This window comes from Pezoporus occidentalis, unplaced genomic scaffold, assembly GCF_034315485.1.
Source record: "Pezoporus occidentalis ecotype Australia unplaced genomic scaffold, CSIRO_AGI_Poc_V1 ctg10, whole genome shotgun sequence".
Classification (NCBI taxonomy): Eukaryota; Metazoa; Chordata; class Aves; order Psittaciformes; family Psittacidae; genus Pezoporus; species Pezoporus occidentalis.
The window spans coordinates 9,171,381-9,459,738 of record NW_026912779.1 but is presented as its reverse complement, the minus strand read 5'-3'; the positions used below and the strand labels follow the sequence as shown (position 1 = coordinate 9,459,738).

Below are 288,358 nucleotides of genomic sequence, written 5' to 3'. Positions count from 1 at the left end.
AGGTGTTAAAAATGCTCCACTGGAAGACAAATCTGTGCTTTCTTTGCATATAGAAGTCTCTGTTTTTAAGCTCAAATGCAGATACATCCTTTCTTTTTTAAGCATCACCCACTTTAAGAATGAGAATTCAAGATTCTACTATTTCATGAAGACTCAGTAACACGAGTCAAAAGGGATAGTTACACAGAGACGCATTTATGGGACAATCACAATTTCACGGGCGGGCTTGAAAAGCCCTTTTTGGGCAGACATAAAGAGCCCACTGGGTCCTTTTAGAGGTTTCTACACAAAGAAACACATCAGTTTTCTAGCACTGTAGTGAAATTAGAGGCTATGTTGCTTCTGCTGAAACATCTTTATAAACACTAGCTGCCCATTTACTTATTGGGCTTTTGCAACTGACTTGGGAAACAGACGCTCTCCAGAGAGTTCATGAGGTAGAAGCATCACACAGTAAGCATGGTAGTTTTAAGACAGTGTTGCAATATGTTCTTGATTTGAAGAGCATTCTGGTTTTATGAGGGCTGGCCTTGTTTTTTTTCTCACACTGAGTAAAGTCATTTCAATGGGGAAATTTCTTTTCTTTATGCTTCTCCACTACTTAACATGCATTAAACAGCTGTACTCTATGGTTTCTGATGAGAGAGGAGTCAGGTATCATCTCAACACTTCACAGCCAATATTGCTGACATTGGAATGGAGCCCAACCCCCTCACCTTTACTCTCCTAGATAAACTTCATACATTAGACATAGGCAGAAGCAGCAGAAATGAAGTCTCCTTGAGGTCACCAGGATTACTCAGCACAAAGAGGATTACTTGAAGAAATCCTGCACTGTGGAAGCATCAATTCTTAACTAACGGCGGAGTCAGTTACCTACAGAACTGGCTTTAAGAGATATTTAATCCACGTACAATGCAGGATTCATCAGTTGAAAGCTGATTACATTTCACGCTGAAGGTGAACACCGCAGCTTGGTGCTGATGACTCTGTAAGCGGGTGTCTTTCTGCACAGTAGCTAAGATGTAAGACCTAAAATAATCTTAGCTTTTACTTCAAATCAAGTTTTCTGGTCCCTCAACTGCAAAGACAAGCATGTAGGTTAAGAACACTCTGACTAACCTCACAGACTGGATGGACCCCAGGAGAGCTGTGAATTCACTTTGCTGGTGTGTTAGCTCTGGAACCCATTTAAATGCCATCATCATCAACTCCCATTCTTGATTGAGTCCAGCAAGGAAGAAGAGACATGAAGATTTGCATGACCCGCCACCACAGGCAGATTGTCACGGCACTGAGACAGCAAAGCTTTGCAGAATACAGCTGCCATGCTGGCTTTCAGCAGGTTAGTTTACACAAAAATATGAAAGCAAGTAACACCCTTCATAAAAATGAATCCACTCTTCCTAATCACAAAGCTGTAAACCTGAAGACCCTCACCACCTTCCCTCCACTCCTACCTACTGGAAAAAATGACCCAAAAGCAAAGGTATTTCTTACTCATGACTGTTATCCATGTTCCCAGCAGAGCAGTAGGTTGAGTTCTGTGTGGCAATAACATTAGTTTGTGGTTCCACTCAACTGCAGCCAGAGCAAAAAGCATCTGACTGCTTATTGGATACTTCTCTCAGAAACACCATGCTTTCTTCCAGTTGACTACACGTCACGTCTGGGACATCAGCTTTGAACTTGGAGGTTTCCACCCTAGCAAATGCAAGTATCACCCTTCTCTTAGTCACCAGTCCTGCAAGAATGGTCTGAGGAGCAGGACTAACAGCTAGACTCCTGGATACCTGGGGTGTGGGGCAGTCCCATGGGTGTGCTTAAGGTCCTCCAATTCTCTTCAGGGCAAGCACTGTCTTTTCTTAAGTGTCAGTAGAGCCACGAGATTCCTGGGGCCCAGATCTCACATAGGGTCTTTGAATATTTTTGTAATACAAATAACAACAAGAATAGTATGTTGTAACCTACAGTTGTTTGTTTGTTTGTTGGTTTTTTTTTTTAATGTAGCATGAAGAATAGGGCTTATATTTTACAGGATAAATACATATATGAATTTACCTTTTCATCATACATCTCTACTGTAACTAGAGAGATACGGAGTAACTAGAGTTACAGCAGAGATGTGTGGTGTGAACATTTCCTACTGCCTTGCAGTATTTTGCAGTAAATCAAAGTAATCTGCATTACAGTACCAGGTTTCTCTGCAGGCTCAAGGAATTTTTCAATTGCCTTTCTTGCATTTCAGCTGAGATCATTCAGCTGAAATTATGAAACATGCATTAGCAATTAATGCCTCCAAGATTCCACATTACTGTCAAATCACTAATACATTACCTTTCATAATCTAATTTGTTCACACACTAAAATACACAGAACATGCAGAGCTTAGCAAATGGCCCTCTAAAATGTCACAAGTTTTTAAAAATTATTCCTTAAAGGGAAAAGAAACACCCCAGCAAGTGGGGGTCCTCACTTCGGCAGCCTTCTTTCTGCCTTTCACACATCAGCTTCAGGACCTGGCAAGGAAAGCCATGTACACCACACTTTGCTACCACTGAGACACCATGAACCTTCACAGAGGACCTGCTGTGCCAAGAGCATCTCCTGTGGTGAAGACTTAGAAATCTTACTGGATGGAACCAATCCACCAGCTACAAATGGTTGATCAGACCTGCCATACACCCAAATCTTTTTCTTTTTTTGATGGAAACCGATGTTTACTTCCCATTTATACACCATTCAGCATTTCCAGTTTAAACTACAATACCTTCCAGCACCAAGGTTTGGGCTACTGAGCAGCTGCGGGGGGAAGAGGGTTGGGGAAGGAAACAGGATTTTTAAAGAACAAAACACAGAAGCCCTACAGAGTACCTGGTAATTATAATTTCCCCCTCTTTTCTTCGAAGAAGTAGATCTGAAATTCAGCAAGTTTAGCTTCTCCTCTTTGAATCCTGCAAATCAGCTGATATTCCTTCACTGACTGGCTGATGAGTAAAATCAGGCTAAAGTTGGCTCTAAAGAGGTCAACACAAAGAAAATACCACAGACAAAGCATTTTCTCTTGTTCAGCACAGGTTTGATCAGCAGACCCTTAGGGTTCCCCAGACAAGCTAAAATCTGCAGCTATTCTAATCATAAAATAACATATAGATAGGTATAAAAGCACATTTATGTTAAAGCTCTGACATTACCTGATGAAAGCTCAAACCCTCTGCTGGAAATACTCCACAGGTCTCCTGAACCTCAGCCTACTCAAGATCTTTCCATCTTCTCAGCCTGTTCCCCTGCAGATCAACCATGTGAGCAGTCCCTCCTCGTTTCCTGGTCTCTAGGGTAGGGACCATCATTCAGGTCTAGCCCAGATGATGCAGAGAAGCTGACACATGGCATTTCAGCAGCCCAAGGTGCACTGGCTTTGGAAAATCAGGGGGTTTAAAGCTGGAAACATCCAACTGGCTACCATATGGAGCTAACATACTCCAATGAAGAACTCCCTATGCATGACTAGGGTTGACCTGTATTTTCTTCTGAAATTAAGTTCTTAATTGACTTAGCTGACTCCCCCTGTTTTGGGAGTCTCTTTGCACACCTTGTATGCACCTTGTGTGCAAAGGCTGAACTGATTTAAGTTGCCTTTCTGAACTAAAATTTGAAAAGCAAGGTTTGAGACATGCCAAGTTACACACTGCTTGCTGCACATGGCACTCAACATTAACTCTTGTGCAGGAAGTTTGTCTTCAGCATGAAACATCACAACAACACTAAAAACAAAACAAAACCAAGTAAACAACCTCAAAAATACTTGACTACATTCCTGCCTCTGCCACGGGCTGTTTTGACCCTGGCTCTCACCACCCACAGGTAAAATAAGGTCTAACACAGCTCTGTAGCTATATCCATCATTGCTGGGGCAGCACTCTGACACTTCAGTACTACGATGTAATGGTTTAGGGTTTTTTTTAACTGACTTGCAAAGTTATATGCTCATATGCCATGTTTCATCCCAGTGTAACCACTTCACTCCTGTTGACAGCTAAGGATGTCTGTGCTCTGCTGCTCTCACAGCCCTGGCATGCTGAAGTGTCCTCCCTCCCTGTGCATCATCCAGAGTCCTCCCTCTAACACAGTTTATCACTTTAGTTGGTTAAAGTAACAAATACAAAACAGGAGCCTCAACATCTCTTGTCTTTGTGCCTATTCTCCCTCATTCTGTAATCAAACACCAGGACTATAAATGATGACTTAAAACAAGGAGGAACAGACAATATCCACTGTGAGAAGAGACTGGCCCAGGATGTCAGCTGGTACAAATTAGTACATACTGAGCCAGGTCTGTGTGCAGGATCGGGTCCTCAAACCTCCACTTAATGTCTTCTCTCAGTCTCTGACCCAGCCCTACTGAGCACAAACAAAACCTGCACTAAAGACAGTGAAATATTGTGCCAAACTGACTTCGCTGCAGGACAGGGAGGTACATGACAGCGAGGGATAACACAAGCCAGCCTGTAGGAAATAAGCAACTGTCAGCACTCACATACGAGTGATAATGATATATATTTTTAAGTGTGTATTTACACAATCTCAGATATCAGAAGTTGGAGCTGGCCACACCATGCTGGCTTCACAGTCACTGCAAGGGGAAAAAAAGCAAAATAGTCTTTCCTATGGAGAGAAGGCAAGCAGTATAAAAACACATCCAGTCTTTTATTAGCTGAATCATCTTGCTGTAAGCTGGCCATCCCCTGACCTGGGAATTTCTGTACCTAATGTTTTGGGGGAGATAACTTTCACAGCATACCTCGGCTTCTTAGAATGCTCTCAGAGAGCAAAGTCAATCCTAGGTCACTCTTCCAGTGTAGCTTCCTTTGTACTAAATCCTACTTTCAAGAAAATTCTTGCCATGGTTCAGTGGTATTTAACCTATCATATAATATCCAGGTTTACTGTGTTAGAAGAAGCAGAACAGTATTAAGCTTTTCCCACAAGCCTGTGATTGCATTTGACCCAGTAACCTGTATTAGATTAACATTTATTCTACAACTCCACAGCAAGCCTTGGACCTGGCTGAGCAGCAGTTTATAGAGGACACTAACCATTTTTACAAGTGGAGCAGGAAAAGGGAATTGAATCTGAGGGAGTAATTCCAAGCAAGTATGTTGCTGCAGCGGTTAAATTGTTTATACGAGGAGTTGGGGAATTACATCTGACTGACCTCTCTTTTTATCTGCTTAAAAGACAAAGTGCAGGTCTCCATGGTGAGTGCTAACTCCTGGGGAATGCAGTATAAAAATGCATCATGGCAATAGAGCCTCAATAGCCACCAAGGAGGGAGACCTTCAAAGGAATGTAAGCAAGTTAAAATCACCAGGATTAGAAAGGTTTTCACGTTAGCCAGCCTACAAACAGGTTCATAAGCATTCCTGCTCACAAACCAGCCACTCTCCTACACTTGCCAGACAAATGGGGGGTGAAATGAGGGGAGTGTTGCTTTTTATTTATTTAGCTTTGCATTAACCTTAACCTCATGCTAGTTTAGCCAGGATAGGATTGTTATTGTCAGCATTTAGAATAGAGAGGGCCAAATCCATTGATTGATTAAATCCTCCAAGGACTTTAGAAGCTGTTTCAACTATATGAACTAGATACTATTGAAAACAGGTTTCATCTTAAAAAGAAAAAGCATTAAAATCCGGCAGTAAAAACATAAGGGGAGGTTAGGGTACAGCAGGTAATACACAGGTCTCCTCCATTTATAGACTTAGAGGCTGAGAAGCTGGGCAAGAGAATTAGCACAACCAAATTTCATTTCATGTGGAGTTTCCAATATACCTAAATTTATTCTGCTTATTAGCATCATCTTATCTGCCTCTTATCCCACCACTACACAAGTAGTAGATGAGTAAAGGACATGTTAACAAGCAAAAATAAAAACAAATCCAAAACACATAAGGAATTAAGTGAACTTCTAACTCACACCCATTCGTCCAAGTCAAAAAAACCCACTCAGTTTCTTGCAAAATGCCAGTATGCTCCCTGAAAACAATGATGCACCTGAAATAATACAAACTCAACCTAGGATTTTCAAAGTTCAGCATTTAGAAGTGCAAGAAGAGAGGGAAAAGTTCCATCATCAGCCTAATTTAGATTCATTCAGTCACTCTATAAGCTTCTCCTGAATGCAATGAGATGAATTTATTAACGAACTCCAATCTTCCAACTGCTGGAGAGCCAGACAAGAACAGGATGCTCAAAGAAAGCTTTTTTCCCCTCCCTCCTACGCTGGAGGACAAATCTTCCATTTGTTTAGGCTAATTTGACTCCGACTGTGCTGCTGCTTTGCAGTGAACAGAAATTGTGCCAAGGAAGATCCCATAAACAGAAGAATCCAGTGGGGTCAAACCCACTAGGACAGCACACAGAAAACTGCTGGCTTGGTGGGGTTCTGTACTCATTGAAGCACTTAGAAGTGTGTGATCTGTACGGGGTCTGGCTGAGATGGAGTTTTCCCCATAGCAGTCCTCATAGTGCTGTGCTTTCTAGTGGTAGCTAGAAAGCTTTGGTAACACACCAGTGTTCTGGCTACTACTGAGCAGAGCTTGCACAGTATCGAGGCTGCCTCTGAAACATTCTCCCCTCACCAGGTGGCTGCAGGTGGGCAAGATCTTTGGAGGGGATGCCAGGACAACTGTCCCAAACTGACCAAAGAAACGTACCATACCATATGACACCTGCTCTGCAATAAACACTAAAAGAAAAGAGGATGGTGGTATTCATTATTTTGATGTTAACCTTCTGGAGCAACCACTACATATACTGAAGCCCCACTTCCTAGAAAGTGACTGCACATCATCTACTGATGGGGAAGCACAGAACAAATCTTTTCTCTTCTTTTGTTTCTGCATATGGCCTTGGCTTTTGCTTTGTTAACCTGACTTTATCTTGTCCAATGAGTCTTTTTCCATCTTATTTTCTTCTCCCATCTTCCTGCTGAGGAGGTGAGTGACAGAGCACCTTGGTGGGCACCTGGTGTCCAGCAAAAGCCAACCCACCACAGCGATGGTAAATCAAAACAAGTGAAACAGCACTTGAAGGCAGGGAAAGGTTCATGTGCTGGAACCCTGCATCATTTTTCTGTTCCTCTCTAAGCCAGAGCACAGGATTTCCAGGAAGGCTGTAAATTCCAGAACCCAAGGAATTCAAAAAGGATATAAATTTTGACCTGTTTATGAGACATTTACCTCTCCTTGGTAAGGCTGTTTAGACTCAGCAGCACAACCTGCTTTGACCCCATTCTATTTAGGAATTGGTCCAATTAAAGGGTGATGAAACTCTCTCTCTTAACACCATGATCAATAGGTGTGATTCTGCAGCCATCAGTGTGTTGCAGTTATGTGTCATAAACTGACTGTCCCTCCTGCCAGTTTTCATATCCCTGTTACATCAAGGGCAGGTGGAACATGGAGACTAATCCGGTACTCCTCACCCAAAAGAAATAGAGGATTTGGCCTGGGCTTTTCAAACCATTTTATTCAGAGCAGCAGAAGAAGAAAGGAGGGGGAAGAGGGGATTGCGAAGAAAAGCAAAACATAAGTGCACCTGGGAGATGTTTTAAAGACAGTAATGGAATAGGCCTAGGTCTTGGATAAGAGAGGAATCTGCCCTCCGGATGCCACCTACAAACAGGCTTGAGCACATTGATGAAACTGTTCAGCTGAAGCGATTCCTGTCAATACAATGAGCACTGGGTGGAAAGAACAGTGTAAACAAATGTCCTACTTTAAAGCCTCTGTGTGAGGAAAACAAAATGTTTTTGAACATCAGAACCAGACAGCAAGCCCTGTGCAGTCTCCCTCCCTCCTTCAAAATAATCTCATCTTGTTCTTCCTCTTCCCACTCTGCACAATCCAGCTTCCAGGAGCAGATGTGACTGGAGAGAGCTGGTTTTAGCTGACACTATGGGGTTTGCATCCTTATTTGCTGCCTGGGCACAGGATGGCTCATGGGCCACCTCTACCTTCAGCTGCTTTTCATTTTTCACTGTGCTGGCCACTGAGAGGCAATATTCGCCTGGACCTTGTAGAAAAGCAACTTTCCCAAACGATAAATTAAAAACAATTACAAGAGGAAGATGACAATAGAGAAGGGTCTCGCCAAGAGGGAGCTGTCTTTTTTCCACAGCACTTCCTGCTGTGAAATGCTCCTTAAGTGGCAAAATGTCATTCTTCTCTCGCTACATGCATTCAAGGGCTGATCCTGCCCCCTGTGAAGCTGATGCCAAACTTGCCATTGCGCCACTGGGCCCTGAATGATGGATGTATTGTGGTGGTGATGGATGCAAATCACCATCAAACGAGTAGAAAAAAATTGGTTCTGATTTAGCCTGTTCAGCATTAGTGGGAGTCATAAAGCACCAGGAGAGTGCTCCTGTATACAGCGTGGGGGATTTAAAGTTCCTGCTAGAGAAAATGTGTTCAGGTAGAGCCATTTAGCAGTAGTCAGTAGCATTAATTACCTGTGTAAGACAAAATACGGCATCAATGCAGCCTTTGGATTCTGTACCCCTCATTAACTGTTTCCCCATTAACCTTGACTGGAATCACATTCTAAGTTTAAGTAGTAAGATTTTTCTTTTTATTTGTGAGCATCCCCATTTCATCCTTGAAGCTTCTCAAATTCTTATTCATTGTAAATGGTCCTGCTCGTAATAAAGTGCTAGTGGAAGTATTTACTCTTTGCTGCTTAATTTTGTCCTCGTGGAAGTCAATGGATACCAGCTCCAACAGTAGTTAATATACCTTTGAGCACATGCTGTGACCTTTCTCCAACTCATGCCTGACTTCATTCTCAGATCTCATTAAACAGGAGAAATTATCCTCTGAAAGAGCAAAACCAGAAACGTGCAGATTTGCCGCAGAGCTACAGAGGACAGCTTGATTTAAAATGCACCATGGTAAAGGGGAGGGAAGGCGGCGGGGGGAAAGCAAGATTCTTCTCATATTCACACCAAGAGTCATATAAAAAATAAAGCTGCATTAGAAAGAAGCAGCTCAGAGAGCCACTGTGTTTAAGTTCTTTTGGTCTTGTTTCTTGGATGTTTTTGGTGTTTGCTCTTGCTAATGCAAGCAGTCTGAATGGAGGAGCTTGGCCACGAGGATGCCAGGAATTTTATACTTGTGCTCTGGCTCAAACGCTGCACTGTTTGGAGATACTTCTTGCATGTTTAGCACCGCAGGGCCTAAGTTCACATGTGGGCACAATACACTACTCCTATAGCTCCCCTCTTCTCCTATTGCAGAGCTTTATTCTCTATTGTCTACTGTGGAAGCAAACACCCAAGCAATCCTGCTTGTCTAAAACCCAGCCAGGCAACTCTCCAGCCTTTTCCTCTTTCAGTGAGTATACAGTGGTAGCAAGACACTATTTATGCATTGTCTCCCTAAAGCCTTCTAAACCAAAATTATGGTTTAGTTGCTGAAAGTTGAGTGTGCCTTGGCTGAGAGACAACTGTGGGCATTCCAGCACAAGGGGCGGGGGGGAAGAAAGCTGTTCCACAATATACTGGCCTAAGAGAGCACACAGGAGGGCAGCGGGGGCAATCAGAGATCCACAAAACATGGTTTCGGGCTGGGGGGAGCGAATGAGGAGAGGGAAGGGCATTAAAGACTTGGAATGCATAGTCCACAGGAAACCTTGGGGAGAGGCAGTGCCCACTGTGAAATACTCCAAAGCGTGCTGCAAAGAAAACCTCTTTTCTATCTCCTCTGAGGATAAAGCAAGAAATGAAGGGGTTAAGTTACAGCAAGGGAGATCCGGGCTTGTCCTAAGGAAAGGCTTTCTAGCAGTAAGAAAAGTTCTGCTTTGGCAAAGATTGCCTGAGGATGGGTGTCAAATTTCTGTTATGGGAGGTTTTTAAGAACAGGTTTGCTGCATATCTGTCAAGGAGGGTTAGATCTAGTTGATCCTGCCCTGGGGAAAGAGACAGGGCTAAATAACTTATTGTCCTTTCTAGTCCCATTTGCTAGGGTTCAATGATACACCTTGCTGTCCTAATGCCAGTAAGCCAGGTAGAATTCAAAAATAAAGCTTAAGTGTCTACATGGGCAGCCTTGTAAATTCTTTACAGGTAGAAACATTTAGCAGCACAGAAGTGAGGAATTTATTCTACAGATCCTGACCTGGAAGTCTAGATGACCCTTGATCCTGCAGCAGGCAGGAGAGAAGCAGGTTGTGAACCACATTGGGCTGCTTAAACTGGAGCAGTGCTGAGTGGCAATACCCCTCCCCAGTTCCAGATTTCAGGCCCCAGCAAGTCTGCAGTAAGACAGTGGTGCTGCTGGGGGAAGATTTCCTCCACAAAGAGAGGCGCGTTTGTCGTGTTTGTCACGACCCATAAATTCAACTAGAGCTGCAACAAAGAGCATAAGAACAAATGATAAAAGCTGGTAGCTTTTACCATTTGCAAACCTACCTGGTAGTAGTACTTGTCAGTGTGTGGAAAGAAAAATTCTAGCAACTCTGACCAAACCTACAAATCAGCACAAGTTCCTTAAACTACTACTAAGATGGTGTGACCACATGGAAGCTAAATGCATCAGATGTATCCGCCGTACCAATCAGTCAGCATTCCTGCCTATTTGCCTAATAAAAAGGTTTGGGAAGGGGGTGTGTACCAGTTTTTTTTAATCACCTTTACTTCCTGCCAAATCAAAGTGGAAAGCTTTGGAGAATTTGCAAACTGCTGGTACAGGTAAATGCACAGCTCCAAACACACCTCCTCTTCTCCCACATTTGAAACATGACTCATGGTTTTCCAAACAACAATGCCAAGGGAATCATTTGGTAATTTTAGCTGGCACAAAAATACCCAAATTTTGTATTTTTAAATGCAGATGGCAAATTTCATATTGTGCCTTTTAGATGTCATTACCTTTCACCTTTGATTTAAAAATGGTCTACTTGGGGGTGTGGTGGTTTTCTCCTTGATGATTCAGTCTGTTTCCAGTGCTCCTAGATTTCTTGCCTTTCCACAGAATGCCTACAAAAACCACATCTATTGTCACACATTACCTCTGAAATATGGTACTGATTCCACCCTGGAGAACAGAAGAATCTTTTGAATATAAACATCTAAAATGCTGTAATATCTAACCTGGCTTGACGTTTCTGGCACGTAAAAAGAGTCAAGTACATTTTCAATTCCAGATCTTTCAGCCACTGCCTGCATTTGATGGACTTGTTCTCTGTAACACTGGGGCTTTATATATTGAGAGTTTGGACCACCTCTGGTTTTACTTTAGAGGTGAGTGTAATAATGAGCACTCACTGTAGTCTCATGTCCTCTTCATGGCTGATAAGCAGAACATCCATGAAGAAAATGAATAGCAACATAACATGCTCATCTTCTGAGGAGCAGTGGGGGAAGAGTGGGGATGAAAAGAAAGAAGAAAGTGTGTGTGTGGGGGGGGGGGGGTAGTGCGGGGGGAGAACCAGTGACAGAAATTGCCTGTAAAAAGCAACCTCTGTCAAGTCATGTCAAAAAGAGGCAGAAAGGTGCCTACTTGGCCATATTTCTGTGAAGCAATAGCTACATCCAGTGGTCATTGGAGCTAATTGACACAGGGTCCTTGCTAAAATCTGGAGAGACCTGGGGCTCTGGGGGGAGGGCAAAGCTGGGAAGTATTTTGGAGTTTAGTGCAACAGCCTCTCTTTCTATTCTCAGGCCTGTCCTGTTCCCATACAGTTCTGGGTTTACTACAGAAGACAGCCTAACTACTATGAACCGTGATAATAATGTATTCTGTTTCTAATCACGCTCTCCCAAGGGAAAATCAATTTGGATTTTAACAGCCTTTCAGCATGCCTTAAAATGAAGGCATTTGCCATTATTTGCCATTATTACATATACTAGCTCAGAGAAACCCAGTTGTTGCTCGTTGAGTTTTACGTTCTGCAGAAGTTTGCGCTACATTCATTCAGCTCTGCTACTAAAATGCCTCCCAAAAGCAGCACTTCAACACCCACAATACCTTAAAGAAAACCAGAGGAAAGGTTACTTTCAGCACAGCAGGGGCAGCCTCGCCTGTGAGGAGACCCCCAGTTCAGAGCAGGAATCACTTCTGCATGGCTACATACCTGTGCACAGAAGGAAAGAGCAAGTGCCTTAGGGCAGCCTTGTCTGAGCGGCAGCAACACCAGGAACAAGGTAGCAACAGGATTCAGACACACTAAAAGGCCAACAGAGTGAGACACCATCTTGCTCTGCTTATGTAGCACCTCCCCAAGACACCACTTTCCCATCCAACCATGAGGCCAAGAGCCTGTTCCTAGGTTCCGCACAGCAGAGCTGTCCTGCAGCATCCCAGCAGAATGACCAAGCAGCCAGTGGTAATGTCTCCCCATCTTTCCCACAGCTGTTTTTTGTATATTTAGCTTGCCAAGTTGAAAAGAGATATGTAAAGTCACTATCCCACAGTGCTTTGCAGTATGACAAACTTAGATGCTGCTTGGATTCAGCCTCCAGCACCCATCAGAAGAGCACGATGCCTGTGTGTCAAGAGCAGGAGTGCACACCTCTAACAATTCAAGTAGCCGGGGCAGTCTACTAGGCAAAGGGATTTTTTTTTTTGGTCTGTCAGCTCCCACATGGGAAAGTCCTATGGCATTTAACAGGAAAAAAGGTTTTTTCTACAGAACTAGTTAATCATATTCATTCTTCCTCAGACTTCTGCAAAAGGGGACGGGAAAGAAAAGATTCCGAGAATAACCTCCCTCTAATCATTAGACCACTCTAATTTCAATTAATTAGAGTTTAAGTTGTATGGAGGTTTCATCCTCCTTGCACACTGTGAAGCAGTCCCACAACTAATGAAGCAAGTCTCATGGCTGTATATGAAACACTGTCCACTATCCTTGCAGGGGAAAAAGAAAAAGCAGCTGTATTCTGCCACAGTCCTTGCACACATGTGCAAAACATGTTCCTACATGCTTTGATGCACCAGGAAAGGCAAACAGGCCTCAAGGCTGCAAGACAGTTAATTAACTCTTTGAGCATCAACAACAGCAGAGCTTTCTACAGCTTTGCTGAAACTGTATGAAGTTGAGAGATGGTAGAAGGATGGAGAGCAGAAGGGAGAAGACAGAGCTGAAGGGGGAAGAACATGCACCAACTGGTATTTGAGTACACACTGCAAAGCAAAGTCTGCTACAGCATCAGCTAGTGACACACAGGGATCATAGAACAGTTTGGATTGGAAGGGACTTTAAAGGATCATCTAGTGCAACATCTTGAAGCAGATCAGGTTGCCCAGAACCACATCCAGCCTGGCCTTGAATGCCTCCAGGGATGGTGCATCCACCACCTCTCTGGGCAATCTGTACCAGCATTTCATCACCTACATTGTACAGATTTTTTTCCTCACATCCAGCCTGAATCTCTCTCTTTTAGTTTAAAACCAGCACCCCTCATACTACCACAACAGGCCCTGCTAAAATGTCTCTCCCCATCTTTCTTATAAGCCCCTTTTAAGTACTGAAAGGCCATAATAAGGCATCCCCAGTCTTCTCTTCTCCGGGCTGAAACACAGAACAGCTTAGATTGGAAGGGACCTTAAAGCTCACCTAGTTTCAACCCCCTGCTATGGGCAGAGGACTCCTTGCACTAGACGAGGTTGCTTAAAACCCCATCCAGTCTATCTCTGAACACCCCCAGGGATGGGTCCAAATCTTATACAACTGGAGGGGTGAATGCTCAGGTTTTGGAGGCTAACTGCATTCATTTAGTGCCTTTTCAGACAACCATGTGGAGGAGTGGCTTTTGTAGGCCTGGGGTTTATCTCGGGCACATCACTGTCTGTGTGGAGGTGTGGCTGAGGGCAAGAACCAGAGCACATGAGGACAGAGAAGGCAAAACCCAACCTACCTCATGTTTCACAGCCCAAAACATCACTGCTTCTTCCTGACTGCTCTTGCAGGAGCTTAGGCATTTAATATAACTGCATTAATAAGAAATCACTGGAAGATTTTTAGGAGCTAAATACAGATTCATAAAATGAATCCTAAGTATTTGTGCCTGTTCCTGCTCAGTTGTTCCAAGATCACTTTTATAACATTAGCTATAAGAACATCCCTGTTACTCAAAACTATTGCCACTCCTCAGCCCAAGCAGCACCTGCATGAGATTTTCCAGCACCAAACATGCAGGTGGAGCAGAATGAAAACATTTTGCCAAAGGGTGCTGCCTCCACACACTCTTCCCTTGCTCCAGTCCCCAGCATTCCTTCACATGCACTTCCCTGCCCCATGTAAAGAAGAGCCAAGGTTTTTTTTGTGTACAAATCCAAACAGCACATAGCACAGTGACAGAGGAAAAGCACTGAGCTACCTGAAGGTGCAAGGCAAGCTGAGCCCTCGAAGCCAGCTTTTATGCTCATACCTGATCGCCAGAGCACAGGCTCCAAATTTCACATCTGCACTACTCCTTCCACCAATGCAAACTGCACTAAGGCAGGCACTCAAAGCATCATCTTTTTCCCTCCTCTCCTGAGGGAAGTGAAGAACGTGGTCCCCATCTACCAGTTGCTATAATTATTCCTTTTTGTGCTTGGTCTGAGTTGCCCACTTGGGGATACTTACAAGCCTGGAGAACAAAGGAAAGATGGCACTCTCTTCCTAGTCAATGTGTGTTTCTATGTCTGCCTGCCTGGTGCTGTTAGGAATTGAAAAGGCTTCAAAAGTTTCAAAATACCCACGATACCATCAAGCCAAAACATTTAAGGAATCTAAATAAACCTCTAAGGTTCCCAAAATCAGCTTTGTAGTTGTGCCAGCCACAGGCTGCCAGCAAAGCCAGCCTTCATCAAAATCAGAAAAGCTGGAATCAACATTCGCTGGGGGAAGGGTGAAATTAAACCCAGTGTTAACTGTTAATGTGTCTGCCTTCAATAAATAATGTCAAAAGGATGCAGCTGAGTAGTTCTAGGAAAATGGAAAGTTGTTGTTTTGCCTATTACAGAGCACTCAAAACCACAACACAAAGAAATTTTTTCAACAGGCAAACATATTGCACAGTATCTGGAAAACACAGGGGCTTGAGAGCCAAGGTACTGTTGACTGGAGATAGATGCAGTCACAGAACTCGACAATCTGCCTCAAAGTCACCTTTGTAGGGCAGCTGGGGATGAGGAACAGAAATCAATCTTGGGGCTAACACTATACTTCTACTTCCCAAATCAGACCCTCTTTATCCTTCAAAATAAAAGAATATTGGCTCTGTAGCATTAGCTACTGGCACAGTATTGTCACCCTTGTACAGAGTAGAGGCTACTAAAGATGGGCTACAGGCAAATTAACTTGACAACACACAAGAAAGCGGCTATGCCACCCCAAAATGCTCATGTCTGTACTGCTGTATCGCCTCCTGACACAAGACAAATGCCCTGATGTTAGCTTTATCTGGATGCATTTATTTGAGAAAATAAGCAGGCTGTGGTTAGTTTGTTTTCTTAATATTTGATTTAGTCAGACATGTGGCCACAAAGAAAATGCAGGACTTCAAAAAGGCTGAACTTTTTGGCATTTGTGTGGCATCAGACAAACTACAAAGGCCACTCAGCTGTCAAGATTTTGCCACTCTTGATTTTAGAAGACACTTTATCCCTAGGAGCATAATGGTTTTCATACAAATGGAGGCAATGGTAGATCACTCCTCTTAACAGAAGAGGCAGTTTTTGGGGAAAACAAGGTATTTCAGCAGGTAGAAACTTCCCTTGACAGGACTGGGTGTGGGGGAAGAGAAGAAAATCTGGATCAGTAGGGTTGCCAACTCACAGGACTCTTACCAGGAAGGAAGTTTTCAATACTTGGCATTTTTCCTGAAGTTTTAAATCACCAAAATAAGGCGGTTACATGACAACTTCACCTGCCATTTTTGATCTGTTTCCAGCTGCCAGCACCACAGGGGCAAGACTGAACACCAGAAGGAAACATGTTCTGAAGGCACAACTCAGTATCCAAAAGGACCACAAACTACATGCTCCACTCGTATTTTGGTGCAGCCCAACTCCAGGTTTTGACTGAAGCTGAGTAATACCAGCTGATTCAACAGTGCTGCAGATTTAACATTTTCAGTTAGTCCCAAGTACAAACCCCCAAAACCCCAAAGATCCACTATTTCACCTTGGAGGAGTTTTGAAGCAAGCCATTAATACTTTGGTTTGCTCTCATGAAGAAGTCTGACTTCCAGCATTAAAATGCAGTATTAATTGAAAATCAAAGTCCCCCTTGATAATTGCATCACAGTAAAAAGATGTCAAAAATTGTTTCCTCTGCCAAGCACATTCACCCAATTAAAATGTAATGAGCTCCAAAGGTGGGGTTTGGTTTTGTTTTTTTGATTGATCCAGAGCAGCTCTTTGGTCTCTTGCCAGGGCTTAATCACTCCGCTCAGAAGTGTGCTACCTGCAAACACCTTGGCCTCACACCTCTCCTCGCAGCAGCACACTGTAATAAGGATAAGCCTCATCAGAAGGCAAGTCACTGCTTCAGCCATCCTCTTCTCCCTGCCCAGCTTAACAGGATCCTTTATTTTCCTGAGCAACAGCTTTCAAGTTGAACAACTACTGAGCATTGCCAAAAATGTGGCTGTGCAGGAGACAGGCTGGGGCACCCAAGTTTTGGAAGATCTGATCCTTATCCAGGAGATGAAGACTGAGACCTTCAGAAAGAAAACTCATCGACAGCAGAAGAAAAGCAACCTTCAAATCAGGAAATATGGCACTAAGCACAGACATCTCTTTCCGTAACGTTAAGGTCACTCACATTCTCTCATCATATCAGAGTTACGTGGTTCATTCAAACTGAAGTTTCTGATGATCTTGGAGTATTTAAACCAGAGAATGAAGGTTACAGCATGCAGTCATGTCAGGACAAGAAAACCTGGCATTTCTTTCCTTTCTTGCTACTGCAGTGGCCAAGAATTTCTATTTCAGTATGGACTCTGGCAAAACAAAAGCAAATATGCAAATGGATTTCATCTCTAGAGTTTACACCTTTGACCTCTGTAGGTATGACGTGGATATGACCCTATCTGTGCAAAAACCACACACACCCCATTCATCTGGGCTACCAGATCTTGAAGCAAAATCCCTCAACAATAAGTGAGCACATTCACAGCCACTGAAACAAATGTGCTGAAATAATCATTCCACAGGCTAGGAGATCTTTTTCTTCACCTTTTACCCAATTCTTTTTTATTCCAGTCTCAGTTTTTCCCCTGCGAAAGACCACAATCTTAGCCTGGAGCTGGACAACCCCTCCTTATTCATAAGCCATGTGTTCATCTGACTGATCTTCCACTTTCCAGCCTTAAACTCGTTTAAACTTCAGTAGTCAAACAACGTAATTTAAGAGATTTAAAGTCACATTTCTGATCAAGAAGGAAAAGAAAAAACACAAACAACAAAAAACTCCACAAAACAACAAACCCACCACCATCATCTTTTACCAAAAGGGAATTCATAAACCCTATAAAACACCAGGAGCTTGAAGGGAAGTTTACTCATACTAAAGTCTGTATCTGCCCAAACGTACATGCAGCCATCAGTAGACAAGGTGTCAAGAAAGTCAAGCAGCTTACCCTATAGTACTTGCATGGTTGTTTTAAGGGGTGGTGGTCGCTATAACCATTTTCTTACCAAAATAAAGGGCAGATTCTAGGCTTTGCTTGATGCTCCTTTTAAATGTGTGTTTTAATCAACTGTGTTAAGGGTTCTACATTTTTAAACTGCTGAAATTAGTGTTTTACCTATGCCATGCTCCAAAGAAGTACAGGCCTTAGAGATAAAAGCCTTACCACTAGTTGCACCATAGATAGAAACAGAAATGCAAATCCTATTTGGGCTTTTGTATCCTGCCTTGGGATCAAGCTGCAGATGTCCAGAGCTCATGTGCATGAGGCATTACTGCCTGGACTAATGCTCTGAGAGGCTGGAACAAATATATTCTTTGTGAAATTACTACAAAAGATGGGACACGTAATACATACTTACCATTGTTTTACAAGCATTCTGCACCCTAAAGCAGCTTGTTGTTTGTGTTTGCAAAGGCTTGTTTTACAGGCCTGGCTCAGCTATCTATTGCAATCAGACACCAGTCTGTGCTGCCAGTCCTGGGCTCTGGATTCCCCATGCCTAGTCAGGTCTCTTGAACCCAAGCAAGGTTCAGGCACTGTCAGCCTGACCTCCCTGGCACAGACACTCATTGTTTAGGACCCTTATTTTGAGATGCTGGGTCTACAGCCGACCTATTATAAGCTAGGAGCACAGTAAGCGTATATATGTGCTCCACAGAGCAATAATCTTGTCAGATACCTTGGTTTAGAGTTTAACCCTTCAGGATTTGTTGAGAAGTAGGATCTTAGCAATACACTTTGCTCAGAAAACAAAGCACGAGTCATGAACGTGGGCAAGAAATACCAGCTGCTGATCTGTCCCCTCCAATTTTCATAGTGCACAGTCTTTTGGGCTGCACACAATGTCCTCCGAGTACTTTTCAACACCTCACTTCATTTTCTGAGTCAGATTTAAGTCTCTGGCCAAGCAGCTTGGCCTGTCTTCACCACCAGACAGCCTCCTAAGCAAAACGTACAGTACAGTTAACAATCAAAATGACTATGGCAAAATACACTGGAGCTGGCAGACTGAAGCAAGCAGTACAGATACATATTAATTTATCACAGCTTGTAACACAAAACAATAAAAACCCAGAGCTTCATGATGTGGCCTATATGCCCCCCTTGTGCATATAAGTCTCATTAAAGTTAATGGGAGCTGTGTGCCCATTGTATGGGGAATATAAACTCTGAGCAGTGAAATGCACCATATGTTTCCCTATCAGAAAAAAACACACAAAAATCAACTGATACTAGCTTTCATCCTTCTGGGAAGCCATACCTGATGGCACACTGGTGGCTGGACACAGGGCCCAAACTCCTTTTTATACAGTGAGAACTTCTCCCTATACAATGAATGACAAGGTCAAGCGAGATGCAGATGGCTTATGTTTCCTGAAAAACCTCCAGGAGTTTGTTATAGTTCATAAAAAGAAGACATGGGGTAAAGGAAGTCAAACATCAAAGGTTTCCCCATTTTTACCTCCTGCTCATGAACCCCCAGTCCTCTAAGTTTTGCACCAAAACCCAGAAAGTGTTGCATACTCAAAGCCATTTTCACTCTGACAGGAAAACCCCAAAAGAAAAGTTTCAAGCCATGTGAAGTGTAAAGTGTGGAATTCTACCTGCTACTGACATGATGGATAAAAGGAAGAGCTCAGCTTCAGAGACAGCAGAACCTCCAATTCTAGGTGCTTGTAAAATGGGGAGGTTAGAAGAGACAGTGATGAACCACTTTCCTGAAACTTTTGGGGGTTTTAAGCCCATTTAAGCTACAACATCATGGAATCAAGGGTGCTGATTCAGCACCAGGCACATGACTTACAGCCAGGATCTTGGGCAGAAACCTGCTGAGAAAACATCTGCTGATTACTTCCAAAACTGGAGAGCTAAACTACAAGATGAATCTTTGACCTCCAAAAAGGTGACTAGATATCTGCAACACAACCCTTCCCTGGTTTTGTGTTTCTTTATGGCATTAGACTCCTACAGAATATAAAACATTCCCATTGTGTCACAGTCTCTTGGAGGGCTGTTTTTTGCAGACATTGCAATGAATATGGCCAAGTGGTACTAAATAAGCGTGAGAGAAGCTGGAAAGATGCCAGGCACAATGGAAAAAACTCAAAGCTTGTTGCAGAGTTTGGGGAATAATTCTGTCAATTGCTGCTTAGCAGAACACTGGGTATTTGGGCAGCATTTCATCATTATTTTCATGTCAGTCATATTGCTCAGCACTCTACTGACTTGTCAATTGAGTGGAAAAATAGGTAAGTGGACAGCAAGCAACGTCAAATAAGTATTAAGCCTTCTTTCAAAATAATAATACAGAAATAGTTTGATCAGGCCTCAGGCCTGCTTCCAACACTGATAAATAGCTTTCTCATCCTGTCAAACAGTCATATTGATTTCAAATGCATCTAGTGGGACAATTTACTGAAAACTTAACACCATTCAGAGCATGTAAAATAAACTCTCTTGCATACAGCACTGGAAGAAAAACAGTATTTTATCTCTTAGCATATGCAAAGCAAGAAAACGACGTTTTGAGTTTATTCTACAAGAAATATGGGAAACACCGTGTTTTTGTGCTGCATGCATAACTTACTGAGCCTCCTATACCACATCTGGGTTTGGTACAGATCTTATTAAGCATGATATTGGCAGTCAACATATGCTGCATTCCTACATCAGTGGTAAGTAGCTGCATGCAAGTAGACTGCAAAATGGCATCCCCCTCTCCATTTTCCCTCCTTGTAGGCAAACATGCACATGTCCACACAAAGCAGTGGACCCAATCTTCAATATCCCATAGCCAGTCTGTACATGCACCTTCTTTGCCTTAAGCAGGACCCTCTCAGACGCATTCAGTGAATCAAAAGAATCTGCCATACCTCCTTTGTGGCAGGGGCAGAGTATAGAGTGGAGCGGGTGAAGAGCATAATTCTGGGGCTTTAACACATATGTAACTTATTTCAGAAGTGCCTACAGAAGTTCCCAGGGCTGATGGGAAGCCTGTGCCATTATAAGCAGGCAGGTCAAACCCACAAACCAAGCTGGTGATTTTTCATTTCATCCCAGCCTTACCGTGCTTTGATTTATGATGATCTATATTTTCCTTTTTCTGTTGGAGCTAGAACTGGTCACCTTCAGCACAGCGATCACCTGCCCACAGGCAAGGGGGCAGACATTGTCTCTGGGGACCATAATCGAGACGAGCCCACTTACGTCTGGGGATAAAAAATACAGAGTTTCATAAATTTAAAACAACACACACAAGGCAGAAGTGTGACCACACTTTTTCCATGTAAATAATGTCATACTTGTGAGGAGGGGGCCTTCCGTCGTATTTCATGAATGGGATCATTATGTTGCACCTGACCTATAGACATTTCAATTGCCTTTTTGTTTTATTATTTTTCTTATTTATTTTTGCTTGATGACTTGTATATAATCAAATGCTTTATGATGTTAAATCTTGTTAAGACATTGCACTTTGCAGAGGCATAATGTCAGTAAGTTTAATCAATCTATAATTTTTGTACAGGAAGATCCCGCTGTGACATTTAAGCACTGGAAAATGCTCTGAGGAGGAAAGAAGGGCTCTATCCACAGATATTTTCAGAGCCCCACATAGCCAAAGCTTTCAGAATAATTTAAGGTTTGCTTTTATTATCACCAGCATCATCTTTTTACAAATAGAAAAGTAAGAATTGCATTAGCAGGAGTGGGCCAGACTCCAGACAGAGGCCCTGTGGAAGAATTTGCACAGAGTCTAAGTTAGCTCAGATTCGTATTGGCCTCCAAGAAAAACATTCAGGAGAAACATTAAATCCTCTGAAGGGAAATATTAACAGATAGTCATGAATGGAAACTGATTATTAATTATTTCTCTCTCTCTTTCTCTCCATTTTATATTTTTAGTTTAAAATGTCATGTAAAGCCTGACATTGATAAAAATGGTAGGAAATGTTCCTTGCTCAATTAAATTACCACAAAGACCAGCTTAACATCTGCTTGGCAAAACCTTTATAAATGCATGGCATTAATATTTAATAAAAATATCTATAGCTTTGGTTGGTACCAGAGACATTTCACACTTTGCTCACACATGGTGTTTCATACAATTATTCTCTAAAGGCTGTCACTTTAGTCCTTTAGCAAAATAAAAGCTCCAAGGATGATTAAATATAGAAAGTGCATCTTCTAGAGCATAGTCTTCCTCTGCAAGATCATTTCTACTGACTCTTACATTATAAGGGAAAACCACAGAAAGGAGAAAGCAGAGCCAAACTAGACGAGAATAAAAGAAAGACCTCACTACTCTTGTCAGTACAGTCTGAGTAAAGTTAGAGCTGGCAGGTTCAAATCGCCCTCTACAAAAAGTAGAGCTCGTATAGCTCAAAAAGGTGGAAGCGATTCCTCACCACTGTTTAGTCAAAGCACAACACCTACTTGCAGGGAGTTGCACCTAAAACCTGATCACTTAATCTACTCCATTTACATGATTTATTCCCACACCGATTCTCACAAAGCCGCTGCACAGCTGCTACACCACCTCAAAGATACTCAAACCCTTCGTTTCCCAGCCAGAACCTTCAAAGCTTCCAGCACCTGGAGTCTGCAAAACTTCCTAATCCCAGAGACTATGCTATAGCCAGCTCAAGATGAAGCCAGATGCTCAAAGCAAGCAATAAAATGGTAATGTTACCTGCACAGCCCAGTCCCAGACTGTGCCCAGAGCACACAGCCCCACCTCAGGGAGCCAGCAGCAGCCTTTAGGAGTGCCAGGGCTAGAGGACATCCACGCAGAGCTAGCTGGCAAAGGCTAGCACAGCAGACATCAAGGATGAGCAGGGGATAGACAATACCGGCCAGTATGGCATGTCTTGCTCGTGTGCTTATCAGCCCTAGACATCTACTTTCAGGGTAAGGCTTGTGCTTGAATAAGCCAAGACAACACCACCACATTCTTGCCCAACAGCTACATGTACCCTGTTGTTCTCCATCCCACTACTGCTTTCCCAAAGCAGCTCTCCACCTAGGTGGTCATGATGCTTAGATGCTATGTGGAAGGGAAAAAGGTAAGTACACATTCTGTTTTTATCTTCAGCTTGAAATTGTGCCTGTGCAACACATCACACAGAAGGCCAGATACAGCACTACAGAACAGAGCTAAGCCTTTCTGAATCACAGAATCATTCCTTTCCAGATACTCTGATATCAGTCTAATGAATAAAGAATTAAAACCAACTTTGAATGAGACAGGCATCAGTATGAGACCAAGCACCTCCTGCTTCAGGAGACTTCATTCAGCTTCAAGGACAGCAGCAGATTTATTAAATTGTGGTCGCCTAGAAAAGTGAACAAAAATTATAGCATCCAATCACCTCCAGCTACAACCCAAGTCTGAAATCATAGTTGTCTTCTCAGTGCATTTCAGTGCTTAGCCAGCTCCATTAATCTTAGACTGAAATATCTGTGTTCAGAAAAACAATTGCCACCCAGCACAGCAAACTGTCCCTGGCACAGGAAAAACCTCTCTGGCTTTTGAGGAAGGGGTACAACTGAGTTCACATTCATGTTGTACGGAGACTCAAGTGCATTTGCTAGAGTGCTCTCAAGAAAAAAAACCCACAAAACAATAATCACTGACCAATGAAATAGACCTATCTGGAAACATTTAGCGAAAGTAGGGATATTTGACTGTGGAATAATCTCCCCAGGGAAATGGCTGAGCACTATTGATTGAGTCTTTCTGAAACTACCTACACAAAGGATGGGAAAAAATAAAAATCACAGTATGGTACAGCCCTGCATCTGCAAGGAGAAGAGAAGATGGTTTTCAGTAAGTCTCTTCCACCACTGATTTTGATGCCCCTCTAATCTGCTGAGCTCCCTATTGATGGAAAATGAGTTCTGCTTGACAGTCTGTGGCTGGGGAGTAAGGGGCACTGTGAACATCACAGTGAAATGATCTGGCAATCTGGAAGACCGAAACTCTTCCCATCGCATTGCCCAGGTGGGGGTACAGACTGTAAGGCAACAAATAGGTTTCACTGCACACACAATCTTTGCTATGAGTAAAGGGAAGAGAAGTTGAGACAGAGTTCAAAGAACAATACAAAAGAATGATTTATTTTCTTCCTGAGGGTTTATGTCCCCCCACTGTTCATTAGTATGCATGGACTTTACTGCCCCATGAGAATAGCTACAGGGGAACACAGAGTTCAAAACCTGTTACAAAGGCTTATCAGATGGGAGCCTACCCTAAAGATCTGTGTAATTACAAAAACACCGCGATAAAATCCACCAAGGAGCAACAGAAAACGTAGATAAGCTTTAAAGGCATAAAAGTTACAGGCTACATCCTTGACCCAAGTGGATCAACATCGCTGTCTCCAGTGGAACCACTAGGATTTACAGGACTAAAAATCTGACCCCAGCTCTGGTGTTGACTCTGGTAATACAACAGCTTTGTGATCTGCTGCCCTCAACATACTTCTTAGTATTTCCCTTTAACAATAATACTGTTTTTAAAAGACATATTTGCTCAAAACAAAGCTGAGTTCTGTGAAGTCTGAATTGACTTTGTGTGGGATACACAGTTCAAGATTTATAGTGGCTTCTTATACTCCTTCATAATTGTCTGCAACGCCCAACAGTGAGTGCACGACTACATGAACCTGTGGGTCTGACTCGGTATGATCACTCTTTTCTTAGTTATGATCATTTAGTGGCACTCAACAGTCTAATCAGAGAACCACAGAATGGTTTGGGTTGGAATGGGCCACGAAGATCACCTAGTTCCAACCCCGTTGCCATGGTCCACTAGACCAGGTTGCTCTAAGCCCTGTCCAACCTGGTCTTGAAAACTGCCAGGGATGGGGCAGCCACAGCTTCTCTGTGCAACCTGTTCCAATATCTCACAGGGAAGAATTTCTTCCTAATACCTAATCCAGATCTACCATCTTTCAGCTTAAAGCCATTTCCCCTTGGTCAGTATTTCATGTAGATTTGCAGTGAAGAAAATACGGTGACAAAAACAGTGGAAAGTACTGAAAATCCACTTTCCTTCCTAAAAAGGAGTTTGTCACATCAAAGCACAAGGAAGTTCCACTTTCATGAAAAATAGTTATGATCACTGAATTACAGGAATGGTGGCGCATTTGGGTGCACTGATTTTGTTCACAGTTTCTCTAGAGACCCTTCAACAGGGAGAGCACGTACAACAGTTACCGCTCCTTAAAATGGCATTTTATATCCAAGAGCCTAGCTTAGGCTTACAGCTATTTTTCACTCGCCCTTTCTGCTTCCCCAACTGCATTTCCAATGTTTTGCATATGGTTACATCAAAGCTAAGCATAAATAAAAAGTTAACATCCAAAGAGCTATTACATCCTATAACAGCACGCTCGTAAAGTGCACATAAATAAGAAGTGACCTATTGTTTGAAGCTCTGTAGCTTTAAGATAAATTTCAAAAACCCTGAAACAGGTTGTGTTGAAACAGAAACCAGTAGGAAAATGGTCACAGCCAGGGCTGCAACTCCTGCAAGCGCTGCCAGGCACATGTGCATTAAAGGACAAGGCAGAGGCAGGGCATCTGTGCAGGTCTGTGTAGACAGGGGGCTGGGACAAACCAGATCTCCTTCCCTCACCCCACTGATCAAATCAGGATCTGTTTCATTCTTGCCTCTAATGAGGAGCAGGGCTGGCCCATGTTTTCAGCAGTCCTAACAAGCAAGAGCAGGCACAGATCAGGCAAAGCATGATGTACCTCCCTTAAGACAACCATTTCAGTGCTTTAAGTGACCACTTTGTGAATATTGCCTTAAACTTGTTGTGCTCCCCAAGGATGTTGGATGGTGGCAGTTTTCCAAAGATGGAGTCAGTCTGAACCAAGCAAATGGTGACAACTTCCCCAGTTTGATGTTTCACAACTCAGCTCATTTTTATCATGTTTATCTATCCATGTCAATGGTTCAAACTTTGATCTTACCTGCTCCAAACCCATCTACATCACTCAAGATTATTCTCCAGTGGTGTCTGGCACCAACTGAAAAAATTGCTGAAGAGCTTTTGCCAGGTCTCAGGAGGGTAAAAACCACAGTACTTGTGTGTTAACTTCACTTTGCATTGAGTCCATCTGAAAGATTTGAATCAGTTCCTCCCTACAACACTGGCAAAACAGTGTGTACCATTAGTAACTTTAACCATGTTCTCAGTGCTGTTAGGTATTCAGCAGAGTCTAGGAAACGATATGCAACATAATATGCCCTATCGAACAACCTCCCCAAAAATACATTCCCTTCCCTCAAATTTTCTCATGAGAATAGCAATATTTTATTCATCTTGTGATTTCCTGACCCTCTCTCTCTAGTAGCTTTTTGGTCTACAACAAGCTGTTTTGCTCAGAGAGAGAAGTATGCAGTGCTCTTACTCAAAGTATTTTCCTACTCTTTGTGCAAGTGAGAGGAAAAAAAAAACTCCCATTCAAAATCTCAAGCATCACATACTTGTAAACAAGCTGCAGAAAAACAGCAGCAAATCAAAAAGACTTCCAGTGATGCTATTGCTGCTTTTCCCACACTCCTCACTGCAGAACCTGACACTGAGAAAAGCACAGATGCAAGCAGCAAGATGGGATGTCCAGGGGGGCACAGAGACCTGCACACTTGGGAAAGGAGCTGTATAAAAAGTGCTAATGTGCAATAGCAGAGCATATTGAAATGATAAAGACAGGACTGTCTGGGGCATCATGCTTCTGTTTTCTAATGGTTATGGATTCTGCAGAAATGCTAATGTTTGCACTAAAGGCCCTCTCAGCAATATTTTGCAGCCTGAATAACTCTTTATTTTGAATTGTTTAATTAGTTAATGAGGTTGGGGAGAAGTCCATCTTAAGGATCATTAGTTAAGACTTTAAAACATGGAGATTGAAGACAATTACTGTCTGAGGGAGTAGTGAAACTTCCCCACTTGTCAGCCAAACACATTATTACACCAAGTGCACGAGCTACACCAGCATTTGCTGGTCTCCATGTCCAGTCCTGGGTCAGGCAAGGTGCAGATACATAACCTGAGGCAGCTGCTTCTGACTTCTTACATGATGAGTCCCCCCCTTTCAAATCCATGGAGCAGTGACAACACACAGAGAAGAAGCACACTTCAACAAGCAGATCAGCTGAGCAGGTTTCTTCTCTTGATGGCCCCCAAAAGTCCACCTCCATAAAGGTCTTCAACCATTACAATGTGTACAACATGCCAAATTCAAGCCAGATGAAATGTTATGTTGAATTAACCGATATAAAAATTGGGTGAGAAGGTCAAGGTTAGTTAAGCACAGAGTTTAGTTTCACTTGAAAATACAATTAACAGAAGTAATAAATAATTTTTTAAAGATGTAAGATGTTTTCCATTTCTGTTGTCTACCTGGACCATTTTTTCCTTATGGCAACAGAGCAACATGCCACTTCTGTTAAGAGGGGTAGAAGGTAGAGATGCGAGTAACTCTAAAATGCAAAGGTAAGCCACCCAAGTGTGAGGTGTATCTAAACAAATAGTTACTTAGTCCTTAGAGATCTGTGTAGAGTCTTTGCTTCAGGCCAAGCTGTTTATACCTGTGGCACTTCTTAATAATTAACTTTTTATAAACTATTTACAAGCAGAACTTTAATATAAAGTGCAAATCTGAACCCCATTACAAGAACAAATGTACTGTTCCAGGAGACCAGTTACTGTAAGAGTTTAATATAATCTGAATCTGCAGGTTTTCTAAAGCAGCTAGTTTTAATAAAGTCTGTACTTACACACAAAAACACACACAACCAGTTTGCTTTGCTACCATCAGCAACAACCACTCAATGGTGTATACTGAATTATGACACACAGCTTGGGTGAACAGACACACACAGAGGTAGGTCTCTTAAGAGAACATATGGATAGGCCACATACTGTACAATGGGCAACACAAGAAGTGGGAGTTAAACTCTGCTACTGTGAGGCTGAGTAAGTATGAGTGGTACTTGGCCAAAAACTCCAGTGAAAACACACTGAAGCTCAGCTGGAAACAGACCCAAGAAAAAGAAGAAAGTGACTGGGGAAGAAAAATACAAAGCAGCTTGAAAAGAGCACTGCTAACATCAGGGTTCTTGAACAGCAAATGTGTAATAGGACTCAACATTGGGATTTCATTCAATTTCTTGTTTTCCCAAAACAGAGCTGAAGGGGTAATTAGGCTTTTGTCTAAGCCAGAATGCAAAATTATTGCATTAAAGGCCAAAGGAGAAACCAACAACTGCTTGTCACCTCTGTTTGCCTAAAGTGAGCTTACTACATGCTGAAGTTGATTTAAAAGTCTATTCTTTTCCCTTTTGGAAGTCCTGTCCTTATTTTGTTACCTAACTGACCTCCAAAAGCCTCACCCTGAGCACCTCTTCAGAGATTCAGAAAAATCTGGCTCAGGACTACCATTCCTCCACTGTAGTTAAGATTCATTTCACACAGAATCAAGAAAGTTTTAAACTTCATGGGGGGAAAAGCCATTTCTGGAAATAAAGTTCACATTAAGCTGCTTTTTTGTCTTTTTCTCTCCCAATTCTACTCTGTGTAGCTTAGAGAAACTTAAACTTATCCCAGCTTTCATATCTTCATCCCACCAGCTGTAGCCCCTGGTGTCTCTACTCCAATTCCTAAATTTCCTTTCTGGCCCATGACGTAATTTCTTATGCTACCAGTTCTTCCCAGAAAGCTGCTTCCTTAATAATGTGACTAAGGGCAACACCTTTACAGTGCTGAAGCAAATCAGTAAATACAGTTGCTCAAGTTTGGTTTTTTCTCTCTCAAGGTTTCAGTAACCTTTCAGGAAAATAACTCCTTGCAGACCATTAGTAGAGGAAACAGAGCTAAGCAGTAAAATGCCAGTTCATTACACTTGTGGGGAAGAGAAGATGTAATAACTGCTAGATTGCAAACAATTTTCTTCACAGTTATAGTAAAAGAGGCAAGAGAAACAAAAGGTATTTCTTGAGTTTTCAACACCACCAGAAAAATCCCTCTATGGTACTTACCTTCAGGGTTGGGGGCTATACCAAAATCAAGTTTATCTGCAGGCTGGTTGGAGGCAAGATCAACTCACCTCATTCACACCAAAGTATACTTTGGTTACAGCCTTACTGAAATAAAACTATTAGCAGAGGGAGTTTTTACTCAAAATTAATACTGGAAGTAAAATTCAACCCTGAAAGTACTTTTCCATATGTGTTTGGTTTTTTGGTTTTGTTTTGTTTTTTTCTGGTAGCTGCTTCATGTTCTTGTTTTGTTCTCCAGATCAAAATAGGATAATCAGAAAAATCAGCTGGCTTAGACAGGCTTCCACTTTGGTTTTGATGGAAGTTTGGTGAGTATCCTCCATCAGAGGAGAGTGGTTTTCTGCTCTTTGGCTGCTGGACACAGCTCTCAAACAGCTTTAACTGCAACAGCTCTGTTCAATATTAACAACAATACTCTTAAATAAAGAGAACAAACCAAAGCCCCAGCAGCCTTGCTCTGTGCCCACAATTCACTTATGATAGCACACTTTAGTTGCTCTAACAGCAAAGTAGAGCACATCAAGCACAACCCAGCAGAAACAGAATAACCCATTTAGTTATAAAGTTTCAGGTAGTTTATCATACAGTAACAGAAAATCCTGTTTACATTTTAACAGCATCATTATACTTTCAATGGCATTTAGATCAGCACAGTGAGCTCATTAGGTAGTGTTGAGTAGCTGTACCTACAGAGAAAATGTTACAGGATTTGGGATAAAACCTATTAAATTACTGCAATCCTTCTACAGGGTTCATTCAATTCTGGATGAAGCACTTTGTCTTCCATAGAGGAAACCACAGATCTTTCACAGAAGAAGCTTGCACATTTTTCAGGAGACTATTTCTCCAGCAAACTGTCAGGTAGCACTGTGTGAATCATTTATTTTCAATTTGGCAGTTGAATGAAAACTAAGGAGGAAAAAAAAAAAAGGAAAGAAAAAACCCTTCAGTACAAGCTGAAGTGAATTTGAATGGGTTTAATTTCTATCTCATTGGGCCAAGGAAACCCAGACTTCAAAAAAACCACACCATTTCACTTAACACAGACATTCCCATTGTTAAAGTAAAAGCCAGGTATAAAGAAGACAGACTTACCGCTTATTTTACAGCCCAAAGAGGACAACCAGAGCAGAGGTGGAAGGTCACAGTCCTACTTTCATCCATGGAGATTGCACAGTCCAACCTTCACTTCTCCACATGCACCATCTATCACAAGAGAACACCTAAAAGTAAAAATACTGGTCTCACCTTCCTCAAATGATACTATTAATGACAATAATGTAACATCAAAATCCAATTATTGCCTAGAAACAGGTTCTCCTGCATAGAATAACAGGATGGTCTGAGTTAGAAGAACTTTAGAGATCATCTGGTTCCAACTCTCCTACAACAGACAGGGACACCTTCCAGCAGACCAAGTTGCTTCATCCCACTTCACCTTGGACACTTCCAGGGATAAGACAGCAACAGGTTCTCTGGGCAACCTGAGACAGTTTCCCACCACCCTCATAAAGAAGAATTTTTACCTAATGTCTAATCTAAATCTCTCCTCTTTCAGCTTAAGCCACCCCCACTACATGCTCTTATTAAAGACCCTCACAGATTTCTTGTAGGCCCCCTTTAGAGCTACCTTCAACATACCCATAAAACTCCTCCTTGTCTTCATAAAAGCAGATCTCTTTCTACATACAAAGGCAACTCCCTCAAGGAGACCAAGGAAAACACATGTCATGCTGTCAGGCTCCTGGGGGCACTAATGAGCACTTAATTGCCCTGATGGGTCTCACCTGGGATTCTCAACTACCTTGCTCCTAAAGGATATGATGACTACACCTCTCACCTTGGCCTTGCCCTATTGTTGTGCCCCATCTGTCTGCCACCAGTGTCTGCTCAGCATTCACTGCTGCCCCATGGTCCTGCTCAAGGACTGCACCATGGTGGTGCAGCAACTGCCTGGTCCCTGCTCCCAGCTTCCCTGCAGCAGCCTGTGCTATTAGCTTTCCCATAACTGGGTGTTGCGGGGCCAAGATGGGAAACTTCACCAGTCCCCCAAGCCATGGGGTCCAGCTTTCCACTTCTGTGGAGCTTTGGGTGAGCTGCCAGGCCCTGCAGGAGGAGGGGGCCTGTAAAAGAGGAGAAAAGAGTGGCTGATGCTGCCACAGAAAATTAAGTTATAATAACTTCTGCCAAAATATTGTAAAAACAAGGGGGAAAAAGATGCTATTTTAAGTCTTCCACTCTACAGAGATTATATTCAGCAAGTTGCCTCTCTTCAACTTGATTAGGAAAGTTTAAAAGGTCACAACAGACCACGGAGTATTTGCAACCTGGAAATGAGTCAGCTTTCAGAGCACGGGGTTGAAATGCCTTGCTGAAGCAGCCTGTCCTTCTTGCACCTAAGACATTGAAACTATAGGCTGACACATGGAATTTTATGTCTGCAAAGCATTTTCTGAGCTAGCGTAATTATATTTGAAGCTGTAGCATGATATAAACTGCTTTTAAGTCCCATAAAAAGCTTGTGGTGGTCTGCACAACAAACCTCTCTAGTGCTATAACCCAGGTATTAGTCAAGAAAAAATGTTTTGTTTTAACCTTTCCCATCAAATACTCAGAAATTTAATCAAAAATCACCCACTTTTTTCCATATGTGTTTTTAATGTCGAGGACACGTCACATGTCATGGGAAAAAATTTGCTGCTGCAAATTTCAACTAGTTCTGGTAAAGAGCTATTTCTCTAGGAATAAGGGCCCCAACAGTGCTGAAAGAAGAAATCCTTAAATGTAGCACGTGCAATAGTGAAATTTGCTCCTATTACTTCAGACTCTTGGGACCAAGACACCAAGTTAGTCATAAATGCTCTGTGACATTAAGTTTTCCAAAGATACCACAGCTTTGACTGGTAAACCATAAATTTATGAACACCTGAAAACCCCAGAGGGCAAAACCGAATCTTTAGGTTTGCAAAGGCAATTCCAGTGATATCATTTTATTAGCCCCTTACTACTTCACAGCTCAGAAAGCAACACGCATCTAAATTAAAGCAGTATCTCCATGTCAGACTGGATTTTGTAAGGGACTATGTAATCAATACAAAAAGGGAATATAGATTATGTGAAGCTCTGTATGATAAACTGAACCATTCCTGTAATTTTTGCAACCATACACAGAATCATAGAATCATGGAATAATTTGGGTTGAAGGGACCTTAAAGTTCACCTGGTTCCAACCCCTCCCATGGGCAAGGACACTTCCCACTAGACCAGGTTGCTCCAAGCCCTGTCCAACCTGGCTCTGAACACTGCCAAGGATGAGGCAGCCACAGCTTCTCTGGGCACCCTGTGAGAGGGCTGCACCACCCTCATAGTGAAGAATTTCTTCTTACAAAGTTTCAAACTCAAAGACCAGTGAGAACTTGCCAAGCATCACACCTGAGCGGTGACAGTGTCCCTCTGCAAGATGAGGTTATCTGACACATTCAGCTTCAAGATCTGAAATAACGCTGTCTGCTGGCATCCTGGAGAAACTGCACTGTGTGGTATCACAGATATCATAGAACTGAATGAGGATTTTAATTCAGACAACAGGAAGATCTGCAGCCTTTGAAGGGAAAAAAAGATTTACGGCTTTGTGACCTCTTCAAGCCACAAGCCACCTGATCAGCTCACAAGCCAGCTTATCAGGTATCATGTTAGTACATGAACGGGGAGCCTTTCCTCCAAGTGTAGAAAGGTATTTGACTGGCAAAACCCAAAAGCAAAATGGACAAAAGTAATATAACCACAGAGGCAGCAAAAGCTTTAAAAAGCTGGAGCTTGCTTTTGTGTAAAGACTGATCTCTTGGCTGAATGTGCTTGGGGCAAAGACTGGAATTAATACCCTTTCTTCATCCTGTTTGGGGATTTAAACTTAGTGCCATCCTTTCGGTTGCCACAAAGCCATAGTACTACCAGTGAGAGTGCAAAATACCAGGACACATTTCTGAAAAGGGAAGACCTCTCTCAGTTCAGAACAGCCAAGCGTGTGCTTGCAAAGAGCCTGTGTGAGACACGCAACATCCCACCACATGCTGCCCTGCCTCATCTTGGGGAAAAACCTTCCCTCGCTAGGGAATACTGGTGGAAACTCACAGCCAGTGGCATGGCTTTCACATGCATAGGTAACAATGGAGGAACTGGACTACATATACGGCTAAAGGGGTGTCTCGCAATGGAGGTAACCTGTCTAAGGTCCCACACTGTCCCTGTCACTACCCCATCCCACTTCACCTCACAGCTTCCCAGGATCTGCTCCATGCTTTTGAAAGACAGTTACCAAATAAAGACACTATCTGACCAGCGGTTAACAACCAGCTTGTTAGTTAATAGCCTGAGGGAATCTGAGGGCGTTTTATGCTCTAATACTCTGTTCATTAACTATAGTAACAACCAATTTCAAGGTGATTATTGCTATTATAAGCTATGATCAATTTTTTAAACATGTTTCCATTTTCATCCAGCTTAAATCTGGTGCAGCAGAGCAAGGGGAGCAGCTGTGTTGAGAATTAGACTTCTCCCCAGATTAATATCTGATTTTCCATCAAAGAGAATACAGGACACATTCTGTTAGGTTTCTAATTGTTTCTACCATAAACCTTCACCACACTGAAATATGATCTCTAATAATTTTTAGTTTGAACTTCCTATACATAATCCATTTGACTAGATGGTCCTCAGCAAAAGCCGTTAAAGCAATTTGTTTCACTTACGTAGAGGAATAAATCAGTGCTTAATTATCTGTGGTTTATTATTAACAGCACTGGTGAGCTGACCATATGCCATGACTTCATCTTTTCACACAGAAAAATGAGAATATACTGATTGTTTTTATTATGCCTTTCAGCACTCAGCCAGGGTTCCAATGAAATGAAGACTGAGAGGTCTGCAATGTTACTCAATGATAAATAATAATATTCGACAATTCTTTGTCCTTGCTTTTAGGATCCACCTTTACATGCTCTTTTACTGGAAGTACTTACTAGCATCTCTCATGGCAGGAGAAGATAGAATTATAACTGAGGATGTTTCCAGGAGGTATATGATATTTAGCATAGTGTATTTCTCTGTTGGCTTTCAAAGATACTGGCTTTAAAACATGGCATATGTTCAACTCCAGAATTCTTGACACACAGTATGCATTTAATGTAAAGACCAGAAAGACACACCTTCTTGATTTTTCAGGCTTAATTGAGTCCATGCTGCAAACCTTTATGAAGTCAGTGCAGTACCAAATAACACAGGTTTTGATCCTCTGCCAGGGCAGCCTTAAACTCTTTAGTAGACACAGCGGCAAAATAAAACTTTCTTGAAAACATTACGGACTGATGAACTGCTTTGGAATGAGTTCAGCTGCCCAGACTTTCTCCACTCCAGATAGATCCAAAATGAACCAAAGGTTCTTTGAGATGCAAACCTCTGAACCACAGTGGCAGACACAGGCACAACCTCAATTCAGTAAATAGCAGGTGGTTTATATTTGTCAAAACAGGAATGGAAAGCCTTCAGATTCAAAGGCAGCTATGCCGTTGTTCCCTACTGCAAACAGGACAAGACTCTTCTGCACATGTTTCTGGGTGCTGGTGGGGTTTGTCACCCTGAGAGCCACTAGGTCCATTCTTGAAGATCTTTAAGCAAAGATCTGGTTGGCTGGTCACACTCTTGAGAGTTGCCCTGTGTCCAAGTGGAGACCAGTGCTCAGTGGTATCCCTCAGGGGTCACTGATGGGACCAGCACTGTTCAACATCTTTGCTGGCGGCATGAACACTGGGATTAAGTGAGCCTTCAGCAAGGTTGCTGATGACACCAGTTTGTGTGGTGCAGACAACACACTGGAGGGCAGGGATGCCATCCAGAGGGACCTAGACAGGTGGGCCAGCACAAACCTGATCAAGTGCAGGATGGCCAGGTGCAAGGTCCTGCACACGGGTTGGGACAACCCCAAGCACAAACACAGGCTGGGCAAAGACTGGATTGAGAGCAGGCCTGAGGAGAAAGACTTGAGGGTGTTGATTGATGAGAAGTCATATTTGACTTGTTGGAGTGAGTCTAGGGGAGGCCACAAAGATGATCAGAGGGCTGGAGCACCTCTCCTATGGAGACAGGGTGAGAGAGTTGGGGTTGCTCAGTCTGGAGAAGAGAAGGCTCCCAAGAGACCTTACAGCAGCTTCCAGAACCTGAAGGGGCCTATCATAAATCTGAAGAGGGACTTTTTACAAGGGAATGTGAGGATACGCCACAGGACAATGGCTTTGAACTGAAAGAGGGTAGATTTAGATTAGGTATTGGGAAGATATCCTTCACTGTGAGTGTAGTGAGACAGGTTGCCCAGAGAAGCTGTGGATGGCCCATCTCTGGAAGTGTTCAAGGCCAGGCTGGATGGGGCTTTGAGCAACCTGGTCTAGTGGAAGGCAAGGGGGTTGGAACTAGAAAATAGTATCATAGATATTTAAGGTCTTTTTCAACCCAAACCACTCTGTGATTCTATGATTCAAAGTGACATGCGGGCTTCAAGTGGAAATCTCAGATATGCTGAGGGGATGCAATGTGCCCATCAACCAAAAGGGACAAGGAAATCAGCAGGTACATGTAAAAAATCCAGAGAAGTCTGTCCCTTTTAGGTTTTAGAGTCAGCCTCCTGAGCTGCACCTCCCTTCCAGGGGTCATGAGATCCCACACAGGAGCAGAAATGGCAGCCATATTTCTCTGCGTAAGTCTGCTACATCAGGCCACAAGCTGAGGATCCGAGTCCACCTGTGATTTGCACTGGCAGAAGAGGTCAGCTGACAGCTGAGGAACCTCCACTGCTTTTCGGGCAAGAGCAGTAGTTCTGGACCATGCACACCATGAAGAGACCCAGAGCTTGACCAAGTGTTTTAGGGGGTCATGACCACTAAAATGTTATGTCTTCATCAGGACACTAGTTACATAGGTTAACCTGTAGATTAGGAAGGGTAAAAAAAGCTCTGCAAAGTTATGGGTCCATTTGTGATGATGGGGATCCTCTGGCTGTTTGCTCCCTGCACCACCAGTTGCACCTTTAAACCAAATCCCACTAGAGTGCCAACTCCATGGCAATGGTTAACAAAGGAATGGGAACCACGGGTCTCCTCAACTAACACTTTCACGCTTCCTCTATCCCACAGCACAGAGAAGAGGCTGTGCCAGCAGAAAGCTACAGCTCTGCTTACTAGCTCATTCCCTCTTGTGTCACCCAACAGAGATCCTTAATCTCCCTCTCCTGATGTGTGTTTCATGACTTAATCTCCCACACACTTGGAACTGAGCTGAGACCATCTGCTCTTTTTTCACAAGTGGAGGGTAATGACTTTCGTGCAGCCTGACTCAGCACCCAAAGGAGTTGCTCTCCTTGTTAATACAGGTGTGGCAGGGGAGGATGCTAGGCCAAAAATTAGGGCAGCTTTTACAGCTAAGGCTCTTGCTTCTCCAGTTGCCGATTTCCCTCTTCTCCCTTCCCCTCCCAGCAAGCACTTGCTCACTCTCAGCTGGCAGCCTCCTCAGAGGAGGCACCATTGAATTTTCTTGGCTGTTCCCAGGCCTGAAGAAGCCATGTTCCTTCCACAGCCAGTCTCTGAATGAAAAATTCTCTGAGCAGGAGTGAATGCACCGAATTTCCTCTGACTTTGTCAAGACTCTTAAAATCTCAGCATGAAGGATTACACTTAAGGTCTACCTGTGGTGACAGGCTGGTTTTAGGCAGACTGCTGCAAAGTCGAGTGGCAAACGGCTGTTCCAGCAATATGACAGAGGCAGGAGATGGCAGGGCTTTATAAGTAATACTGGTGGTTAGTCATATCCTCCTCCCCATTTTTTTTCCCATTCTAACATTGTCACACTCAGATCAGGGACATTTTAGTTCTTCTCACCCAAAATTCAAATCAGTTCATGCAGCAAAGAAGCCTTGAACCAGATCAATTACATTACTGTTGTCATCAGGATGTAGATGAACAGCCATGTGCACCAACATCCATAGTCTCTGTACCTGCAGCCTGTTTGCTGCCACAACGTTTGAGGCTTCTGTGGAGACTTCAGGAGCCACATACAACTTGCTTTGTTGCTTTTTTCTCTTTCTTAATTCCCTCTGGATAAACTCTCTACTGCCCAAACAACTTCAGTCTTGTGACAAGAGCAGGAACAAGCTGGCCTAGCCTCTGGGCATGGCTCTGTTTTCAGAAAGGAAGAGAAGAAGCTGCACAGACACACGGCCTGAGTAGCCACAGGTCTGAACTTGGAGGGGACTGGGAATACATCAATCTTTTCAGTTTGCTGAAAAGATTTCACTTGAAAGAAGGCCACAGTCCAACACCTGTAAAATGGTTTTTGAACAGAGCTGTTCATCCATGGATCTCAAAGGGCAAAGGGAATGGAAATGAAATACAGTACACTAAGGCACGATCCCCATAGGAGACACTGTAAACATGAAATAAACTGAGGCTAGACCATCATGTATCTTCCCTCAAATCCCTGAAGCGCCACGAAAACCATCCAGTACCCTGATCCAGCAAAGCACTTGAGCACTTTGCAACTTGAGACTGCAAGCTATAGCACTGATACAAGTGAGATAACATCGCTCTGAGTGGGATGTCACTTGAAGACAAAGTTCTCTGTTTCCCTAAGTGTTCTGGACCAAAGCCTGAGATGCCTGGCTCTTGGTACCTGTTGTAATTATATTTCCTCTCCATACAGGCATTATGGATGAAATCTAGAGGCTGGATTTATCCATGATGGGGGAAGGAACCTAAATTTGGTTCAAATAGGTATTATCCCCAGCATCAGGTGTGTGTACTTCTTTTTTTCTCAGTATCAACTGAATGGAAAGGGCCATTTCTTCCCAAAACTGTCCTCTACCCACTACTGTTAAATACTTCGCTGATTTTTTAATCATCACATTCATCAGTTGCTGGATGTCATCTATTTTCCATGGCTTTTGGCACCTCTGTGTGGTACTACTGATTAATGGCAGCAGCATGTTGATCTTCAGCTGCCAAGTGCTGCTGGCCAGCACCCTAAACTTTTGGGTGGTTCTTCATCCTGGCAGAAAGAACTGTTTTCAGTGTAATCAGGTCATCCAAGAGCAAGGGAAGAGAAATTGAGACTGTTAACACATACATCTATAGGAATGATATATCAGCAGAGAAAGAGGGCCTGGGCCAGTTCTGAGCTGGTGCAAATCACTGGATCATCAGAGAAGACCACAAGGCTACATGATTCATGCAACCTAAGACCTGGTCTTAATTTTCCACAGCTCTGCTTTTATGATTTACACTTGTGCTGAGCAAATGACACAGGGTGTCAAATGTGATCAAGCTGATTGATACTGTAAACCAGGTCTAAACGTGCATAAAATACAAAGGCAGGGAAGAATCAGGCCCTGTGTATTCATTAACAGCCCTGTTACCCATGGGGTAGAGTTGATGCATGGCTCCACACTTCCAAGTGATGGAAACAGCTTTGTGTCAGCTCTGCTCCTGCTGACAGCCCCAAGTGAGTTTGAATTTGTTTCTCCTCCTCCTTCTCTTACCCCACAAACTCCCTTCTTACACCCTTGCCCATAAAAAGGTATTTTACAAAGGTATTTTCCAAATCTCCTCCTAAATGCAACAGGCTAAATCCTGTCCCCAGTTAAGTCTTTGACAGTGTATGTAATCAGACTGAATCTGTTTCTGTACAGAGAGCACACATATGTGAAGATGCTCTGTGGCATATCTTTGCAAAGTGTGCCCTGTGGTTTGTGAGAGCATCTGCCAGCCAAAAGCAAAACCACCTTTGGCATTAGGCTAAAAACGCCTTACCTGGTGTAATTCAGCATGTCTACACTGAAGTCAGTGAGGATGGAGCCATTTGCTTCAGATACACATCTGGTCCACGATGTATAGATTTAGCTCTCGGCAGTCATGTATCCACTAATTCCTCTCCCATATCCTAACTATATTCTGATCAGCTTGCTTGGGGCTTTTTTCTTGTATCGTGAAGCTTGCTGAAAGTGCCTCTGTTCCAGGGCACTCTCTTTGAAATATGTCTTAGCTTCCAAGGGTAATGAACTCTTCTATAATAAACGCCTAGCTATAATGTGAACAATACTTGGCTTCCAGGAACTGCCTTATAATTACACGGCTCGGTATTGGTTGTCAGAGGTTTGCTTCGTCTTTAATATTTTATGAAGAAATTCAGATTCTGACAGTAAAAGTATTTAACCCAGAGGACCTAGAACCCTGACTATTATTTTGTAAAGTAGCCATCCAGCTACACTTTTGTGCACCACCATTATCCCTGGTGCATACTCACACTCTTTGATACTCTCTAAGTAGACACAACCACATGCTGTCCAGATGGAAACCTGGCTGCATCATTACATTATACTGAAATAGCCCAATACCACCTGTTTCTGCTGGGGTTTCTGCCAACGTTTTCCCATAAAACATTTATTTTGCTAATATTTTAGTTGGTCACCACAGAAGGACACTTGACGTTAAAGATTTACCATGTGTGCTGCCACAAGGAAAACCCTTTTTAAAAACAAAGCAACAAAGCTCAAGAATAGCTAACGCCTGTTGTTCAAAATATGGATGTTCACCCAGGCACTAGATAACAACACTCTGTAGGGACCAAAAACCAAACACAGGTTTTTGCAGTGTACATCAAGTGAATTACCTTAACTGTGTTGATACTCACCTCTCATATAATTAAAGAAGAACTTTCATGTGTGCAGTGGGACTAATATACAATAACACTAATGAAAACTCGTGGGTTTTTTTCCTTTTTTTCCCCTTCATATTAATCTACGATGTTATAAAACTCCCAGTCTCCTTCCTCTCCCCCTCAGCCGATAAAACAGGTTATCCTCAGTTAGTCTCCAGAAATGAGAAAGGCATTACAGCTCCCAGCCTACTTGGGATGTTTGAAGTATTTATGAGATACCCTCTACAACAGTAATAGGATTTTTTTATTTGGAAATTATCTTTGTAGAGACATTTTACTTTTTTAAAAAAGCAAGAACCACTTGATTTATAAAAAGCATTTGATAAAAATCTTCCCAGCACAGAGTCACTCAGTTACACCTTTACCTTTCAGCGTTGATCTCTGTACAGTCCAAACAGTAGCTATACTTGATACAAACCCTTTTCTTCCAAATACAAAGTTTTGTTGGAAGAACAACAAACCTTATTAGTGACCCAATACTCCCAGTATATTCACTGGGCATCAATTATTACTATGTAATTTTAACAGGTTCTGTCCTATAAACGGAGAAGTAAGGACACCACGCAAACTGACCAAGAGAATCCCACAAATACCGAGCAGTAAACCAACAGGAAGTGTTTCTTGAATCGCAATAGATCAAACACACATGAATTATTTGGCAATCGGCAGGCACATCAGTAGAAAAAAGGATGCGATCAAAAAAGAAAAAATCCACAAACAGAACAAACATGTACAAAGTAAAGCAGTAATCCATATTAGTCAATACAAGTGAGAATTTCTTCAGCTGTAAGCAAGCTACTTCACAAAAGGGGGAAAGCGTAAACTTGGTAAGAAACAAAAATGTGAAGTTTTTGCTAGGAATGTTGTTTGAACATATTTAAGATTGCTCCAATTATATTAAATTGGAATATATAATATATACAAAATATACATTACAATATATATTTATGATATTATATCATAATATATATATAAACTATATATTATTTTTTTCTGGTGGATTTTTATTATCCACCAGAAACTATAATAGTAATTATAAAAAAAAATCCACCAGAAAAAATAACAGTAATTATGAAAAAAAGGGAATAAAACCAGTTTCCAGTTCACTTGCTGGGATTTATTCTAAATATAGCCCTAGCCATTTTTATCACGTCTGAGAAACAGAATACTTTTCTAGGTTGCAGAAGAATCGTACAAGTATTGAAAGAAAACAGAAAGGCATCAGCCACGAGTCTAGCCTCATTTTGTTCCTTTCTCCTTTTCAACTTTGTTCCACGTTCCATTCCCAATAAAATCACCCATTTATAACCAAATCCCTGACTGCTGGCACAGAAGTAATTTAAATTTTTGCCTATTTTTAAAAAGCCAACTTATAACCTGCAATCACTACAGTAATTGATTAAATATCACAAGCAAAGCAAAGTACCTATTTGACAGCTCCTATTCATGGTCACATACCTTCCCCGAAGACAGGTAGTTAGATAATTAAGCAATCCATTTCACTGCATATATGCTATATACAAAAGAAACTGACACACAATGAATCTTGCTAAGCTTTTGTTCAACATATGAAATACTGTATAATCACCTTTTTTATGAAAGCACTTGACCTTTAAATTGATATCCCCCCAAAAAAGATGGTAATCGCTACTCAAAGAGATATTGAATGCGCCGCTGCTAATACAGACGATCATTGTCCATTAGTCATTATTAGATTTTTTCAAATCTAAAGGTGAGCATTTGATTATAACAAAGAGAAAAAGAAAATACTATTTAGGTTGCTATGAATGCTTATAGTTTTCTCCCTGCGAATCACAGTGACAATCAGAGTTATAGACTGTAACGTGAATACCATTTACACATTTGATCCCTACTCAGAGAGCAGCTTTAAAAGCTTTGAATGACATAAAGCAAGATTATCAGTGACAGTGCTTTTAAATATTATACACGTTGCCTGTATCACAAGTGTTTTTCTTTAGCAGCTGATGAGTATTATATTCTTTTGTATAATACATTGGAAATAAAATTCTTTTCCTCTGTTCAGGAAAAACGCATGAAAAATGTTTAAATACAACAGAGAAACTGCCAAGCCTTCTGAAAAAAAGAACACAAAAAGCTAATCTTTCTTTTTATTACATTTTAACTGTTTCTCTGTTCACTCTCTATGTGACATCACTAATCATATACTGCATTCCAGAAACTGTGTTTCAACTACAAGGTAGCTAGATGGGCTGGATAACCACGCTCAGAAGGAAGTGGTTATCGGGTCAAGCTCTACCTGGGGGCCAGAGGCAACTGTGTAGAACCAGCATCCATCCTGGGACCTGAGCTGTTTCACACCCTCAGCAGTTACCAGGAGATGATGGAGAGCACTTTCAGCCAGTTTGCAACGACCTCAAACTGGGGATCTGTCGATATATCCCCAGCCTGGGGCTGCTCCCCAGAGGGACCCAGCCAGGCTGGAGGAAAGTGAAATTCAGCAATTCAAGGGCAAATGCAAAGTCTTGCCCCAGGAAAGAAGAGCCCCCGGGCTTGGTACAGGCTGGGGACATGCTGGCTCTGCAGAGAAGGGAGCCAGTACATGTTTCCCACAATATATATATAACCAAGAGCAGATCAGAAACTGTATTCTTACAGTAAAAAGCTTCTCCAAGCACAAAACTGAAAAATCTTTATGAAGAAAAAAAAACACAGTATGCTTTTACACTTGTTTATTTTAAGCCTTTTAAACTTCATGGCTATTTCACCAAGGTATGTGTGACAGATTACTATTGGTTTTTTTGCACTAGAGCTTGCATTTAACATACTTGGGTTTGAAGTAAAAAATATTAGGAAATTCTTTCCATGTAAGACAACCTAAATGACCTTAAGGGTCTGGCCTTCAGATCTGGTAATTTGCATTTTAAAGCAGTCCCTTTCTCATCATATGCTCCTGAAAATCTTCATGAATGTTTTGCCAATGCCGGTGCCCAGACACATATCTGCCAGTCAAACTCCATTCAGTATGATCCTCTTCCTCATTTACACAAGACCTAATAACCTCCCCTCCTGTTTGTAAATCATCATGGAGAACACAGTATATATGATTTGACTTGGTTTTCCTCCAGGATATGTTTTGTTCCACCCCTCTCATAATCTGATTTTAGGACATATTGACATGTTCCCTACCAGCATGTCTGTGTTGGCTACCATGGGCACTTGCATAGCCAGCCTCAATCAAATTCCTTGGTAGCTGGTCGTAGTTGCAGTACCTCCTATCCTCTATCCTAACACATGGATAACTGCTGGAGCACCTTCTCCAGGGAGCAGAGGGTGGCCAGCTCTGGCTACTACAGGTGACCCCTACAGATATCTGTTATCCACCTTCCACAAAGTTCGCAACTGTACAGCAGGATCAGCCATACCCCATTAAACAGCCAAAATTCAGTGAGACTGTTTCTGTCCCAGGGTAGGAGAAGTGACTAAAGCTAACCCACAATTTTACTCCCTGCCTTTTGCAAGAACTGACAATCAACACACAGACAAGCTTTGTAAGTCAATGCACTGTCACCATGTAAAAGTAAATGATTTAGGTAGAAGGTAAGTAATCCAGTCAATGATTTAGGTAGAAGCTGAATGCCTAAAGACAAAATTGTAGCTCCTAATCTTACCAGGTATCTCCCCTACTGAGCTGAAAGTTTCCCCTCCTACCCAAAGTTCTGCATTGAGATATCTGTAGGGCTTTCCCAGTCAGAACAGCTCAGAAACTCATTGGAAGCCATGCTAAAAAACAGCAGATATATTTTTCAGACCTACAATGATAATCTGCTGCATGAAAGGGAATCAATATCGCCAGATCCAAAGAGCACCTGGCACCAATGTGCTACAGCTGTTAAGAGTTCACCTTCAGGATAAAGCCTAAGGTCAAAGACCTCACCATCACTCAAAAATGATAAATATTTGTTGCATCACTGCTTTGCAAAACTAAGCATTATGCTTTTTATTACTCTGCTTTTATCTCTCCTACTCCCTCCTGAGCAACACAGCTTTGCCCAGCCTTGCCCAGGCTCCTAGTCTCAAAGGGCTTCCTGCCTATGTCCTCCCAGTTTCTGTCCATAACTTCTTGTGTGATGTTTCCATGGAAAATTGCTGCCATATAGACCCAGAAGGAGCTGATGAAGTGGTTTCTGTGAGACATCTATAAATAAATCACTAATCTTATTTCATTTGTACCAAAATCTCCAGGATTACAAATTTGCTTTAGTGAATAGTGTCATCGTTTATCTTTACTGAGGGCATAACCCCAAATGGGTCAGGTTTTCCTTCTTTCACACCATCAAAATATTAGCACCACTGCTATTTATTGCTTGCAGTACCCTGTGCTTCACAGTGCTAGACTTTACAAACATCAGGGCAGTTTTTGCTCAGGAGGGGAGCAGAAGTTTTCATCTCATCCAACATGAAAAGACCCTGAGAAGATAGTGGAGGTATTTTTAAAACTTCTAAGGGAAAGAAAAGAGAAGGAGGATCTGAAATAAGATTTTAATTTATGAATCCCTACAACAGATGATTCTATATTTCATCATGTTATCTGTAAAATTTAAGTTCAGCTTTATTTATTTCTGTCACCCACCAACTGCTCTTGCTTAGACCCCACCTGAAGTCCCTGCAGTCACACCCCTTCTAGCCCACACCTACAAACATAAATTGAGTTATGCATAATGGAAACAAGCAACACAAGTGCGCAAACAATCCTGTAAGAAGTGTTCATTAAACTCTTCTGAGAGAGAAACTCAGATGCTGAAAGCACTCACAAACAGGCAAAGGGTTTTTTTTAAGAAAATCAGCACTATTAAAAGATAGTATTTTAAACAATAAGTACATATAGCTATGAATAAGTCCGGGATGTTTGGAGTTTCTAACTTCACCTCAATCAACTGAGGTACAAAAGTACATGTCTCTTGCAGGCAGGTGATATGAAAATGTAGTCACTTCCTCTTCGAAATCCCTAAAGAGCACTTTTGCATTTAAAAGTAAAATGAAATCACCCTACCATACTAGTTTATTATTTACACCACTCATGCAGCTATTTTTCTATTGATGGGGCAAAATACTAAGCATAGCTATATTTTGATGCTAAAACACTTGTAAAACTTAATTGAGAATACATGGATGGAATCGGTTTGAATAAAATCCTTGTATAAATTCCTTATCATTGTTGCTTTGGTTTAAAATCAGATCTTCTGTGGCAAACATTTTCCTGTGTGTGCAAAAAGGCTGACCGTGATACTAAGGGGAGGTTGACCGATTTTAAGGAACAGCAAGTTTTGCATGCCAGATGTGTAAGACACATCTTAAAAAGACACTTTTATCTTCTTCCTCCGTCTAATTCACAATTCCAAAAAAAAGTTTCTTTCATAAAAATTCCTCCCATACCTTCAAATCCTAGATACTTCTGTTTTGATGAGATGATTGCATTTTTGGAGATGTGTTTTCTCTCTGCACTGACTGAAACTGCTAAGACCAAATTGCTAAGACAACTTTTAAATAGCTAAAGCTGGAGCAATAAATCCCACCCAGAACTGAGGAAAAGGTCAAACCCAACTAACAACCAAAGACAACAGCAACACCACTAAAAATAAACACTATATATATACAAACAGAAAACATCGCTCTGCTTAGATAGCCCTCTGGCTACTGTAACTCAGCATTTAAATCCAAACTGGATTGCTGCAGGGCATCTTCATTTTGCAACTGGAGAACATGGGAAAAGAGCAAGGAGGTATTTTCAAAGGCAAACCCAAGAGTTAAATGGTTTGTTCCTACTGACTTCCAGCAAGAGCAAAGCTTCTCACTGGGCCTGAGAAAGGCTTGATGGGAGACATCCAACAGAGTGACTGCAGGGCCCAGTCCCCAACAAAACACACACAAAAAGAACAGCAGAGATCAAGGGCATCCTTGCCCTCCTCCGGACAACAGTGAGCAAATAATTCTTTTTAAGTACCTCTCAAAGGAGTCTGCCAAAGGAAATGTCTGAGACAGAGCTAGAAAATAAACTAGCTCTCCCCAGCCCCAGTACAAGTCCCTTTTCTCCAGATCATTGCCCTTCATTCTCTCCCACATCCTCCTTACTGGATTACTTTTCTCATAACTATATTGGGAATCTGAATTCCAAACCATGGAAACATTGAAGGTGTATCTGTGTGCGTATGTGCAACACCTGTACATGCAGTCCTGTACCCAAAACACAGCCAATGCCATGACAGGATTAGGAGTCACCAAAAAGTACAGTTGCTTCAAAGGCAAATAATGCTGATAATGTTTAAACTACTGCAGTGGATCTGTTGATCCAGATCACTACTCTGGCTCCAGTGATCCAGTCCATAGGTCCTTTCAGGACAACAGCAGTTGAGAAACAAAAGTAAAAAAGGCAGAAGACTCTAAAAACTGTTCTGGAGGCCTGAAGGAAACAGAAGTGGCAGCCTTGAGTCCCTCCCCACCAACAGATTAATCAAACTTGCTAAAGAGATCCAGCTACAGAAACACAACTTTTACATAATGCTTTTGAGATATAACCCTTCCCACAGAACAAGCTGAAATAAATCCAGAGCAGCCACTTATTTTTATTATTATTACTATTTTATATTGCCTCTAAGAAACAGCAGCTGAGCTGCACTGTCAAAATCAGTGCCAGCCACAGAATGAGGGGTAGGCACTGCAGGATGTAGGATTTAGTATGTCACCAGGAACAGACGATGCTCAGGGACACTGGGTAAAGGTTAATACAATAAATGGGAGGCAAAGGACAGTTGAGGGTAGAGAAGTTCTGCAGGAAGTAGAGCAGGAAACAGAGCAATTACAGGAAATGCTCTGGATATAATATGAAATATTTATCTTTCTGGTTCTTCTCATGTTTCCATATAGCCTCAGTAATCCAGACCAGGACCCTTTGGTTTAGATGCTATTTAGAGCACAGTGATGAAAGCAGATGGTGTAAACTCTACTGTGGCCTTGAAACACAGTTATCATATGTTAGCAACTAGAAAATGTGGCACAGTAGGACAGTTAAAGGCACAGTATAACTTGCCATGGTTTGAAAGCTGCTTCACGTCTGCGATCTCACAGGAAGTATTAATGCAGTAATGTTAATAATAGATCCATTAGGAACTGCCAACTAGAAATGCATGGCCATGCGTTCTTCTGCTTCTGCCAGGGCAATCTCAGCTGAAGAAGGTCCTTCCCTGCTACACATACAGCCCCTGGCTGTAGAGGATGGAAAAGCAGCTACACAGAACATAGTTTGTGTGACCTTTCCTGGGGTATTTTACAGATAACATTTTCCAGGGCCCAATCTAGGCCCTAAATGCTAACCGATAGTAGGCAGTAGATGTAAAATTACCAAAAGAGATTGTGAAATAGAGGCCCTGAGGTGAGTTTACAAATGTATTCTCTTAAAGGAAAGCACACTTTAAAAATCTTGGCCCTTTACAAATGACTTTGAAGGAAGAGCCAAGGCTTCCTCTCACATCAACATGTTCCCATGTATAGAACTTGCACTGACCTTACAATGTACATGTGAACACACATACTCGAGTGAACCCCTCTTCTGACTCCACTATTTAATTTATACCACAGGGACAAATTCTTCCCTTAGTGATGCTGGTGTAACACTAAAGTAACTCGGTCAACTGCAGTGGCCACTACTGTTGTCATTACTAGTGCGATGCAGGGAACATATGTAATGCAACACTGCTCTCCACTCCCCTTTTGGAGAATTTATTAGCTTATTTATTGATGTGCTAGCTATGGGGCCAAGGCTGTCATGAATGCTTGTACAGAGTCAACACCTTTCTGTAACAGCAGGGTGAGCGAGGAAATTCCTGGTTGTTAAACAGCCTACATCTGCAATACCAGACTAAAACAATCTCTCAAGTAAATTTATTCCTTGATCTAAAAACACACATTTCACATCCTATGTATCAATTGTCTTCACTCTCCTAACACAAACGACTGTGTCCTACACTCATTTACAGTAGCGTTAATCCAAAATAACGCCACCAAGTCATTTGAGGTACTCCAGATTTACACTGGTGTGAGTGAGCATTTGGCTCCCAGTACCTACAGCTGGAGATCCTCAGCTGGTGGAGATCATGGCAGTTCTTTTAAGTCAATGCCTCTGAAATTAATGTAGTTATGCTGATTTACACCAGGTGAGGATCTGCCTTGTGGTTTCTGGCTTTAAATTCTCTTCCTGTCAGCCATCTCATTCCAAAATGGCTTCAATAGACAACTTTTAGCCAGAATTTCCTCTGCTATTTATAGGATTATCTCAAGAGTTTCTACGATAATCCCCATATTTCCATCTTTGTATCAGAGCCTATTCCAGGGTTGTATTATAGCCAAACTATTCACATATCCAGATGACACCATTCCTTCCTCCTCTTTTCCCTTCCCTATTTGGGGTGATTATTCAAAGGGGAAATGTCTCTCACGGCCAAATCCTCAGCTGGAATAAATCAGCATAAAATTGACATTAGTGATTTACATCATTTAGTGATATAGAAGAAAAGACAAAAAAGAAAAAAAAACTAGTTTTTACCAATGCAGTTTAAAATTAGTAACAGGTCTTTGTAATAATATTGAAAGAATATTAAAACGTAACCCATATGTACACCTTTGATGTGTGTTTTACAGGCTCAGCTAGGCATCATTTCCAGCTTGGAACGACAAAGCTTCTTGCTGTTTTGTTTAATAAAATCCTCAGTAATTCTGCCCTTAAATAGTCCATACTTATTCAACATACTTCACCTCAAGTGTACTTAAAACACAAAACCAAGGTCTTTCACAAACAAAATCTACTCTGTCAATTTCACACTTTCTTTTCATCTAGCAAAACATTAAATTCAACCTGTTGAAATAGGTCAGGCTTAACAGAATTTAAGCTTGCTATACAGAAGTGCCATGGGGGATCTCAGACATCAATTCTCATTCACACTCCAGAAATCTTACAGTAAATAATTTACCATACAATTTCCTATCAATCCATCCAGCTTTCTCTTATCTGTCATTTCCTAATGTCTGTGTCCACTTACAGATATTTTATTCCTCTTCTGGAGAGCTAGATTTCCTCTACACCAAGTCCTTGTAAACTAGCAGTATCTGCTCAACTGTGATACACTACACAAGGATCTTAATTAATAAAACAACCCAGATCAGAAGAGAGCTGCATGCACAGCGGAGAGAGTTGAAAAGCAGAATCCCCTGCAGGGACAAACTCAGAGTCTGTGAAACCCTTCAGAGAATCAAAGCAATCTGCATCACAAGCACATTCTCCCTGTACAGAAGTGCTTGCAGGAACTGCCAATTTCTACAAGTATATAAGTAAAAACAAAAGAGGTAACGCTGACTAGTGTGATTTCCACTTGTTAGACTTGACATCTTGACACAGTCTTTTGGGGGAGATCTGATAGCCAGTGGCAGAGACTAAATATGTAGGAGAAGCTATGTATTACCAAAGGCAATATTGAATACAGGCTCTTGAATCCAGTTCTCACAGGTCAGCAAATGAAAGCCTTTCCCCCTCCACCACCACACACTCACTTTCTTCCCCAGGGCCAAAAAGGTTGGATTAACATTAGGAACTCCTGGCCTGGAAATTAGTTGTTATACATTTTGGGGGGGGGGGAAGGGTTGGCATAAGGGCAGATTTCATTTCAAATAAGTATGTTTCCTCCTTTCATTTCCCTTCACCTTCCATGTGAGATAGCAAACCAGGATATCAGTATTCAGAGTTCATGTCAAAGATTTAATTTTGTACAGTTTATACTACTTGAAATCAGGTTATTGTTTTATCTTTATGGAGATGAATCCAAATTGAAAACAGACAACCTGGAGGAACCGTGTGGATACCAGACTCACAAGAGCAGGCATTTAAGTGAGAATAGTGTGTGTTCATGCTCTTAGTTTCTTATTCAGCCTAAGGAGTGGCAAGTCAGTACATGCAGAAGTCCACTGAGCCCAATAAGCAATGGCTGATAAATTCCCATAGAAAAGGTAACTATGTTCCCTCTTTCTGCAGCTCCATCACCAGGTAAATTCATCTTCTTTTCACTCAATGGGATAAAAGTCACTCATTCTGTTGACCTGTTTGGAGTTAGACCAAGGATAATTTGGCCAAAACCAAGCAACACCACACAGCAGGATTATTTCAGGGTGTAACTTCTGGCTAAGGTTGCTTTCTAAAAGCTGTGTAAGACTAGTCAATAACAAGATGGAACCCAATATGCAAAATTCAATATAATTTCAGATAAAGTAATGATACACAACACAGTATAAGATGTACATACTTCATTTACAAGCTGCTACTCCTTAGATACTGTTACATAGCTAGATCACTGTATTAGCTAATGGGTATTACGGACCAAAGGTTTGAAATCAATAAAACTAATCCAATAAGGAAGATGGGCATAACTGAGGCTAATATTGGTAGGCTGCTACTTAAAGTGTTTGAGTCAAAACAGCTTGGAAGGAAAAGAGATCCCCAGAAATCCCTGCGAACTACAACAAATGTAGCTTGGTAAGAGTTTAGGCTGGAATTCACAAAGTGTATGTAATTTTGATATAACATCTTATCTCTGAAAACACTGAGGGTAAAATCTTGATAGCACTTAAGTCAGACAGACACCAATATCAGTGGAGCGAAGAATCTCACAGTAAAGGCCAGAGGTAGACCAGTAAGCAATGCTGTTAAAATCCCATTCTCCAAGTCCAAGAATCAAGTAAAAAGCTTTATTTTCTCTGAATCTAAAACTATCCCTTGAAAACACACATTCAAATGGCTACGAGTAGGTAGGCTAAGAATTCATTTTCTAGTACTGAGTGCATAATTCATAACAAATAGGAAGACTAAAATTCAAAGCTGGCTGTTTCTACCTACCTATCATGAAGAGTGGTCTGCAAGTGATTCATTTCTGCTACTTACTCTGGCTGGAGGCAGCCGCACATGGAAAGTACATGGCATTCCTTTCCTGCTCTCTGAATAAGCAGGTAAACACCTTAACACAAAACTTACATCTAAATTAGGTCATCAGAACTTACTTGTCTATTCATTAAACATGAAGCCTAGGACAACTGGCATTTTAGTTTGGTACCTCAGGATTTCTGCAGGACCTTAAGGAAAATGTTATCCTGCTCACGTCTGCTGAGCAGAAAAATGCTTGTGGACAGAACAATAGCTGAAGTGCATTGTGAAATTCATGCTCCAAATTTTTAAACCACATGCCCAAATGCATTTTGAGTCACTTATTCCTCCACATATGTACACAAGTCTGACTCTGATCAGGAGTTAGATAAATTTAACAGCTCTCATACTCAAAACCTTTAGAAGAATATTTACACCCTTTATTACAAGTGCACAGAAGAGATCACAGTGAACAAGGATGAACACAATCCTGCCTGACCGGATTGATCTTCCCTATAATCATCAAACTTAAAAGCATCAGTCACTGTGCCAGAGGTGTACTAGAACTCAGTATAAATCTTTTTCCTCAACGCTACACACTTGTAGATTTAACAGCGACAAGTCCTCAAAACCTGTATTATTTGCGGTTTTTTCATCCCAGATGAGTGGCTTGGATTACCAAGAGACTAACGGGCTGCACCAAAGTTAAGGAAATGAGTCCATTAACTCTGAAATGAGTATTTCTGTATGTCTGTGTGTACTCAAGATCCTCATCAAGCAGGCTTTCAGAGAAGTATTGAAAGTACTTCTCTTAGGCAGAGGCTTTGAATTAATTCCCACTAACAAGTTAGCCAAGAAAACCCTATTATGGGCAGCTCCTCAGCCTACTCAATTGCCTGTTCTAGTGACCAGCTAATGATGGTGATCAAACATGACCGTAAGAGTTTCCCTCAAACCTTCTAACCAGCTATGTAACAGAGTAATTCACAGGATTTTTAATTATGTAAATCTCTTGTTTACCTCTACAAATGTGAATGCTCCTGTCAGAGAAAACACAACTATAATCCTCCTAACAACTGAAACATCCAAAGAAAATTATAGATAATATAGACAAATGCAGTTACTTTCTAGCAAAATGATGAAGAATTTGAGATTAAAAGACCAAAATATCTAAATATGATGATTTGAAGAAGTTAAATTAGAAGGAATGCTTGTACTTTACACAAACATAGAGGTGTGTAGACATTCAGAAAACATACTCCAAAGAGCAGCTTTGATAGTAACTAATTATGGTTAATGCTTCTGGAAACTCGAAATAAAAGAGATTCTTGTACTGATATGTAAAATGCAATGAAAAACAGAATAAATACAACACCTGCCAAAAGCAGATTGTCTCCACTAAGTGCCCAGAGGGCTGCAAACACAGGGACAGCAATTCTGGCCCAACTGCTTCATAAATGAAAAGGTTTAGGGACTCCAGTGCTGCAGGCAGAAAAAGCTCAGGAGTGAAACAACAGCTCAAAAGTGGCCAGAGAAGTGGGCTGGCTCCAACGTCACCAATTGCTGCAGACTATTTGTTAATCCTAATTACACTTGGATTTCCTTTGTGAATTTCCTCAGGACAGCTAACAAAGGGATCTTTGTGAATGTCCAGCATTTGAATGTAATGTCCAGGGTGTATCGGCCAGTGCCCCAGATCACGTGGCATCATTACTAGAACCTGCATAAAAACTGCATTACACAGCTAGCAGCTATTCAAGTATTCCTGCAAAGGAGGAATGGCACTGACATGGTAAAAAAAGGAATTTCTAAGCAGGACTGGTCAGGAAATATTTTTGATTCCAGCACACTTTTTTCCCCCCTTTTTAATTTTCCATGGACAAGTAACAACCCACATGTTGAATTATTTTTCATTTGGGTTTTTGTTTCTCACCACTGATTTGATGAAAAGCCCTTTTCATTGAAGAAGACATGTCAGCTTTCTCGGAAAAAAAAAAAATTAAATGACAAATTCTACTCAGAATGCTGCATTTTTTAACATAATGCTATCTTGTGACCATCATATCTGATTACAAGGCTTAAGTAATCAAACTACCATGGCACACATCTCAAATACTACAAATGAATATACAAAGTATGTATTTCGTATTTCATGAATATTCCTGCAAATAATAGTCAATCATTCAAATGCTGGTGCAATGTGAGCACAAAAAGCCAGATTTCTGGCTGCTATAAATCAGCACAACTTCAATGAAGTTTATGGAGTTACACACGTTTAGACTAGATTAAAATCTGCCCTCAAGACTGAATCACATATGAACACAGGCAAATCAAAATATGTGTTTTTTTAAATCGGTTACCCTGAAGAGAACAAGTATTTCCTCCCTTTGATCATGTTAAATAAATGTGGTCCAAAAGAACAGAATATTATGTCCTTCAGCAGAAAGTTTCCCCGATTAAATAGCATGAGAGTCAGAACTGAAAATCTCATTGACTTTGCAACTCCAAAGTGACCAGTTTTAACCTGAGTAGCTGCTGAGTTGTCACTTCAATATGCTCTTCTTACCCCTGCAGAATGTAACCAAAAAGGAAGAAAATAAAATAAACAGAGCACAGGCTGAAACAAAAGGCAGTTAAAACTCACTCTTCAGTTCTTGGCGTTACTGGGCTGGTCAGGAAATGAAACCACTGCTGCAGGAATTTGAAAGGGTGAATATACAGGGAAGGGGGTCAAGGTTTGGGGTGGCTTCCTCTCCCTTGGCACTGGGAAACCGGAACTACCTTGTATCACTGACCCAGCTCCGGATGCTGGGTAAGTGGCTGGTAATGGATGGAAACACAAGAGAAAACAGCATTTCCTAATGAACAACTAGAAAAAATACCACAAGGACGTTGCTTCTTAAGGTGATCCACAGCTGTATTTTGCAGAAAAATATCCAAGTGAAGGAAAATTACCTCCTTTCCCTTTTTTAAAGTACTTGCAATCGCACACAAGATTGGGAAGCTTCTGTTAATGTTATGATCACAGAAAAATTCATACATGCACACATGTACACCCCTAAACAAAACATAGTCAATTATATAAAAAGATGAATAAATGTATTCTTGCCTAGGATGAAATTATTCCTGTAAGACTATAGGAACTAAGTCACATCATAATGAAAATGACTGGAGGAAATACAAAATACATTTAAGCTGTATCACACACACCTGCTGATCAGAGGCCCAGATACCCAAGTTCATGTATTTTCTGAATTATCTGAAGGGGGCCTATAAGGATGCTGGGGAGGGACTCTTTATTAGGGACTGTAGTGCCAGGACAAGGGGTAACGGGTTAAAACTTAAACAGGGGAAGTTTAGATTGGATATAAGGAGGAAGTTCTTTACTGTAAGGGTGGTGAGGCACTGGAATGGGTTGCCCAGGGAAGCTGTGAATGCTCCATCCCTGGCGGTGCTCAAGGCCAGGTTGGACAGAGCCCTGGGTGACATGGTTTAGTGTGAGGTGTCCCTGCCCATAGCAGGGGGGTTGGAGCTAGATGATCTTAAGGTCCTTTCCAACCCTAACTATTCTATGATTCTATGATTTTCAATCATTTCCTTGGTCCTGATCCCATAGCAGGACTGAGGAGGACAGACAGCTGTCATCAGGCTGTTCCAGGTAAATCAGAGCTACACAATCCAGCAGGACACAGCCACCGTGATTCCCCCCTGCTCAGGCAGACAAAACTTCTCCCTATTAGTTGCTTCAACAGATTCCCTTGCAAAATGTAGCCAAGTTCTAACGTATGGAGCTGCAATGAGCATCATTTTCAACTGTTCCCAGGGTCAGACACACTGCTGGTTTTGCATTATCATCTCACCTAGGAGCTCAGAGCAGAGCTGGTGTCCCAGGCAAGTAAGGTGGTAGACAGTGTGGAACAGAAAGGGCTGTGGGAGCTGCAGATGGCAAACCCATGCATCTCACACAGACTGAGATTACTATTTGACACCCAGTGTCATTCCCCTCGAGCCTTCTGGGATTCTCAGAATAACTTCTCCTTTGGACTTCCTTCTTTTACTTTGAATTCATCCTGGGCTTGTCCCTCACTTGGGGGCTTGTAAGAGGAAGAAGAGAAACACAAGCTTCTCCTCTCCTTCCATGTACCCTATTTCTGTTCTCTCCCCCAGGAATACCAGGAGCCAGCCCTCCTTCCTCTCCTCCCCATCAGGTTCATTTAGTTCTTCCCAAAACCAGGAGACGATGCCCTGCCCACCCACCCATCCAACACAGGAGCTTGGTGGAGTTGCCTGCAAGCCAGTGGCTGCCTAAGCAGCAAAATGTGCCAAGCTTGATCAGGTCCCTGCACACATCCTCTCAGGCTATGTCTGCTTACAGAGAATATCGACGTGAAAACAAAAAACCCAAAAGTGTCTTTCTGCTGCTGGGGCATCACAGAATTTCAGACATTTCCCACTGTCCAGAGGAAAGCTGTGCCTAATACAGACCTCCCTCAGATCAGACCTGTTTAAGAGCCGAACAGGGTGAACAGCCTCTTCCAGATGTTATTGAATATCTGAGGTTATTGAAATAGCACCAGGAAGATACTTTTGGATGCAATAACAAATATGAAATTTCATGTTTATTAACACAAACTAACATACCCCATCTTTAGAAATTGGCTGTCTCTTGTAGTAACCATGTCCCGCTACCCCTTCTCCTTGTTTCTGTGGAACAGCAGCAGATGTGTGTACAGTAAAACATAACAGAAAAGCACTTCACAGACATCACAGATCCCAGCGGAGGCATCAACAGCAAAAGACTGATTTAGCATTAGGTCATATATGGTTTAGAAGGGTGGGAAGTCTCTTATTTCTTCGTTTTGAAAGAAAAAAGGCAATCTTGGACAGGACCTGCTCGTACAGAGGGTTCAAATCCTTGGATTGCTACAGCTGACCAAAACACACTTCAGAAAAGTAATTTAATCCCCCCCCATCTCAGTCACCCTCTTGTTCCATGTAGATAACAATCCTTCCTATATCTGATCATGATGGAGACTTACAAATGCTGCTATAATAAAGTCCAGACAGCTCTTTGTGAGCGTCTTGACTCATGTCCATAGAGTAACCTATTTTACCCTACAAGAAGCCCTGGCAGAACTTACCTTCAAAACACGTACCCCAAAAGTTCATCTAGATACTGAACTTCCAAACTGCTGCTTATTTAAAGAGGGCCTTCACTGCACCTTCCTGGGAAGAGAAGGTTTATTCCTGAACAAGCTTCAACAAGCCATATGGAAATAAACAATACGGAATTCCACAATATCAGGGGTAAACAGCTACAAAAAAATGGCAAAATAAATACAGATGTCCCTAAATTCAGGATTTTTTTCCTTCTGTGCTTGCTCTGGTTTTCTGTGAAAAAGCGATTACGAAGTAAAAGTCTCAGTGATGATTTTGACAGATCAGCTGGAGAAATTTAGATAAATTTGGCTTTTCACAGACTGCAGCTGTTGTTCTTTTCAGTGCCTTAATGCAATTTATCATTCCAATGTGTTGGCTTAGGAACACACCTCCAGTTTTCCTCTACCTCCTATCATTAATCCTAACAGTATGAATCCAATTTCAAACATTTGTTTCTTTTGTAGCATCCCACTTTTCTCCCCTTTGGTGTCTGCAGTGGTAGGGAGTTACGGTGCGGAATCAGCTGCCATCTCTCTGCAGCTTTCACAGGCTTTCTGCAACAAGCGGGAAGATCTTTCACACACTCTGCCAAAAGGTTTCAGATGAGCAGTGCCAAGGCAGGGGATCCACCTCACAGCACTCAGGTTGACTATATGTTGTGAATGACCCACAATATAAGGGAGAGAGGCTAAATCCAAACCTTGCAACAAGTGGGATCTCCCCTCTCACATCCAGAACTAATCACCAAACCCCAAGCAAAACAACAGTAAAATTTAGGGCCCAGTTTTAGAAAGAAGTGGGCTGAGAGTCAAAAACTAACAAATGAAACAGAATTTCAAATGAACTTGTTCATAATTAGAGGGTTTTAAAGAGAAAATATACCTGGTAAAATGACACTGCCTTGTTCAAACCCAGCAATAACTCATTATTAAAGATGATATCTGATGGCCACCGAGTCAAAGCTATAAAGAATAAAGGCAAAAGCCCAACTCCTCCAAAAGAGTTTCTGTTACTATTTTATTTCCTGTTATGCAATTCATTATGTGGGTCAGTATGGGTCATTACATCCGTTCATATCCATTTTAGAGCTTCAGTTATCATTCTCATTACTGCATGTATTTATTTTGCTGTGGAGGAAATGGGCTTTATTTTCCTTTCTGCATAACTTGATGTAGCTACAACTGGTTGCTTAGAAAACTTGCACAGATTTGTTGTGCAATCACAAACCAAATAACTGTGGCTTTTCTAAAACACTAGTCTAACATTCCCCGACCTGTAATTCCCATACATTAGCTGGAATGTCTATCTTCTCCAAGTAAAATGTTGCCACAAACTGTTGGCTCTTCTTATTTTTTATTTTATGTTTATATAAACCAAGAGGACTGCCAACAAGGTCAGTGAAATCCTTGACTATATCACTCTAAGCTTTCCCCCCATGTACCACGGGGGCAATCAGGTCTCTGGTTCCCTTTTCACATAATCAGTGCGAAGGCTTGGAAGGAATCTGGTATCAGCAGCCTGGTTTTCAAAAGGCAGCTCAGTTACAAGTGAGTAAGTTTCCTGAGCTCTGCATTTGTATCATTTCACAATTCTAAACTCCAAATTCAAGATTTGGACTAGAAAGAGCTTCATGTGGATTTAAAAATACCAGAGTAACGTTTTTTTGAATCATTATCTTTACTGAATGAATTTGCACACTAATCACCAAGAAGCAGAACTACAGACACACGAAAGGCTGCTCTTCAGGTGTTACTGGCCCAGGCAGACAGAGAAGGAAAAGGAAATTTCATTAGAAAGTCTGAGGTTTTCTGAGCAGTTGTGAAGGCAGAAGTTCAGATAGTTTGGATAAGGTTCAGGTAAAAATTAATTAGGTGAGCTGGAGAACAGGAAAGAAAACTCTCTTAGCATAAGCTGAGTGAAGGGAGAACTATGAAGGAAACTGCTCCCCAGCTTCAACAGAGCCTTGTAGGGGAAGTCCACCTTCCTATTTATTCATCCGACCTGGAACTGAGCAACGAGTGTGGGAATCTCTGAGAGCTCACCATGGAGCACCGAGCTCTTGCAGAATTATTCCTCACCTGAAACCTGCTGCCACCAGTGAAACCATTATTTACAAATGGGTCCATTCCAGGAAGCCTAGATTCAACAGTTTTGAATCCTTACGTCACAGATGTCCATACATGGATTCCACTCTTGGACCAGTGCTGCTATTGGCATCAGCTACTTTATGCCACAAATTAAAAAATCTGTAAGCAATGTATGAATTCTGCTCTTCTATGGGTTTGTTCCTCACGGTGAGGGTCCCTCATTTTTAGAAAGGTGTGTGCTTCTTCCAGTTTGGGACATTACTAAAGGCTCTTTCATGTGGACACTTTGGGATTTAATACAGCATGAGCTCAAACCACAGCCCTTTCCCCAGTGGAGACACTAATAGGATCTCTCTCCAATACCTTGCTGCCTTTTTCTTACAAGGCATGTTGGAATAATGTAACTTTGAGATCTCTTTCTACCGTGTTTAATTCAAATTGTCCACTAGGCTGTTAACAGGACAGCAGAGAAAGACACATGTTCTGAGACAACAAGTTGCTTAGTCTCAGCTCTTTTAAGCCAGGACCAAGCTCTGCTCAGAAGAAAACTTTGCTTGACCTGGAACTTTTCAGAAAGGATTTCCTGAAGGCAAACTGAGCAAGAAAAAGTGGTCAGGGATTAGGCACCCACTGCTTTCAGCTAACACTGAGACAAGCCCTGGGGAAAGCATGAATCCCATGTAAACAGCCATCCCAAGTAAACTGTGTTGCTTAGTCCCAGATTTATTGAAATACCTCACTCCCATCACAGAGACTGCAGCAAGTGCTCACACAAACAGGTTCACAGCCCATCTCACAGCTGGCAAAGCTACTGCTCTCTACTTGTGCTCAAAAGCCAGTCTTCCTTTTGAAAGCAAAGCTGCAGCTCCCCAGAAAAATGGAAATGCTGCCTGAAGTCCATCAACGGGACTTTTGCCTGGGCAAGCACTGCAGGCTGGGTCCATACCCCATAGGTGCATGATCCCACCCCAGCTCTCTTCCAGCATTCCTGTTTGCAAGGCACATGAGTATGAAATATGAAAACAAACCCTTGCAGCTGCTTTCTTCGTGTCCCCACTGCAGCTGCAGGGAGTGGCTTTTCAGCTCTGAGTTGATCTAAAAGCACTTCAAAAGGAGGCCAAAAGCAACTATATGCACTTTTGTTCATTTAAAATGTTCTCAGTTGCATTATCAATCACCAGCTGAGGATGTGTACAGACTGTCACTCAGACTGTGTGTTACAAGCCTAGTGCCTGCAATGTAAGTACACACACCACTTAACGCAGGATGTCTTTCTCCCATGTGCTCTTACTCTAGATTCCATATGCTACTTTTCCTATTTAATTAGTATGAAATACTTCCAATCCTTGTTATTTAAAAATCTGTATCTCCAGGTTGGGGTTAAGCTTACTGCTTGGTAATTGTACAAATGAAAGGACTGATTCCCGCATGCGGGAATTCAGCAGTAGAGAAAACCTTTAGCAGTAGGGATTATATGTAATTTATACGTTGTTTGAGAACTTTTTATAAAAGACCATAACATACATAAATATGAATAAAATAAGAATCAGTTCTGTGAAGTTCTTCAGATTCTTGACTGATGGATAGTCTCACTGGGACATTCTGAAGAGAGATACTGGTTTCTCCAAGCGCCGGTGTTAATCTATTCCTCCTCAGAACACAGAGAACCCAGCTATCAACTAACAGGAGACTCCTGCAGTAATAGACAGCAGGCTCAATTTTAAGTCTGAACTTCTTATTGCTGGTTTCAACATTCACTCAAAACATTAATGAAGGATAAAATGCTGAGGGAGACAACAGTCTCAGCTAGCCTCAATCAGTCCCAAAGTCAATACTAACCAAGGATCTTCACAACACTGCCAAAATAAACAGCCCTGTGGCCAGAGAAGAAAGTGGTCAAGCATGTTTGATATGTTTGATAACCTCCCTTAACAACAGCACAAAAATGCACTGCTAAGGGTATTTTTATGCTCAGATGGAGGGTAACTGAAATTACAGCCTATGTTCAGCCATTAACTGGGGAGTATTCATTCAAGGGACTGTCTAAAACCAGGTAACTGCAATAAGTTGTTTTCTTCATTAGGGTCATACCCTGTATATATCAACAGGCTGAGTTTATTCCCCCTACTCCCTCTTTTTTCATATTTGGGAGAAAAAGTACAGTAGGCTGAAGAGGAGTGCTATGAAGCAGAAAACAGAACAGCCCTAACACAGAAGGAATAGCTGTTTTTCATGTAAGTATACACACTCACATGCAAATAAGGAGAGTCAATACTCTCTTCTGTTTGCAGTAACCTTGATATTAGTTATCCTCTGTTTAAACTAGTTCTGTCATCCAGTCAGGGAGCAGAGTAAGTACTGCATGAGTTAGACAACCATATCCAAACACAAGGCACAAAAAGCTACTCATCAGAGCAGGTATTCTGCATACAGCTCAGGATTCATTTCCCTAAATCACTGGGAAAGTATTTGTAAATAAGGAATACATTTGCAGTTGTCAGGACCAACTAAGAAATAGGAAGACATCATTAAATAAAATCATTTACTGAAAAAAAATATTGATTCAGCAGCTCTGATAATGACAAAGATGACCTTTGCCAGTTTTTAGGTGGATTTGAGTTTTAAACCCTATATAAAGACTTTTTCAATTCTAGGAGCTAGAAAAGAGGAGCACAAAGTCTGGAAACTGATACTCATTCTTTGCTTCTGACTTGCTCTTTATCTCTAGGAAGTCTTTAGGCCTGTGCACACATAGCCACCTACACAGTGGATGCAGTAATGATTATCCACCTGGCAAAGGGACAGGGGTGAGATTTATCTCATTAGCTTATGGAGATTGCTATGGGGAAAACTTGATAAAGCTGTTAGCAGAACTGAAAACTGCCACTGTTTACTGTATTCAAAAAATGCCTCTCAGTTGCTAAACTACTAAATGGGGTAAATAGTTCAATGTGGCTTTAGATGTCTCTGCCAACAACCCAGTACAGCTCGATTCTTATCATCAACCTGTCTTCACCATGCAGGATCTCCTTTTGTAAATAAAGAAAGGAGAAGTCTGCAGAAGTTATTAGGAACAGAGTTAACTGCATTCTTTGTCATGAATAAGCTGCCTGAAAAACATAGTTTTGTCCATTCCTGAAACCACTTTGGGTTAACACATGGTTTGTTCCCCAAAGAACAGATGTGAACATACCTCGGCCAACACAATACTTATGAAATGTTCATTTTGAGCATCCTCCGTTCAAGACTTGTGAACTCCAACTTACACACTCTAGTCATTTTGATAGAGTATTTTTAGATCCTGAATGAATTACTCTTCATTCTGGTTTTTGTGTTTAATTTCTGACACAACAGCAATGAAAGTCAGGTAGTAAACTTTCTGTTTGTGTGAGGATAGAGCTGGTTCTGTGAGAACAGTGAACTTCTGCTTACTAAGCATGACAGCGAAGAGGAAAGGCACAACACTGTGACTGCCTCAAATAGTCCTTTAGAGATTGATTAAGCACATAGGACTTCACTAGTTCTACTTGGAAACACCAACATTAAGTATGTAGTTCTCTGTTCTATGTTTCTGAGAGCTCTACAAGATCCTAATGCACACAAATTAGATTCTCTCCTGCATTTTTTAGCTTAAAAGAAAAAGCCAAGCAATCTACCTAATTCCTGCTGTAAGCCATCTTGTCTCCCTTTCATTCACTGTCACTTTACGAAAGCTCACAGGACACATAGGTATGGCTGTGGGCTGCAAAGCCTTCTAAACTGACTGTCCAGTTTAAAATTCTCCTTTCCACCAAAGCTCATTTTTAGTAAGACAAGATCAAGCACAAGAAGATGGACAGCATCTGAGCGACTCACAATGTTACAGGCTGATACTACAGAAGTCTACACCCACTGAAGGAAGGAGAAAAGAAAACAGGGGAAAAGAAAACAGAGAAGACCTTGTCAGAGCTCAGAAGTAAACAGAATGGAGGAGAGAGCTTGCAAATGCTTTAACACAGCATAGGCTGGCACTGCAAAGCCATGCCCTGTATCAGTACAGTCTGCCTTGATTTAAAAGCAGGCAATGTTCACATTGCCAGAGCAGAAAATGTCCTTTTTCATGGGAAAAGCAATTGTTGATGCTGGCAATTGACTGAGGCTTACAGCCAAGGGTTTAGCATGGCAGCATTCTTTTGCCTTAAGTGGATTCTTGGACCCCTACTCTGTTGCAAAAGAGGTCCGCGTGGAATATGTGCTCTCCAGCCTAAAAATGGAGCTCTCCTCCTTCCTCCAGCACAGGCAGTACTGCAGACTCTTGCTTAGCTGGTCTAACAGCTGGGATACAGCATGGGTCCCTACCAGAATTTGATCACCTGAAACGAAAGTGTTAACATGTACTTGGAAGCAAGGCTGGTATTTTGTTATCTTTTTGCAAAGTGAATTCTTAGTTATGAACCGAAGGCATTACAGGGAAGGAAAAGGCCACTTGGCCTAATAAACTTTCCCCCTTTGGGGTTAGCTGAACACCACCTCCTTCAATCCCCCTCTCTCTCTGCAGAAATAAAATATGTCTCCTCTCCTCCTGAACTCATTTATAAAAGCTTGATTTAAGGGCCTAACTTGGCAACATGTTCCATATGTCTGTTATTCTAGGAGCATGCAGGCAATGGGCCAAATGCAGAGCTCCTGCAATGGGCACAATTCTCCCTGCTTGCTATAGGAGCTGTACCCGCCTTTGCCTGGGTTTAATTTGCTCCAGCTTGCCTATGGTTACAGAAGAGGGCTGGGGATGAGGAAAGCTAGTTGCATTCCCAGCTCTTCCAGAGGCTTGCCATGAGACCTAAGGGAAAACAACCTCTTGGCTTTGTTCTGCCTCAGTTTACACAGGCTCTAAGCTTCCCCTCTCCTCCAAGGGAGCTCTGTGAAGCTTAGCTAATAATGGCAACTACTAAGTCCTTCAGAAGACAGGCAAGAAATACCATGCATACTGTAAGCAAACGGGCAGTATCAAAACCAGGGCAGCTACATAAAAAAACTCTGCCTTGCAGAGACTTATTAGAAAGAAAGGGTACTTAAAATAAAATGAAGCTCTGGACCAACTTCTGCAGACTCTGGCTTTACAAGCACAAACTGTTCCAATGAAATCTAAAAGAATATTAACATGAATAAAAATACGCATGAAGGTGTTTACAGGGGCAGGCTCTGCATGACTGATCCTGACTGCATAGAGGAGTAATTATAGAAATCAAGTTGGTAGGATCAGATCCTGAGAAGAAAACTGGGTAGCAGTTTATTAGTAGCTTTTTGTTGCTCTGATTATTGCAGAAAGCAAAGAGCAGCTAAAAACTTTGCTGCCAGGAATTTCAGAATCAGACAGGACCAATCCCTTCCCTTAGCTTATTAATTCAGATGATGCTTTCCCATGAAGGGTTTCATGCAGAAAAGTGAGACTGTTTTGACATTGCAGTTATACCAGTGCCTGCTCCTTTTTCACTAACAATATGAGACACTTCAGATATACCCCTCTCACCATGAAGAGACCATCAAGAGAGGAGGTACAGTGCCAAGCAACTCCCCTTCTGGTGACCCCACTGCCACCTTTAAGAGAGCTGCCAACGATCATGCCCTTGCCTTGAAACATGTAATAGCACCACTATGGCTACGTTACATTTCCCTGGGCAGACTGGCAGGCCTGAACTATCCAGGCTGCTAAAGAGATGGTGTCAAGCCCCAACTCTCACACTTCACAGATAGAATACGAAAAAAATTAAGAGTTTTGCCCAACTATAAGTTTGCTTTGCACCCCTGATGTAAGCAAAATCCTGTTTGCCCAGGTCCAGCACTGTGCCCTGCCTCCCCTTGAAGGGAGATGGCATCCATCATTGGATCCATCACTGGTGCTTGCCTTGGCAGCACCCTGCCTCGGGTGCTGGGATTGCTCTCTACCTTGTGGCACTGGCGAGCAGTAAGTGGTGTGTGAAGAACGCCACTCCGCTCGCTATCATGTTCATTCATTGTGTGGTGAAGTCAAACTCATTGTGAACAGACTAAAAATCATCTCAACTGTCAGCAGAAGGATTTACACAACTTGCTTCTCTCCCTCGAAGAGTGATTGCAGTGTGAAAGCATGCTGTTCAGCCAGTAGCAGCGTTGGCTGTTTTCAAACACAGCACGCTGGGGGAAGGGGGAGAGTTTAAAGAAAAGTCCTATATAGAATTTCTTTTAGGTGACGCCAAATCAACTTTTACTGCAAATCCAACAAAGCAGCTTCCCCCTTATTTTCTACCTTTTTCTTTACCTTCCCCCCCCCCGACCCCCCTCCTCACAGGTAGCAGATATTAGCCCCTGCCCATCTCCGGCAGGCGCAGCAGCCCATCACCAGCGGTCTCAGACTGCCCTCTACCGTCTACTCAACCAACCAGCTCTGCAGCTGAACTCCAAGCTAAAGACCTGCCAAATCTGTCAGAACTTGTGACATACTAAAGATACCAGTGTCACATATCAGGCAGATAAGCCAGTAATGGCGAGCCATCCGCTCGGGGAAACGGATGGCTCAGAGAGGGTCTCTCCACTTGGGCTTCTCCAGTACAAGAGATGATCCTGCATTCATTTTTCATTACCATTTCTTCCACTGACTGATTCCTCTTTCATCCTTAGAAAGGCTAGGGAACAGGGTGTAGATCACAGCCAACCTCAGCAAGGAAAACTCCCTGAAAAGGAATGAGTCACCTCCTCACCACCCACTCCCACCCCTGCACCCTTCGACATGTCTTTTTGCACACCTCCCTCGGACACAAGCACAGCTCACGTTTTCCAAGCAAGTGTTTCTTTCACCCCTAATTACACTCACAGCTATCTTCAGGATAAAGTTGGTGTTTAGAAGATGGAAAATACTTGCCACCTTTAATTTTAGTGGCTTTCGAAAGCTACTACTGTGTCCCCTGATATTCCCTTCCCCGTGATTTCTTTCTGAGGCATCAGGTTGTTGGTAGGTGGCAAAGAGGGATGGCAGCAGATAAGAGAGGAAGAGATGCCTGATGATTTTTCATTTTAAAATGAAAGAGAAAAGACCACATTCCCTGCAACACAGATTTATTGCAAGAAGCAAAATGTCTCATAATGGGGACTCGTGGAAATAAAGTGAGAAGGAAAGCCTGTAAAACCAAGCCCAGGTATCACAGGCCATAGACAAAAGAAGAAAAAAAACCCCAACACATGCATGTGTGTGTATGTGTGTATAAATATATACACCATGTCTTTATTAAACCCAGATAAAGTTTGTACACCTTCCCCATGGTGGCTGGCAAGAGCTTGTGTCCCAGAAGAACGGCTTTAATCTCATTTCAGACTCAATAATATAGTGCCAGATGTTCTTGGAAATCTATTTTGCCCCTGTACATTGTGCAATTAACCTTTCGGTTTCCCAGAGATCAAATTAGAGCTGTGGAAATGTTTCCAAACCTCTCTCTTAACGAGAGAAGCATGGGGTGTTTGAACCAACTGCTGAGCCATTTTCCCAGCCCTCTGCTCCTCTGGATGTGCCAGGAAGGATGTCAGGCCAGCTAGAGATGCCATTGTTTCACTTGCCAGGGGGGAAATATAAATAGTCCTGGCTAAAAGTATTTTATCAAGTTTCTGAGGTTGGAGCTGGATTATAAGTAGTGCAACTTAAAGAACTCCGTTTCCTTTGATTACAGAAAGTTCCTATAAATTATGGGTATATTTTTCCGAAAGGAAATGGAAAGCACAGCATTTTATCCACAGGCATTTATTATACTCACAGCTCTATGTGGCACTTTAACAGACCAAAATGCTCATAAGCCCATGGCCAGCAAACTGTCAGCTGGTCCAACAAGTAGACTTTTTTGCCTGTGCAAAGGTCTGCTGATAACAGCTCACACAGATGTGACAGTGTGAGTTTGCTTCTAAGACCAATACCTAACTTGGTACACATAATTTATCACATCTACAGCCACATCCGATGTGCAGATACACAGCTTCTTACCTGTCCAGTTAACTCAGCATGAACTCAGAGTCTGAGCTAGCTTCTGGCTAGCTGAATTCAGATTTCAGTATTATCCAAGCTTTTTTTAACTCTAGAGTCACTTAGGTGTTTTTGCATCCTATTTCTGAGCACGAAATTACAAGTAAACTGCTGGAAATGATAAATGTAAAAGGATCAAAAATTAAGTGCAAGACATTTTCCTACAGTGCCCAGAGCAAACACTGAACATAAGATATGAGAGATTTTAAAGACCCCTGACAAGTACTTCTTAGGTAACCCAACACATCACATCTCTCTATCATCACCCTAATTCCATCACCTGGCATTTGCAGCCAGCCACAGGAAAAGGTAGAAAACAAACAGAAAAGTAGCAGTAGCTCAAAAGCACATAAAAGGTTGCTCAGTCTTGAGGTTTTATTTACTCACAGGTATTGACAGGATGTTATCCCCATGCTTGAGAGAGGGAAAAGTGTTTGTTTGTCTCAGCAAATATGTGTTGGTTCTAAAATATTGACAGAGGGGAAACTCAATGTTTTAATTCAAAACTTTCACTGTAGGGCACATGAACAGAATATGATCTATGCATTAAGTATAAAGACAGAATTTTAGTTTTAAATTTAAGCTGGATAAAACAGAAGAGCCCAAGCATAAGAAAACATTAACTTTTCAGTTACAAGACGGCTTTGAGGCATGTGTGCCCCTGTTTATTTATGAAGCTGCTACTATTGTTTTAATGTAAACAGGATTCAAAGTCCACTGGCAGCTAGGAGGGGCCAGTTGAAATGATTTGAAAGAAAGCTCCTTAGAAAAGTGCTCTTCTATTCATGGAAGCAGTTCCTGTATCATGACTGAAGAGCTATTGAAAAAATAAACAAATATTTTTATTACAAGATGATAAAAGGGTTTGAATAGAAAAGCTGGCCAGATATGAAAACAAACTTTCACATATAAGGGCTTTTGATCCACATGATTTACTCTGATGACAACAGGCCACGCTGAGAAGTGCTGAAAGCTTATTAATATTATACAAAAGACTTTTGTTTATCATTTGCTGGACTGCTTGGGAGTCGCAATAAGCAGGCAGCAACATGGCTGGTGTCCTGCCTTTGGAGCTGCATAATGAGGGAAGATTTAGAAAATACTGCAGGAGCAAACCTCTGAAATAAAGCCTGCTTTCAAACTGAAAGGATAGCAATGCTAATGTTACAAGCACAGCTAAGAGGTTTGGAGCTTTGAAAGTTCAACTCGGCATCCAAAAGATTTAATCTTCATTTCAGCCCCAGAGAAAAGGTAGCATTTCCCAGCAGGATTCGCTGTACTGGTTCAGTGCTGCAGACACCTTTTGTCCTCATCAGTCCTGAGGCAGAATTCAGGACCAAGCCATTTTTGTTTGAAATCCCAAAGAATGAAGATGGGAGTTGCCACAGTGACATAACACGAGTCCCTCATGTCAAAACTGGAAACGGGTCCCCATGATTTCTTTTCCTGCCAGGCATATACCTCACCCTGGGGAGTCTCTTGTGCTAAAATCCCAAATGGGCACAGAAAAAAGACAGTGCCTTGGTGCATCCTCACTCTGGCCTCAGGCTTGTTTTCAACCATCTCCTATAAATACCAGTTGCCTGAAAACAAAAAGTTTCTATGAAGGAAAAGAAAAATCAAGCACAAAAAAAGAGTTTCTAGGACCAAGGACCACCATCTGCATTTCGATTAGGGTAAAATATTAGTAATAAAATTCTTACAAACTCCTTGGTTTCTATGGGAGAATGACACCAGCCCACACACTGCAGTCCTCACTGCAAACCTCAAAGCCACTTGAAATTAATCTCATTTCATATTTGATAAAGCACTCAATAGGAATAGGAAGCCTTTTGTAAACGACAGCACTGGTGATAAAGCACAGTATTACTTTCCCACACTTTTCCCAGAGACACTATTCAATCAGCAATATCAGGCACCGGAAATCTTCACACACACTGGTACCAATACTGTTTATGATCAGACAAGTAGGAAGGATCTTCTGTGCCCCTCTTTTATTTCTGCTAAAAAGGATCCCCAGTTCAGGGCTTTTAGAGCACTTCCCCTGAGCAGAAGGACTCACAATGTTTAGTCACAGGGTATTAGTCACAGCAACAATTTAGTGACAAATCATTTCTTTTCCTGACAGATAAAGTCATGTGCAGGGCTTTAAAGGGGGGAGGGGGGGGGGAGAACAGCAAGTAAAAATTATCTTCAAAAAGTCACTGTTTTCATTAAAAGCTTTGGTTTCCATTTTATTTTTTTCAGCAAATCTTCAAAAAGGCTGCCTAACACAAAACATCAGCTCTGCTAGCCAGGCTTCTGGTAGGTTCACCACCTAATTCTGCCACAGGCACCAGTAACACCACCAGCTGAAGCCAGCTAAACATTTCCCATCTAAAGCGCTGGACCCCTGGGTAGATGCCTGCCCAAGGCCATCCTGCCAGCCAGCACCATCCAACCCACCATGCAGAAGCCTGGAGCCACAGTTCAGAAGAAGCCAAGATGCCTACAGTGTGAAAACTAAGCAGTCCTTGGTTCAAATAAGAGCTGAGACATGGTGAAATACTAGCAGGGTTTCACAAAGCTTTTCTGTTCACAGCCAATAAAATTATGCTGTTATGTGAATAAAGGAAGACTTTTGTTAATGTAATAAATATGTCAACTTTTTAGAATATTATAGCCATTTCAAAAGAAGAGGGGAACAAATAATTGAAAAAGACACGAAATGGCCACATTCAGTGTAAAATGTGAAAAAAATGCTGTATGTCCACTGCTACATTCTGTCATGTAAGAAGCCCAGACTGGGTTTTGTACAGGGCCTCCTACCCAAAACTGCCCTGTGAGGGAAAGCCATGTCTCTGTCTTTCAGTGGTGCAGAAGCAGCAATAAGGTAAGCAGAAGAGATTCAGACCTTGCCATGAAGGTGGTGGGCCCACTTAACTGAAGTTGCAGAGCTATAAATGATATGTGAGTGATTATTCTGAAATGCTGCGACACTAAGATTGGGTAAACTGTTCAGAAGAGCTGAGATACTTCCAGGAAGAGCTAGACCAAAAGCTGCTGTGACAAGGAAGACTAAGTTCTATTTGGAATTAAATCTGGCAAGGGCAAGGGATGTCAAGGACGACAAGAAGGGCTTCTTCAAGCACACCAAGTTGCAAAAGGAAGACATGCCCTGGTGACAAATGATACAGAAAAGTCAGAGATATAGAATGCTTTCTTTGCTTCGGACTTTACGGCTAATGCCAGCCCTTGGGAATCCCAGACTCTGGAGGCAAGAGAAAAAATCTAGAGAAAGGAAGACCTCCTCATGGTCAAGGAGGATCACATTAGAGATCACTTAGGCAAACGTGACACCCACATATATCCATGGGCCCCAATGGGATGCACCCACAGGTGTGAGGGAGCTGGCAGATGTTACTGCTAAGCCATTCTCCATCATCTTTGAAAGGTCAGGGAGAACGGGAATGATGCCTGAGAACTACAGGAAAGCCAATGTCATGCCAGTCTTCAAAAAGGGAAGAAAAAGGACCCAGGAAACTACAGGCCAGTCAGCCTCCATCCCTGGAAAGTTGGAATAGCTCATACTGGATGTCATTTCTAACCACGTGGAAGAAAAGAATGTTATCAGGACTAGCCAGCATGGATTCACCAAGGGGAAATCATGCCTGAGTAACCTGATAGCCTTCTATGATGGAATGACTGGCTGTCTAGATGAGGGGAAAGTAGTAGGTATTGTCTACCTTGACTTGAGCAAAGCTTTTGACACTGTCACCTATAATATCCTCATAGATAAGCTCAGGACGCACAGGTTAGATGGTGGACATGAGGCAGATTGAGAAGTGGCTGAATGGCAGAGCTCAGAGACTTCTGATCAGTAGAGCAGGTCTATTTGGAGGCCTGCAGCTAGCGGTGTTCCCTAGGGGTCAGTACTGGGTCCAGTCTTGTTTAACTTACTCATCAGTGACCTGGATGAAGAGACAAGAGTACTGGCAGCAAGTCTACTGATACAAAACTGCGAGGAGTGGCTGATACACCAGAAAGCTGTGCTGCCATTCAGCAAGACCTGGACAGGCTGGAGTCTTGTGTGGAGAGGAAGGAACCTAACGAACTTCAGCAAAGGCAAGTGTAGGGTCCTGAACCTAGAGAGGTGTAACTCCCATGTACCAGTACAGGTTAGGGGTTGACCTGCTGGAAAGCAGCTCTGCGGAGAAGGCCCTGGGAGTCCTGGAGGAAAACAAGCTAACCATGAGCCAGCAATGCGTGCCTGTGGCCAAGAAGGCCAATGGCATCCTGGGCTGCATCAGAAAGAGTCTGGCCAAGGGAGGTTTTTCTCCCCCATCTGGTGAGGCCACACCTGGAGTGCTGTGTCCAGGTCAGGGCTCCCTTCTCAAGAAAGACAAGGAACTACTGGAGATCCAGCAGAGGGATATGAAGATGATCAGGGGACTGTCCAGAGATGGATTACACAGACATCACTCAACATTACTATTATTTATCCTGGTAATTCAGTTTCCATCAACATCCCTGACTTCAGCTGGTTAGTAGCACACCTCTGCAAGTGTTTGATGTTCGAAGTCTTACCAGTTCTGACTGGATACAGATACTCAGATTAAGGATTTAAAATTTTCTCCCTTCGAGTAAATTCTAAGATTAATTTAAATTGCTGTTTCATTTGGACATATTCATCTCCTGGTAGGAATATTCTTCTCAAGTGAATATAAAAGGGACATAAACTAACATAATTCAAAAATTCAGATAAATATTTGTAGCTTATTTATCTGAGTTTACATTAGTCCTAAGAATGCTGTTATTTAACCTGGTTAGATCAGAAAGAAGTTCTGTAACGTCAGACCAAAACGGAAATAGAGAATAAAATATTTGAATCAACTACAATCATTCAATAAACTAACAGACTCAACTGGCATTTTATCGACTTGGGTTTTGTTAGCATCTTTTTTTCCTTTGTTTTTCACAATGTCAACTGAAAATAAACTGTAACTATGTAAGAAAGAAACGCAAGTACAATCAGCTTTTGGTTATCTATAGATGAAGTCTCCAGATAAGAGGGGGTATGTAAGCAAAGATGCTGTAGGTATTTCCTCATGAGCTGAAATGAGTCTGGAAGCACTCTCCATGCTCACTTACAGCCAGATTATGCAGATTTATCAGCTCAGGCCAATAATACTGGACCTCTGAAGTTTATCTCAATGATATTCTTTTTTTTCAGTTGCATTATTGCTGTAAGTATATTCTGATGAACTGAAGTTGCATATATGTTGCATTATGTACAGCTTTATTTCATGTAGTTCATTCCAGCTCTCTCCTGCCCACTGCCCCTGTTAACCAAAAGTTGAATGCACCTTGCCGGAGCAACTCTGGTGTTTCAGAATTTCACTCAATTTCATACATTTGAATTTACATACAAAGAAACTAACTATCAAGTTTCAAGCCATGCAGCTAAGAGCATCCTACACCAGAGCCCTGAAGGAGGGCCCAAAAAAAGACCATGACACTGCTCCTGTTAGTTGTGGTTGGAAGCGCCTGCCTAGACTCCAGCTGCACAAGCAGCACAATCTCTTCACATGTGATGTGAATCCAATGAATCCAATCCAGGAGAAAAACTGTCTCCAGCAGGAACACAGTTGAGGTCAGATGAGTTCTGTCTGTCCTAAAAGCCATGAATCTGACTTAAATATGTTCTGGGCTCAAAGTATAAAGCTGGAAGCCTGTCCTTCTATGACTTTTTACTCCTTTCCAAAGAAGCACTTGAACATTTGTTACGCTTCCTTTGTATTTGTCCTAGGATGGCAGTTTACGAAAGTCTCATCCATTTCCTGAGTAAGAGCATCCACTTCCTAATTAAGAGAAAAACAGCTCCTGCTCTCAACAAAACATGAACACACCTCTTCAGGACAACACCATCATTTTTTTTCTTTAAGCATATACCCCGCAGGTTGGATTCTGATCTGAAACAGCACTACTACTTTCCACTGGTGCTATTCCAGCTGGTACCTGAGCTTGCTACACACTGAAGGAAGCCAGAGTCCAGATCTTCACTCGGTATAAACTTGTACAACTGCACCAGTTCTGACAGAGTGCTGCCGATTTACAGTGACCAGGGATGAAAAGACCAACTGAAAGAGGGTAGATTTAGATTAGATATTAGATAAAATTCTTCACTATGAGAGTGGTGAGACACTGGCACAGGTTGCCTAGAGAAGCTGTGGCTGTCCCATCACTGGCAGTGTTCAAGGCCAGGCTGGACAGGGCTTGGAGCAACCTGGTCTAGTGGAAGGTGGGAGTGGAACAAGATCATCTTTAAGGTCCCTTCCAACAAGAACATTCATTGATTCTATGATTCTATGTGGCATAGTATTTTCCACCTACCTACTGAGAGCAGAAGAGCAACACAGCACTTCACAGCTAGGAGGAGGAAAAGTCAAAACTCTGTGTGATTCTTGACCCTTTCAGCAAGCAGATATTACAGCAAGGCTGGCTTCCAAGAACTACCACAGTGCCTCATGATACATCACACTCAGGCCTACCAAGGTGTATGACAAGGCTCCTCTTGAACCTCAGTCACTGCATCACATCCTGGTTCATAACAGAGAATTTGGCAAAGACACCACATGCTTGGCCTATCCACACTGTGGCATACCCACTCCATGGGCAAACACAGTACAAAGCCTCTGCCTAAGGCCCACCTAAATCTGATGACTGTGACAGAGCTTGTGCCCAAGCACAAGAGAGTTTAGGCAGAATTCTAAGTTCATTAAGAATTATAACCCTTATCAGGGAATACATAACATGAAGAGATCTGTGTTACTACCAAATCAAAACAGTAAAAAAGATGAAACAACTAAACCTTCTTTCACTGTAAATCCTACATATTCAAAGCAATGCCCAGACTTTCCACCAAGACCCTCTGGTACCATGGGCTCATGTTTCCAGCATCAATTCATGACTAAATAATTGGAATCTCCTCCAACCTATAAAGCAAACAAAGAAACAAACAAAAGCCATTCTTTTCTGAAGTGCTGAGTATTCACTCTCTGAAAATAAACAAGCCCCTTCAAGAAGGACCATTTGAAAGTGGAGGCACAGTCATTGTGAAAATGTAGGCCCTTATATTTATTCAAATGTTAGGAGAGTTCCCACTTATCTGTGCCTTGAGAGTGGTGTAACCTTCCCTTGACATGTCAACCTGGCAGTAGCAATGGGCACAGTGAGCTTTGAGAAACTAAATCTTTCACAGGCTGAACCAACAGACTGGACTTCCTGCAAGATTTCAAAGTGTTAATTATATGATCTTCATGTGCACCATTATCAGGATGGCAAGGTACTCAATTAGCTCTTTTTTCCTTTTTATTTAATGGCATTACAGTGTGATTGGTAACACAGCCATCCCCACTGGCTGCATGGGTTGCACTTATGCAGCATGAAACCCAGAAAATTTGTAACATAAAATCTGGCCCTTTGCCAGATTTCTACAGGGCATTAGTAACAAACTGGTGAAGCTCATTAAAAAAAAAAAGAGAGAGAAACCTATAACCATTAAAAGTCCATTAAGCAGCATGTCATTTTGTAAAGCTAAATAGCCCACAGTAATCAAAAGCATATGAACCCCAGCTGGGTTACCCAGCAAATTGTTTCGATTTAGGGGGGAGAATTCATCAAGAAAGATTGTTCCTAGGATTGGGTTGATTTTTCTCCTTCATTTGCTGGCTCCATGTCCCATTATAATTACAGTGATTGATGCACCTTGCAGACAAAGGTGAAGAGTGACCAGAATAGCCCGAACATCTGCTCAATGCAAAGCTATCACTAATGCAGAAACTCTGCAGAAACGGACACCACTTCAGTTATCCCACACAGGAGGCAACGTCTTTCCCACTTTTCTCCTCACCTAAGTTGCACATGGGTTATGAATCAGGTTTTCCCATCCCTATTTTCTAAGTAAAATGAGAGAAGTCACTGTTGTTTGGCATGAAAACATCATTTACTGATAGACTGTCACCAAAAATGAAAAAACAAAGGTAAATCACAGAGGATGAGTCTTTAGTATCGGTAATTACTATGCATCTTCTCTTCCACTGACAGTCACCCTTTGCCTGAGTAAGTGGCAACACCCATAACTCTCTGCTTGGAGGAAGACAGCAGAGAAAGCAGCATACCACCATGAACGAGGTGGTTGACCCCCTCTGCACCTGATCTGCTTTGTACCTGTGTTCTTTAAAAAACTGGTCCTTAGGTCTCAATTCAGCAAGACATGGCAGCGTGCACCTGGACACAAGCGTGTTCCAGTGAAACTGTTCAGGTTCTTGATCTAGTATCATCTAACAGCTTGCGGAAGAGGGACTGCAAGTTCTCTCTGCTCCCACCTGTGTAACAGAAATAACTTATCTCTATGTAAATTAAGGCCAGATGACTGCCCAAACCAAAAGGGACGAAGCTAATAATCAGATGACAGTTCTGCCACATTTTCCATTTTCACATGGACCTTTCAAGATTTTCCTCAAGGCTTTTAACACAGAAGATATTTAAAACCACTTCCTTTTATGTTATTGGGGCGAGGGATGCATGGTGATTAGAAGTCTCATTTAGTTGAAAACACTGACCTGCCCAAATGCACAAGAACAGCACACTACTTCTTCATACACAAGGTCTTCTAGAACAGCAGGCCTCAGACCTTTGATATATCCAGGAACTTATACTTCTAAGTCTCCTGGAAAAGGCAACAGATTGGAAATACTTTATGGAAAGTCCACAAAACTTAAAGCCAAAACTCCAGCCTCTCCATTCTAGAGAACTGTGGTGTCCTTCAATGTTTTTACAAGAGTTTTTTTTAGGGCCTGCAGTCATCCAGTGGTTGAAATGCGTCATCTCTATCTAAAGATGAATTTGAGAATCTGCAGCATAGGTTTCAAATCTGTAGCCTCTTTGTAAAGAAGCATATACAGCCCTTGAAGCACTGTTTGTTTTCACAAGATGTCTCAGTCAAGCTGGACAGTTTATTTACGAAGGAAGTCTGCTGCTGAAGAAGACCTTTAGATGGTACATACCAGAACTGACCATGCTAAAGTACAGCAGTAAATCATCCAAGTGCTGAATTTCTTCCAGTGCACTTCCCAGCGTGAGTAACAGGATGCAAATGAAAAAATCAGATGACATCCTAAGATCAGGAGACTCAAACTGCATCTGTTTCAACTGCTGGATGTGGCCATTCTAAAGCATACACAGATAACGTTCCTCTAACATGCATGTATTAACGTTGGCTCGTGGTTAAGAGCTGACGAGAAATAAAGCCATACAAGCTGCTCTCTCCTCTATTTGTGGCCTCAAAGTGTGCAGAGAGACCTGACAGAACTCAAGCTTTTACTATAAAAATTAAAACAATAAATAAATCACATTCTAAGTTTAGAAGTGGTCATTTTTAACCAACCATTTCTCTCCACTACAGGGCTACTTACATACTTATGTAAGTTACATCCGCTTTGTTATGATGGCACAAACCCCAACTACCTCACCAATGTCTTGAAACACCCTTTCAGTGCTTGAACAAAAACCAAAGTGCTACAACCAACCTCCGGTTTGATTTTTGCTTTGCTAAATCAACCTCTGACAATAGAAATGGTTCCTTCAGCATGATTGCTGCTTGTTTCCAATGGATGACAGCCCTGGCACCCACCTCCAGGGCCCACGGCCACCCCAATAGCCCCTATTTCAATCCCCCCAGCAACAGTCCATGGTCCCTTCCAGGCATCCTGCTTGCCAGGATGGCAGGAGCAGCACATGCCATGTGGCTCCTGCTTTCTCCTTGGCCAGGAGGTTTTGATTCCCCTCCATCCGTCCCCTCGAGTTTTCAGCAAAGTCCCAGACACCTCAGTCCCTGTGAGGCCTCTTCCTCTGTGTCAAATTAGTGGGCTAATACATTCAAAAGTTATTAGGGAGGGACTTGCACACAAATGGAAGGATAGCTCAACCACAAACTTTATCTTCATAATGAAACAGAGCAACAGAAGTATCCTCTACTTTGGCCCACAGAATGTGAAATTTTACAGTCTATTTTATTAGCTGTTGAGGGAGCCAGTAACTAAGCTGTAAAAACTGCAATGAATGACACTAAAATGCTTAAAACACTGTTTGTTATAGGAAGCACATACATATATGCATGCATATCTGAATAACCTAGATCTTTTCCATTTGCAAAACTGCAGTGGGAATTTCATGACTGTAGGATCCCTTACAGCAACTTGACATACTGAAGAGAAAAAAAAAGATTAAATTAACAGGACAAGTGTAAGATGGGCAGGTATAACTAGCTGCAAAAATACAGGGTGGTGATCAAATGTTAGGTAGCACATCTTCAGAAAGGCGAGGGCTGCAGCTGATCCCAAGTGGGACATGCTAACGCTCCTGGAAAGAAAGAATACTTTGTACTGGGACTAATAGAAATCCAACTTCTAAGATATCTGAAGCTATCTAACTATGGCTGTAATCTTTTTGTTATACCCATAGTTAGATCTTAGCTGCATATTAGGTCCAGTTTTGAGCCCTGTATCTTAAGAAACATGTAGGTAAATTGATGAGAAGGCAGAGATTTGGGATAATTTACCCTAAAGAGCAGCAGACTTAGGGGAGATGTGATAACATTTTCAAGTCCATGGCATGTTACTGCAAAGAAGAAGGAATCACTTGTTAAATCTTTGGAGCAGGATAAAAACCAGTGGGCTTATACTGCAGCAAGACAATTTCAGGCTGGCATTTACAGTAATAAGAACAGCGAAGTGCAAGAACAGAGGGCCCAAGAAAGCTGCAGGGCTGCTGCTCCTGGAGATCTTTCAAGACAAGGTTAGACAGATGTGCCAGGTGTGGCACAGTTCTCATTGATCCTGCTCTGAGGCAAGGAGACAGGTAACTTGCTGAGGTGCTGCCCACCCCTACTTACCAGCTTTAGTATGGAATCAGTCAGATAAAAAGAACACAGAAAATACTTTTGAAATACTCTTCCCCCTTCTCTCCTTTTTTTTTTTTTCCCCCACAATTTATGACTTCAAGAGTGGCTGATTTCAACTTTAATCTGAATGTTGGCCAGTTTAAGATTTTATTTGAACTGACTCTCTTCCTCCTTCCACAGAATGAAGCCAAAACAGCTTGTGGTATAAAACAAATGCTACAGCCAAATTAGGCCTAGAATACACAGAATCTAGTTCTGCAAATGTTATGCAAGATCACACATAAGTCATTCTGTTGGACTTGAAGAAAGGCACTACTATCTGTGCGAGACTGGGGACACAATTTCTGCTTCCTCCAACAGCACACAAATGGGTTCCCAAAGCTCATTTGAGTTCTGTACATAATCAGGATGTAGCCCACAGCCCCACTGATTTGTGAGGTTTATGTTCCATAGTTGAATTTACCTCTCGAGGTTTGTCACCTAATTCACTGAACAAGCAGAGATCTTAAGATAAATCTGGAAAAAATACTGAAGAAAATAAAACTGGCATTTCAATGCACAAAGAGAAAACACCAGTAGGGGAAAATGGAACAATCAAAGAAGGACGGACCAAACTGGATAATAACATTCTCAGCTAAAAACAGAAAAGGTTAAAAGGGAAGCATGGGACAAAGATTTTACATGAGCACCCTAATACAAACAGGGCTGATGTTAAGGGATTATTTAAACAAGTCAGCAGAAGTTAGCACCAGTTAATGACGAGTTTGTTAGCTAACAGGCTGTTAACACTCAAACAAACTGGTCATTAAAAGTGGTTACTACTTATTTTAATGGAAATTTATTAGAACCTTTATTTAAAGGTTTAATGGGAGGGAAAGCCCCAGCATGCACACCTGGAATCCCACAAATCCAAACAACACAGACCTCAAACTGCTTTGCCTGGATTTGAAACACAAAATAGAAACAAACCTTCCCCAGCATCAATGACTGCCTTTTCCCTACCAATAGGATACTGGATGAATTCAGACTCTCTGACAGCTTTGTATCTAACAAGAACCACTTGAATCTTCATTACTTTGTAGTACCATTATGGTAAGTGGTTCTGATCTGTGTCCTTTAGAATCACAGAAGCCCATTGCAGATCTCGTTATTATCAGACAGAAGTTTGATAAAGCTCTTAACATTGCCTCATGCATCTTCATCCCCTTGGAGTTTAGCAGAAGAAGAGGGAAAAAAATAAAACCAGAAATAGCAATGTATTAAAGGGGCAATAAAAACTTCAGGCTTTTTTGTTCATTTCCATGATAAGTTAAAAGAAAAAAAAAAAACAAAACCCAAGAAAACACCACCACCACCACAAAAACCGCACAACTTGCTAAGTGAAGAAAAAATAGAAATGGATCTCTAATGTAAGACTGGCTCTCGGTACACACTGTCAGTTAAGTACAGAGTTACAAGGAGAGAAAGCACTGGAAGTCCACTGGAAGACAGCACTGGGCTACACTTGGGGAGACAATTATATTCCTAAATCTGGAACTGACTAACCAGAAATAACTGTACCCTCTGCAGCATCCTCCCCTGTCATTTTGGCCATTTAATTTAAAGTGTCTTTCACTATACAGAAGGTACTCCTGAAGTGCCTGTATTAGCGTTCCCAACTTCCTCTGTGCTCGTGGTTACAGAGAACACAGGTCAAAGTAGGAGAAATAATATACTGCAAAACTGCAGCGGACCAGGAAAGGATAGGAAAGAGGGTTTGAGAACAGTAAAAATTATCAGGAAAAATCTGGTTCAGATAAAACCCCTAACTTAAAAGTCATCAAATAAGCCTCTGGAGAGCATCCCTCACCACTGGTCACAGAAGGAGCCACAGATTTGCCTTAAATGAGAAATTTAAAATCAAAAGGTGTATTAAGACATCTATTATATGCTTCTGCAGTGAGTCAAAACACAGGACCTCAAAAATCTGAGGTGAGGATTATTAGTAGTAATTAATACTATTAAGTGTCCATATCCTTAACACAGCTTTTTCACCTACAGTTTCTGCAGGATCTCTCCTGATTAACAGGAAAGAAAAATTAAAGGGGAGAAACTTATAAGGCGGCCCAAAAGACAAATACTTCCAGTGTGGCCACACATTTTTAAGGAATCTGAGGCACTCTGGGTCTGGTTTTTGGTGGAGCTGAGCATGCACAGCTCTAATGAAAGGCCCGGACAGCTCTGGGCACTCATGACTTTGAAAAAAGCCAAGGTTGCCAGTGAGGACAGGAGCCGATTCCTGGACATACCCAAGCACTGTGGGGCTCTTCACAGCTCCTTGGCTGGAGCCAAGAAGCAAGCTGGTGTGAGAGCTGAGAACTGGCCCCAGGAGCCTGCCCCACTCGGCTTGAAAAACTCCTTTTTCTCCACTTGCCATTTCTATGATTTGCTCTTTGTCTTTCAAATATTTCTCACTTTGAACCTCACGGGATCTGACAGCCTCCTGCCTGAATGCTCACATGTGCCAGACCCATTGTTAATATTATTTCACGAGATATTAGGATTTCAGATGCATCTCTCTTGCCTTGTTTGCATGAGCTTTTCAACAAAAGACTATGGACATGTCTAAACTCCTAATATTTGCTGTGATAATACCATTTAAAGGCAAGTGGGCTGGGAATGGGAGAGAATAACTGATATTTTCATTTAGCTGCTGATGTGACTGGGATTTAGAGAACAGTCTGATTGATGTCTCGGCTTCATTTAAAATAAAATAATTAGGCTACTAAAATCTGGAAAGTATATTTTCATTTTAACTGGTCTGTGTGCTCAGCCCAGACTCCAAGAGAGAACATGGAACGTTACAGGAATGGAAATGAGGGGTCAGAGTAGGAGAAATGATATACTGTAAATTAGAGGCAGACGAGGAAAGGATATGAAAAAGGGTCTGGCAGAATTAAAATAATCAGGAACTAAGAGGAAAAACCAAGAGTTCAAAAAAAGTGTAGAGCATTCCATTAATCATCATTGTGGGAGGTAACAGAGGGTGGACAACAATATGAGAAGAGGACTGAAGAAGCACAACTAAGGGACAAAAAGCTGTAGATATGAATAAAACAGGCGTAAAATTCATATTTCTTGTTCCTGTTTCTAATAGCATTTGGGTCCCTGCTCAGTGGGAACAATGAAAGATTGGCTGGGGGAACAGAAGGCTCCCAGCTGCATGAAAGAAAGTGTAAGATCAGACTTGAAAACCATGCACAATTTAAACAACTTAAACCCCCAAAGAAATGCATTTTTAAGACATTTTGATCCCTTGCATCACCCTATCACAGTACAAAGGCAATCCAAGGAATTCTGGATTTGATCTCTTAATTCTGTGAAAATTCAGGCCTGTATCTCAACTGCATAAGAGCTCAGAAACACAACCACACACACCAGCTGCACAGTCCTAATTACATGAATACACAGACTCTGACAGCAAGAAACACAACACAATGCACTTTGTTGAGACAAAAAAGCCTTTTGTTTATGCGAAGCCAAGATACAGCACTTTACATCTGTATACACACAGACCGCAAGACCACAGCTAACAAGTTAATCATGTAGCTTGAACCAGGCGCAGACTGAGGGTGTTATAATACCCACTCCAGTAGGCAACACCACCCTCAGGATTGCTCCGAAACATAATGTAAAGTTTCCAGAAGCCAGGAATTTCAGCCAAGAACTGGAAACAACTTAAAATCCAGTAATACCTCCTCTGAATCTTTACAATCACTCCCATAGCGTGAAAGTCTCCTCTGACCGCGACAGGAAAGGGACTAACCACCCCTTCTCCCCTGTAGTGATTACTCCATATAACTCAGTTTCATGGTTGTGTTGGTCTTTCACACCTACCTTCCTCTGGAAGCCAGTCGCCCATAAAATACAGTATATGAACTGCACTATATTAGCTAGAGAAAAATGAGGCACTCGAAATCTGAGAGAAAGCTGGAAGAAATTTACACTAAGCAAATATTGCATACCCGAGGGACAGGGGTACTGGGAAGAAAACCCTGTTAAAACCATTGTTTTCCCCCTCTTCAGTTTAACTTTTTCTCTTTTTTTTTTTTTTTTTAATTTAAAATAAGCTTGCCAGCCCCCATCCACCTCTTTCTCAGCACGGAGGGGATATTTTTACTACATACTGTCTCGCATAGGAAGATACATTGAAGTGGTCTGGAACAGCTTCTCTGTTCTACTCACTATCAGCAAAACAAGCTGGGCTTGGGGGTATTTGGGTGCTATTCTACAAGAAAGGTAACGACCAACCAAAAATAAATAAAAAAAACAGGAATTCACAATAATTATCCTAGAAATAAGCCCAGTAAATATGCCTTAAAAATGAAGGTAACAATTCTTGTCCTCACAGTTGTAATTTCTGTTACACACACCTTTTCTCAGGTATTACCACCATCAGTTTCCACTGGATCAAAACAGGAAATCTGTGCACCTTATAGTCTGCTTTTGCTCACTGCAAACACATCTATACCCTGTCCAGCCTTACAACTGCACTAAGCACAGAATAAGGCAGTAAGTTTTTTCATAGAGGTCTGCAAATTTCTCCACAGAAATCTTTTTGTGGTCTCTGCCACTAGTAAAACTGCGTGTATTAGCTGAAACGAATTGTAAGTAAAACAGGAAGTAGAAGGTTTACTCCAGCGCTTCCCTCTTTACCTTTTTGCTCCCACCTGATGCACGAATTTGAATCAATTATTGGTGTTCACAGATGTATCACATGCAAGCAAAATGAAAATCCGCTTCCTCTTTGACCTATTATTTTGACTTTTCAAACTCAAAAGCAACTCATGATAGTTTAGAAAATTGTAAGGGAGGTACATGAGGGAAATCCGGAATAAAAGTCCAACCTTCTTCACATTAAAAAGACAGGCTTTTGTTTCCTATTTGCCAACCATTAATGGGGCATAAAAAAATGTGTGATTAGAACCCTGAGAGTTGGCATGGCTCGAATACTGTATATTGATGAACCACGTTGGAATGGAAATCAGATGAAAAGTATTCCTGTAGTGGCACTTTAACCTAACTGTTGACAGATGGAGAATGGAAGCAACATAAATGCTCTCTTTTTGTGTCAGCACTATAAAAATGTCTGACTAGCCCATGAAAGATGGAGATGAAAGCTTAGGCAGCCATTAGAAACTGTGCCTCACCTCAAGCAATAACTCATTCCCATGGTATTATGAAAATGGTTTTATTGCAGAGGATTACTTCTTCCCCTTCTGCAAAAATTACTGCTTATCAGCAGTGCAGAAATAAAGCCAGAAACTCCCAATCTTTTAAATTCTCCTATGCAATCTCCTATCTAATGGTCAGGAATTTAATAAAATGTAACATTTGATTAAACCAGTTTGCATGCCTTTCTGAAACCGACACCATCATCTGAAATACAGCCCCTTCAAATGTCCTGCCATTAGTTCACAGCAGCCTGATTGCCTGTTGCATTTATCTGAGTATTACTGCTCTGCAAACTGCCTTGATTGGAATCTAAGTCTTTTGGCAGACCTGGATTGGAAATCAAAAGGCAGCTGTAAGGGCAAGAAGAAATTCAGAAGCAGTGTCAAATAAGGAAGTTTTGTGGAGTTTGTGGGGTTTTTTGCTTTATTTGGCCTGGGGTGGAGCATGTCCTTTTATGCAGAATGCATTTTGGTTTCTGCTTGTTCCTAAGCAGTCAAGCTTTAGTTAGAAAGCAAAACAGAACCACATGTATTTTAAAATTCAAACACTCGTGAAATTGAAAGTATCGAGGATCTTCATCATCAACACAACTGGAAGTTACGTCAGTATATCACGAAAGGATCACAAGCTCCCCAGGGTACAGGAATTGAGACTGTGAACTGAAAAGTGAACGTTTATAGAGTCAGTACAAGGCAGCCGTAATGCGTCCGTATCAGACCCTACAATCCCCCCATGGTATCAGTGCCAGTCAGAATGTGCAGCTGACATACCACAGAAGCTTCATCCAGATCTTGCTTGACACTCCAAAGCCACTCTCTTGGCAGTTGCTTTCACGAATGCCTCTTACAAACCCATGCTGATGGCCTGGCCAAACCTCATGGGATGGCTGCAATGAAAGAATGCATCCTCGCTTGGTTAAAATATAGTTTTAGTTTTGCTTTCTTCTGTATTTCAGGAATCTCCACAGCCAAAAAAAATCTAAGCAAGTTTGGCTTCAAATGGTGCTGACAGCATGTTGGCTGGGCCAGTAAGGCTATTCCCAATACTTCTTTTGGTAGCAGTGTGTGCTTGTGTGTGAATAGGTGCGCTCACAAAAGAGAAAGGGAAGCAGCTGCACAAAGAGGGAGATACAACTCTTTACACAGCTACATCTCTGCTGAGCAACCTCGAAATACAAAACGAACAGAAGGTAACATCCTACAAACTCAGAACAGCCCTGGCATGCAGAGCGAGTGTATTTTGTCAGACACTCCAGGACTCAAAGGAAATCCTACATGACAATTTTATGACTGTGGTCATTTTTCAAGTGACATACTTACTACAAGGAGGTATAGCAGGCTCCCATGAAGCCTGAACGCTACCTCTACACAGTGCAAAGGAAGGCTGGAATAGCTCCCCAGCCTCTGGTGGGACTCAACCCTTTTGCTCCTCAGACACTGACATGAAAGCCTGTAAGAAGATGCTGCACTGTAGGTCTGGGGAGTCTCATTCTCATCATAGGCTCAGGAATAGTATCCATAGTCCTTTTTAACTTTGGCTATACAGCTCTGAGCTACATTTTCCTGAAGCTGTTATTTCAGCCAGCCAGGTAGTTCTGAGTGTTTTGCACAGAGAAATGGGGTTCATAATCCTGTAGTATCTGTACTCGGAACTTTTTACAAAAGAGCTTAGACAACATCACTCTGATGCTCTGTACCTTCATGAGGAAGCTGAGCACCTGCCTTGGAACACAGTCATTTTCTCCAAAACCATATGGCCAGCTGACCTAATCACTCAGCTGTGTGTTTATGGTGTAGAACTACATAACCAGAAACCACTTACAGAGAAATGTTCTTTGCCACCATTACAAATGCTTAAAGCTTGCCAGCATTCCCTTATTAAACCACACCCTATCCCCTTTTCCATCCAAGTCTTACCAATCTCAACATCCAAAGTCTGCCACAGAAACAAAGTTTTTCAGGGAGAGGGGACAATCTTTTATTTTCTATCTCTCCATCCTGCAAGGGTAGTTGTCAGTTTGAGTTCAGAAAAGCAGTATTAGTAAAGTCCTGTGTGCTGAAGTATTTGTTTAAATCAGGGGGACTTACACATCGAGTGTTTGCTGAGCCTGGCCCTTATTAAAGAGATGAGAGACATTAGCCACACATACAGAGAATGCATTTTAAATTAAACTGACAGAGTCACTGATGTTGAAAACTTAGCTACATTGCTTGTACAGTAATGTTCTTACAAAAGTTTCTTAAATGTGCTTAATTTGCATAACACCATTATGAGTTACCCTGTCGGAGACTCATTTAATAACAATGCCATGCTACGGATTGACATGATAGCTTATTATGGCTTCAAATAATATGTAAATAATATTTAAATGGCTTCACTCAAAGCCATTACTGTCAATCAAAAAAAATACCTATATTTTGGCTTCTCATTTTTATGTCCTTTACTAACATTAAGAAATAAAAAGGTAACTTATACATAAAACCTGTAACAAACAGTTATTTTGCTAAGCATCTGGTCTAAACTGCCACGAAACAACACAACTTGGTCGCACTAGTAAAGTTCTAATTTGAGTTGCCCTGTTGCATCTCAGTACCACAAAATTAATTTTGTGGGTTAGGATGCACACTGCTTATGGACATCAGCTCAACAAAGATGATGTGCATAATTTTATCATAAAGGGAGAAATTCCACACTTCTGCCTTAGAATCTCGTGGTGCAGGAAGTGCTCTGCACAACATTGTGCCAGAAGGATCTGCTATCCCTACATACTTCATGCCCACTCCGTTCCTAACCAAAACTTCCACAATGATCCCCCATGTTGCAGACTGGATGAGTCACATACCCAAAGCAATGGGACATTTCAAAGGGGGCACAAAACTGGGGGTCCAAACTTAAGCAGAGAGGATTCAGAATAGATATAAGGAAAAAATTCTCTACTAGAGAGTGGTGAGACACTGGAACAGGCTGTCCAGAACTGCCATATCCCTGGCAGTCTCCACGGCCAGGTTGGATGGGGCTTTGAGCAATGTGGTCTAGTGGAAGGTGTCCCTGCCCGTGGCAGGGGGGTTTGAATTGGGTGATCTTTAAGGTCCTTTCCAACCTAAACCACTTTATGATTCTATGAAAAGTCAGGAAGGAAGCCAGGAACAAAGCCAGGTAGGTAGCACTGCGCCCACCAAAGCTGGAAGCCCCTGTACACACATAGCTTAGACATGTACATGTGAAGTACAACAACCCAAAATCTTGGTGGTCTACCCGAGCCCATGTCATGTTTCATGTAAAATCACCTTCTTGCAGCTGTGTCCCTTTCCTTACCCTGTGCCTATGCACACAGGTGCAGAACAAGTCCCCATAGCATTTCAATACATTATGCACTTTTTTTTCCCTTCTGGCAAAAAAAGCTGTCCTCTGCAGTGCAATTACGATATTGTGAAGATTCAGTATGGTATCAGTACCACATACCAGACCCTGGGCTTCATCTTGTTTACAGGAAAACAGCTTAGTGTAGGCAGATGTGTCCAATGAGGGTGAGGTTATTTTTGATTGCAGGATTCAAAATTAACACTGCAATAAAACTAGTTCTATGCCAGTCATGTTTACTCTGAAATACATTCATTAGCAACATTCAACCATGTACCTAAAACTCTACAAAAATATGACCTCACCATACACTGAAGGGGAAAAAATGAGCCAAAATTACAAAACCTGTGTCTCAGCCAGAGAGCCTGTCTTTTGGTTTCTCTATTTTGGGGAAATAAGATACCCTTTCTCTTGAGAAGTTCAACAGCAGCTCCAATTTCTCAGAGAGAAATTTGTTGTCTACCCTCAGAAGAGACGGATTTACTGACATGACTCCTGCCACATCCCCAGCCAGGAGGACAAAGCCCATGTAATGGGCTCTTACCTGCACCTGATAGTTGCTCAGTGTCCTCTCTGCTATAGATTTAATTTTTTTTTAGTAACCTGGAGCAAACCACTTGACACTTTTTTACTTCAATTCTCCTCCCACAGGATGATCTTCTCTATTCAATAAAGAGGTTTGTAAGGGTACAACACTGACCATGAGGTGCTCAACTGCTGTTTCATGAATGGCCATATCAATACCCTAGCTAGATGGTAACAATTAAAGCTAAAGCTGGCGTCTTTCCTTTGCTCTCTTTCCCTGAAATACCTGCTGCAGGCATGCCAACTATGATGACCTTTCCTTACAGAAAAGAATAAAACCTACAAATACTGTTCATGGATGGGCAAGACTAGAATGAAACAATTAGGAAATGCAGCACACCTCACATATGTCCTTACCTCAGAAAGCCAGAATTATTAGCATAAACACAGTGTGCTCTCTTAGCATTAGAATTAAAACTGGAGAGCAGAGGCAGAGGGAGCCCGTTGTTAATGCAGACAATTCAGCCAGACAACAGTTGGCCTTACTAATTAGCAAAACAGTGCCACTTTCAGAGCTCTCTGTGGGTATTCCCCAGGGAGTTTCAGACATCAAGGCAGCTAATATGTTTTCAAAAAAAGCTGGCAAGAGCTAAAACCTGCACAGCCAAATACCTGTGTGCAAGCAATCACTTTCCTGTGCAAGTTCCATGCTGAGAAAAGCCTGGATTCACTCATTCATAAAAATTTTGCCAGCCTGCAGGTTCTGCTGGTCTGCAGGTCTGCTCTTACACTTTTGTTTTGTTTTGTTCTTTGCTCTCATTTCAAGCTCTTGGACATAGATGATTATCAGAAATTAACTTTCTTTTTTAACATGCATTTCTCACCCTAGTAAGGAAGAAGACTCCAAAGTGTGAACTTTATAAGTCCAAGAACAAGAATAGAATCAAATAAACCTGCTTCATTCCTCTTAAGGAGCTTCAGGGAATTTTGGAGAGAAAAGGAATCTGAGATTTTGAAAAGCCTAGAATTGGACTTAAAAATATACCTGGCTGGATATCAAAACTGTGCCATTTAAGTAAATCTAACTCCTTGCTTCCTTCTGTATCCAAAGCACATCTCCCTGCCTCCCAGATCTCACACCCAGCAGTCTGAAGCCAGCCCCCAATCCCACCATGGTCCAGCTGCCACATGCTGTTCATGGCAAGTTAACATGCAAGCCAGGCTACAGCCGGTTCCCAATCTCTACTTACTAACTCAGAGATGAAAGAAACAATTCTTCTGGGAAAAGCTGTGTACTTCATACTGCATTACGCTTACTTCAGCCCATGTTAGTGTATTTAAAGCACTGCTGGTTACTTAGCATAAAGATTCAACTAAGGCCATTAATTGTAAGTCTGTCATGGAAGACAGAAAGATCTGTTCTGCTATAGAGGGTATTCTGGCTCTATAAAGTATATGATGGCTGCGGAAAAAGATAAGCCTGAAGTATAGCACACAAGAATAATAACCTTAAATGTTAAAAGCATATTAATATTTCATCGGGGAACCAGAGGAGCTGGAAAGCACTAGGGGCCCTATCACATGATAATCATTTGATAGGACACTACAGCCAACCACAGGGATAATTCACAGGGATTACAACTGCTCTATTTTCACTGGCAGGCAGCACTGGATGCACTGACAGCAGGAATTTGGTTGTGCGAACAACCCCTGAGTAATTAATCAGGGTCAGGGCAGGATCTGGTTTCAGAGAAGTCAGGCTTGTTACTGGCACTGCCCTCCAAGCTTTGTGCCAGCCCAGTTGTTCCATTTCTTCTGTTCACGTAAGTCAAAGTACTGCTGCCTGCTACAGAATTCAGTGGATTGAAATAATTTATTCTGCATTAGGCTGCCATGATTACATTTTGTTTGTTTTTGTCTAGCCCACCCATAGACAATGATCAAATGCTAAAATGCCTGAGACGCAGGCTCACTGCTTGGATGTAAAAACCCAAATTTGCCAGCCTGATGGCCACCAGGTCACTCAGGAGACTGACTCTTAAGGTTCAAGCAGGAAGCTTGTACAGCAACCTGGGAGGGGAAAGGCACAACCCAGTAGTTTCTCACCCAGAAAACAACTCCTCAAGAGGAGGTGGACTAGATTCATGCAGAGATCCATGCATCTCCAGGTAACTGCAAAATGCTGCCTCAAAAGCCTCAGAATATTACAACAGAAGAGACAAATAGCAGGGAAGATACCACAAAAGCCTGACACGAACTAACATTGTGGAAAAGCCTGAAAGTTTCTGTCCTGTGTTCTAACTCACAAGCAAGGAGACAGATCATAACATTAAAAGTGAGAAAATTCAAAACTGAAAAAGAGTAGAATTTTTCCTGCACAACTTAATATACTAAAATGTTACTGTCACTGGATGTCAAAAAGGCCAAGAACTTAGCAAGACTGAAAGCAGGGTTAGGTATTTACATGGTTAACACGAACCTTCTCCGTTACAGCTGTAGACACCAAGTTTGGAAGGGAGAGGCATAACAGAGTGCTTCAGGGTTTAAGACAAATTTAACACTAAATCATAGAACAGATAAAGTGTTAGGAAGTGGAAGGACCTCAAGTTAGGAAGGAGAGGAAGGGACCTCAAAGCTCATCTAGTTCCACCTCCCTGCCACAGGCAGGGACACCTTCCACTAGACCAGGTTGCTGAAAGCCCCATCCAACCTGGCGTTGAGCACTGCAAGGGACAGGGCAGCCACAGTTTCTCTGGGCAGCCTGTTCCAACCTCTTACCCACCTGTTTCATCTGCATTCAGAGTGTTTGCGTTGCATGACATTTAAGTGCCTCAGCCATAGCTGAGGCTTTGCTTTATCCAAAACCAAAGCCAAGACAGACTCATCTCATTTTTCCAAGCCTTTCACTATACTGAGTGTGGCATTAAACCTCCCCTTCACATTTCTATGAGGAGCACCAAAGTCAAGCTTTGATATTACTTTATCCTTTTTTTCATTTCTGGAGCAGAGGATGACTGCTCATTACACAATGGTTTTGCCATTACTTATTCAACTTAAAATGAGGTAAACTGCCAAACAAGAAGCCTGGAGGTTTTTCTTTGTTTCTCTCTGTCTTCAGTGTATACATTGGAACATACCTAAAGGCACACGAGCATACACACTATGCTGTATCAGCACCAAACTGTTACCTTTTCTTGAAATCCAGACTGAGCAGTCTTTTTTTATTTTTCCTTAAACATACACACACTCAAGTAAAAATAAAACTGCCTGTGAACGGCCTTCAGGCATCAAAATGTGTGTGGTCAAGTGTCATCAATCTTGCATCACCAAAGAGAAGCCTTCTGCCTCCTCTCTTCCCCACACCACTAAAACACATTAATTAAAACTGTGTTCATTCCCTCCTCACCCCAGTGTGAGCTCATCCCCTTGTGATACATTCTGACCTTCAGGAAATAGGCTGCTTCTCTGCCACGCTACTCTGCAACATAAAGCTCAGATCTTCACAAAACCGTTTCCTAATTGCTCGTCCATGATCACATTTATCTCCCAGGCAAGTCCAGACTGCAGTAGTTAATAGTATAAATGGTAGCTAGAGCAACAAGGACTGTGGTTCTGTTTATCTCACAGCTATCAAAATGAAAGTCTACATTAGTGTCAGCAACCTGAAGACATTATTCACACAAACTTTTAAGCCTGTTTAACACGATTTATTAGAACTTTGGGGCTTTGGAGTAACAACCCATAGAAACAAAGCAGTAGAGGACAGCCATTGCTGCCAAAGTGAACTTTATATACAGTTAAAGCAACTGACATGATCAAGTAGGAAAAAAATAGCATAAGGCATTTTCCAGTAATTCTGATTCAGTTGAATTTTTACAGTATATAAATAAATTCTAAGTATGCTCATATAAGGTTAGCTTTCCTGCATGTAGGCATTTAGAAAAATGTTAAATTACATTATCTACATGCACTGGAAACATAATACAAAGGATTATGTGAAAAGCCAGAAGCAGCAGGCCAACATGGGCAAATCTCTTATGTAATGTCTGACAAAGCCTGACACAAGCGCAGAAATAGAGCCCACAATTTCCTGGGAACCATTCTTTTTGTAAATTAAACATTTAATTACAAATCTGAGCCCATAAATAGACTCTTCATGCTGGAAGAAGGAAAGGACCCAATGCAGATGCGCCACTGGATTAAGAGAAGATCCTGAAAGAAATTTATCAATGTCACAGGTAATTAATTAGAACTCCCCATCCACAGATGGAGATGGCTGTATTTATCAGCCAGGATTCCCAGAACAGCAGGTGGCCAACAAAGAGCCTAGCTAGTTCTCTCTCTCCTCATCTACCTAGTTGTGACTTATCTACATTGCAAACACATGGCTTTAAATTATTCCCACTGGTGAGAGAAATTCATTGTTGTCAATTCTTGTGTTTATTATCTTTAGACTTGTGATATCTGCTGCTCTTTTGTGAACCTCTAGTTTTGGAGGTCATGTGGTTACACTTGTATTTAAGGAAAGCTGATGAACTTCTTATCGTTATTTCAGAGAAAAAGATGAAAGAAAACATTCAAGCACATGAGAAGGCAAGTGCAAAGAAACCAAAATGTAAATGTAGTACTTCTAAACATCCACTTTATTAACCCTTTTATATTCTGGGGACATAAATGGGTAAAATCTTTATATTAATCTTACCAAATGTACAGCAGTGCTTGCAGCATTTAGAAAAGATACTAAACATCCATGTACAAACACCAAATACATACACAGGTCTGCTGCCTAAAAACCCCAGCCAAGAAAAACAACACACTTTTAAGATGTATGTCTTCAAATTAAAAACAAAACAAAACTCAATAAACCAGGATAGGAATACATTTTTCTGGATGTGAACAGACTCTGGTTCTCTCAGCATATGAACTTTTGGTGTCTGCTCCTGGGAACAGTTTCTGACTATACTGTGGCTGTTTAGTGGTCTTTTTTTGAAACAAAGCACAGCTCTTTCAGTTCCTCATGCATTACTCTCAAGATCAAATTAGTGTGATAGCCTGAAATGAAAAACAATAGCCAGCACATATAAGCAGCCTCCCCAGATCATGTTTTCAAACAACACAGCTCCCTTGTACTGGTTCTCTTAGCTATAAACACTAGCCCAATTCTTTGAATGCAACTCAGAGGCACAACTTCCTGACCAGAGATATAAATGCCACTCACTGAGGCACCACAACATGCAAAACACAATTAAAAGTGCCTTCAATGACCTCTGCTGCCCTGTGCTAAAATGATTTTCCACACTTACAGTGTGCAGGAGAGCTGATCCTGCTGCAGTCTGTAGCTGCAGTGACACTTGGCATTTTACCATATGCAATATGGAACTGCTCTCTAAGAACTCATTCCTCTTAATGCTCAGCTGTGTGCAAAAGCCTACAAAAGCAAGAGGGCGCTGAGCTCAACATGGTCACCTATGGGAGGAGCTGAGTTAAGCAAAAGCAGGTGCATCAATAAGGTCAAGGTCCCAGTAACCTGATTGCCATTAGGAAGGTCTCAAGAATAACATGACATACAATTTATCAAGTGGAGGCATAATGACAACTGGAGTGCTAACCTGGTCATTCAAGGCTCAACTTAATTAGCAGATACGGTCATTCACTTACAGCACTTTATGTCTGAAGCTGATTAGAAGAAAAAAAAAAAAACAACTGTGCTCAAGAGCTTCATTTTAGCAGAGTCCTTTCTTTCTAAGAGAGGAGCTAACAATACACTTTAATTTCAGGTAATAATAACCTCCAAAAATGTTTAGGCCTTGTAACTAATATGTTAAAAGGGTAATCAACATAAGTGAGAAGAGTCTAGGAGCAGAAGGACAATGAAGTCTAGTGTGTCACAGTGATCTGCATTCAAATGAAAATACTTAGGAACAAGATTTTGCAACTTTGATGAGCAATGAATAGCATCTTTACACTGAAACACTGCTATTTGTTACACCTTTGCTGTAACAAAAGCTCAGGTCAGTCCTGGGAGTGACCTGACATCCAAACAGCTCCTGAGATCTCATAACTCATGTCCATAACTTATTGGTAAGTGGTTTGAAGTTGTCCCTCCAATCCTAGCACCCTGCTGGGCCCCCTGTCCATCCTTCAACCACCTTCCCTATCAAAATAGGAAATGTAAGAGTCCGGACATAAATGTGAATGGACTCTGAAGGAACAAACGTGACAGTGAAAAAAACAATCACATTTGCCAGCTCACCGGTGCTTTAAATAAATAAGCAAGCGTGCACTTGTGACACTTGGAAATGACACCAGAGTCAAGTCCTGTGCTGAGAAGAGCTGCCAGTGTACAATCTGCCCCGTTCCCTCTGCCCTCTCCCTCCTACCTCAAGGCCAAGTCTGTACCAGTGGGAACAACCACAAGTACTGTAACTGTACAAGTGCAATCCTGCCTTTAACTACCTTTAACTACCAAGGCAGTACTAGAGAACTGTATGTCCCTCAGCTTCAGACATTAATGTGTATGTTATTGTATAGCGAGGTCAACTTCAGGCAAGTATTAGATTATTTATAACTTCAAATAAGTTACTTTGCAAGCTCATTTGCCAGACTTCCATGTGGGGCAGCATTTGATAGAAATATGGAAAATGGCCTGAACTTTAAATGACAAACAGATGAGAAGGTCCGATGAAAATCAAACACTTTTGAAGGCCATGTGTTTTCACAGGGAATATAAATGGAATTTTTAATTGATGTTGACTTCTGCTCATGGTAACATTTTGGGTGATCTCAATTAGTGGGGTTACAAAAAACAGTAAAGAAAGGAATTTGATTATGGCTAGCCCTGGAAAAAGAGATCTGGCAGAAGTATTCCCTACATGTCTTAATTCAGGGAGTAATCTCTTCTGTAATGTAACCATCCACAGTCAACATATTCTTGCAGCCACCAGGCACAATAACAGCTTCTTAATGTCAAAGATGCTGAGTACTATCCTATTATCTTTTAATGAGTTTAGCTTTTTGATCTCTAGTGATTTGGACAGGTCTGAGTGCAGAGCTCACTCTACACGCTGAAGAAACAGGTTGAATTGGCAGTTCCCATGAAGAGTTGCTTGCGATTTTGTGTCACTTGGCTTTTCTGAAACTTAACCTTCCAACTGCACAAATGAGGATATATCCTCTCACAGAGGTGAGATGAGGATAAATATACTGAAGCACAGAAGGTTCTCACATAACATATTAATGGTAGCACTAAAAGTACCTAGAAATTACACAAATTTATTTCCCAGCTGGCATCTGCCCATGTTGGAGTAACCAAGGTTCACTGCTTCTCATTGAGCTTCACTCAGATCAACAAACTGTTTTTACGCTGGGTTTTAAAGTATTTCCACCAACAAATGTTAAATACGTTTTTCTGGCTCAAGATGGATGGGCAAAATTGTTTTATTGCACTGTTACAAAATCCTTTGTGCAGAAACAATTTCTAAATGAAAACCATCTTACTAAAGTAACAGCTTGCATACAAACGCACCACTAAAGTCATTTTTTACCTGTGCCAGGAAAGCCTTTCACATCAGATTTAACATATTTACCAGCTCTGCATTAAAAAGTACTTTTTCTTGGTTCACAATGGAAAAGCAAATTGTATCTTATCAATCATTTTTTTAAATCCCATTTCTTCTGAGAAAGCTGTTTTAGCCACACAGAGAGAACCTGAGGTTACACAGGTTTATAGAAAAAAGTCCAAGGCTGCTTCTACATGCTCTTCATGAAATAGTGCTGTTTATCATTTCCAGTTGTGCCTTGATATAAAGGCACTGAAACCAGCAAAACCTGTTACAGTCTAAAATTAGTTTAGTTGATTTAAAAACAAACCCAACATCACCACCACATTTGTCTCCTTTCAGGGAATGAGAGTTCCTACAGTCAATCTGAACATGAATGGAGTCATTCACTGATTCACATCAGTGTGCAACTGCCCCGTTCCAACAAAGGTATCATTTTCTATTTCATCTCAAGGATGAGGATTAAAAACCAGCAGGGGACAGTGAGATGGAGCACCTATACCCTGGCCAGGAGCATGCATTCACTTTTTCCCCTTGGCCAAAGCACCTTCAGCTGATGCCACAGGAAGATTCAGCTGACTACAGCCTTCTAGACCTACACTCTCCCTTCACAGGCAACAGTGCCAGCCCTGACAGGACACATTCATCCTTGATGTTTTGGTGGGGTTGTTCTTACCTTGATGCTGTTATGGCTATGCCTTTATACTTGAGGTTCTTCTCCAAGCTCTTCTGCTCATGCAGAAGGCTTTTGCTCATCTGCAGCTGTCAGAGGGTAGCCTCCTACCCTATGGGGTCTCTTGTGGCACAAGTGCAAATGTAAATGGCACAGAGATATACTGCCATCTTCACTATTAGATAGGCCTTGCAAGCCACTGTTCATTTTGGTCTGGGGAAAATTCATGTCTGTCACAAGTTTGCAGAGCTGTGGAGCCCCCAGACCCTTCTTCCAGACTAAAGACCTGGGGATGGGAAGGGCAATTTTGCAAGTCACATGCAGCTTGTTCCCCTCTCCTTCCCACATCATAGCTGTGTCAGGGTTCAAGAGACTCTGGGGTACATTCACCATTAAGCAAATCCAGCAGTTATTTATGGGTCAGAAATAATTGTTCCTTTCCCTCTACTTCTTCCACAGAGATCACAGTCAAAAAGCCAATGAGGGCCTTCCAAACAGGAAACAAACAAAAAAAAAAAACCACCCCAAACACCCCCCCCCCCCCCCCCCCCCGATGTTCTTTCTCCTCTTCCGAAGAGAGTGGATATTTACCACCTTCAAAAATTGTCCAAAGAAATTATGCGAAATCCAAAAGCAATGGAAGTACCCTTGTTAAATCCAGTCTCACTTGGGAATATAAAATTTAGACTTGCTATTCATGCAGTTAAGGCTTCATCACAGCAGATCCTTTTCTTTCTTTTTTGTCTGAATTTGAAAGCTAGGAGATAGAATATCAGAACACCAAAGCATGGTGTTCTGAAGTTATTTTTCTCATAAGGTTGTATGCTCCAGGATATAGTTAGATTCCCTAGAGATTTATTGTCTTTCGTACGACAATCAGAGGCCTTGAAAGGTGTATAAGTATTAGTTTTGAAAACACATATGGCATAGAACAAAGAGAAACAGACTGATCAAACAGCAGGGGCAATGTACAGGAGTTAATAATACAAAATAATTCTGAGCAGCGGCCAGTTTTCACAAAGCAAACATCTCAATGTGGATGCCATATTGTCAATTAGAGCCAGTCATTTTCAGATGTAATGGGAAGTGGAATACAATATCTACATCTGATGTATGAACGCAACTGTAAAGAATCAATACCATCTGGCTGCAAAGCATTTGGTCTTTTAGTCAGCAAAACCAGGCCGTTCACACAATAAAGAACAGTTCAGACAATATGGGAACCTCGGACTTTTCAGCATATCATTTGCAGGGCAATTTTTAAAAGAGGAGACAAAATTTCAGCGGTGCTTTACCAATAAATCTGAACGTACAGAATAACCTCAATGAGGGCCAGGGGTTGAGGTGGAATCTGTATTCCTTCAGGAAAGGTTTATGCCTTCACATGTGTTACATTACAGGCCAAATTCAGGGCCGTGTAAGCAGGTCCAGCGCCAGGTCTGGGTTTGGCCCTGCATTTTCTCATTACGCTTGTCACAAGACATCAGGAGTAATCACACCACACAGCACTGCGAATGCTAATAAAATAAACCAATGATTGATGAAGAACTTTATCCTGAAACATCAGCTATCTTAACTTGTGTTTCATGGGTACAGTGGCATTAATTGCTTCCATACTGGCTTTATTCTGTTTTGCAGAAATTAGCACCACTGCTAGTTACTAAAATTGTATTTCTAGGCAAATTCTTTTCTTCTCTTTCCCTGAAGTCCTTGCCCTGCTATTTACCTTCACTTTGAAAGGCCAGGTAAAAGAAACTCTGCTTGTCGCATTGCTTTCCCCAAGCCTTCCCAACTGCAAAATTAGGGCGCTCTCTTGATGCTTTGAGAGCTAACAAGGTCTTGAAAATGTGGGAGCAGGTCTGGGTTTCTAATGATACGTACATCTAAGGGATGAAGGAATTGTGTCATCAATTTTCAGCAGGGGATTTTCCATAGCAGGGAAGGAGCAGTCTGAGCTCCGCTTGTCCAGTTTGTCCTAAGCTCTGGCATGTAGCTGACTCCCAAAAATACTCCTGGACCTTGGTTCTCAGACAAGGCAGTCTTTGGGACAAAGGGCAAAAATAACCACAATGGGTAAAAAACCAACTGGTTGAATTTAGGAAGGAATGCCTAAGTAATGCAGGGCATGCTAATATAAAGCCAGATACTGATTTATTGTGAATTGGTTTAGCTCTAGGGAAACTCATTCAGAATGGCCAATTACATAAACTGAGGATCTGACCAGTACCATTTTCTAGGGTATTTTTTGTTGTACAGAGAAAATAATTTAGGAGTTAACACATTATGTCGTATTCCACCCCCACAAGACTCAAAGAGACTCTGTACTCCCACGAAAATACCAAACTTAGTATTTATTTATATTTATAGAAATATATTTTATATCCCATTAGGACTGAGCTCAAATATTTGTGATCCAACAGCACCAGGAAGGACCCCACAGCCAGCTCTGTAGGATGACCACTTCATGAATGGCGGTCTGCACAGTGCTGTCCTGCTCCTCAGTCAATACCATCAGTGAAGATGCTCACAGTGTAGTAAGAAGGAAGAAAACCTCACACATTCACAATACCTCTGAGCTAAAGGATGACTTCAAGTCTCCTGAACTTACTGTGGCTTGGTTTTTGTTTGTTTACAATTACAAGAAAAGAGCTGAATGGCCTTTTCTAATGTCCTGGCTGCCAGTATTTCACCTGTACTTGCTACTTTGTCAGCATCACAAAATATTGACAGTTAGCTCTTGCAACTTCTTTGTAAGCAAAGCTTACATATCTTCAGATCTGCTGATGTAAAACAGTGCAAACTCCAAGAGCTTGCTGCCTCTTGACTTTTCTTTAACTTTACAACTTCACGCACTGCACTACCATATACACAGACTGAGAGCAGGCAGGAGTTAGACCACCAGAAATCCAAGGGGGGGGGAAATGGAGCCCACTTGACTGCTTATCCCCACTCCCAAACGGTCTCAATACAAGTTAAATACAACCCCTTCTACTTTTTTTAAGACCTCTGTCATATACATGCTGAGTGCTGCCAGGTTTCACTATACAGTGAAGCTAACAGACATACTCTCATACCACTACTCTGGGTTGTATCCCACCCCATTGACTCCAATAGGCCTCCACAATCTGTCCCCTGAAACATGTCTGGCTGCAATTCCTATTTTTAGTTACGCCTGACAAATTCTGAACTGCTGATATCAGAATTTAAAGAAATACATGAAAAACACTATTTTCCTTTTAAAAAATTGTTCTCCTGGGTCTCCTAGAGATAATAATTACTGCTCTGCTCAGCTAGTGCTGTCATTATATCCCTCAATAAAATGGATCATTTTTAACTCTCAGGAGCATCGGGAGTGCCGCTGCTGCCTTGTGTGAAAGTAAGAATGTGTCAGTTTTGTTTAGCAAATATAATATTTAATGTCTTTGCTCTTGGCATTCGGGACCAGCACTGAGCCAACTCTGTGAGGATGCAGAGTACACCCTGAACAGTCAAGAGTTTTAAAAGAAATTAAGCATGTAAAAATAATTCCCCCAAGTAAAAAGCAAACCTAAAAGGAAAGATTTCCCCAGGAACATGCAAAATGCAAAAGTCATAGCCAAAACCACTCCATACATTCTGATTCTGTTATGCTGTCAGTGATTGTGCCTCACTGCTGAATTAGTGGCCCATGTAACTCCCACTACAGTTACCAGAAGATATTGCTGGATCTGACTGTATATATCTCAGTTGCCAGGGTAATAGTACACACCCACAGTCAGGAGAGGGCAATCAAAAAGCCTCAACATCCCCTTCTTCCAGCAGTATTCATTGTTTACCCCCAACTTTAGTGACTATACTGCAGCACGTACAAAAAATGGCTCAAACTTGGGTAATATCAATGATCCCCTCAAGCTGACTGACTATCAAGGAGGTTGAAACAGTCATTGCTCTGCAGAGGTGGTACCTAGACTCTATGCCAAGATAATCACAATCTTTACCTAGAGCACAGTAACACTGGAAATACTATTGTGATTTTCATATCCAATCTAAGCCCTGCAGGTCTTTGGTCCTCCCAGGGAATATATCATCCCTTAACCTAAAGAACCCAGCAGACAACTCACCTGTCCAGGCACCAAAGAAGTCACAGTGGTTCCTTTGTTCGGAGCTGGAGGCCCACTTACCATCATATTGTATTACCTGTCATTCCTATGGACTCACTGCCTTTCACCTAGGAGTATGCATGGAGCAGCTCAGTGTCAGTCTCCTTGATGTTGGAGGCTGAACTGTCTCTCTGTGAATTAAAAAGCTCTTTGTGTACAGAATCTTATCTCCTGAATTGATGTATCAGTTTGGTTGCTGTTTTAAACTACATAATTTGTGGTGCATGTCCTGGAAGAAAGAATCTGGAAGGAAAAGAGTATTTTTCTGATCATGGAAAAAAAAAAAAAAAGAATGAAATGCAGGAGCAAGCCTCTAGGATTTCTTCTGTGAATTTCTGCAAGTTTCTGAATAGAGAAGCAAAGTTTTCTTCCTTCTGAAAAAAAGTCTTGGGCCCATAACTCTTCAGATTTCCCAAGTCTGCATTAATCTTCAGCACTCATAAGCAGAAACCCTGTCCCTCCACACCATTCCTTCTCATGATCTCCTTTTCAGTCCCCGTGACATAGCCCAGGATGGCTCCACTTCTCAGGACTGAGTAGAGATCCAGGCCAAGTACTTGGTCTGCCCAGAGGAGATTCAAACAGGACATGGCATGAGCTTTGTGACTTGACATGACAGTCTTCTCTCTGCTGGGGCTACAGAGAGTCCTCCTTAGGAAAAAGGGAGCAAAAGTCTTGAAGATAAGAAAAACCCTCACTATTTTGCAGACTTCTCTTCCTCTGCTCAAACCTCAAGAATAAAATTTAGCCTCTTAGCAAAACTAAAACAAACCTATGGTAAACAAGAAGAAAACACAGGAGAGCTGTGAATACCAGCTGCTTTACAGATCTTTCCCAGTATACCCCCATATTGATTCAAAACTGGTGTGCAACACCTGAATGCAATTCTTCAGCCTGAAGATGATATAAACAGCATTTCTATGCCATCGGTAACCTGATCCCACCCAGCTGGGCTGGCTCCCTGACAGCAGAGGCATTTCATCTCACTGCATAACCATACTACACCTGCAAAGACAAAGAAGCTGCCATAAAGGGGTTTCCAACCACAGCAGAAGGGGAGCTGAGGGTGGAAAAGAGAGGGGAAAAAAAAAAAATAAGACCAGATCTGCTGCACTCATGCTTAATATGAGCACACATGCACACACAAAAAAATATCCATCAAGAAGATGAAGAGCTTCTAGGAGAGGGAAACTTGCTTGCTAACATCACACAGAATGAACTTTTACCTGACTAAATGGGAGCCTGGCAGCAGAGCTTAGAGGGACTGAGCTCAAGCTGCTGATCTGCACAGATCTGGTGAGCCAGCTTGTGCTTTGTGTTATGGAGCCGTGTTTTCAAGATTAGCAGAGCCAAAAATAGGCTTGGAATCACGTTGCACTTCATGGAAGGGTTTCACCCAACGGCAGAGCAAAAAGGATCATACAAGCAAGCAACAGTAGGTCTTACTGAGTCCCAAGAATGGGAGGGAATAAGAAAAAGCATCCTGATATTTTTTCTAGGCAGAAAATAAACTTTTTCACTGATGTCTTCTTGCAGCTTTGAAAGCAAAGGATATCCCATTTACACTGCCTGGGCACTTAACCATTAGGTGTCACTTAGCAGTTTGGAAACTTCTGTCTTATTTTCAAGGTTGATTTAAGCACATGGCAAATAATAACGAGTGATCATTCTCAACAAATTTTGCCAGCGCTCACAGAGGTATTTTTTCCTTCATTAAAAAGATAGAAGGAATGACTTTAACCCCATCTTGCTTGTTTTATGCTGAGAACCCCAGTCCCACAGGTCATCCAGTGACCTGCTGTGAGCCTGCCCCTGCCAGGATACAAATGAGCGACCTGAGAGATCGCAAAAGCGAAGCACTCTGACGTTCAGATCTGAACAGACATTCCTGAGCATCTGAGTCTCCCACTGACTTCGGGGAGAAAAAAAGTAGATCAAAGGTTGCATTAGTACTGACTTTCTGAATCTTCATGTGCCAGGGTCTCTGGAGTTCACTGAAGTTAATGAGAGCGCTGGGTGCACAAAAAAGGCAAGACACATCCCGCTGCAGAAGGGAGGGAGGCTGCAGCCCACTCACTGCAGAGTTTCCTGTGTTCATTTGTTTTTAGAGCAGAGTTGAGGTTAGTTCAGAGGAGAGTTCCTCATTTCCTCCTCCTCCTGCCCCTCTCCCTAACCAGATGTGACAATGTTACAATATTATTATCCTGTCAGCACCACAGGGGGAAATACAAATAAAACTCAGGGTGAAAGGAGAGCCAAAAGAAAAACAGATCCAAGGCAGCACCTTTCAGATTCACTAGCCCATCTCAGGAAAAGGGAAACTTTTACAGCTGGACTGTGGTTTCATGTGAAAGGTTTGTGGGTAAATGATTAACAACAACTTTTTGAGGCTCTGTTGAACGTGATGGGTGACTCTCACTGAAAGCCATAGGAGCTACCTGCAGCTGAAGGATGGGATGTGAACCTTTGGGGCCAACTCATAAATCACATCCTAGACTGGAAAGACCAGTGACCAGCCAGGGTAGGGTTTCACTGTGCCAATGCCCTTCAGCTTCTCAGTGCCACTGGGAGAATCATACCCAGACTGGAATTTCACTATACAAACCATTGGCTTACTGGTTTTCCCTGGCAAGTCTCCCACCAAAGACAAGCAGGCTTGGCTTTCTTCCACACACAGGAACCAAGAAAGGGTGCACAAGGGAATGCATCAAGCAGAAGAATCAGAGGAAGGAGAATGATTTAATGAAATACTATTAAACATTCAAAATACACAGAAGATTCCTTTTCACTGAAAGGTTTTTGCTTCAGCTCACAGTACTGAACAAGTCAGAGATACGGCAGTTTTAGGGCTATGTCTTGCAAAATTCAGAAGCAAAACACCCTTGCCACCCCTGCAGCCTACGGAAGAGTTATAGCCACAAAATAAGCCATCGCTCTCTCTACTTAATACATGCTGTGGCCAGAAGCATGACATAGATATTATTAATCTCATCCAATGCTATAAAGGCAGCCTACAGTTTTTCCTCCAACTGGTAAACTGAAAGACACACGGTCATTGCAGGAAAGACTATTCTCTATCTGTAGATCATTTTTCTTTGGCTTTTTTTCCCCCTCCATCCAGGGACAGGTAAATAGAAAATCTTGCCTGAGCAAAGAATTGACCCCCAAAAGGCTGTATCTGCTATCTGAAAAATAAAGAACTCAAAATTATTCATCTTGCTTTACCCTTTGTCCTTTCACCCTGAAAATCCCTCAGGGCATATCCCACTGAAGAGAAGTTTCTTCTATCAGTTCACATGGGACCAGGATCTGCCCCCACGTCTCTAGAAAGCGGGACATACCGTTGAGAACTACAGATTTGTCACGTAGACAAATCCCTGAAATTTACCAGCCAAACATGCAGGCTTTGAAGGACAGGAGAGGTCCCCACGAGGGCAACATTATGTTCTTGCTCAGCAATGGTCTCTCCTGGCATGCAGATGGATCTCCACTGGGGCTGATGAGGAAGTAATTGAATTCTGAGTTCATGTTCATTCACCTCTCTGGGACGGAACTACAGAAACAGTTTCAAGCCTGAAGGTGGTTCACATAGCACTGCGGTCCTTTCATGTGTCAGCTCTGCTAAGCTGCCGATTATGGATCTTGACAGACCCATTAATCCTCAGAGTGTCTCACACAGGAAATGATCCTGTTTCTTCTCTGTAAAATAAAGCATTCCCATTCCAAGGGAAAGAGCATCATCATGCACCTCTGCAGCGAAGTATGATGTAATCAGCAACCAACAAAAGAGCTGTATGGACTGATTGTGACAGAGTACGGCTGAAACAAGAAAGAGATCCAGGTCAGTCAGCTGGGCTACTGCTTCACAGGAGTGAGACATCAGGGTCAGCTGACCTCTTGAAAACAGTAAATTTGGGTTGACAATGTAAAAGAGCCAAACCCAAGAGATCTTTGAAGCCGCTCCCACTTGGTTTAAGAATCACACATGGTTCTACCCCTGACAACCAGAGTTAAGTTTAAGAAGCACAAAATTTCCAAGACCTAAGCCAAAATAGCAGTATCTACACACCAGTAACAGAATAATTGGAAAACACAGGCTGGGAACATGCAGAAAGCTCAACTGTTTCTCACTGTGGACAACTGCATTACAACTACTTTGAACATAAGCCCCACCTCCCTCAAAATTAGCAGGAAGCTCTCAACAAGCATAAGGACTAATTCCAGGGTAAGATCCAGCACTTGGTCATCCACTTCCCAAAGGCAAATTTCTGCCAGATGCAGCATTTTTTCTCTCTCTTCTGCCCTGAGACATAGGCAGTGCAGATGTACTGCACCCTTTTGTAAAGGGCACAAGCAACGTGCCAGTGCCAAACTACAATTTGACTGTCTTCTCCAATTCCCTTTAGCTGATCTGCTTTCCAGTACTGTCCTACAATCTATGAAGGAAGCTTCTCGGTGAGCAGGCAGACGGGAGCACAGCTCCCAACAAATGTTCAGTGTAGTGTTTTGAGCAGCTGTCATGAGCCAATAATCTCATACTACAGAGAAGGAAGAAAGGTTATTTTATGCAGCAGAAAACAGCAAAAATTTGTAGAAATTATTATTTTTCCCAGAGAAGAAAGCATACTGACTTTGTGAGGTGTCTAACAACCACTTTGGAAAGTGCAGACCTCTGCAGCATGCCCTGCACAGACTTCCCAGTTGCAATCACCACTATTATTTGTCTGGTGTTAATACAGTAACATGCTGCTCTGCTGAAAAGTCCCTGGCTGCCTTTCAAGCTCTTGAAAAGACACCAAAGACTTTTGTTTTGATTTCAAACTGTTTTTCAGCACCTTCATGTTGGAGTGCCCTTATAAAAGTACCCACAGAGTCATTTGACAGGGCTGTGTGACTCAGGCACTTAAAGCAAGGAGCTAATGTTAGATGCTGACACCCAAGTAGGGACTTCTGGACTTACCCCATAGTAAGTGTTGGAAGTTTTCCTGACACTTCCAACTTACTAAGTTATTGTTTATTTTATAAAAGGGCTGTCTTAACCTCAATTCTGAATTAATAGGTCACCAAGGAATCTAATACTGTGGTAATGCAATGCAACTATCACTTCACAATATGGAACTAGAAGAAACCAATAAATTATTTACATGTTCATAATGTGGCCAAACTTGCAAGATTCCATTAAACCAGTATTTTATTTTATTTTTTTAATAAAATAGGCAAGTTGTTCTCCAAGGCCCATCCTTTCAAGATGAAACAAATCCTTTCCTCCAATTACCCTTCTATTTTAGAAGTTCTATTGCCATCAAGTACTGAAAACTTGCAGTTACACACAAAGCATATGCAACCAATGTCCCACAGTGCTGCCTGCTGACAGTTAAGTGTAACCACGGACTGTCTGGCACCCAGAAAATTCACTCCTTTTCTTTTACCAACAAATGGCAGGCACCTTTATGAGCAGGATCCTGTTAACGTCAAATTCCACAAGGTTTCTACACGTTATCATTGAGCATCCAGCAAACTGTTCATATTAAACAACTCAAAGTTGAGCTGATAACACAGAAAATATGGGAGGTGATTGAAGTAAGCTGGATCTTTTGATGTGGCAGTAAATCAAAACCACTGCATAACAGTGTTGTTAAAGGTGAAAACCTTACACAGCAAAGGATGTATCAGAGCTTTCCATGCTAAATGTGTTGGGAAAGGCAGGAGTTGAAAAGTTAAAAGTTGAAAAAATTGTAAAAAGGAACCACATGGTGGTGGTTCCACAGTCTGCCCATCTTCCTCCACTTAAACAAGGAAATAACTGTGGGTAACTGTTGACTTTGCTAATGGCATTCACTGAGAGTATTCTGAGGTTTGCCTTGTAGATGAGGAAACTGAGTCAGAGGGATTAAGTAAAGGGCCCAAAGGCACAGGCAAACTTCACTGCCAGGACCAAGTTTATTAAAAGTTCCCTGCAGACACCTGACTTCCAGTCATATCATGTGGCCTCTGTTGTATGTTAGAACTACGATGATTTCATCTGCTGCTGTAAAACAAGGAGGATTATATCTGTCAGCACTTACAGCTGGAATATTCCTGAGAATTCCTAACAAGAAATACTGGCAATGCAAACCATTCTTTCAAAGTGTATTTTTGTTTTGAGGCATTCACATGCTTGCAGCAGGAAAGGCTATGAAACTGTCACAGGGAAATGCTTTTCATGCAGCCTAACAACTTCTCTACTTTGAAATCAGATAACTTAAATTATGCACATATGTCACCTTTCAGCACCCAGATCCCTCCAAAATGGGACAGGGTCAGAGTTTTGCCAGAAGAATCATGTTTCAGCTTCAGCTTAACAATAGCTGGTACCCTGCAAGGGAGCTCAAAACCTAGAACAAGCACAGCATCACAGACAACAGAGGAAACAGAGGTCACCTTATCTATCTTCTGGCTTCTCTCCAGGACCTAGGCCTGAAATGCCCTTTCTTCACCACTCCCCCACCAAAACCCTTCTCCAGACTCCTGCCACAGAAGCAAATTAAATACCAGCTTCCCTTCTAAAACAGCTGTAATGCAATCCTTGAAGACCTGTACTGCAAAGAGCATGAAGTGTAACAGAGGGAAACAGTTTGCAGGGATCCAAACGCTCCAGGTGAAACGGAGCCCAAATTCATTATTTCCCATTTACCCAGCCTCTGAAATCCATTCACTTTCTGTGGCTGGCTGAGTGACCTCCCTTTATCAAAATACTCAGGACCAATGTATTTCACTGTATTTCAGTGGCAGATTTCCATGCTATGAAGAATGGACCTGATTGTCTGGGTTTATAATTTATAATTTTAGCACTTCCTGCCAATGGCATCTTATTTTCTTGAGTTTTTAGGGTGCGATGAAAGCCTTCAAAATGCAATTTGCCATCTTTTTCCAAATGGAGAGCAAAGGTGTTAATAGCATCAGCCATGGGATATTAGTAATCAGATTTTCTAGTGATACAATAAATTCTGATAGAGGATTCCTGCTGCCACTGTACAAAAACAGTGTTGAAGTTTTAAGCACACTGCATGCCATCATCTCCTTTGTGGAGACTTCCACCCAGACATGTCCTGCTGCCACCCATCATCCCTCCCCAAGTCCAATCCCAGAGATGTTTGTACATATAACCTCTACTTCCTAGGCAGCAAAATTAAGGCCAGGCCAGAGCTGCTTAGGAATGGGTGGCTGAACTAAACAGACCTTGTCTTCCCATCAGCAAGCTTAAAGAAGTAAACATGCTTTGCCAGAGGGCCGCAACATGACCTTCAGGTTTAGGAAGAACTTCTCTTTAGTCCATACTTTTCTTCATAAAATTACAGAAATGTAATGCTTAAGTTAGTCCATGATTGTGCCCTGGAATACAATAAAAATACATTTAAACCATCCTTGACATGTTTTCGTCTTAGCAGCTCAGATCTATATCTAACCTGATCCAACACTCTTCCAGTAAAACCAGAGGAAAAATGCAGTATGATTAATGCATCTGTCTCTAAATCTGTAGAAAATATTTAAGGGAATACTGAGTCACTGTCAAAGACTACTTACTCTAGAATCCCAAATGGACACACAAGGGGGTTCATACTTGCTGTAACTGCAAATAATGCAGACAAGTATCCAATTATCTTTATTGAATCATGAAAAATAATCAGTCAAAAGAAAGATTACCCAGATAGGCATGTTCATTTCCACCACGCAGAGCATAATCCAGAACATTTCCTATGTATGTAAGTACAAGCATTGCATGTCCTCAGCTCTACCATAACTGTTTGTCTAATCTAGACCAAAAAGACTATGTATCTCTTTCCCTGTATTTTGTATTTTCTGTCTGTGATTTTTAAAGGGCGGAAAAACAAGTGGACTCCTTCAAAAATGTTCTGGTTTCTAGTTGTAGATCCCTCAGAACAGCCCAAACTGCTTTCATTAAAATCTCTGCATTTGTTTTCTTCATTAGCTTTTGCAGTGCTCTTCAAGAGAAGAGCCACTCAGAAAAATACCTGGTGATAGCAGCCCACAAACACTTGTGCCCAAGGCAGGGGGCTGAACTACATGGTTTTATAGTCCTTTCCAACTTTCACCATTCTATGATTCAGGAGGTTCCTTGACCATGTGGAAGACAACCTCCTTCTACAAGTGACAGAGGAGCCAACAAGGAGGGGTGCCATGCTTGACCTTGTGCTCACCAACAGGGAAGGGGTCCTTGGAAATGTGACACTCCAGGGCAGCCTTGGATGCAGCGATCATGAGATGGTCAAATTCAAGATCCTCAGGACAGTGAAAAGAGCATGTAGCAAGCTCACTGCCCGGGACTTCAAGAGAGCAGACTTTGGCCTCTTCAGGAACCTGCTCAATAAGGTTCTGTGGGATATAGTCCTAGAGGGCAGGTGGGGCCAAGACTGTTGGTTGATATTCAAGGATCACCTGCTGCAAGCTCAGGAGTGTTGCATCCCAACTAGAAGAAAGTGCAGCAGCAGGGCCAGGAGACCTCCTTGGATGGATAAGGAGCTCCTGAGGAAAATTCAAAGGAAAAAAGAGGCTTATAAAAGGTGGAAGCAAGGACAGGTGGCATGGGAAGAATACAGGGAGATTGTCCAGGAAGTTAGGGACCACATTAGGAAAGCTAAGGCCCAGCTGGGCTAAAAAAAAAACTAAATTTGGCTAGGGATGTTAAGGATAACAGGAAGGGATTCTATAGGTACATAGCGAATAAAAACCAGACTAGGGACAATGTGGTCCCTCTATGGAAGCTATCAGGAGAACTGGCTACACTGGATTTGGAGAAGGCTGAGGTTCTTAATGACTTCTTTGCATCAGTCTTCACTGGCAAAGGCTCTGACCACACCACCCAAGTCTTGGAAGGCAGACGCAGGGACTGTGAGAATGAAGACCTTGGGCCCACTGTAGGAGAGGATCTGGTTCGAGACCATCTTAAGAACCTGAACGCGTACAAAGCCGTGGGACCTGATGAAATCCATCCATGGGTCCTGAAGGAGCTGGCAAATGCAGTTGCGAAGCCACTGTCCATCATATTTGAAAAATCATGGCAGTTGGGTGAAGTTCCCAATGACTGGAAAAAGGGAAATATAACCCCCATTTTCAAGAAGGGGAAAATGGATGACCCAGGAAATTACAGAGCAGTCAGCCTCACCTCTGTGCCTGGCAAAATCTTGGAGCAGATTCTCCTGGAAGGCATGCTAAGGCACATGAAAATCAACAAGGTGCTTGGTGACAGCCAGCATGGCTTCACTAAGGGGAAATCCTGCCTGACCAATTTGGTGGCCTTCTATGATGGGATTACTATTGGACAGGGGTAGAGCAGTTGATGTCATCTACCTGGACCTGTTCAAAGCATTTGACACTGTCCCACACAACATCCTTGTCTCTAAATTGGAGACACATCAATTTGATGGATGGACCACTCGGTGGATAAAGAACTGGCTGGATGGCCGAAAGCAAAGTGTTGTGGTCAATGGCTCAATGTCCAGCTGGAGACCAGTAACGAGTGGTGTCCCTCAGGGATCGGTGTTGGGACCGGTCTTATTTAACATCTTTGTCGCTAACATGGACAGTGGGATTGAGTGCGCCCTCAGCAAGTTTGCCGATGACACCAAGCTGTGTGGTTCGATTGATACACTGGAGGGAAGGAATGCCATCCAGAGGGACCTCGACACGCTTGTGAGGTGGGCTGATGCCAGCCGCATAGAATTTAACCATGCTAAGTGCAAGGTCCTATACCTGGGTGGGAGCAATCCCAGGCACAGCTACAGGTTGGGCAGAGAAGAGATTCAGAGCAGCCCTGTGGAGAAGGACTTGGGGGTGTTTCGATGAGAAAATGAACATGAGCTGGCTTCAGTGTGCGCTCGCAGCCCAGAAAGCCAACGGTATCCTGGGCTGCATCAAAAGGAGTGTGACCAGCAGGTCGAAGGAGGTGATCCTGCCCCTCTACTCTGCTCTTGTGAGACCTCACTTGGAGTATTGTGTGCAGTTCTGGTGTCCTCAACATAAAAAGGACATGGAACTGTTGGAACAAGTCCAGAGGAGGCCACGAGGATGATCAGGGGACTGGAGCACCTCCCATATGAAGACAGGCTGAGAAAGTTGGGGCTGTTCAACCTGGAGAAGAGAAGGCTGCGTGGAGACCTCATAGCACCAGTATCTGAAAGGGGTCCTATAGGGATGCTGGGGAGGGACTCTTCATTAGGGACTGTAGTGACAAGACAAAGGGTAATGGGTTCAAACTTAAACAGGGGTAGTTTAGATTGGATATAAGGAGGAAATGTTTTACTGTTAGGGTGGTGAGGCACTGGAATGGGTTGCCCAGGGAAGTTGTGAATGCTCCATCCCTGGCGTTGTTCAAGGTCAGGTTGGACAGAGCCTTGGGTGGCATGGTTTAGTGTGAGGTGTCCCTGCCCATGGCAGTGGGAGCTGGAACTGGATGATCTTAAGGTCCTTTCCAACCCTAACAATTCTATGATTCTACAATTTTAAATTTTGACTTACAGAGGCCCCAGATCTTTCCTGCTTCCCATAGTTTCTGGAGGGATAGTGATTAAAAAACCCAGCTGTGTAAGCTTCTCCCCTGCACTGCATATGACAGATGAGAAGACTGCCAGATTCCACGGAACATGGCTGAGAGCAGCACAGCAACATCAGCCACGTACCATGGGGAGCTCTCTCCTACCTCCTCTTACCACCTCTCAGCCACGTGAAGTGTCACTTGAATAGACTGAGACTATGGAAATTTGCATTCAGATCCTTGTTCTGTAGCTGGCTTCCTGTGCTAACATCAGCAAGGCAATTTGGGATTATCTTTTTGACAACGTAAAGAGAGAGGCTCCTACACAGGTTGAGTCAGAGCAGTTTGGCTCCCATTTGAATCTGTCTAGAACAGCATGTTTCTCTCCACTGAATTACAGGTGAAATCCTAAATCCTCAACCTGTAAAAGGGGATAATGCACCACGCTGACTCCAGGGCTGCTAGGGAGGAGAGATGGTAAAGCCTTCTAGAGTTCAAGTACAGTGGTGAAGGGGTCTGTATACAGAAAGCATCTGTTGCTCTTACAGAGGAGAGGATCATTTGCAGCCTGAAGAGTGACGTAGTGGGCATCACCCTTCTTCTGTGAAAATGTCTTGTTCTTTACCACATCATGAACAGTCAAGCTCTCCCCTTATACACTTGGGGCAAAAAACTTGTAATGGAACTAGCACCCCTACCTGATACTACAGGCGTAGTAGCACACTACCTGATACTACTACCCCTACTACATCTCTTCCTCAGACTGTTCACACAAAGCCCTGATATTGTCACGCTTCCACCTGTGTGTTTGCTCTTTCCCTGCCATGTACAAAGTTACAGCAGATAAGCCATTTGCCATTCTGGGGTGAGAGTAGAGAGGGAGGGTGTGAGGGCATAGGGGAGAAGGTGCTTGCTTCAAGCTCATTTCTCCTCATCCCTAGCCCTGATGGAATTGTATTCTGCACACACGCTGAAACATTAGCATCGGCTGATTTGGAAGGAATATTGGAAATGAAGTGATAGCAGAGTAAATGTCAATGCATTCAGTGTGACATAGTGAGCACCAGATCTTAAACAGCTTCATCATTGTGGCATTTACTGTATCCTGAAATAATATTAATCCCACTGTTGTCCTTCTTGATGGAATCATCCATGAATATGGTTTATGGGACTGGCCAAAGTGCTAATAGGTTAAAAGAACAACCTATCCAGTGTTCCACTAAATTAAGGTCGCTTCATGGGATTTAATGAAACAAGTACTGTGTGGGGTTTCAAAGGACGTTCCTGTAATTCATGTCTATTTAGGGCTCCTGCTAACCAGAAACCTAATTTCTTTGAGTAAAATAGGTTTTTGTGAAGCCTGGCCATGTGAAAAAAGCTTTAAAGGGCAATAATCAGAAGACCTCATCTGTAACACTTTGTTATTTCAAATCAGTGTTTTGGAAGTTTGGGGGATGGAGTTATTTAAAAAGAAGAAAAAAAAAAAAAAGCCAGTCTGCAAATTAATCAGAACAAATGTATTACTGTTATTTGTCTCTCAAAAATTCCTGGATGGTTAAAGTGAGACCATGACACCATTAAGTTACAAATGGTATAGAGGCTTAATAAGGCCTCACAGCCTAAACAAATAGGTTCCTGCTTGGCAAGAAAGAGCTGATGCTCAAAAACTGTGGGCAAATGGCATGAATCAAAGGCCACTACCTCAGAAACACAACTGTATTTCCTTCCCCAGTTGTACATGTATCATATAAAATAGTGACATTATTAGTACAGATGTCCACTATAGAAAAAAAATACTACTACTTTCCTATTAATTTACCTAATTTAAGGTCCAGTTTCCACCATTTTTTGTGCCCTTGATTCAGAGGAGTGTCTACAGCATCTTCTACAAAATACTTTGGAAACCACCTCAAATATGGACGGATCAGTCAACATAGCTGAGTATCAAAAGATAACATTTTATGTCAGCAATTTTTAGGCCATTAGAGAGAAATACTACACACTGCAATTACTGTAGCTTGTGTCCATGCTTTCAGTGTACCAAACTGGGGCTTCTTAAACAAGAAATTAAATAGGCCGTAAGAATCTTATATGTAGCATCTTGATGTTTTACTCTGAAGCAAATACATCATTAGAATTAAACATATCTGATTCCCTGTGCACAAATGATAATCCATGAAGAGGCTTCACTGGCAAGTGAAATGAAGAATAACTGTGCCACTGGAGACAGCAAAGTGAGTTAAGTGACTGGTGAGCTGAGTTTACCAGAAGTAGAATTAGGTGAAGACACCAGAGGTGTTATGTGCTACTGTTAAAAGTGGACCTGTAACGACCACCATGACCAAAAATTTCAAAGATATATATTCACAGTTGCCACAGGAAAAAATTAAGTCTTTCCATACTTTGGAATGCTACAGTCAGCTTAGTATTCCCCAGAAGTCCAAAACAAACTAAGTATCACAGCCATACTAAATCTATGACTCATAAATTCAGATTTTGCATCTTTTTTCTAGATTCTGGAAACAGACTGCCAATGCCTGTACACAAGCCAAGGGCCTAATCCTTGACAGGTACTTGACATTAACATGTTTTGTCAGAAAAAGATGAGGAGCCACAATGTTTACATTTCCCATCTCAGTGACTCATCTCAAAGGCTTGAAAACATCTACTGCTAGTGTAGGCTCTTTGCAAAGGGAAAATCAGCAACTTCAACTAAGGCATCAGACTTCTGCAAGCTGCAAAATAGCCACAGCTCTGCAGCCAAGTGTGCGCAGAACTCAGGGGCCCATGCTGGACTCCACTGATGTTGTGAGAGACGCTGCGAGGGTGGAAGCTATTTCCAGGAAGAAATGCTACTCCTGTTTCCCAACCTCCCACCTGCAGCAGGGAGGAGGTGGCTTCTCTTTGACTTCCCAGATTTTATTCCCAGATTCACTCCTCACTCCATCCCTGCCTTGCTCACAACATGCGAGAGAACACCTACATCAAATATCTGACATCTAATATACATAAAAACTTTTAATTTCAACATTTTAGTGCTTACCAAAAGCAAAAGTCACCTTTTAAAGCCGTACCCTGGTAACAGAAATCAGTGACCGTATCTGACAGAAGTCTCTGCTTAGCCTGCCACCGTCTGTCCACACTCCTGCCTTGGAGGCAGGCTCTGTGCTCAACTGTCAGGTGTACCCAGCATGGCACATGGAGGTTTGAGGCAGCTGCCTGCTTCTTGCACGAAGGAAAGTTTTCTGTGTTTACCAAAGGGACAGCCTGCATGCATACGCTTCAGCTGGTTTTCTCACTTTTGGAAGGAATATGATTCCCCAGGTCTGTCACCTTTACTTGGACTCAACTCTAACAGTAGACAAACTTAAGAGGTTCAGGGAAATAAATTCAGAGACAGGACAGATTGCAATGAAGGTTGTAACTTGAAAGAAGGTTGCACAAAAATTGTAATTCCAAGTTATACCTTGGCATAGGTTATCTTCTTAATAGCTCTAATATCCACTAGGCAGAATCCTCAAGACATGCCTTAACCTTTACAGACATGATCCAGACCTTGGAGTCATATCCTATGAGGCAGAGATTGACTGGAAATGAGACAACATCGTGTCTGCATGACAGACTGAAACACACACCCACCACAAGAATAAAACCCTCTCCTGAATGTGTCTGCATTGTAAAAGAGAAAGGGGGAAGATTGATTTATTTAAAGAGTACTTAACTAACAATAAACACTATCAAACCAAAGCAAACTAATGCTCAGCCATTAAAGTATCCATTCAATGGCCCATCTGTCATATTGTTAAGACCTTTAGAAGTTGTTTAACAAAATGTTAAATAAGATGACATTCAGCAGCACAAAATGCTTGACTGGCTAATGCAACAAAAAGGGGTTGGCCTGCTGGTGTTTGATATACTGCTCTGTGATGCAGGCTGAAAGCTCTGGAGCACTCAATGGGGCTCCCAGGCTGTCGCTTTTTATGTCAGTGAGCAGTGCCAGAAAAGCCCAGAATTAACACAAGCCAATATCAGCAGCATCATGCAGCCGAGAGGAAGAAAATCCCAATGCAGACAGGAGAGAAAAAGGAAGCAGAGGTAACAAACTGGCCTATGATTAGGGAAAAGGAAGAAGTCTCCAAATCATCATATCCTTGGTGAACCTTGCCTGTTCCAAATCCAGTTGTTTTTTTCACCCACCTCATAACTTTCATTCTACAGTTGACAGTTTAATGTATGTGCTACCAAAATACTTGAGATTGGCTGTGACAGACTAGTAAATATCTGGTAACTTCAAAGGTGGATGCGGTCAGTTCAGCAAGGATGTGTGTAAGTTTTGTTAGCCTGCTTTCTTACATGAGAACAGATTGTTCCCATTCCCTTTTGAGAATAGGTACCCTCATTCAATATGACGTTTCAGAAACTGGCTACATTGATGCCAGAGGCTTGTACAGCTTCAAATCTACTATCAGAGTTAAGGCAGTACAATTAGGCAAGGCAGGTAATTAGTAGGCTTCCTGTAGTAGTTGAAGAACAGATAAAATGTTGCCCTGAAAAATCCCATTTCCTAAGGGGAAAAAAAAAAAAAATCGTCTTTTATTTGGATTTGCACAAGGAAGAAAAACAAAAAAAAAAGTATCTTAAGTTTAGATATGTAATAGCTTTTGCCAGACACTAGTGGACAGCTCTATTGTCATGGATGATGCTCCCTAGTCCCACCTCCCACTTAACAAAAATATGTATCTGTGAAAAACAAATAGCAACATGGAAATGACTGTTAAAAATACAAGTAGAATATTCTTTTACAATTTAAATCCTTCCCCTGGCTTTACAAGACATTTTTCAAGGCTTCACAGTATTATGAAATGTAGCCCTTGTCTACAGTATTCTTCAGTATACAAGGTTTGTGTTTCCCATAGTCCCTGACAGTGCATTTCCCTTACCAATGCTGAGAAGAGAGAACCAGGAAGCCCAGCTGGCAGGTTCAAATTGCCCAGCAGTTCAGCTGACATTAAGTACTAAGGCCCTCAGAAAATATGGCCTCAAGTACCGTAGGTGGAGGTGGAGTACCCAGTACCACATATGTCTGGCTTTTGTTTCAGTATGGTGACAGCTAATAAAAGTATAGTATTAGCAGACAGTATGGAGCTTATGTGCTAGTGCTAGACTACTGCCCACATAAAGCCACCGTTGCTAGTCACATCAGGAGAGCAGCCCCACGTTAAACTCTAGGGTAGAAGGTTATAACCTACAGAGTTTAGTGACATTTTAACTGACCTTTGGTAGTAGCCAAATACATGTAAAACTAAAACTAACCAATGTTTCCTGGTAGCTTATTGATTTAGAAAATATTCCCTCTGAAAATATTCTTTTAATCAAATGTTATTTAATACAGCAAAACTGAGAAACAATAAAATCCTACAAAATAGGAATTCAATACATGTTAGCAAATCTAGATAAACACAGACTGACAATGCAGAGAGTTTACCTTGGTTGCTAACAGCTATTAAAATTGCAAGACTTGTTCATGTTGTGACTGAGAAACAGATTTCTTATCTGCTGTGAATATGCATCTAAAAATAAAAAGAAAACACTTTTCCCAGCTTGAAGTATATTCTTAAAAAAGAAAAAAAGGAAATAATAAAGTGTGATGCCAAGCTGGCTCTAGAACCCAAATCATCTACCGTAAAGGTGCTACTCACATAATGGCAGTGACATGTTAAGTACGAACCAGATGTGGACATAGCTTCAGCTTAATAGCAAAAGTGATGGGGAAACCACACAACCCCTTCTCCTCTCAAACATCCTCCCACAGCCTGTTTCTGCCTCAGCAAGATCTATTCCAGATGAATAGGAGATCTGGGAAAAGCAAGGAAGACCACAACAGTGTTCTGTTGATGATGTGAGTAAATAATCATATATATATATATATATATATATATATTCACTCCTTTCTCACTGAAATTAATTTGACTGTCAGTAAGGAATACTTACAGGAACATCCCAAATGATCATTTTCCAAAGTAAGAGCTCTAAAGGTCAGCCTTCAGTCATACCAAATTCAACACTACCGTGGCTGTGTCACCTCTTAGGAAAGGGGAGGGATTCTTCAGCAAAACATACAGCAACAGCAGTTTATTTTATCACACTGCTGTATTGTTTTAAAGTGAAAGAAGGCTTGTAGCGAGAGACAGTATCTTTTATTAGACCATCTATTATTGCTCCTTCCCCACCCTTATAAAAGTAGTTTATTTTATGGGTTAAGGGTGACTAGAGCAGACAAAAGAGCTCTGCTGTAGTACTTACAGACAAGAGAAAAGAAATAAAGATAAAAAGGAAAAATAAAGAAGAAATAAAGTAAGACAAGCTGATCTACTCAAAAGCTGGCACATGAGGGTTTCATTAGAGACACAGAATGAGGGGAAAGACTCATCCTGTACAATGCATATCTGCCTCAATTCAAAGACTGATTCAAAGAACCAATCCAAAACTCCAATCAGTTCAGCAGAAAGATTCCCATAGATGCCAGCCTCCCTTCTCCTCTATGCAGCTTTCAGTTACTTCAACAGTGTTGTGAATATCTGAGTGAGAAAGAGGAAGCAATGCCCAATTTCAGACTCCATAAGCCTCCCAGTGTAATGTAGAGGAATACCAGTTAGCTGCATGGCAAATCTGCCAGCTTTTGACACAAGGAGAAAAGAGTACTGCACTGGCCTTTTTGGTTTTCCCTCCATTTTGGAAATTATCTTTGCACTGGCCTGCCCCCAAGATATGTATGGCAATGAAAGCTTTCTACTTCCAAGAGCACCTGAGTAACACCATGCAAGATAACAGGAGAACACCAGCATAATTCTATGTTTCTATGGGAAAGCTGTGTTGCTACAGCACCAGGGAGATGCCAGCTCTGACTGCAGATCCTTTGCTTGCATGATCATTAGTTAACTTCAAAGAAGCGACTGACAACCTTCCACAGCTCGTAGAGAAAGCTGAAAAGATTACAAAAATGATTAGTATGCAAACTATACCCAGGTTCTGCAGGCAGCTATTCCTCAGTATATATATATGTGAAGTATATCAGAGACCAAACAAAAGGATAAATAAATCATCACAGCCCCTGTTTACAGTAGAAACAGCAGTCAAAAAGAATCCTTCATGGATTTTAATTCTCTTGGAAGCACGTTCCCCTTTTTCCTTCAAATAAATTGTGCTGAAACTTAAGTGAAGCTTTTAAAACTTGAAACTAAGAAAATTCATCCCATAAAAGGGCAGATTTGCTTCCTTGGTGAATTAGTAATTCTAATTCATTGTCTAAAGCAATCTTTCTCTCATCAAAACTTGTCACTAACTTTACCTGTGCTTTTTATTCCAGGGACAAGGTAACACATTGTTAAAATATGTGTGCTTGCACAGTATTAGTATAGGGATTTTGCAATTGTGGAACTATGTATATACCCAGCACTTTTACTGTAAATACTATTTTCAGGACCCTACAACGTGGATGTTTAGAAACAAAACATAACACCAATTTCTCTATAGTGGCTGGTTTCCTGAGCATCCCTCAACCAGTTTATTGATGTTGCCCAGGGAGGTTGTAAATGCGCCATCCCTGGCAGTGTTCAAGGCCAGGCTGGACGCAGCCTTGGGTAGCATGCTTTAGTGTGAGGTGTCCCTGCCCACGGCAGGGGGGTGGAACTAGATGATCTTAAGGTCCTTCCCAACACTAACTATTCTACAATTCTATGATTCTATGATATTGACTGCCCTTTATAGCAATGGATGTTTTGTCACCTTTAGAGATGGAGTAAGAATTTCTTAGGCTCAGCTCTTCCCTAAATATAGGAAGAAATCTGGTTTGTAAATGTGTTGGGCAACTATATTCCTTACTCTTATAAACTAGTGCAGCTGCACTGACATCTGTAGAGCTGCACCCATTAAAAACAGCAAAGGATCTGGCCTGTAAGTCCTCCCCTAAGGAAGAAGTAAAAAAAAAAGAGAGAAAGAGAGAGATATTGAAATATAAAAGCTAAAAAGCAGCTACTTTGACTATATGATCAGGTTCATCTTTCAGGCAACTGATGTGTGATTGGTTAACCCAAAGTGGCCTTGGATTAGCATGAGAGACTTACGAAACCTGCAAACTACATAACGGGTCATTCATCCAAGCGCTTATTTGGTTCACACCATTTCAGAATTACCAGAACACATGCTGACTTGGTACACTGCCTCACCATAAAGACATTAAACCAGATGTGCAGCAACTGACCAAGAATGCCTTTTCCCAAGCACGTTCTTTCTTCCTGCTGAACTATTTGTTACATAGATAGGTCTGCTGAAAGGTTACTGAACCACACAGCTAACAAAGCACACAGACAGAGAGAGAACCTGCATCTTTGACTACAGCAGAATTCCTTGGATCCATGTTGAGGCACAGAGAAGCAGTGCTGCTGTTAAACGGCTGATTAGTTTATTCTGCCAAACATCTGAGAGCATCATTAGTTACACAAATGGCTTGAATTATGATCAAATGAGCTGAGTAACCTGCTGCCATGGAACTCTGTGTGAGTCCTGTTTTATCAGATCTCAACATGTGTTACTCAGTGCGAGGCCATGTCTCCTGGCTGTATCTGATGGCTCATCCAGGCCAGGGCTTAAGAGTCCCCTTCTCCTCCTGAGGACCAGCTTTCCTACTGAATAGTTTTACCTGAATATCATCTCAGTATATATTTTCACCAGACAAGAAGGATTAATGCATTTTCAGACATCTTTTGCCACTGCACTTACACACACTTTTTCTGATGGTAGGTATAGGGATGTGTTGCTCTCTGCATTTAGGAAAAAAAAAAAACAAAAACAAAACAAAACCAAAACACACGTTTCCCTGTTGTTTGAAAGCTCTGACAATGGAAAGGAATTAATGGGATCAAGTTTGTCATTTTGCTAAGGCAGGACCAGGCTATCTCTTTTAGACCACATCAAAAGTACTGTGCACAATACTAGCCATAAAGATTTACCTCCCTCCCTTAGTTTTTGCTGCCACTCCTTCAACCTAATTGTTTATAGCAAAGAGACTCTGCCATAGATCAATATACAGCAGCAAAAAAAAAAAAAAAATAAATGCCAATATTTCAAAGCATCAGTCCTTCAATCTACTCACACTTTTGAAGGCTATACCTTCATATAGCCTTCTATGTTAAGTCTCAAGGATGTGTAAATCCCTGTATTCCAGCAAATGGGAGATTCTTCTATAAGTAAAACCATTAGTTCCAAATTATATTTCCTCTACTGGGCCTCAGTTCTTTGTTCAGAAAGTAAAGTATCCAGCCACTATCATCCACAAACATGCAAATCTCCCACGTATTTACTTTTGTTCTATGAGATACTTTACTAAACAGGAATCAACATGGTGGGAAAAAGCCCCACTGCTGTTCTCAATCCAGAGACACTGAAACATTTTATGCTGCTTATATAGAACAGTGCTTCTGTGCACAATTTACCCCCAAATTATTGCATGGAAAAGGTATCAAGAAATACACAGAGGTACTGATGAAAGATTTGTAAGTACAGCCATAAATCAGTGTGTTCTTTACAACTCTCAAAAATAACAGTTTCATTCTCACCTCTAGAAACCTCTGGTTTCTAAAATCTGAAGGGGAGAAATGCATCACACAAAATCCCCTGCTGCCACACAGAACGGTTACACTCTTTCAGCCATGACTGATCAATCAAGAAGCTCCACAGACTTTGCCATGCCAACACTGACAGACAAGAAATAAGCAGCCAGGTTCATTCCTGAGATCAGCAGAGAGATAACCAGGCTTCACACATCCACGAATCCCTGTCCACAGGCAAGCTGTTGGAGGAGGTACAGCACAAAGCAGCTTGATCTCCTGCACATGCTGGGTCACGTAACTGGTCTGCAACATGCCCATCTCCAGCATATACACACGGAATTGGATGACAGAAAGAACTTGGAAAGGTGTGCTTCTTTTGCTAACATAGAGCCATGCTTTCTCTCCCAGATACACAGCGAAGGGATGCTCTACACACCTCCAGCAGAAAGGGTCCTCCCCCTTTTTGTTTTAACCACCCCCTCCTCCTTGTGCTGAAGCAGCTCTGTAGCATTTTAGGAATGTGGGAGAAAGGAGAGCATTTCCCCTAGATCCAGCAGTACTTAGGCAATTAACACCATTTTCTATCTACCAGATGGTTTTTACACACACTCTTGTACAAAACCCTGAAAGTGCACAGTGACCTGCCTCGTATTTACTTTTTTCCTTCCTGTTTTCAAGCACTTTCTGCAGAGTATCAACCAGAATATGGCTGAGCTACAACTACAGCAAGCACCTGGTGAAATGCTATATATTGTTTTGTAATGACAATATTATTATATTGGAACAATATTATGTTGGATCATCAAATAAATATCACCGCAAACACTATAAGCTTTAATAACAATGAGTCTAAGATTTACCCATATTGCACTCATGTGGCTGGGAATTTTCTAACAAGAGTTTCCAGTGAAACAAGCAGTTTCTGTAAAAATTAATTTTTCATTCAAGAAATTCCCATTTATTTCTTTTGGGATAACCAGAACAAAACTATTCAGTTTCAAAGCAGAAATACTTATTTGAGTTCACCTGACTTATTGCAGTGCCTCAAGACATTTCTGTTTTCAACTACTACACCACCGACAGATCACACATGCAATCATAATATATTAGTCTGGAAAATATATTAATTAGTATACCAATAGTAAACACAATACTAAAATAACACTGTCCTTCTACCGGGAATACTTTTGCTCAAAAATATGCTCACAGATCATGTTTAATTGCAACAGCCTTACATAATGTACAGGGGGATAAAGTACACCACAAATGAATAGCGCATTTTAAACTCCAGTAATTCCTCCTGAGAGAACCTCAGTGGGAATTTTTTGCCTAACACCTGTAGACTCCCAGCCTGTGGCAGCAAATTTGCACCAGTCACTAAAATCAGTTGATGAGGAGACACATCCCAAAAACAACACTATGGATCTTCACATTCCAAATCATCACAGATCCAAAAATAATGTTTTTCCCCACTGAGACAAAGAGCTAACAGGTAGAGCTAGTCAAGAGCTCCCTTTTACACAAACCCACCCTCTCAGATGTGTAAGAACGCTTTCCTTACCCAGCTCATACATTGCACTGCAACTGAGACACAATTCTTTCATTAATTGGAAGAGGAGCAATGCTAAAGTCCTGATCTCCTCTCCTGACAGAAGCAGAAGTGTGATCCATAGAATTATGCTAGAATTAAACTTGGATATGAAAGATAACAGGAAGGGATCCTATAGTTACACTGAAAATAAAAGACAGACTAGGGACAATGCGGTCCCTCTATGGAAGCTATCAGGAGAACTGGCTACCCTGGATTTGGAGAAGGCTGAGGTTCTTAATGACTTCTTTGCATCAGCCTTCACTGGCAAAGGACTGACCTCACCACCCAAGTCTTGGAAGGCAGACGCAGGGACTGTGAGAATGAAGACCTTGGGCCCACTGTAGGAGAGGATCTGGCTCGAGACCATCTTAAGAACCTGAACGTGTACAAGCCCATAGGACCTGATGAAATCCATCCACAGGTTCTGAAGGAGCTGGCGAATGAAGTTGCGAACCCACCGTCCATCATATTTGAAAAATCATGGCAGTCGGGTGAAGTTCCCGATGACCCATTTTCAAGAAGGGGAAAATGGATGACCCAGGAAATTACAGAGCAGTCAGTCTCACCTCTGTGCCTGGCAAAATCTTGGAGCAGATTCTCCTGGAAGGCACACTAAGGCACATGAAAATCAACAAGGTGATTGCTGACAGCCAGCATGGCTTCACTAAGGGGAAATCCTGCCTGACCAATTTGGTGGCCTTCTATGATGGGGCTACAGAACTGATGGACAGGGGTAGAGCAGTTGATGTCATCTACCTGGACTTGTTCAAAGCATTCGACACTGTCCCACACAACATCCTTGTCTCTAAATTGGAGACACATCAATTTGATGGATGGACCACTCAGTGGATAAAGAACTGGCTGGATGGCCACACACAAACAGTTGTGGTCAATGGCTCAGTGTCCAGCTGGAGACCAGTAATGAGGGATTGGTGTTGGGACCGGTCTTGTTTAACATCTTTGTCGCTAACATGGACAGTGGGATTGAGTGCGCCCTCAGCAAGTTTGCCGATGACACCAAGCTGTGTGGTTCAGTTGATAGGCTGGAGGGAAGGAATGCCATCCAGAGGGACCTCGACACACTTGTGAGGTGGGCTGATGCCAGCCACATGGAATTTAACCATGCCAAGTGCAAGGTCCTACACCTGGGTTGGAGCAATCCCAGGCACAGCTACAGGTTGGGCAGAGAAGAGATTCAGAGCAGCCCTGCGGAGAAGGACTTGGGGGTGTTTCGATGAGAAAATGAACATGAGCTGGCTTCAGTGTGCACTCACAGCCCAGAAAGCCAACCGTATCCTGGGCTGCATCAAAAGGAGCGTGACCAGCAGGTCGAAGGAGGTGATCCTGCCCCTCTACTCTGCTCTCGTGAGACCTCACTTGGAGTACTGTGTGCAGTTCTGGTGTCCTCAACATAAAAAGGACATGGAACTGTTGGAACAAGTCCAGAGGAGGCTACGAGGATGATCAGGGGACTGGAGCACCTCCCGTATGAAGATAGGCTGAGAAAGTTGGGGCTGTTCAACCTGGAGAAGAGAAGGCTGCGTGGAGACCTCATAGCAGCCTTCCAGTATCTGAAGGGGTCCTATAGGGATGCTGCGGAGGGACTCTTCATTAGGGAATGTAGTGATAGAACAAGGGGTAACGGGTTCAAACTTAAACAGGGGAAGTTTAGATTGGATATAAGGAGGAAATTTTTTACTGTTAGGGTGGTGAGGCACTGGAATGGGTTGCCCAGGGAGGTTGTGAATGCTCCATCCCTGGCGGTGTTCAAGGTCAGCTTGGACAGAGCCTTGGGTAGCACGGTTTAGTGTGAGGTGTCCCTGCCCATGGCAGTGGGAGCTGGAACTAGACGATCTTAAGGTCTTTTCCAACCCTAACTATTCTATGATTCTATGATTCTGTGCTCACGTAAAAGTGGAGTAAAGGACACTTTGCAAACTTGTGCTGATGCATTTTCTGCTCTTTCTGTGTGCTATTATATTTATGGATTTACCATGGCTTCCAAGGCAATAGCTGCAACTCTTTTTTTCTTTATGAACGGACATCTGGATCAGGCACACACCTGGAATTAGTATTCTTGCAGCAGAACTCCAGCTTCTGTTCCATATGCTATTGCATCTTGTATACTGACTGATTTCCAATAACACTGGATTTTGCAGGGTTTTCTACAGTGCTATTAGTGGGCTCATCAGTATATTCCTCCACTTAGCAGAAACCTACTCAGCATTATGAAATAGAAGTTTATAGCTTTTTTCTCCCAAGAAGCCTCTTGCTATTACAGTTCTGCGTACTGTCCCTCCTGTTTGCCTTTGAATCCCTGTAGTTACACAGAAAGCAGACTTCAGTTCTTTTTCTGCAATGATCTTAAAGAAGTCTTTGCTCCAAAGCTTCTTAATGGAGCCCTAAGATATGGAGGCATTTTACCATCAGTATCTTTTACTGCTTAAGGGCATATTTTCTCTGCATAGCATTCTTAAGCGTTCTCTTCTTGATGCCTCTGGATGACCTGGATTAGCTGGCCGGTTCTGAGTAGCCTCTGATAAATTATCAGTGTCTAGGGAGCGAATAAAATTCTGGGGAGAGGTTTGTCAACAAAGACTCAAAACACATCAGTTTTATCATTTCCTTCTAATTTTTGTCTCACCTTATAGGAAAGTTTCGCTACATCTCCCAAACTCCAGATTCTTTTCCAAATATGTTAATTTGGCAAAAAGACTAGAGTATCGCTTGTTTTTTGCCTTCCTCTTTCTCCAGCCTTTTTGGTTTGCAGCATACCTTCTTTCCCGCAAGGAGTTTCAAGGAGAACAATGTTTTATATCAAGACTGCTTTTCAAGATGCAGTAGTTTTACAATGTACAGTGTTCTGCAGGCAGGTAAATATACTTGTGCTCTTCTTCGTATCATCTCCTTCAGATATTCCTTACTGAGTAAAGTTACTGCTTAGGGTTTTTTCTGCCATGTGTGTAAAAGGCTTTTTGGGACTTAAGGATTGCAACTATAAGACTTTATGTTGTTTTCCACACAACATCCATTATTCCACCATATATCTACAGATATTTACATATATGACACCCACCAGTCTGTTCTACACAGGAGCTGAAACAGTTTTCTCTATGAAGGGTTCGTCAACTAATTTTTTTGTCTTGATCTCACACTCTGTTGCACAAAAATTACAAGTAATTACTCGTGGGCATACTGAGGAGTTCAAACAGATCACTATTGCACCTACATCTTGTCTCTCCTGCTTGAAGACAAATGTTTCATTTAGCCACCTTTTCCTTTCATCTCCCCCCCTCCCACCCAAGAAAGAAAGGCACAATACTAAAGACATTTTGCAAGGTATCTTCCATCTCCACCAGGGATTTTGCTGAGCAGTGAACCATACACAACATTTACCTTCTCAGCCATCTAGTGCAACCAAAGTGTAGCTTGTCATTTGGTCACCAGTTTCAAACTACTGCCAAAAGATTTCTGAACCAGCCTGTCCACTGCTACACCACTGTCAAGCTGAGCTCCCTCACGCCCCTCCAAGCGCATAGTGTTGTGACCATACACAAGGAGAATGCTGTACTCCATTTGGTTTTTCAATCAGTTTCTCCTACATGCAACTTTTACGTATTTTTCTTACCAAATTTATTTCCATTTGCCTTCCCCAACTGTTTTATGCCACCTGCCTACTGCATGCTTTATGACCTCCTCCCCTTTTTACTGCAGACTACTTTGTCCTCTCAACAGACTGCGTGAGTGGAGCTTGTATCAAAACATAACCACTGCTTTTTGCTAGTTTCTCTTGGTAAAAGACAAATGATATACATCCCATACATTGACTCCTTTTACAACAAAACCTCTTAGTAAGATGTGAGAATATCATTAGAATTCCACCTATCCAAAGCCAAAAAACTATCTGTTGAAAACGTGCATGCATACACACACTCTGTCTTAACATCTGTGGAGACCAATCAAAATTACCAAAGTAGCAATCAACTTCAGATAACTCTAATAAGACTCCCAACAACATGCTGTCCTCCAGGAACCAAAGGAAGTATGCCACCCATCCTCAAGCCTTCATAATTATGTCACCTCCCCAAGTGAAGTACAAGGGTCCTGCCAACAGCAGCTACCTGTTTTTCACTCTTAACATCACCAGGGGAAGCTGAGGGTGTTTGATGTGTCTCACCAAGACCCCACTCAATCACATTTTGTGCTCCATTTTGTGGCTGCACTTTTCCCAGTGCCTTGATCTTTGACTTGCTATTCCATTTCCAGGTTATTATAACTACTACAGGAAGAGTAACCTGGGTCACTGAAACCTAGAGGTCTTTCAGTTGCCCATTTCACTGTCCTCCAACGCACATTCAAAAAGCTGATGTTTACATTTTGCTTGTCAAGGCATGGGATGGTTTTGTGAAGATTTTTAAAATTATTATTGTTGCTTTAACTCTGCATCTGCTGAGGAAAAGAAAGTCCAGCAACGGAAGGGTTTTCACCTCAATAGGATGGGTGGAAGGATTATGTAAACAACTTGTCTGTCTGGAAAGAGGGGCCTTGACAGGTCCCATGTTGTCAAAACGACAATTGTGACTTCTTGCATTTCAAAAGTCACGCTCAGATGGTTTCATCTGAAACCCTCTGGGTAATAGTAGCCTTTTGAGGTTATGATATCTCTGGATGGAATTCAATAAAAGAAATTCGCTTTCAATTGAAGCACTGGAGCACCGCCAGACAGCCCCAACAATGCGATATGTTTGCAAAGAAAATTGGACTTGTCCCCCCCTCCTTCTTTCTCCTCCCCTTTCTATTTCTTTCTCCATCTTTATTTGTGCTTTTAACCTTGTTTGTAGGTTGCTTTTTTGATATATTTCCTCTCCCAATAAGCTTGGGAAGCTGAAGCTTAAAAAAAAAAAAAAAAAAAAATCCCAAACAAACCAACACACAAACACACACACTCGGGACTGAAACAGTAATAGCCACAATAGAGAGACACAGACGCTCACAGTAGCAACAACAAGTCATTCTCAATAGCTGACCTTTGCCATATATGTGAAAGGAAATAGAATAGAACCTCTGCTCTAGGTGAAGGAGGGGTATTATTACAAGCACCAGCTTCCTAGTCCCTGTTAATAAGGCTTGTTGATGTACTTATTTATTTATTTAGTTTAAGGCCAAGAGAAGGGAAAAAAGCTCACAAAACCTGCCTGACTGCCAGAGGCAAAAGTGTTGGCTTTTTGCTTGGGTTGTCATTCATTCTGCCTTGGTATTTTTTTCTCACCCCTCTTCCCAGCCCTCACTCCCTTTTCCCTGAGTTTGGCAACAGCTGCAATTGTCTTTCATTTCTTGTTTTTGATCCTCTAAGGAGATTAATTCATGTGCATAGTTAGAAGGCATAAAATGGAGAAGATGCACGAGTCTTGTGAAAGAATTAATTTTATCCAGTATTTTCTTATGTCAGTGATCTCCCTCTTATGTTATTGCTACTACATGTGACTTCCTTTTGATTTCCCATCAGATCAAATGGGCAAAGGAACTACACAATATAAAAACACCTTGGAAAGAACTGTAGATCTGTTTGGCAGACTTTGCACTGAAGTTCCTTTGCATTTGCCTCACCTTCAGCTGTAAAGCCTTTGTAGAACTCAGACAAACAAGGGATTTACTCTTCTTCCATTAGGCTAAGAATTCAAAACCAGTAAAGTAACAGCAATGTTAGAGTTAAAAATAAAAAAATCTGACCTGGTTCCTCTCCTCTCCCCACAGCATTATTTGTCCTTTTATACCTCCAAAGCTCACAAGCCACATAGGTTCAGGTTTGGTCAAGTGTCAGCTAAGAAAACAAGCATGGAAGGGTGGGGGGAAAGGGTCATTTGTTCTGTACATGGCGCTTTTTCTGATCAGCCACATCAAAAGAATGGTAGGGGATGCACAGCCACCATCTCTGACAAGAGACGTCAAACCAAATTCCTCCCGCACAGGGATCCTTGGGATCCACTTGCACTTTCAAGAGAGTTGCCTGATTGCTGGCAACAAAGCCAAATCTAGAACGCAAGCTTCTGACCTACAAGTTTAAATCTCACCATCATTTCAGATTACTACATTTTTAACTGTTTTCCCTGAACTGTTCTGTACATACTATTAAACAGCTGTGACAGGACTCACTTATTCCATGAGAGCAGTTGCAGGCAGAGTTCCTTGAAAAGACTCTTGTTTACAGAAATTTGGTGTCAGCAATAGCATTAAACATACCTGACCCCAGTTACCCAGAAAAACTTACTCAGGTACTGCAGAAGAAAGCAAATGGCAGCTCTGGATAAATTTGCAGGCACAAATGTTAAAGAGGAATTGTGTCTAACACACAAGATTTTCCCCTACAATTTTCAGAAGCATGAGGAAATTTAACAACTGCTCCAAGCTCACCAAACAGCTCTGTATGAGTGAGAAACAGAAAGCAGGTCTTCTCACTTCCCCTCTCACACCCAGTTCTGAAAAACGTATCACTTCCATAGAGTGTAGGGCCGGTATAACTGACCTTCCCAGGAGCTAAGGTATTAAATAGGTACTAAAATACTTAAGTGCATTTACTGCACCTCATGATGTTGGATTAAAAAAGAAAATTCCTTCTAGCTAGCAGTCTTTATGCTCCCATTGTCTCAAGTTAATACATAAATAAAATACGTGTATGTGCATCTGAGTGCACTGGAAGTTCATGAAAGTATATTCTGCTACTCATACATTTGCCCTGACTTAATTCTCCTGTGTGCTAGGCTTGGATATAAAGTCTGCTTGGGCTGGATTGTCTTGTTGTCATTCTATTTTTGAAGACACAGATTCTCTCCTCAAAAGATTTAGAAAAAACTCTCATTTGTTTGTCCTTTGTGGGCAAATTGTCGCTCTCCAGAACATTTTTTCCCCTTTTTCCTCTTTGCAGGGAAGATCATTTGCTCACATATAAAAAATATATTTTAACTACCTGTATAATGCATAGGAGTGTTCAAAGAACAATACTAGAAAATAATAAAAAGGAAGAAAATAGCAAGTTTAAATCACTGCAGAGCTACTTTCCTGGCCTGTTTAATATCTGAAAAATTTCAGCTTTGTTACGGAGTAATAAGTCAAAGCTCTCTAGGCAGAGCAGATCATGAATCTCATCAACACTGTCCCTGTTATTCACCCCCCATATTTGAAATGCTTTTAAAGAAAAAAAAAATATTTAAACATATAAGGCAACAGATTTGTGCTGCTGAAGCAATTCAGACATCTGCAGTCTAATAATCTATGTTTTCATGTAGCAATAATAGAAAAACATTCATTGCAGAGTACAACAGAAGGTCTAATCTGCAAAAAAAATTACAGACATTCTTCACTTTATTCTTGAAAAAGAACCTTTGTCTGCAGAAACAACAAGAATTTTCTATTGCTTCCTGCAGTGCCACACACAAGTTCTCATCAAGCTGGTAGATGGCCTTCCTGACTTTAACAGGATTACCTATGTTCACACATGTAGGGGGCATGCTGCAATTGCAGGTGTGGTGATTAGCCACATCTGTGCTAGCACAAACCTGGCCAGGTCAGATACTGCTGAGGGCAAGAACAGCAATATGTTTTTTAAACTACTAAGCAAAACCCAGAATCCAAGCCTGGCTTTCACAGATAACCAGACCAGTTTTATTGCTAGCAAAATCTACTGCTGGTGCATTTATACACACTGGTATTTTTTGGATGGAGGCACAGGAAAAATACTGACATTTGTCATCGAGCAATAAACTGGTGCAATCCTACTTACCAAGATAAGCATATTCTCTTTTCTTTCCAGCATCACAGTATGCTACTAAGAGCTCTAACATGGATACTGCTATGTGAGGATCAAGGTACTTTCCTCTAGTACAATTTAGTTTTTAATCCGAGCACAGCTTATTCCAGTTGTCAACCCAGAGTGGACTATAAATCAAAATAAACACACCTTTACATGAAATAGCATCCACAGTGCTAACAATTAAATTCACAACACCCTGTTATAAAGTTATAAACAAAGACCCTGAAGTCCAGACCAAGAATCTCATTCTCACCTTCTTCCCTCCACACTTCAGGTTGTTAACAAACAAGTTATTCTCACAGCTGGGAAGAATACAAAGCTTTGCTTCAAATATATGACCTGTACGTTACTCCCATGGCCAAATTCCTGAGGAAAACAGAGCTATGAGTTCTAAGCTTTCAGAAGCACAGGGGACCACGAGAAAAACATTTTCTTCTAGCAAAGAAAGTCCATACTGACCTAGAATCCTGGATAGCAGTGTAATTTACTTATAGCATACGATACTAGTGCTAAAATCTAAGCATCTGGGAATTCTGCAGTAAACAACTGAATAGGATATTAAGCCAAGAGTTTTAGCTGTGATCATATGTCATACCATGAGAAGAATTCGGAAACATCCCCCAGACTTTGTTATTTTCTTTTAAGCAATTTTGTTCTAATAGAATGGATTATCACTTTGTACTCCACTAGATTTTCTCATTCTTTTAAGATGGTCATGCAGCATAGCACTAAGAAAGTAATTTATTATTTATGCTAGTTCAGAGAGTGCCCCAGGTGACCAGTACTGGCACCAGAATAACAGGTCTGACTCCCATCAGCTTGAGGCGTAGGTGTTCCTGGGACCATTTCCAATCCAGACTTCTTCTCACAGTATGAACGTTAGGGCTGACACTGTTCCAGTGTCTAACCTGAAAAGGAGCTTTTAAAAGCCTGTAATTATCCTTGTTCAGCCTTGCAAAGTCATTGTGAAAATTAACCAGGATCGACAAAATGTCTGCTCAAACCACATTCATGGTATAGAACACTGATAATAAAAGACTAGACAAGGAGACCCAAACAAAACCACTGATGTACCAGCAGCATACAAGACTTCTGTGAGAATGTTCATTTTCCCCTCAGATTTTGACAAGAGTATGATACGCCTTTAATTTTCGCTTCTTCAGCCATGTTAAAGTCAGCACTTGAAAACACTGCTACCCCACTGATACTAAACTCAAGGAGTGAAATGCATTTCAGTTGTCACTCCACCACTATAGAGCTTATCATCTACGAGGAACATACCACAAGACAGCAAATCCTCACAAATAAACATCCAAGAAGCAAAACACAGAAGAGTCAATAAATAATATTTTCCAGAATAAGAATACCCAGAAAACAGACAAAACTTTTGTTTTGTTCTAAAAAGGACAATCTGAAAAAAATACTGCAAAACAAGATCTATCCTATGTGTTGTGCTGACAGTACTCTGAAGGACTTTCCTTCCTGCACTGGTGGTTTTCCCCACTCCCTTTCAAATGAATTGCTCCTTCCCTCTCATTATATCTCAAGTCTCCAGCATCGTAGGCCAGAAGAGATTGCAACTACATCTGACACCACTGCCTTGCTGTGCTCTTCAGCCATAAACATGTTCCTTACCCAGCTGTGCCAAGGAAGGAGTCTCTGTCTCCAGACACTCATTTTTTCCCCCTGTGCTTCCACTACCATCCCCTGTTCAGTAAACAGAGTGACTAAGCCACTAAACAGCAACCCTCTGAGGGTACATTGTCATGCCTGAGGCTAAAGGAGCCAGCTAACAGCTCACACAAAACTCACAGAGCCTGGTGAAAGCACTCATCTCTTTTACCACCATCTTCTGCTTCTGGAGAAAGATCTCTCCACAGCCTGAAGTCTTCTGGGGCCAGAAGAACCAAACTGCAAGTTAGAAATTCTCATAATAACAAAGAAGTACAGCAACGTTAACTGGAAATCGTGCTCCAAAATCCCTTGGCACTTTCTCATTTCTCTCACATACAGTGATTCATCTTACCACCCATACAAAACTGTCTTCATTTTAAAATTTACTAATCAATCCTCCCACTAAAAGCTAAAATACAGTTTCTCATAAAAGTCATTTTTGGTAATAATATTCTCTGCACAGAGAAGTTTTCATTGTTGTTGAAAAAGGCAAGCATATGCGTAACAGTAAACAAGCACAATCCACCAGGATGGAATCCCAGTGAACCAGAAAACAAAACCCAACTAGCTAACAGTACCAATGACACCACATTCTACAGCCTACCCACTATTGACCTCTCAGCCCTGATCCTCAGTCTACAAGTGACCTTCAACATATCAGTCCAAAAACTAAAACTTCGCAACACAGTGGTTACTAAAGACGTGGACGTTCTTATGTCTCTAAATTTCTCATTATGCCTCATACAGCCAAACCTACTAGTGAGTCCTTCCCTTTCCCCAACAAGTCTAATGACCTCAGTCATTTCTGCTTCACATCTGTCACTACATCAACCATCTTCCTATGGTTCACTAAGTGATTTAAAAAAAAAAAAAAAAGGTAAACAGAAATTCACTCAGAACTGTGCAAGCACTTGCAAGGACTAGTTATTAATCCCATTCTGGGGATGGTCACCTACTCTGCTCCTTAGCAGCTATCCATAAGGTAAAGAGTTCAAAACTAGAGGAGATGAGGGGGTTGTTTCTACTTCCACTAGCAAGCATCTACCTTAAGCAGCAGCTCTTCATACTTTCAGCTCTAGGTGTCTCTGGCTTAAATACTTCTGCTAGAAATAGGTCTGGCAGACCTAAAAACTAAAATAGGTCACCTTGTTAACAGTGCAACTTCCACATTCTCTCTTCCATGCACCAGCTAAGTAAGTCAAGCTGAATTCATTTCTGTCTCCAAAAACACTTGTTATTTCACTATCTACTTTCCGTGCTCTTCCCAGGCTGAAAGTCAAAAACACAGCACTGCAGCAGCTACTAAGAATGAGAAAAATGACTGCTTCTGCTGAACCCAGGACAAGCACTTAGCATGGAGCTCCCAACATAACTTGTACACACACAACAGCCTTCGCTTGCCTTGTCTACTGAGGGAATGTTAGGCAATCATAAAGGAAATAAGCAGAGAAAGCTGCTTTCCAACACTGCTGAGTTTTGTTCTGTTTTCCTTTACTTCCTCCACCTCCCTCCCACCCCAAAAATCTGAACCACAGGTATGTTGCATCTGGAAGAGCAACTGTGGTCTGTAGTTCATACGGATGACTTCAGACCAGGGCTCATGAGGGAGTACGAGGGGGAAGGAGGAAAGTTAAAGGAAAAAAAAACTAAAACTAAAAATCAGAGACTAGAAATGTAAGCTGCAGATGAAAGGTTATCCTTCACTATTTGTTGTCATGTTCCTTCAAGAGACCCTGGCTTTCAGCTTTAGTTTTTGGCCGGAAAACTCCCCAGGCTTAATTTAGTGAACTCATAAAACAGGACCCTAGGGATGATACATACTCTGTGCAACCTCTAAAGAGCATGAATGACTAACACCAAATGACAAATGAAAGGAAATTCCACCTAAACTGTGTACTTGTGACCAAATATTCCAGCTTTGAGGTTAACTAACAGCCCAAGTGGACCTGAGCTCTGGGCAAACGCTGTGACAAAGACATCCTTTTCTTTCTGATTTTACTTCACTTGTTTTTAATCAGATTCCTTTATAACAGAAGTTGGGTCAAGAAAGGGATCTGTATTTAATTTCACTGAGGTAGCTCACTGGTTTCAATTCACAAACAAACCGAAAACTATTCCTCAGATCCAAACTCATTTATTGTTTACTTTGCAATCAGCTCACTCTGAACGAGAGTCCTGAAACTCTCCAAGATACTATTGTAATATCTCTGCTTAAAAAAAAGTCCCCTAAATAACCTTTAAAGGCATAAGTTTTTTTACAAGCAAACTCAGCCATAAATGTTGTATTTGAACCAAGAACCAAAAGCAGGATCTCTCAAACTTCTGCCATAAATCATTACAGAGCAGAATGCAGGCACAGCACACACAACATCTCTGGGTTATGCTGGGGGAGCTGCGAGAGGAATGAGGTTCAGCAGGTCCAAGAATTAGTGCTCTGATTTTCCAGTTCAAAACACAAGAAGCCAGCAAAAGCTCACCTTCCTATGCTCTCTTCCACACTACATTAAAATAGATTTCACCCATACAAATCACTCCTGCCCACAAACCTGAGATTGTCTGCACCTTGCCTGGTTTCCTGCCCCCAGCTGCAACAGGCCAGTGAAAAAAGAGGAAAAATCTTAAGTGGGAGCCAACACAGTTGAGGGTTCATCAAGAGTTATGTAGTGCTGGGGATGGACAACTACAGAAGTTCTCCTAAAATGCTGGGGCAAGGAATGGCAAGGAAGGCTGTAAAGTTTTGGCAACGGCACAAAGCCACACAGGGTTGGCCTGGGCCCATTGCTACAGCAGTACCAACACTGTCCAAGAGATCTGGGCAACCTGGAATGCCTTTACTGTACACACACAAACAGGGCCCTAAAATACAACTTGACCAGTGGGACAGATGCAAGTATTGATCAGCATATATTTACCCACCAACCACTGAGATGCACATCCCTTACTTTTCCCATGGACCTGGGACTCAATGACTTTCAGTGTTTTAACAGCCTCAACCATTTAAACTTTGCTCAGCTGATACTATCACCACCAAATCTACAGTTCTTTGGATTTCCTACCCACAAACGGGTCAAAAAGCATAATCCCATTTTAAAATAAGCTTTATTTGGTCTTACTAACATTTCACTGAAAACTTTTCTTTTTGAATGGATGTGTATACACACATTTTTAAGAAGTGTATCTCTTTGTAAATACACATATATAGAGAGTATATAAATATTGAAGTGGAATATAACCAGGCCTATCTATTGCTTTAGAGCAAAGTATGACTCTACTTGGATTCTCAAAGTTAGCTTAACAGTAATCAGGAGAAAAAAAAAATCTTTCCACCAGACAGGAACTGGCGAGGAAGAAGTTCCACATGCATTCAATGTGCTTCTGATATAAACCAAGAGAAAGACAAAAGTGGCAGATCCTTGTCACAATCATTTTGCAACATTTCAAAATACTTACCATAGTCTAATGACTTGTCTGGCAAGGATTCTGTTTGCTGAAGAACCTCCAGTACCTAAGCTTGTAAGTGGAAAATTACCTACAAACACTCTAGGTCCACTGAGACAATGAGGAACCTAAAATTGCTATGCAAGTTACACCAGCATCACTATAAGCACAATATTACAGTAGGAAATGGAGAAAAGCACTCATGTTGACAAGGAAAAGCATACTTCTGGGAAGCCTCTCTGATACACTGTGTGAAGGGTCAAAGGCAACCATTCAGCCTGAGGTATTGGTGCTCTCCCCATGTCTTCTCATTGTACAGTGCTATTCCAGAAGGGCAGGAAGATCACACTCCTGTCAGTAAATTAATAAGGGTGAAGATTCAAATGAAAACCACTTCCTCTGAGAGTACAGAATGAGTCTAAATGCACCAACACTCCCCGTGAGAGGGGAACACAGGGCTTCCTTGTGCTCTGGGAAAAGCCAAACAGAAGCAGCAGCTGCGCCCTACATGGATTTGCTAGATCCCCTGGCACATGATAGTCTGTGGAAACGCATGGGTCCTGCTCCCTCACTGCCAGATCCACAAGGAATGTGGGACTCTCCACCTAAGGGCCTGCAGTGCATGCTGCAGTTTCCTGCTTTTCCTGCTGGATTCTTCCAGGATTACAGAGATCCTCTGCTACAGCACCATGCTGTACCTGTGTTAGACATTAGAGCTGTGATTCTGAGGAAGCTGAAGCAGTCAGAATCACTTTACAATTGTTTCAAACCACTGGGAAGGATTTTACCATTTTTTGAGCTGCCACCTGTACAGATCAGGTAACTGGCTCCACCTCCCAAAGGAAGCTGCACCTTCAACAGGAAAGGAAGCAGAGCAATATTTTCTGGACAACGGCTCCTGTTTAGGTACCTCAGCAAAAGAGCAAAACCTCCACAATCTTCAGCATCCAACTATTCTAGCTGATAATGGCTTTTTGAGCGAAGAAGTCCTTGGCCTTTGCCTGCCTGAAAAATAAGACTGCAAAATGACACACAGGAAACATACAGAGCCAACAATTCCATGGGAACTGCTGGCTATCAAACTCTGATAAAAATCCAGCTGCCTGTATCCTATACGGCACCACCAGGTCCTTTTTCAATCCTGACCTCATTTCGGTAGAGAATGTGAAAGGTGTGAAGGATGCCCTTCCTTCCAGGCCCTTCCCTACATGCTTGGCCAAATCATAAGCAGACTTATTTAAAAGGAGCTAATGGAAGCTATGCATCAACCACAGCTCACACAGGCCAACAGCCAAATGACTCTGTTTACTGTAACCTCTATGCCTAGAGAAGTTTCTTTTGTTCTTAAAATAGCATCAGTCACTGCAGAATGGAGACACAAAGAAATTGAAGACTACATATATATACACATATATATTGTCACAGATCCTGGGTCTTGTACATAATATTCATTTTAATTATAGTTTTAATTTATTTGTATACTATAGTACTGCAGCTTCTGCAGATCAATGAATATATCAATAGTAGGTGTTAAATAAGAATATTAAAAGGCTCCTCTAATCCATAATTTACTTCATAGTAAACAATCTCTTCCTCTTAGATCATTACTATTGGAAATTTGGAACCTTATCTGAAAGGGTTTCCCTAATGCATTTCCTAGAGATTAAATTATTCATACAAATATGATTTACAGTATGATTTTTTTTAATTCAAGTTCAGTAGCACTGTGGGAATGTGCTATTTTCTTAACTGAGTGAGAATGAAAACTTGAGGGGAACATAGCAAACTCTGAGTTGGAACATATTTATTTTGATTTTATTTGTATCCCACATCGAAGTCCAGCCCAGGTCAAGATCTTATGGCCCAGGAACTCGGCAACACCATTCTAAGGAAAATGTCCCTGGCATAAAATAGCTTGCAAAATAAACACATGATGGAAAAAGGGGAGGCAAGACCCTGAGTATCACTATCCCACCTTCAAAAGCAGGGATGGAGATGCAGACTGCTGGAAGTCATAATGAGTTAAGCCACTGGACTCTATTGAACTCTATCATAAGATGATCATTGCTTACAAAGGGAGTATTTCTGGTACGAAAGGTCTCATTAATCTAGTGGAAAAAGCATGAGAAAATCTAATGGCCACGAGCCAAAGCTAGCCAAATTCAGAGACATGAAGGGTGACAATTTCTAAAAAGGGAAAGTAGGCCATTAGAGTTGCGACATTGGTACGCAGGGACACAGTGCCTTCTCCAGCTCCTGAAGGCACTGAAATAGAGCTGTCTGCCTAAAAAGGCAGAGATGCTGTATCCCAGAAGTCGCAGGCCTCATGCAAGAATCACTGCTCATATTGCACAGTCTGTGGTCATACTCAATGTCAAATTCTTCTGGCTTTAAACCGAGTCAAGAGCAAGCTCTCAAATTCCAACCTTTCATCTCAGCTACTTCCTCTCAGAGATCACGTAACCACTGAAAAGACACCACAAGCTAGACAAGAGAAAGGTGCCATCAACAGCTGCTGGTGTTAAACCATGCAGAGGAAGAAGCAGCAGGGAGTGGAAAAGAACATAGGGGTCTGTCAAAAATATCATGCCAACAGAACTTGATGTTTCTAACATTGACAGCAGCTGAAAAAAGAAACACATACACCACATTCCCTTCCTATCAGCTGAGGAAGGAAGAATTCCCTACAGCATTCCCTGAAATTACACTGTGAAGGAGAGGGTCAACAATACTATCATCTTTGACAACCACCACAGTCTTGGGAATGCACTGATGAGGTACAAACCAGGAATTAGCAGGTACTATCTATACATGTGGAAAATGATTTACACCTGCCTTTCATAGGGAATGGAAAGAGCTGAGCAGGTGTCCTGACAAAGCTGTCTTGCTCAGGCACTTTAATAAGCAGAACAATCTCTAGGTCTAGAGGAAAAATCCTGGTTTCAAGAAATTCAGTAGGGGAGTTGCCATAGCTGTAGTTTCCCCTCCAAATTTTACTCCCAGCTGAAGCACTAGCCTGCTGTACGACCTTGTATGGCCCTTCACTTCCCCATGACTCTCCCTCAGACTTTGCACGCTTTGGGGATCATCATGTGACTCTTTCTCTACGTATGTGCAATGCTTAGCATTTCAAGGACAGAGGTCCTTGGCATTTCCACAGTACAAATGCTATTAGTAACACCATTCACAGACCAATCCTACTCCAGCAATCACCATGTAGCTGGCTCACCTCAGTGGGCTACCTGACCCCTGCTTTTGGGAACAAAAGTCACAGCAGTGCTGAACCAGGAAGGATTGCCCACATGCTGGTGACAGGTGTTGATCTCTTCTTTGTACCAAACATGGAATAACATTACACCCCATACACTGTTCCATGACGCCACTGAAATCACAGGCATTGCGTTCACAGAGTTTGGCCTCAAAACTGACTGATTTCCTGTCCCTATATATGGCCCTTTTTTTGAAGTAGATGAACGGACACTAAGAGGAGGAGGGAAAAAATATTACTGTAATAAGCAAGAAAACTATGCTGAAGATCAATTTAAAATCCAACTGCATAAGAGTTTAATTACTTCCATTGCAATAATCAGACCAGCTTGAAGAACATTAAAAAGCACAAGTTTGGGGGCTTGGGAGGGGAGTGGGGAGGGAGTTGCTGGTTTGGGGGTTTATTTGGTTGGTTTCTCTAGCTAATCGTCTTACAACTGACCTTATGGGCAGAAAGAAATTACCTGCAAATAGCTTCATGATCTGTCATTCACATAGCCCACAAGAAAAAAAAGACTGTGGTTTCTTTTATTACAAGGGTTTGGACAGAGCTAGTCTTAAAATATTGAGAGGTAACTTTCCGCTCCAGTGCCTTGCAGCGCAGTTCTAAATAATGGCCACCAAACAGGAACAGGGGAGAAGAAACAACTTTTAATTAGCTGTACAGTGAGGGTCTTTGTCCCACTGAAAGATTTGATTATATTTCTGATAACCTTCACAGGGCTTGATATTGCATTACACTACACCATTCTTCTAAGCTGAAGAAATTTTCCACACACCCCAAACAGACTTAGCAAGAGTGAAAGAGTAACATCAGAACTCCCTTCCAGGTATTTTGGTGGGATTCTTCTGTTTGAGGTTACTCCACTGGGATGGAGCCAAGAGAGTTCGTTGGTGGAGCTGCAGTGGTGACATCAGCACACATCTTTGCCAACTCCTTGTTTACAGGGCTTGTTTGTAAACCTGTTTATGGGGTACATGATGTGCCTTATGTTAGTTCCTGAGAATAGGATCTGGCAGGTACAGACCAAAGTATTCTGCATAAACTCAGACAAGAAGTACCAGCTCTGATATTACCTGACATGCTGTGACCTTCAAGTGTCGCCCACTGGGATTATGTACCCCAAACTTTCATGGAATTGGACAAATCATGGAAAAAAAAAATGCCTCAGAAATTGAGGAAGCTGTTTTCTCCACAGCCCCTTCACTGCATTGTTGTGCACTTGCGAGGAACACATCTAGCACTGTGCTTCGCTCCCCCTTGCTAGTGGCCCACATATGGCACTAGGCAAGAAGAAAATCAGAACCTCTGTTCTATAGTAATGTTGGGAGAAAAGGTTTTGGATCCAGCAGAATTGTATGACGACAAATGATCCCACAAATAGGCATATGCAACTTAGATCATACATTTCCAGTTATTGCACCAGCCAAGACCTGTGCTGTACTTAGATAAGTGCTGTACTCAGATAAGTAGCTCTAATTTAGTAGGGCTCAGACAGCAGTCATTAACAGCAGGATTCCTTCTCCCTTTCCAAAACAGGGAAACCAGAAACCCCTTCACAAACTCTCTCCCTATAGGATACGGGAGATCTGATCTTCATAGCCCATGGACAGCTTATACTACAAGTGTAACTTCACTAAGGGATTAGCTCTAGCTCACAGCAACACAGCTGAGAGTAGGATCAAGCACTGTCATCTCCTCCTTTTGCTACTTATGGGGTTAGATGGAGTCTTCAATGTGCTGGCAAGGAGGCCAGCTCCAGCCATTATGTCTTACCTGCCATAAAACTGACAGATGGCAGACTGCAAAATTTAGTATCTTTGGTGATGAGCAGAGAATAAGTTCACATACAGCAAGTACAAAAAATAAATAGGTAATAATACAAACATATCCTGAAGCAGATGCACATTTATACCAGTGGCTTGGACTTACAACATACTGAGCAAGGAAGAAATCGACAGCCAGTAACATCCCTGGACAAAGCACAAACTGCCTGCATGGATAGATGCATATTCCCGAGGGGAGCTCAGGGAAAAAGGCTTTCTGTTCTGTTCTCTGTGTGTCCAGATATGGGCATACAAAGCAAGGAACTAAAAAAACTACCTCTTTGACTTCTTATTTCAGATTCTGTCATGAGTTCTGGCTGTGTTTACCCTCATGGAAACAGATCTCTTATCATTGTCCTTCCTCATACACCTTTCACAAGGTTAGATCACTGCTGGTTCACATGTCCTGGCAGGATGGCTGGGCAGGAGTTCCTTCTTGCTGTCTGGGCCCACCCATGCCTGCAGGTTTTCCACCCAAAGAATCTCCAAACACCTTTCTGCTGGAATTCAGTGGGGCACAAGCTCTCCAAAGGAAGGGTTCAGGGATGGTGAACCAGCTGGGGTAGCACATGTCCCTCTCTTGTAAAAGGCAGGCAGGATGGTTCTTCTGAGGACAAAATTGTGCTCCTCTCAGGCAGACTTGCTCTCTTTCTCAGGGAATGCAATGCCACAGTATCTCTAATGGCTGCCTGCTAGGCATACATACACTTCTGATTAAACTCTGCTATTGTAGATAGTGCAGGGTGGTCTAACCTCGACAGCTGTACGGAATGGATTTGGGTTTACATTTCCCCCTCCTGATTTCCACACCATGGGTTGCATCCTGCCTCTCCCTCCTCCAACACAGCAGTAACTGCCAAGCGTAGACTCAAGACCATCCACATAATGCCAGCAACAAGGCACTGCCACAGACTGCCATCTGATGGAGCCCACGATATTGGGTAAAACCCCTAGACATTTGCCCCTCAGCACCACCTCCTCCCAAAATACACACACCTCCTGTCAACAGCAGCAGCACTTTGGCTTTGTTGTAGGACATGCTTAGCTGCTGGAGTGAACAGCTGTAGTGCAAAACAGCTGTTCCCATCTCCTCCAGGGAAGGGACCAGCAGGCTGGATGGATCAGCACAGAAGCCTGTAGCTGACCTGCAGGCCACCACTTGGACAACACATAACACTTCCAGTAGGCGGTGGCATCTCCAGTGGCACTGAGGCAATGAAATGCTGCTCCTTCGACAGGGGGCTTGTAATGATGTACTAACATCTATAACACATGTATAACACCTAGTCATCCTTTATAAATAAAGCTTTTATTACACAGTCCTGCTTGAGAAGTTATTCTGAAGCATGATCCTTTTCTCTGAGAGGTTTTAAAGTCTTGCATTTTCACACAGTGAAGAAAGGAAGTATTTTCCCTCTCCCCTTCTTCTTGCCACTGCCTTTCCATTAAGTCTTCTACACAGTTCTGTTTGTATTAATTATTCCCTCAACCTCCTCTCTTCCTGAAGAATTAAAAAGGTGTTTTGGAGAAAACCATGGGGTTTAGCAGAAGTCAACAGATAAGCACTAGTCTGGGATCATCCAACTCCCTAACCATCAGTTTGAAGTTATTTGCCTAAGACTTATTTTAACTCCTTAGAGCGGACCGACTGATGGTAAGCCCAAACATTCATTTTCATCCTAGTGCTGTGCACATTTATCTCTTTTTTTTTTTACTAATAATTACTGGGATGAAGAGCAAAGCATACAGCTACCAGCACTGTTACAGTAAATAATTAACCACTCAGAATTTAATATACATCTCTGCAAATGTTTCTCTCATATGAAGGCCTTCTACAAATTTGGAAGTATGGTAAATCATCCAGCAAAATGAGCTTGGTCAGTGCAAGGCAGGGGAAAGAGAATTCAGCTGAGATGTAAATTCCAATTTCAAACTGAGGAACACTTTCTCTCAGCCTTGTAACATCACATAGCACTTTTTAAATCAATTGAAACACCCTAAAAGACAATTTTGCAACATCATCTATTGAGTGGATCTTCAGGTACTAACAAAAACTTTATAACATATCTTCAGGGAGTCTGACTTTGCCAGTGAAAGTCACTGCATCCTTTAGTCATTTTCATATATGGCATTTATTCAAATCTCGAGAAAGCTCTTCGCTCCAATACCAGAATGGTTGCTATGACAAGAAATGTTTTGCTGAAAAAAAACAAGCAGAAGCACAACCTGCTATATTACACTTCAGTTCAAGGTGTGAGGCCTCGCTTACAGGAAAAGTTATCATGAATTTTCAGCAAGGTGATACTCTAAAAATCTTTCCAGCTTTAACCCACTTTCATTCTTGCAAAAGAATTCGTCTCCTGGTATATTTTTAAAGTAAGAGAGAGAACTATTTCTTAGCTATATAAAGAAGTTTTTAAGATCTCTTCCTCTCTTTTTGCCCCAGTTCCAGTGGTTTTGCCATTGCTGGTGTTACTGATTGAGCCTTTCTAAGCAGCACTTGGACAACATATTCACCTCCTGCTTATTTGATCTTTCCCATAACAGAATATACTGCTTAGGCCTTCAAAAGCAGTCTGCTAGAAACTAAAACAACTTAAAAATAGAAACGGCTGTAAAAAGTTAGATTAATACTGGAGTAAGGAAATCAGAATGTTGTATTCTAATTAGTTGGCAGGTGGTTCATGATCATGATAGATTCCATACTCTAGTTGACACATTTTCAGATGTTAATGTCCTCTAGAGGAATAAACTGTGTTGTAATGACTGGAATAATGGCTTTTAAGGTGAACATTTGGCTTATTATGGTTTCAAGCCTTGGCACTCAATGTACATAGGTGTTAGGCTACTCGCTCTACAAAAGGAAATAATTATTATCGTATAATGAAAAAAGAAGAGGTTTACAGAAAAGGGGTTGTGAAGAGGATCTGAATCATAGAGAGAACAACCTCCTTCATCAGTGAGAAACAATAGTTAATCAAGTACTGTACATAACATCGCAGACAAGCAATCGCAGGCATCCCAAGAGCCACAATGTTCTGGATAATTGCAGCAAGTTTCTTGGTGACTGTATGGTTTCAACAGAAGTAAAACTCCAGTGCCCTGCTTCCTTCTCTCTCACTCTTTCCTCCCAACACTCATGGAGAGCTGGTTTTCTCAGGGGAAGGAATGGAGGCAGGCTGTACAAAAGAAACAACAAGCAAGGGGGAAGTTGTGCTTTAAGTTCAGTCCCATGGCACCCAGTAACCAGTGCAAGAAAGGCATCTGCTGAGATGCAATAAGGCCAATCTCAAGGACTGCCATTTCTGGACTGTAACAAAGGATCTGACTCTTTTGTCTGTGAACCATATGCTCCTTACAGGCAAGTATGGAAAATCCACACTTTCCTTCTCCTCTAATGTTCCCACATTCTCCACCTACAAACATACACACAAACACATACTAAAGCCTAAGCCAGCCTAAATATTTACACAACATGGACAAGAACACAGCTCATGCAGAATCAGCATAATTCCCTAAACAACTTTTCTTTGGCTGCAAGTTCCCTTCCAAGTACTTTCTCAATACCCAAAAGTTCCCATGCACAACCATGCAGTTGCATTCTCCTCTAACAATCTACTTGTCATCACAAGTGGAATTAACCCAGTTTGCGCCCACTGATGATTCCATGGCCAGAGATGTATCCCACTATCGTCATATCAGTGACTTGTGTTTCAGTGTCAAGGGCACTATAATGATTCATGCCTTCCCAAGACAAGCAGACTCATCTGTTGAGCAGCAGTCATGGCCTTATTTGCTGGAGAATTGCACAATCCTACCTTTGCCCCTGTAACATTGCTTTAAATGTGTCCTCTGTCAAGAGCCATTCTGCAATCAGCATTGCTAACCATATGTTATTAATTAAGTAATTTTACAAAATTAGAAATACAAATCACATTGTTTTCAACCAAAATAACGATCTCCCAATTATTCTGCCAACAGAAATGACTTGTAGCTTTTGGCAGGTCTTTTCCCTTTGGCCATTGTTTTCTTAGTTATTAACAAGGTTACAGTTGGTCCTTTTGATTAAAAAGCTTTTTGGCCAGAATCACTGCTATGGGAAAACAAAACCTGAAATTCAATATCCTTCTAGAATTCTTTTGAAATTTGATCTCAGCTCCAATGAGGGAGGAAGGTGAGGGGCCACAGGGGACAGATTTTGTAACTTTTCAATTTTCTGTCCAACCTAAGATTCTTAAAGATGAGGCAAATAGGACTGGAAAGCAAAAAAAGAGTATTTTGTTCACTTGTCCCCCTGTAAGGTACACACCATATTACTTAAGAGCTGACAGTGACTATAAACTTTTAAAAAATATGAGTTAGGCTCATGGAGTGTAGGTTAGAATAAGGCTACATAGCAAGGTGTATCTCCATGACTCTTTCAAAGTAGAGCATCCACATAGCCCTAGAAGATTCTTTCAGCCACTCTGGAGGAAAACAAAATTCAGGACCACAGAATCTGTGGCCTTCTTGAACTAGAAAAGAATCTTTAAAAGGTATATTTATTAGTGAATATACACAAAGAAATATCATTAAAAAATATTTTTAACGTTACCAAAATAACAACAGAATCATAGAATGGTCTGGGTTTGAAGGAACCTTAAAGATCACCTAGTTCCAACCCTCCTGCCATGGGCAGGGACACCTTCCACTAGACCATGCTGCTCAAACCCTGTCCAACCTGCCAGGGATAGGGCACCCGCAATATAACTGATCAACAATTGATTGTAAGAACTAGATTTCAACACAAGACCTGATCCTGCTAAACATACCTCCAAAATCAATCCATGTCCTTTAGCCCTTAATACTAAGAACAGTTTCATCTTAGATTACTTAGAAAGTAAAGTGTATGCAATCGGGTACTGCTGTACTCCGACTGGCACAAAGCTTAGTGCTTAAACCTTCAGCAAAATTAAACTTCTATGCATTTGCAGTCATATGAGAACCTTCAGAAGTACAGACTGGCTTCATCCCTGTGCAATACTTCAATAAGTAACACCCCAAAAATAAATAAAAATAAAAAACAGGGAGGAAAGACTTGTACTATGCTTGATCCTTCAAAAAAGGTTATTAAACAAGATGGTGAGCTGTTCCTGTCATATTTGTGAGATTCAACATCATACAGAGGGTCATAAATGTGCAGTAGCAGAAACAAGGAAAAGCATAAGGAGCATTTCCAGGTTTCTCTATGAACTGGCTTGTGGCAGGTACCTCAGATTGGATGTTTAAAGAAGTATTTTAAGTACTTCAAGCTTGGAAGATTTTAAGGCTTGGGCATAATTGTCTAAACAATTCAGAAAACTGTGCACAACTCTGTGCATCAGCGACACAATGAATCGAGCCTACCCTTCTCCCTTGTTTTGCTTTCTTGCTCCATCAGAGAGAACAAGTACAGACAAGAAATCCAACAGTAACCATGTGGAAACATCATTTTCAAGAAATAACACACCAGATTTTTCACTAGACAAACTGAAGGGAGCTGGATATTTTCCTTTTTTCTTTTGCACCAACTAAACATCTGGCCCCTAAAAAGAGCATACCACTATTTGCTGTAATTATTGCTCTATGCAGGACATTGCTGTATGCAGGTTATTTCAGCAACTTTCAGATCTCAACCTTTGCAGCATCACAGCAGAAGTCCTAGTACAGCTACTACTGGCCATATGGACATTTTTCCCTTCCCCAGTCATGCAGCTAGAATAAATGCCACCTCTTCTGCTCTGACATGGTGCTTTGCCTGGGAGCAAACCAAGAAATTCCTTACCCAAGAAACCCTTGTCCAGAGCCAGTTCACTCTACTATTGGGAGGAGGGAAGCAAGGAGGGAGGCAGGGGGAGGAAAAAAAAAAAATAAAAAAAATGTCAAGCTCTTCAAAATTAACCCTTCAAAAGAGAACAGTGAAAAGCAAATGTTGAATGTTATCATTCTGACTGCAGAGATAGCAAAGCTAAAATTAAGTTGTGAAGTAGTCTTGCTTGACCTTAGAAGAAAAGATCATGCATTTCAAGACTTCTCACTATTAGTAAGATTTATGCAATGCTGCACCAGTGACACTCACAGAATGTGCATTATGCTTGGCAAGTGGCCTGCAATCCAGCCACTTACTTCCATCATGTATTATAATGCAGAAACAGAGTCACACCTGCAAAGCCTATGACAAATGACATTTCATTAACTTTGAAGACTGCTGGATCATTTTCCCAGGTTACACGTGAGCCAGGCCATAACAGTCCTTTCAACAGCCCATCATGAAAAGAAAGTCACTATAATGTCTCAAGTATTTCAGGGAGTAAATACTTCTCAATTTGTTAATGATAAAGTTCTGTGTCAATTAGATGTAATGGGATAAAAGCCTATCATTAGAGATCCCAGGCCACACAAATTTAGAATGGTATTTCCCATTGCTCCCTGTGTCACTTCCCCACCTCCCTTTCTCGCTCTTCTATTTATTTAATTTTTTACTATTTCAAGTGACTAGCAGAATGGTCCAGTACATTTCACACAGTGTGCTTTCATGTCAGACAATCTTTCCAGGTATTTTATGTCATTCCCGTGATGATTTCACAGGATAAACAAATCAAACTGGAAGGTTTTACAAACATGAAAATGTCAACAGAAGAACACAGGATATTGTAACACCTTAGCCGCTTTCTTTCCAAATAGAAGGATTCTTTTCTCCTCAATCTGCCTTAACTTAGTTCCAACAACCAAAGCCTGTCTAAATCATACATATTACAGATATAGTAGGGCATTAGTCTGTGCTGCTGATAGAGGGCTTACAAAACAGCTCCTTCTACAACACGTCAATGTTTTGCTCACTGTGACTTCTGTTGCCCTTAGTAATAGCACTTCTCTCTGCTCTCGTGGAAGGAGAGATGGGGATTACCCACATGTATAAAGCTAAGTACATTTTTAACATCTTTGCTGCACCAGGGCTCAAGACTGAACAACAAGGCTTCCTTGTGAAACTTAATACAGCTTAGACTGAGGCCTGCAATTGAATCCCACAGGCATGCAAGGTTCTGCAGACAACAGATCCATGGCAGAATTCAGCTTGAGAGCACTAACTGCACCCCAGTGGCCTCACAGAAATCTAGGGAGCAGGACAGCATTCACCCCACCTTTGCGGTTAGGTTACTTCTCCAGGCTGTTTCAGAGAACATGAGGATCATAGGGTTAAAGTCCTGTAATATTCCTGCAGAAAGCAAGTGGGGAAGCACACACTGTGATAAACCAGCATGTCTCCCTTCTGCCTGGCCAAAGGCAGAGCCTGCCTAAAGCAAGAGGCAAGAGTCTGGCTCCTTAATGTAGAACATTAGTCCACCAATCTCCACTCAAACTTACCCCGAAGAAGGTATCAGGAACATTACAATCCTTCACAATTAAACTGTCCCCTCTGAACAATATCAGGGTGCACATCAGATCACAGCTTACACACATCACTGTCAGAAAACACGTACAAATCCTCCCTCTGAATGAGGGCTGCCCTCTATGCCATCTCATTACACATTCAGATATCAGAGCCTTCCTCTTGCTCTGAGCCTTGCTCATCCATGAAGAAATTCAATCAGGATTAAACTGCATGAACTGCAAAGTTCTAGAGCTGCCAGAGCTCTGTTGGTGTTTGTTGGCCTCTCAAGAAATCATGCTGGTAACATTTATACTGTACTGAAAAACTATTTGCAGCTTGAAAGCAAGAAGCACACAAACAAAATTTTAACATTCATTAACTACAACCTGTGGAGCCAACTGGAGATGTATCTCTATTAGGAGCACTTTAACTGCAAAGATGCAAATGAACTTGACAAAATGTAAAGCACCCATGATGAGAAATGAAGAAATTCAGGTGATAACGTGGCAACGTCATGTTGCTATTCCCTAAAGAAAGCAAACTCCATGAGTAAAAAAACATCTTTGCTATTGTAAACATGCTTACAACCAACCTTATACTACCCACACTGCTCTGGGAGCTGGAAGCTACATTTTATGGCATTTGGTACAGGAAAAACTATCTGAAAGAAGCCTGGCATGTACAGATGGCCCATAATAATTAGCCCTATCTAGTGTGTTGATCCACCTAAACCAGGGTATACTATTTTAGACTGACTCAGAAGGCTCTGAATCAAACACCACTACAACAATCTAAACTAGGTACTGATTGATTTATGTCAACATTATTTTATCTTAAAACACACTATGGCAGGCTTCAGCCATTAATTTTTCCTGTTTAGGAGTTGAAGTTTGTGTGTGTCTGTATTACTATTATATTTCAACTACATACCCTATAGTAAATAATCTTAATGATCAAATGACAGGCTTCATATCTCTCTGAGCAGAGTTCATCTGATTTATTAAAATGACACCAGACATTTACTCAAGAAATAAACAGAACTGACATTATAGGATGATCTGAGGGGAACGCTCCAGGGTAAATACTGAGAGAAAGGAGTGGTTATGCATTCCATTCTTTTGTATTTCTTGCCTTATTCTTTACTTTATTCTTTCTAATGTTCATATGAGTATTGCAATACCTTTTGTGATCTTTAGACAGTAATTTCTGAAAAGAAGTCCTTGTTAAATGGTCAGCCTTTACAGAAGAAGGCCACTTGCTTTAATCTGGAAAAAGCCAGAGACTCTTTGTCTGCAATACAGTCTTAGTGAAACTGACTACTTGCTCTGCAGTAGGGTCCCCACTTGACAGGGAGTCATTGAGAAGCTCTGGATAAACCTCTTTGCCTCATCTCTAGTGATTACATAAGAACAAGATTGTTGTCCTTCATCCCCATTCCCAGAAAACATCAATCATATTTACCTTGTTAAGATCATGGGTTTGTGTTTGTTAATAACAATAAAGGGAAACAAAAGGAAAGGGAGGAAAAATACACACCAAAAAAGATAAACCTCACAGACTAAGCACAAGTCCAGAGCTTCCTCTCATAACAAAGAGAAAATGACATGGATCCCTTCAGTAACAGTAAGAAGTTGTGTGGGTCACTTTTGGTAGCCAATTAAATTAAAACTTAAGGTAGCTGTTCTGTTATTTGCATAGTCTAATGCAACATAATACCTGTTTCAAGACACTGCTCTGGCAATCATCTATCCCTGCCTGCATCACTGCAGAAAGCAAACCCCCTCAAAGTGAAAGAAGGGAGGAGTTATTCAAATAATTCTAGTTATTCTTAAGGAAGTTGCAAGGATTCACACTCAAAAATACATGGAAAAAACCTCAAAAGCCTTACAATGACATTTATGGGAGCAAATTGTTTTCCATGCTCACACACCAACTAAAGACAAAAGAAAAAGAAGTGGGTTAGTGTCATTTTTAAAATCACAGTCAAGAGCCCAACAGAGTAAGATGCATCTGAAGAATAGAAACAAAATGTCAGAGCCAGGAGGACCACAAAGAACTTCTTTACAGCTTTCAGTTTTACAGAAAAGTACTCTGATGGTCTGGCGACTTCTGGTGAGAAGATACACCCTCAGACAATGAAATAATATCCGCAGACAGTACAAGAGGCCAGTTAAGGCTTGCAGCACAGCACAAGAAGTAGCAACAGCACCTAGAAGGCAACTCTAGGTGGTCTAGCAGCATGTAAGCATTACCTTCTCACCTTTTTCTGACATGTGATTTGACAGTCCTTAATCAAAGCTGAAGCAAGGCCCAACAGCTCTCACTCCTTCAAAAAGAGAGTGCTTCAAGCTTGTACATAAGGAAGGGGAAGAGCCTGTAACATACACTGACTACATAAACATTAAGAAACACAATGTGAATGAGACATATCACAAGTCCTTTGCCCTGGTTACACTAACAGGGACAATGCTAAAACCTGGATTACCTTGCCTGACATCATTAAAACCATAGTTTAAGAGCGTTCCCCTAAAATCGCAGTATCAGCAAGGCCACCTCACCAAAAACACCACCTCTGACACAAATCTTTTCGCCTCCCCTCACATACAGGATCATCTAATACCATGCCCTCCCATTCTCCCCTCAGAGGGCAGATCTATGCAGGGAGATGTCCTGTCCTCTAGGCCAGAAGGTTCAGGTTTCTTAAAGCACTGGTTTTAAGTTTAAACTGCTTTAGTTTTACAGCTGAAACGGTGATATAAAATATAATTTTGCCATTCAAGATTGCTCCATCTGCAACATGGGCCCTACACATGAAGGGCCCTATCTGCAACTGGCATAATTCAAAATAATGCTTCTTTAGCCAGCAATAATACGAGCAGAACTCACAGCTTCAAACTCACTGGTATTATCACCACAACCACTGAAGACAGCTGGAAAATTATATTTAGCTACAACCAGCAAGTTAACCTGGTGCTGTCGTGAAAAACGTGTCTGCTTCCTTGACTCATCCATCATCAAGGCATAATAAACTTGTAATCAAAATTATATCACTTCAACTGTTGCTGCCAATCTTTCCTTAATGGACTTAATTTAATAATTTTTTTAAAATAAAAAGTTTCCATGTGTGTCTACAGTAGACAACAACAGTAACAATGGCCTCATAAGGACTGTGGAAAAAAACCAACCTACTTCACACTGGCAAAGTGCTCTGCCTACCAGATGTTACTGTGGCTCCACAGGGCTGGAGAGACTTACTCTCACAGCGCAGAATTGAGCTTAACTGACCTTTTGAGTGAAAAGAGTTAATCTTTTCTTTTCCCAATTCTGTTTTCTTTGCCACTGGCTGGAATCCAACCAGGAGGGTTGTTTGCTGTTGTTTCAGGGGGGTCTGGGGGTTTGGGAGAGTTAGGTCCCCACAGGTAACATTGCAAAGTCTCACTGTAACTTTCATGAGATGGCAAATTGCTATTCCCCTTCAGATACTTTCCTCATTCAAAAGTTTTGCTGTTTTCCTTTCTTCTACTCACTCATGAAGATGAGACCAATTCAATGATTACTGGAGTTCTGGGCTTTTCTGCTGAGCTTCAAAAATACAATTACTTCTTTCGCTAGATGAAAATAGCACCACTACAAAGTAGAAAGGTAAATTAAGTTCCACAGTCAAGGCAGAGACTCACATCCAGATTCAGCAGACTGAGAGATTTTGAAACTTAGGATGGCAAAACCTCTGCCAAAGTCACTGGGAATTTTGCTTGGGTCTCAACATCAAAGGAGTATTATTATGGTATTTTCAGCACCTACAGACCAGTTTCTACCAGCTTTAGTCCCAGTCTTTTAATCACAAAGCAAACCCAAGATTAACAGAGAGTGAAGTGAATCAAAACCAGAGAAGATTCCCTTCAGTTGGAGCAAAAGTACTGTTTCTATTTAAACTAAAGCAGTACTTAGACAAACAAATGGCTTTTAAGTTGCTATGGGCACATTTTGGCTTGAAATAAGAAAGATTATTAAAACAACAACTTAAATACAATTCTGGATCAACATTCTTGAGGCCAACAAACCTAGAGTAGTTAAGGCTGTTGACAGGATTTTTTAACAGGACTATGCAACATCATTGTCTAGTGGAGGGCTGATGTCCATGTCCAAGAATCCAACTTAACTTGTTACACTGATGCCCTCTCTGTGATACTCAGGAAGCACCAGAGGCATGGACACACAGTTTATGAAGAAAAGGGGAGAGGGAAAACAGTAAAAATCCCTTTTTTCCTCAATGGATGTGCATAATAACTTGGTTTCCATCTAAAAAAAAAAATAATAAAATAAAAAGCTAAGGGCTTTGGCAGCTAGTATTGATTCTCTACCAGGCTTCTTCTGGGAAATGAGTATTTTGCATTCACACTCTGGGATACAAACAGGGAATTCATCTTGGGACTCAGCCAGTGTAATGTTATACCAATGTGTTGATTCAGAAGCAAAAATCTTCAAAGAGACTCAAGCTGCTGAAATTCTGGAGAGAAAAAAGGAAGGACCAATATGCAAGTAACTACATGTGTCAATGGGCTGTGACTGAAACTAAAGGACTTGACTTTGCATTCCTCCTAAATTCAGTGGGGAAACTGGGGCAGGAGAGGTGAATCACCAGAAGTTTTGCTCAAGGAATGTAAAACAGAACACAAGGTCCATGGCCCCATTGGTATTTTACAACTATATAATGCTGGTGATTTCATTAGAGCCAGCCCAGATTTATTAAAAACCAGAATCAAACCTTAGGTCTAAGGAAGCCCTTAAAATAAGTCTTTACTAATGCCTTATTATTTTAATGGTGTAAATCCACAGGAAACAGGCTATCCAAGATTTACAGTAGTGCTAGTGAAAGCGAGATTCAAAACTTAACATACAAGTTTCTTGGATCTGTGATATGCTCATTTGCTAGTTTAAGCACAGGCATGAAAATCATCAGTGACCTAAGAAGAGAAAAGAAACCTGTGAAAATTAGACCTTGCCTCAAAAAAACTTCACAGATAAAGTTACTTAAAAAAAAAAAAATAGGTATTTGTGACTATCATCCTGTGCTGGTGAACACAAGCATCATTTCATTAACAGAGGAACAATCATTCCTGGCCACCAGCCACTGCTTGACCATTTTTCTGAATGGGGCACAGCACAGATGTGCTCACCTCAAACAACATGCCTAGCATGACTTATTATGCCAGCTAGGCTTGACGGGTAGTAAGCAAGGAAGACAAGTCAACACCTGCTTAGCCCTTCTGGTAAATCCACATCACTTCATTCCTAAAGAAGTGCAAAGCCTTTCGAGTCCTCGGGACATGGCTCGCTGCACCACCTGGGGTCCTGTCCTCCAGTCTGCAGTTGAGAAAGTGCTGCCCTTTTCCACTCTGTATTTGTAATCTATCAGGATCCTAAAATGAAGAATAAAGGACCTGATCTGCTTCTTGCTTACACCATTGTAAATTAGAAACAAACCCATCAGCATTAGCAGCCTTACATGAGTATAAAACAGGTGTGAGAGTAGAAACAGGCCTATAAACTCAGATGAATTTAGAAGGCAATGTATTACTTTCCAATCGTGGAGAGATTACATTACATTATATATATACACACATACACACACACATACACACAGAGCATTTTTAAAACCTCTCCAAGAAATCCAACAGAAACTAAGCAGAGCATATGGAAATTTAACTGGTTGCTCATAAAAAGCTGTTAATATGTGCCAAAGTCAAAAGACACAGTGCAGTCTACTACACAGGCTTGTTAAAAAAGAAGCAAAGCAGCATTTTTAACTACAACTACCTGATAGGTGGAACAGCAGCTTCACTTAATCTTAGAAATACAATATTTTTGTATTTTTAAAGATTCTGAGCGCTGAGGAACTTTTTCCTTTCGGTTTCGTTGTTGCTGTTTGGGGTTTTTGTCCCTGAACCTCTGGAGCAGATTTCCAGGGCTTAAAAAAACCCAGCATTTCTTGCCGCTGCCTCCGGCCTATTTGATGTTCCTTTGCTGCCACCAAGTGGAAAAGAAGCAATAAAGCTAAAATTTGCGAAAAGGGCCTGTAGCTGGCACCATATAGCAAAGGTCTCGTCTAAATTCGCTTTCCTTTCCTAGTTTTAACTTCGGCCGCTACCTCCTCCGGGGCTGGCTGCAGAGAGAGAAAAGGCACAGCCACCGCCATTATCAATTAACCACAGGGTCCTCTGCAGTAAAGCCACCCTGAGCAGCCTGCCACAGCACTCCCATCCGTAGCATATATTGGGGAAACATGAGAAGATTAGTGGAGAAATAACAAAAACGCGATTATCATCACACACCACCTCAAACAGACGTTGTAAGGAAAGTTCTCCTCAAGCACCAAGTGCATTTCCCTCAGTAACATACCCACACTTTACCTCCTTGCTCTGACTACTGTGTGACACAGGTTCACTTCATAGATTTAAGCGCAAGATAGAGTAAATCCTACCTTTTACTTGCAGAGGGACCGAAGGACAGGTCAAAACAACGCTGGGAGGCAAACGCGTTCTGACAGCCCTGCTCACCTGAGGTGAAGCGCCATTTTAGCCCTGGGGCTGGGCAGTGATTAACTGCTAAATGGCGCTTAGGGGCAAGGCTGGAGGGTGAGCTATGGCTTTTGGCTCTATGGGTCAGAGCAGATGAGGGGAAAAAAAGAACCACACACCTTTGCAAATTCAGGGTAAGCTGTGTATGCCTTTAGTATGTACAAGGGATGTGTGTGTCTCTCTCTGAAGGGTTTTACTGGGTGAGGAAGGGGCAGAGCTCAGGTGTTGGCCATAGCATTTGGGTGGGGGTTGTGAGGTACAGGGAAATGGCTTCCCTTCAGCTCCTGATCCTGGAGGCGCAGTAGTGATTGAAGCAAGTAACAGCCTCACTCCGGGGAGCAATTTTGTTACACTCATATAAAAATAAAACAAAGAAAAAGGTGGGGGGCAGGCAGGCAAATAAGTCTTCTGGTGAACCATTTAACCTGGCTGCTGTGTTTGGTTAAACTATGTATGATGCACCTATGTATTTAAACAAGGTAACCCATGCCAAACCACACACCATCAGCGATTAGATTCCATGAAGGATAAAATCTAGCTGTAGTATTACAACTTTGATGAGTCAACTGCTTCTTGCTGATACGTATCAAGTGGTTAAAGGAACAAATATCTGTTTTATAGATGGAGGAATGGATGGCTTGGGGGCAGGAGTGTAGAGGACTCTCCAGTGTTGAGAGACACTTCTGTGCAGATGCTGCAAAGAAATCCAACAGTGCATATTGGTTTCAAGGGATATATATATGCTGTTCACCTTCCCTTTTAATTTAAACTTATTTAACCTGCTATAAGATGTTCTCCCTGCTTTAATAGATCTTGTTTTTCTAGCAATTACTGTCATTTAGGTAATATCACACAGATGTGCTCAAGGAACACAAACTTGTAAGAAACACCGAAGAATTTCTGGCACTATTTCTTTCATTCAGTCTAATTTCAGAGGCAGAAGGAGCCAGCCGGCTGAATTGTCTTGAAGGCGGACACAGGAAAAGCAGCTGATAGACTGAAATACAGATGAAATCACCTTTAAGCACAAAGGTAATTAAACACAAGAATTCACATGCCTTCTCTGTTGTGCTGTAATCAAACTGAAAAATGCTTTTCTCTCAAATTTGTGCAAGTAAGCTAACCTACTAAAATAAGGAACTATCAGATTCACTAAAGAGGGAAAAATGGCAAACTTCTAAGCTCATGGTTGGCTGGCTCACTTTCCAGATGCTTTTCAAAACCTAAGCTTTAAGATGTGTCTTCAGTTACCTCAAAAAATATTCCGATATCTTAACAACATGGGGGCCACTGATGGGTTAATACACACACACACTGCCAGCAAAGTCCCTCCAGTTAACACCAGCTGGAAATGAGCTTTTGGGGTTTTTTGGTAGTTTTGTTTGTTGGGGTTTCCCCCCCCCCTTCCCCTGCTGTTGGTGAGGCTTTGGCTCAGATGCTTGAATAGAGAAAATCTTTGCCAGATGAGGTAATGGCCACTGAGGTTCCTGAGGCTAGCAGGCTGCCCAATACAGGCTTTGCCTTAAATGACTTAGAACCTCAAATTCTTTTTGGACACAGATTTACCACTGTGCGTTTACTGAAGGCTTGGCTCAATTATATCTTGGCTTTCTGCTATGGGAATGGAAGTTCCATGTCATCAGTAAACTCTGCAAGGCAGAAGTCACTGTATCAGAATATCAGCATCTGTCCTCTTTGTCTTATGAAAAGCTGTGCAAGCAAATCCAAGGGCAAAATCTGGCTGTTAATTTTTTTGATAATACAACCTCACCTAGATGGCAGAAGACAAAAAGTTTTTCCATGCTTATTTTGTTCTCTAAGGTACAGGTATATCCAGAAATGCTAACCTACGCCCAGAGATGTCTCATCTACCAAAATTCTTCTGTGTAATTCCATAAATAAGGGATGAGATCAAATTCGTAAGACTTTAATGATCTGAGTACCTTCCAGAAAATAGGATACTTCATTCTACATACCCCAAGAATGCCTGCTAAAAAGAATACATTAAATGGACCAGACTTGATTTTACCAGCTTAAACCTGGAGCAGCTCCACAGCTTAACAAATGAACACATGGGGGCTAGGGAGGAGGAAAAAACAAACAAATCCAGTATAACAACTGTAACCCTTCTTTTCATTATGGTTTTAGTTGAGAAAAAAATTAAGTTTCAGATTTCTAATATATTCAGCATACTTAAAGGAAGTATACTCTTACTGGAGTTACCTCTTAAGAAGGTGACACACAAACTAATTCCATTTTAGTTAAACTGGTATGAAGTTGAATTCCAGTATGATCATAATGTAAATTAATCAGATACATATGAGAGCATTCTTTGTCCACATTAAGTTTTTAAAATCTGAAATCCATATAAAACTACATTAAACCAGCACTGTTAAAAGTTGTAGTAGATTTGCAGTTCTGCAAATACAGTATGTTACAGAGCCCTGTCATCATCCAAGATAAATTGGACTTTAACTGCAGAGTCCATATTCCTCCCTAAGATATTTGTGGCTTCAAAACTGTGCAGGGAGCTCAGTAATGTTGATGACCATGCATGGGAAAACTGGAACACAAGCAAATTAATGGCCAGTATCTACGATGCAGTTCTCTGAGGTTTCTCTAGAGGCCTAATCTGGATAGATTTTCACTGGGATAACTTTTTTTTAATCTCCTGACAAAGCATTTCAAATTTTTACCTCAGTGAAGGAGAGTTACAACCTTTAGAAAGATATGGTCAGAAGTTTTGCTAACGCTGCCAATGTGGCCTATACTTTACAAACCATGTTCCTGAACAACTGTTAAGAGTAACAGTTCAACCTTTGGGCGCGGGGGGGGAGGAGGTGGTTGGGCATTCAGCCATGGCAGAGACCAAACGTGAAGAAGTCCAAAACAAGTAGTTAAAAGCTGGCAAAATGATGAACCTCTAGGAAAAAGAACATTACCATAAAAAGCTGAGGCACTATGTGGAATTATTGGTAAGCCCTATGTATAATAAAAGGTAAACAAAGTTTAACAAGCACAAACCACAAAAATAAAATGTAAACAAAGAATCCAGGAAGCAGACTTTTACTAACACACAAGCAATTTAACTGGAAGTCAGTAACTTTGAATCAGCTATATTTTTTGTGTTGTTTTTGCTGCGTGAAGACATTCATACTTACATGAAGCCAAATTCTCAGTTCTTTTGCATTGGATTTTTGCTACTGCAGCCCTAATGAAATCAAGAGTTAAAACTGACTTAAAGCAATAGAGAAATATGCTCATGATGCTATATATAGTCTCCAGCTATATTAGTCTCTCACTAATACACACTTTGTATTCTGTTACACACCAAGAGAAGAACTTACTGCCAATCAGGAGATAGATAACATACAGGTGGATGTGTGTGTACATACAGACAGCACCTCATGAGATTAACTGCCCTGAGGAAATGCTCTCTCCATGGAAACTTTGCCCAAGAAAACATGTTTTGTCTTGTGTGTGAGTTGAGGAGTAGGCTTGTCCGTCCAGAGCAACAAAGTAAAAAGATTGTTTATGCTATCCAATTTGACAGTGCTTGTTACAAGGTATTTCTTCTTCTCACCTTTGTGGGTTTAAACAATAACTGATTTGTTCCCATGAGGCCAAAAACCATTCAAGTGACAAAGAAAAAATAAACATTCTAGGAAACTAAGGCTACAACAGTCATATAAATGAACATTCATATCTAATGAGGTAATATCAACACTACTTTGTTTTCAGACAACTTTTTCACTCGCATAACTCAGCAGCTGCTCATTTACTTTAACTGACTGCTAGTAAATAGCATCTAAGCCTTTGCCCTTAGCATTACTACTATAAAAGTTTATGTGCAAGCACAGCTGAGTTTTGGTTTTTTTTTTTGCCTGTTCTGGATTATTGCTATATAAGGTACATCACCATGCATCTGAGGTGATCCTTAGCTTGAAAATTATCTAGTTGTTCATGTACTCTTTGGATATAACATCTAGGTACTTAAATAGCAAGACTGTCATGATGTTAAGCTGGAATAACATAGTGCTGAATTAGACCCATTTTCTGTCACTTAATATAGCCTTTAAATTTGTCCATGGAATGTGTCCACACTAGTCTGAGAAGAAGCCTCTTGGCAATACTGAATTATCATTCTGACTTGCTTCCATCCATTTACTGGGGCTGCCAAATTGAAATGATGCATGTCAAGGCAACCCTACGCTGAAAAGTAAAAGATAGCCTCTTAAATGTTCCATTTATAAAGCTTTTTATTCACAGTCGAATTTAGTATCCCCTCTGAAATATATCACTTTACAAAATTGATACCTTGCCATTACAAGATTTCCACGCCATATTCACTCAGCTTAGTAGTAAAAACAAGCTTTTGCTCTTTTCCCTTTGGTACAGCTGATGAAAACCGAGCAGTTCAAGGTCTGCTTTTTAGATCACCAGCACTAAGTATTCCATAGATCTTTAGTCTTCTCCTACAGGGAAGGTTAAAAGTCAGCAAAAAGGCAAACTGTTAGTTCTATCAGTAAAATATTAGAAGTAGTACATCATCTTGAAAAGCAGAAATTGAAAGAAGAAAAACCCCAAACTACCACTAATGCCCTAATGTTAGGGATGTTAAGAGTGGTCTGCAAAACAAGAGCATTCATGTGAACTTTCTGCAAGGAATATCACTTAAAGAAAATTAGCAAAAAGAAAAATTACGCTGTCACACTGCAGAACTTTACTGCATTTTTTTTCTAATATGTCACATATGATTCTAAAATGACAAATTGCATTATTTACTTTCTGTATTATGTCCCCTACATTGCTGTAACCTAACACTTCTTTTCTTAATTACTGGCAAGTAAATTTCTAACTAAGAAACATAAATGTAGTCTTTTTAACTAACGCCCTGTTTTGACATCTTTACATTAGTTTATGACAAATGCATAACCTGCCCACATTTGGGATGCAACCCAGTTAGTTTGGCCCTCTAAGCTAGAAAGTTTCTTTGGCTTGAAGTGCATCACACTTACTCTTGAAGAATATTTCTGCAAAGTCTCATTATTTTCCTATTACGTCCTGATTTGCATGTCACTGTTTAGCTGAAGTTACTTCTTGGTCCAATTTACGATTTGCATCAATAGTTTGTTGTTTCCTTACACTTCAACTCTCTAAAGCAGCTATACATTACTAGCCAGCCATGTCTGAAAGAAGAAAGGAATGACATTCCAATCAAGTTGTTTCAGGTTTTTTTAGGATTAATGTTTCACATATCCCAGCTTGTAGCAGTGTCAAACAGGAAAGTTGTGTCCTTCTAGCTATAAGGGGTTTGTGCAGTTATTTGCAGTAGAGAAGAAACTGCATGAATAGAGTTAAAAGTTCAGTGAGATCTTGCCAGAAGGAACCCTATGCCCAGAAGGAACCATAGAATGTCACACCAGTAAGTGTTTCCAGTTATAGACTGGAGTTTGCTGTTCACAACTCTCAAAAGTTTTCCTGTGGCCAACAGCGGATAGATGCCTTAATCCAAGTAACCAAGGTCTCTTCTGGGGCCAAAGAACCAGGTCTTCATCAATCCCTGGGCAAAGTATTCATTTACTATGGAAGCTAGAATTTCCCTTCACGTTTGTAATGGTCCCAACCCCACAGTTAAAAAGTTACTTTTGGTCTACTTACTTAAATCCAATAAAATTCTTAATTATGTGAGAATTAAGTTTAACTTTTATCATTCCAGATTACTATGTTTTGAGAAGATTTCCAATAAATCTGCAACACTTTTTGACAAAGTTTCATGCTATTATTGATTTTCAAGGCCAGGAAAAAATAAGATGACTTAATCAAACATCCACTTTTGAGGATGAGGTTATCCATTAATAAAAGTACTTAAGGAGTAGAAATGAGCACCAGTGATGTGCTGACTTCCCAACTCATGGCTACCATTTGTAAGAGTGGAAATTTAAGTTCTAGTAAGATTCCTCTTTTGTTTGCAGCCACAGTAATATCTGTCAGGTCTTCTACATTACTGGGGCTTAAAATCTTGAGTTGTGTTTTCACTTACTTTCTGAAGTATTCTTTTGGTAAGCTTGGGAAATTCCTCATACAGCCTTATAACAGATTCTAGTTAATAGCTGCTAGCTTCACGTGCTCTTCCCAACGTCATCGCTTTCTTGGTGCAAAGACCAGAAAGCAAGAAAAGTTCCAGGAACAGGTAACACATTACAATCTTTAACAAAATGGAAACTATTTTCACTTCTGACTTGTAAACCTGAACACAAAACCTTCAAATTTTGGCATCATTGATTAGCAAGGTGCAAGACAGGCCACATAGACTTCCACCTACATGTACATTTCTACCATAACTTAAGAGTTTTACATCATTTTCTTATTGATTAGTTAAAAACATTCTTAGAAACAGCAGTTTTAGTGCTCCTCTTACCTGGTATGTCTAATATTAGTTAGCCCATAAAATAAATAGAGTAAAGCAAGACAAAGCAGGGAGGTGTCACACACACTTTATTATTTTCTTTAAATATCTGAATTCATTAATTCAGTGATACTAACAACTTACTATTAATAGCAACTCTCTGCATTACATTGGTATTAACTAACGCAGAATTGATACTTCTGCACCATATTCAGCACTTACACCAATGGGACTAGAAGTCTCCCAGATGTTTTCCTTTCCTTTCAGGCTCTGTAGAACCATTCTATAAACTGGCTCATATAGATTTAATGCACACAGATACTGCAATAAATGTTCTTGTCAGCATCCTATTTTGAGGCAGGAACTTCCATAAACAATGTTCAGTCATTTCACATTGGAGACCTCAGTCTAGATGTTCCAAGAATACTTGATGTAAAAAACACTTAGCATTCATGATCTTGTATTTCATGCCTCTTTCTAATAGGGCTGTTAGTGAATAACAGGCAGTGACACTTCTTAGTTTGTGGCTGGTTTGTTTTCTAGAAAAGCAAAGCCACAGACCCAGGCTGTGAACAGCCATACTGAAGGATGCGAACCTTAAAAAAAAAAAAAAAAAAATTACAAAGTTGCATTTGTTACATCTATTTAAACTGCTCTATGACAAATGCCAAACACCTGTATATAATTAATTATACCAGATGGACTTCTACCTCAGTAAGTCTTAGCTAATAGACTTGCACTATTCTTGTTTAAACATTTACTTACGAAACCTGTGTACTTTACTGGACACTAAATTATGATCCTTTTTAGAAATTATCCTTTTAAAACAGAAGTTGTAATTGAAGCTTAAGAGAAAAACCATGTAATGGAAATGTCCTTCAATCCCCTTTTAATTAACAGCACTGTAAATACAAGCTGAGCTACTCATTTCCTCAAATGCTTCTCAAAGCATAAGACGCTATCTCCCAGAAAAATTCTATATTAAAGTGCTCTGGCTTGTGCCACTTCAGATCACTTCTATCCTTTTGTCTTCCCAATTAGTTCATAGGACACCTGGCCTTTTTTTACACTGATGTTTTTGAGATTAACATTTTGAACCTCATGTGCTTTGCACATGCAGACCTCTACATCTACACAAAGTCCAGAAGTCTGTTTGTAATAGCCTATAGCTGTCATTTTCAGTATCAAAGAGGTGCAAGACAGGACACACAGACTTCCAAATAAATCTCTGTCCAGACCTATGGAGCACACCAAGAACTGCTTTACACGTGTATTGCTATCTTTGGCCTAGAACACACTTGAGGTCTTTTGCATTTTTAATCATAATTGCACAAAAAAAAAAAGCCTCCTGAGTCCAACAGCTTTTTCATTTGGCATAACCATGACATTAATGTGTAGAAATAAAGCATTCTAATTTTAGCTCTCAGCTGGCAAATGTATATGCATCTTTGACATGCATACTTACATGAGCAGTCCTGTAGATCTAGGGCAGAAAAGTGCCATACGTACATGAACATAAATACAATCAGATTCTTGTTAGTTGGACTGAAAGAAGTGGTATTTATTCAAAGAGTTTATCATAAATGAAAATGAGTAAATTCATACCAGTCACTGAAAAAAGTTTCTAGAGATATGCAATTATTTCAATTTAATAAACTTGTCAATGTATTGAACTTTTACTTTCAAAAAGAAGCTTCATTTTAGCACCTGATTCAATTTAGTCCACATTCGGTACTGCATGATGTAGTACAACTCTGTAACCATCCACTGTACATCATTCAGCTATAGATATACTGGATTCATTTGTTCTTGTCATTTAGTCTTTCACACTAACAATATTTCTCAACCACTTTTGTAGACTGGTACCGAAACTACATTTTGGTGAATTAATTGCCTTTTTTTTCCTTCCTTTTCCTGTATTTCCTAAGTAAAGAGCTGCTGCTAATTGTTAAATAGTTTTTGGCAGATCATTGAGTTTTGCTTTGCAGTATACTGAAAAAAAACAATAACCGAGGGTCTTCTGAAGAAACTTAACACGCCTCCTCTCCTAAATGACTGAACTTTACCTATTGAGGAAAATAACAGAATACTTGTAAGACACTGTAGTAGTATTTATCGCACCACAGGGTGCTTTCCCTGATGAAGATCTCAGAAATAGCAATGGATGACCACACTCCTACCACCTCAGAGCATACTTCTCTCTTTCACGGTGTCAGCAGTGAAGGATGAGCACTGCAGCCAAAATTTCAATCAAGTTCCTGCATGTGCTGTTTTTTAATAGCTGTCCCCAGCCTGCTCCTTTTTTTGGACCCCACAAATTGCCCTTTGGGGATATCTTTTCCACTGACTAGACACTGTGGCTTAAAGTGGAATACAGACTGTGTGGCCCCTGAAACTCAGTTTTCTCAGAGGGAACAGGAAGTAAAGGAATATGGCAAACCTTCAAGTTCAGAAGCTGAAACAGTTTAACACAGTGAATAAACCTTACAAAACTACAAATACAGCCTTTTACATAATGATGTGATGATGTAATGAGAAAGAAAACATGGCTCCGTCATAAACACCACAGACTAGATAGCATTGGTTAATACTTTTTAATATTCAATTTAATATTTTAATATTCACATTAAGGACATGTAAAAAAAAGTGTTACTCATCCAACAGTAAAAATATCACTAGTATGTATTACCAGCAAGCCTATGCTAGGTCATTGTCATTTCAATAATGAAATGTTACCTCTCTTGCATCAAATGGCACTTTTAGATACACATACAATGTGATCACATGTGACAAGTGTTCTGAACAAAATACAATCCTATAAAAATTCTTACCTATAACTTAAGCAAGATGTTGCTGTACAGCACCTCCACAAGGTGCATGCAGTATGCAGAACACATTTCAAGGTAAGTTCCTAGACGTCTCTAATTTATATACGGAGAGGCATAAATTTAGTCCATCTTTCTCTTTTTTCCTTTACCAGGGCCTTTGTTTTTCTTTTCATTTTCAGGGCTTGGTTCCCAGAGTGCATTTCTTACAAATCTAGAAGCAGCTCCTTTATCAAGTTTGAATGCCTTTTTCTTTTCTGCTATTTCTTTGACCCTGTTCATGTATGTTCTTACTCTCTCCTGGGGGAGAAGAAAAAAAGAAGAAGAATATTTCACACCATTGTCCCAAAATTCCTGTGAAAATCAATGAGTAGAAGCTCTCCACACTTTACAATTCTATAATATCTAGAAAAATACAATCATTTAAATACATGTACAAGGATTTTCTTTGCAAATGCCTTCTTGCAAACTTGAGGCTTCTCCTTTAGCAGATTTTCCATCACAGGTACCTACTATACTAATATCTGCATGACACTCACTGTCATAGGAACATGAACTCCTACAGAGATGAAGACTACATCTAATTGACAGTGAGAGGAGAATTGTTCTTGCAAGCAAAGTTAGAAAACAAAGTACTGAACTCAATTTTGAATTTGGCCTACATAAAGACAGCAAAATAGTATTTAGATTTGACATACTTAGAGAAATGTCATTATATAAATTATACTGCCTGACTCCTGTCTAATAAAAAAAAAAAACAAAACAGCATGTCCAAGCAAAGCCACAAAGCATCTAACTCAAAATAAAAGATGTCACAAGCATTACATATGCACCTACACCGAACTCTTGTGGTTAAGATCCTGAAATGGTCAAGGGAGCTTATGAGCAAACCTATCTAAGGAGCCTTATGAATTTCCAGCTGTATCAGAAGTTTCTTTTTATGACCATAAATAATAATAATGCCTATTTCCACTGCCATTCCATAAAGTGGATACTCCCTTGCTATCTTAGCCTCCCCAGAGTCATTTGGTGTCTAAGGATTTTTTGGAAGAAGCATGACTTGGATTGACCCCACCTACGCATACCTTCCCAGCTTACAATCTCATTTACGTACCTACTCTTCCTCATCTACTTCCACAGTCAGTAAAGGAAATTGCATAACTGAACCTCTAACATGGGAATTATCCTCTGTTAAGTGCCTGCTCCTATTCACTGACTAGAGGGGACGCTTATGGTAGTTGTATAAAATACGTAAGTTTGGTTAATGTATTTCATGACTACATAGTACGGCCTTCAACTCTAGGTGTTTCTGTAATGCAAACAACAGTAGCATATGTATACATACACATATATATATATAGCGCTCTACCCGATACCTGAATTATAAATGTGCATTAGCAGAACATTTATGGATACTGCTAACTAAATAAATGTTAATACTATGCAACTCACACATTTCTCACACAACCATTGACAGCTCCTTGAATCTGGAACAAGTTACATGACCTACATGACAGAACTGATTTTCAGTTCCTCAAATGACCATTATAAGCAACTGTTGTCAAAAAATTGGCCACTCTTTCTATATCAAAACCATAGCTTTAATGAGGAGAGCTTATAGGGTCTGAAATCATGATAAGCTGTAATATTTTTTTGGTGACTGAGTAATGAGAACAGATGGCAAACCTACATGTATCAACCTGGGAAAAAGGAGCTGACAAATGTCAACATGACAAAAGAAATGAACTCTGATAGCTTGAATGTGAGTTTATTAATATAGTTTTAATCTCTGCGTACTCCATGTATGTATACAGGGAGAGCAATTCTAAAAACAAAACAATCACCACAGAGCAGTCTTTTTTTTTACTCCCTTTCCACATGAATGAGAACATCACAATGCTCTTGGAAGGAAGGAACATGCATTCATTCACCTTGATACTTGTAAAAGGAAAAAACAACTGGATAAGAATCTAGGCTGTGGTAATTCACTCATTCTTCAGACTTAAAACAACTGGTTAACTGTGAATAAAATACCAGCATAAAATATCCACAGCAAAATAGATAGAATTTATTTTTTAGTATCACTAAATTAACACAATATTCAGACACTATGTAATACAGGAGGAACAAGAAACTGACTGAAAGCTCATGAAATACTAACTGATCAATTTTTTTAATATGATACAGTCTAGGCTACTGAAAACCTCACCTAATTAAAAATAGAAGTATTCTTGTTTTTCAGGATATCTTTCTGCATTTTTCAGTCCCATCTTCTGTTCCACTGCCTAGGCAAGGATTGTATTTAACCGAAGCATTTTATGATTGCCCAGATTTAGTATTTTCATTTATACAGGAATTAAAATGGGGAGTTGTAAGTTTTGATTTCTATTTTTTCTTCAGGCTAAATGATCTGATTTTTTTAAGTCAGCAGAATTTTCAAGATAGCGGTCTTCTATACTGTAGTCATGCATCTAAATGGAATATAAAGACAAACCTAAGAGATTTATTGTAGGTTGTAAATATGTCACTAATGCAGAATTACTGGACAATACACATACAGCTGGTGCCAAAAAAGCTTTTAGCTTTGTTGCTGAACTGAATTCTTTATTGCTGAGAAAATGAATTAATGGAGGACTTGGAAAGAGGGGGGGAACTCTTTCCCGTCTTTGCTAGTAAATCAACCACACTACACTTTCAGAGTCATACAAAAGTAAGAAAAGACAGCCTCAGAGATTAACATGATTCCAAGTATTTATAAAAAAAATGCCGTACTGGAAGTTATAAATTATTATCAGACATGTAACATTTTTCCATTTAGCAGATACAAGTGAAAAGCTGCTCTGTTCAGAATCCAATTCTCAAGGAAAGGTGGAGAAATGAAAAGATGACATCATTTATCTTCTTGTTCTAATTTCAGCAGACTCTACAATTTTGCTTTAAACAGTACCATTTGGAACTAAAAATATGACTTTCTTAATTTAGAGAGCGCAGCAGGGCACATGAACAGTTATATAACGCTACGTAGCATATGCGTGCTATTATGGCAACATCAATTTTAACCATAGATACAAATTTTTTTTTACTTCTATAAGAATTAACTGTCCTGGGCAAGTACGATATTGCAGTGCTTGCAGTGTGAGAATCTTACCAGTTCTTGTTTCACTGGATGTTCCTTTGGATTGACTCCCTGGATAGTCAAGTATACTACAAGATAAAAAACATGAAGTTTTTAAATCTGAAGGCTGTCATGACTGAGTACCCCATAAATCAGTCACATAGGAAAACTAATTTCCACATAAACCCATTAGTAACAATTAGAGTTAATGGTGTAAATTATCTGACAAACTATTATCATCAATATTGCAGCTAAATTTAAAAAAAATCTAACATAGTTAATGTTGCTAGGAAAAAACAAACATCTTCATGCAGGTACAAAGTCAGCTTTTGTAAATTCCTATTTTTGGAGTTTCAACATCATTTACTCTACAAATGGCAATAATTTGGATCCTTGGGGTAATTACAGGTTTCTAATTATTTTGCTATGAAATATGATTATTTAATGTTTGCAGCTGTCTAGAAGGTGTTCAAATGGCATCATAAATACTTTTTCCTCCTACCGCATACTTACCCCAGAACAATGAATTTAACGTGTACACTGAAACCAAATCCAGCTTTGCTTGCTCCAGAGGCTCTAACTAGAATGAAAAAAAAAAACAAACAACAAAACCAAACCCAACACATTTGCACATTTTATAATTATGAATGTATTCATAAAAGAAGTACACACTGAATGAGGTATTTTTGCACCACAGGTTCACTAAGACCACATTGTGCCTATTTCTGTGCCATCACAGAACCATTCTCTCCAAGTACTCCAGTAATTTTCCCTGTCTGATGCCACAGTCCCAAGTGGCCAAAAGCACAAATATCTGTTGGCACATAGCTCTTAGACTACTGTTCCCATAGTCAGAAATAAGTTCCTGTTTTTCCACAGAAACTTAACTCAAAATAGTTGTTACTATCAGTGGAAGGGAAAAAGAAGTCTTAAGATTGCTGAAGCCCAAATGTGAATATACTATGCTACAGTCAATGAACATTAAAACTACACATGGTAGACTGTGCTTAACGCATGCTGGAATACTTAGGGCTGTAAAGCAAAGGAAGAATAAAGGTAATGAGGGGTTTTTTTTCCTTGACTGTCAAAGTCAATTTATTATTTTAGTCCTATAGGATTTCCAGAACCTCTGATAACATCATTGTAAGGCTCACTACTTCTAACATGGATACTGTCAAAAGATCAGTGTTGTAACGACTGTTTTCTTCATGATTTATTTGTGTTAGAAATCCTCAGAGGATAAAGAAGTTCCCTCATGCGCTAGCTTTTTCTTGCCCTAGAGAAAGAAATTACATATTAGGCTTTAAATGTTAAAAGATAGAGAAGCTTGTATGAAGTCTTCGGTCTGTACCTTGCTCTGTCTTTATGCCCTCAGCAAAAAACACATTTTACAGACTTAGGCTTATAACACAGCTAAAGGAGACAGCTGTTTTTTAAGCACCAGCTTCTGCAAGTCTAGACTTCTAGAATCAGATCAATTCTCACTGCTGTCAATTCACCTTTATATCCTACTGCATATACAAAGTTCCATTAAGTTTGTTGTGAAAACGTCTCAGAAAAAGGTGTGAATAACCTCGCCATTATGAAAGAGCACTCAGCATGCACTTTAAGGAAGGTCAGGAATAAGCTAGGATGTCCTCTACTTAAATGACTCACTGGTAGAATCATCGCTTTTCGGCTTGTAAGAGCACGTATTTCACTGTTTAGTTTGTAAGATCGTCTGGGTATCTTAGAAATGTAAGATTTTCAAATACTGGGTATCAAGCATAGAAAGTGTCATATTTATATGTGTCTGTGCAGTGGCCAGGCCTAACAGGCTCTTTTATTTCAGTTGGGATTCCCAGATATTCTTGTATTAGTAACAAAAAGGTTGTCAAAAGCAACATTACCTACCTTTTGGAGGTCACTCCTAGAAACCAACATCATTGCTTTCAGCATCTCTTCTACAGAACCAAGACATTGTTCAAATGTTGCAAGATAATCATGAATTTCAGTAGGGTATTCTTCTGGGTTGGTATAATCTGATGCCTCCATCTGGAAAGAGGAAACAAAACTAATAATCCTTTTCTTTAAGTCTCTACAGAGTCAAAAGACTATATTTTACAATACAAAACGTTATTATACATGCATTAAACATTGTAAGAAATGCCTACTTCTGAAGAGTTCCAGCAGGTAATGTCAATAGTGACACAGTTAAAGGTCCTATAATTTCATGGGTATCGCCTAACTGCTGTGCAAAATGGCATGAAGGAGCATTACAAATGACATGACTGTATTATCTACTGTTGTAACAGTCCCAAACCAGTATTAAGCTTTTATGGTCTGTGATGGAAAGAAATTATTTGCTTGTTTAAAAGAAGCACATTATAAATCACAGTATATAAAGAGCTATAGCAAGCAACAGGCAGGACACTAAACAAAGACAAAACCAACAGAGATATGGCTTCAGCCTGTCTTAGGAACAGACATTACTTCAGCTTTAAAATGGTTATGCAGCACCAGTTATGTCAAGGTCAGTTAAAATCTTCCAGTGCTAAATTTAGGAGTTGGTCCAAGAAACTCTTCCTGTGAACCTGCATCCAGTTTTCTTAATTCTCAATGGGGTATTATAATCTGCAATGTAACTCTACTGGTGACAAAGATGAGTTGATTTGGGGATTTCAGAATACTCTGGAAATCTTATAGAGACATCTATGCACAGCAACTGTGAGATAAGCAAAGAGGTGAAAAATCCCAAAGCACTCCTTTTTGATCCCAGCATTCATGGTAACATGTTATGGCTACTGCCAAGCCATCTGGCAGCTGGCTTACAACTGATACCTTTAATTCCTCTCAAATCATAAATCCCATATCATGAAGAGTCAATGTTGCTTACATATTATTTCCTACAACTCCTACTGATTGAGCAACAACTTTGTAAATGTTGTCAGAAAAGAGCATAATTTTCATGCCCATTGGTGAGCTACATCAGGACAGTGGCAGTACCTGGAACACTGCAGTCCTTCCTACTTAGCATCAGTGTAATCCCACTACCCAGACATTGAGTACAGAGGGAATTAAATTAAGTTGGAGACCTTGCACTTCAGTTATGAACACCAAGCCACACGCTCAGTGCAAACACCAAGGAAAGACCAAACAACTGTTGCATCACTGGAGTTTGTTCTAGATAACAACTTGATCATTCCCTTTTCCTGGCAAGAGCATGGTATGTGTGAAAGAGGTTTCTTTTTATTTATATTGTCTCCTAGAGGTCAAACAGGAGGAATACTGGGAGGAAAACCAATGCGAAGCTACTTAAGCTTTTCTGCAACTCCAGTTTTAATCACACCGGCATGATTCCAGAAATAGAATCATAGAATAGAATCATAGAATCATTAGGGTTGGAAAGGACCTTAAGATCATCTAGTTCCAACGCCCCTGCCATGGGCAGGGACACCTCACACTAAACCATGCCACCCAAGGCTCTGTCCAACCTGCCTTGAACACCCCCAGGGATGGAGCATTTACAACTTCCCTAGGCAACCCACTCCAGTACCTCACCACCCTCACAGTAAAGAACTTCTTCCTTATATCCAATCTAAACTTCCCCTGTTTAAGTTTTAACCCCTTACCCCTTGTCCTGTCACTACATTCCCTAATGAAGAGTCCCTCCCCAGCATCCCTATAGGCCCCCTTTCAGATACTGGAAGGCTGCTATGAGGTCTCCACGCAGCCTTCTCTTCTCCAGGCTGAACAGCCCAAACTTCCTCACCCTATCTTCATACGGGAGGTGCTCCAGTCCCCTGATCATCCTTGTGGCCTCCTCTGGACTTGTTCCAACAGTTCCATGTCCTTTTTCTGTTGAGGACACCAGAACTGCACACAATACTCCAAGTGAGGTCTCATGAGAGCAGAGTAGAGGGGCAGGATCACCTCCTTCGACCTGCTGGTCATGCTCCTTTTGATGCAAATAGGATCAGCCAGTTAACAAGTCCAATTTCACTGTTGCTGTTTGCATAGTTAAAAATTATAATCCCACTCAGCTGCTTGACTTTTCATCCTGGTCAGAGGTGTTTTTCAGATCAAGTACAGAATGACAATATTAACCATGACATTTTGAAGGTCCCTTCACTACCCCAGCATGGAACTCACACATGTAAATACTGCTTAAGTCAGCTGGAGAGGACCCAAGCAGGAAAGCTGAGCTGGACCTACAAAATGCTACCCACAAAAAGGCAAAAAGCCAATACAATTATTTCTGTCATTTACAATAGTATTGTTTGTGTTTCATTCTGTCCTAACCAGGACATAATCAACCCTTCTTAGGTCGATTAAAGTGTGGAAACAATGTTGTTAAATTTTAGTCATATAACACAGCATAAAAAAATAATTCAAGGCTACAGAAGAAACTAGATTTTCCCTGGTGTTAATAAAGTTAAGCTTGGTTAAAAGGTGTCTGTCAATACACATTTACTATACTCGCACATACAGGGAGAGAAGTGCAATCCAATCCAGTCTTCTACAGAGTTTCCTATCACTGCAATACTTAACCTACTATGGTCTTAATTTGATGGACAGGCATGAACATAGTGATAAATTCCAGCTTTTCTCTCTCCCTTTATCAGAGAATCAACACCAGCAACTGCAGCAGGAATAGAAAAAACAACAACAAAAACCTGTAGCAGCAATGTGTTATCAATCAAAACTAACTCAAGCTATTTTACAGCAGTTGCAAGGATAAACAGTCACTAGTGCATGTATGATATTCTTTCCAGTATCCCAAGCTAGACCTAAAGAATGAGGCAGAGAAAGAATAGGAAGACAGAACAATAACAGATACAGTCCAAAATATATTTTGCTATGATTGTTGCCTCATGAACAAGAAAGAATTTTGCCCTTGTATCATGAAGTATTTACTTGACACTGTCAATTGGCAAGGAAAGGGAAAAAAAAAAACCTTCAATGGAACATCAGCCTTCAATGGAACAAAGCTGCACAGCAGCCTGTGTACAGGGTCCTTCAATGATAAGTCAGCTCCTTCTGCCCAAGGAGGGGGAAGAATTTGTTGAACTTGTGTTTTCATTTCAACAGGAACTAGCAAGTTCCTACTCCTGCTGCGTAGGGACCTCTCTCTTTTCATTAGACTGTTGTTTCAGCATTACTAATCTCCAAGCAGGATATGTTACAGTGTTGGCACATGCCAACAATAAGGCAGCAGTCAACAGCCTAAAATAGTTTTGATAACATTAAATCAGCAAGAGCAAACTTACACTACATTAGGAAACGTGTACACCGGAAACTCCACAAAACTGCGTCTGCCAAAATCAACACATAAGACTGCACAGTCCACCTGCAGAATGACAAAGCCAAGGATGGGAGGAACTAAGACCACATCAGTGATTCTCTAAACATACCTAAAGGCTATACTGCCCTCAATAGTTCTGTCTCAGTTATTAAATCACAAACAAGTTTTTCCTCAAAGTTTTGCAAGTGTTCATATATTTTGAACAAGCAGAAATTTAATTCAGTTCCTGAAGTTGATGTTTACCACACAGGATTTCTCTGATGAATTTGCTGACTTTCAACCAATTTCGTGTGGCACAGAGACCCTGCTTAAAAAAGTAAAGACAGTACAAATATTCAGAAGAATATTCAGAGAAGTTACAAAAATACTTGCTGGGTAAGCATGTGAATAATGGGGAAAGCTAAAGGAAATGAGGATAAGACAGCATTTTCATTATCAAGTAATAACACAATGCAGAACGCATTTGTGGTGGTGTGCACAATGATAATACTTTACAAGATCTATAATTTTGAGACTGCAAAGTTCACAACCCATAAACATAAAACAGAAGAGAAAAGGCCCACTTTGATTAAGGACACCAAGGCAAACAAATAGCAATGAAAAATGTGGTGTGACTTCATAACATCAATCTACCAGAAACAATTATCCCTTTTAACCCCAACTGCAAAAACTGCCATGTAGTTTTTGGGAAAACAGCATAAAAGAGAAGTATCTTTGATGAAGAAAAGGACTTCAAATCACAAATGTAAACAATTTTCATGGGAAAATTTATTCATCTTATTTAAGTCTGATCAAAAACTGTCTTATGAATTTCTACATCTGAACATCCCGAAATTTCTGAAAGTTTCTGAATAAATACTTGTTCTTTCAGACACATAACTACATTTATGTAAATTTCTGCACAGAAAGCAAGGAACACCTTGTTTTCCCTCCAGTCAACATAGTATAAACTACAGCAAGTAACACACTCAACCTGCACAGAGGGGAGGTAAATATCAGACATTACAAAACACAGAAAATACACAAATAGAAAAAGAGAAAGCAAGAGAAAATACATTATCTTCTGCAGACTGTAGAAAGTCTAAACAAGTGACAAATCAGAAGCAATTTGCCATAGTGCTAATCTGGCTTTTGATCTAAGATCCAAGTGAGTTAAATGCTATATAGAGGATGTTTAAATAAAGACAAACAAAATGCAGATGATTATGCACAATACAACTTGCAAAATCCTCCATCTTCACATTTATCTTTCAGGAGAATGAAGAGAAGAACTCTGCAGACTCCTCTCACACCCATGACTGGCATACAAAGGTAAAAAAAGGAAAAAGGGAAACTGCAGACAATTTGCAGGTGGCTTTTATGAATAATTTTTTAATACATCTGGTGTTCTAACACAAGCCTTAGAAAGTAATTGCCAGACGGCTTAAAAAGCAAAACCAAACCTCCTTTCCTGCCCACCCCCACAGCAAAACTGTGTCTGTCATACTGAAAGATATAAACTCTAATTAGGCCCTGGGTACCTCTATGAGAGATTTTGCTGAAGATGCATGGTGAAAGTAATGGAAGCCACATGCATATATCAACAAGGCAACAGGAAAGCCCAAAAGACATCATTTAAAAGTGCTCAGTGTTAATATTATACACATGGCTTTCAACTGGAATTAAAACTGCAAGTTCAGGATAAATACAGCGTATTCTAAATATTTTGTACATGCAAACAGGAGACAAAGTAATTTCATTCTGCTTAATATTGCAACTTTCTTCACACCTCATGTTAATTCTTACCTACTTCTTAAGCAGTAGAAGTCTTTGTCTTTATACTGAGCTCAGATTTTTTTTCATATAATTCATCTAACAAAACTCAGATTAGACTTTCCTTCTTTTCATGCATATTTTACAGATTATACAGAGAAAACCAAAACAAGCCCAAACCCTTTTGCTTGGAGCATATAAAAATGTTCTCAAATTCAAAACAAATGCACTAACATCAGTTTGACAAACCATCTCTGTCAGCTCCTGAAAATTGACGCTGTCCTTCTTCTCCTGAGCTCTGACTCACAACCTGTACTGAATGTAGCTGATGTGTACAGCAGAGATCTCCCCTCTGCTCTAACACTGTAGTTCACTGCTGTGGCTAGAGGACAACAGAGCAACAGGCATCTTAAAGCTAGCAGCATTCGTGACTAAATTATTTGATGACAGACCTCTTTTGGGCAGAGAAATCCAATTTATTCCACATTTACAAAGGTTTAAATATAACAGGCTCTAGTCTGTGACAGACACTCATCAGCATTATTGCTGCTTAATAAACAATTAGCTGCCCACTAGTCATCACTGCATCCACAGATCTGTTTTGCTACTAATGCTTCTCAAGTCAGCTTGGGGCAACTGGAGAGCAAAGCTACTACAATTAGTTAGAGCATGCCTGCAACTCACAATTTTGTCTGCAAGAAAGATTTCCATAGCAAAAGTAATTAAGCCTACCATGAAATACCAAGTATGCACCAACAGGCTTATCTTGATCCCCTTAAAAATACTGCAACTTAAGCCATGGTAGTTACCCAAATTTGCACTGTATTATAAATGGGCAACAGCTGAGCAATCATTTTTAACCCAGTTTTCAAAGCTCTGCTTGTCAGCATCTCAGCATGCACAGCTCATAGACATCAGGCTCCTGCTGATGCCACTGAGATGTCTTTTGAGCCTCAAAGGATTTGCAAAGTTATTCTGATAGAAGGAGAGGGCCTTAGTGACATGGTTTAGTGGTGGACTTGGCAAGTCCTGGGGTAAGGTCAGGATTGGTGATCCTTAAAGGTCTTTTCCAACCTAGCTGATTCTACGATTCTAAGATTAAAATTTAAAGGGAGGGAATAATATTTTTCAGGCTCATTTACACTTCAGCCCATGGTGGATATCATGTGAGAAAACAGGTATCTCAGCTTGGCTTAAACCACCCGGATTCACTACAGCCCCATCTATATCCACACAAACCAGCTTTGATGTAAACCTTTAACTCAGCCTGCATGATTCGCAAAACATTTTTATTCTCTGTATTCAGCTGTCCTAGATTCCACATCTTTGATGACAGTCACTTCCTCTTCTGGACAAATCCAGTATCCCCTGGCTCTTGTTCAGCTCCAACCTGTGAGTACACCTATTAGTGATTACAATGATAAAACCAGCTTTCTTCAGGTATGTCCAGAACACTTCTTAGTGAGACATCTTAATGAAAGCTCTCACATTCAGACTATGCCCCCACACCTTAGTTCAAGACTTGGGCTTTAAAGTGATTTTATATTTGTATGTCTAAACTGGTCTTTAAAACATACACTTTTGGTTGCACTGAACCTTGCCAGAACTTGTACAGCAAAATACTCTCTCCTTGAACAAAACAGTTCACACACAGTGGTTTTTTGTTCATGACAGCAACTAATACTGAATACTTCTGTCCTACCAAATTTGCAGGGAACACGAAATAACCCACCTCCAGTCTATAGCTCCTGTGTGCTCTAAACCATGGAGTTCAGTACCTCTTCTAAAATCTGCTGCTGCTCTCCACTCGTATCAGCACTATGAATATCCAGAATTAAAACCAAGGAATTTTTTCATCCTTTTAAACTGCTAACCTCCTTTGTACCTCATGCAACAGTACCTTTCTCTACTTTTAGCAACCCCAGTGTATATTTGACTGTGCTAACAAGACTCTGTTCAGCTATGAGAAGTGTATTTATCCTTTTGTTGTTGTTGTTGTTGAACAGTAACTGTGGGATGTTGTAAGCACCAATCTTACTGACACAGGAGAAAAACGGGGAAAGTCTCTCCTACCTATCCCCTAAAGAGAATTTAACAGCTGATAACCTGACAAAAAGGAGACCAACTACTACCCACGAACAAAAAGGATGTGCAAAATCACAGAAGTGAGGGAATACTAGGGAAAACTATTTGGGGACACGTCATTTTCACAGGGATTGAAAGAGATGAAATAAAACATTGTGGGATGGAGAACAACAGCGCACCCTAGCCTGGCACAGGAAGAGAGGTATGGCAGTAACCACAGCCTGGCACAGAAGGGAGAACAAAGCACCAGGATAATAGAGGCAGCTGGGAAAAGGAGCCTGAGCAATTTCCCAGCACAGAAAAACGGAGTTTATGCAGAACAGCAGGCGTAGGGAGCACTGCCTGTGGGAAGAGGTAACTAAACATGAGCTGTATCCTGAGGCCCAGCAGAATGCTTTATAGCAAGCCTGCATGAGCAACAGAGTAAAGCAAATAAAGTGAAGAAAGAGAGCTCAAACAAAGGTAATAAAGTCTGCAGTCTCAAAGCCTTCACAGTCTGTTATCATATCATCTATAAAGTTAACAAAATCAAGCTTCACTGTATTACCACTCGGTCACCTGTTTCTTCTTTCTATGCTGCCTTTTCCAGCTTAGTTCTGTAACACCTAGATGGAGCTGTGCTGACCAGTACCATCCCGGTGCACTGTTTATTTAAAGACACTGATGTTCTTCTCGGCTCACCACTGCATGTACATCCTACCATTGTCTACTGCTGTCATTACAAACAACTAATCTTTACTAAATGCACGCAAACCAATTACACCAATGAAGAATTCATTTTAAAAATCTTAAACCACTTCAAAAAGAAACATGCTCAGCAAAAAGGTTTGTGTGACTCCTGCACCCCATTTCCGATAGGAAGCCTAAGAATTCTCATAGCCTCTTCCAAGTTTCTCACATTCTGGCGTATGGCCTTGTGTTAAGTGCTTTCTGATTTCTTTAGCAAGGGCCATACTGCGCCAGGATTAGCAATATCCAAGTATTTTAGATTGGCAGTGTTCTTTTATATTTTTAAAGCCAAGAAATGTGCCAGACACCCCTCAATTTTATTTAATAATCAAGTCTTTCAATTATTGCTTCAAAAAATGAAGTCTATAGATTAGCATAATCTGAAGTTTAATTTGCAAGTGAAAGTCCCTTTTAAATTGCTAGCAGCAACTGAGCTTGCAGTCAGCTGTGACCAAAGCATAAGCAAGGGGACATCTTTGCCTTTGTAGCAATATAAGAGAACCGTAATGAGAGCTACCTTTTCACAAAACACTTGAGCTTAATAACCTAACCCATCACCTGCCTTTCAGTTAAGGGGAAATAACACTAACCATTTTAACTACAGCCTATATATACAACCTGTATCTTGTCTTTGAAAAGCACTCTTCTTACAATTACTAAGCTCTTGGTGTGCTCAAGATGCAACACTGTTTTAATAAGCTTTAATAGGAACCTAACCACTTACTGCCTATGGTACAGCCTTCCTACCTACAACCATCCTCAAACCATGACCCCAGCTGCAAAGCCTTTATCTCATTTTTACAGGTAACTAAATAAGTGATGCATTAAATTGATTTTATGCTCGCTAGCAAAATTAGTACAGCACACAACTTGACCCTCAGTTCTGGGAAGGCATGGAGGGTCATCCACGTGTTTGGGACTGACAACAGAACAACTTGGGCTGTGTCACATTGACTTAGGTCTCCTCTGGAAGCCTGACTCGGCTCTCAGGTCACACATGGGTTCCTTGATCACATGCTTTGAAGGTGAAATAGGTATGTGTGCAAACCGAAGCCTTCTCAACACTTTATAACCATAACACTCCTTCTGTGAAAGGTGAGGCATCTCACCGACCCTTTAGGGCCGCGATATAGTGGATTTGAGCACTTGTCCCAACTCCCCGAACGCACTCGGTTGCCGCGGTCCGACACGAACCGTGTTCCCCACCCTCACTTCCGCGGCTCTCAACAGACTGAAACCTCAAGAGCGGGGATAAGCCCCCCGGGCACAGCCACCAGAGGCCCTGCCTCCCGACAGCGCACTCCCCGCTCTCCAAACGCCTCTGAACCCCCCCTCGAGCCACACTACGGACCGCGAACAGCCCCTACCCCAACGCAGGCCTTCACCCCCGAGCGGTGGGGCGGGAGGGGCAGGTAAAAGAGCCGCTCTTACCTCCGGGCGCGCGGAGAGCGACGAGTAGGCGGGGCTTCCTGCGGCGCACAGCGGTGACGTCACTGCCGGCGCCGTGGGGCGGCCCCGGGAAGCGGAGGGACGGACGGATGTGAAGCGGGAGTGCGGGGAGCGCCGGTGTGGTGGTGGGCGCGATGATGAGAGCGGTTGTTGTGCGTGAGAGCGAGAACCGGGCCCGCTGTTTTAAGGCAGAAAACGTGCTTGTCGGCTCGCAGCACGTTTAGGTGGAGGCGGTAAACAGCCGGCATGCCCCAGCTGTTCCCAAATGTTCCCAGGTACTTCCTGGGAAAAGGAAGGCACAACGTGGTTTTAGAGGTGGTCCCTTAACCCTGGAGATCCCCTGTTTACAGGGAGGCATCTCAGCGGTTTCTGACAGGTTGCACGTCTTCACATAGTCCTCAAATGAGGGTTGGCTTCTAACAGCATTATTGGTTGTGATTTCTACCCTGTTTCTTCTCAAGATTTCAGCAAATAAATCTGGGTTCAAAATGCAGTGTGTTAGTAGTTCTGCACTGCAGGAGCTTGCCGAGTGGAAGCCTGCACAAACACAGCTGTGGCTCCCAAAGATAAGATCCACGTTTTACAGATTTACATTCTGATAAAAACAGAAGCCAGCATCCACATCAAAAGTATTGGTATTACTAGCCAAAGACCTCTTTCGCCTCTTTTCTGTTCAGAGCTCCAGCTGAACATCATTGTAAATCAAGCCTGCAGCCTCTCCCCTTCAAGGCAGATCGAGATAGGATCACTGGAACTTTTCAGTGTGGTTAAAGAGGGCCTGTTCTCAGCTACAGGTTATGCAGGAGTGCATGCGGCTGATTAGTCTGTGGCTGGTTGTTGCCTGGGGGGAATGTGCAGAGCTGGCTTACTCAGCATCAGGGTTTCTAGAGGAAAACAGGTCCAGTCTGAAGAAGGGCAAGGTCAAGAGTGGTGAAGGGGGAAGAATATACTCATAGGGAGAGCAGGACTATAAGTGTGGGGTCTTATGTAGCTTGAGTGTACCTCCCTGTGCAATTCAAAATAGTGGCAAAAGTGAGCTTCCTTTTAATAACTTGGTTTACATCTGAGTGCTATACTATGTCTCTTCTAATTAAATCAGTATGAGCTGCAAATGAGTCACCCTACTCCCTGTTCGAAGCATATCTAAAGATCTTCAGATGGAGTCATTACTTGTTTACATCTTGTCGTCTCCTTTTCCTCCAGGAGATGCAGAGATTTAGGGTTTCAGTTTCAACCAAAAATGGCTGCAAAAATAATACAGATACTTGTTTCTAACAGAGTGTTTATGAAAGCAGCAAACACGGGGATTCTGTAAGAGTCTTTCAGCTGTCTGTGGGATGCACGTATGCATAGTAGAACCACTTGGGTAGGGAGTGGTATGCTTACTGTTAATATTTTAGTGTAATAATAAAATGTGTCTCTGAATTTTCATAACCATTTCTTACTTTCAAAAACCACAGTCTTAATGATTTTTTCTTGTTCATTTTTACTAGAACAACTACTGTAGGTTAAAGGGAATTTAGGAGAGATTGTATTTTCAAAAAAATAAAGAAATGCAACAGCCTGAAGGGAAACGGAGAAATAGCAAGACCTGCCCTCCTAAAGAAAGCACCACTTTGCACTTTCAGTGTGCCAAGTGTTTATTAAGGACCTCAGAACACTTGACATATGTTTAGTTCATTCTTACCTCGGTATTCACATGTCACAGGTTGGGAAATACAGAGAGGGAAGTTGATTAACAGACTAATTGATTTACCAAATGTTAGGTAGAAGTTTCTGCCAGTCTTATTTCCTAAACCAAATATTTTGTTTCAGTTACAAGATCAAAGGAAAATGTGACACATGTTGATCAACGTTCAGAATCAGCCAACTGTTTGTAGAAGATTGTAGCCACGTAGAACATTAATGCAGTACAGGTTGTACTTGGAGAATTTCATGGTAGTACAATGTGGCTCTCTGTCTCCTTCTAGTGGTTTACGTTTGTTATAGATAGGCTTCTGGGTGCAAAGTAGAACAGATTTATACTGTTCAGTTAACTGGAGTTCCTATACTGAGAGCTGTAAGCCTTGGAATTTCTTGAAGCTTTCCTTTTCTGCTTAAAATGGCTGTGTTGGTTGTTTGGTTTTCAAGAGCAAAGAGTGAGGAGTTAAGGATTTACATTTATCCCAGCCAAAACCTGATTGAGATACGGTTCATGTAATTCAGTTGTTTTGTGTTGGTGCCACTCTGAAAATGTATTATGATTTTATGTACAGATATCTATAAAAAAATCTATCCAAGAAAAGCTCTATTGCCATCTGGCATTTAATGGAAGCTGTTTCATTTGAGAGGCCTATGAATGATTATTGATTTTTCTCTGTCATTCCCAAAACAACAGAAAACAATCCTGAGTATTTTCTCCAAAGTAGTTGAAGTGACAGGCATCTTTAATGTAATTACTCCTTTGTTATTATGTATCTTATTCATTGTACATACTATATATTGACTCCTGCAGAGTCAGTGTTCTTTGTGGAGTAGATGTGGAGGCCAAATCCTGTAGTCTGGACCTCAATGGAATCACTGTGCCCTACAGCCTGGGTCATGCAAAGCACCACAGCCTGACCTACAGATGAGCTGTGGCAACTCCCAACTCCCAGAAACAATGCCCCTGAAAAAGCTTTTGAAGATACTCACATAGAAGATAAAACAAATAGCCTAAGTTCTTCTGCTGTGAATCTGCTGTGAATCAAACAAGGATGCTAGAACCTACTTGTAACAGAAGGGTTAATAAGTCATTGGCAGAATAAAAATACAGACGCTAAAATCAGACCAAAAGCAAAAGGTGGTTGTAATAGGCATCTATAGTCATCCTAAGGGAGAAAATGAGGCAGTAGAATTGCTTTGTCTGCAAGTCCGGCTTCTTCTGACACTAATTACTCTTTTTGGCCTTTTAATGTGAGCTTTAATGGGAGCAGCAGAGCTACTTCATTAAATAATTCAGCCTTTCTAAGTAGACACTTTTATCAGGAGTCCACCATAAGCCCTTTCTGGCAATTACTGGAAAGCCAGTACATCCAAGCACAGAGAACCTGCCCTTTTATCCTGTGAGTCTGTGTCTTAAACCTCTAGAGATTCAGCAAGCATACTGAAAATGCTAAACCAAAGCAGACTTAAATGAGATCAAGTCAGTCAAAGTACAGCTACACTGTGATGAAACTAAACTGAGGAATTTTGTGTTACCTCTGTCTGTAGCTTGCATTTAAAAATGTATTCGTCTAAACTTGTGCAACATCACATTTGAAACTATTTCAGGAGTGAGTTAGTCTGCACCGGTGTTACCTGAGCTGCAGATCACTTCACAACAGTTCCTGGCCAGGCATATTTAAAGTCAAGTTATGGCCAAAATCATTAAAAAGCAGAGTGTGAGACAGTACCTTTTAAAATCCCAGGTTGGAGTGAGCAGACCAGTTTGGGAGACATATGTAGTACACTTTTTTTCTGAAGGATCTCAGCCACATGGGGCATTTCTGAGGTAGGCATTTTGTGATTGAGGCCTGTTTCTTTGCAATGTAATGTAATAAATTTTGCCCTGTGTGGGCAGACCAGGAAGTTACCAGAAGAGGGTGTAGCAGGAGTAAGCTGAAGCATGAATATCCATCTGTTGGCCAGTACCTGCTTGCCTACGTGCACTTGCCACTCAGTGGAAGAGGGGTGAGTATCTGATGTTTCCTTTGGTATGTCAGAAGACAGACATTCACAAAAGGACAGTTACAGGCAGCTTCGTGGCTCAATGGCATATTCATTGTAAGATGCCTCTGCCTGTATTCTACAGAGACCAGATATATGCAGGGAGCAGGGAGGCAGGTCAGGAATAGACATTTTACAGTGATTTATTACAAGGCAGATGGTGAGTCCAGAATGAGAGCCCAAGATATCTGGCTGCCAGGTTTGTGTCCTGCCACTAGATAGGGTAAGAAGGGGAATAGAGTCTTGAGGCTAACTCACAGGAATGTCTCACATCTTCAGGAACTTAAAAGCCTATAGCAGTGACACTTAGGACACTGGAAAAGAAGAGTAACCTCCAGAATTTTCCATCCTGTGATACAGTTTGCTGGATTTGGGGACAGCGTACGTGGCAGCGTAAGCCCAAGTGAACTTAGACTCACCTCTCAGTTAAAGTGCTCTGGAAATGTCTCTTTTTTGTGCACTCAAATTAAATTAGAGGGCTTTAAACCTACTAAACACAGACTCTTTGCCCTTTTGAAAATATAACATTTCTAATCAAAATACAGATGTGAAAGTACATGGAAAGAAGGAAACTGAGTTTGATGTAGCTTTGTTTTAGGGAGGAAAAATAATATAATTCAATAAGACTAGCTTAAACCCTCTGATTAAAGCTTTTTTGACATAACAGATAGGGAGGGTGAGATCTACACTGAGATAAAGATAGTTAGTACAGATCAAAAGAGCTTGTGTTCATGCCAACTAGATTAAATGACAGGATGTGGTGAAGTCCTGGCCACCATATCTGGTTACTTTACATACAAAGCTTTATTTGCTGAATGTAGATATATCTATTAGGTTATATGCATTTATATATGGAAACTGTAGAAATAAATTGAAAGCAATCTACCATGTGCAGAGTATTTGTTCTGATGCTGTTCTAAGATTGCATTTCTTCCAATTAGTGTGGAAAGCTGTAATTTTTTATAGCTGTCTCTCTCCCTAAGATTGTTGAAGTAAATTGTATTAGAAGCTGAGGTTTATTTCTAAATGCCACCATTCTTACTTGTTAGCTTCTGTGCATGAATTCAATAGAACCATATATTTCATATTCCAGCTTAATTTTAATGGAAAGCCTAGGACAACTTTAGGAGTAAATTAAACTTAGGACCCAAATTGCAGTTGTCATCTTAAAGGGTTTTTTTCCATTTATTTATCTTGACATGGCCCCTGAAGAGGCAGGCTATGAAGCTGGAAAGCTCTTTGGTCTAACCCAGTATGGCTGCTCTTATGTTTCTCATACACTCTGCAACAGCAGGCTGTGGGAGGAAGGGAATGTGAATGTCAGAAAGGGAAAACACTACTGGATATGAAGATGCCACAGGCCCATGCCAGTGTGTACTTCTGTAAGGCAGCAGGGTCTATCCTCCACATCTGCTGAACAGGCCAGAAAGTCCTGCCTGGTTGAGCTATGCCAGAAAGAAGCATGAAGGAGAGATTCTGTCATCTCTGCAGGAAGATTGATGACTCAGAAAATGAAAGGTTTAGCATGGGATGCAGATGAACAGAACAGATTCCATTAGCTGCACCTACCTTTTATTGGTATTTTTCATTATTGCTGCAGTGCTGCCTAGAGACCTGAGGCTCACAGTGCTCCAAGCTGGAAATATTCCTAAGAAAATTGTCTCTGCCTCAGAAATCAATAAGCAAAAGACAAAAAATTGAGAGACTAGGAGGGAAAACCTTCAGTATACAGAGGACATCACTAGTGTTGAAGTATTTCTGGCAGACAGATGCAGGATGGGCTGGAGCAACATCCCAGCATAATCCCAAACTGGTTTGAGTTGAAAGGGACCTTAAAGTTCATCCAGTTCCAGCCCCCTGCCATAGGCAGGGACACCTTCCACTAGGCCAAGTTGTTGTAAGCACCGTCCAACCTGGCCTTGAACACTGCCAGGGATGGGGCAGCCACGGCTTCTCTGGGCAACCTGTGCCAGCGCCTCAGCACCCTCACAGTAATGAACTTCTTCCTTATATCTAATCTAAATCTCTATCAGTTTAAAGCCATTCCTCCTTGTCCTGTCTCCACATGTCCTTGTAAGAAGTCCCTCTCAGATTTCTTGTAGGCCCCCTTTAGGTATTGGAAGGCTACTGTAAGGTCTCCTGGAACCTTCTCTTCTCCAGGCTGAACAATCCCAGCTCTCTCAGCCTGTCTTTATAGGAGAGGTGCTCCAGCCAGAGCCAGAAACAGCTACAACTGTAGTATAAGAGGTGCATGTTTCCATTATGCTCCATGACACAAGGAAGAGGGCAAGAGGGTGCAGTTCCTTTAGTGCTCCCAGCATATCTACAAATAAGAACAGCTCAGGGCTTTGTGCCTCACATCTGTGCTAAGTGAGGATAAAGCAGCATTTCTATGCTGACAGAAATGTTCACACAAAAAAATCAGGTCCTCAATATGTTACGAAACACAAGTATTGCCCATGGTGGGTTTTCATGTAAGCAGCCTGCACTTGTAAGAGAAGGAACTGGAAGCAGCTGGGACTTGTAGACTTAACCAGTAATTTACTTGAAAGAAAGTAGTTTCAACTGCAAGACTGGATCAGTCAAAGAGTGGGCAACTGCTATATGCAATCTGGTAATCAGGCTGAGCTACTGTTTCTGAATCACTGCCACACAAAAATGTCCCATTAGGGCTCAATTGCTTTGCAGCTCTGAGGGCCTTAATGCCTTCTGCAGCCCACACGTCCTCTGGCTTCAGAGAATATCTTAAATGTTTCATAACCTTCAAATCCCAAGCAGCTCAGGAGAGCTTGCCTGTGCTTGCATTATTTATGTTGCTGATGGGCTTTTCAGAGCGATGAAAAACTTTCAGCTTCACTGCCATGTTTAAGAAGGTCAGGGCGTAATGTTCTGATCAGGAAGTATCCCGAGAGGCTGGCAGCCTTGGGTGGCCTCTTGCACACTGACAAGAGCTCGAGAAGCCATTGGTCTGGGATGGGAACCCCAGTTTGTGCCTTCTGCACAGGCTGTTTTTACTGCCATGCTCAATAGAGGAGGGAACTTAGAGGTACCTCCACATGGTTCTGCAGCCCAGCTCTCTCTCCACAGCCCCAGATCTGGAGATGGTGACTAAAGATTTATTACCATTGTGGAGGCAGGGGAGTACAGTCAGGAGGGAGGGAGATCTCTTGGGAGTAGAGAAAACTGGAGCAGACACATCTGTCCTGGAGGCTGTAGCTTTAATACTAATCTAACCAGGCTTGTTCTCTGGCTCAGAGACCAAATGGCATAGCTCATGACCACACTGTTCAATGGAGCTGGTCTCCAAAGCAGGGCTGCCACACACAGGCTGCCTATTAGGAACACCTCCTGCTCATGCTATAGTCCTGAATCCCACCAGCAAGTTACTGGGCTAGTTGCTAGCTGGTCCAGAACAACTAGTAAAGAGTGTAACACTGAAGAGGATTACAGGGAAAAGATATACTCTGTTATGATCCCCTTTGCTGCAGGATCCTGCAAAACTTCATAGAATCATAGAATAATTAGGGTTGGAAAGGACCTTAAGATCATCAAGTTCCAACCCCCCTGCCATGGGCAGGGACACCTCACACTAAACTATCTCACCCAAGGCCTCCTCCAACCTGGTCTTGAACACTGCCAGGGATGGAGCATTCACAACTTTCTTGGGCAACCCATTCCAGTGCCTCACCACCCTAACAGGTAAGAATTTCCTCCTTATATCCAACCTAAACTTCCCCTGTTTAAGTTTTAACCCATTACCCCTTGTCCTATCACTACAGTCCCTAATGAAGAGTCCCTCCCCAGCATCCCTATAGGCCCCCTGCTATCCCTATAGGTCCCTGCCTTTTCACTGACAACTGCCAAATACGGACCACCTGCACAGAAACCTTGGAGGGCTGTCATCTCCAAGGAGCCGTACAAATGGTGAGAGTCAAATATTTCACTATATTGATGTGAAAGAAAGAAAACCCACCTGATCTGTAATAGCTGAGGATTTGGGCAACCACCACAACTGCGTCACACATACCTGTATTCTGGCTGCAGTCATGCCCATGAACAGGGATGGTCTGCACAGGAAACAAGCGGTAGCTGTCAAGCACATACACTGGCTGAATGTGGTCACTTGCAGCAGAGCCACTAAACTCAGTAGCACATTCCACTCCCTGGCCCTGGGCAAGGCAGGGGTTTTCCAGAGCGCTCCTCCGTGCTGCGTCAGAGGATTTGGCCCCGTGCATTATGATTTTATTTAGAGCACACTTCTTCAGCCTGCAGAGGCAAGGTGTCAGTCTTGAGCAAGAGGGGAAAGGACTATAAATAGAGCAGGCTAGGTTGCCATAGGCAGCTTTTGGTCTGATTAAGTTTCTTGTTTAGCCTGGGAGAAGCAGAAATCCAATCTGCTGAGGAGACGCAGCATAGTACAGGCACTAGCAACAGCTTTCCTCTCCAGCCAGGAACTGTCTTTCATTTCCTAGGTACACAGATAAACCCACCTTCCCTGAACAAGGGCAGCACTACCCTTCACCTGTGCTTCCCTCCGGCTCTCTTTGCTTTTTGCAAACTCCTGCTTTGCAAACCATCACGTATTTTCATCAGACCAGCTACTCATGAGGGAAATGCATTCCCTGATATTCAAAACAACAAATGGTGTGAATCCCAACATTAGGTACCCAGATGTAACACACATTTCAGCTCCTTGAGGTCCATGGAGCTTTAAGAAGTGTTGTTTATTAATTCTTGCTCTAATTTGGATCACCATCATGCAGGCTCAATAGGGGCTACCCCTGGAGTTGGTGGTGTAACGGACATTTTTGCTGCAGGCCAAGTACATAATAGAAATACCACCAAGAGCTCAGTGCTGCACTCAGGAATTTTGTTTTCCCTCACAGGTACCTGTATTTCTGCCCTTAGTCTCTGCTTGATTCAGAAAGAAACCGTATTTCCACAGATTTCTGCTGCCCAGCATACCTTTTGGTGGGTATATTTTATTTACAGCACAAAGCTAATGGAGGCCATCTTTGAACAGTGATTTTAGACTCAAAGCACTTGAATTGATTCTTTGAACTGCACGCTGCCAGCTTTTCAAAGCTGCAGCCAAGATTGCAGAGCGGTAGTTCCCCTGTTCCCTCCTGCCGGGATGCACCCGGAGAGGGACAACATTTAAAATTAGTTCAGAATATGCTCTCAGCATTGTGCTATGCACGCAAGCAGATGGGATTACTTGTGTCAAAAAAAATCATATACTAAATATTACACTTGAAAGCAAAGCATCAAGTCTTAAGGAAGACAGCTGGATCTCATAAATCTTTGCCTTCCACCAAGTATGTAGCCTAGATCCCTTGGAAGAGCACTTGCAGACCTACGTACATCTAAGATGCTACACAACCTGCCACTTGCTTGCCAAGCCAAAGTGTAACTTGCACGTACACCTGCGCCAGAGGTTAGCACGGCACGTTCTTGACAGACGGTCAGTTCTCATTAGCCCTTGCTCGGGGATCTTGATATCTTGGGCTCAGCAGCTTTGGTGCCAGCTCACAGCACTGGGAACCCCCCTCACCAGGGCATCCCCATGGCTCTGGCCATGCTGGGGCACCTTCCCTGTGCCAAGCTGCCAAGCAAGACGCCTCCTTCACAGGGAGACAGATTCCCACTGGTCAAACCTACAGGCTGCTTTACTGCAAGTGATCTTTTTAACAGTTTCATGTACCTTCCAGTTTATTACTATTGGTTACTGTGCTTTCATCCCTGCTGGTCATTGCTAAACCTGAGATAGAAGGCTAAATTTGAAGGGAGGCTAGAGCTGAGGATCAGTGACCTATTAAAACCATGGACTTCCACAGACACATTGAGTTTATGGTCTATTGCAATTTTCCTGCTGGCCCTGCTCTGCTACAAGGCATTAATGATTTCTCCATTCCACAGGGGTTAAGGTTTAATAGCCTGTGAGCCTCTTCTACCCACAGGTGCCTTCCCTCTTTGTCCTTAGCTGGTTTAATCAATTCAGATACCCAGGAGTCACTAAGGACAATTTTCTCTCACTTGTATTTAGCTGGAATCCTGGATGACAGAAAAAGTCCAAAGCCTCTCAGCCCAAACTCTGTCACTTCATACACTTCGAAACAGAGCTGCTCGACAATAACAGGCAAATTTGCATTTCATTTCCCTTTCAAGTTTGGGATTAAGCTCTCCCAATATAATTATTCTGACACAAGCTGTTATTTGGAGGGGCTGTGCTTCTAGATCTTGGGAAGCTGTAATTTCTTATTATAAATAACTGTAACACTGTAGTAGCATAGAAGTATAGCAAGGTCCAGTTTGGATCCATGTGGACCTTTTAGACCTGCCCACCCCCTAACATGGGACTTGCTGCAGTAGAGGACTCAGCATTCCCCAGCACACTGAAGAGGCAGATAAACTTTGGTAAAGGTGCCGGGTCTGCATGTTTGCCATGTCTCACTATCTCATCCCAGCCATAGTGTCGCTCCTCACCTCTCCTTTAAGCCCAGGTTCTCTTTCTACTCTCAGTAGCCTCTGGCTTCCACACTGCCTCCCTGCTTTAACACATCATCTTTGGCTGTTTCCTCTTCCTCCTGCACCTTGCTTGGACACCAGTTGGTGGCAGGACCAGTAAAGACATAAGGTCTTAGCACCTCTCTGCAAACCAGCCTCTAGTTTCCAGGAGCAGTCCCCAGATTAGGATTAATGCAACTGACCTAAACTTGTCAGATAGGAATTCCTCATTCCAAAGTCAAAGAAAACAGCATCTTCGCAAATGGCCCCACAGGGATTTTTTTGTTGTTAACCTGGACAAAGCCAACATTTTCCCATCACAATGTGGTTTTAGGAAAAGTGAAATACTTTTACCTGAAACTTGCATATGCACATACAACTCAGCAGAAAGCCAATACCAAAGATGTGACAAGTGAAATCATTAGAGTTTACTGAAATTAGGAAACCCTTCACCATATACCCACAAATGGAGGACAGTAACTGGACACGCCTGCTAACAAGAACTGGCAGCAGCAGACACTGGTAAAAATCAGGAAAGAAACACACTGGAGATAACAGGGAATTACAAAGTGAAGTTCAGGCGAAACTATGGTAACAAAGCTACTCAGAGACATCAGGTTTTGAAGAAATACTGAGTTCATTAAAAAAAGATAGGCTGGTTTTTCCCAATGGGGGTAAGTTTTAGAGACTTGCTGCAAAATGAGTTCAGTTTTATCTAAGTTCTGTCCTTGTAAACCTATACAAGCCCATTCCTTCTCTAAATCTCTCGAAGTTTGAATAACATACTTTTTGTTCATATTAAGACAACACTTCGTATAATTTTATTTGCAGAATACCAAGTTGTGAACAGATATAAAAACAACGGAATATAAAAACTTGTCACAAAACCAAACTAAAAATAACAGAAAGGTGCATTTTGCTCAACAGTTTAATTTCAATATGATCTCCAATAAAAAGCTTACTCTATTGAACCTGAATATTTCAGCATTCATTATAGGATGCTTTCACATAGTATAGAAACTAAGTCATCTAACAAATCCTCTAATTAATATAGCCAATACCATAAAGACTTTCTGTGAGGAAGTATATAACAGTTTCCATAGCATGAATGCATATGGACAATACTATATATAAAAAAGCCAAACTATTTAACAAGTCTGAACAGATTTACACTATGATTAAACCGAACACAAACAATTTAAAGTGATTTCTGAAATTACAGGTTGAGCTAATACAAAGGTACCTTTGATTTTAAAGGTAAATTCACATTTCTAGAAGGTAAAAGCTTTGTGCCCAGGCAACTTCATGTCATTGAGGCACGATCAGTCAGACAACTCTCACTGCATATATCTCAACTTTCAATAGAAAGATCTGGTTTCTATTTCTTTAATCCAGTTTTTAGTAAGGGAGAAATTAAATTAGGAAGAGGAGGGCTCTCCCTCCCATATTTACAGGCTGCAGACTACTCTGCCCTCTCATCAGAAATTCAAGTTTTCCTGTCAAACTTTGTTAAGCTTTGTGACTATCAGCACCCTCAGAGTTTGGTCAAAGGCACCACAAACACACAGTCCCTTTTTGTCAGGGCTCCAGTCTAGGCTAGAAATCGGCTGCGTTGACAGAGTCACATTCTGCAAGAGACTGACAGAACCTGCCACCCCCATCTCGGCTCCTTCAGAATCCTTCTTCGAGCGCTGAGCTGGGTACTCGCTGGCAATAAGGAAAACAAAAACTTGCACTTAGAATTCACTGATACAAACACGTCATTATCCTCTTTACTTTTAAAAGAAAGGTTTTCTCTGTTCTGTAGGTGATGCAAACAAATGCCTTAACAAAAATGAATAATCATAGAATCACAGAAAGGTTTGCATTGGAAGGGACCTTAAAGCTCATCCACTTCCAACCCCCTTGCCATGGGCAGGAACACCTTCCACTAGACCAGGTTTGTCATACCCAGCTATATCCACACTGCATATTTAGTAAATATTTCATGAAAGAAAAAATGGGGCAGGAAGCCTCATTTGAATTGAATCCTGACAGCTCTTTCCTATAGCACTTCATTTTTTAACTGTTTGACTTTTGCCACAGGTAAGAGAATTTTATCCCAGCTATCCCTCTGAAACAGCACACCTATTTCACTGCATTTAGGATGACTGAATAATTTTGCCGTGTAGCATAAGAAGATGCAAACATAAGAATCATTGAAAGTCCAGGCTTTTAATGCTCTTCTCAGGCATAACCAGTACCATGAAAGAATTTTAAGAAATCAGTTTTCTTCCATTTATCACCTTGTTAACCAAGGATATAATTAGATCTTGATTATATTAAGAAAACTGACAAGGATAAAATTCACCTGTGCAGCTGTCACATTCTTTTATGGATTAATTACAGAATCATAGAATAGTTAGGGTTGTAAAGGACCTCAAGATCATCCAGTTCCAACCCCCCTGCCATGGGCAGGGACACTTTGCACTAAACCACGTCACCCAAAAATGCAGCTTCCAGATCAAGTACTGGCCCCAAAATTACCCTTTCTGCTGCATTTGTAAGCAATAATTTTAACGAGATATTCTGAGGTTGGAAGCAGGACCCTAACTCATCATTTTTAGGAAGATTTTTTCTTAAAACATTAAATGGCTGGTTTCTTATTGCCCCTGTTGCAGACTGGAGAGTGATCACTTACTATTTCCAGAGATGAAGGCTCCCAGCTCCTCCACTTGTCATAAATATATCTCTGTTCTGTGGTAGGTGTCGAACCTGCCAGATGGTAGATTTTTGCACCTAATAAAGAAAAATCAGTGTTGTATGGAAGTCACTTACAGATGCAATTAAAACAGCAATCACTTGCATGAAGAGAACCTGGCCTTCTCATGAACATGCCTCCCGACCTGCTGCCACAGGAGCGGCCAGTTCCCACACAGGAGAAGCCAAGTCAGGCCTCCAACACACCCTGGTCTTCCACAGGGATAAGGCAGCATCCCTACCAAGGCCACCACTCACTGATACTTCAGCTTATTTGGGACTGGCCACATGAACAAGGTTAGAGAGAAGTAAAGTGGCTGTGTAGGCACATCTTTTGGAACTGCTGTGGAACTACAGGATTGCCAGGGGCTCTTAGGGGACACAGTCACCACAAGGTTAATTTCACTCTCTGACATCTCTTAAAATCATTACTGGAAGGGAATACAGTGCAAACAATCTACAATTCCAATTTACATCTTAGCCAGGGCGCGGCAAGATCACATAGCAACAGAAATCACTTAGGGAAATAAACCCAACACGCATACTCTGACTTACTGCATATCTGTCTGCAAGTATCCAAAAGGAAAAGCTTAAATGCAGTGAGTGAAAGAAATGCCATTTTCACACTTTGATTATCACAAACACTAATTCAGTAAATACTTTTGTGTCATCTAATGATAGTACTTCCAACGTCTTATCTGCTTTGAATGGTGGTATGGAAAATAAAGATGTTGAAATTCAGCTTTTTTCCAATTTAGGCATTCCTAGAGAAGAACTTCACCAGAAAAGTTCCTTTTCTCCAGATTTATTATCACCAGATCGTGTTCACAAAACAAAACAACAAAAAAGCCCACCTCAACAAAAGAAAAGAAAAAAACAACCTGTTTTCTAAAGAAACTAATCAATGCAGTGGTCACAGATGGAGGAAAAAGATTATAAGAGTTCTCCATATTTAAGAGCCTGCAGGCCACTAAGTCTCTCCAATAGACTTTTTCACTCACCCTCAATATCCCAATCCAACAATGCTTGGTTCTGAAGAAAAATAAAGAAATTTCTTCTGTGTCTCATATGAGGTCTGGTGACTGCAGGAAGAAAAGTGCTTGCAGAGGGCTCATGTTTTGGGGGATATATTTTAAGATTTGAATCTGCATGCTCATCACAATTTAATATGGCCTCTAATAAACATGACTCCCAGATTAAGGGCAGAGCTGAGTGCACAGAGGTGCAACTGCAACAGAACCCAGAGACACCCAAGTATCAGGTTATAAAAGGGAGGAAAGCTGGGTGAGTGCTGGCAGCTGATGCACACAAGCCCTTTCACTGCTGCACCAGGGGCCACATCAACCATGCTGCCACAAAGTTTGTACCAATTACAGGGGCATTATCAAAGACAATAGTTTTAGACATGTAGTTCTTCAACAGCAGATATTCAAAATGCTTGTCTCTTACTAAGAAATCCTGTCTCCCCATACCTTCTCTGAAACAGAAGCAAAACCTTTGGTTGGATGCTGAGTTCTCATATCGAAAACATGAAATTTTCCCTCAAGTGACGTGGCCACCAGCTTGTTCATATTTACATCTTTTCTGTCAAACTCCACACTGCAAACCTGGAAAGATATAAAAATACATTCAGCCTTGAAATTTAGCCACTGCTAAAAAAAAAAGGGGGAAAGTTTTGCTAATTGTAAATATGTATTAACCATTGGTTCTTTTTACAATGACAACATCACCAATTTGGAAATAACAATCACCTGAAAACACAAATCCACTGAAAAATACCCCGTGCTCTCCAGACCAAAAGTCTGGGGGCTACAATTTGCTGAACCTGCATAGGACCTGGGGTGAAATATACTTTTATAGTTTCCTTACCCCGTTCTTAATATTGGTCTCCCATCTTAGTGACATGGTTTTTAAGTCAAACAATTTAATGTCACCATTGTCATATCCAGCACATACAACACGTTCCTCTTGATTGTAAGCATTGCCTGGACACAGAGAAAGAATTCATCATCATACACGAACCTTCTTTAATCTGTAAATTTCAGACCTCCTAAACCTGCAATTTCAAGAGTTACGTCAGCAAAATATTACTATTGGGATACTAAGATTTAAAGAATTGTCTGGTTTTCAAACCTGACGGGTAGAGAAAAATACAGCTTCAAACCTGGCAGTCTGTTTCTTTTAAAATATTAACAAAATTCTTACTCCCCTTGCCAAAAACTGCCTAAACCACATAAAGTTCTACACTTGTAAACCTACATTAAATACATTCCTTCTCTTAAAACTTTCTCTGCTCTCAACCATGCTCCCCAGACAGCACAGCAGCACTGGAGCATAAAGTGGTTCAGCAGTTCCTTAGCCAGCCTCTCAAGCACGAGCTATTACTGCAGACACAGACTTGTCGAGAAGCCCTGGGTGTTACCAAGGCATCACAAGACAAACACAGAAGCCTGCAAGCAAAAAACTCTCAGCTGACAGGATCAAGGAAACATAGCAGTGTCTGAAAGAAGTTAGCCCAGAGCATGTAGTTCAAGATGAACCCAGCCTTGGCTCAAGCTTCAGCAACTTGAAATAAATTGAAGAAAATATGAGGGCACTTTTTTCCCCATTCATCAAAGCAGAAGACAAAGATAACAACAGCAATGAGTATTAGAGTTGCACCTTCTTGCCAGGGAAGGTCATGTCCTTACTATCAATTCTGTAATTACAATCCATGCGCTTATTAGCAGTTTGTAAAACTTACTCTGGAGACAAAAATGGAGCTAACCCAGAAACACCAGCTGGTGTAGAACACAAGCAGCTTGCCCTCTCCAGAAGAAAAATGCAGAGCACAGATAAAGCATCACTGTTGTCTTTTGTTAGCTCTTAGCTTCATAGATCTTCTCTTAAATTAATGCTTTAATGTTTGATAATTGGAACTACAGTGCAACAGCGACTAGTTCCTTGTGTGCTGCAACATTTCATAGAATCACAGAATCATAGAATAGTTATGGTTGGAAAGGACCTTAAGATCATCCAGTTCCAACCCCCCTGCCATGGGCAGGGACACCTCACACTAAACCATATCACCCAAGGCTCTGTCCAACCTGGCCTTGAACACCACCAGGGATGGAGCATACACAACTTCCCTGGGCAACCCATTCCAGTGCCTCACCACCCTCACAGTAAAGAACTTCCTCCTTATATCCAATCTAAACTTCCCCTGTTTTAACCCGTTACCCCTTGTCCTATCACTACAGTCCCTAATGAAGAGTCCCTCCCCAGCATCCCTATAGGACCCCTTCAGATACTGGAAGGCTGCTATGAGGTCTCCACGCAGCCTTCTCTTTTCCAGGCTGAACAGCCCCAACTTCCTCAGCCTGTCTTCATACGGGAGGTGCTTTAGCCCCCTGATCATCCTCGTGGCCTCCTCTGGACTTGTTCCAACAGTTCCATGTCCTTTTTATGTTGAGGACACCAGAACTGCACACAATACTCCAGGTGAGGTCTCACAAGAGCAGAGTAAAGGGGCAGGATCACCTCCTTTGACCTGCTGGTCACACTCCTTTTGATGCAGCCCAGGATACGGTTGGCTTTCTGGGCTGCAAGTGCACACTGCCAGCTCATGTTAAGTTTCTCATTGACCAAAACACTTAGACTCTCATCAACAAAACATTTACACTCCTTCAGGACCATGCAGCTGAAGATACTGTTTTTAACATTCCTAGGCATAGAAATAAAGCTTGCACAGCTTCTCAGTGAAATCATAGAACCAGTTGGGTTGGAAAAGACCTTCAAGATCATCAAGTCCAACCACAAACTATGACCAAAGGTGGGAGGAGAAAGAATCCAAAACCCAACTATCACAAAATCAGCTCCTTTTGGGAAAAAGTAAAAAATACATAAATCTGACAATGCTGAAAAGGAAAATGTGCTACTTATGTGCCCATACAAAAAAAAAAAAGCTATTCCATAGCATCCTGAAATGCTCTGATAATCATCAAAGCAAGTCATATTACAGGAAGGAATGGCTATAATCTCATACGTTACCAAATGCTACAGTCCAGCAGTCTCTTTTGCTCTCCCCCTGCACAGGTTCCATATTAGCGACAGGCATATCTTTCTGTCTCGGGTCCCACACCTTCACAGTTCCTGGGAAAGAAGGAGAATGGATTTTGTGTTATGCATACACTGACACATTGTGTTAATCTTCCCAGGGAAGGCCTTTGCTTTTGAGCCTGATCATTCAAAACACAGGAGCATTTCTCTCCATAAAGAAAGTCTGACTGCGTTTAGTGGATACAAAAAAACCAACCAAACAAAACCCAAACCCAGCAAACAAAGTAATAAAGCAAAAGTGTTTGATCAGCATGTATTTTCTCTAGCTATCATTTTGCATTTATTCTGTATTTGTATTCTTACTGTCTCAATGACAAGTTTCTTTTGCTTATCTGCAGCTTCTGAAAGAATTAAGAGGAAATTTGTCCCAAGCAAGATTCATGGGACAGCATAGGAAGAGCTAGGAACTAGTTGCAACAGGTTTGTAACTAGTTCAGATGGCAGACTCTGCCCTGCCATCAGAGTTCTCAGACCAACTGAAAAGACTTTCAGAGTTCACTGACTCACCATCTCGACTGCCAGTGACAATTTCTGGTGCACCTTCCCCAATTCCTAAGCCACCTACACCATCTATACTGTTTATGATTTCCTTATGACCTTTCACAGAATACACTGGTATTTCAGGAGCTTCTAAATTCCTAGGCAAGAAAGAAAAAGAACAGATAACACAGCATTTTCCTTGACACTTGGGATTTGTTTAAAAATGAGAGGAAATTGAGCACAAATTATATAAACTCAGATTAACAGTGGGACCAAAATATGGGTATCACCATTACGAACCATGAGTCTCTGATTCCTTCTTTGGCTATGGCTTTAGACTGGTTTTGCTCGGCTCTGGACTTCCCTGTTTGTAAAGGCAGCTGTGGGATTCAGCACAGCAAGAACCAGTTTTTATGCTGGGCTTTAAATGAATCATGCCACAGATCAAACCACTCTAATTAGCTGTACTCTCTAATGACTTTGTTCACTGATCCCCACCTAGCTCTAATTCCTGCTCTTCAAATGCAAGCTGCATCCAACTGGGGGTTTTACGGTTCTTTGCCGATTCCCATCCTTTGAGAATCCTTCAGAATTTTATTCTAAATTTCAGCTAGAGACTAATCCGTGCTGCTATTCCAACAAAACAGAACCAACAGTTCCTTGTAAGTGAAAGATATTATTACTATGATTATCAATAAAATAACCATATAGAGAACACCCCCTTTTTGACCACGTAACTTAAATTTGTGTAGGCAAATTGATTCTCAAATAAAATTTACAAATAATTCAGGGACCTGAAAAAAACATTTGAAGATTCAAAATTAAAAATCTGTATTTAATCTAGACATCAGATTTAGGTTCTTACACAGGTTAGGTTGTTGTATAGGTTACCTTAATTGGTATTCATGCATCCATTCAAAGCCTCTTTTCAGAAGAGGACCGAGCAGAACTGTAAGAGGTGTTCGTCGCTGCACACAGAAGATGCCAATGGAACAGACTGAATTAAACCACTGTGCAGAATTCATGCTGATTTACAGAACAGGCATGGTCCAAACACAGCGGCCAGCAAAGCTTATGACCGGATCTCAATCACGCGCAGCACAGAGAGCATCTTACATAAAAGCCACACACAGAAACATCGGTTCAGACAGACAAGTACAACATGAAATGAAAAAGCTTCCAGTGAATACCCGTGCTTACCATATGTTAAGGTTTCCACCAAAATCTCCTGTAGCTAAGTATCGCTGCTGCAGAGATGTAGCACCAAAAGTTCCACATTTTATAGGTTTAGCCTTTTCAATCTTGTAAAGAAAGGATACATTCTGTGTCAGCACATGTTAATAAACAACACAACTGCAGACTGCAGCAGCACTTCCTTGCGAGTCCAGGGGTGACAGATTTCGGTGACATGTACGCAGGCTATTCGGGGTAATACGCAATGGAAACGCTATCAAAGGCAAACACTTTGTGTTTATTTCTTTGCGCAAAGAACAGACTTCAGCTTAATGGTCTTAGAAAAACAGAACAAATCTCACTTCAGCTCAATAATGATGCTCATTAGAGGCTGCTGTCTCTGCTGAGTTGCAAATACAACGCGGAGGGACACCAGAGCCCCGCTGGTACACCACGACGGCAGAATTAAGCAGTTACGTACCCGCAGTGCCTCGGCCCTATATACCCACAGCTTATTTGCTTGTGCCCTGCGGGTCTCTATGGACCTGAGGCACTGTTACCCCGAAAATCAGCAAATCCAAAAGGTCAGTTTTAGTTAAAAAAAACAACCCCAAAACAATAACAACAACAACAAAATCCCAACCAAACAACAAACCCCCCCCCAAGACCCCAAACAAACCCACAAAACCAAACAATGAAATCCCCCAACACGAGACACAACCGGCGCCGAGCCTCCAGCGTTCCCTCTAACGCAAGCCATGACAACAAGGCAACCAACGCACGGCAGCCTAGGGCGACATGACTGACAGGAACAGCAAATTCAACAGGCAAACCGGGTCCGGTACCGATTATCCTTCAGTTTTTTAACCCGCTAGCTCTGCACAAGCGCCCGTGTCCCCCATCCCAGCCGAGATCAGGCCGGCGCTGTGGCCCCACGGCAGGGCCTGGCGGGCCTCATCCCTGCAGCATGGATCACAGGATCACAGAAGCAGAGAAAGATCGAACGGTTTTGTTGGAGGGGACCTTCTAAGCTCATCCAGTCCACCCCCTGCAACCAGCAGGGACATCCTCAACTAGATCAGGTTGCCCAGCACCACATCCACGGCCCTGAACGTCTCCAGGGCTGGCGCATCCAGCACCTCTCTGGCCAACCCGTGCCAGTGTCCCAAGGTAAAGCATTTTCCCCTCGGGTCCCCCCCGTTCCTCCCCTCTCCCAGTTTAAACCCACCACCCGCGAGCCCGCTCCCACCTTCCCACAGGCCTCTTTCAGACACCCGCAGTCTCCTCACGGGACCCCCCCCCCCCCGCGCTCACCTCCCGCAGCAGCTCCACGCGCGCTCCCCGCAGCTCGTACAGCTGCATGACGCCGGTGCCGCGCGCGGCGCTGCCCAGGCAGAGGAGGCGGGCGCTGCGGGGCACCCACTTGCAGTCGAACAGGGTGTAGCTGAGCGGGTGCTGCACGTGCGCCACCACCTGCGGCCGCTCCAGCCCCGACGACATCCTCACACACCGCGCACCGGCCCCACCGCGCACCGGCCCCACCGCGCACCGGCCCCACCGCGACCCGGCCCCACCGCGCACCGCTGCCGGCACCGGAGGGGGCGGGCGCAGCGAGCGGAAGTGAGCGGTGGCGCTGTTCCGGCGAGGCGGTGTGGAGGCACGCGGGGCGGCGGTTGGGGCAAGACCCCCCTCCTCCCTTGCTCCGATGGCTCCCCCTCCGTGCCTCGTTACTGACGCGGAGGCGGCGGGCGATGGCGGCGGCTTCACCAGCGTCGTGTCCAAGCGGAACCGGAGGAAGCGGCGGGCGACGGCGGCGGGCGGGGAGGAGCCGGAGCCGGCGGCGGGGAGCGCCATGGACACAGCGGAGCCGCGGCCCAGCAAGAGGCCGGCATTCCCGCCGGTGGCTGCTGAAGCGCTCCGGGTACGCGGGGCGCCGGGCGTGGAAACGCGGCCTGGCCTGTGCGGGGCCGGGAGGAGCCGGGGCGTGCGGGGCAGCCCGTCGGCCCTCCGGCACATGGAGCGGTGCTCGGTGCTCGGCCTTCACGGCCTTCTCTTCCCGCTAGGTTGGAAAAGGTGAAATACGGAAGGTTCCCGTGCCGGCCAACAGGTACACGCCGCTGAAAGAGAACTGGATGAAAATATACACGCCTATCGTGGAGCACTTGCAACTTCAAATCAGGTTTAACTTGAAAACGAGGAACGTGGAGATCAAGGTAAAGAGAACTCCTTCTGCTTCCCACAGCTGGGGCTGATCAGCCTGGAGAAGAGAAGGCTGAGTGGAGACCTCATAGCAGCCTTCCAGTATCTGAAGGGGGCCTATAGGGATGCTGGGGAGGGACTCTTCATTAGGGACTGTAGTGACAGGACAAGGGGTAACGGGTTAAAACTTGAGCAGGGGAAGTTTAGATTTGATATAAGGAAGAAGTTCTTTACTGTAAGGGTGGTGAGGCACTGGAATGGGTTGCCCAGGGAGGTTGTGAATGCTCCATCCCTGGCAGTGTTCAAGGCCAGGTTGGACAAAGCCTTGGGTGACATGGTTTAGTGTGAGGGGACTGGAACTGGATGATCTTAAGGTCCTTTCCAACCCTAACTATTCTATGATTCCATGATACCGGAAACACTGTGCCTGTTCTCACAGGTGTTCCTGTTCTGTGTATTAGACTGGAGAAGCATTCTAAATCCCAGATAATGCTTGGAAAGATGGAAACTGCACGGTTTCACTTAACCAAAAAATCCTCACAGGGGGTTAATCTTGTCACATTTGTTAGTTTCTGCTTAGAAGCAAGTTATTAATGCAGGTAGTTTGAAAGTGTTAATCCTTTCTAGAAGGGGCCAGCCTAAGACTGGGGGGTGTCAGTTTTTATAGGAGAAAATGACATGCTTAAGAATTACCAAGACTCTTACTCCTTGTGTTAGATGTGATTTTGGATTATAATGTTTTTTTAGATTTTTAAGGCTACTAAATACTTATATGACAATTTTGAGCTAACAGTGTCTTGAGGGGGGCACCAAACCTAATGGCTTTTGTTTGTGGCAGAAGATAAGGGCTGGTCGTTTAATAGCTTGTGTTACAGATTGCACTGCAGTAGCTTAGGATACAGACACCAATATAGAATTGTAGCTCTTGTAGCTGTGCACTTTATTCTTACACCTTCTCAGGAGTGTTTATAGTAGCTCTCAAGCGTGTAGCTAAACCTCACACTGTGCCTTTGACGTACAGCTTACTGTGTTAGCACTGTTGATGTATGAGATCCTCTAATGTAAGAGTGAAAACAGAGACACCAACAGTAATTTTTCTTCCGAACCTTAAAATCTTACCACAAGTTTGATGGTAGCAACTAGAGAAATGACTTGAGGGAACAGCAGGAACTCCTGCAGTTCCATTGAGAAACTGTGCAGGTGAAAGAAGAGACCTGGGATTTCAACAGTGCTTTTTGGTATGCATCAATGGTAGCAAGCCAGGCGGTTTTATTCTTGCTCAAGCCCATTTAGTGTTGCCCTTATCTGTCAGGAATGTAAAATGCTTGAGAATTTAAAATCCGTTTCTGTCATTTCTCTGACTTGGTGCAGAAGCTGTAAATGACAGTTCAGAAGAGCTTTTACATACTCCAGCTCTCAACATGACTATCTTCCTTAATTGTTCCTTGGTTTGCTTTTGTTACAGCTTCAAAGACTGCTCTTTCCTAAGTTGTCCTTGTTACGGTCTGTAAATGCAGATATACACAAACTCTTCCATGGTGGCAGAGGAATGGCCCAGTATTAAAACATGAACTGAAAATAAATGGCCCCTAACAGCAAATCCTGTGGTGTGCTGGCACGGGAAGAAAAAAAACTAAAGCAGCCCAATACCTGCTGCTTCTCCAGGTCAATGTGTTCCTGTTCTAAGTATCATCTGAATTCATATGTTTTATTGAACCTGTCTGGGTTTCTTTTCACTTGCTGAAGCATCTCTAGGCTCTTTGCATTAGAGCAACTTTTGGGGTTTCCTGCCACCATCCACTTCTTTTTCTTCTGTGTTGCATTTAGCTTGTGTTCTTTGGGTTTTTTTCCCATAAAAGGGCTCTCAGTCAGATGTGTGGTGGGGAGGGCGTTCAGCAGTTTCTCTTTTCCCTCCCCTCCAAACACAGGCTGTGGTAGTTGATGCTTTGTTCTTGTTATAAAACAGCACCATGACTAGTTACCTTAGTGTCAGTAAAACACGGTATAGCACTGTCACCTGAATGTAGGTGTTTATGGTTAGAACGTATCGCCAAGATTTTCCCCCCCCCCAAGTCCTGACCCTACTTGCACAGCCTTAATTTGCAAATGTAACTTCTTGTCTTGCAGACTTGCCAAGAGACAAAGGATCTCAGTGCTCTAACAAAAGCAGCTGATTTTGTGAAAGCATTTATCCTTGGGTTTCAAGTAGAGGTGAGTCTCCCAACTCCCAGGTTGTGAGAGTGCTTCATTGGCTTCCCTGAAAATTACAGTAAGAAATAACAATCCTCAGGTGGTTTTCTAGAAATAAATGTTTGAAACTGTGACTAGAGTGGAAGTCTTCATTTCTTAAGTTAATGCAGAGTAAGAAAGTAACCTTCAAACATCACTTAATTAAAATTACAAAGTTGGAGGACATATTTAGCTGTGTGCAAGAGGCAAGCATGAAGCAGTAATCTGGCTCTGACGTGCTCTGCATGTAAAGGGACTCTCCATTTTGCTGCCCATAACCTTTGCTCTGTTAAAAACGCAAACAAAACCACTCTTCGCAGTATTGTATGAGCTGCTCCTTGCTGCAGACCTGTGCTGGCTGTTGTTTGATACATTAAGTGGAGAAATACTACTGATGCTGTCTTTTTATATAAAGGAAATGTGAGCTTTCAGCTCCGTTGTGGTACTGCAACGCTCATGCTGATAACAGATCTCTTTATTTTAGGATGCTCTTGCTCTTGTCAGATTAGATGATCTTTTTCTAGAGTCCTTTGAAGTTACAGATGGTAAGTAGTTTGTGCTGTGGTGTTCAGGTAGCTGTGGGTACCATCTGCAAGTACATTGTTTTTGTTCCTTTCCCCCTGCTCCAATTATGTCACTTACCCTCAGGGTTAAGGAAAAACTTCATTACGCAGTTATTGTCTGGGTACAGGTGGCTTGAAAGGGTTGTAATTTTTCTAAGATGTCTTAACAAAGCCCCTCGAACCTCCATCCTTGAAAGTACATCACTTTATCAGAGACATTTGATTTTTCTTGTCACAGGGTAAACGTTTTAAAGGTGAAAGGGAGAATTTTGGTGAATGCATCCATTAGATTTTTAAACTAGAATGGGCTTTGCTCCTCTCAGAATCCTGACAGCAGCTGGTAGGAAGTAGACAGCAGAAACATCTATTAATTCATGTATTTGTGGGATTCCTTGGAGCATCTGAAGCTGATCTATTTTATTTCTAATGGTGCCAGCTGAGTGCACTTTGGCTATTTTTTTTTCCTCAACAGTAATTGCTCAGTAACACAGGGAATGCCTTCTGCAGCAGTTCTGTATCAGAATTTCTCTCTGATGCCAGAGACCTCATGGTTACACGTAGCAGCAGATGCAATTTTCAGTTCTAGTAACGTTAGTGACTATAGATATTTATATATTGCACTTGAAATTGCTTTTGTGCTGCTTACACCGAGTTGCTTCCAGCAAGGCAAGCATTATAGAAATACACACCACTGCTGTTACACTGAGCATGTTATTCTTGTTTTAGTCAAACCTTTGAAAGGCGATCATCTGTCAAGAGCAATAGGGAGAATAGCAGGGAAAGGTGGAAAAACAAAATTCACTATAGAAAACGTAACCAGGACACGAATCGTTCTCGCTGACGCGTGAGTATTGACTGACTTCCTCCTGGGCAGAGCACAATCCCCCAACTAACCCATGTCCTTTTCCAGGAACAAAGATAACCTAAATTTTATGCAACTGCTGTAGAGCAGTGGGAAGACAAATCATTTAAGTGTTATTTTTAACAAATGCTATTTGAGTATTTGACCTTTTGGTCTGAGAATGATGGGTGTTACCAGTACACATAGAATTGAGTAATGCCCCAAAGCACAAGAACAACTTCTTACAAATAACCCAAGTTGATCCCACTGACCCTAGAACCTTTTCCTCCTAAAGCTGCTACTGCTAAACTTTCAAATTGTAAAAATCTATTTTAAAAAGGATTTAGAAGAGCACAGGGTTTATACTGCAGGTTTTCTGGTTTTGAGGTTGTTTCTATTTACAAGTGTAGAAAAGGCACTAGTACACTAATCTGAAATTCCAGCTTTATTAACTATGTAGTAACAGAAGGTTTTTTCCCCTCATTAACTGCTGCTACTTTGGTTTTTACAGAAAAATTCACATTTTGGGATCTTTTCAGAACATTAAAATGGCACGAACAGCAATTTGCAATCTAATTTTAGGTGAGTCCTGTTATCTAATCTTCTCCTTTGCATACAGATATATCTTGCTGTTTGAGAAACTGCTTTCTGTGCTGTGTTAACTTTCTCCCCTGGTGGCCCATAGCTGCATTTGGAGCAGGTAGCTTGCTAGGAGTTGTCTTGTTTGGGTAAGAATCAGGGAGCCCAGCACTTTGATTCTGTCTCCAAAGCCCTGTCTGGGGTGTGGGAGGAAGAGACTTTCTGCTCTTTGATTCAGCCTGTAGCATTCCCTGCAGACTATCTGGAATGCACTGTCTAGAAGATGCCAAAGGGGACAACCCAACCCACACTGGCACCAACAGTTCAACTCTGCACTTGCAACCATAGGCTGCAAGGTGGTGGCTAACCTTGACCATCCTTCTCAGCTGTGGGCTTATCACAGACCTGACAGCACAACATGTATTTCTGTAACACACACACACACACACACACATTATCTTGTTTACTGACTGAGTTCGTGCTTTCTTCTGCAGGAAGTCCTCCATCAAAAGTTTATGGCAATATTAGGGCAGTGGCCAGCAGAGCAACTGAAAGGTTCTGAGCTGCAGCACAGCTGTACCACCAAGGACCGGGGCTGGGAGTTGCGTTTTCTGTACACACAAGAGGCCTGGAGCTACAGAAGCATTGAGTCTTCTCCTTGATTTGGAAGCCCAGAAGAAAACTGGGACTGTTCCTGCAGTCTGATTTCCTTCAGACATGCTGCCCTATTTCAACACACCTGATATTTCTGTATAGTCATTAAAAGTCATTTTAAAGTGGTTGTGTCTATCAGAAGTACGAATACCTGATTTTACTTATCCTCAAACAAAACCATGCTTCATTACTGACTCTGAATATCAAAGTATCAAGAAACTGCTGTCGGAACTTCAGAAAGCCTTTAACGTTTTGAGCCTAAAGGGAATCAGCATAGTTGAGTGTTTATAACCACACATCAGTTCATTATCCTCCTGGAAAGAGGAGTCAACTGGAACACAAAGTTCAAAAGCAAGCTACCCACCGAATCGCTGCTACTTATGGAAGAGCACATGAAAACGGTAAGATGAGAGAGAGGTAAATACCGTATCTACACTTAATCCTAGAATCTGCACCTATAGATTTTTTTTTTATTCTCTTGAAAATGGTCTGTATAAGGCAGCCTTGTGAAGCCAAGAGCCATTTTCCACCAGAGGAAAAGAACTGGCAAGTGCCGAGTATCTGCCTTCTTAAAATGCTATGTGCATGCAACAGAGTAGAGAGACAAGAGACCTGTCACGTCCCCATTTAATTTAAACAAGCCAGACTTGTTCCAAAGTCTCTTGCTGGTTAGCACATTTTCAGTTCAGGCTTTTGAATGAAAAAGCTTAATTGAGATTACCAAAAACATTAGGAAATCGAGCAAACATTTCTCTCGGTGTCCAAGTTTCCAGTGCAGCACTTCATTAGGAAGAATCTTTTCACTAGGAGAGTGCTGAGGCACTGGCACAGGTGGCCCAGAGGAGCTGTGGCTGCCCCATCCCTGGCAGTGGTCAAGGCCTGGCTGGACAGGGCTTTGAGCAACCTGGTCTAGTGGAAGGTGTCCCTGACGGTGGCACAAAGGTTCAAACTAGATAGTATTTAAGGTCACTTCAACCCAAAGCATTCTATTGATTATAGCCAAATTCATTCAAGTCTTCAGTTGCTACAAGGTTTAAGACTTGCCATGTTACTTAAATGTACAGCTCCTGGCAATATGAGCTACACAGGGGAGATCGTGTCCATTGAGCAGCTGAAGGTAAGAAGAGCACTACCTGGTTAGCAACATTTTGTTTGTTCATTAGCTGCTTATGTCCTTTCATCTCAATTAGCTCAAAAGATAAGAAGGGAGAGTGAGGGAAGGACATACAAAAGCAACCTGATCTTCACCCTAAAGCAGCTGCATGCCCATACTCACCAAAAGCAGCAGAAAGGAAGAGAGAAACGCAGAGGAGGGCCCAGATAACTGCATTACAAAGAGCAATAGCAAACGGCTTCCGTAAGGGATGTACCTACTACAGCGAGGATTAATTCCACCAGCAGAGGTCTCACACCTTCCCTTGAGAAAGGAGCTGCCTTTAATTCTCCACCTACATTCAAGGTTAGGGCTTTGTTTTTTAAACCACTTTCCACTTAGCCCAACCATTCTGAATTTAGCAGGATTTAAACCAAGGTATTTTATCTAATTTGGACATTTAGCAAAAAGAACCAGATGTGCCTTTAGTAAAAACACACACATAAGTGGTCCTGAAACACTGAAATAAAGCCCGGAATTATTCAGGAGGCTGTCTGGACCCTATGCAGTTTTTCCAGTAAACCTTTATAACTGAAGAGGGAACAACTACAAACAGCAGTTTTGTTTTCTTTAGAGCAGGCTGCAGCGCTGCTTGAAGTTGAAAGGGAAGATCCAGGTAAATACTGAAGCAGCTCAGCCAAGGTTCAAATATTTTATTTTGTATTCATGTAGTATGAAGGTTCTTATAGTTCCCACAACGTATGATGGAGCATGCAGAGGAAAAACTAAACATTCAACATAAATCAGTTTTCCCCACACAAACTGAAAAAAAAAAAAAATCCAAAAATAAAAACCCCAAAGAAGAAAAAAACAGAACAAAAAAAAAATTGAAAAAAAAAAAACAAAACAAAACCCAACCAACCTCATCCCTCCCCTTCCAACCCCCCTAAGGAAATAACATAAGCACTAATTTCTAGAATGCCAGCCAAGATATGCACAAGCAAGTAAGAGAAATCAAAAGCATTTGCTAAATGTTTGTAACAAATACTTATGTACAAAAAATTCACAAAAGACTAGTTCCCCCTCGAAGCAGAGCACATGGCAGTTGACACTGGAACAGATACAACCACTGGCTGGGATTATAAACCACGTACTGATCCAGAGGAAGAAAAGTTACATGTAGTGGAGATTTTTGTTTTGAACATTAACATTTACCAAAGTTTGGCAACATTTACCTTTTAAATTATGCAAATTATGTAAACAAGAGGAACATTTCAAATCGATCTACATGCAAAACTTTATGTCATGCAAGGACACCAAGCACCTGGATTTCTCTCTCACAGACAGAGCCCATGATGTGCAGCACTCAGTTGAAGGAACAGCTATGGCAGATAGGTGCTCGACTGAAGTAGGTTCAGACAACCTGCACTTCCCACTGCTGATTATAAAACAATTTTTTTTCTCTTTAATAGAAAAACTACTATACAGGAAAGATGAACTGTCCTAAAAAAATCTAGCAAATGTTTTTCTTCCAGCCAATAGTACCACTGCAGAAAAGGGAAGGGATGATATAAAGTTGTAAAACATGGCTCACTACTTTTATATCACACAAATATATCAAGTTACCATCCGTTACAAATCATGATATGGACAAATCTAGAAAAGAAAATAATTCCCCAGGCAAAGGGCTGGAGAACCGCAAGAGGTATAAATTTAGATAGTGTGAAGTTTTCCTCCTCTATGGCATAGGTTAACAAGATTTTCCCCCTGTATGAATCCTATATACATATATATATATATAAAATATTACCAGTTATTTATGCTACCTGTAGTATTCTTTAAACGCAGAGGGGAAACTATCATGGTTGAAAAACAGAATTTAAATGGCAAGAACATTTTCTAATGTAAGTGCTGTAGAAAATAAGTAGATGGGAATCCTGCAGAGTTACATCAATCCTAATTTCATTAAGCTAAGCACAAGAAAAAAATCATGGATGTGTCTAACACCTTGAGCAGCTGTTATCTAAAATGAATCCAGAACAGCAGATCTGCCTTTGCTTCAGGGCAGCTGTAACTGCTCCCAATTCCTAGATGACGAAATCTAGCGGCCATCAAAGCATTCCACAGTTACTATATGCACGAGGGCTAGTTCTTGGCAGTAGCATTAAACTATATTCTCATATTAAGTAGAACTGTACTAAGTTATTTAGCAAAGAGACACAGTCCCTGGTAATATATTAACAGGTATAAATAAACTTAGTCTCCTGTGTTACAAAAAATGTAATTAAGGTGAATTAATAAGAAGCAATGCTTTGTCAGCCAGTCAATATATAGAAACATCTGAACAGTCACAGGAAAAGGAAAAGAGCTGACCTAACACCCAGTTAAAATTTTACATTCTTCTACTATATATATAAAACTGTGTGAAATAAAAGTAAGGATGTATATCCATATATTGAACTGTTAATATTCTGCTTGGCACTTTGTACTCTAGTTTTGTTTCTGAATCAAGTATATTAAATTAAAGCCCACCTAGCTACTACATATAGAAAGCTACATATATATCTATATATAAATACACACACACATATATATATATAGATAGATATTTCCTTGTTATAAAAGATGAAGAAAAATAAATTAAAAAGCCAACCCCTTCCCTTTCTCCACCACACTGATATGCTCTTTCCATCTTTGCTGTCCTTCAGACTTTAAAGTGCTACACTGAGTTATTGAGAGAATAAAAGTTCAATAACACTTAGTTGGCTTCATGAGGCTCATGTTGGAAAATGTGGCTTCACAGAGAAAATACTTCCATTTAAATACACAGAGAGCATTGCTGGACGTCTTGAGCAGATCTTCAGAGATGGAGAAGAAAGCAAAAGTGTTGGGTGGTGCCCTACAGAGTCACACATCTACCACCATCTTTTTGTGGATATCTAGGCCTCCTACAACCTGGGAGAAGAAAAGTTGTTTGTAAGTAGGTGAGAACTGAAAAATCAGCAACACACAAAGAACACACTTTATTCACAAGATGCACTCAGGGTGATCATAATTACAGTACTTCCCTGGCCTCCCCAAAATAATTTGCATCTCAAGCACTGCGAGATACATGAATGAATTATGTATGAACCAAAGTAGTTGTATTAGTACGATCTACACACTCAGGGGGCTGAAAAACAGTCTAAATTACACCATTTTGGCTTTTCCCCTCCAACTCATTCTGACTTCGTATTATGTTTCTGTATGTTAAATGAAATGCTGACTTGACTTCTGAAACATCCTGTAAAACTGTGCCTCTGCACAGGGCCTTAGGAAAGGCAGCAAGATTGCTGACAAAACTGCACGCACCCAAAAAGGAATTACCAGTGTTCAAAGGCACACGATTCATGCACAGAGAAAGGAAAGGAAAAGGTGCGAGGTCAGAGGAACTCTTGTAATGGAGACAAATTTCAAAGGCCAAATAGTATTGCCAGATGTGACAAACAGAAATATTTTTGTAGCTAGATGGCACAAAATTCAAGAAGCTAAACTGCAAGAACAAGAGATCATAGGAATGAAAGGCGTCTTGTCAGGAGGTCAACAAAAACTGAAGAAACTAAAATCCCAATAAGCTAGGAAAATCAAGCCATAGTACAAGACAAGGAGTCTGGGCAGAAGCTGGAGGACAAAAGAAAAGGCTATGTTATATTTGATGGACGGTTAGATGACAACAGGGCAAGAAACAGGTATTTCACTAATGCAGGCATTTGCAGGCTGCAAGTCTTTGAGTTCTTTGCAAATGTCCAGGTTTTCACATGATGTCACAAAAATAACTACTAAAAAGAACCATGCAGACAACAGAGCGTTTTTATTTTAATAGTCTGTAGAAAGGGCGGGTTTTTCCTTTAAGCTTGCACTGATCATGAAAGTATGAACGAGTTATGTTTGAACTGAAGTCAATTTGAAGAGTAGGAAACAAGCAGTGCTTGAGTGCCTGTTGACTCAGTGCTAACCCAGGTGTACGTTCATTGATGCACCATTTAAAATTAACAGGAAAACATTCATTATTGCCATTTTCAAGTGTTCAAGTTTTAGTGTGTTTCGATTTAAATTTAAAACTTGTTGTCAACTAATTAAACAACCATACAACACGGGTGAGACTCAAGCAGTTCAAGCCTCAAGTGCTACTTACATTCAAGCACTCTGCTCAGGAAAACCCAAAGTTTTTAAAATGTGCCTTTCAACTGTTTGTCCCTTTCAAGAGCAGCACTTGAGCTGTTACCCTGCTTGTAACTGACCCAAATCCTGCTACCCTGGCCCTTGTAAAACCCCTGTGTTCTGCAGATGGTGATAATCTCCCCAGACCTCTCCACACTGTGCAGAGATAAACCTTTCTGAAGGGTGATTTGGAGCAGACACTCAGTTTAGAGACTGGGGGATTAACCTACAGGTTAACCTCTGTGGAATACACTTCTCCCCTCCCACAGCACCCCTGACAGGACACTTTTTGAACGAGACGTGCTGTGCTCATCTTTTAGCACTCTGGTTTTACAGTTTTCAGATGGTTTGACGCACTTCACCTCTACCCTCAGGAACAGGACATGCTGCCCACAGTGCTCTGGATTTTTTTTACCCCATGTATTCCATTACACAGCCAGAGCCATTTAAAACAACCCAAAGTGCCGTTTCTTTTTCAATCAAGTAACTGTTGAAAACAAGGAAAACCAGCTTCCTACGTCAAACCAGTCACAACTTATCTTTAGAGAGACTAGAATCTAATATGTCTTCATGTCAGGCATTTTTGTATATATACAAAAACAGTTTAGGATTGGTCTTGTGTTTAGAATGGTATAAAATGACACAGAAATTACCCTGTAAAACTTCCTCTGCTCTGAGTGATCTCTTCAGGCATGCTGGATTCAAGGGGAAAGTCTGCATCCTGAAGAAACCTATTCTTGACTGGCTCATCCACCCTAAAGACACTGTTCTATTGGAAGCCGTAAGACAAAAATGCCACCTATAATAAAGCTGTGTCAAAGAGTGACTATTGCCAAATCACTCTGCTTTTATAATCTTACCCTTTATACTATTTACCATTTTTCCTCCTTTTAGAATTAAAGGCTATCGAAGTTTTCTTTAGAGGTTACTTACAGCACAGAATTCTTCAAAGGATATTCTTCCATCACCATCCTTATCTGCATTAATTATGGTTTTATCTACAATTTGCTGTAACTGAGTGTCTTTGAGATTGTTCCCAACCATCATCTTCAGCACCTGGAAGAGCTCTCCATTTGAGATATACCCATCTTTGTCCATATCATAAATGCGAAAAGCAACTGCAGAAGACAGATGTATGTAAAACTTTAAGTAACAAACATGGTCAGAAAAGAGCAATATACATTCATGTGCTTTGCACTAAGCAATGACACAATCCTGCACAAACTGAGAAAAATCCTGTGTTTTAAGTGAGATTTCTGACAGCCTTGGAACCATCAGAAACAATATAATGAATGCTACTATGGAATTTAAACGAAAAACCTCACTCGAGAATTGTCAGCTGAAATAGTTCTAGCACCAGCAGTAAAATAACTTTATAAACACTGAACTGGAAAATCTTTACCACCACAAGGTAAAGCACCCACGTAGCAGCTTATTTACAAGCACAAAAAATAACAGCCTTCCAGGAAATAGATTAATCAAAATCCCACCTGGTTGTTTTGCTGCAAATCTGGCATTAACACTGAATTTATTACTTATTGGAAACTACATCCATGCATGAACCCATCCCTTCTACACTCCGAAGGCTTGGGTCACGTTGTGTTCCTCAGACACAGTTCTCAAAACAAGAACTTGGTGCTGTTCTATGACAGCAGCAAAAAAATCTGCATTACAGGAGCGTAAGACTAACATCAAAGCACATTATTACACAGTTCTGTGAAGTAAAAAAGAATGGGAAGCAACTGAAGATATTCAGAAGGCAGCCTCAAACCTTCCCCACAGAACACTGGCGAATTCTTCTACAGATGTGTACAAAATGCGTACAAAATGCGTACAATCTACCTTCATGATTTCCCACTGGATTTGCCGGTTTCTCAATGTTGACCAACAGAAGCATATTTTGGAGAACTAAGAAAATTTTGTTAAGGAAAATTCAAAATACTTACACCTCAACTTCTGTTCCTTATCTCCTTTGACACTGAACTGGGAGACTCCCTCTATAAATTCTAGAGTACAAGAAAAACATTTACAAAAAGTGTATTTTTTTTAATAAACCAAGGACATAAACATTCAGAACTTTTTAGAAACTGTAAGAAGGATCTAAATTACCCTAAAATCTTTAAAGTTTTGTGACATTTAAGTGTCCATACTTTGATACTTACGTGTTCTTTAGTAGGAAGTACTCCAAATCCAACACTGTGCTCACTGACCAGATTTGTTCACACCAGTATTTAAATAATTTTGTTGCCAGACTTTCATAAGAATCTGACCTAAAACTCTTAAGATCTCTACTAAAGCTACTCAAACGGGGATTCTAATTTTACAGCTCAAGATTATTTTCTCAAATTAAAGCAAGAATTAGACTAAAAATTAAAACTGTTCTAAAACAAATTAAAAAAAAAAATCTATTTTGCTATTGAAAAATAGAAAAAAAAGGAAAATTAACACTGTTCAACAATGATGCCATTCCAGGAGCAAACCCCTGAGTTGCCAAGAAAATAAAACCCTGGGATGTGCTGTGTCTGGTTAAGATCCTGTAAGTTTTGGGAGTTTTGGGAGTTTTGGGTAGTAAAGGTAACAACAGCGCAAAACCAGAAGCTAAACTGTGGTCAGAAAGAATATAGAGGTGCAGCAATATAGCATTAGGTTGAAAGGCCTACTCCAGTTTGAACAAGTTTTGTGACATTTAATCAACAATTCAGGTATGATTTATCAATAAAATGCTGACTGGACTATTTTAGCATTATGCTTTAAGATTAACCTAAAACAAATAAAATGTTTAGGTCTTTCAACAAGCAAAATGTAATTTTGCTTTTCTTGAATTATACAATTGTTTGGCTTGGAAAGGACCCTTAAAGCTCATCCAGTTCCAAACCCCTGCCACAGGCAGGGATACCTCCCGCTAGACCAGGTTGCTCAAAGCCTCGTGCTGCCTGGCTCTGAACACTGCCAGGGATGGGGCAGCCACAGCTTCTCTGGGCAACCTGTGCCAGTGTCTCACCACCCTCACAGTAAAGAATTTCTTCCTTACATCTAACTTAAATCTCCCCTATTCCACTTTACTATCTTTTTCCTCCAAGCTTCCATCTGACAGAAATAAATAAATTAAATGAACCAAACTTGGCCAGATGACAACAGCAGCATTCACTGCCACTTACTGCAACAGCATCATTCCACCATGGAAAATTGTTTCTGACAACTTCCTGCTCCCACCCAAGAGGGACAGCTCTCAATAATTATATTAATCACAGCTCAATGTCACATACAATATAGCATCATCTTTTATCACTGCTTATTTTTCACAAGGGGATTTTGAACAATTATATACAACAATTACTGCTTTGGAAGCGGATACCAAGACAAAGTCTCAGAACTTCAACATTCTAGTTACACTGTAGTTCTCTCTACAGAAATTTAACTGGTTTTGTAAAGGTTAGTAGCTTTTATATTTTAACATTTTATTTAAAATGTCAGCCTGTCAATAGACGTGAGATTGAAGAGCTTTCTACACTTAAAAACTGGTTAACCTTTTCTAGTCATAGAATCATAAAATAATTAGGGTTGGAAATGACCTTAAGATCACCTAGTTCCAACTTCCTTGGGCAACCCATTCCAGTGCTTCACCACCCTCACAGTAAAGAACTTCCTCCTTATATCCAATCTAAACTTCCCCTGTTTAAGTTTTAACCCATTACCCCTTGTGCTGTCACTACATTCCCTAATGAAGAGTCCCTCCCCAGCATGTTTATAGGCCCCCTTCAGACACTGAGATCTCCACGCAGCCTCCTCTTCTCCAGGGTGAACAGCCACAACTTTCTCAGCCTGTCTTCCTATGTCATGGGCAACAAGAGATACAAAGTATTACCTTGAACAGAAGTTACAAACATCATCACTTCTAAGGGTCAGAGGCTGTTTTAACACCAACCAATAGTGAAGATGTTTAATCTGCTGGCCCTTCTAATCACAAGTATTTAAGATAAGACTAAATTTTGGAAGAACATACTAAATCAAAACTTGCAGTTTTCACTTGAAGGGCCTACCTAAAATAATCCTGTACAGGAAGTGTCAACAGAAAAATCTGGACCACTTCCTCAATTTTGAAAGCTTTTTCAAAATACTCCCAAGAAAAGACAGATCGAACATTTGGGTAAGTACAGCTTCTGGACAGACACACCACTCACAGTCTACCCACTTTTTCAGTCTCTTCAGCGTAAGAATATACTTCAGATTAGCACCACAATGAAGAGTCTGAATTACTGCACTTCAAGGGATACTTCATGAGCAGTCCTAACTGAGTATGCCCTGGAAAGCTATGACTAAACAATACGCTTTTTTAAGCATTTTGCTCAGGAGTGCTCTAATGTGCCAGAGAAACTAGTTGTACTGGAATTCAGTTCCACAAGCAATTAGGACCTTATTTTGATTAACAAGTTTTTTTCCTCCCCTCTCCTCTCACCATAATCAAGATTTGAATTCTTAAGCTCCAGAAATTCTGATAAACAGACACAAAGCGCCATGTCTTACCTTTGAAGTCCACTTCTCCATTTCCATCTGTGTCAAATATATCTATTACTCGCTGTACTAATGGATTCTGTTGCAATTCAGGTAAAGACATGAACTCTTCCACGCTCAAAGAACCAGAGTTGTCCAAATCAAGCTTCTTAAATCTCTTTCCTAGCCGTTTGATTTCATCAGCATCAACTGAAAGGGGAAAAAAAACCAACAGCTATTCTCAGAAAGGCTTCGGTAAACCCTTTGCCAGTTAAACACAATGCACATTTCATTGCCTTCCTACCAGAATTTCTCCTAGTTTACTACAACTATTAAAACACTCCTGGAAGATTATAAAGATAAAATCAAACTAAAGACAAACACAAGCCTTTCCATTTTTTGTTTTAAATAAGCCTTACCTTTTTTCCTCCCTGCATCAGCCATAATACAGTTAGCCTCGTGACTCCCTGGATACCCCATGCTGACACAACATGTTTAAGGATTGAGGGTGCTTAGCTAGTTCTTAGTCAGACAGCTCTTACAAATACCAGGTATGAAGAAATTAAGGATGAGAGGGAGTTTTCTTTGAAGGCTGTAGCACTACAGCTAACCAAGGCTAACACATCAGAAAATCTATTAGTAAGCATATTAGCAAAACTACTGATTCTTCAGCACACCAAACATGGGATCTCTTGGGCTGCATGCCAAGTGAAGCTGGTTAACACAGTCCCACTGTTGACCAGTTATCACTCAAAACATCACCCAGACAAGACCCAAGATTAAGTTTTTTAATCCATCTCAAGCATGAAGCAGGCATACCTGTAGCCACAACCTGCACACATCAATTTTTGTTGTTCCAGAGCTTCCAAGCCATTTCAGATCCTGCAGCAGCACCACTTATTTATCCTCTGCAATTTATAAAGGATCTCAACCTTACATTTCAGACTTTGCCAGGAACAGACTAAGTCTGTGAATACATTAAAATGATTAAAAAGAATCTTGTACTCTGTTACTACTGAAAAGCTGAAAAAAGTTTCCCCACAACAACCAGAAAGTTCCCTATCAGCAGCTTCAGTTACAACACCAAAGTTAGTTCATTAACTGCTTACCATGTTCGGGTATGAAGGAGGAACCAAGAGTCCTAGGAAGTCCTAGAAAGCACCCAGCACACAGTAAACAACACACCGTATAGAACCTGCAGCTTTCCAACTCCCTACACCAATGCCTTTGGCAACATGAATAGTCTCCTTAACATTTCTAAGATCTGTTTAGTGCATTTGCTCCAACAGTAACAGAAATTGCTTCTCAACTTCTACAAGGCACATACAGATCACCAGATCCACTTTCCATCATATTAACACCTCCTTGTCTTTTGTAAAAGTGCAGCATAAAACCAAACAGCACTTACTCTTTCCAATACATAAGGTCAAGCCAACATGCAGAGCTTTACGTTTGGAAATTGTAGCCTATTCAAAGACCTGATCCTTTACCAAAGCAGTAGTGAACTTCCACTTAAACTTCTCGGTATCTTTCTTGAAAAAACCAACTAGACACAAACCCAGAGATGTTCACAACTGTGCTATTTCACAATGAAAGGCAAAGAACACGCAAGAAATCCAGCAGCACAAGATGATCTTCTGTTATGGCTTTTTTTTTTTGCCTAAATAGTAAATTCTGACATGCTGCTGTTAGTCAATCTTGGTAACTCTTTGCCAACTGCTGAGGCAGAGAGCAAAAAAGGTTCAGTACTCCCAGAACAATCTTCCCCTTTGCTGTACCAGCAAGTGACAGATCTGATTCTGCCTCTAGGGCTATAAAAATAAGGCTAAACAGCATCTGCAGAGGCTTACAAGTTTTTTCCTCGGTTTCTAGTCTGCAATTTGGTATTTCAATTAATTAGGCTCTCAACTACATTAAAGCTACATTCTTTTGTCCACCAGCTTACGTGGTAGCCTAGTACATGACTGAAGGTGTGCCCTTAACAGCACGACACTGCACTGCAGGATCAGGAGCACATTACTGTTGGCATAACTACACAGAACCAGCTTCCCTCCCAGATCATGCAAAAGGTGCCATACCACCACAGGGTAAGCTGTGTACAGAACATAATGATGAGACTAAAAGGCAACAGTATAAAGAGAATGGCAAAGCAAAGCTGACAATTAGCCTCTACAGTTGCTTATGAGTTCATCAGCACAAAATGCTGCTTCTTACCAATATACTGAAGGTATCTGCCAACTCTTGATTCTGCCCACAGTAACTCTTGGGTTTCCATTTTCCTCACAATCTTAAAACAGTAAATGGAGTCAGACTTTGAAATGGTTGGCTCAGTCTGCCTTCACTCCCTGCCCTGCTGCCAGAAAGCTGTTGGACCCACTGGAGTTTAATACAAAGCTGGCACCCTGGCAAGCTGTGAACATGGGAACCTCATTTCTACTGCAAGCTCTACTCCAGAGTTGCAACTCCCACAGGAGTTAATGTCCCTCCCCCCAAAAAATCCTCACAACATTTGAAAAAGCACAAAAACATTAAGCATGGCTCGTCACACAACATATGTAAATGCATTTTCCAATGTAAAATGCATGTTTGAATAGACATAATTTATACCTGTATTACAATAACGCACATAAGGACTTGTCCAGCCAGCACATCAGTCTCCCTCGACTTTTATTAGTCATGGTTAACATGTTGTCCTGGTCCAACCAAAACTCTCCTGCTCCCCTATCTGGACTCAGAAATCAAGACTGACTACATCTTTCACGTAACTCACCGTTATTTCGTAAACACAAATCCCTCAAATGATCTATTTTGAAATCAGAAGTTTGCAATTGCATCTAGATCTCATGCCAAGAAACCCTGAAATAAGACCTGTGACAGCCATGAGAACTATTTCCTAGTGGGAAAAACAAGAGCAACGAAAGGTACATGAATTATTTCTTTAAAAAACAAATTCACTTTAATAAAACTAAACAGCAAATGGAAAGTATTACCTGTAGTGTATATAACGTGCTGTCATCCCCCTACCAGATCAGTGAACTCCCACTTTCAATATTAAGATTAGCACTGACTAAAATGGAACAATTTAAGCCACCTAAGCAACCTCAAATACATTATAGTTCTACCATTTCACAGAATCAGAACGGAGAAAAATGAAAGCAGCATTAACACAGAAGCATCTCTTCTACCTTGCCACACAAACTAAAGAGTTAAGGAACTGCAAGCTCTGAAACATTTCTAACTTACACTTAAGAAAACCCTAACACGAGAACACAACAATGACATTTTTACAAATCAGGATGTAAAACACCAGGACTAAAGACCAGCCGGCATTACCAGCATAATTTTCTCAGAAGCAGCATTAACCAAAGTCTTGTTTCATAACTCCAGTTCATCTCCTGGTTTGGGAGCTAAAGGTTAGGGTTGGAAAGGACCTTAAGGTCATCTAGTTCCAACCCATTTACTTTTCCTCACAAATATATAAGCAAAGACTGAAAGTGAGACCTAGAGTTCTGTTAGTGTTCTCCTATTAACTGAAGCTAATTACCACACATGCAAGTCAGTCAAGCACTGGTCCACAGCTTTAAATTACTCCAGCTGGCACAGAAGACAGACAAGATCAACTATGCCATCACATTTGCCTGCTGAAGCAGAGAGCTAAAATCTTCCATGCAAGATGTGCTACAAAAACTTTTGCCAGAAAGGTACTTTGTATTTCAAGCTGACCTATCCCTAGCAGGGACCTACCAATATGAATGAAGTAAGGAATAAAATTTAATAAAATTTAATAAAATAAAATAAAATTTACTGGTGCATTCAGAAACTGATCCACCAGAGTGTTAAAATGAATGCTACAATGAAGACACACACTCTGCCATCATCTGGCTGGGCACAAGAACCACAGTTCAAACAGTCTGGCATTCACAATTAGCCTGATAGTAAAATGTGCAAACCAGCAATGCTTAAGAGAAGCTAAAGCGCTGATTTGTTTCTGCTAAAGATGGTACTCAAAGAGGCCAAGATTACGGATAATAAAAACAAGAATCAGATGATGGCAAGGAGAAGAGGTCACATAAGACTATTTCTCAAGAATGTTCTTTTATGTTTTGCGGAAGGGCAACAAAGCAATGACTGCCTGAATTATGAAATTAAAGAGTCTTCATACTTTGAAAATGTTCATTTCTCTTTCTCCACATATACACACATACAATGATACCTCATACAGTCAATCCATTCAACTACAATACAGTCCAGGTACAGAACTGTAGCAGCATTTCCTACTAGAAATGGGATTATAAATTTCTCATTTTAAACCCTGAAACATTCAAGCAAAGCATCTGCCTACACTAGTGATCTGAGAGAAGTTCTACTCTTGGGGGGAAAAAACAAGTCAAGAACAGTAAAGAAAAACTTAGTATCTCTGCCAAAAGCTGACCAAATATCAAATTTAGTCCAGTGTTTTGTTTCTGGCAGTGGACACGCTTTGGAGGAGAGTACTTGGAGGAGGAAATAAGGAAAAAGCAAAGTAATTACAGGAATAGGAAAATTTCCTTTAACAGTTCACGGGCATAAAACCCTCCGTTCATAACTAACATATGGATGAAAACAACATCTGCAGATCAGTGTTTCATAACTGACTCTATGAGAATTTCCTATCAGAACAATTTCATTATTTTTTCCTTAAATACACTGTGAGCATCTCACCTACCTTTAAAATCCTTTCTACAAGCAGAAATGTAACAAGCTTAGAAAAGATAAATCAGTATTTCAGTAACAACTTCGTCATTGTGAAATAGCTTTAAAAATAAAGTAAGAACATAAAATAAGGGCTGAAAGCATTTGAGTATAAGCTTTCAATTTGCATTGGTTTTGTCTAGTCTTTCCTCGAGTCACAGCCATAATTTCTACTGACTCTCTTCCTGGAATAAGCTTACCCGAAAACCATGTAGGTTTTCTGGGGTTTGAGGCTTGTTCCATTTGCTTTGTTTGGGTTTTGTTTTTATTTGTTGGTTTTGGTTTTTTTTTTTAATTAAAAAAAAACATTTATGTATAACAGCAGATTTCAATAATACCCTATTTATTTTTTGTTCAGATCTCCTCCCTGAATATGCATATACAACAGCCCTCATCTATGATGATGTGCCCCTCTCACAAGAGCACTTTTTCCTCAGTGTTTAGCAGCAGAGTAGTCTTTCTTAACATGTCACTGAAAAGCAGAGTACTGAGCAACATTTTCAGAGCCTGAACAAAATACACTTCTTTTCCTCCTCTGAAGGCTCCTTACAGACAACCTAATGTCCACACAAACACCCTGAAGCTATATGGGAAACACCAGGCACAAGACAGTTCAGATACAGTAAAGGTTTCCGAGCTGGAAGGACTGATGGTGGCAGCAGCAAGCAGAATTTTACAAGACAAGCTCAGGAGACCAGGACAGAGATGAAAACGCTAGGAAATCCAAGGAAGTTCTACTCCAGGAGGTTCCAAGTCCACAATAGTGTAAAAAGGGCAGTAACATCCCTTGAGCAAAATAAGGAGGCTCAAGCTTTGTTTACATCATTTGAAGCAGAGTTTGCCTCTGACTCACGACAGGGGACTGAGCTTCCTTCAGCTCTGGCTGCAGTGGGCATTCCTCTAGCCTCGAACTCAAGTTAGCCTTTCCTGTGCTTTGCCCACCAGCTGACACCAGGCTCTGTGATACCTTATGCTTTTCACCAGAATCAGGAGTGTCCAACGGTAGTGATGGTAGTAGCTCTGTGCTACCTTATGCTTTTCACCAGAATCAGGAGTGTCCAATGGTAGCTTACAAATTTACCTGGCTGGAAATGACACCTGCAAACTGTTTTTCTTTACAAGGCTTTGCTGGCAGCCCTGTAGAAACATCAAATTATTCACTATTTTAAAGCACACTTTATTTCATAATCCATTGTGAATTTCACTCACCTTGTAACTAACACAGTAAGGTGGAGGGTTTTAAGCATTTCCAGTATTACGGATCTTTTGTTAAAGAACTATCCATATTTTTAAAAGACTCCTCTTCCATCCAAGTATTAAAATTCTATAGCAAACAACACCTGCTTTGTCATTCATTTGCATATACCAGGTTTAAATGCAAGGACTCCATGCTTCCAAGAAATTACACGCAAATGCTCTGTCTAGCTCCCATTTTAGTACACAAAATTTCCTTCCAGTTGGATACTAATATATTGACACCTACAAGTGAATCCTCTGCTCCTTTCCCCCAACACAACAGCAGAGGATGATCCATTGTAGAATCACAGAAGAGTTGCAGTGGGAAAGGACCACAAGTCATCGAATTCCAACTCCCCTGCCATGCTATGTTTTAAAATAACTGTTTGTTTCAAGCTGTTATTTACATAACTGATGCTCAGTACTGTAAAAAGCATTCAAGTGGCAACTCAAAAAGCTTCATTAAAAACAAATTTCTGGAGTGCAGCAAGTGCTCTGCACTGAAAAAAAAAGGGATGTCAAAAAATGTAATCATATTTTCCAGACAATGTTAAGTTACATGGTTATCTTTCCATTAATATGATAACCCAAAGCAAAGAAGGTCTGAAAAATACAAATCTCTCTGAAATCCACTGCAGTGATATTTAACAGGAAAACTGCTTATATATTCAGAAGCACTGTACATCCGTTGCTGCAGAATGCACAACACTTTAACAGGTATCTGTGAAGCATACAAACCTTCAAAGAGCTGGATATTTCTCGGCAGAGGTGCTGAGCACTCCTGAAATCTAAGTAGTTACCTAAGCTTTTAAACCTGTATTTAAGAGGCTGGTTTTCAGGTAGTCTTAAAATACTGGCTTATTGGCAGAAACTTATAAATAACGAAAACCAGACCAAAGTGCAGACACAGATAGTTGAGTTTCCACATATTTTTCAAAGATGAGGTCATTATAAACAAGATTATTGCTAAGGTATTTGAAGATTTCTGTAAATAAAACATGCTCTGAAATTGGTTTTAAATGTTCCCAGGTTAAAAAATAAAATGAGTATTTCCCTCCCCTCCATAAAAATGGATTGCAGAGATCTCAAAATAAAAGAGACCTTCAGCAAAAGCCCTCACCTCTGTCTAGAGTCTGGTCTGATTCAGTAATATAATGTTTCAGAACTCAGCCAAGACAGCCATTTCAGTCTTGGAGATCAGATTTCAAAAAGATGACGCCCTTGAGAACACACTCGACCACTTGTCTTGTATATGCTTACATGCAGCTGGCCTGATCCTTTTCATGACTTCAGATGTGTCAATTACAATTTCCTAAGTTGAAGAAGAGACACTAGCCTCCTTATCCTAAAACCAAAACATACTATAAAACTCTTTATACTACAAATACTATACTATAAACTGTTTTCTATTACAAGATACTGTACTGTAAAATACTGTTTACTACGAAACAGTTTTCTTCCCAGTTCTCTGCTATGATAAAATTGTCTCATGGATGATTTTATATTGCTTGGTTGAAGACAAATTACCACCAGGTAAAAAAGTATTAGATTTTCAGTGATTTCTTAGACGCAGCACAGCCGAGAAGCAAGTCCATACTCTTTAAGGACTCCAACAATCCCAATTCACCCACTGAAGAGAACAGATGTTCTAAAATGAAGGGCAAAAATAATATTCTCAACTATTTAATAGTGTGCATCCTCTGCATAGTATCCTGAATTTGCTTCCTGGAACTGCCAAATTTAAAACAAAATTATTCTTATAAAACAAGATACCAAAAAAGCGACTGCACCACCAAGCAGAGGTTGTGACCTGATGCCACCGTGCTGACAGCATAAAGACATTATTACTGGCAGCTTCCCAAAAGGCTAACCATTCAGACTCTATCAAATGGTCTTAAACATTGATTGGTCTTGCCCTGGAAAGCATTTTTCTTGTCAATAACAAGTACTTGGAAACAGCACAAACATTTGATACTTGAAGAACAAGGTGAATACATACTGAGTGGACTTAGGGACATGCTACTGTACACATCTGTGTCCCAAAACAAACAAGCTCTTTCAAGCTTTTCAGGCATGCAAAATCTTTTAAGCACAGTGTGATCATAGAATAGTTAGGGTTGGAAAAGACCTTACGACAATCTAGTTCCAACCCCCCTACCACGGGCAGGGACACTTCACGCTAAACCATGTCACCCAAAGCTCTGTCCAACCTGGCCTTGAACACCACCAGGGATGGAGCATTCACAGCTTCCCTGGGCAACCCATTCCAGTGCCTTGCCACCCTCACAGTAAAGAACTTTTTCCTTATATCCAATCTAAACTTCCCCTGTTTAAGTTTTAACCCCTTACCCCTTGTCCTGTCACTACAGTCCCTAATGAAGAATCCCTCTCCAGCATCCCTACAGGCCCCCTTCAGATACTGGAAGGCTGCTATGAGGTCTCCACGCAGCCTTCTCTTCTCCAGGCTGAACAGCCCCAACTTCCTCAGCCTGTCTTCATACAGGAGGTGCTCCAGTCCCCTGATCATCCTTGTGGCCCTTCTCTGGACTTGTTCCAATGGTTCCATGTCCTTTTTATGTTGAGGACACCAGAACTGCACACAATACTCCAGGTGAGGTCTCATGAGAGCAGAGGAGCAAGAGCACCTCCTTCGACCTATCATTGCAGTGATAAGGCACAATCAAGCAAAGGAAATGCCTGTGGTAACTACACCTTCCCTAGTGTATGCAGTTGGGTTGCTCAAAGCAGCAGCTCACTTTCTGTGAGAAGGGTCACTGAAGCAGAAAAAGCTTGGAAGTGTGAAATCTCAGATTTACACAACGATATCCTCTACATAGTTTAACAACAGAAAGTGATGATGAAATCTCCTCTTTCTTTGCAATAAGAGGGGTCAAATAAGCTCAGTTAATAAAACCTTAGGTTGGCAGTTGGTACCAATGACCATAGCTTTTCCTACAATCAGAAGTTAAGGATGGCAACACACTGCTTACAACTCTGGCAGAGATGTATCTAGTTAAAAAATAAAATCTTCAGAAGGCAGTTTGTCTGTAAAGAAAAACTGGCCAATGGTGCAGTCTCCCAGCTGTGATACACACAGTTCTGGAAAAGAGTACCAAAATCTTCATCAAATACACAACTTCCACCCACATGCCCATATTTATCAAAATATACACTGAGAGCATAACACAGCAATGCAGTGCTGTGGATAAGATTCTCAAGTGTTTTCAAACTGATGACTCAAAATTATAATTCATGTGGACATGTGTATTGGCAGAGAGGACTTGCACATTACTGAAGCCTCATTTCCCTGAAAAGCGTATTTAGAAAAAAGATTCCTCCGTGATCATTTATTTTCTATTACCATTTGACTTTTGTGAGCTGGAGTTCAGTTATGATTAATGTTGTGAAAGTAATTTAGAAAACATTCCTTATCTTGAAGAATTTATTTTCCTGTTTATAAACAAGATCTGATTCCCTAAAGATGAGGAATCTTATCAGGCAGCCCATACACACATACACAGGTCTACACATGATTTAGTGCTGAAGAAAAACATTCAAGTTAAAAAAGCAGTTAAAAATAAGCATAACACCACAGGGACATTTCACAAGACAGCCCTTTCTTTGGGCAGCTTTAAGCAAGCAATACTTTGTTATTTTTACAGGGCAGAATAACCCCACGAGACAGAGCAATGAAGTTTACACTCACATGGCCAAAAGCAAGTAACACCAAGGGGCTTCTCACCTAAATGCCTGGCTGCAAGCACACACAGGGAAAGAAATGCTCGTTTAGCCTCCATCTCTTTTCTCTGAGGGTGCAAAGCCAGCTCAGGCAATACAGTTCACTCCTAACACAGCACACACCACACCACCAACTGCTGTTCCACATCTCTGTGGAACTGGGGCTGGTGGAGAAGCCCCACCAGTTCTGCTACTGGTTGTAACACTTCATTGTTTTTTTTTAAGATGGACTGTTTTTTGATTTACAAACCAACAGCAAAAGCTGTATTATTTCTAGAGATAATATTTCACCTTTTAATTTTGCTCTTTTGGTTAGTATATAAAGTGAGTAACACTTCAAGCAGGAAACTGATACATGAAAGCTGTGTATGTCTATCTCCAAATAAGATTAACCTAAGAATATGAAGTAGCAATTACACTTACAGTGCGAGCACATTTCCAAGGGGTAGCTTGCCTCATTTCCCTGAAACACAAAAAAAGAACAAAGTTGCTGTTATTCCTGAATTGGCTTAGAGGAACTATTTTAAGTTTCAGCACTGTAAAGATCTCAAGCAATACAAGTTACATGGTTATTTAAATGTGTATGTGTATTTTAAATCCAACAACCATGGTCAGTGTTTTATTTGGATAGGTCTATGTTACCAAAACATACAAAGAAATGTAAAAGCATTGTGAGGTCTCCTCTGATGAGAGTTCCCATGAAAATATCAGCAGTCCACACAGTAAGAACTCCAATCCCATATTCTACGCTCCAAAACCCAAACTCACAGCTTGTATGTTGTGCAAGCGCTACTTTTCATGTCAGAATAATATTTAATTTCAAAACTTCGCATAATGTGCTTTACCATTTTATTGGATTCACAGAGTCACATCCTTATGAATCATGATGACAAATGTTACTCAGTAAGGATAAGAAAACTAGCATGTTTTCTCCTCTCAGCCACCTGCCCATTCCCCCCATAAAGGATTCACAAAGGAAGAATGATGCAAAAAAGCAGTTTACATGAGCAGAAATTCAGACATACCAGCTTTACACTTATTTTTGCAATAGACTATGTTAGTATGTTCCTGTTTTGTAGCTGAATGGGAAGTTAAACCAAGAGTTTAAATCCTTGCTGCACTACAACACAGTCATAGGAAGAAAAGTTCAAACTTTGAGGGTACAGTCACTTTGAATTCACGCATCCTGAAATCTGCAACTACTGCAACACAAACGCCAAAAGACACTAAAATTAAAAGGTGGTATTTTTCCCAAAGGCCTCACTTTGAACCGGAGAAGAACACAGTACACACATGCTTAATGTTTTTTCGTGATCAGTCAGCAAAGAAGTGAACAGGTAACTGAAGAGATTCATAACCAAACATCTTCAAAAGATTATTTTTAAGGGAGTGTTTTATACAAGAAAGCAAAACATATTTAAGATGAGTCTAAGACACATTCTATCCAGCAGTGATTCTCTTGCAATGTGGAGCACAAGGGATTCCATAGGTGAGCACTTGCATAGGAAGACCTCTCAAAAATGATACAAAATTGAACAAAAATACAGAGATTACTTGACAGAAGGGGGAATTAAAAAAAAAAAAAAAAAAGGAGGAACTACATTTAGCCTGGAAGCATGCATCTGCATTTCCTAATAAGGACAGGAAGGAGCAGAACATCTCATGAATCTAAACATGTCCAAGAGATGTGTTGATGGGGGGGACTGTTTGCTTTTTTTACCTCCAGAACACATTCACTTCACTTATCCCCCACAATCCACAAGCACTCTTGCTTCTTTAAAAAGTTAATACCATGTGCTTTGTAAGAGGAGCAGGAGAAGATACAGCCTTCACTTCTCTAGTGTCTGCTTACAGCAAGACAAAGTAGCAGAATAAGAATGCAGAGGAGGACCATCAGGTTCCTGAAATCTCCAAAGCATAACTGAGATATTTACAAGAGAAACTTATTCCACTGTGGCATCGAATCCAACACAACAGTGCCATGTGGAAAATATTGGATGGAACCCAAGTCTTAGAAAAACCAGTGAAGACCAAAACAGGTAGTAAAAGCCTAGTGTATGTATATGGATATAAAAGGGTAGGGGGTATAAAACGGGTGAAAGCAGAATTTTGAAACAAGAAGAAACAGGAACCAGGGGATCCAGCTAGGCTGCTCAAGACACGAGGTCATGAAGAGGCAAGAAAAACACCAGACTGGAAAGCTGCAAATTAAAGGAGAAAGTTGAATTAAAACCAGTGCACTTATGCACACACAAATATACAATCGTTACTACATTATAAGACTGTTCATCAGGGCACTTGCATCCTTGTTCAAGTGTTGGCAAACAGTTAATTTCTAGTAAAAGCTGCTAGAAGCAATCTGCCTAGAAGCATAAAACGCTTCTGAAAACTGAGCACAAAAAATTAAAACACAGAAATAACTTTTTTTCTGTTCACAAACTAAGTGTAATGTTCATAAGGAGTCTTACTATGCATCTAGATGCCATAATCAAATTATCTAAAGGACGTATCAAAAATACATGGAGAACAAAGAAAAAGTGAATAAACCTCAGCTTAATTTTTCTGTGTAAATTACTGCTAAAAAGTGTTAAGAATACTTACCTATCCAGGACTGGAACTTGGATATCTACAAAAACACAGAAAAATCTAGTAAGTAAAAATATAAAACCCACACAATTATTCAGTATTTGTTACACAGTATTCAAATAAGGTGTTTTAAAAAGTAGTTACCTGCTATGATATGCCAAGTGTTCATCTTCACAGGAGAATCCAAAAGTCTAAGTTTTAAAGATTTTAATCTGTTTTTTTTCTTCCTTTTGTATAAATAAATGTCGAAGCTACTCATGCCAAGATTCCTGTTTGCGCAGCTGTGACCTGGACAAACACAAAGGTGTTCCTCTATGCCAAAGACCTGATCCTCAAAGACGAAGATTAATGATTTGGGTCTGGGGGGCAGGCATTTTCCATCATGTTCTGAACAGCAATACAAAAATGTCACTTGTTTGTTCCCAAGTACAATCAGTACATGTACACGCTCTAGGAAATGCAAATACAATATAAGCCCTGAAACACAAGCACTAAATAGGTCAAGTATTTTCTTGCTGTTTAAGAACAGGCAAGTAGTAGTTCAGCAAAGTAACACTTCACAGATGTATTTATTTATAGTTTTCAAACTATATTAATTTATACAGACAAAAGTCCCTGTAAAATCTCCAAACAGCACATTATTTCACCTCTGATGCAGAGAAGTCAATTTATACAAATGACTGTAAAGTAACAAGGTTCTAATACAAGATTGCCAACTTTAAAAAATGATTATAACGTTAGTATTTCCTGCCAGATGTATACTTAGAACACCTCACCATGAAGAGTATCTTTACGTATACAGTATATTAGCACATTTAGAAATGACTGACACATGGTTTGTTGAAGAAACATAGCTTTTACAGCATCAACACTCAACAGCAGATGCAGATTTACTTGGCACCTAAGCCTAGTATAAACCATGTTTTCCTCAACTGCATCTAGACAGCAGTACTATCACACTGCTGGAGTGGCAATAGCTTCTCTCGAGTTACACAATTAGAACAAGTGGCTGGAATATTACAAATACTTTGAATAGCCTTATTATTTTAGAAGCCTTGACATTTTCCTGAATGCTGCTAGATCCCTTCAAGTTATTCCTGGTTAAACAGCAGCAAAATCATTACGTATACACGGAAGCAATTACAGATGAAGGAACAGTCCAGAGTCTACCAACAGAATGCTGACCAAACACTGAATACTGCAGAAGTACCATTTTACTAGAGAGAAGTTAAAATATGTCACTAAAGTATTTCAGTTTATATAACATGTAGTTTATTCCTTTAAGAAAAACTGTTCTTTTCAATTTTATTCTCCAATTATTGTTCTATGTTCTATGATTCTATGATTATCTTCTTTTTCTCCTTTTCAGCAGCTGTGCCTTTTTACTGATAAGACTGGACAAGCCAGTAAGAATAACCTCTTACTGGACTTAAGTCTGTATTTCTTCTGTAAATTACCCATAAAAATGGGTAATGTTTCTTGATTTATCTTTCTTTGGTAGTTACTTCGAATACTAATCTCTTAAAATCAGTTTTCTACATGCTCCTCCAAGGTAGGATAGTTAAGTGCAATTATCTTGACAAGTTTCCTCTTAGTGAAAGACATGAAGAGCTGTGGATAGAAAATAAAAAAGGAAATCCGCAATTAGCAAAATTAGGAACAGAATCTAAATTCTTAGTTGAAAGTGTTTTACAAAACAGCTTGTACACAGTAAGACATCAGACTGCAAAACAGTTCTTCAGCACACATTAGAAGAATACACCTCCTGAATCAGTTTGTCTGCATGCTACCTTTCAGCATGATCTACAGCTTTTTGTAAATAGCTGACACTTAAATTAGTATCAGCCTTCAGTTCGTTTTCTGCTTCTATAAAAGCAGAAACTGTGTTTAAAGGCCAGCAAGCCACAATGTCAGCTTAGGATTCATCTCTAACACAGTCCTCAAAAGGTGGTGTGCGAATGACTATAAATACAAATGAACTCTTGGAACAGTTTAAAGTTACACTGTTTCAAAGCTTTTGTTTTTACAGCAAGACAATGAATTAACGGGACAAGTGTCAAGAATGGTCTCCTAAGATCTGTTTAGTACATGTACAGGAGTAGTTGTCAGAGATTTACTATTTCTGAAGCAACATACAAAAAAGCATAATAAGCTCATCCTTGCTGTAAATGGTCTTAAACATGCAAACTGCCCTGACAGTGCTGTTGGCTGTTACCACCCATGGCTGTTAGACCTATGCACCAAAGCTTCACATAGAAACAAAATGGCTTTAAGATAATAGAGGGCAGATTTAGATTAAATGTTAGAAAGGAAGTCTTCACTATGAGGGTGGTGAGACACTGGCACAGGTTGCCCAGAGAAGCTGTGGCTGCCCAATCCCTGTCAATGTTCAAGGCCAGGTTGGACAGGGCTTGGAGCACCCTGGTCTAGTGGAAGGTATCCCTGCTTATGACAGAGGGATTAGAACTGGATGAGCTTTAAGGTCCCTTCCAACCCGAATCATTCTACCATTCTACGATTACTAATGTTTCTGCATTCGTGTTTTTGTGCATGCACACCTCACCGGGTGTTATCAAGACATTACATGTTGTGCTTCCTATATTTGCTCCTGAACCTTCCACACTATTACCTTTGTTATCACAAGAAAGAAGTTACAGTGTGCAAGTGAAACAGTTAACCAAACTATGTCAGCTGGGGGGGAAGAACTAGGGATCATCAAGATAATCAGCTTCAGTTCTCAAGTTAGACAAAATGGTGTTTTGCATCATCCACTACTACAACTGGACAGGAATGGGAGTAGTAAGAAAAAAGATGGCAGAAGGTAGGCAAACCTACTCAAAAGACCTTTCTTCCTCTTCCACAGACAAAAATGCTTCTCTATCTTTTCACATTCTTCTTCATTAACAAGGACTTACGGAAATTACCTGTTGCAGAGAATTCTTCCTCTTCCTCATCCTCCTTTGAGTTCATTTTCCATGCTTTGCCATTTTCATACAGCTTTAACAATGAAGAACTGCCAGCTTGGTGAAGAGAAGTTTGGGTTTGGTGACAGTGACTGCTGTTTAACAAGTTACTAAAGCTTTGACTGTCATGGGTCAGCACCATGTTCTTCAAACACCAGACAAGTCGGCAAACTAAAAAGGATGGTATTTGTTATCAAGGATCTAAAAACTTTTGCATTAATAGAACATTCCACAGGTACATCCACACTGCTTTAAATATGTATTAATATCAGATGAAGCTCAGGAAGCTGTAAGTCACTTCAGTATTTCAATTTCTGAATCAGATGTTGGTCACAGAAACATGCAAGATCTCACGTACTGTAATCTGTACATTTCATATGTGACTTACTGGAGCAATTGAAGCCTAAAAGGCTTACCAGAGCACAGATGAAAGATGTGCCCACAGTCTCTGTAGGCACCACACGAAACATGGCTTAAAACAAGACAAACAAGAACAAAGTCTGAGTGGAAAAAGCAGCAAGAGAAACACCTTCATCTACCACATTCAGAAATGGGGGGGGGGGGAGGAGCAAACTAAAACAACAACAAAACCATCACTGTAACACCCTCAAAAAAATTACTCAATACAGAGAAGCAGTGTCTTAGCCCAACAGGAGCATGCGAATCAAGGAAAACATGTTATCAGTTATCTTCCAATACACTTAACAGGAATACCTCATTTGTACACTACAGAAGGAAACTTGTAAAGGAGATGTTATAGATAGTATCAGGGAATTTGGCATTTATGTTTGACTCAGAGTAATTAAGTCACCTTTTAAGTTTTTCATTGCAGTCACTGGAAAAAAAGAAATCTACTTACAACTGGGATATCACAACACAGTTACCCAAAACTAAGACTGGACTTAAAATATGAACTGATAATAGTGCAGACTAACAGCCAAAACCCAGAATTTAGCATCTACAAATAAAAAAAATAATTAAAAAAAACCAACAAAAAACACCACCACCAAAAAAAAAAAAAAAAACAACAAACAAACCACCACAACCTTGGTGTCATATTTTCTCATGCAAAGCAACTACTAAGTGCTCGCTTTGCACAAGAGTATTCCAAGCATAGAGCGCAACTCCCACAAATTATCTCCTCGGAATTATCAGCTCTTTTAGGCACAACGCTTCTACTCAAATACTCACAGAATAAATCTACCTGAGGTTCTTATAATCATACTAATGTTGAGTCAGATATTATGATGCAAAAGAATTAAGTAAAGCCAAAAAATTCAAGAGCATTATATTAGAAGGCATGTAGAAGTTCAAGCAACTTCAGAGCAGTGACAGCTTCACTGCTGACTCCATATTGTCAACCTAGGTTCTATGAACATGGCCCACAGAAGAAATTAAAGAAATACATAAAAATGCCTGATACCCAGCTCACATTCAGTAAGTTCCAAAATTAAATATCTTCTAGCAATATGCTGTACTATATTTCCCAATCTTACGTTATTTTCCCAGGCCATCAACAAACCCACACAACTCTTCCGAGGGGCAGCTTAATTCCTTGTCCCTCTAATCCTGAAACTGAGATAGTATGAGAGCAGTTTAAGGTGCAAGACTTGCAAGCCAAACCCAAAGAAGACAACAGTTTACTGAACCTTCAACAATTACAATTTTCACAGCTTCAGCTCTATGCCCCACTCCTTCTTGTAACCAAATCCATGCAAGAGTCCCATTGCATATTTCACAGCTATCACCTTGTCTGTCCACAAGTCCAATATAGTATCTGAAAGTTGGAAACCATCTCATTACACTTCTGGCATTTGAAGTGTCAAATCTGGGCACCTTGTTATCTTTTGGAGTGAATATTTAGTTGTCCACAAATTCAACAGAAGGAATTAAACAGGAATTCTTGCAGGTTATCCAGAAAAGCAAGGAATTACATGGGAAAAGGCAAGGAACAAAAACACAGAAGCAACAGTAATGGTACCACGTAAGTAGCACAGACCACAAATTTGACTTGTAAAGGAGTCTGGCATTCAGCTAGTTCATTCAGAGTTGTGCTCTCCTGCTCTTTACTGAGTAAAGCTTCCCATTAAAATCAGTAATTTTTATTATTAACCAAACTTTAATGGCTTCATGTACTGAATTTACAGAATGGTATGGGTCATGGAAGAAACGCAAAACATGGTCTTTACCAAAGAAGTCTTGCAATGGTGCCTTATCGAAAAAATTACAGTATTTTTATGGAAGAGTATCCATTATGTTTCTTTAATTCTTTACTCAACCAGAAAACAGGTGAATATTACAGCAACAGATTATAGTTACTTCCTCCTGCACTTCTGAACACAAGATCCATTTGCAGAAGTAAACTATGAAATTTCTATATTGACCTTAAGTCTTGGTTAATGCTTCCTATGACCTGTTAAGAGTTCCCAGTGTATGCAGAGATAAGGACTGGATTCAACATGCACCAAATTTTAAGATGCACCCCGCATATATGCATATATATAAATAAAACAAAAAAAACCCACCACACAAAGCATGCTTGAACTTGCTTTTAAAGTTATTCCAAGTACTTTGGGGACACAATCACTTTGCCAACTATGACTGTTGGTTATTGGGAAAACCCATAAAACTGTGAGAGGAAAAAGAAAACAAACAAAAAAGCCTTGCAGGAAGGCTATTTAATCTAGTTCAAGAGTTCAATTTATTTAGGAATTTCTCTAATGATTTTTAATTTCTCTGACTCAGCTATAACACAATACTTGAAGCTTCTCAAGCTGAAGACATTAAGCCAAACTTGTCCAACACACAGAGAAAAACTGGAAACTGCTATCATCTAATACTTGGACCCATATGGAAAGATTGTTATTTTACAACTCTAAATTTACCAAGAGATTGCTAATATGTTTTCATCTACCTTCTATTCACATACACAAACATTATCCAAATGTTGATTTGGATACAAGAGTTGAAGAAACTGAGAAGCATGTTATAAAGGCCCAGACAATGTAGTTACAAAAATGTCAAATGCTTTAAAAGGTCTAAGAATATTTTCTATTAAAAAAAAAAAATAATCTAAAAGATGTCATGACAACTAACAGGTTTCATTTAGGATAAAAATAGTTATATTTAGTTAACACATTGTTGTCCAACCAATTTATGGCTTCCTTTGAGGAGACAGAGGCATTTTATTTTCTGGCAGCCGCAATTTTCAAGAGGATACAACTATCTAGCATGTTACATCCGTAATTCCTCAGCACCTCTGTTACAATTCCAGCTAGCTGTTTAAGACTAGTGACATAAGCCTGCCAACATACTCTTCTATTCCACCTTCCTCTTTGGTTACGGCCTCTGTTCTGTGACTGCAGCATAAACTGTTCTCTCCTCTGTACCTGCCAATGAGTGTAATCATCAGCCCTTGAAGCTATGGTAAATCCTGGTCCAACGCTTTCAGTTACACTTCTTAGAAGGTTTACTAGAATGCTGATAAACCACTGAACTTGTGTCAGAGTTCGCTTTTGATGTGTGATCTTAACTCTAAAGGTGAAACTACAAAGGTACAAGGGACAGATCTTACAGCTGCTGTGAATATTCTCAGTTCCTCACCTCAATGCTAATCAACAGTAAATATCAAGGAAAGCTGCAAGTATTCCGTAGTCAAAAAAGGGCACTGCTTAAAAAATCAAAATCCCCCCCAGCTTATTTTAACTTACCTTTGGAAGGAGAAGATTTCAAGTTTTAAATGTGTTACCCTCAAAGCAGCCTAGATTTGTTAATGCTGCCTCTCAAGAAAACACTCTGTGACCTTCAGTACTGAAGTAACTCAAAAAAAGATTAATACCTAATTCTTCAGCATGGCATTTACATTGCAAACATCAGAGATAATGAACCAAGGCAAAGGGGATTGCTGGATTTGGGATTACAGTAGAGATCAAGTCAGGTTAAAGCTGTTACAGCATTCTGGCACTGTTGTTCTTTGCAAGTGTTATAATTCCCTTTGCCACATGTAAAAAAAAAAAAAAAAAAAAAAAAAAATGAAAAAGTCTTACCACAAACCCCTTATTTTGGATATATTTATTCAATCTGTTCCTAACAAAAGAAGTGACGATTCTGTAGAATATGCTTCTCTCTTGGGTGTACATCAGGTTCCACCACATCCCCCCTCAGGATGCAGGAGGCAAGAAAGACCATACAAAGCCTTAGGGAAAGCCTGCAATTTACTCCTTAGTCACCATCTAATCCAGCCTGCTCAAGCTCTGTCAGTCATTTTAAGGGAAGCCACTTGTCCTCTAGCTGGCAGTTGGCCAGTCACTTCTGCTATGCTTTATTTAAATCCTCCACTGTCCACAGGTCTCCTCCAGTATGAGATATTAATGGCTTAAGGCCATCACAGTAGCTATTCTAGGATATCACAGGGAAGCCCTAAACCAAGAAGCAAACCCGGAATTAGAGATAGCTACTGTTGCCAAAGCTTCTACTAAGCAGGAAAACTAAAGCAATCAAAAGTGCAACTGTAAGAGGATTCAGCCTTTAATAAAACTTTGGCTTTATTAATATTAAAAGAAACACAGAAATAAAAAATGCATCTACTGAAATGCAAGAAAAAGTCCTTTTAAATTTTCATGTTTTCGATTTGTTTAGGACTGAAAAGCAATCCATAAAGTGTTCAGTTATAGCAGGGATTATTTCTATTCATATACATAAATGCCATAGCGTTTCCTATCTGAACTCAATTACAACTGCAGAGCTTCTAGCAAAAATCTAAACTTAATTGATCTTGAAGGTACGATGAAGTACTTGTTTTAATCGTGTATCTACACATACAGACATACAACATTATTTACTCAGCTGCAGATAAATGGTGCCTCCAAGAAAAATTGCCTCCCAAAACAGAATGAGACATAAGGACCAAATAGAAACATGAAAGAAAAAGTTCGTAAAACTCCGTAAGATGAAAGCAGGATCAAAGATGGAAAGCAGCTTTACCCCACAGTCCTAGTCCTGAATTTTGAGGAGAAAAGAAGTCATCAAATCAGACCATATACCGGTAATACCATTCACTAGATACGAGTCTGTGTGCACAAATAATTTTCCAACAAGTCTGATGTACACATCGTAAAAATCTAAAGGATAAGTGAACTGCTTTAGACTTTGCATAATTCGATTGTTGCATCTCTAATGTGTGAATAAAAGTTCTCTTCTATGATCTCTCTCAGTTTGCAATATGTCAAGTAGATAATTGACAGTACTAAAACCAAACATACTGCAGTTTTTAAAATAAGGTGAGGCAGAAAAAAAAGACTGCCACATTTATAGAAAACTAACCAATTTTGTTATATGGAGGAGAAAAGCAAAACCTCTTATGTACAAGAAATCATAAGCTCTCATGACAAAACAGCTCAGAGCTCTCACAGCAAAATCTGTAAATACAACTTATGAGAAAAACAGTCACAGGAACAAAAGCGTTAACATTATGAGCTAACATACAATTCCCTCTGTGGTATTAGACAATTTCACTTTTGGCAGTTCCCAGCTACTGCTCTTTAGAGGCAAGAACCCAATCTACTTATGCAATCACTACAGAGCTGGCATTTCTAAAGCTTGCATCACTTTTGAAAATTCTCAGAAGCCTGTAATTTTAAGTGTATAAATGAATAATGAACTCTCCAAAAGCCAAGGAAAGGAGTTTCCCAGAAAGATTCTGGAGCAACTCAACCTTTAGTAGGGGAACAATAAAGTTCTGCCATCACTAAATCAGAGTATGCTCTGATGCAATTAGGAGTTCACATGACAAGTTAGTCCTCCACTGCTTATGGAGGAGTCACGAAAAAGTTTTCAAGATGCTACTTACTTGTTCCACTTATGTTGACATACTGGTTTCACCTTCAAAACCTCTTCCTAGGTTTACTACAGAAGACTTTTCACCGAAGTTTATTCAATTCCCTTAGCTAAAGCAAAGACCACAGCAGCCTTCTTTCTCAACTTTAAAGATAATTACAATGAAGTTTCCCAATCTATCCACCCCATGACTGCGTTGTTACACAAAGACCACACTAGTGAAAATGAAAACAAAACTATGCTGTCCAACCAAAAAATCTGGAATCCAAGTACAACACAAATTAGAAGATACAAAGAAGACCACAAGGCAACAGACATATCAATGAAAAATTATATATATAGAAAAATCCCAACCATAAATCCCCATGAATAATGAAAGCGGAGTTGTAAAGAGTTCTAGACAGCATTTCAAAGGCAGCAATTTTGTCAGAATATAATGCAAAAGCTTATAACAAAGAGTATGGAGAAAGCACAACATGTGACTGATTATACCCAGTGACTAAGGCGCCATGGGATTATCAGAGCTAAGGGTCAACGTCTTCATAACAAAGAAATTACACCAACTTACACTTAATGAGGTATTAAAGGGAAACAAAAAACGTATCATGTTGATCTTGTTCTTCAAGATACTGATAGATATAAACTGGGCATTGGCCACTTATGATCATCTCAGATTTAATCACTTCATTTCCAAGAAGGCATTTCCCTTTATCGCCAAACACAAACATAGCAATTGCAAGCAGTAAATTGTGTCATGCTTGTGTGAAAAAACAGCTCCAGATTTGGAAAAATAAAGTAACACAGAACAAAGAAAACAAAGCTTTGCCCAAAACATGAAGCCAGAGCGTAAGAAGTATCCCTGAAAACCTGGAAGGACTGTGAACCAAGTCACAGCTTTCACCGGCAGTTACACCAGATCATACTCAAGATATTATCTAGCATCTTATAATCTCTGAAATAAAGACAAAACTACCCAAAAGAGTCAAAACACCTGTTTCACAAGTAAAACATTTAGTAGGCAATTAAAGCACTTTCAGCTTCTCCCTTTCTCTGCAACAATTTGGAGATAAAAGTTTCTGCCCCAAGAAAACAGACCATGTTCAAAACTTCCACTCCAATACAAAGCAATAGAACAACAGTGCAGCAGAACTGGGAATTAATAACTGGCTGCCCTACATAGAAACAGGAACAGAACAGCCATTTTACAAGAAGATATTAACTTCACCTAAGGTCATATTGAAATATAATTTACTACATATAGATACACTCCCATACGGCTGCTTTCGATTATACCAACTTAATTCTCGGCTTCCAGGTACTATAAAACCAAAAAGAACTATGGAGCTTCAGCTAACAGCTCTCTAGAACAATCCCAGTAAAAACTCTGCCAAGTTAATGGGTAGCTCAAATACATCCCCCCAGAATTAACAGAAATAGCCAAAAAATGAGCTGCATTCTCTGTAATAGATCCAGTGAGGTACTCTCGCCCCTGGATCCATGAGAGGTGTGAAAGGCAGGCTTCCTTTCCTCTGCAATGGTTTGTAAACATGCTTTAGTATGTTGTGGAAATTATTGTCATTTAAAGGTTCAGTACTTATTACCATGCTTGCAAATTTAAACTTTTTCAGGGGGTAATTTTCAGAAGCTAGAGGCAAGCATTAACAACATCTATAGAATCAAAACCCCTACCCTCTTAAAAATAAGGTTTGCGACACTTCAAATACAGAAAAAAGTAAGTAAAACTAAGGGTGACTCAGTCTCCAGGAGTTTCTGAAATTCCTGATTTTGTCTGTACCAAGATGATCACATATAACACCGAAAGCCCTAATTGTACAGGCACAATAGATCACTTCTTTTTTCTATTCCATTCTAATAGAATCTACTGCTCTTCAGCAATGCTATGAGCATTAGAAAAGGAGCACCACAGAATCATAGCCTGGTTTGGGCTGGGAGGGACCTTAGAAATCATGGAGTTCCAATCCCCCTGCACTGAGTGGGACATCTTCCACTAGACCACGTTGCTCAATGCCCTGTCAAGGTTAGAGCACTTCCAGGGATAGGGCAGCCACAACGTCACTGAGCAACCTACTTCAGTATCTTGACTACTCTCACAGTAAAGAATTTCTTCCTAGTATCTAATCTAAATCTTCGCTCTTTCACTTTAAAGCCATTCCCCCTTGGCCTGTCACTACATGCCCTTGTAAAAAGGGCCTCTCCAGCATTCTTGTAGGCTCCCTTTAGGTACTGGAATAATACTTTTCATAGGAGAGGGTTTTCCAAAAGTCAGAGAGTAGCAATAGTCACAGAATCCCAAGTAGAGAAAATAAACCTCCTCCCTAGCTTCTGCAAGAAATGGCTACAGGCCTGCTTTGTGCCTGATCAGATATATCTCACATGTGTATGATGCTGTGGCAAATATGAAAGATGAGAACCTAGCTGGAAATGAAACAGGAGCATGTTATCCCTAGACAGCAACTGACAAACAGACCAATTAATGTATTTGTTCCCAATGTGTCTCATAAAGGTCTCTCAACACAAGCAGCTTGTAAACTTGTGGAAGCAAAAAAATAAATTAAATAAAAAGGGAGATGAGCATCAGTTAGTAAGCTTAGAAGGCTTCAGTTTTTCAGGAGATTCAGACATAGATTCATCGTTCCACTACAAGCAGTATTTGTAGAGGGGAAAGAAAATAAAGACATTCTAGAAATGAAGCTAACACGCTGCATCATACAACGGAATTATACTCCTTGGTGCAAAAGACTATCCTACAGTGGAATACAATTCCCTATTCATAGAAAGAGGTTAGAAATACTCAAACCAATGTGATCAGTGCATCTTTCTCTACCAACCAATTATCCTGAATTTTAGATTTTAACAGTGTATTCAGTAATGAGTTAACTGCAAAGATTAAGGCTTTGGCAAGACTTGCACGGGTATTTTTTGAATGGATCTGAGAAGGCGTGGAGGAAAAATAAAGTTGATGCAGCTGTACTGTATACAACAGTCTACTAAGAGTTTAGAAGAGTCCAACTACCTTTATCAGGAAAGTTTAAGTGCCAATTCAGAGAATATAATCAATTCACACAGGCTGTAACCACAGGGACTTAAAACAGATTCAGGACAGTCACACAGATCAGCAGGCTACTTGATCAAATGGTCTAAGAGCAGAGAAACAGGTTGCATAAATAGACGCTGTCATCAGCCTTCCCTCCCAGTTAAAAAAAAATCATGGAGAATTTAATACCACTTAGCGCTAGAAAGGGCCATCTGAGGTTGGAAGAAGGGATAAGTGTTTTATGGCTGCCCAACAAGAGGAGAGAAAATGGAAATAGTACAGTGAAAAAAAATCACAAATGGAAAACGACAATAAACAGAATTGTCATTCAGGATCTATCGCAAAAGAGGCTGAAGAACACTCCAAAGAACTGCGTGAAGGACACGTATCTGAAAACAGAAAAAGTCATTTGACTTCATGAACTGACAAGAACAGAAAACAATCAAGGAAGCAAAGATGCAGAACTGGGCAAAATGTGCAAATCAAAGGAAGAAGCAGACTATGCTGAAAGGGAATTGTTGCATAGAAACAGAATGTGCAAAACAGATTGTATTCCAGTATTACTAACCATCTCTAAGAGTTAACAGTAATCTTAATACTTTGGGTTTGGGGTTTTGGGTTTTTTTCCTCCCTTTTCAAAAGGAAAATAACTTCATCAGAACTTACAGCTGTCAGCTATTAAATTGAGACATTTTAACAAGCTCTGGTTTAGGTTATGCCACTCAGGGACTCATGAAGAATTCAGTAAAGAATAAAGATGAGTCACACAGTTTGAAAACAGGCCCTACCAACACTGTGATCCAATAGAAAGGGATCAAAATCATTGTAATTAAAATATCAAGAATTTTACAAAACATTAAACAGGTTTGCCAGGTATTACCAGCTTCCATTTTAAGTCACACAGAAAAATACCACACTGCTTTCAATTAGGGTTTTCACTGCAATGGAATATTCCAAACTCTTGAAACGGTTTTCTTTATATGACCTGTGTCATGGAGAAAATACTGACTTTTTTAAATCATAACATTGAGGCGACGTCCATTCAGGAGTTGGTCATCTGAAATAGTATTCAAATACAATTAAAACCATAGATTATTTTAGTTCAAGTTAGACAGGGCAGGAACTAACTCGTATCATATTTATGTAAAGAACGCAAATATTTAATATTCAATATCAAAGAGAGACATCTAGCACTTTAGCTACAAGCTAATAAAAGGGTACTAAAAAGATTAAATTAGAATTCCAACCCAGTTTTAAATAGCTTATAAACAGATGTCCCATCCCTGGAAGTGTTCAAGGCCAGGTTGGATGAGGCGTTGAGCAACCTGGTCTAGTGGAAGGTGTCCCTGCCCATGGCAGGGGGTTGGAACTAGGTGACCTCATAGCAGCCTTCCAGTATCTGAAGGGGGGCTATAGGGATGCTGGGGACAGACTATTCATTAGGGACTGTAGTGACAGGACAAAGGGTAATGGGTTCAAACTTAAACAGGGGAAGTTTAGATTGGATATAAGGAAGAAATTCTTTACTGTTAGGGTGGTGAGGCACTGGAATAGTTAGAATAGTAGAATAGATCAGGCTGGAAAAAACCTTAAGATCATCTAGTTCCAACCCCCCTGCCATGGGCAGGGACACCTCACACTAAACCATGTCACCCAAGGCTCTGTCCAAACTGGCCTTGAACACCACCAGGGATGGAGCTTTCACAGCTTCCCTGGGCCACCCACTCCAGTGCCTTGCCACCCTTACAGTAAAGAATTTCTTCCTTATAGCCAATCTAAACTTCCCCTGTTTAAGTTTGAACCCGTTACCCCTTGTCCTGTCATTACAGTCTCTAATGAAGAGTTCCTCCCCAGCATCCCTATAGCCCCCTTCAGATACTGGAAGGCTGCTATGAGGTCTCCACACAGCCTTCTCTTCTCCAAGCTGAACAGCACCAACTTTCTCAGCCTGTTTTCATATGGGAGGTGCTCCAGTCCCCTGATCATCCTTGTGGCCTCCTTTGGACTTGTTCCAACAGTTCCCTGTCCTTTTTATGTTGAGGACACCAGAACTGCACACAATACTCCAAGCAACGTCTCACGAGAGCAGAGGGGCAGGATCACCTCCTTCAATGTGCTGGTCACACTCCATTTGATGCAGCCCAGGATATGGCTGGCTTTCTGGGCTGCAGGTGCACACTGAAGCCGGCTCATGTTCAGTTTCTCATCCAATAATCCCAAATTCTTCTGTGCAGGGCTGCTCTGAATCTATTCTCTGCCCAACCTGTAGCTGTGCCTGGAATTGCTGTGACCCAGGGGTAGGACCTTGTACTTGGCTTGGCTGAACTTCCTAAGGCTGGCATCTGCCCACCTCACAAGTGTGTCAAGGTCCCTCTGGATGGCATTCCTTCCCTCCAGTGTATCAACCAAAACACACAGCTTGGTGCCACTGGCAAACGTGTTGAGGGTGCACTCAATCCCACTGTCCATGTTGCTGACAAAGATGTTGAACAAGACTGGTCCCAACACCGATCTCTTGAGGGACACCACTCATTACTGTAAATGATGTTTGCATAATTTTTTTTGGTAAAGAGTCACAGCACTTGCTGAAGAAAAGATTCCTTCATCCTATTAGAAATCAAAGCTTATTAATTGCTGCAACTAACAATACAATTAAAAACAGCTGTCCTGAAGAGCTGTAAATTCCCTTAAGTTGTAAATCTACATAAAAGCAAGCACGAAAGCACATGCAAAGCAGCATTAGAAAAAAATACAGCTATTTATAGGGTCCACAAGTCCCAAAATAAGTCAAGCAGACGCATCCCTGCAGAGCCCCACTGTCTTTCAGTAACAATTACCAGTTGCTTTGGAAGCTCACAATCAAGAATATAGTCATTCAAATTCAAGGCACAGCACAAATCACAAGTGCATCCACTCCGCAAAGAATGATGCAACTGTACATGTAAATATAATCTGCCCACAAAACCACAGGCTACTGTTTTTCTTCGACTTCCTATCTTCTCTTCATAGGTTGTAGTTCCAAAACTACTGCTTGAAAACCTTAAAGGCACCATATAATACGTATGTATTTGTACACCAGTCTGGCATGAACTGCAACTCAAGGAACACTTCTAATCTTAATGTGTTTTAACCACGCCTTGCAAGATGCTGGGTAATATGGATTAACGTCACAAAACATTTTTGACACAGCACAGATGCAAAACAATACCTCTGAGAAAGCAGCCACAATGTAACTATTGCTAAAAAACACCCACTCTCTCACTTAAACCAACTCCTCCCAATTCTTCTGGAATCTTTAGCTGCTCTGCCCCTACTACCGAGCATTACAGTACTACTACATAACTACATATAATGCCAAATTTTAAACCACCATCTACTACTTCCTCCCAGTTTTAGTCCCTTTTACTCATGTGACTTTGTTTTCTCATTAAGAAAGGGAATTTGACCACCTTATAGCTCATTGCTCATTTTTTCTTGGCTTCTTAAAAGAAAACTTTTCAAAAGTGAACTCGCACCAACATGAGGGCTGCAACTTAACATTCCAGACTACACACAATTCAAATTTACTAATCTCTCCAATTTTATATTTGCCACTAATCTGATTTTTTAATGCACTATATGAAATAAAAAATTAACACCAGCAGTGCCAAATACAAATGCTTTAATATTATTACTAAAATAACCAACCTTAGTGTTTTCAATGAACTATTTCAGGAAAGCTAACCCCATTTTTATGAGAATCCCTGAAAAACTTTAAGAATATGTAGGGAACAGATACTTCACTAGATACCTCTATGAAGAATAATGATTAGAGTGCTAAGATAGTTTCATTAAATGAAATACAAAAATCAAGTTTATTCATTTGGGATTTTTTGTTATTTCTGGTTAGAATTTCTATTAATCCTTTTTTTTTCTAGACTTGTTAGCAGATCTACATGCTGTAAAGCTTTTATCAGAAAAATCCGTGACATGTTGCTCCAGTGTTATCAACAAAGCTGACCCATGACTGCTCAGACACCAAGGTGCTAAGCCTCTTAAGTAGTGGCTCAATAGTAAATTCAACTTCCCCAAGGGAACATCATTACATACACAACACCGAAAGAGCTGTTCTGTCGTTACGTCTACAAAGTATGCAAGAAGTTCTTTGTAAGCTCAGGCCTAATGCCATATCCATGAAGCTTATTTCAAAAAATAAAAAACTCCTTTTCAAGTCCTCTCTGCCAGCCATAGCATCTCTGAGCACAGGGAATTCAAGGGAGTTCTTTCAACTTCAGCGATGCTATTCAGAAACCATGCAGTCAGCAGTGAAACAGCAGTTTTGTCTTTCACTACCTATTAAAAAAACCCCAAACACCTGATAAATGTACAAAAGGGAGCTATTCGCAGGGTGACAACAGAAAAGGGGCAGAAAAAGAGAGAAGCACTGTAGCTGAGGTCTTCCTTACCAAAGTTTCTAGCTGTTTAAAATAAACAGTAAAAAAACCTCCGTATCTGTCACAAATACACCACAGAAAGAAGTTCCACAGCATTTCAAGATGATCCTATGATTATATTATTGTGAGAATCACAGCTGAAACCATTTTTCCAGTAGGTGGGCTTCTTCACAAAAATATATTAATCCTGGCCTTCACTTCTGGGCTTCCTGTCTGCTATCCCATCCCCTATTCTCCTATCCTTCCCAATTTGTTACTTAAGTTCTTTAGCAAAAGCCTTACTACATTTTTTTAATTCTTACTTTACCTAATTTGGACCATGATACAAAGTGTCTGCGAACTTCAAACTCCATAAGCTTTTTAAAATAGGCACTGTATCAGCTTACTAAGGGAGTTCTGATCTTTGCCTTAAGAGTTTGCTTAAAAAAAGTCCACCAACACAAGATTTCACACATATTCACCTGAGCGTATTTCCTCACACAACCTGTTCACAGCTTGGAAGCCAAGATTGCTCCTGTTGGCAGCTCATGAGCAATGCTGTCCTTTAATCCAAAGCATTTAAAGGGTTTCTGAGACTTCTTTAATGCAGTTAAGGATTATATATATCACTAGGGATTCTTCCTTAATTGTGGAATGGAGTATCAATAGCAGAGCCAACTGAATGTCAAGTTACAAACAAGTCAGATATAGTCTCCAGCCTGTTTTGCACCATCTACATAGCTTCCCAAGCAGTTAAAGTAGTAACATGCTTGTGGCTGCGATAGGTACAATCTAAAAAGCAACACATAAAACATTTTAAAGGTTTTTGTGGAAAAGGCCTAAAAAAGCAGGTACCAAATTAAAAATTTCAAGCTACACATTTAGAAAGCTACATTAAAATTCTAAGATTAAATTTTCCTATTTAAAAGAACTGTCACCCCAAAAACTACTTTACTTGAGAGATGTGGGTTTTATTCTTAGAAACACCTGAAACTTTAACAAAGAAATAACCTTGCCACAGACTTTTCCCGTTCAGGTTACATAGAACAGGCCTAAATAGGAAGACAAGCCATAGCTTAAGTTTAGCCCTGGTTAAACTGATCTTGATATTCGATATTACTAAGGAAATACAGAATTTCACACAGTGACCAAAACAATCTAGCTACATCATACATCAAGCAGAATATATTGCTTCTAGTCCTGTATTTAAATCACTACGAAATCATGAATTTCAAATACTTTAAGTTTCCTGATCATTGGTCCAGGGAAACAGCAGTGAAAATACTCCTACAATGCTTGAATTTACATACTGAAAGATTTATCTGTTCCCCAGATTAAAAGATGTTGGTCCATATCCAAGTCTGTCCCACTTCGTTCAGCACATTAAAGCAATCTTTGTAGCAGATCTTTCTCAAACTGCTGGTGTTGAGATTATTTTAGGCCACTGACATCTAAGAAACTCAAAAGCTTTTACGGGATATAAAAAGCCCATTTCCAGGTGTAATCTCTAAAGAAATCACTTGAAGTGGGTAATGCTGCTACAGAGATGTTGAAAAAAGGCTGCGTATGCCCAAGCTTTCAATTACTGAGCACCACCACATGCCTTAAGCCAAATGGACTGTGCCAGCACATTTTCTGGTGGCTGCATTCTAACTCCAATAATTCATCAGCCCCAAGACCTCAAAATTTATTTACTTTAGCAATTAATTTGATTTAGACTTATTTTCAGAGCTACAAATTTTCATTTCTGACATCACATACTCATGTATAAAAAGGGCCTTAGATAAGTTATTACACCTCACAAAGACCTCAAACTTTTTCATATGTAAAACAAGAACAATCTTTACCAGCTTCAGGAAAGTACAGTAAGGTAAGCTCCTATGGGTCTTTGGGAAAGAAGAACATATTTAAGTAATTTATATAATCAAGTCAGCCAATAAAATTCTTACAGTTTCCCCAGAGTTCCAAATTTTTTTCTGTTTTAATTAACAGCGGCAGGCAAGTAAAATGAGATATTTATTTTCTTATTATATCCTACTCAGAAGGTTCCAACTGTGAAACCTTTAAGCATAAGCACTATTGACTCCTCTCTCAATGTAGATTTATGCCTTTCATCATTCCTTCCTCATCACTTCAATCTTGACTCCCCCAGTTCTTGCTCCTCCAGAAGCAGAGGAGTATGATCATAACAAGGGCCTCAACAGGAGCACCTTCCCTATTTCTGCTGATGATTCTGGCAAAGCAAAAGCATGTAGGAAGCACGGGAACAGCCAGCCCTTTTTGCCCTTGTGGTCTTTCTGTAAGGAACACACAGGAATAAAGCTTAGGAAAAGAGAAAAATATCCTGGCCAGAAGAAGAAAAGGATGGAAAATAGGGAAATGTGTCACTAAATGAACTGGCTGCCGATCAACAAAGAACAACGCAGTGTAATTTTTCTCCCAATTACAAGTTTACAAATGATACTACCCAGAGCAGGGAGAACAGGCTTGAGAGGAAAGAGGAGTGGCAAGGAAATAAAGACCAAATTGCTTTCAAGAAGTCATATATTAGCTCAAATTACAAGAAAGTTTTTCCTACAAACACATTTTCTGGTCACCATTTCATATAACTAAACCAAAGTCTTAATAGTTTCATGTTCAACTCCTATTCAGACTTGTAACATTTTAGGAGAGGGTACAATTTTCTTAAACTCAGCTAAACACAGGCAATAAAAGAGGGCAGGAAAGTAAAAGATTTCTTTTACTAGCAGGGAAATCAAAGCAATGTTGAAAAATATTAAGCCAGTGCAATTTATGAATTACAGTAGAATACTATTAAGCATGCCTACAATTAAAAAAAGCTATTCTTTCTGCAACGTTGCCAGGTAAGCACTGTCTCAAAGCCCAGCTACAAGCAAGCTGTAAAATCTTCACTTGTAGATTAATTGCTTCTTGAATGTATTATGTCAATCAAAACTGATAAATAATTTTCTTATAGTAGCTTGCCTACACTTTAAAAACTTCCTATATACCTTTCTGACATACAAAAATGAGTGAAATGATGAGACAGCAAGAGACCAAGAAATGGTCTGGCACTAAAATGGGTATTTCTGCCTCATTTGTTTCCCCAGAAATAACAAAACTACTAAGACCTCCCTTTCTGGCACCAATTGACAGAAGACAGTCCCATCTCTTTTAAGATATGAATTTAAAAAAAAAAAACAAATTGGATGTTATTAAACTCACTCCTTTAAACCTTCCCTTTCAGTGCTAAGTCAGATGCCTTCGAAAATGAATATTCTGAAGATCCTGATGAATGTCCACCACAAACCACTTTCCCCTCAACTGCTCAATTTTCATTTCTCCCTGTTAAACTGTTTAACCATGTAAAGGCAGAAATCTATTTCTATTGCAGTAACAGTGGAAAAAAATATAATTAGTTTTTAAAATGTCTCCTCCTCCACCAACAGATCTGTAGATCACAGGGTTAACTTGCATATTTAAACTGGGCCTCTGTGCCTCTAGAAATTACTTCCAAAATAAAATATACTTTTTAAACAAAGTGGCTTAAATAAGCCTACCAAATACTTCTTCAGACCTAAACATGTGCTTTTTGAATCCTAGACCAGTTATTCTACCTGTGGTGGAAGACCACCAGTAGGCTGTCAGGCACAAGATGGACTACCCGAGTGCCTCTGAGTTCCTGCTACCTGTCACAAAACTGAACTGTTTCAGATGTCTGTAATGATAGCTGCGAAATGATTTGGTAATGGAGTAACTAGGTTTTTCTTCGGCTAAGAACCAACTTACTTAATACAATCCCTGGTAAACAGTAAACAATGATTCAAGACAGTCTTCTGGGTTTTTTCTGGCTTCTTGTGAAAAATGTTCTGCTGGAACAGGAGGCTTCAGTAGTTTAGAAACACTGTTAGATCAGATTCAATTAGAGAAAATGCACCAGAAGCACTGCTACTCAAGTGAGTCAAAACAATTGAATAGTCTAGCTAAGATGGTGCACCATGTAACAGTTTGGGGTGACTCCTGAGGAATTCTGTCTTCTGTCCTACAATTAGAAAGCTCAAGAGCTGGGTATGAAACCAGAATACACACCACCCAAAGAAAACAGAATTTACCTATCCAAACCCGAGATTGTTTAATAGCATCTATCTGTGCTATTTACCTTTTCCTAGAAAATACTACTCACAGAAAAAACTTGCTAAGTCAACTCTGACAGAAATAGCATATCAACATTACTTCTACCATTATGTAATGGACACATCATCTTACGCTCTGTCAATAGATTATTTTAGAACTGACTGCAGCAAAACATCCAGCACTACATTCTTTGACTCACTAGATGTTTATGTTTTATCGTAAGCTACCTACTATGAACACAATACATTCACCTATTCCTTCGCTATAACTGACAGCTCTCCAGTCCTGTACAAATACAAAAGAAATGTTACTTCAAACTGTGAAAAAGAACTGCTCTCTGCAAATTAAGTAAAGGTTGAAACAAGGTCTATCTCATTACAAGTGAATGCTTTCAGTGACAACATCCACAGTGTAGTGACAGTAAAAAGAATGACAGCTAAAAGGGTTTTTTTTTTTTTAATGTTTACCAGCTATTTAGTTTTAAGCTTGGTTTTCAGACTATTAGGCATCCAAGATCAGCTGTTATCAGACCCACCACACTGATACAGCTATAGTGAAGACTCTCCTGGTGTAGTTACTGCTTATATGAGCAAACACCTTTACTGGTAGAGATAATATCCAGCATACCTTTTTTCCCCCAGCATCTGCATTTGCATACTGCAATTGATCAGACACAAACACTGTTTAAGAAATCGCAAAGTAATCGTCAACATTATTGCACCACCAAAATATGCTAGGACAAGTTTAGTTACAACAGAATGGAGGAAAAAACAAAGTAAATCACAGGTTCATTAAAGGTCACTAACACAGGCATCATGATTAAATAACATTTTCTTCACGTTTATACATATTAGTGTACCAGGCAAGTCTTTGAGAACAAAATTTGCATGGAAGACCCAACTAATGAAAGCATGAGCACAACTGCTGTGTGGAAGATGATCACTGTTCATCTATATATTCACAGTAATTAGCAGTACTGCAAATATGGCAACAATTTTTAATCATAACCTTTTTCAAGTCTTTATTTCACTAATACCTTGTTCTCAAAATACAAGTTGTCTTTTCTCACAGTCTTAATGTAATCCCAGACTGCATGAAGGCATTCAGCAAACACATTGGTTTAGTATCCAACTGAAAACAAACCTTTATACATTTCAAAGTATTTTTCCAAATACATGTCTAACAGACATTGAAGTGCACATGCAAAGACAGACTGAGCACAGCACATCAGCTTCTGCTGCAACTTTATTTTTTAATGGAAAGACTGCAAGCCCCTGCTTAAAACCAAAAGGAAACCCATTTTCGACTCTGTGAGATCTAATATGAAATGTGATAAACAGATGGCCTTGCTTTTAACGGGTTAAGAACGAAAAAGTTTACACCACTTCTATTTCTCCAGCTGTAAAACCAAGATATTGCCAGAGTCTTCCTGAAGCCAGGGTACTGGATAATTTAGTCTAAAATAAATGTTTATTAAAAAAGGGCGTTGATTTCTTGGCAGCGGTGAAAAGCAGGAGACACCCCTAGTGTCGACGTAAAATACTACAGGACTCCATACTGTATCTCTGGGTTAATTTTACGGCAGCAAAAGGGAAATTTAAATCGTCATGATTTAAAAAACAGAGCGACTCAAATACACACACCTGAACATACCGCATACCTTCTTCCTGCGGTCTCAAAACCCACATGCCTATCATATTTGAAGTGTCAGCTTTCTAAACGCGCCCCAATTAAAGTATACATTATCTAGCCTGTTTCCCTGCCATGGGCTACGTGCATTATAGCTTTCCGGTCTGCACACGAACAGAGAAACGCTGCTGCACCAAGGGCGGGGGGTGGGAGGGAACCCCATTGAGACTGTAAAACAACCCCCACAGCACATCGCTACCAAAATGCCGGGCTCGCCGATACATCTGGAAAACAAATGAAGCGCAGGCCGGGGAGGGCGAACCCCGCACTGAGGGGAAGGGGGGGGTGGTGGAGAAGCGGGTTTGGGGGCGGGAGTGAGGTGAGGGGGTGCCGGAGGACGAGGCGGGGGGAATGGAAGGACCGAGCGCCATGAGCGCTGCCGGGGCGGGGGGAGGCGGCAGGAGGCGGCGGCAGGAGGCAGCGGGGCACACGGAGGCGAGGCGGCGGCGGTAGGCGGCAGAAGGGAAGCGGGCGGCCGTGCCTACCCCCCGGAGAGGCGCGGGACGGCCACAGCGGCGGCCAGCGGGGAGAGCGGGAAGGGGAAGCCCAGCGAGGCTCTCGCCCTAGGGAGGACGTGGATGGCTCGATGGCGGCGGGGCGCGAGGGAGCGGTGGTTGTTGTGCTGGGCTCTGTAAGAGCGGAGGAAGTGGTGTGATGGTTCCTTTTAGAGGGTCTTGCATGTTGAGTGTTGCCACAAGATAGGTCTGTGTTTACTGCTGAGGTCTCTGTCCAGGGAGAGGTTCCTTCAGGTGCTCCAGAGCTGCTGTTTGGCTGTGTTCCTCCACGCACACCCTGCTTAGGCTGTTGGAGCCCTTGGTGCTCGAGCTTCCCTCTTTGCTCTTGTGTGGATTCTGCTGTCTGTGGAAGAAAATAACCCATGCAGAATGTTCAGCACAGGTGGCCAGTGGAAGCACAGCTGTGAGTGGTGCCTCCTTTCTTCATCTGGCTGTTTTCTCAGGGTTTTAATGTTATGTTATAAAAGGCTATCTAGGTTGGAAGATGCTCAGTACTTCACAGATTTTGGGATATCGTGTTTCTAGAGTGTTAATAGTGAGTTACATAAAACTAAAGGAAATGTGCTGTGATGAAAGTGTTTATGTGTACCTTTGTGGTTTGATGCTGGTAGCTAATGCTTTGTGCCCTGGGTATTTTGCAAAGTAAAAGGGCTGATAGAGTTGAACACAAATGAAGATGAAAGATGCAGTCTCAGTAACCCCTTTGAGGCAAGATGTAGGGCAATGCAACTGCTTGCATAAGTAAGGCTGCCCTTCAGGGAGTGATCTCTATATATTGTAAGGCTTTAAGTAGGCCAGATGACACCTTCAAAAACCTCTGTGAAGGGCAGAGCAAAATACTGAGTAAAGATTGGTTGATTTTACATTCTTTTAACTGTTTTTGCTCTTCTTTCTGTGCTCGTTTTGCTGAATGTGTTTATTTTGGAGTACCACGACACAGCACATAACACCGTGACAAATGAAGTGGTGATGTGAAAATAATAATTGCATATAAAATACTGTTGTGTTAGTACTGCTAAAGAGAAGATTCAGTATCATGTTGATGTTTTTTTTCAGGCATTTGACCCTTGGCTCACAATAGCTACGTATTTTGCCAGAGAAATGCCTATCAATTCTGTCAAGTTCAAGGTGAATGACAACCTAATTTGTAGGCAAAGGGAGGGCTGAAGTACTGATTTAAAACCAGGTTAATTTTTTTTTAGGACCATAGCTGAGCATGAGCTTTCCAGTTTAAAATCGTAATTTTCCCTCCCTTCAGCTCCTTCTGGAAAAGGAACTGCTGCATCATTGTTGCCCTGTTTGTGGGAGTCTGAGCTGGTCAAGGGCTAACACAAGTTACCTTCAGATTTCCTGGAGAAACCTGGAATCTTGACATCAACTGCTGATGTGCAAATGCTAAGAGAAAAGGGGCATCTCCTGTATGGAAGCCTGATCCGGAACCTAGATAATAAAGGGTGACTGTGAAGTTCAAGAACAGATCAGAATTTCTCATTTAACAGATTGAAGCAAAGTGCAGCAATAAATGTGCAGTTCTTAGAAACTATTAGTGACTGATGAGGCTTCTGTTCAGAAGCTGATACCCAGCACGCCTTCACACCTGCAGAAAGGAGTGAGCTTGACCAGGAAGAACGAAGAGTGGACTGAGGAGATTGCGCAGAAAAAATCTAGCAATAAAATAAGTAAATCGAGAACATGGTGATGAGTGAAACGAAGCAGTGGAGAACGGAAGGTAATTTGCACCAGCGAAAAGTAAACCAAACACTGAGGCATGACTGTAAGCTTTACGTTAACAGCAAGTCAGCAAAAAAGGCCTTGCTGTAAGAATCTGGGCCTGGCCGCAGTGGGAGGTTATACATGGTGAAATGGCCTGATACAGGGAAGGGATCTCCTGCCTTTACTTATTAACAGGTAGAGGTGGCTAGGACAACTTTTCTTTTTTGGGGAACAAAAAAAAAAACCCAAAGAACCAATTCTAGTTGCTAGGATGTCTAGAAATAAAACATTCCTAGATTTCACTGAAAGCTAGTATTAAAACCGACTGGACCTCAAGCCAAAAAAATAAAAATTAAAAATGAACAACTTAGAATCTCCAAAAGACAGATAAATTCTGATATAAACAAATCTTGCTGCTTACATCTGTGTCACTGCAGGCTTATCTAGCTGATGCAAATTTGGAGTAAAATCAGCTAAATGAAGTTGGCTAAATGAATATGGCTAGAATTTCTATTGCATAATATAATGGGACTAAAATAAACAGAAATGAGGAATATAATAGCATAATTGTTACGTTTTTAAGTTGCAAGTACAGACAGCCAAGAACTTAGAAAAAAATACAAATTTTGTCTTTTAATGCAGATATGTCACTGTTAGTAGTTTTGAAGCTCTAGATGCAGTACAAATATGAGCTAATTAGTTTTTAATTCCTTTCTGCTGTGCATATTTGTCAAAGGAGCTTTTATATCTGACTTCTAAAAGGTGTTAAAAATGTAAGATGGCATTTGTTAGTGTGTAGATCAGAGTCTGCTGAAAACCATGACTTGCATTTAACAATTTGTATTATTTTCTGACTAGTAATTTTGGAAATACTGATACTTGAATATGTTTTTTGACTACGTTTCAGGCAACTCTGTGTTTTGTCATTTTCTGGGTTTGGTAAAGTTTCTCTGCAGCATAATTACAGCCATTCAAACTAGGATAAATATTTGTACCCATATAATTGGAAGCTGTTTTAGCTACAGATAAATAAACATATGTAAACTCTGTACCTGTTTGGGTTCTTCAGTGTTATTAACAATAATGATGTGATTTGCATAGGGCTTGACCTAATGTTTGGAAAACAATTTCCATGCTCCTGCTTATGTGTCTGGACTCTAGCTGCAGGTCTTAGAATGCCTGTTTTAAAGTGCTTTTTGTGATACCTTATCTGTCACTAAATTTTTAGTTCTTTATATTTTTAATACAGCATGAATCTGTGATCCCCTGAGTGTATCCTTCTTTGTCTTGCCTTGTGCTGATCCTTATGTAAACATCCCTTACTCAAAAACATAGCTGGATGCAATTTGTATGGAGCATTCACCTCTCTGTTAACCTCAGGGTGAGGGCTGCCACCTAATCAAATAATCTTCCACCCTGACCCTTAACAGGCTGTAAGCAGCTTTTCCCAGGAAAGCAGGTAAAGTCTTGGGACAGTGCAGTAAAGCTTGAAAATACATGGTTTTTAAGCATATGTATGTGGGTTCCAGTAGGTGTGTCCTAAAAATAAACTCTTCTTTACTGCTCTAGAAGGAAAAAAGGAAAGCCACCTTTTTTTGGCCTGGAGGTAAAGTGCTTTCAGCTGCAGTGGGCAGGGAAGCTGTACTTTGTGAGCAAAGGAGGAAGCCTTTTTAGATGGAAATGAAAACCATCCATTCTCAGCATGTTTGAACTCTAATGTCTGTAAAACACTGTATTTATTCGTTTCATTTCGTTTGTAACAACAGGTAGAATAATAAGCAAATCTTAAGATACACAATACTGACTAGAGCTGCCAAGTGACTGGAAAGATAAAGTGCCTCTTATTTTATCTCTCTTACACCTACATCTGTCGTTTCAGTTGAGAGAAATGAAAGGGAGTCTGCCCTTATTTTCTTGCGTATTTGTGACAGCATGTATGACTTGCCAGCATTTGGGAGGGAAGGAGATGGTACTTCTCAGACCCAGTAATGCTCAGCTGAACAAAAAAAAAAGAAAGGTCAAATGCAAGAGCTAAAGGCACAGGGGAACATTGCTCTCTTTAACTAGAAAATGAAGAACAGTACTGTCCTTAAGACCAGGAGAAAGGTACAGGCCACAGAAGTCTTGTGAAGCTGTAGGTTAATAGGGTGATCTTTGGCTACCCATTGGTTTATTTTGCATCGCTGCAGAATGCTGGATTTTAAATTGCTAGAGCAAGTGCAACTGTATAGTTGTCTCTAGTATATGTGCATTTAATGAAGCAGTGGTTGTAAATGCTTCTGGATCTGTAGATCCTGCTGCCCAAGGTGGTGTGAATTAAATGACCTGACAGTAGGGTTATTTCTCCAGTTACCCTTTTCAACTCTTTGTGGTAATTAACAGCCCACAAGGACTGGAAGCCACAGATTGAAAATCCCTGCATGGCACTATTTTTTTTCCCCTTAACTGAGTTATAAAGAGTGGCCTTGTGATTTCCTGGACTTATTACCGGTTCTGGCTAGAATAAACCAGTAAAAATAAACTGGATAAATGGGGTAAAAATGCTTTCTATATATTTGACCCTATGCCTGTAATCATATCACTGTATCAACTAGTGCTGCGCAGAACAAATATGTGGAAATAATTTGCAAGAAAGATTGACACTAAAAGGTTACATTTTTCTTGAGACTGTGCTGTTTGCATAATAATTTCATATAGTGATCTTATTTGCCTAGCAGCTGATAACATTTCTTGATGGCATCCAGCTGTAGCTAGGGTTGGTATAATTGGCAGCTTCTTTCTGAAGACATTTGTTCTGGGGAACTCTGGTAAGAGCTGTGGGCTGACTGCTCAAAGACCTTGCAACAGCTGGAGGTAAGTGCTGTGAGCACCAGTGCAGTGTTTGATTTTTTCACTGATGTGCTTGTCTACCACTATTGTAAAGGCTTATTGCTTTTGTTTAACTTTGCTAGAGATATGCATATATCTGACTTGTGAAATTCTTATCTTTTGTAGTAGCTGATTCTGCAGAAGAGGTTGGCCTGCACAGGATGTTAATGAGCTATTAATGTATGTAACTTCAATCTGTGGAAACAATCACTTGAGTAATTTTAAGATGGTACCTGTTTATCATTGGTCATGTGTTGGCTGACTGGTTCAGGTTTTGGACCAGTACAAATTCTGAAGGTGATGACTCAGGCAGCAAGCTAGACCAGTAAGTTTTTTACTGTGAGGGTGGTGAGACACTGGCATAGGTTGCCCAGAGAAGCTGTGGCTGCCCCATCTCTGACAGTGTTCAAAGCAAGGTTGGATGGGGCTTGGAGCAACCTGGTCTAGCGGGAGGTGTCTGGGCCCATGGCAGGGGGTTGGAAGTGGATGATCTTTAAAGTCTTTTCTAAACCAAGCCATTCTATGATTCTATGATGATTTAATAGTGAAACAGCAGAATCTGAACTTTAACAATGCCAAAAGGTCTACTTTCTCTTGTGGCAGAGAGAAAAATGGGGAATTGCTTGATTGTTGATCTTCTAATAGTTTGACTTGGGGACAAATTTTGAATACCAGTAAGTAACCTGACTCTCTCAAAGCTAATCAAAATAGATGTTGTTGTCATGTGGAGTACCTTTTAGCATATCCCTATGTGTTGTGGGGAGTTTAATGAATATGTTTAGTGTGAAGTCCTCTGTCTATTAACGCTTTCTGTTGTCATGGAAGAGACAATAATTGCATTAAAAAATGCTGTCTTGTGTTATGATATGGTAGATTGCATCCATCTTAGCTATGCATTTTTCTATAGCTTTGATTACCATGATCTCAGTGCTCATGTAATCTCTTTTAATTTATAGCTATCATCTGTGTGAAGAATTAAGCTGCTTGTTAGGACTTTCAAAGGAAACATGATGCAGCATGATCATGTGTATTCATATAAATGTTCAGAGCCCCCTCAGCTGAGGAGATGAGACAATACTGGGGTAAGCACCATGCATGTGTGATTCTCCGCTCTGTGCATCTGTTCAATGCAGAGACTTTCTTGGGACTGCCTGTTGAGGACTCTGGTTTGAAGTTTCAATTTGAGAACTAGGAGGAAGTATACCCCATTGCCAACTAGGTCAGTTTGCCATAGGTTGTGATTTTTTTTTTCCCACAGGAATTCAGAAGTGCATCTAGGAACGCCCAAGGAACTTATGTGATTCTAGTACAGAATACTGCCTGTATTTTTACAGTTGTGACAGGTTTTACTACTGTAGTGAAACTGCATGGTGAAACTGGTTTTGGTGATGCTCTTTTCTTGAGCAGCAAAGCACCTGGTCTGTCAACTGTGCCTGTCTGTTGGTGTTAGAATCATCATTGGATCCTGCCTTTTTCTTACCATGGTAGTCTTCTGATATTCTGGATCTGCAGCATGGGACTAGAAAATCACCTCAGCTGTTAGGTGGTGGGTGAAGTTTCAGTCCTGCTCCACATCTTTCAGTAGAAGAGTGAAAATACTCTCATGCTGTTGGATAAGGATTCTGTGTTTTGTTCCCATAAAGTAGGTTCAGGTTCTGAATCCAAAGCGTTTTCACATCCTAGGTTTTATCCTTTCACCCTAATGATGGAAGGGATAGACTCTGCCAGTGAATGCTTGGTCTTTGCATTTTTAACATAGTATGGTCACCTAAGGAGTCATAAAAGGATTTTGTTTACTGGCATCCTCTTCTTCCTTAGAGAAAGAGTAGTTAAAAGACCGCAACTTACTTTTTTTTTTTTTTTTTTACAGTTATTACAGCTGCTGGGAGCTCTTGGTTTACACAAAGGTTAAAGAATTCCTTACAGGAATTATAACTTGGCTGGACTTGATGTTAATCTCTGTTAATCTGATGATCTTGTGTTATTTAAGTCTTTGGGCCTCCATGTTGCAAGAGGCTGCGTAATTAAAGGGGGCATTTGCCAGGGATGGGGTGCAGCTTGTAACTGTGGTAAGCTGTAAGTCATGATGCTTCTGCCTCCTACCTATTTGGCAAAGTACTATCTACATGCTGGTGTGGGATGGATTTGTAACTTCAGTGGATTTTACATTAGCTTCTGATCAGTCATGCTGTTACTGAATTCTCCCACAAGAAAAAAAAGAGATCTTCCTTTTCAAGAAGGGCTTGCAGAGTTCCTAGAGGATATTTCAAAAAATCAGAATAAAGACATTTGCTCATATTTTCATACTGGACTTACGCCCCATTAGTTCTGTCTCCCTGCAGACAGGCATGCATAATGAAAATGAAATTCCTAAGTAAATACCATCAAATATTGGGTGACTTAGTCATACAGTACAATTTTATTCCCTCTTTCAATAGGGAAGAATTCTGCTCTTTGGAAAATGTCCCACCACCATTAGAATTCTACAACAGCCCAAACAGTTTTTCCACTGGGTGATAATTTACTTAAATGTGCTATCCCTAGTTTAGGTAGGCAGCATTTATATGGTGTAAGAGATACTCCAGCCTGTCCTTAACATGAAATTTAATTTTAAAAACCCACTCCTGTAAGCCTTGTCCTATGCAGGAAGAGTAAGGAAGAGTAAGACCAGTAGTGATTCTAATGGTTTTCAGCTGGTGGGAAACTCAACATTTTGTGGCTTTTGTGCATGTGCTTATGCATAAATAACCAAACCAGAGGTTTAAGAAAATATCATCACACAAAAAGGAGTAGTTCAGATTAGTCTTATCAGAATATTCAGATTATTCTTATCTCATTCTTAATACTAATGAGACAAAACTATTTGTGTTGAAAAATTTATGTTATGATTTAAAGAACCTCATGTCTTTTCCCATTCAGCTGAAGCTATTACGTGACTCTTTCTGCAGACTTAGGGATAGCTGGTAAAATTGCAATGGAGAGTTAGTGCACTGATAGGTGAATTAACTTCACAATGTCACGAGACCTCTGTAATGTATGTAAATCTCAGCATTAAAAAAAGGTGGAAACTTGTTTAGAGTTGTAATAAGCATGTTATGAGTAATGTTACGACTGCATGGGTTGAAAGCAGATGAAGATTTACTGAGGTGTATACAGTTCTGTTGGGCCCACTATTCCCAAGGTAGCTGTAGAGCCTGTGGATGAGACAATACAGGCAGTCTAACAAACCTCCTTGGTGTAGTTGCAGTCAGTGTCTGTCTTGTTATAGCTCACACCAGTTTTGGACTAGAATAAAAACAACACTGTAGTGGCTTTTTGGTCGACGTAATTTGCAGTTTTTTGGCTGACTTGTGCTCACAGGAGTATTTTGCTACCTTCCTGTTGCTAACCAGCAGAGCTAAAAGCGTAGGACATGTCTGGGAAATGTTTATGTTCTGCCCCTCTTGCAAATAGAAACTATTCTGAGAAACACCCCTCATGGCATGGTGAGACAGCATGCTACTTGTTGATTTTGGCATATGTAGTAAAGAATAAATACAGGTCATCAATACTGTCTTGCCCTGCTGGATATGAGCTCTTCAGCTTGAGCAACACTTCAGTAGCAAGCAGCTGAAGGCTTTCATTCCCTGTGTCTGCATCCTGTAATCATACCATGGGATAAAAGGGACTAACTAATGCCTCAATACCAGGAAATACATACCCAGTCTTCTGCTGATCAAATACAGTGGCAGTTATTATTGGGTTTAGCTTAGGGTCAGGGAAGAGAGAAGGACTGCTGTTAGGAAGGAAGAGTCTTGTTTGTACAGTGTTCAATTAGGTATCTGGTTTGTATAATTGTTAAGGAAGAATTTGCCTCTCCAGTGGCAGGTCCTTTAGTTTATTGGTATTTTAGTAACAGTCACTGCACATTTTACTGCTCAAATGGTTAATTTGTTAGTGAACATGTATTCTGTTTTGAATATGTGGGTGTTTGCTCTAACTGAAAGCATACACCTGTAGATGTATGCTATAGAGCATAACAAGCTTAAAATACTGACTTCTTGGCATTATATTAGCCAGTGTGTTTGCTCAGTTTCTCCATTCATGAGTAGCCAGCTTTGAGTATTCTCCTGTATATTTCATGACAGTTCGGGGTTTTATTGTGAAGGTGGTGAGATACTGGAACAGGTTGTCCAGAGAAGCTGTGGATACCCTATCACTGGAAGAGTTTAAGGCCAGGTTAGATGGGACTTTGAGAAGCCTGATGTAGTGAAAGATATCACTGCCTGTGGCAGGGGGTTTGGAACTACATGATCTTTAAGGTCCCTTCCAACCCAAACCATTCTATGAAATCTGTATTTTGAGAGAATTTGTGTTGGAATGACTCTGCAAATAACTTCCAGTTACGAGATGAAAATAGTTTCCCAGGGATTGTCTGGTTCCACTGAGCTATGAGATTGAGGTGGAAGCATGCTGAATCCCTGAGCAGATCAGTGAAAGACTGTTGCTGTGGGTAGCTCCAGTTGCCCACTCCCTCGGAGCTAGCATATAGGCTCTCCAGCATCCTTAATGTCCGCATATGGTGTGTGGTTCTGTTCAGGAACCACACCTTGGTCAAATGTGTCCTTATCTGTAGCAATGTGCTTCTGCCTGATGCTATTCTGATGAAGACCACGGACCAGGTCCAGACTTTCTTGCCTGCATCAGGTTTAGCTTACACCCTGTTATTTCTGTTCTGTTTTAAGGAATTACTAAGCACTTCAGTAGTAAGCTTCTTGTAGAATTGGGGATGACAAGTCTTGATCAGGACCTCAGTGATTCATTGCTACCAGTATTAACAAATTGATCACTTTAGTATCTGTGGGGTGGGTAGGTGTTAACCCTAAAGTTTAAGACAGGTTTTCTAGTGTACATGCTTTTTCTGGATGTCACTTTGGGAACACTTCCACTAATACGCTGTTCATGTCAGAGTTTAAATAGAGGATTTTTTTACCACCAGATTTGTCATTCATTTGCTGTGTGACTTTACACACTCAGTATCTCAGGTGGGCATGTAAACTTCAAGGCCTCTTTTGAAATGTTCTTTTTGAAAGGCAATAGTACTATTAGGTGGAAGTTTTGGAAGTTATTATACAAACACATAGTGTATTTATGTGTGCATTTATATTTATGAAGTATAATCCATAATTACTTTTTAAAGTACATGATATTCAAATGTGGTAAATTCATCATTGCTTGACATGTCCAGCCGAAGTACTTTGTCGTAGAAGGGGAAAATCCCCCAGGTTCTTCTTGACTGAAAATAATTCCAAAGTGTAATATCAGCAGTGTTAGGGGATTTTTATTTTTTTTTAATTATCTGCATAAAAGAGGTAAGCAGAATAGCTCATTAATAAAATGTCAGGTATTAAAAGGGAGAAAAATACAAGCTGCATATTTTCTTTGTTTCAGTACTATGGTCTAAATTCATGGTGAATTCAGTTTAATACTCAACTAAAGTCTTTACTGTTTCATGTTTTCATTTAAACAGGATTCCTAAGACTGAACCATAAAAGTTTGAAAACAACTCAAAATATTAAAGGTATTAATAAAAATATGCACTTTGAGCTGTACAATAAACGATTTATGTGGCTCCCAGCACAACTGATAGCTCTTGTTGCAGTGTTTGGGGCATCTGGTCCCTTGCCACAGATTATCTTGTAAATATAAATTAATATTTTGTGAATTAATAGTGACACATTTTTTTTAAAGGATAAAAGGGGATTTAGTTTGACCTAATTATCCAGTTACTGCCTTCGGCAATAACTAGATAACTGAGTATTTAGCTGTAGCTAAGTAGTTGAAACAGAGATCACTTCTATAAATATGTAAATGCTTGTAACTTAAAAATCCTTTTATAGAAGATCATAAAGCTGTAAACCTTGGTGTTTGAGAAGATCTGGGTTTGATTTGGATGATCCCTGAATAGCTATTCAGATTATAAACTGAGTTTCTTCCCTCAAATACCTGCATTGTCTTCAGTAATAGATTTGCATGCGAACTGTAGGAAGGTGTTTGGCCTATTCTTAGAGCAAGTCAAAATTACACTCTGCTTCTTCATGATCAGCTGTACATCTTCCTATTATCACTTGTGTTATCAACAATATGTGCAAGGCATAGAGAAAGTCTTTGCCTTGTGGAAATTTACAGCCTAATTGTAAAGGATAACTAAATGTTAATGATTTTATTAGGGTTAAGATTCACCATTAAGTTTAAGAGTGTGGGTAGATACCAGGTGTGTACATTGGTTCCTTCCACGCTGCAGTAAAAGAAGGGTATACGCTGTTGGCTTTGCCCTTCATACTGGAAGTTTCCCACATATGATCTACTTGCATGAATCTGCATGTGGCAGCTTCCTAACTCAGTTCTTAAATTATTATCCCTCTTAGCTTAAATGTTTCATGTACCTAAAGTTTTTCTGAAGTTAATTATTCTGGCAGTTGGGCTGAGGAGTGAATAATGTGTAGTTGTGTTGGTAGGCTGGGGCGGAGAGAACAACTTCAGTGAGTGAAGAGAGCTGTAATAGATGGCTGGGAGTAGAAGCCTCTTTTCTTTCCCACTGTCCCCAGTGCACCATCTCCAGCCACAGGTGTAGTTATTGACACCCAATGGGTGAGTAAAGCTGGATTTCATGATCAGACTTGAGACCAGGGTTGGATCTGGGTCAGGCTGAGAGTTGGAGGGGGTGTAGTGCATGTGGACAGGAAAGAGCTGGCAACAGATGGCATCATAGTGGAAAGAATGAGGCAGCTCATCATCTGGCAATGTTTCTGCTGCATTTTGCCAATTATTTGTTTTTCTTCAGGGAGGAATCCAGTCTTTGGTTAAGTTTTGTCATTGTTTTTTATAGTCATTGATCCTAAGAAATCATCTTGTCTACTCTGAATTTAGTATTCCTTAAATTTAAAGCAAAATTAGATGCTAAGGAGCATGGCTAGTGATTATATTTTAGGACTAGATTTGCTTAATCAAAAAAAAAAATTCCAAGTTATATATATAAATGTTATGACAAAGGGTTCCCCAAACCCCTAAGCAGAATATTCATCTTTGTGGCAGATGGTTTTACAGTAATTAGTGATTCATAATCTTTTGAAAAGGAAGTGAGCTACTCATGAGTTTATGAACTAAGCATTTTGACTAAACTTACTTGTTTATATTGGCTTACTGCTTTTACAGTAAGCTTATTGTTAGGAAATACTGTTTATATTTTACAAGTAGGGGTGATTTAGTTTAGTGATTGCATAGAAGAAAAGGACTTGCACTTTAATTTTTTATTCAGTAAGTATTTCTTAAGCTTTGTTAAAGAGTGAGTTTTATTAATCATTCCTGTTTTTCTTAAGCAAGCCTTAAAATGTATAAAACCAAGCATTAACTTCATCTCTAGGGAGTTTAGCAGTTTAGATGTTAGAAGAGATCGGATTCTCATTCACTGATTTTTCATGTGCTTTTATTTTAGTTCTCGCCATAGGTTTAAATCATTATTAACTTGCTAATGAAAAATAGTGAACATTAAGCTTTAAAATTTTAATGCTTTTTCTACATCGGTTTAGTTAAAGAGTAGCTGTCTGTGAGAAGGACAACTGCTTTCTTGAAGGGTGAATTAAATTATATATAAACATTTATTCATGCTCATCACCATAGTAACTGAGGCCTCAAGTCAGTGTGCTTTGCTGAAGAGGGTTGCAAATACTGTAGTGAGCCAAGGCCTGAACTTCTGTATCAGAGTGCAGCTTCACATGATTAAGGCACAGCTCATCCTTGCTACACCTTCTTGACCTCCCCCTTGTGCCACTCATGTATTCCAGTGACTGCAGGCGTGGTGAAACAGGGAGCTAATGTGACTGAAAAAATACCCCCCCCCCCCCAGTGAGTGTACACCAAATCGTTCTTCTGATCTGGCTGACCATGTGATTGCATGAACATTAGTGAGGAACTGGGGAGAGTAGATAATGTGCGATTGTGTAAGCGTGGGGAGACACAGCTACAAATTAAGCTGATTACAAAACTGCTGCTGAAGCTACTTGTTTAGGGTCTGACTATGTTGTAGCTGAAATCACTGACAACCAGGTACTGGGTTGGAAGTTAAGCCATTTTAAGTGAGGAAATTATTTAACCTGTATTAATTTTGAAGTGGTTTTGTGACTTTAGGAGCATATTCCTGAGGCAAGTCTATCTACTGCTTATACAAAGTGCTGTTGCTAGAAAAGAAAGTGCTAAAAAGAGTCGTAATTTGATGTCTCTTCTTATATGCTCACCTCTGAAAAGTGGCCACAGTCCTTTATCAGAATGTTCACTTCAGGAGCTCTGTTACAATCAACTTACTGCATCTCTCTATTTTCAGTTTTATCTTCTTTTCGTCTCTGTCTAGATAATTGCTTTCAGAGAAGCCTCATCTTTTTACTGCAGCTTTCTTTTAATATCAGCAAGGGGAGTAGCTGGCTATTTTTTGTAGCCTATTTGTAAATAAATCTCAGACGTATTCCATTTTCAGCTGCTCTCTGTCTTATAAAACATTGCAATAGAATGTGTTTTATAACTATAAAACTTTACTGACTCAGCCTTTAAAACATTTCTCTTAAAACTTGATGGAAGCTTTTACTTTTTATTTGCTACATTAACCAGGCTTTCAGTTTGAACTTTTAAAATTATGGTGCCATTTTATTTTGCAGCATGCTTTAGATCATCACTTCACCATCCAAGGTCCTGATCCCATGGAGACATGCTCACTTGTTTAACAGTACATGTTTCAAGTGGTACCACTGATTTATTACTCTTCTTGCACTGTTACCTGATCTGAAGATAGTCAGGTAGTGGGGTGTCCACATTACTTCTGCAATATTTGCAAAAAGAAATGATTGCAGGTGTACCACTAATCACGCTAGCACTACTAATCACGCTAGCAAGCTCCAGCATGAAATGTGATTTTTGTATAACCATTTATAGTCAGAGTTTTTAAGAGCTGTAACTCTACTTTTGGCTTGGTTAACTTCTGTAGCTGTTGTAGATTACATTTGCAATCAAGTTGTTGCCAAACTTCCACTCAGTGTTAAGGGCATGTTTACTACTGCACAACTGCATAGTGAAGAGTTGCAGTAAAAGCAAAATAAACTCGTAAGACTCTTGACAAAGCAGCTTAGTGTCACTGTATGGGAGTCTGATGGCAAGTGGATGTTGGGCAGAAGCTCAAACTGACTGTAGACCAAAGCAGAATGTTGTTGGCAGCAGTTAAATTTTACTGTTCCATTATAGCTGATGTGTCCTTTATTGCAGTTCTAATAAAAACATCTTGCGAGTGTTCCAAGTACTGTTTAAAAAAGATTATAGATATAAGAAAACTGGAGTCTGCAGCCTTCAGTATGTGGTGTTTGCACTGTGCAAGGTTTTCATCTATCAGCCAGGTTGAGTGATCTGATAGCCTCCTAAAAGGACTGTGCACATTACGTTTCTGGCACTGTTGTGGAAAAGAATGCTTTTGGAACATTGGAGTCCTGTTACTTCTTCAGGAGTAGATGCAAAGGGTAAATGTGGTCCTTCCAGATGAGGGTTAAGGTATGTTAATAGTGAGCTGCAGTGGAGCTTACATTATAACTGCTTTGGATTGGACATCCACACCCACACACCCCTTTTTGTTTTAAAATCTTAGCTGCATTTTTGCTGGTGTGAACACCAGTAACTGCTTGAGCTTTAAAAAAAATGTGGCCAAGGGAAATAATATTACTGTGTTAACATCTGGAGAAGCCTTTTTTTAGCTAGCTTTAAGGAACAAGGTGTATGCAGTGATTATCAGCTACATTTGACCAGCAGAATTTCCAAAATAGTAAGATCCCTCTATGAAAACAGACTGTAGAGCAGAGAAGAAAGATTTCTGTATTATCCTTACAGGAGGGAAGATATATCCACCTAATTTTTGTTAAACACCAAAAAGTTGTAGAGAACCAGCACCTTATTTTCCCATTTGTATTAAAAGCTTCAATTGTGTTAAAAGGTTTCATGGAATCATAGAATAGTTAGGGTTGGAAAGGACCTTAAGATCATCAAGTTCCAACCCCCTGCCATGGGCAGGGACACCTCACACTAAACCATGTCACCCAAGGCCTCGTCCAACCTGGCCTTGAGCACCGCCAGGGATGGAGCATTCACAACCTCCCTGGGCAACCCATTCCAGTGCCTCACCACCCTAACAGGAAAGAATTTCCTCCTTATATCCAATCTAAACTTCCCCTGTTTAAGTTTTAACCCGTTACTCTTGTTCTATCACTACAGTCCCTAATAAAGAGTCTCTCCCCAGCATCCTTATAGGCCCCCTTCAGATACTGGAAGGCTGCTATGAGGTCTCCACGCAGCCTTCTCTTCTCCAGGCTGAACAGCCACAACTTCCTCAGCCTGTCTTCATACGGGAGGTGCTCCAGTCCCCTGATCATCCTTGTGGCCTCCTTTGGACTTGTTCCAACAGTTCCCTGTCCTTTTTATGTTGAGGACACCAGAACTGCACACAATACTCCAGGTGAGGTCTCACAAAAGCAGAGTAAAGGGGCAGGATCACCTCCTTCGACCTGCTGGTCACACTCCTTTTGATGCAGCCCAGGATACGGTTGGCTTTCTGGGCTGCAAGCGCACGCTGTCGGCTCATGTTCATTTTCTCATCGACCAACACCCCCAAGTCCTTCTCCGCAGGGCTGCTCTGAATCTCTTCTCTGCCCAACCTGTAGCTGTGCCTGGGATTGCTCCGACCCAGGTGTAGGACCTTGCACTTGGCATGGTTAAATTCCATGCGGCTGGCATCAGCCCACCTCACAAGCCTGTCGAGGTCCCTCTGGATGGCATTCCTTCCCTCCAGGGTATCAACCAAACCACACAGCTTGGTGTCATCGACAAACTTGCTGAGGGTGCACTCAATCCCACTGTCCATGTCAGCGACAAAGATGTTGAACAAGACCGGTCCCAACACCGATCCCTGAGGGACACCACTCGTTACTGGTCTCCAGCTGGACATTGAGCCATTGACCACAACTCTCTGTGTGCGGCCATCCAGCCAGTTCTTTATCCACTGAGTGGTCCATCCATCAAATTGATGTGTCTCCAATTTAGAGACAAGGATGTCGTGTGGGACAGTGTCGAACGCTTTGAACAAGTCCAGGTAGATGACATCAACTGCTCTACCCCTGTCCAATAGTAGCCCCATCATAGAAGGCCTCCAAATTGTTCAGGCAGCATTTCCCCTTAGTGAAGCCATGCTGGCTGTCACCAAGCACCTTGTTGTTTTTCATGTGCCTTAGCATGCCTTCAGGGAGAATCTGCTCCAAGATTTTGCCAGGCACAGAGGTGAGACTGACTGCTCTGTAATTCCCTGGGTCATCCATTTTCCCCTTCTTGAAAATGGGGGTTATATTTCCCTTTTTCCAGTCATCGGGAACTTCACCTGACTGCCAGGATTTTTCAGATATGATGGACAGCGGCTTCGCAACTTCTTTCGCCAGCTATTCAGCTTCTTAAAGACCAGTCAACCAAATATGGAATATTAGGGCTCAGGAAACCAAACTTCTTTGTTTCTGGTATTATAGACAGATCTCACCCCCTAGGTTTACACTTCCTGAAAAGTTGGGACAACTGGTATTTGGGAGAAAGGTGTGCTGCAAGTACATGCAAGAAGTTTACAGTATTGGAATTGGGAGATAAAGTAGAGTTATGGCCTGACTCAGCATGGTGTGTGTGAACCTGATTGGGTCTGAAATCTTGCCACAACTTGACTCATCCCTTTTTTCTACTGGCAAATTACTTTTGCTCATCCTTTTTTGTTTTAGTTTTATTTTCTGTTGTAGACATGATTAAAAGCAATTTGGAATAATTCCAGTACTTACTGTGGTGGATTGATCCTGAGTGGATGGTAAGTGCCCACCAAAGCTGTTCAGTCATTCCACCTCCTCATCTGAACAGGGGAAAGAAAATACAATGAAATACTTGTGGGTCGAAACAAAGACAGGAAAAGATCATGGGCCAAGTACCACCATGGGCAAAACAGACTCCTCTTTGGAAAATCAGTTCAATTTATTACCAATCAAATCTTTAAACACCTTTCCCCCACCCCTCCCTTCTTCATGGGCTTCCTGATTCCTGTACTGTCTCCACCCCACCAGTGCAGGGGGACAGAGAATGGGGGTGGTGGTCAGTTCATCCTAAATTGTCTCTAATGCGCTTTCCTCCTCAGGGGAGAACTCCTCACACTCTTCCCCTGCTCCAGCACGTGATCCCTCCCACAGGAAACAGTCTTCCATGAACTTCTCCAGTGTGAGTTCTTCCCCACAGGCTGCAGTTCTTCCCTGCTCCAGCGTGCGTTCCTTCTACAGGGCACAGTCCAGGAACAGACTGCTCCGGTGTGAGTACCCCGCAGGGTCAAAAGTCCTGCCAGCAAACCTGCTCCACTTTGGAGCAGTATGTCTCAAATCTCAGTGAAGATGTCCATATGCTTTCTAATTTTTTTTTTCTTAAATATCAGATATTTTTGTGGAGAATTCTAATTTTTAGCTATTTACACTTCAATGCAGGTGCTTTTACAGGCTTCTGCTCTTATTTGTTGTCTTCAGAGTATGGAAAACAAGAACGACTTTGTGTCCATTGGTATTTCACAGATGCACATTACTCAGAATTTGCAGTTCATCATCTAGAATGTTGCAAATGCTCTCTTTTATCAAGTAGGTCAAACACCTTAAAGCCACACTGGATCATAAAACTTCTTTTAAAAGTATTTCATGCTTTCTGTAAATGCTTCCTGTAAAGCTTCATGCATGTTGTAATGATATCCAGGCACCCTGTGAGTGTTCCATGTTCCGTGAAAGTGTGTGTCCAAATCAATGTATTGCCTTTGCCCCTAAGCTGGAGGCACTGTAGTTGCCCAAGTTCAAGTTTTACAATCAAACAGCAGTCTAACTGAAGGAGAAACATCCTGATAACTGTTCTGGTTTTCTACACTTGCTTTTTGTTCTCGCTGTGCCAGGCAGGAGTTAAATTATGCCCTCTTGAGACTGCAGTTGGACTCTTCAGTCACATCCCCTTTTCTTTAGTTAAAATTGTAGTATGTCTCTTCTGCAGGAGTGGCACAAAAAGGAACCGTGTTGGGATAAAAGATCTGGTACTCCCCGGATAAGCAGATATGTAGCTTGGTAAGGATTCTACCCTACCATGTCTTTTTTCTAGAGAAAGGGTTGAGGCCAAGAGGACCTTAGGGAGGCAAATAATTATTTTAACCCTTCATCTTGTTAGAAAGCAATACTTAGAAAGAAAACAACCCCACACTTGATGTTTCAGTTTTATGTCTACAATCCATAGTAATTTTACAGGCATGATGCAGAAGTAGGCTATAATTTAGTTATATACAGTCTTAGTAATGACATACTAACTGTGAAGCTCTTCTCACCAAACCAGGTTTTTGTCATAAATTCACTGTTACAAAATTTACAGCTATAGATCAAACAAATTAAGCATCCAAAACTTCCAGTGAGCTTTTCATGTGTAAATATTTCACTGCCGCTAAATATGCTTGAAAATGAAAAGGTTTTGGTGAGTTCTTAGTTGGCACGTGTTTTTCTAATCTTTATCAGGAAATGCTTTTCATGACAAGGGGCAATTGTTCCCTTTTCAGAATTGTCTGAGATTTAAGGCTTCTGATGTCCCTTTTTCTTTCAAAGCAAGTAAAGCAGATAGATGCTCGGCAGTTCTGAAAATCAAGCTATGTATCTAGGTATCTAGCTTTGTTTGAAACATTCTGGATCAGTTTATAAGAGTGATTATTGGAACTGGAGTGAAACCAAGTAATCCTGTTGCCCAGACTTGAATTCTAATTACATGCCTTGTACTCTGCCCTTTACTTCTTTATCTTAAGTATAATCTACTCCAGTGTTTTGTGTTTCTCAGTGGCAGTTTCCAGTTGTGAGAGAGTGATTATTTTCAGGATCTTTAAAAAGTCCATAATTTCTTGTCAAATGTTAGGGGGGAAAAATCTACTTAGAGAAACAGGAGTCATGGAATGAGTGTAAATATTGACACACTGTCTTTGAAGCTCCAAGTCCTAGTGTGAAACTTGATGTCAGTCACTTTCAGTCCTTGTACTTAAAGTAAGTCAAATGAGTGCTGAAATGCAGTGTTCCTCAGTAAAGATTTTTACTTGACCTAAGGAGATTTAACCTTCCAAGATGATCTCGGCTACCTTCCAAAATATATTGCTGAGGATGCTTTTTTTCCTGCTTTCTGTGTTCAAGGCTTATCACTATTCACACTGATCTTTCAGAAGACTCTCTGGACATTTCAGTTTATGAAACATCAGCAACAGATATCATCGTGATGAAAAAATAAAAGGGACAGCTAAGGCAGCTTTACACAGCTATCCCTTTTCCCTCTGGGACTTGTTAAGTGTTACACAAACAAAACTCTCTGGTTGCCTTTGCTTGTGTAGGGACTTGCAGTCTTTTCTCAGACTTTGTTGTCTGGCCTGTTTTGTTTCATTATTAATATTTAGCAGTTTACATTTACCATATAGCATGATCATTTTGCAGGGTTAATTATCTGTGAACAGGGAAAGTTTTGTTCTGCAAAACTACCCTGAGCATAGAGTGTGATCTGACATTCTCTGCAGGTTGTTTGGATGTATGTTTGTTTTTTTTTTAATGAAATATTAGCTAGGGCTTTGATTAAAGAAAAGTTAACACCACTAAGTTATCAGGGCAGAGCTTACTTCTCTGACTCAACATTTAGCCTTCTGTTTAGCTGACCATGGCCTGCAGCTGAATCTGTCTTTACTAGTGTTGGTCATGTGTAAGCCAAAACACAGCCTGCATGCTTATACCATAGTTGGCTTTGCAGTAATAGAGCAAGTATTGAAGACAGGGAAGCCTTGTAATATTTCTTTTTAGTTATGACTTTAATAGGAGGAAGGAGTTCGGAACAGCATGTGCTATTTTTTATGTGGCTAGTCATACATCAAGATTGTAAGATCTTTGGAGCAGAAGATGTATTTTGCGTAATCCTTTCTACCTCATTTTCTCCACAGAGCTTTGATCTGTGATTAGATCTATGTGTATAAATCTGTATATGTAGCAGTTAGTTACTCATAGCAGAACCAATTCTTGAGCCTAGTACAAAGCTAGAAATGAGGCAAATAGGGTATTTGTAGTGCTTTGAGTGTACAAACCTTTAATGTGTTCTTAAATACAGAAATTGGTGCCCAAGCTTAATAGCTATCACATGCAAAATATGTTTACCCTGATATTTTGAAATTACTACTTACAACAGGCCTCATGGGCTCCTTGTCCCCTTTGTGTGCATGTGTTATTCCCACTGTTGATGCTGGGAATTAGCTGTACACATCAGGAGGAGGATATACCCCCTGGACTAGAACTTAGACAGTAGGGAGTATGAAATCCTCCAGCTATTAGATAGCAAGAACAGCACAGCTTCAGCATTGCTCCCACTTGGCTTGTCACCTCTGCATTTTGTGATTTTGTGCTAAGGAAATAGTAATGGAAGTAGCAGCTGTGAAATGTGATGATAGCACAGTGCTACCTTGATAGAAATTGCAGCTCAGAGCTGCGGACCAAGTGTGGCCCTTTAAGGACTTTGAATGATGGAAGTGATCTGTTTCTTCAGGAAAAAGCAGCCATCCAGGCTGACCCTAGTGTAAAGCTTATGTCACTTGCTGCATTAATAAATGGTTGTCCAGAGAGAGGATTGCTTTCATTTGTGTCCTTTAAAATATATTTTCAAATTTGCATTCAGTTATTTGTTTCATCTATTAGGCCAGATCTCTTCTCAAGATGTTCTGTTCTTTGAATTGCCGTGGTTTTTTGTTTCTTTTCTAGTACTGTCTGGGTAGCTGTTACCTTCAGTCACATGAGTGAAGTTTATATATGTCAGATATGTCTGGATATAAACGGTGTTGGACTTGACATTCTCAGTTTCTTCTATGTAAGTAATTGCATGAGGGGGAGGAGTAATAGTGTGATATAACACAAAGGTTCAAGAATGGTTTATCTTATAAGTGCTTGATCTTTTGTTTTCTGGGGGGTGTTCTTCATTTTCTGAATCTACTTTGCTAATACTGTGTGGAAGCTGTCAGGCGTGGGGCACTCCAGAACTGTTTAGAGCTCCTACACGTTTCCAAAACGAGAACTACAAAAGATTCAGTCAACTTTGCAAGAGAAAAGCTCCCTCCTGTGGAAGAGATGAACCTCTGCAGTGACTATGAGCAACGTTGGGGCGTTTAAGACTGTGATTTTACATTAGCAAGAAAAAAGAGCACAAGCCCTGTAGGGGTTTGCAGAGGCTGGAATTTAAAAGCATGTTCCCTGTTATTGTTCCCAAAGCAAGTTCTTCTGATTTTGAATGACTTATTTCTAATATGTGTCAGTTGTAGCTGTTTGCGGTCTGTAAGCAAAATTGGATCATTTAAATAACATGTGGCCACAGTGGAACCTTTAGTGTCAAAGGTGTCTGAAGCACAAGGGTGCTTTAGTGACAGGACAACGGGGTATGGCTTGAAACTGACAAAGGGGAGATTTAGATTAAACATGAGGAAAACATTCTTCTTTGTGGAGGTTGTGAGACGCTGACACAGGTTGCCCAGAGAAGCCGTGGCTGCCCCAATCCTGGCAGTGTTCAAGGCCAGGTTGGACAGGGCTTGGAGCAACCTGGTCTAATAGAAGGTGTTCTGCCCGTGGCAGGGGGTTGGAACTAGATGATCTTCAAGGTCCCCTCCAACCCAAACCATTCTATGGCTCTATATTTATACAGATTTTGCTTTCTGTAGCTCTTTGCTGAAAAACCTAAGTATTTTGGGCACTTCTGTGAATTAGAGTCATAGAATTTACATAAAAAAAATCAATTGTTTTTCTCTTTTCTGAATGTAATAGTTCTGTATATCCTGACAATCTGTATCAAAATTATTTTTGATATTGCTGCAATTGGGGGTCAGAGCTGAACTCAAAGCCCTGTCTGACTTGAAAAATGCAACTGCACAAAAAGCATAAAGATGAATTTGTGGAGGAGCTGGAGCTAGAATTCATCTTGATATCAAATTTCTGCTAGAAACAGTATTTTTACCTTTGAGCTGAATATGATTCATGCTTGTGATCTGAAGGTGGAAGGCTGTAGCTCATTAGCACATTAGCAGAACCCTGAGGTGTTTACTTCCATAAATGCTAATATTATTCCCCCAAGAATGAAGCACAGGGGAGTGAGAGGTAGGATAGAGGAGGGGAAAGACAGATTATTTAGCCTTGCAGTGGAGATTAAATTTACCAACTCGGATTCATTGCCAGGTAGAGGACTGAGACAGCACAGAGTGCATTGACCCACTGCAGAAAAATGACATTAGGTGTTGCAATCCTGTTAACTGGCAAAATGCTGAATTACAATCTTGTTCAGAGCTAGCTGGGTTCTAGCTTGTGCCACACAGCAACATGGATGTAACTTTGGTTACAGAAACGTGATTTGACAAATTCTTTGTGACGTGTAATGGTGAAGTCAGGTTTGGTTATCTTCTATTTATAAGAACTGTGAAGGTTCTGTAGCTTTAGTGAATAGTCTGTATGATAGTGCATGTTAAGAAATGCTGCTGAACTTGAGGGAAAGCAGAAACTGCTCATGAGGCTGCATGCACTGAAAGCTCAAGTCAGGGTGATGAGGGATGCTGGTAGAAGTGCTCTATTGAAGAGGTTCAGTTCTGTGTGAGCTCCCTGGACCTCAGTCTGCCTCTGATCTCCATTTGGACCACAGAGCTCTCAGTGGCTGCTGCTCTTCAGGTGCTAGTTTGAATTAAATTCAGAAAGTAAAGGGGAGTTGCGTTTGCATTTAAGGAGTTTCACCGGGTCCTGCAAGTAGTGTGTTTGTGTGGGAAAAGTGGCCTACGAAGTTACAAAGGGCGTGGGGGAGTCTTTTTGATGTGGCCTCCAGCTTAGAGATGGCTCCTGGGTCTTAAAGTTCCTTCTTACTATATTTCCTCTAAGTAGCACCATCTAGTGATTGGCTGGAGTATTTTTGATTGCTGCTTTTTTTTCCCCACTGGCAGTTCTATTCTGGTTTCTTAAGAAATTGAAGCTAGTGTTGAGCACATTTTGTCTCCACCCTCGATGTTAAATGTTTTTCATGAAAATTGAAAGAGAGGCTAAAGTCCTGTAATTGAGTTGCTTTGAATTTTATGAAATTACATATCAGAACAGAGCATCCATAATGACAGAAGGGCTGCAATATGTGTGGAACCATAGTATTAAAACACCAGAAAATCCACGGGAGATGGACAGGAAATTAGCCCACAGTTCACTGTGATATACTACTGAGGAAAAAAAGGCAAAGTAAAAGTTTGACTAGGTTTTTCATATTCACAGGGCAGTGATTTTTGTGAAACAATTGTGAGCTGAAAGAACATTGCTTCAAAACCCTCAGCAGTTAATTTTCTTTTACTGGAGCAGTGGGAATTGAAATAATTATTAAAATACAGAAGAGAAAATTTACCAGAGCTGGGCATTTATTCTTGACTGTAATGGCTAATAATTTGTACCTGTTCACTTCAAATGAAGTCTTGTTTGAAAATCTGTAGACCATGGATAAAATAATTGCAGAGAAATGGTCTGGTGTTTTTGCAGTACTTTAAAGCATGGGTTTGGATTATCTGGTGCACATTGCACTAAATCCTTCTTCTCCTCCTCCAGGAATTCCACATCTAAGGGGCTACACAGCAGGTAACTCATAACTGATCTGAGATATGATAGAGCCAGCCTGCTTTTTTAAAGCACCTCATTTAATCTTTCATTTCTATGACTTTTAATAAAAGCCCAGAAGGTAAGAAGGAGATGGACTAAAATAATCTGTTAATTAAAAACAAGCAAACAAAGAATAACCCCCCAAAAAAATGAAAAGAAAGCACCAACTTTAGACTATACATTCTATACATAGAATTGGCCAGGGCTTTTTCGTTACAGTAAGTCTGAAATGTGGAAGTATCTTAGGTGAATCTGTTGGCATAGCAACTTAGATTGAGCAGAAGAGTGCCATCATAGTCAGAAAATAGTGTATGTTGTGATACTGTTGCATGCTACTGCCACTTCTCTGCAGACAGGGCCCTCTGGGGTTCACATTAAACTCATAATGATTCAGTTCAAGCTTCTAAGAACATTTGGCCCCGGCAGCACATACACTGTAGCTTGATGTAGATCTACCAATGATGTTACAACTGTCACTCCCATAACAGCAGGATGGCACCTAACCCTGTAGTTACCACGCTGAGAAGGGGCAGAAGGTCCATTTTACCTCCAACAGAGTCATATGGTTTTTGCCTTCATCATCAACTGATAGTTTATTTGTTGCTTCTCTCAGGGTGGTTTGAAGGCTACAGAAGTTACTGGATGGAATACTAGGCTGTGCCTTGCTATGTGGGATAAAGGGAGTAGGAGTGTCTGTTCTCTGGGGGAGGAAAACAAAGGCATTACAGGTAGTGTATGAAGCATTTATATATGGCAGCATTGAGGAAAAACAGAATATCAAAGCCTTAGACTTTGTCAATGATAATAACAGCAGATGTTATGAATTATATATTTTTAATTGAATATTTTGCGCATCAACATTGATGGAAAATCTGTCATTACTTTTAAGCCTTGTCTCTGATGGAGATCTGTTTGTATCTATCTACGTACCCATACCTGAGCAGTGCAACTCACTGCAGGTCAAAAAATTACAACCTCCAATGATTGCAGTGGGAGAACTTAATGGTTCTTCATTTGTGTGTATCTTCTACAGAGAAATTCAGTGAGTGTTAGAGCACTGTGGAAACAATCTTTGTGATAGTTTGAGTTCTTCAGCACTGTAATGGCTGTGGCATCTCCACCACTGACTGTCAGCAGTGCCTTCTGTCCAAATTTACTTCTTTGTATTTTTGGCAACTGCTCATTTTTTTCTTATTTATAGCTGGGATACAGTTGGAATCCCTGTGAATTTCTTCTGCAGAAAGAGGTAGACAAGATTATATGTAATGTGTAAGGTCATTCATGAGATTATCCTTCCTGAGTGCACAGACCTAAACTGTGTTGACTAATAAGAGAAATAATGACTTTGAAGTAGGACCAGAGAAAACGATGCAGAGAGGGCTGGTTTCCCTCTTCCTGGGTTGATGCAGTCTTGTGTTCCTAAGGCTGAAAGCCAGGGCTCCCAGGGATCTGAAGCTTTAAATGCTGGTCTCAGGGAGAGGAGAAAAGGAAGTAGTCCAAGGAATGCTGGCAAAAGCTGCCAGGAATGCAGCAGGGAAGGCCCATGAGCAGGAGTGCCTGTCTCTCCTAGCCAGAGATCTGGATTAGCTGCACTGAGGGGACTTTCCAGTCATTGCTTGTGAGCCTTGCAGAGCTAAGGGAAAACATGAATGTTGTAATACTCATTATACTGCTGCTTTGTGCTGCAGGGTTGACACAGCTATTAATTCAGTACTTTGAATTCTGGAAGCCAAAGCACTTGTTTCAGATCTCAAAAAGGTTAGCATTTACAAAATGCCACATCCTTATTTAATCAAAGCTTCACAAGGAGACTCTGGAAGAATAGAACTGTTCAGCTTGGCACACACATCAAAATTTTACATAGCAAGTGAGGCAGGCACTCTTGACCAAATGGAAACCAACCTCTGCTGGCACGTGAAAGCCTTGCATTATAAAACTCGGGTTCATCATAGAGATGTTCTGTTCTCATCTTTTATAGGAAGAATGTAACAGATGAGGTTTTCTGATACTCTGCTAGTCTGACATCTGCAAGGGTCACTCTGCATCTGCAAACCAATGGATGGAACCTCAGCTGAAGCCAGTGAAACCTCCCTACCTTGTGTTAGCAGGGCATGGAGACTTTACCAGTATTATTTCTTTTTCAGATGCAGTCAGCTGGTGGGAGATACCAAAGCCTGTAGTGGCTGCACTAAACACAAAGTCTTGTGAAAACTCTAATGATACAAGCCCTGTGCATGATCATAACTGTAATAATCATTACTAATAACTTGCTTTTGGATCCTGTTACTCAGCAGTCTGAAAGTGTTAACTGCTACCTAAATATAGATGAAAAAGTGACTCTGAAAGACTTTGTGTCTTTGTTTCAATCTGTCTTATGAAAATGAAAGCTGGAACGCTGCATGAGAAAAATCTTGAAGTCTTTCACGGATAAAACCTTTAGATATGAGTGTCTTGTGGTTTCAGTGGATTGACACGTTTTCAGCATTTTCTGACACTGTAATGAATAAATATATATTTAAGCTGAGTGTATTATGTCCTGTTTGAATTTTGGAGTTCTGCACTAAAATTGAAATACTATTTAGAAAAAGCTGTGTAAAGAACAAAGTTGTCTGGAGATTAAATGCTGCTGATTGAATAATGCATCAGACTGTCACAGCAACAGTTTTTTAGTGACTCAGGCTCTATGAATATTTACCAGAGTTGTCCTGCATGAAAGAAAATCAAACAATTACTTTCCAGGGAACTGCTGAAGTCTGGCGTCACCTTTACTAGGAGCAAATGTTTGCTTTGTTAGCAAAGCACTTGTGCAAGGGGAGATCGATGGGGCTAGTTTGCTTTATGTGTGCCAAGTATCAGCACTAGTGGTATGAATACTCAACAAACACCACTTGAATAATCTATTTAGGAATGATGTAAGGCCATCAAGCCACATTTCTGTATGCTTAAACCTTATCTAGGGGAGAAGGGTCTAACAGCTGATCAATGCCATTTCACCTGACCCAAGATAAACTGTTAAGCAGTCCTCATCCTTTTTATCACTGCCACTGTTTGTAGAAGGGGTGCTACAATCATGTTCAGTCTCAGGATACGGAGCCTCCAAGAAACAAGTGGTCTCGCTGTTCTTTCTGTCCTTTCGGAAGCAACTCACTCCATCTCCAGGCTCTTTCTTGACCACCCTCTGAACTGAATTGCTGCAAGACTTGCTAGGACATAAAGGAGCTGCCCTATTTGGCATTAATATGGGCATGAGTATTTACCATGGAAAAAGTGTGTTTCCCAGCTAACAGCCCTTCTCATGCCAGCATAGATTTATTCATTTTAATGTTTCTCAAATGCTGGAGAGCTAGGACATTATAGGTCAAAGCAGCAGAGCTCAAAGTGAAGGCTTGTCTTATGCATTTTAATTTTACTAGGATAGAAGCTTCTCTGTTAATTTATTATCATACATATTTCTTGCTGATGTGCTTTCAGTTCATATGTACAACCAAAATTAGGTTGCCCAGAGAAGCTGTGGCTGCCCATCCCTGGAAGTGTTCAAGGCAAGGCTGGATGGGGCTTTGAGCAGTCTGGTCTAGTGGAAGGGCAGGGACATTTGAACTAGATGATCTTCAAGGTCCCTTCTAACCCAAACCATTTTTGGTTTCACAGAACCCTAAGTATGCCAGTTGTTGTAGAATACAATTTCTTTCTAGTAGTGCAGAGCTAGAATTGATTGACAGCTGGAAGCTTGGTATCATTTAAGCCTGTTATCTGGAACTTCTGCTGAAGTGCTGGCAACAACACTTCTGTCTGAAGTACAGATTCCATTTGAATTTGATCAGTTCATTTTTTTTTTAGTTTGAAGAATTCTTTGTGTAATCTAGGAAAGGCCTAGGAAAGACATTAACATAGATTACTTCTAGAATTTCATCACAGTGAAATTTGCCTACGTAATATTGCCTCAGAGCAGAGATGCAGCTGGGTAGCAACCTGTTCCAGTGGTGTGTTACAGCAGTGCTACTGTCAGGTTCTTCTGTCCGTAGAAATCTGTAAATGGTCAAGCTTTTTGATTAATAATTCAACTAAAGAAAATATATCTTTGGTATATTACTTGTGTTCTAATTCGGTACCTTCCACACTATGTTAGTGTAATGAAATTCAGCTGCATTTTATCAATAAGCTCTACTGAATGTTACCACATTAACTGTCTGTATTCTAACAGACTGAAACTGTATTTCCTAAAAACTTTGGATAAAGAACATGAGTACTTTGGACTGGATTCTCAGACAGCACTGACTATGAACCCTCTCCTGTCTGACTTTCTAAAACCAGTGACTTTCTTGATATAGTATTTTCAACTCATTTATATGGTCATACTAGGGAAGAAATTGTTTATGTCCTTTATTACAAAGATCAAAAGTAATGGTAACCATTTACATACACAATTTACAAATTATTCACAAAGGGAATCACAGATATACAAGAACTGACAGCTTCAGCCCAAGTTGGGGATGGGAGAGTGTGTACTTGTTCCCCTGCTTTTATTTACTGAAATAAAAGATATGTTTGTCTTTTGTTGTATGTATTAAACACTGATCTAGTGTTTATGTAGCACCTTTAGTCATAACCATGCAAATGCTTACATGCTTACCTTTATTTGAAAGAGTGCAATGCATGTATGAACATGTTTGTTGGTCAGAAATCCTGTTGATTTTGGGTACAATACAGTAGCCAGGCTTGAAAAGGTTGATCTGTAGGAGTTAACTGTTTTGAGCAATGTGTGTTTAAAACAAAAATGAAGATTACTACCAGAACTCTTAATTTAAGAACTAAATAATAGTATGGTTGCTGTATCTTTCAGGAATATACTGCATGATCTTAAGATAGAAACTAGCCATTTTGTTAGGTGTCTGATACCATAGCTGGTTTATTGCTTTTCCTTCATTCAGGTTAGCATATTTTATACAGTTTCCTAAAACTATTTCAGAGACTGTGAAACTTAACAAAGAATCCTATCTTGAGAGACTTGGTAAATTAGGAAACTTCACAAAATATCTTAACAGCACTTACCAAAAGGGAGAATGAGTTTGCAAATTCCCTGGTATGAAAGCACAATATCAACAGTGCAATAGCTGCCATTTAGCTAAACCTACAAATATCCACAGTTTGCACGTTTTGCTGTCCACTGGGATGACATGTACGACAAAATGCTTGAAGGAGCACACCGATTTAGGAGCAAACACAAATGCAAATACAGAAATCACTCAGGTGATGTTGCATCCAATTTCTAAGCAATAAAGCTAAACACTTTGCAAGAGTTATGTCTAGTGGAACCATTTAGTGGGAATAATCCAGATACTTATGACGCTATTATGATGGTATGACTTTCTACCCAGCTATCAAATATTCTTTACCATGAACTTTCAGTATTCTCAGGATGACGTGTAAAGAATGTTGCAGATGCCATGGTAAACTTAATATACAGTAATAGGCAAAGATTTTAGTGACACCACCTGTATATACAACATAGTTGTTGGAACCTCATGGAACAAAGCAATGTTACAGTATGCCTTTGTTAAGGCTTCTTGCTGGTTTAAAAAGGTAGATTCCTCTTTAGGGAGATTGTCCAGCAGTACTGGTTTCACATCTCTTCAGTGTGAATCTGAATTCTCCCCTTTTTATTTTAAGCCACTGCTAGGCTCTTCAGCGGAAGGTCTCTTTATTGATCCACATAAGACTGCGTGTTTCATTTGGTTTGCATTCGTACTCAATACAGCCAAAACTGTTACCCCATTGGCAATGATCCCGCTTGTGGTAGTTGTAGAATTTGACTTGCCAGACTGTTTCAAAAACACCAATGTCGTTAAACTGCAAGGAAGAGGGAATATCAGTGTTAGTGAGCTGATTATTTTGTTGGTTTCTCTCTCTTAAGGAAACTGTGGACCATAAAACAGCTGATGTAAGGGTTATTGTTCCTCAACTCAATAAATCAAAGATCTGTAAAGCCCGCTCTAGCAGTCATAAAGTCTTTTATGGTGAGGCATACATAAACCATGAAGGGTCAGATTCTCCAGCTACTATCTGCTTGCACTTGCATCTGGAAAGGCAAGTCAGTGAATATGTTCTAGATCCCACATGGATAAACGTTACTAACAGCAAGAATCAAAGCCGTAATCCTTAGGGTGACTCAGCAGTAGTTGGCCCAATGATCTTCAAGTGGCTTGTACATACTGTAGACCATGTAGCAGCAATCTGTAGTGATGCAGGCCATCACTCTTCACCTTTATACCATACCTAGAGGCTGCTCCTTCTTTTGCTTAATCTAAAATCTTTAATGCCCCTGTATTTTGTAGCCTTGTGTTAGCAGTGTTTTGACTGAGACATGCTGCTATTAGACCACTTACTCCTTCCCTGGATTCTGTTCCACATTTTACATGAAACAAGCAAAAGAAGTTATTTGTGCATTTCTGTAATTGCTAGCTGTACTGTGATAGTGCACTTTTCAAACTGAGGTATGAATAACAGAAGCTAGGAAGAAGATAATCAGCGTGTTTAGCAGATAAGTGTCAAGTACAGTGAAGGAGTAGTGAGACATTGTCTGTAATTTGTCTTATTGTATTTGTAACTTTGGAGTGAATGATACTATGGCTCTAGTAAATTTTGTAGAACAGAAATCTCCCCTTTTTATCTTAAGCCACTGCTGGACACCTTTACATCATCAGGAAAACCTTGTGAGGGTTTCAAGGATAGATTATGATTTCAGTTATAATGCTGCTGCAGAATTTGAGTTTCTGTGCCTCGAGACATTGCAGAGAATCTGAAGTGTGGGTGTGAAGCCTGTATGTATTGCAGTTGGTCCCAGTAGCATGGCTTGATTGTGTTATGTTGTTAGATACTAGATGTGGATTCAGTGATACTGAACAGCACTGTTCTTCAACATTTTTTCCTTTTAAATATTTCCATCACTCACTTTAATGACGGCTCCTTCACTTGACTGTTTTCCATTCCCATCATGTGCCTGGGAGCTGACCTTCAATCATCTGCCTATTACAATCCCACTTGCAAAGTCTGTATGAAAGCCCTTTTACACAGTGACTCTTCCCTGAGTTACAAGCAGTCTTCTCTATCCAGTTTTCTCAGAAGGACATGTAGTTTATTGGTTTTTTTTTTTTTAATTCAAGATATGGTTTGTAAGCTGCTGCTGTGTAATGGACATTGCTTTAAACCTTCCCCAGCCCACTGTGGTAAGTTAAATTTAGCCTTGACAACGGCAAGAATTGCTGTGTGCTGTTAGGGGAAAGTTTTTATTTGGCTCCAGTTCCAAGTGTTATCTTAAAGGAATATCTGAAATATTTCTGTGCCTTCATTTGACAAAGAGAGAATCAGATATCTTTGTCAAAAGACAGCCTATTTTATCTCTCCCAGCAACTAAAACCTTAATTAAGGTTTGGGGTTGGTTGTTTTGTTTGATAGTAATCCTGATGCACTCATAATGCAAGAGTAAAAGTTAAGCACATTGGATATTACTGTGCACAATCCAGAAAGAGAAATTGTCAGAGAGGAGCATCAGCCACCCTCAGTGTGGAAACTGAGGAATGAAAGGCATTTCTAGTAGCATTTGTAGAAGGTGGTGTGATACAAGAAGAGTATTTCATTTTGTTAATGTATGAAGGATCTGAATTTCAACAAGACAGAGGAGGGAAACAAATTCTCTATTCCTCCAATGACCCAGTTTTGCTGAGCTACCCCAAGTAGTTTGCTGTGGATTTCCTGGAGAAGGAACAAATTAACTGCAGGGATTTTCTACTACCCTGTGCCTCCCCCCAACCCAGTGCTTAGCAGATGCAGCAGCTCTGTGGCATCATGAACATTCTGCATCCTCAGAGTTCCCCTGAATTCCCATGACTCCTGCAGCTAAATCCTGGCTCCTTCACTGGGCCTGTATGTGGGCCTCCTCAGAGAGGAGGCATGGCCCTACCTGTAGGTCAGGCTCACTTCCCTGTCTGCTATTCTCTCTCATCCAGTAGTATAGGTGTGAACAGTTAATCATTCCCTCTGAATTTGCATGCTAGGATGATTTGATGACTATTCATTACTGTGAATAGAGGTTTAGCTTCTTTATTCAATCTGAGACTAGTCTGGCTGAGAACCAAATGAGAGGTTTCTAAATAAGTTTACATCATTTACTAGAGAGTTTAGCAGTTTCTCCATAGTGAGCGTAACTGAGCATTCATGTAATAGAAATATATCCTCAGATTCTGGAATTCAGAAGCAGGATTGTTGTTTTACATGTACAGACTATGGCTGTAGCAGGCCAGATGTCTACCAGCCAGCTGAAGAAGGCACACAAATTATTTGAAGTTTTAAAGCAGTTGGAAAATAATTTTTTATGGACCTTTATGGACATTGTGTCTTTCAGGAGTATCAAACCAGTGCTTAACTGCAGGATTGACCTCACAGTCTGTTTCTAATGTGAGTTCAGATTTTATGCCTTAAATAGTGTCCTTATCTCCCTAGGATGTATTATCAGGATCCTGCCAGTTCTAGAAAAGGAAGTGGAGGCAGAAGTTCCTCATAGTTTAAAGAAGCAGGAAATCTTAAAGCCATTTGTAATAAGCCCAGTTTTGAAGAATCAGGAACTAGGTATTAGAAGCAGCTTTCAGACTGGGTATCTTGAGGCTGGTTGCCTTAATCTGTTACAGCTCTGTCTAGCTGAGCAGCTAAATGATGAGCTAAACATGTAAATCCCAGTTGAGATGCCTATACTTATACATAAAAGTAACAACTGTGGAGATCCTGAGTAAGTACTGAAAAACCTATCTATGAAGATCAGATCCTAAAAAAGGTTGAGGACCTGCTTAATGCTTGAAAATCCTATTAGCATCATGGTTAATATCCCAGGATTTGATTTGTAAAAGCAACTGTTTGGGCAAATAATGTGGCTTCGCATTCTGATGCTGCAACAAAACACCTCAGAGCTTGTATCTGTAAATCAGACCCTCCTTGCATTTCTTGGAATTGCTTTATTTGATTTGACTTCGTTTTCTCTGTAAGAAAAGTTAAACATCCAGATTTTTAGGGTTCATATGAGTGTTTCACTTAAAGCTAAATGTGGCTATCACAACAGGGATGCCTTAGTCAAAGCAGCTCGGTTTTAGGGAGCGCTGCCCTTTCACCTCCTGGTATAAAGAAATTTAACTGTAGTACTCATCAGTGCCATCCAGCAGCCCTGTTCCACTGGTTGACGAGCCATACTGGGTGTTAGGTTTTCCTGGATGTTAAGAAGAGGTGACTGTATGCAAAAGTGATTAACCTGGACAGATACTTCAGGGTAGTCTTATTAACCTAAGATTCTGAAGTAGTAACTGCTAATGTGATGTGGGTCTCCACAATTAAGTTAGGTGTGCTGTAATTATTAGAAACACCAAATAGAGACACTACAGTTCTTATTCAGAGGGGGACTGCCATGCTAAATGATGGCTGCAGATAAGAATAGTGAGGATAAAAGATCGAGATGAGATCTTGCATGCTGTGACCAAATGTGAGAAAAAGCTGAAATCTGGTGGGCTTGGCAGTGTCCTAATTTATGAGAGTTGGAACATACCTTTAAGAGAGCTTTGGATGAAGATAGCTTATTGCCCCATTTCCCCTTTTTGGTACAGTAGGCAAAGAATAAACAGCAAGAACCCCTCAAAACTGTAATCAGGAAAGGGGGGAAAAAACCCAAACAAGCAAATCAAAGACAGAACAAGACAGACCTCCCTCTGCACCCCGAGCATACCAGCCAAAGAGTGCTGTGGAAATCTGCCTGCTGCTGTTCCTGTCTTCTGTCAACTCTGCCGCCTTACAGGCTGGAACTTTTGTCATCTCACTTTGAGGCCATGGCATATACCAGTTCTGGCCCTCGGAGCTTCTCTTTAAGGTTGGGGTGAGGAGCCACTTGAATAAGAACTTGTTTGTGGATGCAGAGATAATGTGATAATGGAAAGATATGGGGAAAGGGAGAAGACAGCCCTGGGTTTGTTTTCACACATGCTTTCAGCCTCTGGTGGGTCCTCAGGCATCCTGCAGATGACAGGTGGAAGGTACTAGTCACCTCTTGTGCTTAGGGCATGCTCTGCTTCAAAACACTTGGTGGTGCTGGCAGGCAAAAGGGAGGCCCCTGTATGCCAAGGGCTTGGGATTGGATTCCTAGCCAGGGATCTTGGTGGGAGCTGCCTGATGTCTGTAGTGTCCTGCAGAAGAGGCGAGAGGTTCAGCTCACATTTCTTCCTGCTGCAGCACCTGAAAGGGCTTTGCAGGTCTCTAGAAATGCCCCTACTGTTTCCTAGCCTCTCTTGGCTTCCCCTTGGGAAGCAGGGCTTGTGTTTTTTAGCTCTACTCTGATCAGCAGTCTTACTGACACAAAGGAAACAGGAGGCAGCAGCTGTGATCAGACTTTGTCCTGGAATATTTCACCTCCACACCTCTCTCTGGGATACAACCCCCTGCTGCTGTCCCTTGTCTTCCCATGCCACGTTTGAGGAACCACATACCTGCATGTTGACCTGGATGGGCTGTCTCTCCCCACTCTTGGTATGGGGCACCCCTTCTGTGTCGTAGATCCCTGTGTAAGAGACCACCTGTGCATCCCTTGATTTCTCCTCCAGTGGGACATTAACACCGCCGATGCCCATTGTCCTGCAAAGAGACGGGATCCAGCCTTTCAGCAGCCCTGCACCTCCTTTCCTTGGCAGCTTGGAGCCAGCATGTGGGCTTGCAGCCTGGCAGGCTCTGTGCTGGGGGATGCCTCAGGGATTTTAGCAGGCCTGCAGGCAGGTGCTGCTGACTCACTGGGGCTCCTGAAAAATGTCAGGGCTTTGCAGTCCTCCAGGGAAGATGTCAAAAGGAAAGGCAGGAGGGATCTGATCTCGAGTAGCTGGGGAGAGGTTAGTCAAATCTCCCTTCTTCAGGGCTGCCCCTCCACTTGGAGCTGGCTCCCCATCTCAATCCTCCCTGGTCCCAGTCTCTGCTTTGCCATGCTGCAGCAAAGGCTTAGGCATGGTGTATCCTGACATGCAGGGCCAGAGGGGCCTCTTTCCTCTGTCTCCAGGGCAAACCGTGGGGAAGGAGGAAGAAAAGGAGCTGGACTTGAAAGAGCTCTGGGGAGAAGGTGAAAAGGGAGAGGGGAGGAAGCGACTCCCAAACATGGCCTCTCTCCTGAGCCAGAGCACTAGGAACAGCTGGCCAGGGGCTGAGGAACAGGGCCACCAAAGCAAAGGCAGGGAGGGAGAAATGACGGAAACCCCGCGCTGTCAGCATGCCAGGAAAAAACATTAAACCTCTAAAAATAAAGCAGGGGGGAAGGGAGGGCCGGGGGAGCCGCCCCGAGCACGGACTTACGTGGCCTGGACGGTGCCGGGCCGCAGGACCACCTCGATCTTGTACTTGGCTCCGGTCAGCAGCTTGATGGTGCGGTTCTGGCCGAAGCGCTGCCCGTCCACCTTGAAATACACCGCGCCGTCGTTGGGCTGGATTTTGAGGGAGACGCTGATTTTCACGAGGCCGGGAATGTCGCCCATCGCTTGTCACCGGCGGGGTGAGTGCGAGATCTGCGCCCCTGTCGCCCCCTCCGCGGAAGGCGGCTGGCGGGAACAGGAGAGCGAGGCTGCGAGGGAGAGGAAGAGGAGGAGGGAGGAGGAAGAGGAGGGGCTGCTTGATCCCCGCCGGCCCAGCCCTTCCCAAAAGCAGCGGATGATACATATTTGTTTTTTCCCTCCCCCAATAGCGACGCAGCATCTGGGCGGTGGATGCGCCCCCCCCGCTCCATATCCCACATTGTGGGGATATTTGCAGCTGCTGCGATTGCAGCCGGTTTCCAGGGAGTTAATCCGGCCCCAATTACTGCAGCCGTAATCCCGCCGTTCTTCCCGGAGGGAGCACGAGGGACTCGGACAAGACCGCGCAGCGCCGTTCAGCACCACGGGCGCGGACAGCGGCGCGGGCCGGGAGCGCCCCGTGGGGCTCCCCCACCGGCCGGAGCAGAGCAAAGACGTGGGTCTGTGGCGCTTCTCTCCCTGTGTGGCAAAAGGTTTTTGTGAGCCACCGTGCCTAGACTGGGGGTTTCTTGCTCCCTAAAGTTAACAGTTAATATCTAGTGTTTCTATTGGGGTGGTTTTTAGAATCACTTTGATCTCAAACACTTAACAAAAGCATTGCTAGTAGCTTAACTATTAACAAATCATTATTCTTAAAGATAATTTGGGTAGCTAATCAGATGTATATGATAAGAAATGAGATGTGCCAAATTAAGTCTTCTGAGACCCCACCTGGAATCCTGCATTCAGCTCTGGGGGCCTCTAGCATAAGAAGGATGTAGAGTTGTTAGAGCAAGTCCAGAGAAGGGTCACAAAGGTAGATCAGAGGGCTGAAGCACCTCTCCTGTTAAGACAGGTTGAGAGAGTTGGGGTTGTTCAGCCTGGAGAAGAGAAGGCTCCGGAAGACCTTAGGGCAGCTTCCAGTGCCTAAAGCTGCCGAGAAGAAATCTGGAGAGAGGCTTTTTGTAAGGGCATTGTGACAGGACAAGGGGGAATGGCTTTAAGATCAAAGAAGGGAGATTTAGATCAGATGTAAGGAAGACATTCTTTCCTGTGAGGGTGGTGAGACACTGGCACAGGTTGCCCAGAGAAGCTGTGGCTGCCCCATCCCTGGAAGTGTTCAAGGCCACGTTGGACAGGGCTTGGGGCAACCTGGTCTAGTGGAAGGTGTCCTTGCCTATGGCAAGCGGTTTAGAGCTAGATGACCTTAAGGTCCTTTTCAACCCAAACTATTCTGTGATTCTATGATGAAGTACTAACTGGGGAAAAGGTTATTCTGTCAGGGGGAGATCACAAGCAGCGATTCATTGACCACTGACTCAGGAACCAACCCCACACCCCAATTAAAGAAAAGTAGAGATTGACCATGTGGACTAACTAACATAGGAAGCAAGAGTTGCTTAACACATAGGAGATTGAGTAAAAAGTAATGAAAGAGTTATTTAACTTATCAGTGAAAGCTGATGTCTTTGATTGGAAAAAATGTATAAATAGTGTAAAGCCAAGCATAGGTTTCATAATGTGTCCAGCCAGCCTTGTTTCCACAAAGATGAGGGCTGGGCAAGATCCCTTCCTCTCAGAACTGTGTGTGATGAGTTTTGTGTGTAACATTCTACCATTTGATAGCAGTCACTGCCAGAGGGAGTTGGTTTGGGAGATGTTACACTAATGCAGCCACTGCTTCTCCCACTGAACAGTCAAGAGTGAAACAAAAGCTATTAACCCCCCCCAGCATATTCCTTTGTATAATGAGGTAGCAGCGTTATCAACATTAATGTATGAGAAGAATCTTTTGGGTCTGGTGTAATGTCAAAGGGCACCTAATCAAAGAATGGTTGCATCTAATCAAATAGTAAGTTGCAGCAACAACTCATCCCACAGTGGGGGCCAGCATTTGATCACAATCATACACTGACCTCCATCAATTTGTTGCAAAGATCTTTTCTGACTTCAGAGGTCCACCAAAATCAGGTAAGATGAATCCCTCCAACCGCTGTCAAGGTCAACAATGAATGGTTTTGAAAGTATCTTGGAAGTTAACAGATGTTTTCAGATGAGAAAGCAGCTGCTATATACACACACACATCTCATAACACTATGGCTCCACAAAGAAGACCACATGTGCATCTCTTCCCCATCTTCTTTTGAGAATTCTCATTTTTCTTTGCATTCTGCTGAAAGTGCTGTACTTTGTGGCTGTTTAAAGTTAGGCTTGCAGCAATTCCCAGTTCTGCAAGTTTAAATGTAATTCAGTATGAAATCACAGAGGCCTTACACATGGGGAATCTGATAGTATCACTTAAAGTGGAATGTGAAGAATAATGGCCATTGCCAGGGATCAGTTTTACTCACCTCTTGGGCCAGACATATCATGTTGTAGTAAATCGTGTGTAGCTGAAGACATTGATTGCTATTAGTTTCCCAAGTACATGAGAGGTCAGATCTATAACGAGTATTTTTTCCCTTATTATTTCTGCCTGAATGGTCACCTTTGGATGCAGCTCAGGCTGTGACTTTATTCCAGACCACTGTGGCAAAAAGTAGCAAACATAAGGGAGAACTAAAAAAGCATATGTGTGAGTAACTGGTTTACCATGTGAAAGTGAAATCTGGTGAGAGTAGAACATTTACAAAGAAGGATTTTTAAACATAAAATTACCTTTCTTTTTATCAATCTGATATCTTTGCATATGTCAACACATTTACTTACCCGATCCTACCAGAGACTCTTTATCAGTGCAGATCAAGGGGGCAGGGTGGCTTTGCTAAGTCTTCCTGGGAGGTTGCTTTTGTTGCTCCCACCTTAATGGCCATGACCAGCCTCACCTGGGGCCTCTACCCACCCCTCTGCCCATGGGCCATCAATCCTTTCTTGAGTTATGTTTAGGGGTGTCGGTCTCCAGCTCTGCCACAGATATATCTAGCCATGGATGCTGTTGATTTTGATCTGCAGACTGACTACTTGGCTACCATGGAGGTGCCTGTGGTCTGTCCCCTCACTGAGGGTGGTGGGATGGGCCTTGGTTGGAGAAATTCATACCTGTCCAAGCCCTATGGGGATTTTCTGTGGGTTCCAGCCCCCAGGCTGCAGCATGGTTACCTGATATTAATTGTTTGATGTTCTGTAGGGAGCAAGGTACCTGCAAGAAGATGGAGGCAGTGTGGTTTTGCCAGGAGCACAGAGGAAATGTGCTCATGTTTACCAGGTTCAAAGTTAAATAGATCCTCACAATCTTAGGACAAGGTTGTATTTCTTCTAAGGCACAGCAGTAATTTATTTCCAGGAACAAAGATAAATTTGTGTCCATTCCTCCATTCCCTACGCCTACATTTAAGGGGTGGAGGTTGGAATCTTTAATGTCCTTGTAAAGTGAAAAACTGCTTTTTTTTTTTTTTAATGTTTGTTTGGGTTTGGTTTTGCTTCCCTCTCCCCCCCCCCCCCCCCCCCCCCGACCTATCTTTTGTTCTCCTGTCATCTGAGGCTTCCCAGCCTGTTGTCTGGAGTCAGCAAGGTATGTTAAGCTAATTTCCTTCCCTTGGGCAGGAATGTTGCAGCACTGGCAAACCCCTTAGTGCTTTTGAAGGGAGTGGTGGGCTCCTTCAGGTGAGCTGCATCCAGTGTGCTGGGCTGTTCTCATCTCTTTTTCTTCCCAGAACTAGGGCATTCTTTTCACAGTACAGCTTCATCCTCCAAGACCTCTCTCTTGTACCTAAGGCTTCCCTGCTGCAGCCGCATTACCTGCATGTATCACACAGGAACTGCTGTAGGGGAGAGGTGAGGTTGTATGCATCCAAAGAAAAGCCAGAGCCAATATGCAGATAAGCCGTGGCTTATGCTTTGTGCAAGTCTAATTTGTCTAGAAAACATTGTGGAAAAATCTATTTGATATCTTGACTGCATCCACTCAATATGATCTCTCTAGGCATGGTGCTATGTCAACTGCATAAGACTTTCAGTAATACTATTTATGCAGGCCTCCCTACTTGGAGTTAGGGCACTAATCCTGCTGCATAGCTCCACAATAAGTAAATGTATAAAATGTGCATTGAGGTCAGAACAAGATGGTTCATTTATGACCGCCAACCCACAGGATTTAGATTCCAAGGTGATACAGACAATACCTGTATAGTCTTTTCATGTTTGCCCCTATTTGATTCCTTTCTTACCACAGGGCTAAATTTGGAAATGTTCTGGATTTGCGTTTCTTTTCAAGACATGGATGCAAAGCCACAATCTCTCTTTTGCTAAAAATAGCCACATATGTATGATTCCATATGGAGTGAATTGTGCTGAGACTTGCACCTGTCAGCTCTAAATTTAATGCTGTAATTCTTTTGACACCTCTGCCTCTGCACAGAAGTGGGAAAGGGGTTTAATGGACTGTAAGCCAGACTGAGTATTTATCACCTTTGCAAACCACTTGTCTATTATTTTTCCCATCAGTCATTTTGAGCATACAGCATTTGGTTTACTTTCACCTGGAAATTTGATGCATATTTGTGGAGAACTCATGTGCTCAGTTAGACACGGAGTGGGCTTATGGCTTTTACAGTGCAGCAACCATGTTTGAAGAGCAGCTATGCAAGGGCTAGTAGAGCAGTGAAGCTGATGCAACAAGCTGAGAAACCGCTTGCCTTCCTTGCAGCCAACACCTTTATTTGCACAGATGGGGTTCCAGTTTTCATTATGAACGCCCATCAGTCTCTCAGCTCAAGCAGATCCCTTGCTCAGATAAATGTGGTTGATCACTTTTTTTTTTAAATGCAATTTTAAAAATGCAATTTTTTTTAATTATTATTTTTAATTTTAAAATGTTTTAAAAAAAACAAGCTGAATTTTCTGAGGAATTACAGCAGCAAGATCTGCTGGACAAGACCAGGTCACTTACCAGTAAGTTGAGATAAGATCTGTAGCTCTTGCAGATTGTGCTATTGTGACAAATGTTGCTAATCCATTATCATTTACCTATTCTGGACAGAAATGGAGAGAACAGGGTAAGTTATAACAGTTTTCCACAGCACAGGTCACTTTCTGCCACCCAGAGCTCTATCCGTCCCTCTATGGAGAGCTAGAAGAAATACAGCTCTTCCTCTCTCTCTCAGCACAGTGCTGTTTAGGAATGGCATCACAAAGACAACATGCATCCGCAGTCCAGGCTGTTTCTCACACCTCCCATGGCCACTGTACGTATGGTTAAGGACCGTTTTGCTTCACATTAATGATTTATCTGATCAGCACATTTCTGCCTGGGGAAGGATGAAATGTTGATTCCCCTGTGGTGATGTGTGATAAATTAAACCAAGCCTCAGTGTTAAAAGGATTGTTCCAGACACATATAAGGTAGAAGGGGAAAAGGAATACCTGAGCTTTGAAGATGAAATAGCAACAATATAGAGAAAAGGAGAGTTATAAACTATATATATTACACACACACATATATATATAAACTATATATAATGACCTGGTTGCTTCCAGCTAATGCTGGATGGAGGTAATTTTATTCTTTGACACTGAGTTGCTTAAGTATCTAATGGTAAATCCTGGAGTCATTGGCTTTGTGCCACTGCATCTAGAATTGCATTCCACACCTTCAAGGGCTTTTTATGCAGGTAAATGAGAAACTGAGCTTTTGGAGAATTGTGGAGTCAGCATCCTTTTCTGTTTACATTAAACCACTTTTTAGTATAAGGTCATTTAGATATCCTGTTGAAGAGGATCTGTCTCTGAACGTTTCATATCACCAATTTATTGTGCAGGGCCCTGTCATCCTGACTCAGCACAAACACTGAACCAGCAGGAGCAGGAAAACCTATGGAAAAGCTGCCTGCAGGGAGGGAAATGCTGGCAGATTCTTTTGTTTTTGCTCCACTCAAGCTGTTCCACTTGGGAAAGGGTTTCCTTTCCTCAGGTCTGATGGTAAGCAAGGTAGAGACATAAGAGCTAACTGTGAGCCAGTTTTTGGTCCCTAATACTCACCCCAGGCTTTGTAGTATTATGGCCTCAAGGCAGCTAATAAGGGGATAGTTTGGCTTGCAGCTGTACAGTGAAAGTTATTTAATATGAGTTGTCATTGTCTATGACCTGTAGTTTTGGCTTATCCACTGAGAGGGGAAGGGGGTGACTTTTCCCAAAGATGGAACCACTGGAATGAAAGGGAAGAGAAGGAGATAGCTGACCTTCTTAAAGCAAAAGGAATTAATGACAAAAAAGACATTTTATAGGAGCCTACAAGCTCCTGAGTCCACCAAGCATTTTATGCCTCATGGGAAATGAAGAAAGCCTTCACAGAAATTTAGCTTGGGAAATTCAGTTAGATCATCTCAACTCTGGAATGCATCTTCAATTCATTTCAGGTCCTGGGAATGGTAGGCAGATTCTTTACTGTAAATTTGACAAAGCTCTGTGATCACATTTTAGTGATAATTTTTTACTTTTAGCTGTTTCCAAAAAGCCTGAAGGTTTTATTAGCTAATGCATGAGTTTCTGTCTCTAATAATTTTAGAATCTGTTGGCTGATGTCATGTATACTTGACAGACAGAGAATTAGAAAGCATATATTGAACCTTTGATTTGCAAACTGCCTAATGGATGATTTGCTTGGTCAGCAACTATGGTATTTAATAGCAATCAGATCCTCAAGACACCATGATTTGCATGAACAAAGGAACAATGTACTGAGACCCTGCAGGTTCTAGAAACAAAACCTGAGCAAGCTGATAATACAGAAAATCATCACAAAAAAGGCATGCTTAGGGCAGAATGCGCTGCAAAGTGCATAGCCTGGTACAGACAGGTGCTCTGCCTGATGATGAGACTGGAGCAGCAGCTAGTTGAGAAAGGTCTGGAAAGGAAAATCTCAATTCAGACAGTGAGGAGAAACATTCAGCAGTTGGGATGGTGAAGCACTAATACATATAACCAAGGAAGGAGTCGAGTCTCATGTGTGGGAGCACTGCTAAATAGGTATCAGTGAGGAATAGCTAGAGAAAAAGCTCTTCAAACCCTCTGATCTTCTATCGCAGACCTTGTTGGACTTCCTGAGTAAAAGCTGAGGCAGAGTCAAATGCAGAGCAGGAATTTCTGACTGTGGAAAAAGTCCTCCCTGTTTGAGGAATCTTTGCAGGTGGTAGAGGTGACAGATGGCATAACCCTGGGCCCAACCCTTATCTGAATGGTCTTAGCTATAAAAGCGATTTGGAGTCTTGTGCATGGGAGAATATTTGGCTCTTGTCAATGCAGCAGCCTCCTTATTGCCTCCCCTAGGCCACCATCCTTCTTTCTGTATGCGGAAGAGGGATTGTGAGTCTGGTGTATATCAGCTTTTAGAAAATTATGGTTTTGCCTTATCTTCTACCAAATATAGCCATATGAGCTCTGCAGCAAGTAAAAGATGCTCGTAGAAAGTGACATTCTGTGGTGCTTTGTGGTGTGCTGGTCTAATTCATTTAGCCTACTTGACAGCTAACCTCTTTGGGAAGCCTCAGCATCAAACTCCA

At 41.1% G+C, this 288,358-nt stretch overlaps 5 protein-coding genes and 7 long non-coding RNA genes across 17 annotated transcripts; 5 read left to right on the top strand and 7 right to left on the bottom strand.

Moving 5' to 3' along the window:
• Positions 1 to 16,380: 16,380 nt before the first annotated feature.
• LOC134158243 (uncharacterized) lies at positions 16,381 to 19,050 on the bottom strand. The gene is made up of 3 exons (XR_009962672.1): positions 18,951 to 19,050; positions 16,819 to 16,996; positions 16,381 to 16,714 (listed from the first exon to the last, which is right to left on the bottom strand). It is a non-coding gene; the product is annotated as an uncharacterized LOC134158243 (long non-coding RNA).
• A 786-nt stretch (positions 19,051 to 19,836) lies between these two features.
• Positions 19,837 to 30,447, bottom strand: LOC134158239 (uncharacterized). The gene is made up of 3 exons (XR_009962667.1): positions 30,402 to 30,447; positions 20,756 to 20,898; positions 19,837 to 19,914 (listed from the first exon to the last, which is right to left on the bottom strand). It is a non-coding gene; the product is annotated as an uncharacterized LOC134158239 (long non-coding RNA).
• Positions 30,448 to 84,867: 54,420 nt separating this feature from the next.
• Positions 84,868 to 273,390, top strand: LOC134159840 (uncharacterized). The gene is made up of 2 exons (XR_009963318.1): positions 84,868 to 84,956; positions 272,908 to 273,390. It is a non-coding gene; the product is annotated as an uncharacterized LOC134159840 (long non-coding RNA).
• Positions 152,455 to 170,794, top strand: LOC134159758 (uncharacterized). 2 transcript variants are annotated; one of them, XR_009963290.1, is made up of 3 exons: positions 152,455 to 152,879; positions 155,185 to 155,323; positions 170,735 to 170,794. It is a non-coding gene; the product is annotated as an uncharacterized LOC134159758 (long non-coding RNA). The 2 variants fall into 2 exon arrangements; XR_009963291.1 differs by lacking the exon at positions 170,735 to 170,794 and adding an exon at positions 161,587 to 161,729.
• On the bottom strand, positions 156,089 to 159,937 carry LOC134159764 (uncharacterized). Its single transcript, XR_009963296.1, has 2 exons — positions 156,909 to 159,937; positions 156,089 to 156,322 (listed from the first exon to the last, which is right to left on the bottom strand). It is a non-coding gene; the product is annotated as an uncharacterized LOC134159764 (long non-coding RNA).
• Positions 159,946 to 175,558, bottom strand: C1D (C1D nuclear receptor corepressor). 2 transcript variants are annotated; one of them, XM_062611028.1, is made up of 5 exons: positions 175,478 to 175,558; positions 166,090 to 166,230; positions 164,710 to 164,776; positions 164,230 to 164,285; positions 159,946 to 161,381 (listed from the first exon to the last, which is right to left on the bottom strand). In XM_062611028.1, the coding sequence occupies exons 2-5, from the start codon at positions 166,228 to 166,230 to the stop codon at positions 161,205 to 161,207; spliced, it is 441 nt and encodes a 146-aa protein (XP_062467012.1). In that variant the 5' UTR covers positions 175,478 to 175,558; the 3' UTR covers positions 159,946 to 161,204. The 2 variants fall into 2 exon arrangements, with proteins under 2 accessions (XP_062467012.1, XP_062467019.1); XM_062611035.1 differs by lacking the exon at positions 175,478 to 175,558 and adding an exon at positions 175,414 to 175,429.
• On the bottom strand, positions 186,527 to 195,725 carry DNAAF10 (dynein axonemal assembly factor 10). 2 transcript variants are annotated; one of them, XM_062611014.1, is made up of 8 exons: positions 195,533 to 195,725; positions 194,246 to 194,346; positions 193,073 to 193,203; positions 192,497 to 192,598; positions 190,337 to 190,452; positions 189,940 to 190,074; positions 188,409 to 188,506; positions 186,527 to 187,435 (listed from the first exon to the last, which is right to left on the bottom strand). In XM_062611014.1, exons 1-8 carry the CDS (start codon positions 195,716 to 195,718, stop codon positions 187,228 to 187,230), a joined length of 1,077 nt encoding a protein of 358 aa, XP_062466998.1. In that variant the 5' UTR covers positions 195,719 to 195,725; the 3' UTR covers positions 186,527 to 187,227. The 2 variants fall into 2 exon arrangements, with proteins under 2 accessions (XP_062466998.1, XP_062467007.1); XM_062611023.1 differs by lacking the exon at positions 195,533 to 195,725 and adding an exon at positions 193,937 to 194,013.
• Positions 195,924 to 201,408, top strand: PNO1 (partner of NOB1 homolog). Its single transcript, XM_062611946.1, has 7 exons — positions 195,924 to 196,139; positions 196,282 to 196,431; positions 198,545 to 198,628; positions 199,131 to 199,191; positions 199,936 to 200,053; positions 200,562 to 200,632; positions 201,124 to 201,408. Exons 1-7 carry the CDS (start codon positions 195,924 to 195,926, stop codon positions 201,189 to 201,191), a joined length of 768 nt encoding a protein of 255 aa, XP_062467930.1. The 3' UTR covers positions 201,192 to 201,408.
• PPP3R1 (protein phosphatase 3 regulatory subunit B, alpha) lies at positions 204,973 to 246,037 on the bottom strand. 3 transcript variants are annotated; one of them, XM_062611194.1, is made up of 6 exons: positions 246,033 to 246,037; positions 221,196 to 221,236; positions 211,101 to 211,277; positions 208,523 to 208,582; positions 207,510 to 207,694; positions 204,973 to 205,331 (listed from the first exon to the last, which is right to left on the bottom strand). In XM_062611194.1, coding segments are annotated over exons 1-6 (513 nt in total). In that variant the 5' UTR covers positions 246,035 to 246,037; the 3' UTR covers positions 204,973 to 205,283. The 3 variants fall into 3 exon arrangements, with proteins under 3 accessions (XP_062467178.1, XP_062467186.1, XP_062467168.1); XM_062611202.1 differs by lacking the exon at positions 246,033 to 246,037 and adding an exon at positions 223,374 to 223,393 and having other exon boundaries at positions 221,196 to 221,235; XM_062611184.1 differs by lacking the exon at positions 246,033 to 246,037 and adding an exon at positions 221,943 to 221,972 and having other exon boundaries at positions 221,196 to 221,235.
• On the top strand, positions 246,056 to 249,387 carry LOC134159838 (uncharacterized). Its single transcript, XR_009963314.1, has 3 exons — positions 246,056 to 246,364; positions 247,018 to 247,089; positions 247,220 to 249,387. It is a non-coding gene; the product is annotated as an uncharacterized LOC134159838 (long non-coding RNA).
• On the top strand, positions 249,409 to 271,752 carry LOC134159832 (uncharacterized). The gene is made up of 4 exons (XR_009963312.1): positions 249,409 to 250,527; positions 250,669 to 250,722; positions 266,409 to 266,514; positions 269,256 to 271,752. It is a non-coding gene; the product is annotated as an uncharacterized LOC134159832 (long non-coding RNA).
• A 792-nt stretch (positions 273,391 to 274,182) lies between the features above and the next one.
• Positions 274,183 to 281,000, bottom strand: CNRIP1 (cannabinoid receptor interacting protein 1). The gene is made up of 3 exons (XM_062611215.1): positions 280,668 to 281,000; positions 279,821 to 279,965; positions 274,183 to 275,153 (listed from the first exon to the last, which is right to left on the bottom strand). Exons 1-3 carry the CDS (start codon positions 280,844 to 280,846, stop codon positions 274,989 to 274,991), a joined length of 489 nt encoding a protein of 162 aa, XP_062467199.1. The 5' UTR covers positions 280,847 to 281,000; the 3' UTR covers positions 274,183 to 274,988.
• Positions 281,001 to 288,358: the final 7,358 nt, after the last annotated feature.

Bases quoted from the DNA above. Each gene is read 5' to 3' on its own strand.
- DNAAF10 (XM_062611014.1), bottom strand. From the start codon at position 195,718: ATGTCGTCGGGGCTGGAGCGGCCGCAGGTGGTGGCGCACGTGCAGCAC. The intron at 190,453-192,496 runs GTAACGTATGAG...CTCTGTGTCCAG, and splicing joins CTGCTGGACTGTAGCATTTG to GCAATGCTTACAATCAAGAG. The intron at 188,507-189,939 runs GTATGGGGAGAC...TTTCTTTATTAG, and splicing joins TTGCTTCTGTTTCAGAGAAG to GTGCAAAAATCTACCATCTG.
- CNRIP1 (XM_062611215.1), bottom strand. From the start codon at position 280,846: ATGGGCGACATTCCCGGCCTCGTGAAAATCAGCGTCTCCCTCAAAATC. The intron at 279,966-280,667 runs GTAAGTCCGTGC...GTCTCTTTGCAG, and splicing joins CCCGGCACCGTCCAGGCCAC to GACAATGGGCATCGGCGGTG. The intron at 275,154-279,820 runs GTATGTGGTTCC...TCTTCCTTGCAG, and splicing joins CCATCCAGGTCAACATGCAG to TTTAACGACATTGGTGTTTT.
- C1D (XM_062611028.1), bottom strand. From the start codon at position 166,230: ATGGAGGCATCAGATTATACCAACCCAGAAGAATACCCTACTGAAATT. The intron at 164,777-166,089 runs GTAGGTAATGTT...TTTTCATTCTAG, and splicing joins CTAGGAGTGACCTCCAAAAG to TTAGAGCCTCTGGAGCAAGC. The intron at 161,382-164,229 runs GTAAGATTCTCA...CTTCTCCCCCAG, and splicing joins ATCCAGTGAAACAAGAACTG to GAGAGAGTAAGAACATACAT.
- PNO1 (XM_062611946.1), top strand. From the start codon at position 195,924: ATGGCTCCCCCTCCGTGCCTCGTTACTGACGCGGAGGCGGCGGGCGAT. The intron at 196,432-198,544 runs GTAAAGAGAACT...CTTGTCTTGCAG, and splicing joins CGAGGAACGTGGAGATCAAG to ACTTGCCAAGAGACAAAGGA. The intron at 198,629-199,130 runs GTGAGTCTCCCA...TCTTTATTTTAG, and splicing joins TCCTTGGGTTTCAAGTAGAG to GATGCTCTTGCTCTTGTCAG.
- PPP3R1 (XM_062611184.1), bottom strand. The intron at 208,583-211,100 runs GTAAGACATGGC...CTTGTACTCTAG, and splicing joins TGGAGAAGTGGACTTCAAAG to AATTTATAGAGGGAGTCTCC. The intron at 205,332-207,509 runs GTAAGTAACCTC...TTCTTCTCCCAG, and splicing joins CCTTTGAAGAATTCTGTGCT to GTTGTAGGAGGCCTAGATAT.